This window comes from Perna viridis, chromosome 1 (genome assembly GCF_037379345.1).
Source record: "Perna viridis isolate PV_CMFRI_1.1 ecotype Kerala chromosome 1, ASM3737934v1, whole genome shotgun sequence".
Lineage (NCBI taxonomy): Eukaryota > Metazoa > Mollusca > Bivalvia > Mytilida > Mytilidae > Perna > Perna viridis.
The window spans coordinates 40,056,760-40,289,959 of NC_142445.1; the positions used below are offsets into that span (position 1 = coordinate 40,056,760).

General features: G+C 32.3%; 10 protein-coding genes across 27 annotated transcripts; 4 read left to right on the plus strand and 6 right to left on the minus strand.

Moving 5' to 3' along the window:
* Nucleotides 1-7,253: 7,253 nt before the first annotated feature.
* Nucleotides 7,254-16,932, minus strand: LOC148628738 (uncharacterized). Its single transcript, XM_088593513.1, has 2 exons — nucleotides 15,389-16,932; nucleotides 7,254-8,547 (listed from the first exon to the last, which is right to left on the minus strand). Exons 1-2 carry the CDS (start codon nucleotides 15,665-15,667, stop codon nucleotides 7,372-7,374), a joined length of 1,455 nt encoding a protein of 484 aa, XP_088449639.1. The 5' UTR covers nucleotides 15,668-16,932; the 3' UTR covers nucleotides 7,254-7,371.
* Nucleotides 16,933-20,139: 3,207 nt separating this feature from the next.
* LOC148628739 (bifunctional polynucleotide phosphatase/kinase-like) lies at nucleotides 20,140-29,163 on the minus strand. Its single transcript, XM_088593551.1, has 8 exons — nucleotides 28,870-29,163; nucleotides 27,252-27,433; nucleotides 26,144-26,233; nucleotides 24,098-24,218; nucleotides 23,344-23,468; nucleotides 22,572-22,703; nucleotides 21,915-22,017; nucleotides 20,140-20,891 (listed from the first exon to the last, which is right to left on the minus strand). Exons 1-8 carry the CDS (start codon nucleotides 29,102-29,104, stop codon nucleotides 20,641-20,643), a joined length of 1,239 nt encoding a protein of 412 aa, XP_088449677.1. The 5' UTR covers nucleotides 29,105-29,163; the 3' UTR covers nucleotides 20,140-20,640.
* Nucleotides 29,164-31,554: 2,391 nt separating this feature from the next.
* LOC148628740 (uncharacterized) lies at nucleotides 31,555-53,809 on the minus strand. The gene is made up of 6 exons (XM_088593537.1): nucleotides 53,710-53,809; nucleotides 49,061-49,206; nucleotides 45,463-47,856; nucleotides 40,354-42,435; nucleotides 38,230-38,364; nucleotides 31,555-34,974 (listed from the first exon to the last, which is right to left on the minus strand). The coding sequence occupies exons 2-6, from the start codon at nucleotides 49,179-49,181 to the stop codon at nucleotides 34,910-34,912; spliced, it is 4,797 nt and encodes a 1,598-aa protein (XP_088449663.1). The 5' UTR covers nucleotides 49,182-49,206; nucleotides 53,710-53,809; the 3' UTR covers nucleotides 31,555-34,909.
* Nucleotides 53,810-64,297: 10,488 nt separating this feature from the next.
* LOC148628741 (uncharacterized) lies at nucleotides 64,298-87,661 on the plus strand. 2 transcript variants are annotated; one of them, XM_088593567.1, is made up of 15 exons: nucleotides 64,298-64,599; nucleotides 65,072-65,313; nucleotides 67,250-67,385; nucleotides 67,884-68,053; nucleotides 68,387-68,513; nucleotides 68,907-69,051; nucleotides 70,461-70,615; nucleotides 74,140-74,272; nucleotides 74,856-75,086; nucleotides 76,681-76,828; nucleotides 78,237-78,318; nucleotides 79,223-79,431; nucleotides 79,981-80,416; nucleotides 82,166-82,284; nucleotides 83,912-87,661. In XM_088593567.1, exons 1-15 carry the CDS (start codon nucleotides 64,518-64,520, stop codon nucleotides 85,076-85,078), a joined length of 3,582 nt encoding a protein of 1,193 aa, XP_088449693.1. In that variant the 5' UTR covers nucleotides 64,298-64,517; the 3' UTR covers nucleotides 85,079-87,661. The 2 variants fall into 2 exon arrangements, with proteins under 2 accessions (XP_088449693.1, XP_088449703.1); XM_088593577.1 differs by lacking the exon at nucleotides 64,298-64,599 and adding an exon at nucleotides 64,648-64,756.
* A 3,738-nt stretch (nucleotides 87,662-91,399) lies between these two features.
* LOC148628742 (annexin B9-like) lies at nucleotides 91,400-100,038 on the minus strand. Of its 2 annotated transcripts, XM_088593590.1 has the most exons (10): nucleotides 99,899-99,995; nucleotides 99,351-99,470; nucleotides 97,111-97,198; nucleotides 96,005-96,099; nucleotides 95,404-95,517; nucleotides 94,830-94,920; nucleotides 94,456-94,601; nucleotides 93,761-93,941; nucleotides 93,409-93,521; nucleotides 91,400-92,564 (listed from the first exon to the last, which is right to left on the minus strand). In XM_088593590.1, exons 2-10 carry the CDS (start codon nucleotides 99,456-99,458, stop codon nucleotides 92,436-92,438), a joined length of 1,065 nt encoding a protein of 354 aa, XP_088449716.1. In that variant the 5' UTR covers nucleotides 99,459-99,470; nucleotides 99,899-99,995; the 3' UTR covers nucleotides 91,400-92,435. The 2 variants fall into 2 exon arrangements, with proteins under 2 accessions (XP_088449716.1, XP_088449726.1); XM_088593600.1 differs by lacking the exon at nucleotides 99,351-99,470 and having other exon boundaries at nucleotides 99,899-100,038.
* Nucleotides 100,039-104,493: 4,455 nt separating this feature from the next.
* LOC148628743 (uncharacterized) lies at nucleotides 104,494-173,512 on the plus strand. Of its 13 annotated transcripts, none has more exons than XM_088593831.1 (35): nucleotides 104,494-104,605; nucleotides 104,742-104,811; nucleotides 105,945-106,072; nucleotides 107,355-107,511; nucleotides 108,160-108,222; nucleotides 117,425-117,486; nucleotides 118,513-118,590; nucleotides 119,211-119,259; nucleotides 119,591-119,669; nucleotides 120,548-120,650; nucleotides 121,792-121,865; nucleotides 122,189-122,291; nucleotides 122,621-122,739; nucleotides 123,266-123,357; nucleotides 124,550-124,638; nucleotides 125,398-125,517; nucleotides 126,574-126,706; nucleotides 127,409-127,440; nucleotides 127,821-127,887; nucleotides 128,230-128,356; nucleotides 128,911-128,946; nucleotides 131,439-131,480; nucleotides 133,202-133,367; nucleotides 135,434-135,583; nucleotides 136,986-137,060; nucleotides 154,459-154,523; nucleotides 156,977-157,321; nucleotides 158,091-158,281; nucleotides 158,611-158,649; nucleotides 159,987-160,022; nucleotides 160,826-161,066; nucleotides 161,647-161,711; nucleotides 162,489-162,535; nucleotides 164,756-164,791; nucleotides 169,330-173,512. In XM_088593831.1, the coding sequence occupies exons 1-35, from the start codon at nucleotides 104,588-104,590 to the stop codon at nucleotides 169,342-169,344; spliced, it is 3,312 nt and encodes a 1,103-aa protein (XP_088449957.1). In that variant the 5' UTR covers nucleotides 104,494-104,587; the 3' UTR covers nucleotides 169,345-173,512. The 13 variants fall into 13 exon arrangements, with proteins under 13 accessions (XP_088449957.1, XP_088449897.1, XP_088449963.1 ...); XM_088593771.1 differs by lacking the exon at nucleotides 164,756-164,791 and adding an exon at nucleotides 165,696-165,715; XM_088593837.1 differs by lacking the exons at nucleotides 164,756-164,791; nucleotides 169,330-173,512 and adding an exon at nucleotides 166,127-166,377 and having other exon boundaries at nucleotides 104,495-104,605.
* On the minus strand, nucleotides 149,878-152,155 carry LOC148628744 (uncharacterized). Its single transcript, XM_088593905.1, has one exon. It carries the CDS (start codon nucleotides 151,227-151,229, stop codon nucleotides 149,913-149,915), a length of 1,317 nt encoding a protein of 438 aa, XP_088450031.1. The 5' UTR covers nucleotides 151,230-152,155; the 3' UTR covers nucleotides 149,878-149,912.
* Nucleotides 173,513-181,849: 8,337 nt separating the features above from the next.
* On the plus strand, nucleotides 181,850-202,748 carry LOC148628745 (uncharacterized). Of its 2 annotated transcripts, none has more exons than XM_088593873.1 (13): nucleotides 181,850-181,924; nucleotides 185,226-186,567; nucleotides 187,103-187,208; nucleotides 189,618-189,778; nucleotides 190,286-190,337; nucleotides 190,799-190,883; nucleotides 192,354-192,422; nucleotides 194,013-194,072; nucleotides 194,510-194,557; nucleotides 197,722-197,841; nucleotides 198,649-198,750; nucleotides 199,706-199,806; nucleotides 200,143-202,748. In XM_088593873.1, exons 2-13 carry the CDS (start codon nucleotides 185,229-185,231, stop codon nucleotides 200,297-200,299), a joined length of 2,400 nt encoding a protein of 799 aa, XP_088449999.1. In that variant the 5' UTR covers nucleotides 181,850-181,924; nucleotides 185,226-185,228; the 3' UTR covers nucleotides 200,300-202,748. The 2 variants fall into 2 exon arrangements, with proteins under 2 accessions (XP_088449999.1, XP_088450010.1); XM_088593884.1 differs by having other exon boundaries at nucleotides 181,858-182,105.
* A 7,006-nt stretch (nucleotides 202,749-209,754) lies between these two features.
* Nucleotides 209,755-220,634, minus strand: LOC148628746 (tRNA:m(4)X modification enzyme TRM13 homolog). Its single transcript, XM_088593892.1, has 13 exons — nucleotides 220,478-220,634; nucleotides 220,037-220,083; nucleotides 219,504-219,570; nucleotides 218,696-218,755; nucleotides 217,528-217,597; nucleotides 216,430-216,533; nucleotides 215,196-215,274; nucleotides 214,756-214,844; nucleotides 214,158-214,236; nucleotides 213,396-213,470; nucleotides 212,455-212,542; nucleotides 211,072-211,452; nucleotides 209,755-209,958 (listed from the first exon to the last, which is right to left on the minus strand). Exons 1-13 carry the CDS (start codon nucleotides 220,586-220,588, stop codon nucleotides 209,769-209,771), a joined length of 1,440 nt encoding a protein of 479 aa, XP_088450018.1. The 5' UTR covers nucleotides 220,589-220,634; the 3' UTR covers nucleotides 209,755-209,768.
* Nucleotides 220,635-220,637: 3 nt separating this feature from the next.
* Nucleotides 220,638-232,121, plus strand: LOC148628747 (lysine-specific demethylase RAD23A-like). Of its 3 annotated transcripts, XM_088593956.1 has the most exons (11): nucleotides 220,771-220,948; nucleotides 222,614-222,695; nucleotides 223,536-223,615; nucleotides 224,655-224,794; nucleotides 225,101-225,338; nucleotides 226,922-227,108; nucleotides 228,617-228,637; nucleotides 229,399-229,419; nucleotides 230,001-230,131; nucleotides 230,931-231,089; nucleotides 231,706-232,121. In XM_088593956.1, the coding sequence occupies exons 1-11, from the start codon at nucleotides 220,883-220,885 to the stop codon at nucleotides 231,829-231,831; spliced, it is 1,251 nt and encodes a 416-aa protein (XP_088450082.1). In that variant the 5' UTR covers nucleotides 220,771-220,882; the 3' UTR covers nucleotides 231,832-232,121. The 3 variants fall into 3 exon arrangements, with proteins under 3 accessions (XP_088450099.1, XP_088450082.1, XP_088450090.1); XM_088593964.1 differs by lacking the exon at nucleotides 229,399-229,419; XM_088593973.1 differs by lacking the exons at nucleotides 228,617-228,637; nucleotides 229,399-229,419 and having other exon boundaries at nucleotides 220,638-220,948.
* Nucleotides 232,122-233,200: the final 1,079 nt, after the last annotated feature.

Genomic DNA, 233,200 nt, shown 5'->3' on the forward strand with positions numbered 1-233,200 from the left:
TGGAGATACAAATTATATAGAATGCACTGTAGAATTCAAAATTAAGGGAGATGACTTTGTAAATCACACTAAAATGCAATAGAAACTTGGATTTTTAATGTTTTGTATTAAATTGTACAAAATATCAAGAATAAAAATTATGTAGGCTTTCCAACAATGAATCAAATTTTGCATGATTCTTATCTGGAGTGCTACTTAACATATTGTTACTTGCTAAAGCTTGCTATTTTAAATGAGATCCCTGGATCCTACCATTCTACAAAAAGGGTAAAATAGAAGTTTAATTAAAAATTATGTAGAATTTTTACTATTCTTTTCTTTCTTCTGTTTGGATATTTGAATAATAAAAACTTCTCTTTGTAGTTGGATACAGGTATAATCTACCTAGGGTCAATGGATTAAGCCAGCCTTATGTCATGATACATACTTAAGATCTAGTTTTAAATAAAAGTTCAAGTAGGCTTTCGTGGCCACAGCAAGGCAATTATACATGTATTTGTCATGATAAACTACATGTAAGTGAAAGGACTGGATATGATGATGTTTTAGGAAAAGATATTGTTGCCATTTGTTTTATGTTTAAAAGAAAATCAAGAGATAAAGTTATTTATTGTTAAAAAGGGCAATGCTAACTTGTTAAAACTAGAGTGAAACCTGTCAAAATCCGGTTTGAAAATGACTAGCTTGCTCTTCCAGATGTCACTCCTGGATTTTTTGTTCATATAGCAAGTGCTTTATTTTTTATATAATGCCTTGTTTTTTTGTGTGGGATTGTATTAATGATCCCCTTCCCTCCAAACAAAGTTCATGTAGAAATCACTCTGTCCATCTGTCTGTGCAGATTCATGACCAGGCAAAAAATTCTATGCTCTTCCACATAGGCATACCATAATGTGCACATGAGTACATCACCATGAGATGATGTGTCACATACATTCATGACCTTTATATGACCTTGACCTCATGATCAAAATTATAGGTTTTTATCATGATTTTTTATAAGCATACTATATTTGGCACTTGGTATATTACCTATTAGACCATGGGTCAAATACATGCATGACCTCTATGTGATTTGGACCCTTGACCTCAAGGTCAAAATTATAGGTTTTTAAACATGGATTTATGTCCTGTCCATAACTTCTTTGTTCTTCAACATAGGTATACAGTTTTTGGCACATTGGTATATCACCATGAAACATTGTGTCATGTATTCGTGCCTGGGAACACAACCTTTTTTTCATTTGATGTAGGCTTTCTATTTTGGGTGTGTTGGTGATTCACAAGTGAGACACTGTGTCAGGTACATTCATGACCTTTAAATGATCTTGGTCTTTGAACTCAAGTTAAATTATTTGATCTTTATTATTCATATAATGTATTACCATGAGATGATGCAAAGTTCAATGTAGCATAAAGGAATAACTCTGTCTGTCTGTTCAGATTGTATCCTGGCCATACCTTCTTCATTGTTCAACATAAGCATACTATACTGGGCACTTTTCATGTCTGGGACACAACTTTTTCGCTTTTGATGTAGGCTTTCCATTTTCAGTGTTTCAGTGAATCACCATAAGACAATGTGTTTGCTACATTCGTGAATGGCTACCTCAAAATGACCTTGTCCTCTGAACTCAAGTTAAAATTAATGGATTTTTAATATTGATGCCATATATCACCTGATATTGTCCTTTAATGGTGTTTCACAATAACATTAACATGTTTAAGCTTCATTTACTCAGGTTAACATTAAATATGTGGGTTAAGGGTGTATCCTTTGTCAGTTTTACTCACGGTATTTCTAGTTTATGTTATCCACATTGTGTATGTAGATCGTCTCTGTTTCCCATTTCAAGTTTTGTTCATGTGTCTCTGAATTGCCATACTATTTTGTTGCTTGGGTATAGTTTTTGCTGATAATTTGTCATTCTTTTTCTGTAGCCAATCTTTGTCAGTCTAGTTTTAGGCATGGTAGCACACCCACTAAACCCTAGTGATAAAAAGTAGATCTACCCTCGAATAGAGAAATGGGGTTTATTTAAATTACTAATTAGGTAACAGTCAGACAGAAAATTTCTGCTTACAGTAAGGGTTAGGCCATTATTAAGGTTCTGCTAAAGTCAAAATCTAGGACATGAATTGTCAATATAATTTTAGTCAAGATGTTAAGAATGCAAATATTATGTTCCTGAAAACTTTGCTTAATGCCTCTTATACAGTAATCTACTTAGATATGTTTCCTTCCTTCACAAAACATGGTACTATAGCCATATTTTGCTAACAACTGAAGTGTAAACATAAAATTTTAAAGTAAATGTACAGATGTACCAGAACCGATTTTTGTTTGGAAATGCAAATATGCTTTAGCCTAAAAAGCTAGCAATAATTTGTGATAAATTGCCAGATATTGATGAAACTTTTAATACCTTATTGTTTATTGGTGTTGGTTTTTTAGCTGGATCATGGATAAAACATCTCATTTTATCTAAATTTAAAGAAATGGTGATTTTTAAAGGAAAATTAATGCTAACTTGCACTGCATATTACATTTAGGAACAGAACAACATGCATGAATTTCATACTTCAAATCTTGTTTTTGACAGCTGTAGATTTATTCTAAAATATGTTGTTAACACTTTTATTGTTAATGTTATATAGAAGTTATAAAACATCTTCCCCTAAGTTTGACTTGTGTTTGTATGTTAATTATATATAAAGATGCATTTAGCAATGTTTCAGTGCTGTTGAATTGTGGAATTCATGTTATGCTGTCAATTAAGTTATGGATTTCAAAGATTGACAGGAACATTAATTTCAATACATCAAATCAAAAATTCTTTGATGTGGAATGTCTATTTCTTAATAGTATAATTAGTGGAAAATAATACCTGGTATTGTACAACTGAATAATTCGTGTAATTTGGCGATTAAAATTGAATTTATTTTTTTTTACATTCAACAACCATAACAATAATTTTCATTTCAAATTTGCCTAAATTAAAGGTATTTGTCATATTTTACCTTAAAAATAGTGTCTTTTCTAATACATCAATTTTAAATGATTTAAAAGCTAAATATTGTAAGGCCATTTGGCCTTATACAACATGTAATAAAAGTTCAGCGACGGTAATTTAAAAAATAAATTCGATTTTAACAAGGGCTAATGAATAAGAATTTTCGGACTTGTCACCCTGCCATTAAATGGTAGGCTTTATATGTTGACTAGTCCGCGAGAGGGACTAACTGAAATGAAGGAATTGCTCCATCACCTTTTTACATATGCTTAAAAGGAAAATTGTACTGATTATCCCTGCATCTTTGCTTGTCCCCAACTTTCTCAACTCGCTCATCTTTCACCTTAAGTTCCCCTACTTTTTTCCCAGTTTTGAATAGTTTAGAAGTTTTGCTACTATCTTTTTAATGCACGATGTTCTTTCACCTTATATATAAGCTGACATTTGCGTTATTACAGTGAAACTGGTCTGTCTCTTTGGGACTGAGAGAATTGTTCGGTGCAGGAATTGAAATGGATATGAACGGACTTAGGAAAGTCATCTGCTTTGAACAGGTCATCAGTTTAGTTAGGGTTCTGTTTAGACAGGTTTTACTGTATGTTATATTGTTTCTTGGCCGTTAACTTATTGGGAAATTTGTCGTTTTCATGCGTGAAATTTACAAAAAAATGGCAAATAATGCCTTACACCCCATATTTCTGAGATACTCCGGTAGCACCTCTCCTTTTCAAAGTGTATGGATCCGTTTTTGCGACGGTTCCAGGAATATTATTTTGGGACCGAATTTATAGACACCTTAAAGGATATAAGGCTTCGTGACCATGAATTTTTGACTAGTATTTCCAATCTAATTTTCTACTCCATTGCTCTCGATCAACAGGAAATACTTCAAACAAAGACTTTCGAACACAAATGTTTTTAGACATACTTTGCCACCGTAAGATACAAATCAAAACCGTATTTGTGGTGAGATAAGATTTTTTTTAAATAATTTGGCATTTGATAAAAAAAATCTACTACTAGTACAGTGTTACATATGTAATTTATTTCAGTAACTCAATACATTAGACAAATGAACTAAGCCTTTCTTTATTACACTATATACTAGTCATGCTATAGTACTAAAAGACTATTTTAAGTCAAAATGCAACTTTAATTAAACATTATTAAGTGTAATTCATCTTAACCTTGAAAACCGATTGACATGTCACATTTTTAACATTTCTACGTGTTAAATAAACTGATCATCTGTCAAAAAACACTCTTATTTCTTAATTTTTGACAGGCAGCACCTGCAAAAACCAATAACTAAGATACATAACGAAAACAAGATAGACTTGTAATCACATATAGTCTTTTATTTTTCAAGCAGGTCAAGTGATTCTTAACACCTTGGTATTTTATTAAGGATAATATGTTGACACTATATCTTAATCCCTATTTTAATATTTTCTGTTACTTTAACTGATTAACTGGTTTTTAGCTGCGGGCGGGCACCTGTTACGTCACGGTTGATGACTATCGATACTTCAGCAGGTTTACACCCATTGATATGACCATGATCATGACCCAATCAATGTGGACCATCAAACCAGTTATACAAGATCTTATAACGGAGTACTGTAGTCTCAAAAATGAAGATGTATTAGTTCAATGTAATGTGGCCACACACCACAGTTGTAGCTTGAAGAGGTTTTGGTTCACCACATTATACATTTTAATTGGCTCAATTAAGACATATTTGACGAAAACATAAGCCTATTAGATTTCAGTAGCATATTTATTCCGGTTATTTTTTTCTCCAATCTAACGTATTTTATCTTTTTTGACGAAGAACAACAGCAGCGGATCAAGGGAGTACTTGGGCTTCGATCCCCTTTTGTTAGAACATTTCTCACATAGCAAGTTATAGACTGGAATTAACCCCCTTTCCAAAATCCGGATTCAAATACCGACGCCCCATTTTTTCCTTGGATTTGAGATTTGTCTTATAAAATCCTATTGTAGCTTAATATTATTATAAACGTTCATTCAAGCAGTCAAAGAGTTTTAAAAAAAAGCTACTTCTACTAACTTACATTAATATTTTATTTCCTGAGCTTCACTTTCTTTAGTCTGTTTTATGTTCGTCAGTCAATCCAAGAAAAAAAAAAGAACACTTTATTGCAGTAGACTGCTTGTTTTGATGGTTTCAATATCCTTGCTTGTTTGTGAGAAGCTATAGTACCTAAGGACCCACCCGCTTCTTTGAATTTAGAGTATTCAATCTTTTTGCATATTCTGAATTGGTACTGATAGTACTTTTTAAGAACTTCTCCGTCTAAGAATCAGGCAAAATGTGTATAAGGTGCAGCACATGAATAAAATAAAATGCAGAGATTTTATACATTACCCAAGTATTTATAAATATGGGTTAACAAATATAATATTTCAAAATTGAGATATGTATCGAGCTTGAATTGTGTGTCCATATTTGCCCCATCAGTTCAGGTAGGGTCCTATCTAGTTAAATACATGTAGTCTAATAGCTCAGAAACTTAAACAGAAATTTTCTCAAACTTCACACAATTGTTTTTTTTTATAATGGTCTAACGGTCTGTATACTATTTGGAGAAAAAAAATATGTTTCAGATTATTGGGACTTTTCATATTTTATATAGAATTTAATTCGCATGTCGCAACGTATCCTTATTCCTTATACTGCTACTGGGATATTTTAATTACATGAATGTTGTATTGAAAGGTTGAACTTCAGTATAACATGATTGTGCCATGGACACTCCATTTCCTTTCATCGTGAAGACGATCGTATTATGCGTATGTATCTAGAGGTGCATGAAAGAAAATCACTATTGTCGAAGGATTCCAAAGAGAGATAATCCAGCTTTAAGGGTTTTATTTGTTCATCGCTCGTAAGCGCGACTCATAAATAGCTTAAGGAGTTTTATGAACAGTTTAGGGAACTCGGGGACCATATATTTAAATGTGCATAAAGGAATACCATTACTGTCAAAGGACCCCAGGTTATCCATGTTAATCCTTCTTAAGCGGGACTCCTCCAAATAGCTGAAGGGAAATTTATATAAGTGCATAAAAAACCATTACTGTCGAAGGACTCCAAAAAGAGAGAACCTAACATGTTAAAACCCCGTAAGCACAACTTCCAACGGAGTCAGGGGTTTAGTTCAGATTTTGTTAAAAGATTTAGCAAATATCTTTTTTTTTTAAGTTTACCACGAATACAGTTGTGAAGCTCTTTTTTACACTTTATTGTTTGTACTTTCATTTTTCATGCCTCCTTTTTTGTTTTTTTTTTTTGTTTTTGTTTTGTTAGTTTGTTTGTTTGTTTGTGTTTTTATAGATTGAAACTTCCTTTAGTTTTTGTTTAATATCCCATTTATCCAATTAACTTTAAAATTTAAATCAATGAATGCCACTTTTTTTTATAAATTTTACTGAAAATATTAAAAGGTATGTGTCTAATCAATGTTGATGTCGTTTTATTGGTAACATTTTTTTTTCTTTAAAATCATTTTAATATAAATAGAATAGTCACGCAAGAATACTTTGGTTTGCAATATTATAATGATTTTTAATATACCACAAATACATTTGGTGAAAGAACTTGTAAAATATTAAACACTTTATGTTCGTGTTTTTATTTATCATACTTAGGGCTGTGTGTGTGTGTGTGTGTGTGTGTTGATTTCTTTTTTAAAAAAGAGGTTACGGTAATTCAAGATATGTCGCACGATGGCCCCAAGACGATTTCAAGGATAATGATAATTTTGATGTACAGTTGTTTTCATAGATCGAAACTAAAGTCCTTAAGTTTTTATACAATGTCCCGTCTATTCAAACTTCGTTAACCATGATATGCACTTTTATCGATATCATTAATTTCGGGGGCTTTTACAGCTTGCTTTCTGGTATAAACTTTGCCCATCATTGAAGACCGTGTGGTGACCTGTAGAAGTTTAAATGTTCGTTCCTTAGCATTTGGTGAATGACTGTCTCATTGGCAATCATACCACATCTCCTATTTTTATATTTCCAACATCCTTTTTTTTTTTTTGGTTTGCTGGTTTTGACTTGGTTTGTCGTCTTTTTTTTGTGGCTGGGACTGCAAAATATAAAGTTGTGATTATGTTCACTCTGTGTTACAATACTTCGTATATTAGAGAGGTTCCTTTCAAGCTTACGACACATGCATAAAAATGTACCAATAAGGACCAAGCACAAGGTATATTAGATTGTATTTTTCTAAATATAAGTTAACAATTAAAAAAAAAACAAACATTTCTAAAAGCATGTTAGATTTGCCTGGACATTTTCATATAAATCTAATATGTTTACATTAAAGAGATGTTTCTAGAGGTACCCTTATCTTCGTTGGGACTTTATGTGATTTAATGTTAGCACTTATACCATTATTTTTGTAAGGTTTGACAATGTTAGTCTTGTTACTGTCTAGAATTGTGTCCTCTTCGTTGAAAATGCCATCGTCAGAGTCCGAGACACTCGGTTTGGGACAGTTTGAGCCGTTAATTGGAGATTTTAAGAGATTGTCTGGCTTAGTTTCTGCACCTTTATCAAGTAGAGATTTTCTTCTTTCTGGAATTTTTGGCACTGAATTTGAAAGACTTTCATGTCTTGAAAGATTGACCGGAAGACTTTGCCTCCGTTCCGTCTTCCCCCCATCGTGTATAGGGAATGTCTGTACAGTGTTTAAAGTTTCTGTGGAGCCAAAATAATCAGACGTACAACTTGAGTTCCGAGCGTGAATGATTGATGCCAAGCCAGGTTCGGAACTCTCTAGGCTCTTCTGTTTTTGTTCACGACCTGCTGACTTTCCTGTTGTTTTTTTGTTTTTCTCCATTTCCCAGTCGCTTAAAATGGATTTCAAATCCTTGCTAACACTTCTAGGAGAAGGTTCTACTTTCTCTTTCATTGTTATATCGGAAGAACTCCCGTACTGTCTTGTAATGGCGTGGAGAGGGGATGGAAAATTGTATTGAAGCTTAAAATCTGATATTACTTTCGAAATTGACTCATTACGGTCAAACTTTTTTGTTATTACTTCCTCGCATTGGAAGCTTGCTCTACGTAATTTCGGTCGAATCGAAGGGTCAACTGGAGGAGGTGCACTCGACAAACTCGCTACTTGAATACTCGCCCTTCGCCTCGAAAGAATAAGAGAAGATTGCATGCCACACGTTGCTTCAAATTTTTGGCGGAAATCTTCAATGATTTGTTCTTTTGTTCGAGTGTCTGGCTCTAGTACTTCATCACATTCTTTTAACGACATATTTAACGATTCCAGACTAGTACTATTGCTTTTACTAGTGTCGCTTTTTCCACTGCAAAATGAGCCTCCATCTTGAAAAGAATCATCGCTTGCTATGCTGAACCTAGTTTTACTGTGATTGGGTTCAAAAGTACTTTGGTATAGAAAGTCGTTCGGTAGCGTACACTCCTCTTGTATGCTAGCCAAACTGGATGAAGATAATCTTACTTGAGTAGCCGAGCGTCTCTGAAAAGTAAAAAAATATATATCGATTTTCGTCATCATAAAATTAAAGTACCTTCTACTGTCGCTGATTTCTTTACAAACGATAAATTTGCCATTTAAAGGACTCATTTCGTATTTGCACGCGACAATTTAGGTATTACATTTATCAATTTACAAGGAAAGTTCACGCCCTGTATTAAATAATTATTGCTTTATTTATTTGCTTACTGTCTGTAAGATCAAAGAAATAGTCTTACAAAAATAATAATATTTATATTACATACATTAATGATTTTATCAAATGAAAAAAGAAATTTTGTATGAATTATGACTTTTAATGCCCCGTAGCACATCGAAGTAAACGTACTGTGTCAATGTCTAAGTTAAAGACTGTTAAAAGTAAATGGGTACAGAAGATATAGAGACTCATCAATGCGATTACAAAAATTATACAAGTACGTGGAAATGAATCACTTTAATGTAAAACAGGTACTCATGACTGTTTTCAAAGAATGACTTATATGGAAAATTAACAAATATAATATGGTATATGGTATCATATTCCAATTTGCCTTCTTTAAACATGCTACTTCAAATCACGAGCACCCCCTCAAAAAAAAAAACAAAACAAAACAAAAAACCTACATTTCCCGACTATATCAAACTTTCTCTTTTGCCAAGTTGTTTCTTACCACCTATCCAGAGGTACTTTAGCTTAGACACACATTCTCGTCCACGTCGAATTTTACTGATTTCGAAATATACTAATAGAGTAGTTCCAATCCAGTAATTAAGATAAGGAGATCACAGACTATCACTTTTGCATATATGTCAAAATTTTGCACAAATTATTAAAACTTTTTAACAAAAGGAAGGTTCTATAAACCCCGGAATCCTACCCCTTGATACGCCACTGTTTTTTTTTCACACTTGTTCAACCCTCTTAGCTACGATTTGATCAGAAGACTTGTGTGTATCCCTCACGCATATACACATACCTATTTCTCCAGAAAAGCCCAAACTTCTATTACAGAGCCTTGCACTCTCAAATATCGTTTATCAAACATATCAGAACCTACGGTTGTGAGTAATTTTTTTGCCGTCATTAAAGGCACATTAGTTAATTTTGTTCGAAGTCAGATGGTGCATTGGTGTCATCGACACACTATTCGTTTTCCATTATCCCTATTAAAGGCTATCATACAGTATATTTAGGAAAAAAAGTTTTCGATCGTTAAAAAGTGTTGGTGAAGTAAACATTCATTTCTGTTAAAGGGTATTATCCATTTGTTAGTATTTTGATTTCAATTACATCCATTTAATTCACCATTTCTTTGATAATGGAATTCCAATGTGTTTGATTAATTTGTCAACAAGATTTGTTGTGATTTGAGATTTATTGTTCATTATCATAGGCGTTGTGAAATGATTATACTGAAGTTGTCTCGAGTAGATGTAAATGACCTTTCGACTATTGACTTCCAGACAGGTTTTCTTTCTTTAGATAAAGTATAGGATAAAACTATTTTGTTATTACTGGGACCAATAGAAACTACAATCTATCAACATGTACTTAAAAAATAATACGCCCATGCGTTTCCATCGAATTTTCAAGTGTTTAGAGCAACCGCATCGTTCATTAGAACTTTTCGTATATTTTGTCCCTCCAAATCCGGCCTGTTTTGAATGCAATACACTACTAAGTCAACGTTCGAAAAGCGCTTTTTGTGTGGCTTACACAATTTGTAGTTGTCATACATAACAAAATTTTAAAGCTGTTGTAGTGATATAACTACGTAAATTGGGAAGACAGTAATGAGGGTGTTACAAATAAATGATTCCCGATGAATAATTTTATTTGGAAACCATGAACAGGAAATCAGATATATAAACGTCAACGAAAAAAAAAAATTATCACTTTTATGGGATGCTTATTTATTTTTAGATTTTGGCAAGGGTGTTCATAAGTTTTAACGCCTTTGCCCCTAAGGGCTGATAATGACCCTCATGCTCGTCCGTCCATCCGTCATTTCACTGGTTTCGGGATGATAAAAATGCAACCGTTCAACTCAATTCTCTTAATTTTAAAATAAATTATTTAATCTATACATCAAATTCGTTTTGATGTGTGTGACTATTAATTACTTTTGTACTTCGGAACAATTGGATAACGAAGGATTATTCTTTTCATAGCAATTTTCATCTATCTTAAGTGATGTTTTTATTTATTTCGTTGGTCTCGCGTCTCTATTTTCTTGTTTTTTTTAAATGTACCGGAATTGTTTCAAATAATGCTCTTGATGCATGTACACCCGCCACGGACTCAAACATCTGGAAGGGGTACAGAAAAAGGGGTCTAGGCTATTTCAATATCCCCCCCCCCCAAAAAAAAAATAATAATAAAATAAAATGAAAGAAATTAACAAAACTTTCATATAAAATGGTTCCAACTCCTTGAATCCGAGCCTCGATCTGTTAATGCATGTCGGCTTGGTCATTTCTCGTTGAATTTTATTGAATGTACTTTTTTTCAATTCTCTTAACACAAGTAGCAACCAGTCAAATATTTTCTTTACTGGCCAAGTCGTAAAATTTATATTCTTTTATCATAAAAGATCAAGTGAAAGCCGCGTAAAACACGGGTTAAACTCGACTGGACATAATGGGCTTGTCAATGAAACATATAAGATAACGGCTTAAAGTGGCAGGGTTTCAAAAAATAAAATGTATAAAAGTAAAAGCTATGCTCAAACATTCAACATCAAAATGAATATAAATTCTTGCGATTTAAATTCAAATACGATTTTATCACTAAGCCACGTGTATGTAGACAAGGCATTAAATTAAAGCTCTTAGCGGTGTTAGGAGATGTAAAGATATGTATTTATTAATTCAAATTTGAAGATTTTAGTGACTTAAAACTTGTAAGGAAAGCTTAAGACGATCAAGTATCATATCCAGTAGAGTTTCTTGTATGAAAAAATATTTATCTTAAGTATTGTTCTGCTTTCATTTCTCCCCTACTTAATTGCATTTTAAGAAAAAATCTTTACTGCTACGTTAAACTGATGTAATTCGGCGTTAAATAAATGCCCCCTGAACCATATTTAAAATATTCCATTCATGTTCAAGACAATTAAAGAAAATAAAATAGATTATTCATAATATGAAAGTGGTTAAATATCTTCTTATATTTCATACACATTAGTGTTACTATTAAGTAGTGCACCTGTCTTTTGCAATGAAACGCACGAAAAATCGAGTCTGACTTACAGACGTATGTGCATCTTATGAATTTAACTAACTTACGGGCGAATGTGATTCTTAAGAATTCAACCTTGTGCTCTTATGAAGAAGTTAGTTCGGTATGTGCAAAATTTGGCCTAATAAACTAAGTCTACATGGAGAAAATTTTATGTTGTTTCTCCAGCTCTGTAATGTGTTTTATAGATGACTTGATTGGTTTATGGTAAAATTTGAACATATACGGTCGTATATGCCCTTCAAACTTGGCTGAAACTGGAAAAACATGTTAAAAAGACTGACAAACACCAAATTTTGTGCAGTTTTTCACTCTTTTAACAATGGCCACATGCGTGTTGACTCTTGTACTTCAAATATTTTGTGTATAATTGTCAGTTACAACCAGTGTAAAAATATCTTGATTTAATAGATGTGTGGCCACTTCCGTTACACACAAAAACAATCTTACAAATTTGCAGAAATGTTAAAATTTAAAGGTTTTCGTAAAAAGTTACATAAATGCTTACTGCTATTTCTGGAATAACGTCATAAATCTCGTCAAAATCATCTTACATTCAGTGTTTGCGACCATTTTACTATTCTTCTATTACCTAGAAACCAGCTTTAATCCAATTTTCAAAAATGCCCAAATTATGAGGCCAAAAGGGGTCCTTTCCTAACTTTCTCCGTTAACTTTACTCACGGGTGTATTTACTTACGTATGTGCTACTTATTTTTGATGTAGCATATGGATGGATAGATTGATTTATTTGAAATGCACCACTACAAATCAACATTTAAATTATGAATTATGAAAAAAATCAATGATGATTTTGAATGTTGGCGTCTTCGATTTTGTAACATGGTAGTCAGAAATTACTTATTAAACCACGTTCGAAAATACGTAGTCAAGATTAAGTGATGAACATTAGGTCAACAACGCCTATCTTAGCTAAATAAACATAAACAAGATATAAATTGCCGAGATCAACCAAACCCTTACCCCCCCCCCCGCCCCGGTCCCCGTCACCACAAAAATATAACTTACTTTTTGTAAGCTAAACCAATAAACAACACTCCTGCTCCGGTACTTTTATAGGACATTAGTTTCGCTCAAGATTATACTTGTATGGGACAGTAGTTTTGCTCTTAACTGTTGTATATATCAATTACACGTTTTTCATTTTCTACAAAAGAAAAGTTAGGCTTGTCATGTTTTTATCTGTTCAGACTGAAGTAATTTCGTCTTTTGCCTACCAATTTACTGCTTTAACTATCAACGTAAGTGCTTATTATACGACTTCGGATTTATGACACTGCGTGGTTTGAAAACTTCGGGGTAATTTAAGTTGTCAAACATTTGTTTTAAGAACTCGTTAATTTTACCATTATGTCAAAAGAAAATCGGTTTAACTATTTACATTTTGTCTTTTGGTATAGTTGATTAAAATATATGTAAACAATAGAGGAATTCGGACATTGCCTGTCGTGAAACGGTAGCTTGTCAAATAGAAGTTGTTCAAAGACAGTCATAGAGTAAATAAATCGAGTATATATAAATATACATTAAGTATGAAAAACCTCTAATAAATAGTATATAGTCAATTTACATCTTTGAAAATCCACTATTACATGAAATTGTCTGTATGTGAATTGTACCTCAAAGGAACTAAATCCCCAGACACCGATTTGCGTAATGTATAATGAGTTTTCTAAGAACTTAACAGAAGTAGATATTGTTATAGAGAGTGGAGAACTTATGTAAAGTATGTTTGATTTTATACTCTTACGTTTATGTTTATGTTATGTGATACCCTCCGAAAAGTTACGTGTCCGTCCGTTCTTAGGTCTGTCCACCCCTGACCCTTCCCTGATGATAATCAATCAATCAATCAAGTATATTGAGTATCACAACGTATAAAATCAAATTCGAATTTCAGTTCGATCGGATTATTAACACAAAATTACCACCCAAAATTGTTTGCAACGTGGTGGGGCTTCATTTGATGTCCCATTTGATGACTTTCTTTTGTTGTTGTTTTTTTATATGATTTTTTGTTGTTTATTCTTGCTTTGATTTATATGTTTATATTGAAAGAAAGGGTTGAGCTCATTTGACTTCGTCAAAAATATTAGGCCTCCTACACCCGCAATAGATGTCTCTTTCAAACAGGAAAGCAGATGTACCCATATATATGTGCAAAATTTTGGCAACAATGAACAAACGATAGTTGTTTTTTTATACGTTAACTTTTGTTCAAAAGTATCATGACGTATTCGGCTAAAGAGCCTGTGAAGTCGCCAAAGTCAGAGTAGCTATCAAACAGTGAGAAAAGTGGGTACTAGCTAAAATCAGACTGTCCCGTTCCTGTGATGTAACTTTTTGTGACAGTTAGAGAGAGAGTCAGACTAATTGAATAGTCAGCACGTTACAATTATTTTGTCACCCCATGGCTATCTATAAAAGTGTCGGTATATAATGATGGGGTTAAATTATTGAAAGATAATAATTTTCACATTCCGTTAATTTAATGACCATAATAATAAGTAACGAAAAGCACAAGTATTTTGTGCCGACTTTATACGTTCAATGAAATGGAATACTGCCAAAATGTTTCTTTCTGTGGCGATTTTTTAAACTTTTAGAAAGTCTTCAAAATGAAATTTATCTTTTCTATATTACATGTGTTAACAAAGAAAATTCAAGTATTTCAAGACTTATTTCGTTTGTATTCCCTTAGGGTTTCATAAACCTATTCTTGAATTATAGCGTTATAAATGCCCTATAGTTACATGTCGTGGTTCGGACGTGTTAGAAAGGCATTGCCTTTATGTAAAAACATATGATTTTTGGTCTAGACATGTGTGAAAAATGACATTGACGAGGAAACAATATTTGATCTAGTTTTAAAAAAATATCAAAACTAAGGTATAATTCAATTAAGTGTAAGTATTTGTAAGAATCAGGCAAAATGTGAAAAATCAGAAACATGCTTGTCAAAACTCCACTGATCGGACATTGTAATTTCACTCAAGGATACTTTCTGTAATTGAAAATACCATTATTTAATCTCTGTATCACTATGATTACAAAATTCTCCACAACACATTATATTCTAATATTATTATTTCTTTCATTTACTGTATTTTCTCACAATGATTTTTTTTTAATTTTCTGCTCCCCATTACTTTCAATTATGTTTTTTTATCTCAACTTAACTTATCTCAATTGTAGCTTAATAAGTTATATTCTCAGTTATTATCTAATAATATATGCATCGAAGATCTTTATTAAGACATGGGCTTCCCTGTAAAAGCCAATCTCCGGTCCCATCTACCATGCTTTTGTTCAAGTCTCCAGCAAAAAAATGAAAGTCATATATTTCTTTATCACTCTCTTTATATGCATTTCAAATGTAATATACGAGTTCAAACGAATTCATATTTTGGTTGCTTGTTACATTAGCCAAGAAAAAATAAGTTATCTACAGTTGCATTTAATGCGTTTGGTTTAATACACCTACGCCAAAAATTCCAACTGTACAAATAAAATATATGATAGGGTGCATATGGTATAAATTAAAAAAAAACGGCATAGTATTTAATTCCTTATAGTTACCGTTTCTTGTGGCGTTGGTATTGTCCTAACATCATTCATCATCTGTCCGTACTTTTGTCGCAACATTTTCAGCTCTTCCAAACCGGCCAAGTTTGCTTCATGTTTCTGTTGCAGGCGAGATTCTGGTTTTTTAATGATTGGCACACGCAATCCTCCCGGAAGATCTCCCAAAGAACGACTGCGAGGAACATACTCCGGTGGTTTCTTCGGTTGTCTTGTATATTTCACGATGCTTTCAGCATCCGTTTCAGAGTCACCAGCTATCACTTGTGTTCCCATATTGAAATCACCGGAGATATATATTAAATCCTAACAAATCCATCATACTACACCTCAATTTGATTTTAACTTTCATGAAGAGAAGAACAGTTATACAACTATTACATCAACATTGTTTTAAACTAAATTGTTCACTTTTTATCAACGGGGTCCGCTCTGACTGAATAAAGATTGTTGATCAAACATAAAAATCTATCTGTTTTCTGTGAAGTAGTAGCCTTGGAGCTATTTAAAAATATCCGTAAAACTTACAGCTCGAAATCCAAAAGAACTTTTTTTCAAGTTTCCCGTTCAGGGCACCTTTAGAATATCTAATACTGATAAGATATGCTTTAAATATCAAATTTATATACATCACCCTCAGGCCAACTATCAAATCACGTGTCTATAAAATACTATACTATCCCGTTTATAGCAAATTGAAACGAGAAGTGAAAGTGTGATGATTTAACACAGAAACTACGTGGAGAAACAAATTTTCTGCTTGGTTTGACATATTTATTTGTAATTCATATTTAAAACTGTAAAAACTTTTACACCTGCACGAATAAATTGAATCAATATTGAAATGTGGTTTACTTATTTATATTTACAGGGCTTATCTTTGAGATAGTTGGGTGTTCTTTTATAAAAATTAACTCAGAAAAAAATGGACCGTTTAAGTAGGACCAGATACCAGATACTCGTGGACTGAGAACAAGGCATTTACCATCTTTTTGGCGAAAAAAAGGGGGCTGGGATTAAATATTCCATTTTTTTACGAAAAAAATACTCAGCCATGATATGATTCAGTATTTCCTCAAACAGCTTAAAAATGTAGATTTCCAATCTGCAGACTTTTTTTCAATTAACTTCTAAATTGTTCGGCCTCAGATGTAAATGGAATATACATAGTACTTGTTTAGAAAATTTGTATATAATTTTGTCCTAAATCTCAACGGTCCAACTTTCTTGCAATTAAGTGCCCAATACAGTACACAGGCTTTAAAAATAAAACGTGCAAGTGCACATTGAATGCTTTAGTGCCGGGTAAGGCATGGTTCTCCGTAATATGGCCTTAAACGGCAACATAAATATCAATTAACAAATCGAATCTAATAAATTACTAGGAAACTATTTTACGGTGAAAGTCCAAGTTGATTATTTCTTACACGTGTAGTTAGCATTGAAAATCAGCTCAATCTCTGGTGTGAAAAATAGATCAAATATACCAGTGTATTCACAAGTTTAACACTAAAATGTCAGACGGAATTTTACAGAAATTGAAACATTTGAAGTATTTGAAATGTACATATTTCATAATAGTCATGAATTGCATCTTATTCACATTAAAAAAAATAAAAGAATGTATATTGAATTTTTACAAGTATAAATCAGTATTTTACGAAGTGAAAGTTTGACAAATGGATTGAAAGGTCACTTATATGTAGATATACTTTCACATGAAAGGATCAAAGAAAACATTAAAAGTATGATAGGATTCATGTTTACTTCGGTAGAAATTTAAAGTCAGAAATACAGATTATTCAGTTCTTTTGTGACAATATCACAGAAACTTGATAAGATTTTTTTATTGGTGATACAAAAAAAAACATAAAAGAGAATAAAAAGATATCACTATGAATGAACATAGATATCTCTACGTTAATCGCGATTCTGTGTAATGCTTGACAGAAAAAAATCTTTCAATATAGTCACATGTAAGTATGTTTATGATATCGCATTTTAACTGTTTCCTCATGGGGGCTTTTTTAAGTTATCTGAACTCTTGGGGTTTGTTTCCACTACCAAAATGCGAGACAAACCCCTTGTGTCTTGACTATACAAATTATTATCCATAGAAAAGTTGAAAAGTAAAAAAAAATCTTAATCTTATCCACACTGCCCGCTACTGTCAGCATCCCATGAACAACAAACATTTACCAGCAAATGCAAGTCAAGATTATTGCCAAGGAGCATTATCAACTTCCCTGTTTAGAAACCATTTTGAGTTAAACCAGTTATAATTTTTTTTCTTCCTTGCATAGTAACATTATCCCTACTGTGGTAACTCGCACAGTTTCAATCTAAACGCATAATGCCACCAAGATTAAACCACAAGCACTAGACAACTTTTTTAAGATCAGATATCGATTAAAAAAGTGTAGTGCCTGTGGTTCGAACTACAAGGTCATTGGTCAGCTTGGCCCTCAGATTGGTGATCAATGACCAATTTTATCACTAAGGCTAATTCTCAGGGGTCATTAGACCTACGTAACAGCTTATAGAATACTAGTAGTAAAATGACCGATTTTGAATAACCAGTTACCAAAAGTACTTCTGTCAGTCTTCTAGCAGCTTTCAAGACTGTTCATGTACCCTTACTGAACCTTATTCTATATTCTCTGATTTACAGGAATGCACTTGTTTCACAAAAACATTTTCAACATGTTACTTCAACATAACATTAAAGTCCGATATAGTTTTTCAGTATGTTTACCTCTTCAAATTACATAACTGGATTTAAAATGTAATTTTTATTCACATTCCCTTTCAAAAGAATAAACTTAATATCGTTTTCTGAAGTATTTCATTATCGCAGTAGATTATAAAGATTTAGCCTTTTATTTGATTTCTTGCGGAGAAACTTGGTTAAATGTCTTATTAAAGATTATGTTCTGGATGAATCATTACAATGAATGACAATGTACATGGTTGTCTGTTTCAAGCATGTACACTATAATATACATGTACTTGTATCACGTACAGCAGTAAATATTCTTATTGTGCGAACCAACTATGGTTCTATTTAATCTGAGCTAAGGGGACATTTTTACCAATGATAATTACGAGAGGAATGACTGACGAAATATTCCCTTCCGATCCAAAGACTCCAGAAAAGGAGAAAAGCTATCTCATAAAGACCCTATAAGTCAGAATTAAGTCACACACAGATATTATAAATACTGACCAGATATTCTGACTTCATCATTCCTATTTAGCGGTGGGTCCTGGAATGTATAGAAAAATGCTATCATTTACTCATTCACTTTTGTCGAAAGTTTGCACGAAGGGGTATGTTAGGTTTTCTGTATTCCAATTTCAGTCCTGGAAATAAACTTAGTCGAATCAGCCCATATGTCTGGATCGAAAAACTTCACGCAAATCATCCATTTTCTTTGTAATCATTGAAAGCATAATAGAAACAATACTTTTGTCATTTTGACTTGTATGTGTAGTATAACAGCCGCAACTGGTCAAGCTGAATACTATCTGAAAAGAAAAAATCATTGTAACCAGTACTTGGCAGTGGAAAACCCAGAAATAAACAAAGGGGGCCCTAACCTATTGCCCCAATTTTCCCCATAAAAAAATATAAACAATACGCATCATTTTTGTCCAAGCATTTTTCAATATTTAACTAAAAAAATATAACATTTTGAAAAACTTTCGATTTCATTAGGGAGAAGGACTGTTTGCAACGAGACTTTTGCGTCCTCCTTTTCTTAAAAAAAATATTGATGGACATACCAACAATGTGAAAATTAAGCCTTCAAAGTGATCTGTTCAAATTGGCATACTCTAAAATGTTTATATTGACACAATGCTTTGTTTGACATGAATGAAACTTGGTATGTATAGGAGTAAACGTTTCATGTGATTAATATTTTGTTTTTCAAACAATAAGAAGTGGAAGCCTAACCTTTTTTTTTAAAATATACTAGTAGTTGCTTTATGCCAGAATCTACCATAATAACCTGTGATGAAGATTCTAGAAAGTAAGCAAGTTTTGTCGAAAGCAGACAAAAGAGAAACCAAGGGAACTATGATTCTAGCGGTAATCAAAAGAACGTAATCCAGGGACAAAGACCAGACATGAAAAACAGACAAACACAACAAAGAACATAAAGTACCTAAAATACTACATTCAAAGTAACAAAAGTAAAACTAATTCAAATATGTTTATGACGATCCAAGAACATTAACTCCTGATAATTTATTTCTTTTGACAACATTAAAAACTCGGTAAACTTGTAAACAAAATTTATTTTAATTTCATTATCCAAATACACAATCTTGGTTTAGATAGAGGAAATAGATACGAACTCGATGAGATAGGAATTTTCTTAATATAACGTTGCTGTCCAAACTCGCTTTTGAGTAATTTAACGAGACTCCTAATTCATACATCATCCAAGAACAAGTGGTGGTATACAAGTTATTTTTTGTTTTTTTTTTGTTTTGCCAGAAGTATCGATGAACTAATGACCCACGACCTAATGGAGAAGGTTAATAAACTACATCAAGTTTTACCAAGACGCACTATTCGTGAAGTATCACTCTTCTGTTTCTCTAGCAACGGCAAGGGTTAATACCTGGCAAGCTATTTTCTGACTTGGTACCATCCTAAGTTGGAGTAAGAGGACTTGAGACAACGCAACAAGTAAAGTGCAGATATAGCTTATTAGTGACACTATTGAAAAGCTGTCAGATTAGTGTTCGAAATACTTTATTTCAATCTTAACAAAAGAACAATAAAGAAATCTTTTCACAGTTAAAAAATTATATAAACAATATAAAATTCAATGAGCAATAACCAAATGAACAATAAATTCACATATATACACTCAAATCCTGTCAGTCTAATTAAAATTAGCCCCTTCGATTTTCATTTGTTTCGCAGGAGGGTCCTTGCGTACATCAAAAATAAAAAAACGCAAGGTCTAATTTTATCATACTCAAATCTTGATACATGCATTTTTAATGGATGTAAAAGAAAGTTATCAGTCCAGGGCATAAATTGGTTATCAGCCTGTGGCTTTTAAATCTTAAGATTAATGTGTTTCTTGATAGGAAAATGCCCAGGCGTATTTTATTTGCATATGGATTTCTACAAGTCTCAAACACGCGTATTGTGTGAGTGTCTTTAACTCTTTAACTCTGCTAACATTACAACCATTCCCTTTTCGGCACGAGTTTAATAAGCTTTAAATCTAAGTAGAATCCGTCCACTGTCGGAATAGCCTTTCGTCAGAGCTACTATCAAACTGCGGTATGAAGTTTATTTCGATAATTTCAGAAAAGCCCTCCGATTTAGCAGGTTCTTCAAAATTTTTCTTGTACACGTTATACCCAACGTCTGGAATTCTACGAACTTTGCCCATGGTTTGGTTCTGTCTAACAAGGTTCAGATGATGAGCTATCTCTGGTGGTGTTTTCATCATGAAACATCTACACGGAACACCTTAAGTAAAGATAATCTAACAGTAAAATTGATCTAAATGCATGGTACAAGAAATCCGTTAAAATACCTGAAGTATGAGCTTTGGCGTTTCATACTGTCTTTTTAGCAACAGTCTGGCATCACAGTACTATTTTTATTAGATATTTTCTTTTGGATTTATAGGATAATTCATCAATATAATTAAAACTAGCTCTTGTAATTTGTTCACTACGTTTCCGAATGCAAAAATTATAACAGCTAGTTTAGATTAGATTGGGTAATTCGTTAGATGAGCGAAATCGTTAAAGGTACCCACGTTTAAAGTATATCCGAAATTCTAGAGTGAATAAACAAAGTAAATAAGAAAGGGTAAGGAAACAAAGACGAAAGCAAGCACACCATATACTTTGTCTAATAAGCATGCAGAAGTTAAAGAACCACGCGTTGAATTTTGATACCATGTTGTTAAGATGTATTTATTAGACCCTTTAAATAATACCTGCGATGTTCGCTTTTACTGAGAATGGTTTACATTTTGCAATATGTTAAATGATATTTTGTAGCAGTTTGGCGAAAAAAAAATTCCTACTTTAAAATTGTAAAAATTCAACTTAACTTCAATTGTAAATACATGTAACTGCTAAACCCAACTTTTACTGACACTTTTATCAAAACTCTGTGTAATGCAAGACCACTTATTTTTTCGCATTGCATACCTTTTAGATGGGGCTATACTTCAATGTAAAAGAACATCTAGATTCAACAAAAATCGTGAGACAGTTTGAACACCACTGACAAGTAATGCCGAAAAAATAACAAAAATAGTCTTGTTTCCTGCAACCAGCAAGAAGAAATAAGGTAAGTAGCTAGGGAAATTATTTTTTTTTCAAAAAAAATTTACATTGAGTTAATGGGGAAACAATCAAGACTTGCTTGATCCAAAATGGTCATAAAATGTTTAGAGTAGGAACAAAAAAATAGGGTAGGTAAGGTAGCAGGAAACAGACATATTATTTTTTTGGCCAAATTCCAAATGAATCTCACCTGCTTTTTTCGCAATATCTACAAAATCTTTCCGAGCTATTTTTGAAGGATTTGTGTTGTCGGAAACAACACTTTTCCCATTCTTTATAGCTTCTTTTGCTGCCTGAAGAAGAAAATGCAACCAGTAATAAATTAATTTGAGATAAATACTGTAATCTGATTGGTTAAAATAATTTTGTTATATCTCAATGAATAAAAAATATTGACACTCCCCTATTCAGTTAAGTTCAGAGCTACTTTTCTCATGTTTAAAGATAAAAATACGTTTTAAAATTGATTTATAAGAATTGGCTATGAAAAAAATTTTTTGTCTATTGAAAAAAAACATAAATTTTTCATGTGCGTATTGTTTATTGCGCGAAGTGCATAGAATAGACAAAAATATTTTTTCATAGCCAATTCTTAAATAAAAAATACTCCATCCGAGTAGCTTGCTTCATGGTAGAAAGAAGCCTGCAGTTAAATGTATATACAAATGTACATATTAAACAAAAAATATATCTCTTTGGTTTTAGGTCATTAGCAAATCAAACTTCTAAAAGGGAAAAATTGAAAGGAAAAAAGAAAATTATTAATTACCTATATACAAAAAAAAATGAAAAGGTCAAATATGAAACCCTGTACCTACTAAAATACCCCTGCTAGTTTAACACAAACCTTAACACATTTGTCCATAGTTCCCATGGTATCCCTGTTAACAACAACATAACCATTCTTCTCAAAGTGTTTCCTCCTGAACGTACTCTTCCCTGATGCTGGACACCCACATATCACCACTAGTTCTTGTTTCTGTTGTAAAACAATGACTTGATATTAATCATTTACAAATATAGTCCAAATCCACACCCAAATAAAATTTAAATGCTAAAATGCCATTGAATTTATTGTTGTAAACTAAACAAACATGGGAGAATACATGTGTGTGTGTGTGTGTGTGTTTGTGTGGGTGTGTCAGGACAGCTGAAAAACATGACAATAAAACTGATTAAAATAATAATAATTGCTGTATTGACTGTTATTGACTATTTTGATTTACTTGGGCTAACTTTTCGTTTATGTTTTGATGAACGATTCATGAAGCTGTACAGTAGACCCTTTGTTCAATTGAGAAAAATCGCGTCTAAGTTAAAATTGGGTTATAAGAAATAAAAACTGTTTTGGAGAGTTCATCGGTGTATGAACGAGACCAACTTACTCACAGACTAAGTAAAGACTTCATGAGAAGATTGTGAAAGAGTTGGCAAGGTAAAACAGCTATTAATTCATCTAAAACAGTTTTCGTTTCTGTAATATATTTTACTTCTTGAATATTAAATATATTTCTTTTTAAATACCAGAAACTGTATTTGTATAGAATTGTAATCTTTCTTAAATGTGCGAACATCTAAAATTACGAAGTTCACTTTAATCTCAAATTCAGATAACTTACATTTGAATGGTGCTGTTCCTTTTTAGGCTTTGCAGCTTTAGCTAACACAGCGTTGGGATCAATTGAACGCCATTGAAATGGAGCTGGTTTCTCCTTGAAGAAATATTCTTCGGGTGTGTAGAAATCTGAAATATATGAACATGCAATAGAAAACTGAAAATATGGGACATCTTAAAACGCAAAGACCAAAGAGACCTGTATTATGCAATATACCGTAGAAAATTCCTGCCCACGGAATTCTGTTTAAAAATTAAGCTGTACATAAAAACCACCAGTCTTATGTGACAAAAACTTGCACTCTCTTGGTCCTGTAATTCAGGTGTGACTATACTCAATACCGAATTGTCCTGATTTCCTTTGACTATGGAACTCTCCTCTTTTTAATTTGGTGTTGATATGTCAGAATATATTGGACTATTTTGGTCAAGGGTAGGCTGATCAAAAGTCCTCAAATTACTTTTTGCAGGATCTTTGTTCCTTTCTGATTAATATTCGACCGGCTTGCACTTGTGCAATATTTTCGAAATATAAGATATTTGGTACGCAACTTGGGGTGCGATTTCATGTCTGTCGCATTTCTACTTCCTGTTTATCGAATGTGTATTTTTCAACTCGGCCATTTCTGTGTTTGACCCATTTTCTTGTCATAAGAGTGTTGTTAAACATCCTATTTATCATAATTTTATATTTAATATTGATTTTTCATAGTATTTTAACCGCAAACATAGAAAATAAAGATTTAAAATATCAATACCTATTTCGAGGTTTGCAGCGAACATTCTATCACTACATGAAAAATCTTTTGGTTTTCCTGGAGACCATTCCTTCGCTCTCCCAGCAGCATCACCGACATACAGACACTCTGACATATTCAACTAAAAGAGGAAATATAGAATAAGATAGCGACCTTGACATCATCTGAATCCACGATATCAGAGGATCATCCATGTATACAGAGCCGTTTATGTGGAACATTGGAAACTTTAAAATATGTTTACGATTTTCTGATTAACCATACTTTTTGATTCAAAACAAAGCCTAGGCCTGACGTTATTCGCGATATTTGTACGCTAAAGCGTATTTTAATCGCCAGGGTTTAATACCAGTAACATAATCTGTAAGGAAACAAGAGGCTCCCAGGAGCCTGAATCGCACACCAGGTTAATTTTTTGTCTTTCAAGGGCAATAACTCTATATTAGGAGAATGTCCAACAATTTTGACTCGCAGAAACTTTGGTAGGAATTATCATAAGAATTATTTAATCTTTCTATCTATTATGGTTTTCAAGATATTGGCTGAAAACAGCTGAAACATCATTTTTCGCATTTCAAGGGCAATAACTCTAACAAGAAGTCGTTCGACAACTTTGATGCAATGCAGACTTTGGTATACCTTATTATAAGGATCATTTTAGCATTTCTAAGTTTCTATCTATCTATCTATCTATCTATCTATCTATCTATCTATCACAGTTTTCAAGATATTGTCTGAAAACGGTAAAAGAATGTCATTTTTTACGTTTTAAGGGCGATAACGCTAACACGGAGTCGTCCGACAACTTTGATCCCTTGCAGACTTTTGTAAGCCATACAATAAGGATCATTTCGGCAATTGGAAAGATTTGGCTAAAACTAAGAGTTTTTGGAGATGTATGAGGAAAACTTCTGACAGACCCCTTTGTTCTCTTTTTTAGTAACGATGGCCATGTTTTTCGACGGATAAAACAAATCCCCTGATCAGTTCTTTGTAGGATACCCTAAGAAACAGTCAAACTAAAATTGGCTCGAATTGGTCAAGTAATGTCAGAGGAGAAGAGTTTGGAAAAATTATTAACGACGACGGACGTCAAGTGATGGCAATTGCTCACTTCGTTTTCAAACGTCGTTTTCAGCTAGCGGGACTCCGAAAAAGTGACGATGCTTTAATCTTATACAACTGAAAAGGATAAATTCATTATTTTGTTAAAATTGAGAAAAATAATATTCTGAAAAATCATGGAATTAAACCTGTAAAAATCTAGGCTTTCTCGTATTTCGGACCAAAATTTAAAGTGCGACAATCCTGAAAACCTCAGAAAAATAGCTCATATTTCAAAAACTATATCTTGAGGGTAATTTTCCTGAACAATTATAAATTTTAGCAAATAACCATTATTTAGTCTTAAAATTACCGCCCTTTCTCTACTTTTGCTTCTACAATCAGTTTGTCGTGTTCAGTTTTCATAGGAACACATTTCCTCTTCCCATATGAGAAGAATTATTTTCCGTGACATCACAATAACATTATAGAGAATATTACCAAAATCACAATCAAAACCGCCTTGTTTGATTAGGCAATGGTATGTTTTACAATCATTTGGTATTTACTTGAAAACAGAAGTTTAGTATGAACAGTAAAAAAAATGTTACCTGCTACAAACCGAAAAAGTTGAATTCAAAAAGTTATAACCGTTAAGCGTGTCGCTTAAACATAAAATTTTTGCCTAATATTTTGTTATTTTGTGAAAAGTCCTTATATGCCAAAATAAATACAGAAGATAGTGGTTCCTTTGCACTGAAATGGCGATTATTGGGCATGATTCGGGCCCCATACGCTGATAATCCAATGGAGTACGAACAGCGTCCAGCGTCGCCAAATATAATAATGAAAATAATGTACAATATGTATGTGACAACAATACTTGTAATAATTCAGATGCTTCATGTTGAAAAAGAAGATCAGAGGTTTTGTGTTCGAATAATGTGGGTGTCAATTTATACGACCAGCGTGTCTTTTTTTCAGTAATGTAAGAAAACTTACTTTTACTCCTTTGTTACAGTGCTCAACAAAGTGTTCCCACATCATTGTACTCGGCTTCCTAAAATGATTTGTTCCAGTGCAAGCAAAAACCTGAAATGTAGAAAACAGTAATATGAAAAGGATAATAAACATTTGAATCCGAATAAGGTTTTGAGCAATACATAAAATACACTAAACAAAATTTACTATTACCAATGACACCCAAAAATATAGAACTTAAAGGCTTCAGAATAGGACCTCTATTTCAAGTGTATCCTTGTCTGTAATATAAGACCGTCATTTCGGGTCGTTTTATATATATTAGGAAAAAATGCACACATAATGCCCAAGCTTCGAAATAGCGTCTGACGTTCGAAATTCACTCAAGACGCTGCAGCCAGAATCTTTCTAAGTCGGGAAAAGTGATTATTATATAGATAGCAGTGTTTTATCGAATGTTCCCAGTGAAATAAATTTCGATAATTCACACTGTGAAATAAATTCGGTAATTTCACTCTTGGACTTTCTCCCGCCAAAACGTAACAACTTTGAAATCAATCCACTGTTCACAAAATTTTTAATTTAAGCTGAAAATAACAATAACGAATAATCGAAGAAATCTGTATAATAAATATGATAATCCATCGGTTATCGTGAATAACATGCGAAGAACACAGTAAGATTTAACTCGTGCGCGGAACAAGTTCCGCATACTCGTTAAATCCATGCGTTCTTCGGCACTCATGATCATATTTTGGTTATTCACTCCTTCCGATTGATTATCCTATTAATATTTTTACGAGACGTTACCCGATTGTCATATATACGACGTTTTATATGAAAAGTGTCCGAGAATTTTGAAAGGCCTGTCTGCAGAGGTTAGTAAGAGACGGAACGAACGTCTGCTGCTGCGTGGAGCTTGATAAATTCTTAAATATATATAACAACGCGTTATCTTATGGTAAAAGATTACTCCTACAATGTAAGGTTGGTTTCCCGTCTTCCTTTAATTTAAATTAGGATGGCACCGAGTAAGGAAATAACTCTAGCACTAGAATAGCTATGTGACTCTATTTAAGTGTATAATGAATACCCAGTAATTAGTTTTACGAATTCAATGTATACATACATAAACTGGCACTCCAATCTCCTTAATTATTGCTTCTGTTTTCTTCATGAAGTCCTCAGGTTTTACTTTAAGCTTTTCAATACCAGCCTGATTTGTGAAGAAAACGACTCTGTAACCATTGTGATCAAGTTCCTGTAGCTTACTTGGGACACAGTCGTCCCAAAACTCCCAATCAGAAGCACCTAAATATATAAGGGGGAAAGCGGTACAATGTAATACGCATGACAGCATCACCAGAAACCCATGGTTGATTACAGTGCATTGCCTTCCTACATCACAAGAGGAGTATTTTGTAAAATGCATGAAATATGACCACCGTTGGAGGATACAACATAAACAAAATCAGGCTTTGCGTCTAAAATTCGGTAAACTGTAGGGTAATAGCACGGTTTCGAGGCCGAATTCAGAATGTTCCGACTTAACTAGCAAACAAATGTAGATTCTCCTTAACAGGGTTTGTAAGTCTCCTTATAGTTCCATTTTCCTTTCAGGAATTCCAATGTAGAACGTATACTCCAGCAATGTCTGGCAAGCTATTTTCTGACTTAGTGCCATCCTAAACGCTAGCATCTGACACGTTGAAAGCCACCGCAAATGTGAATTAGCTTAACATGTGTTTTAAAACAGTTTAAGTCTTTTATTTACATAAAAGAAGTTTAACCTACCGGAAATCGAGCGATAATAAAGTGTTAAATACCTAGAAAACATTTGTAATGAAGACAGTTGTCAAAATGACCAGCAATTTTGAATTAGGTCACTAATTTTACGGAATACAATATATTTTTGACAAAACGAACTTAAAGTTGGTAAAGGCAATTCGTTGGTTAATTTGATATGTTCGTATCGCAAATTTTAAAATTCGTAATTTTATCAACCGTAATTACGCACTCAAAAGCTAAAAACCAAATATGCAAGTTCACTTTAACTGCATTTACAAAGGATTTCCAGGATTGCTGGATTTTCTCATCAGGTAGGCTATTTATTTTTCTTCAGTTTAGTCACCTTCTACCGTATTATGATAAAGAAACAGTATAAAACGTTTTAAATGGTAAATAGTTTACTTTAATTCTGCCGATTTCCAAGAACGGCGGAACGAGCGTTATGCAATATGGCGCTCGGAAGTAAGAGGTTGGGGTATGGAGGAACGGAATTCCAACCTCTTACATTGTAGGAGTATAGTACGTACTGAAATCCGAGAACCGATCTGCATCCTATTGCTTACTTCCGGGATCTCAAAACGCTGCATTACAATGCAAAATCTTCTATTTTTGCTTTTCTTAATATTTTTGTTATGTAATACTGGATATTTACAATTTTTTGGTCGATATTTTTACACAAAAAGATGTTTTGTTTTTAAAACTGAACTCAACGATCTGCAAATAGCCAATCTCCATGCATTTGAATGGTAGACTCGGACATAATGTCGTGACACAACGGAGTCAGGTGGTTTAAATTATTTCTCCACTCGAGATGGTCAAATCTTAATTTTACAATAGGGAGTGGAGAAATTATTTAAATCAAGGATAGACTGAATTGTAAAATGGCGAGAAAACTCCCGAAGAAGGTTTTAAGGTCACGCGCATTTTCAGTCACCTAAAAAGTAAACAATAGATTTTACCTGTTGCAAATCTTCTACCACTTGCAGTTTTGATGACTGTAAAATCGATATCAAAACCAGCAACTTTGTCTCTTCCAGGCAAAGAATCCGATGTCAGTTTCAATAGAGGACACATCCCTTTTATAACATCTCCAAACTGGTGCCATTTAAGATCTCCCTCGAGGTCTGTTTCTCCTTTAGCCCTTTTAGCTTTGATTTCTGAATCAGCAGCTGCTTTCCGCTTAGGTCTACTCATGATGTTAATCAGGAAGGAAATTAATTTGTGTGCGAGATTTTCACCTGAGCTAAGTTAAATACCAGGTAAAGAATCTATCTATATCCCTTACAATATCACATTGACATGTATAAACATAATCCTGTGTATATAATCATGTTGGGAGAATTCTACTTTTTTAAAGATATCTATGACCTAAACTAGTTGAAAACATTTAATTTTCAGCTTGTATGTCAGGACAAAGGTTAAGAATGTTTCTTTTCATGCTTAGCTCTTGAAAACAATTGATAACAAATTCTATAATAAGCGGAAAGCTTTAAAATCGTTTCAAATACAATGTAAGTTCTCCTTACTTGCATTCAATATAATAACAAACTCCTAATATTGGTTATATATTTTAATTTCGGCTGTGGTCTGCAAGGCCATAAATGTTTTTTATTCTAAACAAAAAAAAACCCCAAACAACAAAAACAAAACAAACACAAAATAATTTACTTTAAATACTTGGGTCGTAATTTTTTTGTTTTTACAGGCGTAGGGACATTGTCACAATGGGAAAAGGAATTAGTCCCTCAATTTTTTTGCCATTTGAAAAGAAGTAGGTGCTCCATTTTAACTTTGTTATAATCTGTTTCCAAGCAAAATGAAAAATAGCCGATAACCTACTTCTGCAATGATACAGGTAGGATAGCAAACTATTTTCTGATTTGATGCTTCCATTTTTGTACGTTGGAGTATGGTAGAATTGTATTCTAACTGTGACTATGGTTCAGTTCAGTACAGCGTGCATGTGTGTAGAACACTCGAGATAACCGAAAATACAAATGACGGCTTTTATGTCCAGTGAAAACACATTTTTACGGCATAGCATCTTAATGCTTATGACCATATCTTGTATCGAATACGACATACAATAGTCGAGTGGAAGCAACACGATCAATCCTTGTGTGACTTAAATACATGAAAATGAATGCCAAAAGAGTATGCTTCATTTTTTCATCTTAAGTTAAATTCAAGCTTTAACAAGCTCTGAATTTAAATTTTGACCAGTCAAAGAAAAATCGGCCGAATTAAATGAAATATACATGTAGTAACCATCTTGTTAATTCATCCGTCCTCACGTAGCGGGAGGTGTATTATAGTGATCATGCTGCCCGCCCACCCATTCGTCACCTCTTCCGAAACCGCTGTTGGATGATGAAACTTCCGAAAATTGTTTTGGTTTTCACCGGATTCCCGACATAAAACATGACTATCACTGGTTGACCAAGGATGGGGTACCATCTGATCCGCAGCTCCTCTAAAACGGCTCAAAGGAACTTTGACGAATCTTTCAGTTGATGCTATTGTGCATCTCATTTGTTTTTCATATATAGAGTTTCTTATATAGTTTCTGTGTAAGGAAACGAAGCTATCAAGTAAGTTTTGCTCACAATATTTCTTATGCTTAATACTTAATTAACGAAAATCATAACCCCAAAAATCCATTTGTGGTAAGGCAACTTGCACATTTTTTTTAAATATCCATTTCCCTTTACTCAAGTTATCATATTGCTGACTTCAATTTCTGTGCCCTCATTCTTAATTGGTTAAAATCATAAACACTGAAATTAATTCCAGCCTTCCTTTGTTGGTATAGCACTGTGGTACTATTCCAATGAGATCCATTTAATAATAATCAAATTATTGTACGAAAATCTTCAGAAATGATTGCTTGTAACCTTTTACAGTTCTAACCTTAACACTCAACATTAATTCGTCTGACCTATGTAGTATAAAAATATTGCAGAACTGCCTCAAGGAAAGCCATATGCTTTTACTGGAGCTATATATTTAAGTCTATAAAATACTTGTTTTTGACCCTGATTTCCAAAATGGTTCGGGCCAAATCCCTGAAAATAAATACCATACCTCCTTTTGTGATTTGTTATAGAATGCATGAAGATCGAATAACTTATACTAAAGTTATTGCAAGAAAAAAAGTGTCTACAGATGAGGATGACAGCACTTAAGTTATGATCACCCAAACCTGAAATAAAGCCTCCCCATACGACACATCTACTACTATATATTAAAAACTTGTGTCACAATATCATATTCTGTGAAAAGAATTGCAGAGAAAAATTGTACCAATACATCCCCTACTGCCACAAAAAAGTTGGGAAGTGCAAAAGTCCCATTGCTTCTGTAAAATTTGTCCATTCAAAATCACAGGGTAATATGATCAACTACAAATGGTGACTAACAACGCTTCATTATTTGAACAAAATCTGTCCAGGAGTTTCTGAGTATGACAAGAATGACAGAATGGACAGATGGACACCAGTATTTCTTTGTGTCCTCTGGCTTCTGTGTAGAAGTGGGGGACAAAAAGTGCAAAAAACCACACAGACATAGAGGGAAAGAACACTATACCCCTTCTTTGAAGTTTGGGTAAAATAACATTTGCTTTTAAAAGATGAAGATAAGAAAGCAGCTACATATGTATTATGCAATTATTCCATCATTTATGTTGGAACTAATTATGAATTAATAAATGAACGGAAGATTAAATTGTAGTTAAAACTTTCATGATGTTTTAATACAAAAGATTGAATAAATAGACATATACATCAAACTTAATAATACAAACAGTGTCCCAATGAAATCCCAGTTCTGTCTAAATATGTGCATTATCAGTTCAATTTCATTTTGTTCAGCAACTTGCAAAACAAAACCATGACCAATAGAATTCTGAAAAAACATTTAGGACAAGACAAATGTGACATTTAGAAAGAAAGTTAATAATATTCAAATAAGGCTTCATGAATTTAAAAACTATGAAAACTGATTTTTTTGTAGTTGTAAACTTCTAAAATGAGGTGATCGCTTTCAATATTCCTAAAATTCAAAGCATTTTTTAATATATCTTAACACACTACTCTCATTGACAATATTTTAAGGACAGTCAAACCATGTATCCATATTCTTGATTTAAAATATTTCAGGTCAATATACCCCAAATGATAAGTGAAAGCAAGTTTCTGAAACAATCTTTTGTTTTGTCTTTTAATTGGAATACTTAATGCCATATTATCAAGCTGACCAGTGCAATGTTGGACTTCTATTCAAGGAGTTAAACAGTTTTCATATTATAATTTGAAGTCTCTTATTCATGAAACTTTCTTGATGCTAGCTCAAGTTTAAATAATATTTTCAGTAAACACAATTTGGTTATTACTTCCATAATCTAAAATAAACTCTTAAAGAATTTCATAGACAATCAAATTGAAAATCCACATGTGTAATAAAATATTTCACAAGCTCAATTCAAAGATTTTTTTTTTAAGGGAAAACACACAAAATGCAAAAACAAAATAAATTCAGGGTCAGCTTGATATGACAGCAGAGGTCAAAACATAACAAGTCAGGCCATAACCCTAAAAATCAATATCAAAAGTCAATTTGTGGTATAAAGGAACTTTTTTGCCAAATTTTATCAAGATTCACAAACTAATATCAAAGCAAAAAAAAAAATCATGGGTACAGCAGTGAAATACTACAGTAAGCATTTTCTTCTACAGTTAACAAGCCATATACCGTAAATATTAACTGTTATATGTTTAGACATGGCAAAAAGATTAAATAAAAGTTTCAGAATTTTTAATCTTAGAAAATCACACAGTATAGAAGTGCACCCAATTTTTCTCCGAAATATACTACTGTATGACGTGTGCAAAATAATGCTTTAAGATTCCAGAAAAGAAATAAATGATAGATCATTTATCAAAAACATAAAATCCACTTTAATTTCAATACATAACTAACAGAAATGTATGCATTTTTTTCAGTGTAACATCTGAACAGACAGGTACCACTCAAGTAGTTCATGGCAGTTTTCTAAACCATTTTTTATCGAAAGCAAAGACTGTATTTCTCAACATTAGGTAGAGAAAAGGAATATTAACAAAGAAACTCTTACACACTATATATGCTCTGAAAATGATACAATAATTTATAAATGGATTCAACAAGTCTTCATGACCCAGCATGGGAGTTGTATGATGAAGATAACAAACAGGCTCTACACGTTTTAGTTTTCTTTACTACAATATATACAATTTTATCTACACACATAATATATATATATATATATGCCTCTGTTTTCGTTATGACAACAAACTTCTCACTCAATTTGCAAGAGGATTGTAAAGATAAGTAATATGAGGACTAGAGAAAAAAAACAAGAATATGTCAACAAACACAAGCTTTTATAAAATAAATCTTTAAAAAGCAATGCTCTGCATTCTCACACTATAAAGAAAAAAATATCTCATTTTATCCACATACCTTTGATAATTCTTGGTGGTAAGATAGCAAAAAATATTACACACAGTAAAGTACAATACCACAGTCATTATGAAAGCAGTAAAAACTTTCTTTGAAATATGAAGTGATACTACTTGTTGTTAAGTAAAAGTAACTGAACAGAGCTATACCAAGGGTCTTGTAAACTTGAAATACTGGGGAAAAAAAAGAAAAAAAAAAAAAAAAGACTGGAAAGTCAGGTCTCTGCTGGTCTGGTGCTGATGAGATTTGATTTGACCGTAAACCTCATCAAACAAAAGGAAGAGGGTCACCAATTATTTTTTGTATCTCTTTTTATTATGGGATGACCCTATATCAGTCAAAATAGGTAATACTGAATAGCAGTGATGGCAATGTTGATACAAATGATCAACACAATTTGACACAACTGGTTTCCACCAATTCAGCAGTTTCAGGGATTTGTAAAAATAACCCTAAAAAGTGACTGATGATAGAAGTGTACCGATGGCTATTCCGTAATTGTGTCCTGAAGGCATAATTCTCATAATATTTAGGGGCACCACCAACAAATTAAATTGAGATGAAATACATTTGTCAGATGAGAAAAATTAAAACTGTATTCCCACCAATACATTAATAAATGAAACATGTTCTGCCCCAGAGACACTTTTTTCCCTGGAATTGCCCTGAACTTTGGCTTGATTGAGCATGTAAATAAAACAATAATGAAAAACATGGTTCAGGACTGGATCCAACAGCAATTAACAATGTACCTTAATAAAAAATTATGATCTATGTCTAATGCCTTTGATAATTACTTTATAAAGGTATTACCTACAATACTACATTGAAATTCATCAATTCATACTGGCCACTATATCACTGGTAATATCACTGAACCATCAACAGCAACTTCTTTAGAGAAATAAAACCTATCATACAAAAATGTAGATTTATAAGTCTAGTTTACAACTGGCTTGTAATTCCTAATTCGGGATAATAGTGATATTAAAAGCCTTACTGACAACCAATTATTTGTTATATAGTACCACTGGATACATTTAATCCCTAATGAAACCAATAAATTACACATAAATGCCACTTGAAGAATTTGATACATCATGTTCACATGTATTAAGAATTTCAGAAGATAACAAGTATGTGGAAAAAATGAGATATACACATCAACAGCTCAGGGCCAAAAAAAAAAAAAAAAAAAGGGAAAATAAATTCCATCAGACATTATAAACAAATTGTATAATAAACTCTATCATGACAACAAAATTTATCACAATACAAAACAATGTTATACTAAAAAGTATGACCCCCTCTGTAGACAGGGAGGAGTAAGTGAAAATATCACATGACCTATTTACAATGGATATCAAAAGCACTATCGTTTTATAATTAAATTATACACTATATTACATCATGTACATTATATGCCATTTCTTGTCAACAATAAACACTGGCTATTTATGATGAATATTTACAAAACTGTACAGAGATGAGACAGCTTTATCTGTGGTCACGAGATGTGGTGCGACGTCTCTTGCTAGCAGGAGGTAGAGTATCGGTTGCATCTGTAAAAAAAATTCTGTAATTATATTTACTTTGTGGTATTTATTTTCTAGAATTTCATAAATTTACAAATTAGTACCCACAAACATGCAAATTCACACCTAATAAATTCCATCCCCTGAACCCTGAAGTAAAAAAATTATTTCAACTAAATAAAATAATGCTGTAAGTACAACCTGTATTAATATCCTTGTTCATAAATTTAATATTATTCATTTTGTTTGTATACCATATTACTTAATGTCTTATTGTACATGTACCAAGATTTGTCAGGGCTCAAGCGACTTTAGAAAAACAAGGAGAAGTAACTTCTCTTTTAGAGACACCAGGAAGAAGTGGGGAGTGGTCTGGGAGAAGTGAAACATATATTCACCCAATAAGCAAGCATTTTTTATATATTTATTATCAGTCTTTCATTGAAATATACAATGTATGCTACTTTTTCTTTAAGCTACAAATGTAAGTATGTAAATATTTTGAACAAAATGAAATCAGCCTGCAGACTGAATGACTGACTGTATTATAAACATGTATACTTAAAATCGAATTTCTGTACCTCTACCACTTTCCAAAATTAATATACGAATAAGCAAAGCATCCAGTGTGGGAAACTAAAATCGGAAATTTATAGACTTGGGTCTGTGACAAAATTGAACACGATAGCTCTACCAAGAATTTCATTAACCAACAATTATTCAGTGATCAATTAAAAAAATTAAAATACTAGTTTTATGAATTGTAAATGATTTCATCAAAAGTTTTTTGTTTGCTACACTTTTTGTAAAAATAGTAAAGTCTGATAAGGAGAGTCATTGCCTTGTCAATTAGTTATTGATAGAACTTATGGAATCCATCACTGATAGCTCTATTCTATGTGCTAGACAGTATTTATTATGCCAGGATTCTATCTTTTTAACAAATCACAGAAATTGTTCTTGTCTCCAGTCATACAAGATGCACCATCAGTAGTCACAATGACAAACTTTTTTATTATCTACATTTGTATTCTAAAATCATTTAAAGCTTGTGTAACAGCACTATGTACAGTATATCTTCAATAAAAGTAGATTCTGGAGATACAAAACTTTAAAAACCTTTGAACTTATTTTCCTTTTTTGAACCAATATAAATAAATAGATTCTAGTTCCTCTCCTGAAATGTCCATTGCCCCATCAATTATACAGGAGAAGAAATTTGCTTTACAAATTCTTTAGCAGATTTGTCATTTTGGTATGTAGAACCTGTATCAACCCCTTGGCTTTATTGAGCTTACAAAGCCACAAATAATCTTTAAAAAAACTGTCATGTTTAGCTATAGCATACGCATTTCTAAATCTTAATTCAACTTTTGATTATTCAGCAGCATTGAGCATTCATACTGCTCAACCAGCCTCAAAAGAAAAAGAAATTCATTAAAAGAATTGCCATTACCAGCTAAAATATTGATTTCTTTTGTCACAAATTATACGTTATTGGGTAAAGTTTCAATTACATCTTTGCGGCTTTAGCTATATGAGTGTACATAGGTAAAACTCAATACACAAAATGGACAAGTGGGAAATACAAATAAAATAATTAAATTCCAGTATTGTGGCAAAATATGAACTAAACAGTAAATATTTTTTTACTGCATCATATTTTAGCTGTAAAAGGTAGAAGATGAAGAGTCTTCCTAAAACCAGTCAAAACAATTTAAACATTGGGGTTAATGGCGCTGGTCTGGCTGTTAAATGTTGGTGTAACTCGCATGTCAATTATCAAGCTGAAAATTTTAGTTCACAAGCTATGTCTCATCTACAAGTCAGAACCCTTCCCAGCAGTTAAATATTTAGTCCCAAAAATCCAACTGATCGACAAATATATAAGGTAAAATACCAAAATACCAATTTTTCCATATTTTCAGAGAAAAGGTTGACAGATGCCCAGCATCTAACACTACTGAAAATATTGTTCTGTCCCCAAGTCTTAGGTGAATAAAAATAAGAGGCTCCCAAGAACCTAAATCACTCACCAGGTTAAATTTTTCCTTTCAAGGGCAATAACTCTTATAAGAAGCCGTCTGACAGTTTTTACTCACAGACTTTGGTAGGACTTACCATAAGGATCATTTCATCAATTGAAAGTTTCATTCTATCTATTATAGTTTTCAAGATATTGGTTGAAAACTGTTAAAAACATAATTTTTTGCCTTTCAAGAGTAATAACTCTAACAGAGATTCATCATAAAACTTTGATCCCCACAAACTTTTGTAGGCCTTATCATAAGGATCATTTCAGCAACTAAAAGTTTTTTTCTACCTATCATAATTTTCAAAATATTGGCTGAAAAGGGTAGAAAAAACATCATTTTTCACCTTTTTAGGGCAATAATTTTTACATAAAGTCATCAGACAACTTGGATCCCTTGGAGACTTTTGGGGGCCTTATGATAATAATCATTTCAGCAATTGAAAAAATTTTAAGTTTTGGAGATACATGTGAAAACCACTTTTTTTTCTATTTTTTTTCCACAGTCCGTATAGTTTCACTTTTTACCCTTTGACCTTAAAGACGCTCTTCCATGGAAATGCAAGTCACCTGATCGCAATTCTGTTTCCTGATCGGCCAAATACTGATAACTTAAGGGCGTTTGAAAAAACTGTATCGAAAATTGAAATTGCAAACCATGTGTTATTTTCTGAATGAAATGTAGAAAATTATAAGTAAAAAGAACAAATTTGACTGTGTCGGCTATCTTTTTTTTTTTTAAAGATAGTACTTGTTAGTAATGGCAGCCATTTTTTTTGACAGATAAAAAATCCCCACATCAGTTCTATGCAGGATACCCCTAGGAACATTCATATCAAGGTTGATCCCAATTGGTCAAGTAGTGTCAGAGGAGAGGATTTTTGAAAGAAATAACAAAAAAAAAAAAAAGAAAAAAAAAAACATCATAAAAAGGGCATTAACTCCAACATGGCTCAACAGATCAAAATGAAACCTAAAGGTTTTGGAGATATAGGTGAAAAACTAATGTCTGACCCCTATGTCCTATCTTTATTAAAAGTGGCCATGTGTTTCAACGGATCAAAAAACCCTACATCAGTTCTATGCAGGATACAACAAGGAACATTCATACCAAGTTTGGTTCCAATAGGTCAAGTAGTGTCACAGGAGAAGAGTTTTGAAAAATTGTTAATGACGACGACAGATGCCAAGTGAGCTAAAAATCCATGTCTTCTTAGACCAAGATTTATATTCCACTTCCTTTTATTTACCATTTTGTGTATCAACATTCTGAGTCTTAGGTTTAGCTGATCTAGTTGACCGCTTACTGCTGTCATCTTCAGCATTTGGAGATATCTGACCACTTCTGGTCCTACTTAATCGTCCTGGAGACTTCTCTCTAATTTCTATAAATAGTAGACAAAATATGATTTTTCTGTCTAACAAAAGGAATCCTTAATTGAACAATATACATGTACATCATGTAACTTGGTAACACTTAAAAGTAGGTCTGATTCAGGAACCTGTTCAATAATGTTTTGTTTTTATGCATGTACATGTAGCAGTGTTCTAGCTAGGATTTGAAAATAGAGGGGTGCAGGGAAGAGGGCACTTCAACGCATAGCATGTTTTTGCAACAAAAAAGGGACATTGATTTTGTACGTTAGTGTTAAGTCAGTAATTTGTATTTTTATTGCTTACCTCCCAACTTTTGAAAATGAAGGTCGCATCATTATTTGTAAACTGAGTAAATTTGACTGCTTGATGAATATATGCATGACACCCTTATTGTATTGAAAGACCTTTCCCAGATGACCAAGTGGTTTCAGAAATTAACACATAATATAGAGGTGAGTAAGCTGAACATGTATATCTGAAGCCATATGATCCCCTATGAAAAAAGTGAAGAATTCAGTTTCTATTAAGACAAATTGTTATGTGGACAAGATGCACTGCGGCAGCATGTTACCCTATGATGGTGATAAGGGCAAGTGATTCTTTACATTTATGACATACTATGAGGTGAAATTTTGCATTAAATGTTACAAATATTCAATATTGCTCCAAATATCAAAATCTTATGTAAGTAGAAGGAATATTATTTCCTATAACTATTGCAATAACAACTTATGGAAAATGTCCTTTACTGTTGAAGATATAGAAATTTTTTAAAATATTGAAAGTATAAGGGAGGTAACTAGCATTTTGAATAAACAAATACAAGCAACATGCAATAGTTTACACAGGTAGTTCTACAAAATTTAGACCTGTGAAAATATTTGTAAAATTAATTGAGCAGTAGAAATTAATTATTAACCAATGATTGGCTGTCCATAAAATTGTTATTGATCCAATTGGGATTCATTTTCCACTTGTCAATCATTATCCGATAACCCTGGTCAGCTGATTAACCCATTTACCCATATTTACCTGAGGTTTACCTGAGGGTTAATTACGGCAGGATGTAGTTAATGAAGGTGACACTTCTTAATTGGCTTGGGGTAATTTATTAACAAGAGTGGAAATCTTAAAGGGCCATTCAGACAATTGTAAATGGGCAGTAAAGGGGTTCTAAATAGAGGCAGAAGGGCGCTGCGCCCTTCCATTTTGCCCTAGCTAGGACACAGTGTAGATTGATCACAGTTATTTGTGCATTACAAGATGAGATAATAAGATGTACGATACATGTAGTATTGTCTTTCACATTTTAAAATTTTATTTAGGAGGTAGCTGTTGCCTATGAGTAGTTTTTGTTGTTGAACATTGAGCCATTCTTAAATAAAATGATTCTGTAACTTGGAAGGGAACTCAACATTCACTGAAGTTTCACAATAATTGATGGCATATAAAAGCAGTGATTTTCCTTCTGTTTTGGGGAAGGGAGCTTGAGTCCATGCAATGAAGAAAAATGCTTGAAAAATGTGGCTTTGGGAAATTTATATACATGAGCACAAGGATTTGAACTAAAGTTCTAATTAAACCATTGTGTTTCTATTTAAGTCGAAGAGGTGACCCCTGGATGACAGTAGAGTAGGGAGAGGATTTTGTAAATCTCACAGATCTCCATTCTTATCATGCACAAATCTTGAAATCATGAGACATGTTTCACATCATAATTGGGAATTTCAAAACTGAAACATTGAAAATTTGGAACATATTTCTCTTTCAAAATAGGGTCGAATTTTGGACCCAAAATAAGGGTTGGAAAATAACTGAAAAATTACCTTCTCATCTTAATCATACTAATTATGACATACATGCAATGGCAGAATATCATGACCTTCACATTAAAATATACTCATTAGGTAATTTCAGACTCATGCATAGCTCATTAACGATAACAAAATGAGTAATGATATCCAAGTACATTTAAAACACCTTTCTGATAACCATACCTTTAGCTTGCACTTTATCTGTTGCAGTAGGTGATGGTCTACTTTTTTTGTTTTGGTTATTTCTTTTTACATTTGTTTCTTCATCAGTACTCTTAGTTTGTTTCTGTTCTTTAGGGCTAACTTTTACTTTTTCATCAGGTTTATTCTGAGTTCTAGCTCTAAGTCCAGTTTTCACAGAATCAGGATCACCATCAGCCTGAACTTCATCTGTTTTGCCAGCTTTCTGGTCAACATCTTGTACACAGTTTTCTAAATGTGCCTTCTTTTCAGGCTCCGGGTTTGTATCATTTTCAGTTGCTGCTACTTTCCTCCTCCTCGACTGTCGACAAGCCTTTGTAGAATCTTCTAATTTGTATTGTTGTTCAACTTCTTGATCAACAGATTTTTGCCTTACTGGTTTTGGTGGTCTTAAATTATGCGCAGTTTCAGAGGCATCAGAAGCTTTTCTTGCTCTGAGTGACATAGTCAATGCTTGAGATTCCTCCTGCTTTTGTTCTGCTGGTGATTCAACCACTGCAGGTTTTCGTGACACTTTAAGTACTAAAGGAGGTACGGTTGGTTCACCTGCAGAGTTTTCTGTCTTTCTATCTGTTCTTGTTATCACAGTAATTGTTTCATTTGTTAAATTTGGTTGTGGATTGGTAATAACACCATGCGAAAGGTGGAGTTTAATAGGTCGATTTTCCTCAGATTTATTTTTTTTCACTGGTGATAAACTAGGAGATTTCTGACTAGATTTTGGAGAAGTTTTCTCAGAATCACAGTTTACTTTTAACACTGAATCATCAACTCCTGTATTGCACAAACCATCCTGTCTTTTACTAAGGCTTTTGTATTTTAAAGTTTTCTCAGAATTCTTGTCAAGTTCAGAATTTACTACTTGTACATCAGATTTATTTATTGGCACTTTTATTGTATCACTATTTGGAGTAGAAACTGTATCTACATATGATACTGTGACCACACTCGACACTTTACTTCCATTTGAATTTTGTTTATGATTTTCAATCTTCTCTTTGTTTATAATTGTTTCTTTCTGTTCAGAGTATTTCAAAATATTTTTTGCCTCAGATTTTTCTGACTGTTGAGAAGTGTCTGATGTAGCACTGAGAGAAGAAGCACTTTCCTGAGCACTAGAGGAATGATTTCTAGATTCTGGTTTACTAACAGCACTTTTAGTTACACTTTTTCTACTACTATCCAAATCATTACTTTTTACTTTGTCAATTAAAACATGATTAAAATTTGAAGAGTTTAAATTTTTCACTTCATTACCTACTTCTGAGAGATCTTTTGAAAGTCTAGATGACACCTCACTAGTTTTAGAAACATTTTCACAACTCAAGTTGGATTCCAAGTCATGAGGACCATTTATCACATTTTCAGAGTCTACCGTTTCTTTCACAGCATCAATCTTTTGTGGCTGAGGTGACGTAGAAGACTTAGAACCAACCGTACTTGGAGAACGTCTTTGAGAATGAGGTAGAGAAGCAGATTCTGTTGGAAGGAGAGGTTTCACTAGTTTTTGAACTGATTCAGTCAATTTTTTAGGATCATAAAATTGCTGTGGTAATTGATTCATATTTGCAGAGGCTGGAGATCGTCTTTTAAATGAACCGGATTTAGATAGTTTTGCACCCTCAATATCACCAACACTTAGTGCATTTTCCTGTCTTTTAATATTATTTAAAATATCGTTTTTCAAAATACCCTGAGCACTTGCACTATCAGAATGCTTCCCTAAAGAGCTATTCACAGACAGAATGTTTTCCATAGAGATAAAATCTGTCAAATTTCCACTGATTGGTGATTTTGTTTTTCTATCTTGTTTCTTGTTCGTTTGATTATAATATGAGTTTAAGATATCATTATGCAAAGCTTCCACCTCTGAAACTGGTGTATTTCCAGGTGAATGTTTAGCCTTATTGCACAGAGTGATATCACTGATTTCTTTACCATCATGATTTACTAATCTTGGAGAAGGAGTTCTAGCATTGGAAAACACGCTACTTGAATGCTGATGTTCAGACCTAGGCACCATTAATCTTGAAGTAGAAATGTGCTGATTTGGTTTGTCTTGTGCTGAAATAGAAAACATTTATATGTAAAATGTTCATACAGCTACCAGAAACAAATAAATCAAGCGTTTTTTTTCTAATTAGGCTTAAAAAAAATTCTGTGTTTCAGTAACCCAAATCACCTTAATTTTTTACACAGTGTAAAAAAAAAAACAAAAACAAAAAAATATGAATTTTCTGCATTTCCTTCATCAATTTTTACTAGAAATGCCATGCTCTCCAATGTGGAAGTTCAACATTCATTAACTGCTATGACAAATTCAGTATTCAGCAGTATCATAATAGAGGCAGCAATTTACCAATACAAGTGATTAGTCTTCCCTAAGGCTATTTTTAAACAAAATTCAAAAATACATTTTTGTAAATGCATGAAAGAGAAGTTTCATGACATTTTTTTTCTTGTGTATCAGTGTCCCTTTTCATGTTATTTTTCTGTTGTTGTCTTTCCTTTTGCAACTTCTCCACCTCTGTCAACCTATTATTGTATGCCAAGAATAAAATACTCAACACAGTGCAATGTAATACAACTGCAGATGTTGAACCTTGAACAGTTGGAGCAAGTATGGACACTATATTCAAGTTTAATACATTCCTGAATTTTTTTATAACAATAAAATTTTTGAAAATTTGGAAGTGGACATTAATTATATTTTAAGATCCAAAATACAAAGTTTATATAAACATGTACCATAAAACACTTTTCAAGGATATGTACAATATCTTTCTTCCTCTAACCATGAAATTAATACACATGGAAAGAAATGAAACCAAAATATTAAGATTTTTGCTTTTCGAACTCATTTTTTTATTAGTCCAAATCAAGTTGAAAAGGTCCCAAATGAAACTGTTTAATTTCAGCAAAAATAGAACTCTTGTAGTCTCTTTGATTTGACCAGTCAAATGAATCAAAGTGATGTTAGAACTGGAGGATTCTGATCCTTATAAAATTATAGCATGAACAAATTTCAAGGATTCCAACAAAAACAGTACCCAACTTCACACACATTTACATTTTTTTTTACATTTCACCCTTTTGACAAATTTTAAAACCTGCCCAAAAGTCAATTTGCCATTATATTCCAAAAATTTTTCACAGGGTATCTGTTCCTACATATATACTGTAATTTTACTTCACAAAAAAACTCAATTTCTTTGATGTACATGAGTTTTCCAAAAATATATGTAGGCACTTTTTATCAATTAAAATCCCCCATTTCACTTCATTAAAATTACACGCTTCTTTACTGTTTATCAATCATAAAATATTGATTTGATGAAAGGAAGATTTTGACTAATAAGTGTGTAAATGGTACATGTTTAACACATTTCATGTTTTTGACACATCCCGCAAATGCTAAATTTCTTAAATGCATATTTATGACTAAACATCTTTGTAGGCCAAAAAAGAGTGACAGTCCCTCAAATCTTCAATTGATTTATTTTAGATGACTAGATTTCATATTGCTGCTCGGACGTTAAACCCAAACAAACAAACAAACTAGATATTTTCTTTATTTGCAGCAATGATAGAATATTATTAAGCTGAATAATTGCCTGGAACAAATTTACTGATTCTAATATAATATGCTTCCAAGCTCTCAAGATTACAGCTGTGGCAAAAAAGTGATAAACACATGACCAACATTTCATGCAAAACATAGGAAGCAACTATTCAAAAATATGAAGAAACTAGTCCCTATTAGAATTGAAATAAATCCAGGAAACTCCATTTATCATTGTTTTACCATGGGCTGGCCATTTATATCATTATTAAATCCCACATGATTGCACGCAGTAAAACAATTCAACATAAATGACCAGCCCATGGTAAAACAATAATAAAATAGAGTTTCTGTGATTTACTTCTTTATTTTACAACAGGTACTGAAATAAGAATGATATAAAAGAAATTCCATTTGAACTATATTTTGTGTGGTGTTCATAAATAGTAGGGAAGTTCCTAATGAACTGATGACATATATATAATGTATTTGATCCTAAAGGATAAAGGTCAATGATGATTAGTCATAAAAGGATGAGAATCTTAAATACTTAACTGGCTTTGCTGTCTAAATTTTAGACAAGCCCATATCCTCAATCTGAAAGATTAGTCTAGAAAGACTTTGGTAGGACTTTCATACGGACAATTTCAGCGATTGAAAGTTTCTTTCTGTCTATTACAGTTTTCAAGACATTGGCTGAAAACTGTAAAAAAAAAAAAAAAAAAAAAAAAAAAAAAATTTCATCTTTCAAGGGCTACAACTCTTATAAGGAGTTGCCCAACAACTTCGATCCCTGAGACTTTTGAAAGCCTTATAATATGGGTCATTTCAACAAAAGAAATAAGTATGCTAAACTTAACGGTTTTGAAGATATATGCGAAAAACTACTGTCTGACCCCTTTGTTCAATTTGTAGTAGTAGTGGCCATGTTTTTCTACGGATAAAAAATCCCCACTTCTGTTCTATGTAGGATACCACAAGGAACATTCATACCAAGTTTGGTTCAAATTGGTCAAGTAGTGTCAGAGAAGAGTTTTGAAAAAAATAACATTCAAAATAGCAAAAGAATGTTGAAAAAGAGCAATAACGCCAACGTGGTTTAACAAACTAAAAAAAAAATTTCACCGCAGATAGATCTCATCATGCTGAACACTTTCACGGTCAGAATTTAGCTTAACCTAATGATTTGATATTATATATGAGAAAACCTACTGTCTGACCCCTATGTTCTATTTTTAGTAACAGCAGCCATGTTTTTCAACGAATAAAAAATCTCCACATCTGTTCTATGCAGGATATCCCTAGGAACATTCATACTAAGTTTGGTTCCAATTGTTCAAGTAGTGGTTTTTTTTTAAGAAATAACATTAAAAATAGCAAAAAAAACATTGAAAAAGGGCAATATCTCCAACATGGCTTAACAGATTAAAATGAAAATTTTCTGAATCAAGCTATTTTCCTTATGTTTCATTGTAGGGTTAAAAACTTAAGTATTAAGTATTCCTTCATCCAATAATTTTGATACCTACCATAAGGTGGAAAACCCTCTTTCAGAAACTGCATACTTTCAACTTTTTGTAATAACTGTAAATGCTCCTTACTTAATGAATCTTCATGTAGGAAATGTTTTGGACTTTTCTTTTTGTTCTTATTGAATAAATGCATCATTGCCACCTGATGGTCAGTCAAATCATTGTTCACTTTTGACAAATCATTATTACGTTTTGTCATTGATTGGTGGTTCAACGTTTTATCTACTGCTGGGGTATCACTATTACATTTTTCACTTTGTTGTTGGTTTGACATTGCATACCCTACAGTTATAAAATGGGAGTCCGGTTTAGTTTGAGGATTATGTTTTGGAATTAAATTTTCTTGACACACTGATTTTGAAAATTCTTCAACATGATTGTTAGCTGACTTGAAGTCTGAATCACCTGCATCAGAAGGTGTATCATCAGACCTTTCTGATGAGCTTCCTACACCAGAATCATTAAAGTATACTTTAGAATTCCCTTCAACAGTGCATCCTGTAGAAACAGCACCAATGTCATTTTGCATATGAGTGTCATGTATTGTTCGTACGTGGTTAGGGTCCTCAGAGTCAATACCACGACCACGTTCAGAGCAGCTGCCTAAAACTTTGGCTGGATTTTTTGTAGGGTTGAGCAAATTTTCAGAACAGATTATTTTTTCATGGTCCTTTTTAGATAAATGTTTATGTGAAGAAAACATTGACTCAGCAGTAGATATACTTGTGCGTGAACCACCACTGATGGACTCTGTAATGATACTGTGCAAATCCTGCATCATTGGATGCCTTACAAGTCCTTTACTTGTTGAACCTGATACTGTATCTGATGAGGTTTGTGACCGATATGGAATCCTCTTATCTAACAATACATTTGTCTTATGACTTAAATTTCCTCTGGGACTAGATTGCACCAAGTCATGATTCTGCGAAGTTGGCAATGAGGAAATACTACTCTGGGTCACGGACAATGATTCGCTGCCTTTAGTTTGAGATCCATACAACGAGTTTGAATCACTATGCTGTAGAGAAAAATTCCCAGGTATATTGTTAAAACTTGATGTTGGCACACTTGAAATGGTGTTACTTGGTAACTTAGTATGTGACAGAACATGATTAAATTTTTCTTTCGATAGCAGCGCTTGTTCTGTACCTGGATTTTTTAATCCTTGGGGAGAAAGTCTATCGAATGGTAATGAGTTTTTGGCAGGATTTGAATCAGAATGTTCCACTGGTTCTAAGTGACCAGTGTATGGATTTATTATCTTGCCTACAGTGCTTTCCTGTGATAGTAACTGATGTTCATTTGAATTCACTTTGCATGTAGATCCCGTATTTAAGATTTTGTTATGAAAATCGAGAACAGGTCCTTTCATATCCTCTGAGGATGTTGAATACAACATTTCTCCAGTAGATGGCACTGACTTTGAAAATGTTACTGAGGGTTGTGTGTTTGCTGCAAGAGCTTGAGTTACCATGGGAACTGGTAGAACATGGCTGCTGCTCCCTGATGTTGGCATTGAGTAGGGTGGTAAGACTGGGTTTGGTACACTGTGAATAGTTGCCTCCCCTTCAGTGCTGGCCTTTGGTTTTCTAGGCTTACGTTTCTTTTTCTGAGGTGGACTTGTTTCAGAATTTGGTGGTAACATCCTTGCATTTATAAAATTGTTCATACCAGCTAATGCTAAAGAAGGATCATTTTGTAATAAATTAACCAAAAGAGGGCTTGTAGTAGGAGGTAAGCCTCGAATGCCCTTTGCATTAAACCAAGCACTTCCTTCTGGATACGGTGGGGGTGGAGGTTTGTCAGCTCCAAGAGAACTCTGCTCCACACTGGGGTGAAAATGTTCATAGTCATTCCCCGGTGCTTTACTTGTACTTGATACAACAGTATGTGATGCATTGTTTAAAAAATGTTTATCAGCATTAATATTGCTAGGCTGACCAAGTAAATTTGGAGGTCTTGTTCCAGGAATTGAGGTGACACTGGGAGTATTCTCTCCATCCGGTAACAGAATGTTATCAAATAAAGATGCACCCTGTCGCAAGTAGTCTGCAATATTTTTACGAGTTGATTGCACATTTGAAGGACCCGGTGATCCAAAAGGATTACCACCCCCACCTGCATCAATTAAAGATAAATTAGGAGCATCCACAGTATCATCTGCAGTTCTAAATACAAGCTGTGTCCTTGAATTGTTTCTCCCTGCAATTGTAAGTGAAATCAGCTGATCTCCTTCTATCTGAACTGCTAGCACTCCTAGCTGTCTTAAAGTTACATTTCCCTGTTGTGCCAGCTGTTTTAATCTCAATGCAGCCTCTCTTGGGATATTAAATGTCACTCTTACACTATTCCATGGTTCAACTTTCTTCAAAATCAACTTCCTCTTATCTGAAAAGAGAATAACAAAAGTACATGTAGTTATCAAGTAAAAGGCATGAACAAAACTTTTCATCTAGATTTGACTACAAATGAAACCAGACAGTGGTTGTGTTCAATCTAGAGCACCAATTTCCCACAATGTCCTTTGCACACAAGAAAAATGGTCTTGTACTGTATTTTTGTTTAATCTTTAGAGATTAGCCCTATCATAAATTTTGTAAATTGGTACTGCAATGGGCCTGGTTTTAGAAAAGCTTTTGGCACAGTAGGATGTCTTGATGTCACTTTTTACATTAATTTGTTGACAAAACAATGTTTGAAAAGAAATTCAATTCTACAGCTCCTAAAGGTAAGTTGAGCCAAAGAGAAAATCTCATGAAGTTATCAAAGACTATAGAAAGAACAGTGAGTTCTGATATTGACTCCAGTGTAGTCAAGTTCTGGATGTGCTATTTTCCTACTGTCTCCAGCAAAGCTCATTTCTGGAGCTGTCAGATTAAGTACTGGAGTGACTGCAGCTTGATAATGTGAAATATCAAGACTTATTCTTCATGCCGTAGAAATTTGAAAAAACTCTTCTTAAAATCTTAGTATACTAGTATCAGAAAATAAACCACAATGGCATAACAGATTTGATTTTTAGTAGCCAACAAGAAATCAGAAATTAACGAATTTGGAAATAAACATATGGTAGAAATTTAATTGTAAAATCCAGATTTGAAAAATCAGAATTCTGTTTTAAAACCAAAAAAAAAAAATGTGTCTGATAACAAGACTAAGGTCCCCAAGACCATGTTGCAATATCTCTGCAATAGCATCAGTGTAATGGGATTCCACTTTCCCATCATCAAGGGCAAGTGCAATTTTGGTGTGGGTAAGTTGATAGTTACGCCCCACTTTCCATTCGGCAAGTAGAAAGCTTGGAATCATTCAAGGATTTGTTAAGTTTGGAAAGCAAAATAACCTCTGACGCAGAAAGAATTTCTTCTAGAAAAACTTGACCAAACTGTAGTTAATCGCAAATCAAAGTTGTTTATTCACCAGGTGGTGTTAAAAATTAAGTAAGATATCACTAGATATAAAGAACAATAACTCTTTCAAAACTTTTGGCACAAAGCAAGGAGCTAAGAAGCTCCAATTTAAACTTGCAGTGTATAATACACAGCACATGTACCCATCTTAAGTGCAAATAGTTTTACAAAACCATCTTAACCTGTTGATAACAGCTCTCTTAATCGACTTTGAAAATCTTCTAGACGTGACTGCAAATTAGGATCATTAATATCGCCTTCACATGTGAATACAGTCTCAATGTAGTCCTCTTGAGGACCCATCCTCACAGTGATGGCATGGAAACACCTGCAAAGGAAAGCAAATACTTTTAAATATAAATGATACATCCCTAATACATCAAAGTATCTACTAATCTACCGTGTACAGACATGATTTTACTAAGCATATGATATAATCAGATGTGTGAAAATCGTGTCTGTTTCTAACGCTTGTAGCATTCTTATGTGCATTGTGGAATGATTAACAACACAATTATTTGAGATTTAGAAAAATCCCATATCTGTAGGCGGCTAAACATAAATGGGTCAAAATAGCTTCATCAAACTTAGGAAATAATGTACTTCAGAAATGATTATTTGAACTTTTAGAACAGATGCACAGCAGTATTTTCGTTTATAAATTAGTTTTTAAAAAAGGAAAATGAAAAAGCAAATTATTAAGGCTTCGAAATTACACTTGAAATTAAAAATTATTGGCTGTGACCGAAATGAAATAATCTTTTACAGGCGTTAATTTGAGAATTTGCTATCTTTGCTAGTTGGGACATCACCAAAAACATCTAGCAATCATCAACAACGCTGTTCACATTTTACAATTGGTAAATAAAATGAGTTTCGACAAAATGAATCTACAGGTCACTTTTATTTTCTAAGAGAACTAGAGCCATTCAAATTAAAGTATTAGAACATCAGCAGGCATGTACTTCAACTGAAGATAACCAATTTTGATTGTGTGACTTTCAGTGTGATCTTATTACTATGAATGCAAGATTGAACTTTTCTTCAACATATATCTTGTGTGAAAGATGATTTCCCCCTTGTAAAGCAAAAATTCTACAGCTACCACTAAACCATATGGTCACAAGACATTTAGTAACGTTATAATAAGGTTACCCTTTAAATGGTTTTTGTAAACTTCTTTAAATTATGTCCTCCACTGTACGTTAAACGAGGATCTACACATCACATTTACAATTTTATACATTCCAATACTGTAAAATGGACGTAATCGAAAAACTAAACTTTCATTACTGACTGATTTGGTACATGTACATGTATTTTATCTGTATCTCTTTCACATTTGTACACTTTGTATTCAAACTTGTCTTCAAATTTATTAAACATATTGTCTCACCTATACATGTGCATGTACATGTAATTATGACCCTATAACCCTTATAGGACACACTTTTAATATGACAATCATTGCCCCAGCAGTCTTCCCAAAAATTGAAAATTTTTGCCAGACGTTTGGTCCGACACCCAAAAAATTGCATTTGTGACCAAGCTATTTTTAGCCAGACCAAAATTTTAAAGATATTGTCAAATAAAGTTATGTACATGAGTTTACTGAATCACTTAACATCAACGCAGAGAGGGCTTGGCCTATGGTTTTATGCAAGTTCTAAAAAGCAAAAAAAAATTTTTTTGAGCATCAGCTGCAGTAAAAAAAATTTTTTATAACAAAAGTTTACAACCATAATAGGGGAAATATTGAGCCATTATTTTTTTCTGTACATAGATAGTCATTTATTGCTAATTTTTGGCATATTTTTTTCCTTAAAAAATCTTAGCCCCACCCCACTAATCAAATGATTAGTGCTTATAATTACTTCAAATTTTATCTTGTTTTTCACTTGTTTAAAATTTTTTTTTTTATCAATTTAAGTGAAAAATGCTGTCAATTTGAAAGAAATTAAGTAAATTGGGAGGAAATAATTTTTTAGGAAAGGTGAAAAAATTGGATAGGGAGGGGATTTCTTTCAATTTGAAGTAACTGGATATCTTACATTACATTCACACAGACCAGCTCAGCGCAAGAGGAGTAAGGGTATGGAAGACTGATTGAATCATCATTTAAATTGCAGATGTAGATTTATCTGTTATATTTTGTCTGAATATAGCTGAAATATTGCTGCTCGGACGTTAAACCCCAACAAACAAACAAAACAATATCTGTTCTATTTGATTGAATGGGTAGAGATTACACTACAGTGGAATGGTTCTCCAACACTAAGAATGATCGGAGTGAAACTCAGAGTTACACCAACATAGTTGTGTTTACCACCCAGATTCAACCTAGCCAACATCAACTGTTTGTACATTGTAATAGTCATAAAATTCATAATGGGGAATTCATTGTCAGACACAGTGTACATGTTTATTCTGTTTCTCTGATGTACATCTTCAATTAATTTTAGAGCACTCTAGTTAGGATAAAAATTAAGACATCAGGGTTCTCCATGACCTCTTTTTGCATGTGCTGCGCCATGTGTTCATTTGACGTGCACCATGTATTCAAATTTGTATCACACATTGCAAATCGGCAAATGTATTTCCCAATTACTTTTGCTTATTAATCACCTATATCGATCATAAATCAATATGATTGGCATGTGTGTTTATTCTAACAGTAATACAATGTTTTGATTGGTAATTTCCAGGGGGCTGATGTGTCAGGGTGTGAAACGCACGTGTTAACAAATCTCGGATCGGTCAAATATATAATTATCACTGTAGGCAAAATCAATAAGATTAAAATAAGCTGAATGATTTCTACTATTTTTTTAATGAACAAAATTTGCTATCTTTTCATTTAATTAAATATAGAAAGTATCAAGAGTTAAATTGAATTTTGAGGAAAATCGGAAGGGGGTAAGACAATCTTAAATTTATACGTTATAACAATCTCTGCAATTATCCGACATGGAAAAGCAATCCAATTTGCTTAACTTTTTTGAAAGGGTGATGGATCAACTCCCAAAAGCTCTAAAATATTGTTTAATGCTGATTCGGATGAAAACGATGTTTGACTGTCAAGTTCTTGTGGTTAATTTTAAAGAACTTTTTTTATGGTATTAACAAAATGACCACACCTACCAATGATTTAATTACCTTGGTATAATTGAGTTAGACAGTACAAACAGAAAGATTTACCATTGTGGATTATTAATTTCTATGTTGTACATAATGTAGCTTGTGCTATTAAATATGTCTCATTCAACCTTATCATACTTTCTTTGGTAATTTACTTATAAATATAAATGCCAAACCCATGTTAAAGTGAGTACAAATCTACCCCCAGAAGGAATTATTTCTTTTTTAATGTGACAAATACTGTAGTTTCTGTGACAAAAATTTCCCTAGCCGTAGCCAAAATAACGGCTGTTCCGTTTAACCTCCCCCATATGGAAGTTGGATTAAATTTGTATATATATGTCATGATATGTGTTAAATGTGTGTATTTATATAATCATATAATTGATTTCAATTAGATAACCTCTCAGCCATTAAATCATCATGTGAACGTTTTTTTTATATGAGTGTTTTGTCTCTGGGCAACAGCGAAAGAAAGGAGACAGCGTGCAGGTGCTAAAGGTGGGGGTTGCACCGACATATACTGTTTGACGATATGAAGAGATCATATTAGAATGTATTATTTTCCATTTACAACTAAGTCGAACGAATTTCATATTCTAACAAGTAATTAACTTATCTTTTGATTTTTCAATCTTTAAATAATTATTATAATAATTATACAGAAAACAGTATGAACCTATTGATGTTTTGTTAAAATGACACAGTGCTTCACAAATCAACACTGATTTAAAACTCAACTTGAGTGTAAGAGAACCAAAGTCGCTGAGCACACTGGAAATGCATCTGTATTATCAATATACAGAAATGTCAAAATGTTCAACTTTATATACAAGGATATTATAAAAGTACATTTACTACTTAAATGAATCATGATAAAAATCAAAAAATGAAGACTTCATGTATCTCCACAAAGTCTTGTCTACCTTACAATATGCTCTGACAAGTTTGATGCATTGAAATGAATAAGCTGAGGACCTACATTAGATAATAAGACAGACCCTTCCTGTTTACTAACAGGCTTTATGCACACATGTACATGCACTAAGAAAAAACAAAAAAATTTCAGAAAACATAAATGTTCACTAATAGAATTATTTCAAGAAATTGTTGCATCTTATGGAAACACAAGGAACATGAAAAGGTCTATGTAGTCCTTGGGGGGATTAAGCATGCCTTATTCAAAATAAAAGTATTTATAATTTGTGTCTAAACAAAATATGGATTAAAAACAAATTTAAAAGTGTTTAAGACATGAATTGCTAACATTCAAAACCACAAAGCAATGTAAGAAATGCAATTTACTGAGTGGAGATGTCATAACCTACTTCTTCAAGTTCTTATCCCAAAATCAAAATGAAATCCTAATTTTGCCTACACATACTTCTATGCCGATGGCTGACATGCATGGACAATTTTCAGCAGATTATCATTATTGTAAAGAATGTTAAAAGCAAAATCAAAGTTTATAAAGTTGCATCAACCCTTAAGACTGTCACCTTCGCGAAGTACTACATAAGACAGTCAAATATGGGAATGCCTTTTAGATCGAGGGTTGCTGAAACATTCGACCCCACCGTCAACGAGTTGGCAATAGTGGACGATGCATGCATGCAATCGGTACAGGACAATGATTTTTTGGGAGTTTGGAATGTTTCCTCTACATTGCAATGCCACACTACCATACACTGACCTAAATCGGTGATAGAAAAGGCATAAAATGAACTGATATTGTCAACGCCATTGAACAAAAACAGATGCCGCCATTTGCAATAGCCTTCCAACGCATGCTCTGCTTATGAGGGAACTGTGGGAAGGTCGCACTTCTGTAGGGCGGGGAATACAAAATGATAAATGCAACATGCCGGTGGTTGCTTTTTTAAATTTCACATATCTGCATGAGCATCCTGAGTTTTAGATGTTGCACTCTTTGATCTTTAATTTGCATATTTAAACATTTCGTAATGTAAAAATTACTCGGAACTGACAAAGGCAGCACGCAGCCATGTTGGTATTTTTTCGTGCCGGGTTATGTTCAACGGGCGGCACAGACAAGTGACAAACACAGGCCCTTGGGGCCAGGATTTTTTAATCACAAAAAAAATCATTGAATCATTTCGTTTCCATATTTGAGTTATGTGTGTTCTCAAGGGCCTGTGGTGACAACTAGTGATATCATCAGTGTCGTACTTTAGGTTTACTCCCAGAAGTAATAACTAGTAATTATTGACTAACGTTCGAATATTAGCCTAAACATGATCACAATTGTCAATACAATACAAAATACCAAAGTGCGTCAATACAGGATCTCGCAGTCCAATACGGGATATAGCCGTCCAATACGTCATATTGGACTGGTTAAAATCCATATTGGCCAAGTGTATTATACTATTATTGCGTAGCCGAAGTCCAATATTCTAGCCGAGGACCAATAACTCTGCCAATATGGAAGACCTTACGCAAATATACCTTTATTGACTAACTAATCTAATACGCTAGGTCAATATAGATTTTAACCTGTCCAATATGACGTATTGGACGACTAAATCCCGTATCGGACTGCTAAATCCGTATTGGACGGCTCTAGGTTACAGACCACCAATTCAACCAATGAGCATTTGGAACGTACGCAAAAATAGTCCTACGCAGAAATTACCCCTGTTCCTCATAGTGCTGTGAAAAAAAGTTCTCATCTTATTTAAAAAATTTAAACAGTTTCCGACAGGAAAAACATTTCTGTACATTTTATAGGTGCATTTTGCTTCTTGTGATGTGAAGCCTAATCTCCACAATGATTTTTAAATATACCCCTATCTTGTGAAAACACTGGGATTTCCCATGCTATTTATAGACCCTTCACTTCCGGTGACCAGTACTTCACTGCAAGTCTGCTAACCCCACATGCCATTCTGAGGATTGTGAGCTGACATATGTAGAATCATGCTGATATATAGTCCTCTGCAGGTTAAAGTTAAGGTAAAGTCCAGAGAAGCCATTGAATATTGTGAAATTAGCATAGAAGCCTATGGGAAGTGGAATTAGTGGTTTTTAGCCTCTATCCCGGGGTACAGGTCAACTCGTACCTTCGGCAACTCGTATCCAACAAACTCGTACCTTTGCCAACTCGTACCTTTCTGTATAAATTTGTATTTACCTTCGTGTTCGTTAATCTGAAGGATAATTTACTATTTAAAATTTTATTAATTTACTATCAATCAAACAAACGTCTTATTTCTTTTTCAAAATTTTATTTTTATCCCAATCAAAATGTATATCTTAATTCTCAAAATGTGCGTCTAATTTTTGCACACAAACACGTGCCATATATATTATAAAAATATAGACTATGTATTAATTCTCAAAATGTTTATTTCATTTCCCAAAATGTATATTTTATTTCCTAAAATGTATATTTTACACGCATTATCTATTTTGTTATAAATATATAGAAAGGTTGGAAAAGGTACGAGTTTGTTGGGTACGAGTTGCCGAAGGTACGGGTTGACATAGATTCTCTATCCCGTATTGGTGCACTTTTGTTTTTTTTGTTTTTTGTATTGTATTGACAGTTTTGATAACATTAAGGCCAATATTCGAACATTAGTCAGTAAAGGTATAATTGCGTATGGTTTTCCATATTGGCTGAGTTATTGGTCCTACGCCTTAGTCCAACATGGTTAGCTTCGGACCAATATAATTAGGCAAATATGGAAAACTTAATAATTAGTGTTGTCTATTTTCCCGAAGCAATGTTAAGCAACCATTAGCACGTATTAGCAGTTACTCCAACAATGCTAGATGTTGCCTGGCAAGCTGTTTTCTGACATGGTGCCATCCTAAAGATAGAGTATGGAGGAACGTAATTCCAACCTCTTACGTTGTATATAAGAGTATATCAGCAGTGAGAATTGTTCAATGATAGTAGTACCACTCCAAAGTCTTTTCGTGTTTCTGAATGAGCTCGCATAATTGCTTATATAATTTTCACCTTCCGATCGTTCCGTTTCCATACCAGCTTGTAAGTGAATTTTATTATTCTTTTTTAATATATACGTCAATTATTTTCCATGATGATCCCAACCTTTCGCTGGTGTAATTTAAAATTACCACAGAGCTTGGGAAAAATCACCAGTGTTACATATGACAACCATTTCCTGTTGCCTCGAGAGTATTTGTACATTTACTCCTTATACGAGGGAATGGTAAACAAATTTTCAATAACCAAAGGTTGATACAGTATTTTAGGTTAGGGACGTAATCAGAACTAAAGGCCGACCGATGCAAAATAAGAAAATTTAGGGGGACGGGGTAAAATTAGTGAAAAATCGAGATTTCTTGCAAAAAATCTTTATCATTTTTTACGGGGGTGTATGCCAGGTCAGCCCAAATGATCCACGCTTGGTTTCTTATTTTCTAAAAGAAATGTCTCAACAAAACTATATTAAAAATTGTAACAGAAATACTGGACGTTGCACAATGATAGCCCTTTCTCGGAAAATACACAACGAATCAGTTTTATTTCTTTCCTTATACAAATATGCTTTTCAATATAATAACAGGGGGAAAACACACATACACAGGCACAAAACAAAACAAAAAATACTCACAAAAATATTTGGGTTGATATTCATGAAAAAGGATCAAAATATGCAGTATCCAATTATAGGCCTTTCAGTCTCATCTCTACTATATGTAAAACAATGGAAAGAACAATCAGGGACAAAATTATGGAACACATAAAAAAAGCAAATTATTCACAAATCATCAACATGTCTTTAGAAAAAGAAGATCCTGCATTACCCAACTAATAGAAGTAATGGGAAAACGGACAGATGACCTACATAATAAAAAGTCCATAGGCTGTATTTATCTCGACTTCCAGAAAGCTTTTGATACAGTGCCGCAATAAAGACTAATACACAAACTCAAAAGGGTAAGGAATAGACGGTAGCATACTCAATTGGATTAAAGATTTCCTCAACAATAGAAAACAAAGAGTTGTGCTAAAAGGAGACCACTCAAATCGATCCGGTGTCACCATTGGAATTCCTCAAGGCAGTGTTCGTGGTCGTATACTCTTCACAATCTTTATAAATGACCTCCCTGATGCTATTGAAAATCTGGTCAAACGATTTGCAGACGACACAAAAGTCTACGCCACTGTAAACACTGAAGAAAAAACTAATAGTCTACAAAGGGACATAGATGCTCTAATGAACTGGTCACTGATGATTGGTTACTAAAATTTAATAAAACCAAATGTAAACAATTGCACATATATAACGCTGTAAAAGTGGGCAAAAAAATTGCCTAAAATATATTTTTGAAGAGTTAGTATTTTCAGTAGAAGAATTGTCTTTATTTTTATTTTCGTATTTTCATTATTTAACTAACTCTTAAAGCTTTACTCAAAACTGTTTTTAGAGAAATGATATTTTCATGAATTTAAGGTGTAAATAAGTTAATTGTGTTAATTTGTATATATGGCATATTTGTTTCGAGTAGTGTTCTTTGGCAGGTAAAAGTTCCAAGTTTAATTAGTCGCCAAAGTCAAATAAAAGATTACTTATCCCGCATCCGAGCTTGGGTACTCCTTTGAAGGAAAATTAGTGTGCTGAAGTAGTTAGGTAGGACACATTAGTCTAATGTAGGGCAGATTCTATCTAGAGAGCTATTTAAATTACCCACTAGCCTACATATAGTAGTATTGAAACTGGAACTGGTCACTTTCAGTTAGCTGTAAAAGTGTCAAGCCTGATGTGGTTCCCTTATAACCCGTACATATTTTACTTTCCTCTCTCGACTATATGAGGAAATAAAATGTATATAGGTTGAACCTCATCTATTTTAAGTTTATAAAATTGTGACTGATTTTGATTGTAATACATTTTTGTTTAAAGTATTTTTCTTTCAAGTTTTGAGATAAAACTTCCATATTTTATATTTGAAGTTGGAAATTATCATATTGAATTTAGGTCTTTGTAATATGTTTAATAAACAACACGAAAGTTCTGTCTACTTGTACATTTTATTTTTTTTGTATTAAAGTTAAAGGGAAAAGCTAAATTGATGTCTTATTTTGTATTTATATATTTTGGAAATTACTTGAATTCGACTTGAATATGTGGAAATATAATGTGTATGGCTTGAACCTTGTCTATTTTAAGACCCCGCTAAGATATGTGTTCGCCAAGTCCCGTAGAAATCGCACAATTAAAATCAAGCGAGTTTTCACACAAAAATGAGATAACATAGAAAAAAATTAAACACGAACAAAATCAGTTGCATCCCATGAAAAGACTAGTTCACAGCATAATACATAGACCAAGAAACAGGTGCTAAATATACAATGAATAATAAGATAATAACAAAAAGATCGCGGAACCACCATAGATAGCAAACTGGATTTCAGGAACATGATCAATATCCAAGTCAGTAAATCAAATCAAAAATTAGGTTTGACAAACAGAACCCTCAAATATTTAGACAAAGAAATGTTCCTCGCACTATATAAAAGTCTAGTACGTCCACATCTGGAGTATGTTAGTTCAGTATGGTCTGTTCTGAATAAAAAGGAAGCAATCCTAACTGAAAATGTGCAAAGAAGGGCAATTAAAAGTCATCCAACACATGAGCCACGGAGAGAGGCTGATCTATCTAGGTTTACCATCATTATAATACAGAAGGGCTAGGTCAGACATAGTTGAGACATACACAATTATTAATGGAATTGACTGAGTGAAATGTGATAATATTTTTCCAATAAGAGACTCAAACACTAGAGGTCGTAAGTATAAGATTTATAAAATTCACTGCCTGAGTGAATCAGTTGTGGAAGCCACAAACATATTAACATTTTAAAGAGTTCATTAATTACATTGGAAAAACAATCCAATATTAAAATGTAAGCCCGATTTCTATGGACTGGAAGTAGGTATTGGAAAAAATAACATCGAAATGGATCCGAGGGGATGTCTAAGAAGATCTAAACGACATGGCAACAAGATAAGGTAACATATAAACTTATACTTTAACGGTTCATCTTACTTTTAAAGAATCAATTGTGATACTAATTATATAAACAAAACAAAAACAAAAATAATAAGTTTAAAAAAAACAAATAATTAAGTTATCATTTGTACTGGAAATCAAATTAATATACAGGGGTGCATCGGCTTTCAAAAATATGTCAGTCGATTTTCTTAAACCCCAATATGCATGGAGATTGTAGGGATTGTCAAATATATAGAGATTTTATTTTTGACTTGACTTGACATTATTCTCATAAACTATAAACAGTTACATAGAAAATATACAAACATTGATATCGATACGCAAAGTGCATGTGTAAACAATTGTACATGTACTGAATTTAACCTGGATACGACCTTCGTTAAAATTATGTTCACAAATTTAGCTATATTTCTTAGTTTATCAATATCCTGTGAGGAAAAAAGTTTTGAAAATTTCAAAGTATTTGCCTTTGAATGGCAATAAACAGGTAAGAATTGTTTTCTATCTTTTTCGAAAAATTTACATATCACAACATAATGGTACTCATCACCAATATCGTGAGGTCAAGAAAGGATTCAGGCGGGGCGTGGCGGGCGTGCGCCCCCCCCCTAAAATTTACAAAGCATGGCTTGTCAGGGGTAGGTTTAAGCGGTTTTTGGTTGAAACTTTAATTTCTCGCTAAATTTACCACAAAATATATCTACTTTGCACCCACTCTAGAAGAATATTTCAAAAAATTATCCTGAAAAAATGCTCCGCTCGGCGAACTTTAACTGTGCGCCCCACCAATCTAAAATCCTGGATCCGCCACTGGAAGTACATAATGTACAAAAACGATCTTGTCTGGGAATACCTTGCCATCTCTCTGCCTCAATTGGTAGGGAACATGACCGGGAAATAGAAGATTGAAGGCCTCTTTTATTCAAATGTCCGTCTACCTGTCGTATACGTTTTGCTCCGTAAGAACGTCTTGTTCAGTATACTTTTTAACCTTATAAGGGCTTATGATCGATTTACTTTGTTGTTGAGAAAATTCGATTTTCAATTGGATGTTTATAAAGAAACGGAAGGGTAAAGATTTTACATGTCAGGATATACTCTTGCAAACTTTTCACAGTTGTGCGTTAAAATAGTTTGAAGGTCTGTATAAATGTTTGGTGAAATTTTGATTTTTCTTAGTTAAGCAATCGAATATTGGCACTCTAAAATATAACGTGCTTCACATATTGCACTTCACCATGATAACGCCTGGTTTAATATATCTACAACGCATTTTGTAAACTATACAAAATTGTATTTATAGTATTATTGACGATTTTTAAAATAAAATTTAATTTACTCATTTATTTATTGTTATTTTTTTATAGAAAACTTGACACTTAATTAGTCTCTGAGTGAAGGAACTTGATTAAAGGCTAAAAACCACTAATTCCACTTCCCATAGGCTTATAATAAAATAAAATAACAATAATAAAAATAAAGTGTTTGTTTAGTGTTGTTTTTTTTGTTCATGGTTCTAAAGAGTGTGCCAATGTATGTACTATACTTTTACTTTGCCCCGGGTGAGGCAACTTAAATTTTGATGCTGGTTAGTGTTTTTAGGGAGACTTGTCGGTGGTAGAACAATTAAAACTAGTATGTCAATTGTTTGTTAAGCAGTGGAAAGGTATTTCCCTTGAAAGCTTTCTCTTTGTAATATACACATTAAAACATCTACAACAGTCTGACTTTTTGCACTTGACGACCTTGTCATACTCAATTGTCGATGTTCCCATCATGACTTTTGTGATGTCAACTCGACGACCTTTCGTTAGATATACAACAACCCTACTTTCTGTGGACTGTAGAATTTTGCACTTGTCAACCCTAACTGGGTTCTTTTTCTATATGAATAAATTGAAATTTGAGATGTACACATTATGACCTTTAATTTGATATGCGACAACCTAACTATATAAACAACTTAAATTTTGCACTCATTGATCTCACCCAAGTCATTTATTTCGGGACAAAACATCGATATTTCGCATGTACGCTTTAAGACCTTTCATTTGATTTGCAACAACCTTACCCTCTAAGAACTTTAAATTTTTGCACTTAATGACCCTACTATTTGAACATGTATTACTTATCATGGTTGAAACTGATTTTTGAAATGTGCTCATTTAGACCTTCAAAATGATATATCACATGACCCCCTTGGACAAAGTTGAAAAAATGATGCAATATCAAATCTATAAATAGGTATTGATGAAATACATCAAACCATTGGAAAATATGAAAAGTTGTTCTTTGTTTGTTTGTTTGTTGGGGTTTAACGCCCGAGCAGCAATATTTAAGCTATATTCAGGCGAAAAAGTTGTTGTAGTATCATGGTTTTTTTATATTGGTTCTTGGTATTTTGTGAAACAGTTGTACTTGTGCAGATCTTTCATTCTGTGTGTCTGCTGTAGATTTTAGAATATAAACCCCCGCTCTCAAAACTTAAAATTTCAATAGATCCAAAACTAGACAAGATATGTCAAATCTGAAAACTGTATGATAATTTGCGGAACATATACAACAAAATTACAAAATAATTTGGGCAATTTTGGAGCTCATTTTGAGCCCAATGATTATTAAAATATGATGCAATAACAAATTCCAGAACCGGAAGTCGTAGAGACATGAAACTACCACCATACATCTTAGGATTACCTGACCTTGAAAAAAACTTACATGGTCAGGGTCATACGTTTATGTCAAGGTCACAAACCGGATTCTGCAAAACATTTAAATTTTCATAACTTTTACACAGACGGTCTGACAGTTGTAAATTTTGTCTCAAAATGTAGGGCCTATCGAGAGGGTCATTTCATACGCTGTATGTATGGACTTATCTCTTATTGTTTTCTCAATATCAAGCCCTATAGTTTGCAGTGAGAAGGCTTTCTAGCACTCTATGTACTTTGACCTTGGATGCAAATGAAAGGTCACATGGACCAAAGATCATTGATGAAGGTTCCATGTTTCTACAACTTCTGGTTCTCGAAATATAAATTTGGAAAACTTAAGTATGATATTTCAAGGGATATAACTCCTGTATGGTTTGATAATAAAATACATGTTTATGTTTATTCATTAGGTATTCATCTTGTGTACATGAAACAGTTTTTAGATTGATTCTATCTATTATGATTTTCAAGATACGAGGAATTGAAATAAACTGTTTTAAGGGGACATAACTCTTAAAAATGATAATGAAATCCTTAGTAGGGTCATTTTCTAATAGAACATGATGACATCTACATGTTCACGAAGTATGATAATGATATCCTGAAAAATGACCTATTAACCATTTTGATAAGACGCTAATAAACGGGAGATAACTTCTACAATTGATAATGAAATTCTTCATGGGATTATCCTGTTAAAGTCCTAAGAAAGGTCTATCGATGGTCCAAATTTTGTAATATCTTGAGCCCCGTGCAGGTCCGGGTGTCAAACGAATAGGCCTGCAGCAGCGCTAAGCTTGTCATAAAAGGCGACTAAATAGTGCTCAGAACCCTAGTCGGGGGCTAGGAGCTCTGCCCACAGAGCAACTGGGATGTGTGCCCCAGATGGTGGAATGGGGTACCCCTGGCGTGTTACATGCTGGGGTTGTCAGGCTATAATACGGAAAACCTGACCGCAATCCATAGTGGTGCACCGTGTTGGGAAAGATGCCACGTTCCTCCCACGTTAAAGAACCCTACTGTGGTATTCTCCCGGAGTAGGAACCACAGGGCTCCGCCACAGGAGGCTAAATTGCCCGACCCTACCCACCTCTCCCTATTTCCAGTGGCAATCAAAATTTGTCGACCCCATTGCCCTTGTGTCCCATCCCTTTTTCATTTCATCATTATTTCATGTTCATTTTGTCATCAGTTTCATGTTCATCGTCTGAATATAGCTGAAATATTGCTGCTCGGACGTTAAGGTTACAGACCACCAATTCAACCAATGAGCATTTGGAACGTACGCAAAAATAGTCCTACGCAGAAATTACCCCTGTTCCTCGTAGTGCTGTGAAAAAAGTTCTCATCTCATTTAAAAAATTTGAACAGTTTCTGAAAGGAAAAACATTTCTGTACATTTTATAGGTGCATTTTGCTTCTTGTGATGGGAAGCCTAATCTCCATAATTATTTCTAAATATACCCCTATCTTGTGAAAACACTGGGATTTCCCATGCTATTTATAGACACTTCACTTCCGGTGACCAGTACTGCACTGCAAGTCTGCTAACCCCACATGCCATTCTGAGGATTGTGAGCTGACATATGTAAAATCATGCTGATATATAGTCCTCTGCAGGTTAAAGTTAAGGTAAAGTCCAGAGAAGCCATTGAATATTGTGAAATTAGCATAGAAGCCTATGGGAAGTGGAATTAGTGGTTTTTAGCCTTAAACCCCAACAAACAAAAGTAATATCTTGAAAGATGACGCAACAGGGCCGTGCCAAATTAAATATTGAAAGGGGAAAAAACTAGCACTGTGACCTTTGACCTTAGGTGCAAATGAAAGGTCACATGGACCAAAGATCATTGATGCAAGGTCCCACGTGTCTACAACTTCCGGTTCTCGAAATATAAATTTTTAAAACTTAAGTATGATATTTCAAGGGATATAACTCCCGTATGGTTTGATTTATGTTTATTAATTAGGTCGTCTGCTTATGTGCATGAAACCGTTTCTAGAATTATTCTATCTCTTATGTTTTTTTAAGATATGAGCGATTAAAAGAAACTGTTTTAAAGAGACATAACTCTTAAAGATGGCAATGAAATCCTTAGCAGGGTCATTTCCTAATAGAACATGATGACATTTACATGTTCACCAAATATGGTCATGATATCTTGACTAATGAGTTCGGGGACCATGTTGAAAAAAAGCCAATAAAAGGGAGATAACTTCTACAATGGATAATGGAATTCTTCACAGGGTCATCTGGTAAAAGTCCTTAATGAGCTCTATCGATGGTCCAAATTTGGTAATGATATCTTGAAAGATGAATAGGGGATACCATGTGAAAGAAAATTTTGCAAATGACGGAAGAATAATAAAAAAAAACATTAGAAAAACAATGAGGTCTTTCCCTGGTAGAAAAAGCCCTTAATTAGAAAAACAATAAGGTCTTTCCTTGGTAAGGAAAGCCCCTTAATGAGTTTAATTAAATTTGAACTCACACCGCCAGCAACTGCGTCGATGGACTCCTTCGGACTCTTTATGGGAGGACCAGGGAACCAGAACACAAATATCATACATAGTTTCCCGCCACATTCCACCGATCTTCTGCTGATCTAATGTATCTGCTTAACCCAAGAAGTTTATATTTTCAGTTTCTTGCGAAGATATTAATATAGACATAGAAATTACGTGTTTAGTCAGAATTTAGGCAGTGCTTAATAGAGCTTGTATATAGCTTCAAAACCGTTGTAGGGAAAGAAGACGAATCTTCAAAAACAACATGGACATTCTTGGGATATTTAGGAGACGAAAGCGGCGAAGAAGTTACTGGGAATCTGACAGTTATGATAGCAGTGACGATGGTAATTTTTGTACTCCGTATATTTATTTTTATTTCACTTTTAACGCGACTTCCGGTCGTCTTGTTTCCAAAAAAAAAACGTCATCGTTATTATTTACTTACCAGTGTCTAATTGAGTCTGTGCTATTTCAGTATTCGTCAGCAAATCGTAAAACCAGGTAATATTTTTTTCTATTTCAATCCAGTGGTGCATATGTCCTTAATGGATATATAAGAATGTTTTATGATGTTATGAAGTCACCTCAATATTAACAATGAATAACTTTCACTTTGATCAATCATTCAATATTTACCTTGTTTACCTTGTCCCGAGGTCAGATATATGGGCTTGAAGCCCCTAAGTCCTTTCTCAAATTTATCTTTTGGACTTCCAGTATGCTTCACATCATGTTTGCAACATTTCACTTTTGTTAAATAACTTGTCTTTGATATCATAACAATGAAAGGTGCAAATACCAGATATTTCATTGCAGGTTTCCTAGAATTTCTAGATGTAGATGGTCATGATCGGTATATAGATGATATGGATGATTGCAGTTTGAATTCAGGATCGCTGAGCCAAAAGTCTATATCTTCAACCCTTAATGAAGAAAGTAATGTTCCAGAGCAAGTTTCTTCTCTAACTGACTTGGCCACCAAAGTTGTTGCAAAACATATAGCATGTGAAGAATTGGAACAACATAACCCCCCTTTAGATGAGGGAACATTGAAAAAGGTTACTATTCAACAAAGTTCCAAGTATTTTTCGTTCTTTTCTATAAATACATATATACAATGGGAAATTTAGTGCCTGATGTGTGTTTAGATTGGTCAATTATAGAAATCTACTGCGTTTACTAAAGTTGTCCTTTGTCAAAATCATACACAGAATTGCTTTTAAAAAGATGGTTGCCCTATTGGATAAAAAAAGGGCGTCCATAAATATTGTATTCAGTATTTGAAAGGAACCAATTGTCCGCTCATTAAAAGCATTTCTGTCAAGTTCTGCATTTATAAACTCATACCATTGGTTCCTTTATTGACAAAATTTATAACCCTAGACTAAACACTGTTCATATATGCAGCTATCAGTCTTCATGAAAGTGCCAGAGTACTGGACCAGTCCGGTAATATTTGCATCCATCTGATAGTTCAGTTCTTACCATTGGACTGAATGTCTGGCAATTATTTGAAACGATACTGGAATGATTTTCCTATTTGATGCAAATTTGATTGGTCGCTCGGTAATATCATCTAATGAAATCATGCAATATAAGTCAATATACATGGCGATGTCATGTGAAATATATAGGGAACTACCACATGAAAATGTAAACAAGCCATGTCTTTTTGATAATTTGAAATATCATGATGATGCCCAGTCTGGGAAAAAAGGAATAATGTCTCTGATCCGGCCAAAAGAAAAAAAAGAAGAAAAATAAGAGGATATGACAGTGATTGGGAGTCAGAAAGGCTATGGCTCGATTACAACGTCAACGTTAATGCCATGAATTGCAAATGGTGTACAACTTATTATGGGACAGCAGCTAAAAACAAACACCCATTTATAAAGGGATCTACAAATTTCAGAACATCAGGATTAGGTGACCATTCATATTCAAAACCACACAACAAAACTAAAAAGGCTTTGTTTTCCAAGTCTGTGACAAGAAAGGAGAAAATTAGTTCCCCTGCTGGCACTGCCCTCAACTCAATGAAAATAAACACATACATGTACCAAACGAGTAATGACAAGAACAAATGAAAACACCAACAAAATATAATAGAAATTCTACTCAAAAGGTATCACCCATTGCCTCATCTGGCATTTGTTAATTTTTCCCCCAAAAGTTTGGTCTGGCATAAATGTGTTCGGTTTGTCACAAGTTTTTTAAGTGCCAGACTGAATGTCCTGCAAGAATTTTCAACTTTTGTGAAGACTTGAGTTATTATAAAAAAAAAAAAGAAAAAAATCTAATGTTAAATTTGTATATTCCAGTCAGATACGTGTGAATTGACCTTGCACATGGTCCGTGATTTTGTTCCTTGTTTTAAAAGCTGTCCCAACCCTTTATTTTGGAAAAATTTTCATCGTATTTTTGACGCATATGGATAATATTTTACGGGGGACAGAAACATGTCATATGCCTATTCAGAACTGAAAACTGATACAAGACTGACAAATATGTACTCCCAATATTCATTAGGTTCAAACTTGCCAAAAAAACATTCCCCAGAAGTGAACAAAGTACCAGGCCAGGAAATCATGTCTCAAGCAACATTTCACTGACTTCTTTACCTGGTTTTCAAAAAGTTATGCCTGACAATTGGGAATTTTCTTACCTTTGGGAAAAATATTTTTCAACATTTTGGGAACAGTCTCCAGGGGAAATGGCTGATATGCGGTTTCAATAAAAGGGTAACAAAATCGCTGATGGTTCATGTTTATACCAGACTTCTTGTTATTCTGTTCAAATAAGTATTGAAATGGAGAGTGTAATGTATCAAAAAGACAACACCCTAACCAAAAAATAAAACTACAGTCAAAGGTGTCCAAACTAATTAATGTTTGCTCTGTGCATTAACAATGTTTGACTGTCTCCAGCCTTGAAACTGGTTCACTAAGTTCTTTCATTATTAATATACATGTACTAATTAAATATCTATTGTAGATTGCTTTTTGGGCTTTTCCTCAAGATGAAAATCTAATCAAAGTATTAGCAAAATTAACTCTTCCAAGATTGTATGAATGGAATTCTGCAGAGAGTAAGGTTAATGATGGAATGATCAAGAAACTAAGACAAATCGGTTAGTATTTGTAGTTCAAGCAAATGAAGCTTCAGTCATTCGGTGTTTTTATAATCTTTTTACACTAGGAAAAAGTTCTGAAAATATGGAAGAATAAGTAGCAGGATGAATGATTGCTTTGATCAGAAATAGCCTGAAGTCACTAGAGATTTAAAAAGTTGTCAAATTTTCATTAACTACAATATATGTACATACAAAGAATAAGTTGCAAATAAGTTTAAGAAAGTCTAACTTGCCTTAAATGTTTACATGTACACAACTCTTTCTTATCTGTTCAATGGGTTTTGATGAAATTTCATAAGCATGATAGGCAACCTTTGTAGAAGTGCATTAAGAAAGTAATAATTGTGAGATTTTTGCAAGGAACTCTGAAAGTCATCTTAATCTTTAAAAAATTTAAAGTATGATATCCAAATGAAATAGGGTATCCATTTTGTGAGCTTGATCACAACATTTCTTGTATGGTTTTTTAAGCTTACATTTGTTAATGATTTTAAGGTTTTATGGTGACTGCCTTTGTGGAAACAAGAAATACAGAAGAAGCAAGAGTTTCAATGACATTTGAAAAACAGCATTTGACTTCAACCTATTGCTCAGCTTGTACAGATTCTGTGTTCTGTTCTCATATCCTTGCTGTTATAATTGAGAGAATAAGAAAGGCTGATCTGGTAATAAACACGATATTCATCGAAAAAGTGCACTGTATAAGAGAATATACCGTAATACCATGATTAGAATACACATTCTAGCTTACTTTCCACTTTCTGGATTAAATGGTTTTGTGATGAGACTTACTTTACATGTAACAGAAATAATTGGTTAAATGCATGAAGGAGTGTTGCAGATTCTATGTCTCATGTATCATTGCTCTGAATACACATAATGTAAGTGTTACAGGAAGTTTGAGATTTTGGATTTTAAGCCTGTCTAATTACAATTTTAAAGTAGGCTGTGATGAAGTTTTAAACATGTTTATTTTATACATTTTATTGTATTACTAGGTCCCTATACATGCCCCTGTGACAGAAACACTCTCAACATTGTCTCGTGATCAGTTACAAAAGCTTCTTCAGTATGCTATCAATGAGGATCCAAGTGGTGTACTTGGCCGAGTCTTTCAGCATATAGGTAAGTATGTAAAAAAAAACTGAAAATGCATGTAATGTTCATGTACTTATTAATACCCCCCAAAAAATCTTGTGTACTTGAAATCTTATTTCTAACTTGTTATGTACAGATCTGCTTGGGATATAAAGGCTTATTAAATTTGAATTAAAACCTACAACTTACTGTTACTAAACAATTTTGGTTGGTAAAAAAAAATGAAAATGTGGGGAGTTCTTATATAGACTTGATTGTCATGAATGCCAAGACATTGTACAGTGCTAGTGTCTCTCTCTCTGGTTTAGCCTAATTGTTTTGAAAATTATATTTAGTAAGACCATGTTAGTACTTTCAAAGGTATCTTGCACCCTGTTTCCAACCATTATTGTATATTGTCTAATTCTTTGTATTTTTAAGATGAAATTAGAAACCCTAATTCAGAAGTGAATCTATTAGCTGGTGCTCCTGATCCAACATTTGGAATGTTTTCTGACGAAAAATCTACACTAGACTTGTCTCTTGAAAAGATGAAGAAGAAATTGACCTCTGATTTGTCAGATGGGTGAGAGATTAACTAAATAGAGACTGGTGTTAAAGGTTATTCTATTGCCCAGTACAACTAAAATTACAGTTCCAACAAGCAAAATTGAAGTTTACTTTTCCGATGGACAACCCAATTTTATGTATTTTTCAATTAACATTAGCTTATGGACAGCCTAGTTTTCAATTTTCCAAGTAGAATTTTCATCAATAACATGCTTGATAGAACAAGGTTCACTAAATGTTAATACTGTTGTAAAGTATATAAAGTTCAACACATAACTATCATGAATATTAACTTCCTGTTTTGTGAGATACCATACATATTTGGTTACACCGAGCAAGACATTGTGTGCAACTTCATGGTTAAAGTGATATTGGAAATCAAGGTACTTGGACCTTAAAGATATCGGTGATTTTTAGAATTTTTAAGTGTTATTTTTCCTTTGCTAATTGTTGAAATACAGAAAATGGGAACTAAAATAGAGATAATTTCAAGATTTTTGAGAATTTGCTTGAATTGAAGAAAAATAAAATCATTTTAGGGAGTTTTAAAGGGAAAGACCACCTTTGCATTAAGTTGGACTCTTATGATAAATCATACCCACATATACAAAAATAAATAACCTTTAATCCAAAATGCGCTTTTATAAAATGCTCAAGGCTATGCAAAGTTTGAAATCCTTGAAATGTAAGGGGATAGCCATCTTGCAGAACTCTCCTATCAGAAGGAAGATCATAGCCAGATTTTATTGATTTTTACCGATTGGCTCGTGATGTCATTAAGTCGGTTTGTTACTGATACAAATACTGCAAATAATATGTAAACAAAGAATATTCCGTAAATATTTCTACGATCATGTTTATCTAATCACCAAAACACGATGACTTGTCAAGCTTGTGATTGCACAAATGATAAAAGAGAAATGTTCTAAAAGTTTTTTTTTACCAGCAACACGAACATTCTTCGGAAGTAGCCATAAGATTTTCCTTAGACAAATACTAGTTATCTGGCTGCAAATCCCGTTGTTCGTCAATGATGTCTGACATTTGCTTATACATGTTGTGCCTCAATCTCTTCTTCAATTTATTTTGGGCTGAAATTATAGGGGAAAAGTCCCAAATTTGCGATTTCTTCGGACTTAGTAATCAATTATCTATTTACTTTCACTTTACAAACCGACTTCATGACGTCACAGTTCAACTGGTCATGGTGGCGCCTATAGTCTCAGGAAATTAATTCGTTTCAATTTAATTTTCATGAATATTTAACAGATTAGTTTCGATATTTATGACTTGCACAATAACATGGTCTTCTCCTTTAAGTATGTGTATTTGATTTTTATCAGAGTAGTAGATGATGCATCTTTTACTGTTGATGAGTTAATAGCAAAACTTACTTTCACATCTGTATTCTCCATTTATTTCTAGGAGCAACTCCTATGGTGTCACATGTGATGTAATTATGAAAGTAAAGACTAATTTCTATGACAAGTACTTTCGTAGAGTTGGAGACTTAATTAGCAAAAAGGAATATGATGCTGCTGGTAGAGTTCTTATCACTATAGCAGAAACTACTATGGATGGTAAAAACTTAAGTTTTATGCTTCAGCTGGAAAACTTTGACTAAAACCTAAATGAAAAAGCAAATTTCAATTAACTTTTCTTTCAACTTCTCATCTGTACCTCAAAATAAGGATAGTAGGGGAAATTATAGATGGCAAAAATTTTATGTACCACCTGTAAAAATTATGTGTTAATGTTGCATTGTTGGGTGAAGTGAACTGCACAGACTTGGTATCTGACATCGTTACACTATGTCAGTGAGCTAATTATAATCTACAAATGTACACAGTGACAAAATATATTTAGGGTAGGGAAGTTGACTGTTTTTACACAATCTGACCATATACATCCCATTTAAAAAATCAACAACCTACAGATTCTTTAACTACACAATGGTATGGGAAAAAATTGTTATATAAAAAGATAATATTTTTTTGGAAAAAATCAGTGATAAATGGGGAAAAAAGGGTAGACCAAAAACACCTGGCATGGATGACTCAGAAACAAATGAAACAGATCAGACCTTGAAGGAAAAGAAATGCACAGCAATAGACAGGAAATGTGGTCACCCTATGGCTGAAGTAGAATAAGTCAAAGTTAGTCACAAACGTGATTTGTAAAATCTACAAATATAAAACTAGTACTATCTTTGAACTGAAAGATAGCTGACACATTTTCTCACTTTGTCATGAAAAAATACTAAATCCCATTTAGATTTTATTCGGTGAATTGCGTGCTATTTTTAGAATTTCAATAAATAATTTAATCGAATGCACAAGTAAGCTATTTACAATCGTATTCAGTATATGGAAGTGATTGAAAATATTCCGGACAAAAATGGCCCCAATGTAGCCTTGAATTTTACAGTTGCATCACTTTCGAGGTTGTAAGGGGAAAAAAATCGCTCTGTTTTCAGCAGTGTTCAGCTAAGCCTGAAGCATGGTAAAAAATGTAGCCAGTACCCATCTGTTATCATCAATAACAAGATCCCCTGGTTCCAGCTCTGGAAAAAATACCCATTTCCAGATACTGTTTGCAGTCTCATACATGTTACAGAAATTTTTAAATAAATGTGTCCTTGTCTGATGCATGTATACAAAGTTGAAGTGATGAATTGTATTTATCAGTACCATTAAATTTATAGTTGTGTTAGGGTTTTCAATCAGTCTTTAAACTTTCACATGCATCTTACTCAAATCTGATTGTGCCTGTAGTGTTTGTGTGCATGCATTTGTAAGTTTGAAGTGGCTTTCACCCAGTAACTCCCTTCAAAATCTCTGGATCCACCACAGTATTTAGTTTGGTGCAATGATTTATAAAATTTTCCAGCTTCTTGCAGAGGCATTTTGAAACTGATTTATCTACAAATAAATGAATTTTCAATTTGTATTATTCAATTATTTTTTTTACTGAGGCCTAACAAAAAATATTAGAGTTTACTGTCACTAAGCAGTCCCAATTTTTAGACCATACACTAATGTTTCTTTATCAAAGTGAAATGTTACACCTTTAGGATCAATGTAAAAAATAAAAATGTACATTTAAGCTGATGTTACAAACCGATTTTTTTTTCCTTTTCTGAAAAATTTACATTTTCAATTACTTAATATAATTGACTTTTTATTCAATAAAGTAAATTTATTGAGGAGTTACTTCATTCAATAATCCTTCCACGAACGATTGTGTATTATACTTAAACATCAGAAAAATTCATGGCATGCATGTTTTGATAGCTGCCTTGAAATAGATTTCCCTACCCTAATATACATTTTGTCATTTGTTTACAGTTATGTTTATATTATATTTACCATATAGCTCATTAATGCTTTGAACTGTTAATGTGTTTAAACTGTGTAATCTGATTGGATGTTAACCAACTGACTGACTGTCCAGACTGACATAGGACACACCCAAACTTTGATTGTATTCTTTGTGCATGTTTGTGATGTGTAACTAATAATCTTTGGATGGCTCCATTCATCGTGAGGTATGATGTCAGATGCCACGTCACTTCATGTAACAATGCAACAGTAACACATAATTTTTACAGGTTGTAAGATAAAGATTAAAGAAATCTGTACAGTCTTCAGCACCAAATTTCTGGTGGTACTTTTTACAGTGGACTTAAAATTTTGGTGAAAATATAAATAGTTTCATTGATTACAAAATGCGTTTTGAACTATACCTTTTGTACCTAATCCATCTTTCTAGGATTTTACTGGCTTTTGATTTAGGTCTGTAATTACTGTGAAAGTATTAATGTTCATGGGGTACCAATTTTTGAAGTTTTCCTTGGTGGGCTAGTCCGCAAATTTAAGAATTTTCATCATTGTTGACTTGCTCTTGTGACATGCATACTTCTAAAGGATGTTTTTACCAACTTGTTGAAGCTATATTGGCATGACCATGCATACCTCAGATTGATATATATTCTTTAAAAACATATTTGTATTAGAATTTCTATTTTTATTTGTGTAAGTCAGCTGCATAATATCATTTGTAATGTACAACCAACTCTGGTGTGAGAAACCAAGTTTATTTTATGCCAATTGAATTATAGGTTTCAATATGTCCTCTCAGTTTGTAGTGAAGTCTGGCCTCTATTTAAAGGCCTTTGGTTACATGTACTTCTGAGTAACTCCAAAAGATTTTTGACTAAAGTCTTAGGTTGCTGTTTTAGAAGAGTTTGGTTAGCTAGTCAGATTTTCTTTGTTGGAGGCCTAATTAAAACCAGTTGTAATCATAAATTGTTTATATTCAATGAGTGTTGATTATTGCAATTATTAAAAGTAACTGAAATATCTTGAAGAAAATCATTTGTTTTAATTAGAGTTAATTGTAATTGCTGTTTTATTATCACATTTTTAAGCAGTGATCACAAAATTGTATTGTAGATGAACATTTCATATTGCGGTGCAGATTTGGGTTCAGTCAATTCCCAAAGAGCGTAAAGTAATATTTTTCAATTATTTTTCAAAGCAGGAAATCCACAAACCAACTCACTTTCACGAAACAACGAAAATTTGGTGCCCATCAGTATTCTAGGATTTTTCCAAAATTTTAGGTTTCCATGGGGAAACTCTCAATGAAGATTAACTTTCCAACATTTAAGATTAACTTCCTGAACTTAACAAATCCTTTCACAATTTCAAGTTTTCTACATGGGAAAGTGAAATATGACATCCCCCCACCAATATTTCACTTGCCCTGGATGATGGGGAAGTGGAATCCTAGGGCACTACCCATAGATGAAAGTACCTACACAGAAGTTAAAGCCTCTTTAATAACCAGGGATGATTTTTTTCACTGAATTCCGCTAATTGAAATCCAGATTTTCCTGTTACGGTTCTTTTTTTTACAGTTTATTTATTTTCAATTTTACCCGGTAACGTTTTGTTTGATGACCTCGTAAAATAACACCAATACCAATTTTGAGGGCAGTCAATGGCACATTTTTGTATTTTGTCACTTTGTTGCAAAGTAAATGTTAGTAAAAAAAGATATCTCTGTTGTTCATTTAGTTAACCAATTTAAATTATTTCAGTGGCAAATCTTCGTTGGTCTTCTACTTCGAAGCGTGTCTTCCTTGATATTGAAAGAATGTTCAGCATCTTTATTGCCTGCTTTACTGTAGAAATCAGGCAAAGTATGATTGAAGTTGCACAGAAATTGAATAGGTAATCATATAATAGGTGATACTAAAGAGCATATATGGTCATTTTCTGTTTTGTACAGGGTTTCCACACACTGGAAAATTAGAATTTTACATTTTGAAAATATACTTTAAGTTGGGATAAGTTATAATTTATAAATTAGAGTTGTGCCTCTTTCTTAATAGTTGTCGAGCAAACTAATTGAAATTTTAAATTGGCATACTTTTATAAGAAAGGATCTGGAAAAATGATTTTCTATTCGTGTTGACTTTCATTACCAACAGTTAACTTATGACACCACATGATCTGTGGAATTTGCTTTCTTGCAGTTGGGTTGACAGGCCAGGGGAAAGTAATTAGTAATATTACAGTGAAATCTGTGTAAACCAAACCCATTCTGGGCTGTAGAATTTGTTTTTTTAGGGGGTTGTTTGGTTTACTCAAGTTCAAAGACATTTAGATAGAAAGAACTTCAAAGGTGTCTGGTTTAGGCAGGTTTTGGTTTTATTCATGGTTTTATTAAGACAGTTTTTTGTTTTTTTGTTTATTCCGGATTTGGTTTAGATAGATTTCACTGTATATACTTGAATAACGGCTTATATTGTAGAAAAATCAAATTGGACCACAACAAGCCTACTTTCCTTGTTCCACAACATTGGTCAGAGATGATGTCAATAAAACTAAAGAATATTGGTAGTGATAACATAGCATCAATTATGGCATGTGATGTTAGCGAAAATTATCCATTTTATGAACCACTTGTTGCAAGCTATCTTAGTGAGGATCCTGTTGGCCTAGATAGAGAATTATCATGTGAAGATGAACAAATATCTGATATGTACGTTTCATTAATTTCACAGAAAGGTTTTACTGCTATACTCAGCGTCACATAAATAAGATACTGTTAAACTTTGAATAAAAATATTTTCTACGACTTTATTGACACCTACCGTCATTTAAATTGTCTTAAATGACTTGCTCATTCGTTTAGCCAAACGGCTTCTCCCTAAACGTTGAATTGTTAAATTCCGGTCACATTTTAATTCTCAGTGCCAATATTTACATTTACAGTGATAGGGTTGCTAGGAGATGTTGTTTACATTTAAATGGTTTGTCCAAAAACCGAAGAACCCAGAATGCATTTCGGCGTTATTTCGGATATCTCAGATTTATTTTGCGCGCACAACGTACAATACCGAGAAGTTGATCAAGCAGACGATTGTCACCGGAGTTCGACGGAAACTTACGAACTTTGTTTGTAAACAAATCGTCCCGTAGAAACTAACATGGCGGATATTAGTAAGGATTTGTTACGCATGATTTAAACTAATAAGCGACTCTTTGGTACTAACTTGTCATGCATATATGCGAACTATCTTCAGATTAAATAAAAGAGAGACAACTCTAGCAATAAGTCCCGACGGTTTAAAAAGTAGAGCTTCAATTCGAAAATGTGTTGTATGTGACGTCGAGTATAGTTAAAATAGACCAGTTCCAATTTCAATACAAATCTAGCTAAGCTAGCAAGTAATTTAAATAACTCTCTAGTTAGTAATCTGCCTTACATTATTCCAATGTGTCCTACTTAACTACCACAGAACACCTGTGTGATCTTTTGAACATTGTCCTTTAATTTTGAATAGCTGGTGACAACTGGTTGGCTCTGAGTCTGAATAATGTGTCTGAGTGGAATGTATGCCTACCTGGGGGCTGTTGCTTCTGTGAGCTAGCACAACAAAAATCTTGTCAGTGTGTGACTAGTGCAAGACAGGGTCTGTTTGATTTGTAAATCATTTTCACCCTAAAGTGCATGAATGGTCTTCAAAAGGATGTTATACCAAAATCAAAACAATCAATGCAAATATCAAATAGTAAATAGAGAAGGCATTGAGTAAAAATCTTGCCTGATTCTTATGAAAACTTGTTGTTTTGGATTGGCTGCTCTGTTAAAGAATATTAAGAATTTCAAAAGGTTGTGAAATCTTTTAAAGTATTTCGTGCTAGAACAATTCAATTCATATTTGAAAATAATCATTTAAAATTTTGGCAGTGGAAAAGAATTTCTCTTGATTTTCCATAGGTTTTGTCATAGTAGGTTTTATCGAATAAAAACACTGAAGAAATAACAACGATCTCATGAAAACTTCCCAAAAAACAATTTAAGGTGTGTTTAATGAAATTATGAAAAGAAAAGTGGGGATTAATCGACAAAAATATTAATGCTATGAAATGGATAAAACCAAATGAGTCCGAAAATCTGATCGAAATGGCTGAACATGAGCAGTGAGTATCCTTAATTAGGGGAATATAAAATTCCTATTCATAAAGGAAACAAACTCTCTATACTTCCCTGATATACATTTCATAGGTGGGAATTAAAAGCTGATATTGTTAAGATTTGATTAATGTTCTTGTGAATTCATCTCTTTCAGGGTCTATGATGAACCAATTGATGTGATGATGTTCAGATTTGAATGCCTGATACAGTATTATGAATGGACGGATGATCCAAGCTTTAGATACAAGATATGTGCACTTGGAGCTGTCATACTCAAGAAACTCTTATCAATGTCTGATAATGTATGTTAGTGTATTAATTGCATAGGAAAAATTGTGATATAACTCATAAGTGATATATTTCAGTGATATGAAAATATATCTTTATGATTCAGTGCATGTAAATGTACATAAAAATATGTTTTGCTAAGATCATATGGGAAATATACTGCAGTGTTTGTTTTCTGTGTGAATTTGTGATATAGCCATTAAGTACAGAAGTTTTGTTAAAAGTTATTTTTAAAATCCTTAACACAGGTTTTGCATGTATTTTCCAAGTTTGTTAAAAAATATATAAAACATACATTTATTATACAACCGCAAAAATATTGAGAGTTGTATAATGGTATTGTTTTGTTGTCTTCAGGGGTCCAAAAACAATTTAGTTTCCTGGCAGTAACATCAATATAAATGGAATGATCTTTATGAAATTATACCACTTGGCCTCTTTGATTCTGGTCAAATTGTTATTCTGTGTCAAATATTTAATAGGAATAATAATTCAGAGCTGTATCAAGCTTGAATGGTGTGTCAATACTTGCCCCATGGCCATTTGTTTATAGATGGATCTTTGCAGTCATATCAATTTAGGCCCCAGTGAAACATTTTATTTTTGTGTGAACTAGATTTGAATTTTTGTGGAGCGAAATGACATTTTTTATATTTTTTTCTTTAGACCAGTCTCATGCCCAGTCATCATCTGCTTATGATATACACAATTGTTTATGTTGGCCATTTTGGACTTTTATATTTATGCTGAAAATATGGATAAAAAAAAGAAATCATAAATATAAAGAAATATTACATTTTTTGCTCAGAATGCAGACAAATTGACCCCACACATTAAATTGCTGTGTTGTTGTGTTCTTTTGAATTCATAATCAAAATTTCCATTTAAATTTTGCTTGACATGTAATTTTTCTGCAGACTCACAAATTATTACTTTAAAAAATCCAGATATTACCACAACATTGTTTTAAAATTTACTGTATAGTTATGTCCACTTTGGTGGGGAGACCTGACCTTATGGCACCAATTTAATGAAACTTTGTAGGTAGTAAGGAATGGTATTAAGTTATGCATATTACCAGGAATTTATCAATTGAGTTTTTGTGGGGTTTACCTTTTCGAATTCGGAATGGGGTGACCTATGTTTTTGTAGGTAAAAAAACTTTCACTTCCATTTTGTTCATTATCCCTGTTTCACCTATTTAGTATTATCATATTATTTGAAAGCTTTCTATACTCATATGAACCTGAAATCAAGTAAGAATCAAACCAGAATAGAAATAATAGAGAGACAACTTTTGAAGAAGAATCAATAATTTTTTATGTAAATTTATAGTTGCTGTATGCATATAGGCAGATTATTACATTCCAATTAATAGCTTTGAACTTCACAGATCTGAACTTTTGAAATATTTCTTTGTAGTTTTCCATCCTTGCATTTGATGAAAAAAGGACAAAAGCCTTTGCTGAATTGAATGGAAAAATGAAAATTAATGAACCAATGGGTAATTATTCTCTGGATCTGATATATAGTCAGTGCACTTTAGATGTAGTGTTAATTTGTAAGTGCGAGACCTGATTTGATAGTGTATTTGTTTCCATATATTTGACTTTAAAATTATGAAGTTAAAAAAAGTGTCCTGCTTAACTACCACAGAAATTGACTTGTCTTAAAAATTCTTGCAGTTGTAATAGGATAATAAATTGGAAATAGTGAATAGCCAAAAAATTATGGTGAGTGCAGAAAAAATGCAAGAATTAAATCTTCAGATGTTTTTGGCACTGTTTATGATATTTTAGTTATTTTATGATACCTATGGTCTTGTACTTATGTGTATTAGTACATCAGTGTTTTGTTATTTTTCTTCACTTCATTCATATTAAAATGTATCTCGCAAGGTTTACTTGGTATGACTGACAAACCATACTGAGTCATGGTGATAGATACCACTACAAAATCAAATTTATACTTAATTTATCTTAATTAACATAAAGGTTACTGAAATAATCTGCATGTAATTAGAATATTCTTGAATTGTTAAGTAGCAATCTTTGTAACAATCATGCAAATTCTTTAAAATGTGAGACCCCTAAAAAAAAGGCTACGTGTTTTTATTTTTGGTATTAAGGTGCTTCATGATGAAATGTATAATTTTTCATTCCAGAGTGTCTGCTCTTTGGAGATAATCCACATCAAAAAGCTACTAGTTTTTATTGTGTTATAGTGTTATTTACTGTATAATTTTTTATCTCCTATGAACAAGGGTTATATGAACAGCTACATGTTACTTTCTGCTTACAGTAACATTTTAAACAAATTATCAAACCATGAATTGCATTTTGCATGATTTGTGGAGTGCTACTAAATATTCACATAGTTGAATATTTATGATCTATTTCTTTATCCAGATGATGATCGCATTGATCATACTCCTCCAAAAAAGCCTAAAAGCAATGAGGCAACACCTGTTCAAAGAACAAGAAGAGAAACCACTAGGCAAAGGAAAATATCTAAGGGAAGGAGAAACTCTATCAGTGAAATTGATGAAATTGAAAAGAAAATAAGAGAGGGGATGGAAAGAGCCTCTACGGATGCATCCTTTGAAGGATTATCTCAGGTTTAGTTAATTACATGTACTGGTACAGTTTATATAATGTTAACAAGAAAAATTAAATTTTAAAATTTATACCTTGCTCAACAAGGAGGTGATGTATTGAAATCACCTTGATGGTTATTTAATTCATCTGTTCAATGGTGTTATTGTCTATATCTCTTCTCAAATATCTCGGCTACATTTTGTTGAGTTTATTTCAAATTTGCTATTTAGCGTTATAGTAATGGGGCATATATTATATTAAAGCTATTTTGGTTGCTGTTAGATGTCAACTTTTAGCAGAATTTTCATGCAATGTAAATGATGGCAAAAATTTCAGGTCCCCATGCATGTAAGATTTTATTCTGAAAATGCAATAATGCTACTAATGGTGTTGTGGCTGAATTTATAAGTTTGATTTAAACTAGAAGAACAATTTTGAAGTGCTAGTCTAGAAAATTGCTGCAGTACATTTGACTATGATGGAGTGTTGAAATTTTTTGTAGTTTTTATAGGTATTAAAACTTCTTTATATTGCATCAAGAAGTAATCATTACTGCTTTCTCTCTGCAGGGACAACTTTGCTACAGCATGCTGTACATTTGCTTCAAAATGTGGAACACTGGACGTTACCCAAATCTACATGCTGAAGTGAAAAATATCTTATTAGATTCCACATTTAGAGTGTTCGAGTTGTCTAGGTTTAGGTATTGTACAGAGTTGTATGTGAAGGAAGCAGCTTGGTGGGAATCTCTGCTGGATAGAATAAATGCATACATCAAACCTTTCACAGTTAATGACTCTTTCAAGGAAAGATGTAAAAAGTATTGCAAAGCTATAAATCAAAGCAAGCTGAACTTCTATAGAGACTATTTACCCCTACCATTAATAGATCTAATGGTAGTCAATGGCAGTATCCCTAAAGAAGATGAGCTTAATTTAGTTGTTGAAGTTTTATGTTATTCTAATACTCCAGTTTATAAATTCCAGTTCTCCAACATAGCAAATGGTAAGAAAATTATTACACACAAGGCCAAATAAAATTAATTAGGAGATTCTCATTCCATCTCACCCCTACGATGTTTCTTCTCTGAAACTGATGTAGCTATGGATTTAGAACATATCTATACCAGAGTCTGCAAAAACTTGTTTTGCCCTGTCAGTCATGGGACTGGCTAATTATATTGTCAGTCAGTCCCACTCATTTTCGTAAATTTACTGTAAGCGAATTAAAATTCTTTAATGTCTTTATGGTATGCTTTTCATTTTGTTGTATTGACTTGGTTGAGGAGTTTTTTTCTCAATCTGTTTTCACAAATGGCTATTAATACAGGTTTATTTATTTCCCATTTTGCATGTGATTAGTTTAATAACTTTTGTTTGTTTCAGAATAATTATCTGAATATCAATAATTTTATTTTATCATAATCATTCTTCAACAGCATATTTTATAATCCATGAAAAGTTTTCCGCTTCAGTCTGCTCAAAGTCAAACTCATCACCACTGTCCATTTCCCCATTTGCTGCTAAATCCTAGCTCTTGATTTTTTTGTTTTTGTGATCTAACATTAAAATCACAGCTATTTCCCCATGATTATCATCATCTTTTATAGGCGTTGTATTATTAGTCTGAACATATGGCAGTTGCTTGGCCGTATGCCAGGAACGGCACTGGTAAAGTGTTGAATAGACCACATTAGCACGATTTCAACAATCAGGGACTCGATGTTAAATAGGAAATGGAATTACGATAACCAATCAACATCTAATATCCAAACAAATAATCAAACCAACAAACCACTGTGAGGGCCATTTTTTTTACCGGTGGTCCTTGGACCGTCGCTCATGATAAAAACATTGGACAATCAGGACTGGCAGGACCGACAATTTTTGCGTACTCTGCTATACTTCAAATAGCAAATATCTTGTAAGAAATAAAAAAAAATCAGAAAATAAAATCCTCCCACCCGCACCATATTTTTTGTGAAGTTTGGATGAATATCTACCATTTATGTTTACTTGGCCTATTTGTGACAAATTAAAAATTTAAATGCAGATAGAGAGCAATTTGATATGGCCGTTAAAAAGTTAATTCAATATTTTGTTTTTAATTTGGTTCTAAATTTAGTTTGATAGGCTTGAAAATTAAATTTACATAGCCAAAATTGATGTGTGTTAAGTCTGAGAGTCATTGCATAGTTTGAATATCTAAATTCAATACACTCAATAAAACACTGCTATCTAATAAAAACTGGTAATTTGAAGGGCAAAAAAAAAATCTGTGATTCTATGTATATGAGGACGATTATCTCTCCTTGTTCAATGCAGTTTATATACTGGTGTTATGCTCTAAATGATCATCTGGCATGTATCATGATTTTTATTTACTGGAGAAAATGTTTGGTCGTCATTTTTTTTTTTTTTCTGATAAAAATAGGTCTGGTACCATTATAAAACGAGGCACACATATTCAGTACAAATTAAAAATAAGTATATTCAATTGCGTGCAAGCAGAACATCAGTACAGTTGACTAATACAGTGGAAACAAAATGCTGCAAGACAGACATGTCTGGTAAAAATGCCTTTGGTCCTGTAAAAAATATTGTTTTTTTAGTTGCCCAAATAGAAGAAAAGTTCTGAATATGATATTCGGTCTGGTAATCTTTAAATCAATTTCACATACACTGTTGTTACATTATCTTTTTGATATACACTTCCCCATTTTAAAAAAATCAATTTATTCTGATAATTTCACAGATTACAGTAGTGGATCTGACAGAAGTAGTGTTCAAAATGCAGTTTTGAAGATCTACAAAACTTTGTTACATGTAGTTTTCAATGGGAAGAGCCATTCACATTCCTCAGCAGCCAGGAAGGTATTTAAAACATTTTTTGAAAGCAGGTTATTAGAATTTTAGTGGCAGTTCAAAATACAGTCGAACTTCAAGCGCTCGAACTCGGATGGCTGGAACACCCAGGATTTTTCAAACACAATTCAAAGTATCAAAATTTTCTCCTATATAATCAATATAAATAACCTTGAATTCCTCAAACTTCGATTTATTGAACACTCGAACTGACTAGTCGGTCTGTTCAGTAATAAATCTTGGAGAATAACCCTCTGCTGACTCCAACTCGTCAGCCATTTTGTCAGCCTGGGTAACAAATGGTGTGAAAAAACTGAAACCCTATAATTAATCAGTGTCATTTTACTTAATTACAGGTAATATTTAAGTCATCACTAATTAGGCAGTTATGATCTTTACATAGTACTGATTGCAGTTCGAGAAATCGGATGAAAACAAATTATTGACCAAGGAACTAGGAACTCTGAAAGTTTTTAAAAGCAAACACAGCATTTTTAATGATCATAAACCAAATCATCTTCCGAAAACTAATGAAAAAGATCCACGAACTAACAAAACTTTGTTGGAAGTATGCAATTTCTAACAATAAAGTTGAACTCGGATCGGCAACAGAAGAAATCCGGAAATATACGAACTTCTATTTCTCGAACTCCAGGTAACTCAAACACATTGCAATGGTCCCTAGGAGTTTGAGCTACCTAGGTTTGACTGTATTCAACTTAATTATCTGGCCCTCATTATGTTAAGCAAGTACATTTCGGTCAATTTATTTTGTAAATTTACCACGTTTTGTTTTGTCTACCACTACATAGGGAAGTATATACCATATGATATAGAAATAAATTTGCAGGAGCAGTATGTAAATATGAATTTGGGTGGTTATGAAAATATGTGTATTAAACCCTGCTTATTTTAAATATTATTATTGAAATAGGCAGCAAATTTTGACTAAAATGACTTGGGTCGTGTGATTGTTGTGTTATAATTAAGAACTTTGTTAATAGTAACTAGGCCATTTTCAGTTCTCTGCAAAATCAGGATTTGCATTAGGCAATGAATAAAGAAGGTGAATGATGATATTTGAAAACTACACCCATTAATTGCAAATTGATTTTATATTTGAATATTTTTATGGCTTAAAATTTGAACACATTCTTCCTGTAGGTATGCCATATGGTGGATTCATTTTCAGAAATTTTGGGGTGACGACAACTTCCTGGTTACTAAGGACTTAGTTTAGTTTTGATTTTATATTTTGAAATTTTCATTACACTTTTCTCAGCAACTACTCAACTCATCACAAAATTTTAACACATCCCTCTTGTAGGTGCATATGGTGGGATTTATTTTTGAAAAAAAATTATGAACAACTTACTGTTTACCAAGGACTTAGTTTATTTTTTTAATTTACATTTTTGCAAGTTGAAATTCTTGTCCTACTTTCAGCAATTACTCATCACAGCCGCTGAAAATTTTAAAACATTCTTCCTGTAAGTATGCCATATAGTGGGATCTATTTTTGGAAAAATTGACAACATCCTCCAGTTTACTGAGAACTTCATTTTCATTATATCATGATTGAAAGTACTAGTAAGCCATCACTCACAGATTTCTATTTTCATTATTTCTGTTGTAGGTTTTATTGCACCTTGTAAACGTCATTGATGGAGAGTATGTTGTTGCTGTATATAATTGTGTCAAAATTTATCTTGAGAGCATCACTGAGAAGGAAGATCAAGTTGTTCTTTTAAAGGTATTGCTTGAGTGTATTAGGGATTGTGTAGTTAACAGTGGCAGAAATGGACTGGCTAGTTACACTTCTAGTGTCAAAGAAACTCTGATATTTCTTAGTAAATCTCTTTGTCAGGAGTTTCCAAAGCAAGTTCTACCTTTGTGGTCAGAAATGTGTAGGTATTTTCAAAAGATTCACTTGAAAGCTATGCTTGAGGTTATCAGGGCCTCTGTAGATCAGAACCCTTACTTGATTGAAGACATGGCCCAAACACTTCAGAAGTACTTTTTATCATCTTTAATGCATGATAGAGAATGCTGTAGCTTACTGAAAATATTCTTTCCTGACAATTCAAAACGTCAACAGATCTACAAAAAGATATCTAGCAATGCTGGAAATTACACAATTGCAGCTCTTTTGAGAATAGGTGTGATGGAATTTAAGCTTGGATCTGTAGCCGATCCTAACATGACAATATTCAACAAGCATGTGTACAGTTTTTTCATGCTTGGTTTGAAACCTTTACTAGAAAGAGATTCATCTGGATACTCAGGGTCTATTGGTTTGCGTCTAAATACAAAGGAAACTAAGTATATGAAATGGTACTTTGATAAACTTGCAAAGTCAGTGACCAGGGAAAATATAAAAAACAACAGCCAGTTCACTAAGTTGATGGCAATTTTAAAAGAAGTGTTGAAAAAAGATGTAACAGTCATGCTGGATTTTTACAGTGCAATGACTGTTTCTGATCTAGCACTGAAGGAGACCAAATCATTGTTAGGGAATCAACTTGTTCATTGTTACTATAATAAATTTAAGTGGGGAGTTGGAAACTGCAACCATACTTATTACATTCATATACTTGAGGAGATGAAAACCTCTCGACAAAATTGTGCTCTCTATGTCCCACATGGTGAAAAGGAATTTGATACTGTCGTTGTGTCAAAGATTAGACATCAGTACAAGAGCAAAAGGAAGTTGATTCAGTTGATGAAAGAGTTCTTCCCAAACGACATTCCCCCAAAAAAGGCTGAGAAAAAAGGGAAGAAGAAAAGTAGCAGTAATGAATGATTTGGGATTGTTATTATGTCTGCAGTGTAGATGCTTTTGTTCATGTGATTGTGAATCTAGGAATGTAAGAAGCATAAAAGGATGAAATGAAATCACCAATGTACATAGATCTTATTTTTATGTCCTATAAATTATTTTTAACAAGTAATAGCAATGTGAGACATGGTGAATGAGACTGTAAGCTATATTATGACATGTTTAATAGAAGTTCATATTATATTGAAAAAGGCCTTTCTTTGTGAAAATTCCATTGTCTTATAAAATCAGTGTATTTAGAACTGTAATGTGAATATGGCTAATTCTAAGTGCATTGTGCCCTCAGTGATATTTTCCCTAAAAATGCTAAATGAGTTTTTAGTCCGTTTTATTCACAAAAACTTTGTTGCTATGTTTTTTTTTCTATATTGCACAATGCACTAAGAATCAAAAGCAAGACACGGGCCATTTCATTGTAGTCCTGTGTCTCAATTTTGATAGTTTCAAATGGCAACCCCTCTATGTAATGACAAAAACACACTGAACCTAGATCTATGCACTGCAAGTGCATAGTCTTATGTACATGTTGATCAGAAGTAGTCAAAATATTTAGAATTTATACTTCGTAAAATCCTAATAAGTATATGAATATTGTTAACATGCTGTCAGGTAGTAGAAAAGATTTTCAGTATCATTCATTCAAGTCAATTTGTGAAACATTTCTATAAGTGAAAGTCTTATTTTCCCAGCTTTGCAAATGTATCAGGCATGATTTTTTTCTACTTTTTCAAATCTTGAATTTACAGCCACATTTATTTTTTTACCATATATTTACTTCAAATTTTACTAATTTCAGCTTAGTTCTTGACTTCTATGGTATGCACTTTTAAATCATCATTTGTCCTTGAATTCACAGTAAAGTTATGAAAATATTTTTTAACTTGTAAAATAATGGAAATGTTAGACTTGGTTAGTGAGGCCTCTTAAATTTAACTCCATTTGGAGCTAGAGGTATTTTCATAGTGGGTTTGTTAACAGTATTTTTACTTTTTTAATACTAGCACTGCAGAGAAAAATCCAAATTGTGGAATAATCCTTTGATATGTGACTTCATTTCGTAGAGTAGATGAATTGGACAAAAAAGAACTAGAATTAGAAATCATCAATAATACATATGCGTTTTAAACTATAAATATTTTTCATGTAAACCCTCCCAAAATTTGTAAGAGACATCATAGTATTCACCTTGTCTAATACAATTGTCCAAAACCATTTTCATTGGACATTTTTAGGTTCAGTCTAAAAAAAAAAATAAAAAATCATAGTGTCAGATTGTATGTCCTGATAAGTTAGGTATGCTTTGTCTTATTTTTTTTTCTCTTTATGAAATTTTAACTGCATAAATTGAACTGCAATCTAATATGACATGCTTTTAAGTGATAAATAAAAACCAACGTCATGGTTGTATGTCGGTCTTTATTGTGTAGCCATAGATAAAATTTACCCAAATTTTACAGATGTCACAACAGAATTTTACTCCAAAACATTCACCATTTTTGTGCAGCTTATAGGCTGTGCCTATTCAAAAACATGAAGAAACTAGCAAAATCAGAATTGAAATAAGTTATGGAAACTACATTTTTTATCCTTGTTTACCGTGGGTCAGCTATTTATGCTGTTGTTTAACCCATCGCTATGTATGAATGAAATGTGGTGACTATATTCTACATGGTTTTGTGTACAATTACTTGTTAGATGTTAATTTTTTTTTAGATTCTTTATTATAACTTTTTAAAAATGTTGTACTTTTCAACCAACTTTCTTTATAGCATACTTTCCTTGTGAAGCAAGAATTTGTTTTCTTTCTCCAATATTTGAGGAATCGCTAATTTGTTTACATTTATGTAATGATATTTTTTCATTGTTATTTGATATTATGAAGTATTTGTTGACAAGCTGACAGTTTGTAAGTACGATTTCGTAGTACAATTCATTGTACAAATGTACATTGTATTACAGGTCTTGACATCAGATTTTGCTTCAGATAACACAAACTGATTTTATATCAGCTATGTGCTATTTTATCTGTTTTACACCAGTATGATATCACTCAGGCCAAAAAAATATGTATGTTTACAGTCACCCGACCGATCCTCATTTTATCGCCACAAACCTATTACTTTTTCTATCGGCAATTTTGCGGAAATTCCGCCATTTCCGTCACCAGTACCAGTATTTGTTGGAGTAAACAATAACAGCAGCTACCATTGCCAGCACCCATCTCCCTTTGTAAAAAAAATATAAAAATCGACCTACCAACCCTTTTCTTTTCTTTTTTTTCAGCACGTGAATGTAAACACGCATATTTTTTTTTTTTTTTGCCTCAGTCCTTCGGTTTTCATATTCTGGTCTATGGTTGGGTGTGAATCCAGAAATTTGTAATAGGGAAGAATTCCAGACTATTATTTGCATATTTTTGCCCACATTTTACAGGAAAAATACAAATTACCCAAAATAAGGGGGTTATGACTAATCTGTTTATATTTGTATTTGATGTGACAATATCAAGTGAACACAAATTATACTAATATATATTTCGTTTTCTCAGTAACACTTGTCCTTTGAAACCGATTATTCGATAGATTTTGAAAAATTCTAAAATTTATTTTCTCAAATAGCTGCCATTTTTGTTTGAAGGTACGAGATCACAATTAAATTGAAGTTGTGATTTGGTCCTATGAAAGAAGGTCAAAATTAAGGACATTTGGCAGTGGTCACTTTTGATGTCTACGGGTCTCCGATGCAAAGTTGCTAAAAAAAAAAAAAAATGGTGAATTTTTCTGGCACTCTTATAGAAATCTGCTTTTATACATATATGTTTTCATATTGGTGAAGTTTGAATGAGCTTGAAGCGGTGGAATTTTTTTTATATGTCAAGATGGGTCTGTTGAAATGCACTATGAAATTAATTGTGTCCTTGTACCTGAATTGTAATCGGTAGAGAGATAACTCTGGTCAAAATACAGCTAAAAGGCGGAGTACAGTCCCAATCATGGGCGATGTCAGAAAATGATTGATTGATTGGTGGGGTTTAATGCCCGAGCAGCAAATGAGAGTGCCATTTCACTTTGCTTTCGGTGTCGTCTGAAGGCAAAGTGAGTGACTTCAGGGCAACTACATGTATTTCCCCAAATCGCCCAGTAGCATGAGCCCTGCCTTTTAAATTCTTTGATGACAAAAAGTTTAAAATGAAGTTACCAGTATTTAGAAAATTTTGTTTATTTTTCAACTTGTCAGGGAATTTATAGTAATAGTATTATATTGTCCCTGTTCTTGCTAAGATTGAAGATAGAAACACTAAAATGATGTGGGAACATGTTTAGGAATAATGTGAAAGAAATGTGCCCTTGATTATTTGTCTAGTACAATATTTTCACCAAAAAAAAACTATTTAAAAATTGTGACTAGCAAATGTGGTCTTAGTTTCACTGAAGTTTCATTTATTACTAGTATTGTGTTCTTAATGTTTCATTATCTTTTGAATACTTGTATCTACGAGAAACATTTTTCAGAGATTAGGTTGCTCTTCTGGTTGATATTACAGTGTAAATATTGACTTGGCCTTCGTTTTACTTTAATGTATAAAAAACAAAAAACAAAATCTGTGGATAGAATTTAAGAGGAATTAGTATGATCTTCCAACTTTGCATATTGCCTTTTTTTGTCTGCCAGATTTTATGTTAAATCTGTTTTAACTAATTGTTTTATATATTGGAGAGATGTGACAAATTTGTTGACTTTGTTGATTAATAATCTTTTTGTTAGAAAGAAAAATAAACATGAAATTTACTATGTTTTTCTGTGCATTATTTTGGTAAAGATAACAACTATTTTAAATTCAGAAAGAAATCATTCTACCTTTAACTTACAGGTGTACTTGACTCTTCCTTGTATAAATACCTGGTACATAGTACTGTAGATCAGGAATATTAAATTAAACCTATTGTCGACCATGTATTTCATGTTCATCGCCTGAATATAGTTGAAATATTGCTGCTTGGGCGTTAAACCTCAACAACCAATCAATCAGTCTTGTCCACTCATGAGTGTTTCATGGTAAATTATACTGACCATTCAACTAGTTGGAATCACTTCGTCCTTCTGTTCTGTTATTTTATGTGTACTAATTTCATTGATATCTCGACTCGAACTGGGCTAATTGATTTAAAATTTGGTATATGGCTTTATATAGTAAGAGCATACATTGTAAGCAATTTTGATTCCTGTCTGATATCAACTTCCTGGTATGTGCGACTTACCTATTTTTCATTAGAGATTCCCTCTTTTGGAGATCTTTGTCCAGATAATGCTGGGAAAGTTTGTTTTCAATACATTGGGGGGATGGTATTTATTGCCACTTCACTGTAAGGAGGTGTAGAACTGAACATTTTTTTTGAACTTTTTCATGGTCTGCCTGCCCCATCAATAATATCATGGTTTTAGAATACCATAGACCTTTGATAGTACATAAAAACTCATCATAGTTCCTTTTAAGTTTGAAGAAAGGGGATGCATGAATTTGTAGTAGTTACGTCCTTGAAAAGATTCGGTCATATTTAAAATTATTGATAAGGAGTAGATCACTTTTAAGATGGCAATGGAACAAACGTTTTATTCACTTGGACAGAAAACTGTCTCGAGGAAATTAACAATGAGGCCTTTAAGCCAACACTAATCCTTGTTTGAAATACGTTTTTATTGAGGAATAATTGCTAAGGGGTATTGAATGGAATCCACACACGTGTGTACCACTTGCAAACAACGTTCAGTGCATCACAGGAAGATGGGAGTACATAGTGCTTAACAAATACAAATATACAGAACCATTTTAATTTGAACAGTTGTTCTTTAACATCCTTGTGAACATGCCAGTCTACAGCTGTCAGCATCATTTTTTTTTCCAAAACAGAATTTTGCAGTTAGAATGAACTTTGGTGTCTAATGATTTGAGATAACAAAGAACCAGAATCTGTAGTATTTTACGCTCAAGGACGTAAGAAAAAATCAACATCCGTGTCATTAAAGAGCAGTGTTCAGGTTCCGCGGAAATTGTAATAGGTAATAATCGATTAATAGAAGGTTTGGGGAAAAATTACGAAGACAAAGCAATACCCATTGGAACAAATTGTGCGCCACTCATGACATCTGTTGCTAGTTTGAAGTACGGTATTTGAAAACATTTGCCTATTACAGTTGACATGGGAAGAAAATATGAATTTCCAAAAATTCCCCAATTTAAAAGGTCATTATTGTCACCTTGAGACCCGAGAAATTAGCGTCTGAAATGAGCAGATTTTTTGAATACATAGATAATTAAATCAATAGTTCCCAATATGTTTTCCGTCGTTTATATGCAAAATATTAACATTTTTGTTCATGTTAAGGTATTTTTCTTTTCCGAGGTAGGGATGGCAATTTTTCACCTGTCTGGACTTGAAAAAGTTCTGATATATAATACTAGCTTAAATACTACATCAATAAATAAATGTATTGTATCATACAAAGGCTTGTTTGAACTACAGTATTAAGGAAAAATGACAACGGGTGATATAGACGGAAATATGAAATACTGAAAATTTCCCTTTTTAACATTTTATAATTGTAAGCCCAAAAGGAAAATCTAAGCACCTGAATTTATCAGATATGTTGAATACACCACTTATCTTAATTAGGAATGCCTACAGTTTTACAGTGTCGGTATGCAGTGAATGAAAATTTTGTTTCATACAGAGACCAGTTTTCTAGAGGTAGGGGTATTATTTAAAAAAAAATTCTGACTATGTAATTCGGCACAAGTCATCAAAAACCCTAGAAATATCGGAGGTGATAGTACTAAACATAAAATACCAAATAAGCCATTTTTACTGAATCATAAATATTGTAATGGTTATGACATTGAAAAATATGTCAATTTAAGCGATTTTTCGGTGGGGATAAGGGGTACAAATTTTTCATAAGTACTCTACTCCTAAGTGTTACCGCAACTTTCTGGTACGATGGGAAAACTGAAATACATTGATTTCTGATTATACCAACGTATGTCAATTTTCCTCGTTTTGTAGTGTAAAGAAGTTAGAACAAAAAAAAACAAGAAATGGATTTTTGCCTCAACGAGGTACAAAAGGTGGCAAAAAATACGAAAATGCTTCAGTTTTGATTTCGCGACAGACAGATTCACATACGAGGTATAAAGGTACCTGAAAATCATATTTTGGTTGATAAGTGGCGTGCACGGGGTTTTCTCAGCCCACGCACTACATACTATCGGCAACAAATCAAGACACGTTTTTCAAATTAGTTTTTATTATCGAGAAACATTGTATAACTTATCACGTGTAGCAGTAATGTCTATATAAATATCCCCAAAACAACAACATACTAGAGGCTTAAGAGAGCCTGAATCGCTCACCTTGTTAACCATTTGCTTATTTGAAAAACTTGAGGAATGAGACAGGCTAAGTTAAAATCAACTAAATTATCAAATGCAAGAAATGCTTTTCATAGTATTTTCATGACCTGAACCAGAATTTTGCTTAAGGCAACAGTTTTTGAATTTTTTTTTTCAAAAGCCTGTCTTATGACCCCTAAGTTCCATTTTTAGTATAGGCAGCCATATCTATTCACGGATTAAAAATCACAACAGTCATTTTGAGCACATAACACTAAAGAACTATTATGCTTATTTTCATTCAATGATCTTAAATGGTTTTAGAGAAGAAGATTTTCAAAGTTGTACATGTGAAAAAAAAACAACAAAAAACGTTTTGTGTGGGATACACTAAGGAACATATATGCCAACTTTCATTGAATTCTGTGCAATGGATTTTGAGATTCTCAAAGTTGCACATGCGAAAAATGCAAAAAAAACTGTTCCATGGGCCGTAACTCCTACATCAGTTGACCAATCGTTTTGAAAATTTTGGCATAGGTCCGTCTCATAATGCTGAACAATATTACCATATGTCAGAAATTTGCTAAAGGCAACGGTTTTTTGAGTTATTTGCAAATAACTGCCATCTGACCCCTATGTTCTATTTTTAGTAACGGCGGCCATGTTCTTTTATGGATCAAAAATTCCAACGGTCATTTTGTGCAAAACACCCTAGGGAACAATCCTGCCAAGTTTAAAACCTGTCCGTCTAGTATTTTGCAGAGGAGAATATTTTGAAAATTTGTCCACGACGGCGACGACGACGACGGACGCCAAGTGATGGCATAAGCTCACTTGGCCTTCGGCCTGGTGAGCTAAAAAGGCTTAAACCATGGTAAGATTGTAAATTAATGCAAGATAACTATTGTAAAAATCTACTGCACTAATCCATCAACAGTTTCCTTTAATAATTGCAAGTAGTAATCTCTTATAGTCCCCACCACATTCACTCTCAACGGCCTCCTCTAGTGATCTCTCATACAGCTGTTGGTATTCATCCTTAATATCCGCCAAATCATCCTGAAATAAGGTATTTCATAAAAAAAAAGATTTGAAACAGCAACTGATTTTTAGTTACATTGTTTAACAATGAATAAATTAATTGAGATTTTCAGTAACCGATTACCTGTCAAACGTTTGGGCTGTGTTTTTCTTCTTAAACATCAAATTTTAGTCATGGATAATAAATCAGTACGTTTTCATCATTTCAACTCAAGTGGTTAACATTTCCATTTTAAAACACAATCAGCCGCAGTGTAAAAAAAATTAGATGTGACCTAGCCCTTTCATCTATTTCCTCGAAAAATAAAGGGCATCTATGTATGTACAAGGACAAAGTATGCGGCAAGTTCAAATGTATTAAGGACGGACGGTATCATAACATCAAGGGCGGATTTAGGACCGATGTGCCGGGCTTGCGCCAATTGCCCATTTGATTATAAGTCAAAATTATGGTAAAACAATTTAAAGCAACATAAATTTTGAAAAAAATTAGAGAGCCCAACATTTGTATCTCATTGCCACTCTATCACTAACAATTGACTGGAAGGTTGTCAATGTTAGAGGCATGCACGCATTGCCAAGGAGTGAGCGCTCTAATGCGTTTGCGTACATATATTTCTCGTGTAAATGTTGAAATATAAAATGTGTATTTCGTTTCTTCCTTCCAACCATACTATTTAAAAAAACAAACGACATTCTATGCTAGTAATTGTATTGAAAGATGATACATGTATTGGCTTTCATGTTCATTTTATCATCCATTTTATCTTATCGCCTGAATATAGCTGAAATATTGCTGCTCGGGCGTTAAACCCCAACAATCAATTAATCAATCGGTTTTTTTTTGACAGTCTAAATTTACCTCGCTTCTAGATACTAAAATACGGATCAAATCGGAGTCATTTGTTCCCAGTCCTGCCATAGCTTTGTTCAGTCTGGTAGCAAAATACTTTGGCTTGTTTCTTGCACATTGAACTGTAAAGGAATAAGTGAAATGAGTATATTATGGACACTTCCACATCACTAGAACTGAGTGATAATATTTCTGTATTATTTTTTATTATCAATTTACATTGGATTTTTCAAATAAATATGTATAATTACCTTGTTTAGAACAAATGTGAAAATTATGACAAATTATGTTATTGATGTGGCATAATACAAAACAAATTGTACCATTAAATTACCAGTGTTCTAAAAGGTTAAAAACACACTTATTGATAAAAATCCATCTTTTAAGTCCGAACTGCATTCACTCTCAATGGCTTCTTCAATAGATGTTCCTTCCGCAAGTTCTTCGTACTTATCAAACACAGCATTTAAGTGATCGTAGCTCCTAACACAGAGAATAGCGTTGATTTCTGCCTCTTCAGTACCGAGTTGGCCAGCACCAGCCTAGAACAGAAAAAAAAACAAGGGTTGTACAAATTGCTCTAAACCTAAAAGTTAAAATTACAGCTAGTTAAAATTTGTTATGATGGTGGATGGTAAATTTAAAAGTTAAGATCATCATAATTAACAGCTATTCAAAATTAAAAGATAGTGTCCAAAAGATCATACAGGTGTTCTGTGGTAGTTGAATAGGACATAATGGTAAAATGTAGGGCAGATTTCTACTTAGAGAGCTATTTAAATTACACTAGCCTACCTAAATTTGTAATGAAATTGGAACTGGTCTATTTCAACTAACTGTAAAGGAAAAAAAGCTTTTGTATGCCGATTGTAAAGACCAAGACCAACGACTACTAGTATACACGTAGTTTCGATATGACATGTTCGAGTGACATAAAGCGACGATCATGCAGGGCCTTACTACAGTAAAACGTTAATAATGCATTTAAAACAACCTTTAAAGAGGAGTTATATGTTTCCTCTACTTGTGTTAATTCAGTTTAGATAGGATATTTACGTCAAATATTTTCTGGGCGTCTTCCTCTACTCTTGTATAGTCAACATCGTCTGTATCCCGACCAGCCTGAACTAAAGCTACCATTAGTCTTCCAAAGTACCCACTGGTGTCACTCATCAAGTCTTCCTCTAAACTGGTCTTATACTCTGTAATTAATTGACTAATATGTTAATTTCAACATGACCGCAACAGTCTAAACTGCGAAAATTAAGGGAAGGGTACACGTTTTCAACGACTTGCATACACTCTGCATTGGTTGGCACTTACCTTTTAGAATACAAAAGGACTTTGAGATGGCGAATGATGAAAACTCAATACAAAAAACAGGTACTGAACGGATCAGAAGTACGACATGAACCGACTAGTTATTGTACCTTCCTGGTATTTTTCCTTGATGGCCTCAAGTTCCTCATTTGTTCTAGAGCACATGATTTCGACCAGTGTTGACTCGTCAGTCCCTACTCCCTGCAATTAAAAAAAAGCGTGACACTAGCTTTTCATTTTATATCCGCGACCGAGAAATAGTCAAGAGTCACAACTAACTCAATAAATAATGAAAAAAATATAGTGTTACAGTAGTAAATCGGTTGTGCAGGTTTGTACTGTCTAATTAATAGTGTTAGATCCAGTGGGGTCAACGTTGGGATGGGGGTGGGTGAAACCCCCTCTGTTGGATTTTTAAACTTTTTGACATGGACATTTTGGGCAGAAAAGAATGATAGCCTGGATATCCCTTTTTTGGACCCGAATCCTCCCCTTTTATAATATCTGGATCCTACACTGACTAAGATTTTAATTTATCTCAAGACACTAACACATAGATCTGTTTCCGGATGTATTTAACATTATAAATAACAAATACATAATTATGAAGGATCCAGAAACAAGTGACAGGCTGTTTTAAATAAATTGAACAGTGCAATTGAGTTCCTTACTGCATATACCTACACTTATTGCATTATGAAGCTCCTTGGCATCAAGTAGTCTCAATGGGGTCATTAAAGCTACACAAGTGTCCTCAAAGTCTCCGCCTAGTTCACTTTTAAGATCATCGATCAGATCCTGAAATCATTATAAGAGCTATACTAAACAAATTAATATGCATACACGTACACATTCAGACAGTCATTAAGTTATCTATTTTTTTTAAGTATTAAAGTGTCTTAAATAGATACAGTTTTCTGAAATTGCTTATGTTTTATTAAAATCTGCGAGTGCAAACCGTGCATGCAAGTCATTTAAAGCTTGCATCTTTCTCATATATTTAATTATTGAACCGTTTATACTATATATACCTTATGTTTTATTATGTGCACGGAATGTGGTCAACCTTTCAAACTGTTGCTGCTACCCCATCAGATGTTTCCCGCTCTTTCTTATTGTTTGTTAGCCTGATGTGCTTATTGTTTGCTATCTTGAGCATGGTTAAGATACAAGCATGCACGTGGAAACCCGACAAAGGCCAATTTTTACAAGAAAGATGGTTTGAAACTAAGGATGTTCCCTATGCTTTAAGGGTCAGTTTGTTATCAATTCTTTAGTTACCTACTTTTCCATAAGCTACTTTGAAGGTTTCGGCAATCTCACATCGCTGGCATACATCATACTTCATCAGACATTCAATTATTTCCTCCTCATTTGTGCCTAAAAGAATGAAGAAAATGTACAGAGATTACTTTTATCCTCTGAGTATGAGCTACAATTTCTTCGAGGAGTGGATATAAATTGCGAGGTCATAGGCCTCCCCCGGTTCATTAGTTCCTGTTGCTACATGTAACGCTAAAGACTAATGTTTTTTTTTTGTGTAGAATTTATCGTATCGGAATTTAGTATATTTTTAAAACAATAAACAGCAATAAAGCTAGGATTTTAAGTTCAGGTCAAATTTGAGATTGACATGCGGACAGACGGAGACACAAACAAACAAGTTATTTCATATTGAATCCCATATACTCTTTACTATTAATTACTGAATTTTTTGTACTAGTCTGAATTTCCTCTGACTCTGCAATCCTCTTCTTTTTATTTGGATATTGATATGTCGGGTTGGGTATCCAAATAAAAAAGGGGTTGAAAGGTCAGAGGAAATTTTGACTAGTTGTTTACGAGCCACCTTTGGGTCGAAGACTTAAGATATTTTACCAACAATGTTATGTGTAGGGATGTAGGTCTGGTATCATCGGGGCTGATATTCTTACATCTATCCATTACTTTTTTTCACCAGATTGTTGGAAATCAATAATCAGATGAAATCCTCAGTTATTTGTGAAAAACTCAACCTAGCTTAGCTGGACGTAAATGTAGATTCGTGTGAAAGATTTGTGTTAATATTCAAACGAATTCCATTGAAGCATCAAGTTCGTTTAAATTTTTACGTAGTTTTAATATAACACTAGTATTTTTATCCAGTTTTAATTCTTTAAAATTATTTAAGTGTAAATGAACTTTTTGTTTGGTCATCTAAAATTAAGATTTCAATAGTCAAAGAATGCATGATTCGCTATTAGCCCACCGAGCCCGAAAGCAGAGCCCTTCGTAAAACGTGGTATTTTCGGTATCTTACATGTAATATAATGCCTTTTTTTTATACCAGCTTGATTCTATGTATCAGTAACTCAGCAACATCAGATGATACGTGTTATGTATTTTACTTACCAAAACCTTGCATAGCACCTCTGAGTTTTTCAGCCGCCTCGGATGCTACGGCTTCGTCAAAGTTCCAGTTTCTGACGATTGTTGGAGCCTATAATATACAATTTTTATAATATAAGTAGACCAGTGCAGCACAGTGAAAGACCGATGAAAGAGAATGAAATTAGCTACATATATTTTTTGGACAATGTATAGGAAGATGCAAGATCGGTCCAGAAACAACTTAATCATAATATGAAATATGAAAGTCAAACTTCCATTGCACGGTATGGTATAACGGATCGAGTTTAAAATCAATGCACTGGGAATCTAAGCTTCTTTTCATTTGTATTCCCGTACAAGCATTGACAGAGTGTACCAAATATATCAAAAACAAGCCCTATCGATAAAAGGAGATGTTTTGTTTGGTACGTTTCTATTGACAATTTCAGTCACGAGCGAAATAAAGTCCACTGACACCACTTCCCCAACTGTTTGTGTGCTTGGTTTGGGGTGGAGTGGGGAGGTCGACATTTCGTGAAGAAGTTTCTTGTACTTCATTGATGTGAAGCATCCCCTTGCTTGCTTTGGGGTTAGCATTCTTTTGTAATGGGACCAAATTCTGTTCATGGATTTTTGACAGTTCTTTCGTCCCGTGCAGGTTCGGTTGTCAGAAGAATAGGCCTGCAGCAGAGCTAAGCTTGTCGTAAAAGGCGACTAAATAGTGCTCAGAAACCTAGCCGGGGGCTAGGAGCTCTGCCCACAAAGCAACTGGGTTGTGTGCCCCAGGTGGTGGAATGGGATACCCCTGGTGTGTTAAATGCTGGGGTTGTCAGGCTATAATACGGAAAACCTGACCGCTATACATAGTAGTGCACCGTGTTGGGAAAGGTGCCACGTTCCTCGCACGTTAAAGAACCCTACTGTGGTATTCTCCCGGAGTAGGAACCATAGGGCTCCGCCACAGGAGGCTAAATTGCCCGACCCTATCCACCTTTCCCTATTTCCAGTGGCAATCAAAAGTTGTCGACCCCATTATCCTTGTGTCCCATCCCATTTTTTCATTTCATCATCATTTCATGTTCATTTATCATCCGCTTCATGTTCATCGCCTGAATATAGCTGAAATATTGCTGCTCGGGCGTTAATCCCCAACAAACAAACAAAATTGACAGTGCTTTCTTGTCCCATGTGCCCCTTCATCTCCGCTACATGCACTGTCGTGCGATAGAAATGATCGTGAACAGATCGAAATTGCAGCTGGACTGTGAACAGAGGATGTTAAGACCGTGAATAAACATTTTGTTACTGTTGCTAACTAATCTAATCAAGGATGTCTGTCCAAATGATTTAATACCATTTGCAAAGGATTTATAGTAAAACGTTTTTTTTTATTTGATACATCATTTATTAAGAAAATGCGAAGAGCAACATATCATGGAAATCATTTTGACAGAAGTCCTTGGTTTGTTTCTAAAACTTGCAGTAAAAAAGTAACTAAAAAGTACGATTCTTTTAAGTCGCTCAGTTCACGATCAAGCTACAGTGCTAATAAAAAACTTCTTTTACTGTAAGTCCACAAACATTTATCTTCCATGACGGTGTAACGAGAGTGTGTAAGAGCAAATTCTGGATTATTTTATAATTTTTTTGTAAACCATTTGGTCAAACATTAAATGCTAAGCACCCACGTTCATGTTTCGCTTCAACCAACCTCTCCTTTCTTAATAATAACATCTAAATTGAATGAAAAATGGGGTGCTTGTGTATAATTGTCGAGAAACAAAACTATTAAAAAGGGGTCACGATTCCACATGGAAGACCAAACACATATTTTACAAGCATGTCTAGCAAGGGTGTAGGGCGAGTGGGCAGAAAAAAAAACATAATGACAGGCATGTACTGGTGTAAACTGCTTTATCCCTACAACTATGTAGGTGTCACTCATTTATCATACTTGAAATATCTAACGCCCACTCTTAGTAAATATTGATTCACATTCATAATTTCTGTTATCTGAAACGAAACTTGAAATTCGCCCCTATCGATCGAGACTACCCAGTTCTGTACGTTTCACAACACGTTATGTATACATGGCTTAATTCATGTTCTATACCTCAGAGTAAATTGCGTCAATAAAGCTGTTATGAATAACGAATAAGTTTCCCACAATAATATTTATTATACATATGTTATACGTTACGGTCCATTCCCTCAACAAACGCTGAAAGTTATTAAGTATAGAAGTGCTCCAATTTTCTTACTTCGTAGTATGGTTCTCGCAGTATAATCTTGCTCTTACTACCGAGAGTGGAAAAGGGGAGGTGCTTTTCAGAGCACTGGAATCGTTCAGAAACTCTGAATGCCCACATGCATCAAATAATCTTGGAAAATAAATGAAAACTATAAAGCGCCCCGTCATGTTACAAATTTTAATTCGGTAGAAAAGGGGAAACATGCCAGAAAATTGATACGGAGTTAGTTCTGTATACATGTACATTGTCGATTTTACAAGCTTTTCGTCTGTAACACAACTATAGCGAAGAAAACATGCATTACATAGTAGACCTTTATCAAATTCACAATGAAAATATTCTTTAAACTTGAAGTGACTGATCGTAAATTATATAAATTCTGACATTTCTGCTACCGGGAGACGCCCTTTGACCAGTATTTTTTCATACATAAAGTACATGAAAACGCAAGCCGGGTATGTTATGGTTTAAAAATATTATCAATATGCCAGTACTTTTATTTCATCACAAAATGGTAAATGAAAAAGAAATAAAATTTAAAAAAAAAAATGTCTTACCGGCATTTTGGTATGATCAGACTGTCTTGAACTCCGTCGCAGTGGTTAGAGTAATAATGATGTATATACTACAGGATATAGCTTAAACAGGTAGGCTTTCGCGTCACGTGGGCTGACTAATGTTAACATCCAAAATTTTCATTCAGGTGAAAAATGTATGAAAACTATTTCGGTGTTATGCATACTATGACAACAGCCTATAGGTAAATGTATATTTACTATGGTCTGTGAGAAGAAAATTAGTCAAGCCTACACCTGGAGTCACTTGCATAACCAGACTAGTTAAAATTTGTCCCTAGCTTTTGTCAAATGGCACACAAGCCCCGTGTCTAATTTTAATTAGAATGCAAATTAACGTCTACGAGTTTTTAATATTAAAAAAAACTATTTTTACTTGCACCAAGTTAAATGGTAAAGGTCTGAGAAACTAATATGCAGTTATTTTATACGTCGGTATGGTGTTTCGATACATTGTACATAGGTTAGTTTAACCAAAAGTATAATGTATGTAAGCTTCACAAGAGGTAAGCTTGGAGCGGGTGCAAAATCCAAACGGATAGAGATAATAAAGTTATAGGTTATCGGTTCAAGATATTGGGTATGTATACATGATCATCGATTCCCTAAAGATCTATATCACAATCATGCTTTTGGTGAGTTTTACACGAAAATGAGACCCTAAAATAATTATTTGCAATTACTGTGATAAGTCCCGTAACTCCGAAAAAGAAAATCAGAAAGTTATGAAAGATTATAATAAGGGAACCAAGATTCTTGTGGATATCAGACAAACACAACGGAGAGAAATTACACGTACAAAGATACAAATGTAAATGAGCAACTCGGACTCCACTAAAAACTGGGAGCACGGACCAGGTGCACCGGTAGGTTAAGCGTCTTCTGCTTTTCCAGAAACACCCACTGAGTTGTTCTTTATCATCAACATATAGCTTTTTTCGAACAAAATGAGTACTATAGAATCTAAATTTCTTTTCGAAAAAAGTGCGACATATATGCATTTAGCAAGTCAAATCATCTAGCTTTTGAAAGGAAAATCGCAGAATTAACTTTGTGGGGGAAAGAAATGGAATTTCGGGAGCATCAAAAACAGTTCTGGGAAAACAGTGAGCTTCAAACTTACAAGTTATACACATTACCCTTTAAGGTAAAGCTATGCTATCTATCTTGATTTTTTTGTTCTGTTACTTCAGGATGTAGAAGTCAATTAAATTAATATGACACAAAATTCATAAAAAAGGCTACGTCATAAACCATTTGTCATTTGTACATAGCTCATGATGTAAGTATTTCCCGTTAGAATTATCAATTTTGATTAGTTCAGCATCACGATTACCTATATAGAATCCGGCAGAATCTCACATATAACCACATCATTATGACAATATATTTAGCACTATTCTCGTACGGATGCCGACGAAAGCTCGGCATTAAACTTTCTGGCGGGTGAAATACAGAATTTTGGAATGGTATTCACACGGTAAAGACAATAAAACTGTACTAAAATTCCATTTTAACTTTTTTTGTTTTGTTTTGATTTTACATTTTTCTATTTATGGTCATACACTCAAAATGATTTTGTACATAGAAACACGAACTCGTATAAAATAGGAAATCTAATCGACGCGACAATTAGTTATCTATTCTATCTGAATCATGTATTTGATGTTTCTATGTTAAAAAAGTAACTACAGATTTTAGTGTGACATAATATCTGTATTACTCATTAATATTTTTAAGCAAGTCAGATCACGTGAGTTGAACCAGACCTTTTTGTTGATTCACATGTAATATGCCCATATCTGTTTGATGTACATGTACATATATTATATATTTTTTTATCACGGTGGGGTTTTTGTCTCTGACATATACACCATACCGTGTAGGTAATTTTGAAAATGTATCTTACCACTGTGTAATAGATATGTGTGGTAGTTTTAGATTGTCGACTAAGATAATTTTTAAAAAGTTTGGGCAGTGATTTTCGAGCTTTTTACGTGACGAATCTTGGTTATTACTAATACTTATATGTTTTTCCGGCCAAAAGTAGAGAAATGTTTCGCCAAACCATATATCCAATTTCGGAGACAAAATAGTAGAAAACAAAAACAAAATTTATGCAAAACAAACAAACAAAAAAAAACATGTTTTCAAATTAAGAGCAGATGGGAGCGGTAGTAGACTGGCATCTTCCACTATAATTATAATACGTGCATGAGGGACGTGGATGCCCGGATCACGAAACATTATAGACTTCTTTTGAATCTTCTTTGTTTTACAAGTATTGAAGTCAAATCTCATACAACGAAAAGACAGGGATCCACATTTCAAACAATGTTTATAAAAGATTAATCTATTATCTCAATATTCATGTCTTACTTTAACCCTTCCTACAAATATTCTCGGAATGTGGCTCCAGATATTTTCAGAATTATAGTTACAAGACATAATGGGTTTTAAATACCACTAAATTAAACAACTGATCGTCGGTATCCTCTTGACCTATTACTCGTGAAAAAGAAGTTGAGGGAAATGTTTCCTACATTCTACGGAGTTAGACATCCAACCAATGAAATAACGAGAGGGTATCGTATCGCATTTAACAGAGAGAAAAACTCGAACTGAACGCAAAACTCTCGTTCGGATCGATCAAAACAGCATATTTTGAAGAGAGATCCTAGGGTATTAATTGGTCGATTTCGCTAATTTTTTTTCCACAGAATCTTCCAAAAAGGGGGGGGTCCACCCTCCGGACTCCTTGGATCCACACTAAAGTTGGAGTTTAGAAAGCTGGGCATTCCAGGATGCCCTTGTTTTTGTTTTAATTGACTTTTCTGAGACTAATAAGATTTACCTTTAATTTGAAAAGACAACTTATAAATATACTCTATTTGAAGTTAGAGACCTTGATACAAACAACATGTAAGCTAAATGAATTAAGATGGATCCTCTAACTCAAAGTTCATGGCTCACTTTCAGTTTTTTGTGTGGATATTTATTTGGTCAATGTTGTATGGTATATTGAGCCCATCACAACTAGGAAATAAACGTATTCGAATTTGAATTTAAATGTAAATATATTATTTCCATGTAACATAGATTATACTAAATTTCTAAAGTGCTGAATTTGGTAAAGATAGATATTTAAAAACAGTATTATTTCAACCTTTGTAAGGCTTTAATCTAAGCTGCCACTCTTAAACACAATCTTGTCGGCATTGGTAGTAAAAAGGAATAGAGGGCGATCCAAAAAAATCCAACAAAAACAATAACAAAAACAAGAAAAAAACAAAGCAAAATAAATAAAACCAAACCAAAAACTACAAACACGCACATTACAGCAAGTTTCAAACAGCCCGTGACCCAAAAAAGATAATTTCAGGTTTATGAAACAGCGGTAGACGCATTCGCGACCTCACTACGTAGGTCTTGCGTAGGAAGACGGGTCGTTGTCCCAGAGCTTGACATTCCAGAACGATACAAAATAATAGCAAAATACACATCTTGACCCACACTTAGAAATCGATGGTAAAGGGAAACTATTGATCAAACTTTACGACAAACATGATGACTTTTCATTCAGAATTGTCAACTTTCCTTTCATTTGTGGCAACATCCCTTCAGCGCCTGTGTATGGAGTCTTCATATCACAACTCATATGTTATGCCAGAACTTGCCGAAACTACGCTGACTTTTTGTATCGCGCTAAAACTCTAACAAATAGGCTTTTGGAACAGGGTTATGTTGCTACAAGATTGAAGTCATCACTACAGAAGTTTCATGGTCGTCATCATGAACTCGTGGATCGTTATGGTGTATCCATCTGCATCATGAAAACTGATTTATTAAACGGGTCATAGTTTTCCTTTCCTCGTTCGTCTACCCCGGACTTGACTTTTTATGAGCAACTCGGTGGGTATTTCTTGAAAAGCAGAGGTCGCTTACCCTACCGGTGCACCTGGTCCATGCTCCTAGTTTTTAGTGGAGTCCGAGTTGCTCATTTGCTTTTGTTACTTTGTACGTATGATTTTAGTTATTTTATGTCCTTTGTTATGTATGTCTGTTTTCCATGTCTGGTCTTTGTCCCCGGATTACATTCTTTTGATTAACATTGTAACCTTAGTTCCCTTGATTACTCTTTCAAACCACTCTTTGAGGCAAAGTAAATAAATTGAGTTATCCCTCTTAGTCTTAGATTGCATACAATACTTTAACAAGGGTTTGTATTTGTTGAGATTCTAAAAAAAGCCAGACGAGTTTGAAAACGTTTCAGTAAAATGTATGGATGTGTTTTGTTTTATTTGTTTCATGCAAAAACTTAGTACACAAAATATGACTTTTTTCTACACACGCACGTGTTATTTGATTGTGTACATTAGCAACTTTGCCCTTCTGCAAAATGACCCGGAAGTTCTTTCGGTAAACTCTTATTTATTCGCCGATGCATACTGTTGACATATTAAACTTTTACAATATCAAACTATTTATTTGCTGAAACTTATGCATTATTTTAGAAGAAAATGACACCAAAATGAAGACTTTTTGAATGTATATAAAAGTAATGGTTATACTATTATGGATCATATTCTTACGCGTATTATTTACAACGAGGGTAAAAAAGCACAAGAACTAAAACTTCTGAAACATGGGGAGGGTTCGGAAGAACAGACGATGAGACTCAATACACAGGTAAGAAGTCGATTTAAAGGAATCCAAATAAAAAAAGGTACTTTCTATTCCAAAATAAAGCTATTTATTAAATATTCAATTGTAAATAATGTCATATGACTTCAGTTCACGTTGGTAATTTTGAATATATTTGCAGATGATTCGCTCGAGGGCCAAGGGGCCACTCCAGTCAGTCGAGTTTCTAGATTTGTCTAACCTTGGACTTGGTATGTTTAATATAATTCCAACATTAGAGTTCTGTAGAAAAAAAACCCAAAAAACAAGTATAAAACAAAACGAAGATGGTGAAAGTTAAAATTGCACCAGCGTATATACAGTATAACAGGATAACCTAAATGCAAATTAGTAAATACTTTCAGAGATCATCAATAGGTCTTAAACAATTGTAAGTTCTGGAAAGCCTAACAGCATAGTAATAAGATCCACTGTAACTGAAAGATTCTTCAGAATCTAATTAAAATGTGATATACGCATTAATGACCAATATCTGACTGTTGACAGGCGCATGAAATATGTGATGGGGTTAAATTAGTTTTATAGGGCCTTAACCATCCCTCTTTAATGTAAGGTAAAAAAGAACTGAAACAACATACAAACGCACCATAAAATTCATTCAATAATCAAATTCTATCCACAGAATACCACAACATAGGTTTAGTGTGAAAATGTAAATGAAGAGTAGGGATTCAGCGTTAATAAAAAATTTGAAAAAAAAATGAATTTCATTGTATGAGATGTTCCCTTCCTTTTTTTGTTGTTGAGAATTTAGTTTTTGTAGGTAATTTAAAAGTTAAAATGTCTAAAAATTCATCACAATATTTGCCTATATTTGTTGCGAACTAATAATCTCTCGACAGTTTACACATTTACTAAATTATCAATAACCTTTTATGAATGTGTTTAAAAAAAACAATTACACTATATTTTAATTCTGTTATAAACATCCAGCATTGTCAAATCTCGTAAGTACCTATTTGTTGTATGATAGGTACAATGTACATTTACATGTACAAATTGTACTTCACCCAGTTCTGTAAATTTATTTTTTTCTCATTTTGGTCCTTAAAAATATTTATGGTTGTACACATGTACTTTAAAGTTTTCTTTATAGAACTGGAGTTCAAATTTTAGGATGTAAAGTCAAAGGTCTATACTCTATATTAGGAAAACTAAAGTGTTCTTTGTGATGTAAATGATGAAAAATCCTACATTGGAATGTATTTCATGGAGGTCTCTTTCAGAAAAAGATACAATGTAGTATGTAGACCTTGGACCTTAGACTTCTCTTATTTTAAGACCTGTATCATTTAGTAATGAAGGTTTATCTTTTCTTTTACAGTGACTGTTGAAAAGCTTCATGCATGTTCAAAGCTTCAATCAATAGATCTCCGTGGAAATGCCCTCTATGAAGTAGCAAATTTAGAATCTTGTCAACAATTGTGGAATATTGATCTAAGTAATAATGAGGTAAGTATAGATGAATTCAATTGATAAGTGTATTTCTACACAAATCAAAGAAATTGTCTGGCTCTTACGATTTTGAGTTTTGAAAATTTCTACATGTAATACAAAATATAAGGTGAAATGGACTGTTGGTCACATGTTTACTTCCATGTTTACTTGTATTATGTCATACATATACTATATTTCTTTTTGGAGTTTGAGAACTCCTTGATTGACTACGTGTTATCTTCAAACTTTACACAATTACTTCTTATAATAGTCTAATGGTGTTTATTGGACTTTTAAGATATTTATATAGAATTTTTTCACATGTTGCAAAGTGATTTGATAACCTTATGTATAACAAACTTCAAACTTTGTTAGGAATCTAACATAGTAGAAAAAAAATGCTGTCTTGCTACTCCAAATCTCATTTATAAGTAGCAGTCATTGTTATTGTACAAAAGTCTCTTTAATGTAAAGGAAAACTTAAGCATGAATAACATAAGATATTGGATATAAATCTTCATTTCTTTCCCTACATGGGGATGGGTGCATCAAATGATCATGGCACAGTTGTTTATTGTTAACCAAGTTTTTAGTGATTTTACATGGATGTAAATTAAACTAATTTGATTTTAAGCTTTGCCTTTGAGGGACAGCTATTTGCACTCAAAAAAGTAAAATCACATTTAACTTTATTGTTAATGTACTGTTATGCTGTTATTTAACTGATGTCGCAACCAACAGAAATATATGAGACTTATCATCATGTGTGCCTGTGTTTAAAGTTCAAACAACCACATCCCAACAGCATACATCACTTGCAACATAAATATTTTAAGTCATTCATGTTTTGACAGATGGTCTACATAAGTAGGACGTCGCTGATGTTCTGTCCCTATGAATGAAAGCAAATTGTTATTTGATACATAAAGGAATTAAATTATATGGATTTCTGTTATCCTATGATGTGCCATAATGACATGTGTAGCTATGTTTGATTCTTTCATAACAAATTTCAATGAGTCCAATGGTTTACAGAGAAAGCCTACATGCTACATTCTAATGGACTGTATTGTTATTGCATATATACACTGTTTTCATTTTCATTCTTATGGTCTGCAATGTTATTGCATGTACAGTGTTTTCATTTTCATTCTTATGGTCTGCAATGTTATTGCGTGTACAGTGTTTTCATTTTCATTCTTGTGGTCAGCAGTATTATTGCGTGTACATTGTTTTCATTTTCATTCTTATGGTCTGCAATGCTTTTTCATGTACATGTTTGTATTTATTTTTGCAGTTGAAGAGCTTAGATGGATTGTCCAAATTTGTTGCCCTTGGTAATTTGAATTTATCTAACAACGACTTGACCTGGCATGAATTAGGAAAAATCCGTCATCTCCATATTCTTAATCTCAGTTTCCATGGAAACCGCCAACTTGAAAAAGATCCTTACTGTAAGTACAACTTAAGGAGGTAGTCCTACAGTAAGGGACACAACTCTTACAAGTCATTGGAACGTTTGTATTTAGCATTTTACATCAAAGAAACTTGGATTTATTTCATTCTGTGTCAAATGAAAGCTTGATAGGCTTTGGTGAAATTGAATACAAACATATTGCTGATTTCATGATTTATGTCCCTTACCCTAGGTCTACCTCCTTAACACAGATTTGCATTTCACTCTTTATTGTAGTCCTGAAAATATTGACTTTGTATTTGAGGTTGATTTCTCTTTAATTCATTATTTTCCAGATACTTTTTTTTTTCGTAATTAATGAACTACATGTACATTGTATGTTGTCTGTTCTTTTCCATGTGTTTTTGTGTGAAAAAAATTATTAAATGATACACTCTATTTTATTTCAAAAGGACTTCTTACCTATTATTCTGCTTTGCATTTCCCCCAAAAAGGAAGGTAAAAATAGGACTAATTACCTCTTCTATTTTGTGGGCCATTTGAAAAATATACAAGTGTACTTCAATCTGAGTTTTGTAGAAGAAGTCACTGAATAAAGCTGAATAAATTTACATGTACATCCACTTAACAAACTTTAACATTTTAACATTGTTTCCTATTCCATTAATGTACATTTATTTTGTAGATCGTGTTCATGTTGTTGATTGCCTGCCAAATGTTTGGATGTTGGATGGAAGACTTGTTACGTGTAAGTTTGTAATTTTCAAGTAAGTTTTAGGAGGGTGTTCAGGAAAGATTTTCATCCATTAGAGAACACAAATGTTTTCTAAAATTGAATGTTGGTTTGTAATTTACTAAAATGATAAGAATCTATGAAATAAATTACATAGAAAACACTACAAAAATTTGAAATAAAGGGAAATAACTCTTTTATCTGTTAATAATTTAGTTGATTCGTTTGGGAATTGTGAACATATATTCTGAGTCGGCCACTTTTGATACAGAAAATCCCTGTTCTTTCTGACATAATGAGTATAACATTAAATTGGAACAACAAAATATGTTAGATAAAATTGTACCCTGTGTTGCTGGTAGTATAGGATCTGTCTGATTCCAACCTTGACAGTCTCTTTAAATGTAGCTTTTAAGTAGCTGTGTTTGTAAGAATCATGCAAAATCTGAAAAATGTGATACACCCCAAAAAAGGCTACATATTTTTATTTTTGTAATAAAATTGTTTTATGGGTCTAAGCTATGAAATGTGCAGTTATTCATTCAAATCTGCCTGCTCTTAGAAGATAATCAACATTGAAAATCCAATAGATTCTATTGTATTTGAGTGTCATTTACAGAGTTACTACCTTAATTTTGAAATCTACAGTGCATTCTATATCATTTTTATCTCCTAAGAACACAGGTTATATGAAAAACTGAATGTTAATTTCTGTTTAATATGGCAATTCAAACAAAATGTCAAAAATAAAAATATGTAGGCTTTTTACCTATGAATCACATTTTGCAAGATTCTTAGCTGGGGTGCTACTTAATTACAGCTGTATTATGGTATAACACTGTCCATCCATGAGTTTGTCTGTCTGCCTGTCCACCCATTCCTCTATTCATTATACAATAATTCAGAAAATGTTCTGAGAAATTTTTATGAATTTTTCTTAAATGTTCATCTTTGTAGGGGTCATTATTGATTTGTTTTTCATTATATTTTCCTTCCATAGCTGGGCAAGTTGGAACTAAAACCCCAACCTTCACTATATACCCCAACTGTGGAAGTGGGGTTGTAATTAAAGAAGGTCTGCTTGTCATGTGATTTCATTTTCTGTTGTCCACGGTGGGTACTAATATTGAAGTATACAATCCATCCTCAAGAACTATGAGAACTGACCATGAAAAATGAGAATTTTCAAATATTCTGTAAAATAGATTATTTTCTGTCATTGGATATTATGTATGAGTAGAAAACAAATTAGAGTATGAAAAAAGCAGAAAGCACAAAAATTGGCATTTTTTTCATGAATCTTTTTCATTTTTTGTATATATGGTTCCATCCCTATGTGAAATTTTTGTACTATGCTAGATTTCTTACAATTTGGCTTCTGGAACAGGGTTATGTTGCTATGTGATTAAAGTCCTCGCTACAAAAGTTTTATGGTGGTCATCATGAACTTGTGATACCTTATAGTGTATCCATCTGCACCATGAGAACTGATTTGTTCACTGTGGTACACAGTTTTCCTTTCCTATTTTGTGTACCCAGGATATAACATTATTGAGCAATTCTGTTGGTGTTTCTAGAAAAGCAGATGACACTTACCCTACCGGTGCACCTGGTCTACATTCCCAGTTTTTAGTGGAGTCTGGTTTGCTCATACTTTTGTTTCTTTGTATATATTATTTTGGTTGTCCACATTCTTCATTGTGTCTATTTTTCTTGTTTTATGTTCCTTTTTATTACCATTCAAATTTTTGTTCTCTTTATTTCCCTCTCAATTAGAAATATTTGATTTAAGTGGTTGAAGTAGACATTATTTATTTTCAAGAAAAATTAATATTAGGTGAGGAATGGTACATCTAATATTTAAGAAAAAATGTTATAATCGTTATAATTGCTTTTGGATTTGTTTTTATTTGTTTGTTTGGTTGTTTTTTTTTATTTATTATATATTTTCCTTATTTATAATGATCCAAATTAAGTAATTTTATATTTATATATATAGAATCTTAAGAGATGTATGACAACTTTTTTTATCATTCAGGATAATTTCGATTATTCCTGGGTATACACATTTTAGATTTTTCTTGTACATTTTTAATATATGCCAAAATTAGTAGATTTTTCATGTGATGCAGTGTACACATATAAAAATGGTTATTATATAAATAGCGTTGTTTAATTGAATGTTCCCTGTGTAATAAATTTCGATAGTTCACACTGTGAAATAAATTTGGTAATTTCACTCTTAGACTTTCTCCCACCAAAACTTCACAACTTTGATATCAAACCGTCAGTTACAGTATTTAAAATTCATGTTGAAAATATCTACATAACAAATAGGATAATCAGTTGGTTATCGTGCAGTCTTCATAACTAACTTTCCAGTTCACAATCCTGAAATACATTTTTCAGAAATTTTTATATACCAGTAGTGATTGTTGGCCAGTAGTAGTTAATTTTTCAGGCCCACCTCTATTTTGACAAGTCTTGGACCTCGCACTACTGCTTCACCATGAAGACTGATCTTGTATAGCCAAAATATGATCACTTGTGCCAAGAACACACAAGTTTGGCACACTTGTTAAATCTGAGTGTTCTTTGGCACTCGTGATAATATTTTTGTTGTTCACTCTTTCCAATTAATTATTCTATTATTCATTCACTTTTAGACCTTAATTGATAATTAATTAACACAATTTATATTATAATATTTACCAGACCTTAAGTAAACAATTTTGCACCCTGTAAAAATTTGACTGTTAACTTTATTGACAGATTGGGTAGAAGAGAGCCTTTAATACCATTATGCATGCAATTGTTTGTAAATTGTGAAATAGGTCCTAGAGAAAGCTTAATGAATTTTTAAATGTTTATCACCCCACTCCGCCATGTCACCTACAGCAAGTATATATGGGAGAATGATATTGAAGCTTTAATTTTAATTATCAGATACTGGTATTACTACTGTGAATAAAGAAAGGATGAAAAGTTGTGAACTTTCATATATCTTGAATGGAAGTCAGTTTATTTTTTCAGTTTTGATGAAAATATCAAGTTCTGAAGGAAATACTGGTAGTTCTATTCATTAAGAAATTTTCTTAGATGTCATAATTTGACAAACATGCAAAAAAACCATTCCAATTTCTTGAGTCATAAGATATAAAACATTTTTATAACAAAAATGTCAGACAGTCATTTCATACAGGTAACAAATTAAGCATTGTTTACAAACTTTAAATAGTCTTACAGACACTGAGTTAGGATTGAGTGGTTTGCTTGCAAGCCTTGACAATTTTAACTTTAAAATTTGAAAAATTATATGACATTAAGACAAGGCTTAAAGACTGAAGGAATATTTAGTACAATGATCTGTTGGATAGCTGTATCTAATAGTCCTTATATGAAGAGAGTACTGCCTGGTATCATATTTTGTTGTCACTTGATCCGTCATGCGTCAATGTTGACACAACATTGCAATTAAATAAGATTATTTTGTTCAAAAGAGATACCAAGATACAATAGTTTAATTAAAAGGGCCATGTGTATTGGATACTGTCCAATTTATCATGTGATAACGTACAAACAAACAAATCCGTTGATAATCCATCGTTTATATTGAAACCTATAGAATTGGTATATTTAGATTACCCCCTTTTGTGTTGGATTAAATGACTGCAATATCAATAGAATCTAGATAACTAAAAATGCGACTGAAATATTATTTTTAAAATTCCAATTTTGTAAAAAAACATGATTCTGATTGGTTCATAATTATTTGTTTATTGATCACCCCTCAGTGTTGATTTGAATAGTGTTATGTATGTATCTTGAATTTTTAAAAGGACACATTGTTAGTATATGAGCAAGGGCTGTTTTTTTTTGTTTTTTTTGGTGTTTTTTTTAAGTTTCTGTTCAGCTGGGACCTGTATGTTCAGGAACAAAATATACATGGCATGGCTCAAAATAGCTTTCAAGAGTGATAGGTTTAGGGCTTTTTCTAATTCAAATCACAGATCCACTTGTGGAAGATGAAGGGTCCTCAATATAATTGCAGTGTAAGAGATTGAAGGTCCAGGCCTAGGTTTCAGAAAAAATCTCAAATTCAGATTAACCTCATATCCTTGAGTTTTCCTCAAATCTTCAATTGCAATTTGATATGATTGGTGTAAATTTGATGAAAATCTCAATTTGGGATTCTTTATGAAACCTTTTTAAGCCATGCTCCATTGCTTTAGGTTTAAAACACTGTTGTATAATTTAAATTTTGTTTTTACTGACCTTTCCTATTCTTTTTGCTCTTTTACTTTAGAAAATGAGAAGTCTTTGAATTCTAATGTTAAAAAATGTTATTCAAATTGCACTCATACTTAAATATATACAGTGAAACCTGTCTAAACTGAACCACTTTTGAATTTTAAAATTGGTTTGGTTTAGACAGGTGTTTGGTTTACCAAGGTTCAAAATACATTTAAACTAATGTAAAGAGACTTAAAAAAGTGTCTGGTTTAGACAGGTTTTCAGAATTTGTCTGGGGTTTGGTTTAGAGAGGTTTCACTGTACCACTTTCTTTAATATTGCAGATTTTTCCATTGAAAACCTTTTAGATGAAAGTTCCATAGTTCCAAAGTCCTAAAATCAATGCATTCAAACCAGATAATTCAACTTTGTAAGGGGTCATTAGCATTTTAAATGACTTATCAGTGTTTCTCTCATGCTGTGATGGGAAACCTTTTAAAAGATTTCACAAAGGAAATTGAATTTTGATCATTAAGTGTCAGTATTTGTAAGAATCAGGCAGTGGGTGAAACATGGTATGAAAAACCCACCATTGTGGTAGTTTAATTTGTCTTTTCTCACCATCAGAATGAAGGAAAACAGACAAGATTCTCCATATCATGCTGGCCCATTGAGTTACAATTTCATTGAAATGCACTGAAAATGAACAAGGGCAGATAACTCTGTCAATAACCTCATTTTTCTAACATTCTGTTAAAAAAATTCTGAGGCAATGATGCAGAAATCAAATAATGATCTTTTCAAATAGAGACTGTGTCCTTGAGTGATGTTTTATTGTCAGATCGGTGGGGTTTTGACATGCATGTTTCTGATTTTTCCCATTGTGCCTGATTCTTACAAACACTTACACTTAATTTGTTCATTTTCGCTGGGGAAAGAAGATTTACTCCTCAAACATTATATAATCTTTTCTTGTATTTATACAATTGATTTCATGATGTCATACTTCAATTTCACATCACAGGTTATTAGTTAAACATCGGAAATAGTATTAAAAATAAAACTTGCAATTAATATGTAATCAACCCTGTCTTAGCAACCACCAGTATTGAACAATAACATGTGGAAGCTAGATAGGGTCACTTAAAAAAACTATTGTAATTACAATATTGCTATGTTGAAAATATAATATATACATGTAGTCATGTTGAAATTACAATTTACATGTAGTATTTTATAATTATGACATAGTATGTTGTATGTCATAATGATGACATTTCTATATCCTGATTTTGACATAGAATGTCATAATTAAGTCAAAATTAAAATTAAGTTTGTTTCCCTTTACTGTTTACCTTACCTACCCATAAAAATTGGTCCTACCCAAATAATTTTTATTGCCATTCTCTGACAATTTTTTTTTAATTTTCAAAGCAACATTTTTCACTTCTTTGATCATGCTTTTTACAGAATTATATGAACTTTGGGAGAAAATATTTTCCCTACCTACCTACCTACCTACCCAAAGCCAGATGCAAGGGTTGGGTATAGGGAAACAAATATTATTTTAAGTATGGCCTTAGGCTTTTATATTTTTTTTCAAGTGGCCCTAACTGGCTTCCATAATAACCTGTCTTAAAAGTATCCTTATGTGTTCTGTATTCTTAATAAAATTAACATGTATGGTATTCAGGTGATGAGACCATAGTTTTGATCTCCCTTGGTAGGCCCCCTAGATTAATAAGTCAGGTTTGACTGTAACTACACATACCAGAAGTTGTGTCACAATGATAATTCAAGTAGAAACTTGGAATTCTTTAATGATAGAAACATCTCCCTTCAAATTTTTTTTTTGTTTTTTGGTATATCATGATAGATTACAAATATTATTTTTATGCATTTATCAGGGCCTAATCTAGACATTAATAGCAACGAGAAGTTTCAGTAAATTCTATTTGAAAAATAACACTATTGATTTTGCCTATGTAATTTATTATAAAAACTTCTCCCTTTTAAAGACAAAAGTTAAAATGTAAATGCACTTTTAATTAGATTTTGCAGCTGGTGGAGGACTGTATAATGCCATGTACATCCAACTCATTATCTTGTTTTCCCAAGAAATGGCTTGGTCTGATTCTTTGCATAGTAAAATTTTACAAATGTAAAGTTATTTGGGCTTCATCAATTTCAATTAAGCATGATAATAGTTTTAGACAGATACTGGTTTAAGGCCCTTTTACATGATTAAGTTTGTCATCAAATTTATTTTCCAATTATTGGATGAAAACTTAAAAATCATGTACTTGCTACATGTATTTGTATTTTATGGCAAATTTCATCGAAGTCTTTCACAGCGAATTAAAAAGTTAGATGAGTTCTTTTCCATCAAAGTCTGTCAGAGTTTGTCACAGTTACACATTTGAAAAATCTTGTTCGTGTAAAGAGGCATTTATCATGTTTACATAGGTTTACTAGTATATTATTCAACTGCTTATGTCATTCTGTCTGATCATTTTTTACAATATATTTCATCTTATTTTTGTCTCTGAATGCCTTTGAATAAAACAAGTTCAATATTCTATGTGTGTAGTCCCAACTAATGACAATACATTTGACTTTAAGTTGCATTTTATGTTCTCATAACTGGCAATTAATAAGGAACTCAGTGCCAATAACATTTATATAGACTACAGAACTAAAGCAACATTCTGTAGTAAAATAGAAATTCTGGATAGCTGCCCATAGGACAACAACCTAGACTAAACATTAATGTTACAATTAAACTGTTCAAGAATGAAACATTGTTCTTTCATGTATGCATTAATTTACTTACTTCAGTGATATCAGTGGCAGATCCAGGGGGATGCAGGGGGTTAGTACCCCTCTTTTTTATTGGAAAATTTGTCATTTTCATGTGTAAAAATTGACAAAAAATGGTAAATAATGTCCGAGCATCCCCTTTTGTAAGGAACCCTGACTGGCACCTCTCCTTTTCAAAGTATCTGGATCTGTCCCTGGATATTCCCATTGTACATTCCCATTGTACATTGATATGAAATGTATCTTACAGTGAAACCTATCTAACTCAGACACCTATTGGACTGTAAGTTTTTGTTCAGTTAAGAGAGGAGTTTGGTTTACACAGGTGCAAAATTCAATGAAATTGACATGAAACTCCAATAGATGTCTGGTTTAAGGAAGTAGACCTAGGTTAAGGGACATAATATCAAAATCAGTGATATTTTTGTATCATATTCAATTTCACCAAAACCTTTCAAGCTTTCATTTGAAACAGAATGAAATCCATCCAAGTTGCTTTGATGCTTTCATGAGATTGATAAAAAAGCCTGAATACAAATGTTTAAATGATTTTTAAGAGTTGTGTCCCTTACCCTAGGTCTACCTTCTTAAACAGGTATCATGTCTGATTTAAACAGGTACCTAGTTATTCAAGGCTCAGTTTAAACAGGTTTCACTGTGTATGTCTTAGTATTATTTTTTTCTTGCATTTAAATCTTTAGTGACTGAAAGCCCTAGTCAACTAAATGCATTTTGAGCACAAAACATTGACGACCCTATGATTAAAGTTTGAAAAGAGGTTTAACAAGAGGTTGTCAGTGTTTTAAAGATTGAATTGTCATATTTCATAACGAAATTTGATTATACACATATGGAAAAGTGCTCAAACTACTTCTATGAGAAAATCTTCAGAAAATTGTATGATTCAATACGTATATGAATGTACATGGATTAAGGTTGTTCAAATAGGCTAAAAACATGTGTATACAACAGGTATTATTAGTCTGACTACAGTGTAAATTGGTTTGACCTTTTTCTCAGGTGTCCATGGTATTTGAAAAGTAAAACAAAACTATTTAAGAGTTTTATTTGGATAAACCATATGAATCTGCATTTAAATTGACTCGAGTTCAATATATTAGTAAAAGTTTAGATAAAATAACAGTTTATTAAATGGTTCAAAAATAGATTGGGCAAGAATTGTTTGCTGGTTTGTAAATAAAGATAAACTCTTTCCTGTGCCTTAAGGAATGTGAACCACAATTAAAAAAGTAATCTTAACTCTAAATATGTTTGTTCATTGTCTTACAGAGGCCTTTTCTAAAGATAATATCTTGCTGGTGCAATTGTTTGAAGCTGTCACGTTTGGTATAGACATAAATGCTTTTGTCCTCAAGTTACATGCCTAGTGATCTCTACAGACAGTTTAGGGAGGGCATGAGTGCTTTGCACTTTTTAATCAGTTTGAATTGCACCCTGCTCTTTTCTGTCAATTTTCCCTAAATAGAAGTCAATGCTTGTATGGTGTTCTTACAAATTTGCCTCTAACATGCTAGAATGCCCTTTTTGATCTGGATTACCATTGCCCTTTTTAAAAGCTACATGGAACACTATGCTTAATTGAACTTTGGCGCATGCATGTTGGTTTCAGTCTGACCACCTTATTTGTCCTTTGTCTGTCTTATTATGTCTTAAAGGATGAGTTGATCATATCATTGTCAGAGAATCATATCGTGTTGGTCTTGTGTAAAATCCCCCTTCAAAATTAGAAATGACCATAAAATTGAAAAGGAAGAGTCAGCATGGCTCCAAATATTAGAAGTGACACATTCAAATCTGTAGTGAACAATGCAGTTTGAATGCCCCTTTTCACATTATTTCCCCCTGGACTCTCTGATGACATTAACCCATGTTATCAAGGGTCAGATCCAGATACTTTGAAAAGGAGGTGTATCAGCCAGGATTCCTCAGAAAAAGGGGGTGGTGGGACATTATTTGCTATTTTTTGTCAATTTTACATATGAAAATGACAAATTTTCTAATTAAAAAGGGAGTGCCAACCTCCTGCATCCCCTCTAGATCTGCCATTGTTATTATGAATCCAGAATGATCCCTGTTTTCTAAGCTTAAACCATATAATACTAATGTTATTTGTTTATGATTGATAAACTTTTCTCTTTTTCAGCTGGAGAAAGACTACAGGTAAAGAATTTCTTCCACGAATCAGCACTGACTGAACATCCAATTGTAAGTAAACTGGTAACATGTATTAATTTGGTATTTTCAAATGAATTAAGAAAAGAAATTAGTCCCATTATTACATGCATGAAGGTTGAATAAATGCTTTTTGGGGAGGGGGGGTGAGGGTATTCATATTTTGGTTATTCACTCTTTCCAATTAATTATCCTATTATTATTACATGTATACTCAAGTGTTATGACTGGGTTGTATATTTGAATTCCCTTTTGTGTAGGTCATTCTCTCCATCCAAATTATTTCAACTTTCATTGGACAGATTGTTTTCAAATTCAGTATGTAGCTTTATATGGTGCATACATTTTAAGCGATTTTTTGTACCAACTTCCTGTTTCGTGGGACTTTCCCATTTTTCACTAGATATTTGGGACAAATGGGGTATGTGAAAGTATTATTGTACCAATCATTGTGGTTTGCATGGGTAGGCCAAACCACAAAATTTGGTTACCAACGAAAAGGAGATTTCCATTGATGTGTATACTAAAGACCTTAAAACTACAAATTCAAGAATTCTTCATTGATACACGAAAATTGGAATCCACGAATTTAAGTTCTTTCACAGTATACAATGCATGAAACTTCATGTTTTTAGAGTCAAAAGTAAGGAACATTTTTATTCCTTTAAGGTTTTGGCCAATTTTGATACAATGTTCATAGTAATTATATTTTTTTCTGGTATCTTACATTTTGTTGTTTAAAGGATGCATGACATTTGAATCTTTTAATTTGTTAATGAATTGTTATTGAATTTAATTAATAACTTTTAGCTTTTTCTGAACAAACTAATAAGGCACATATTTATTTGTAAATTTAGGACAGAGTGATACAGGTGTGGAAAAGAGGGTGGTTCACTTAAGTATGCTATATCTGTTAGAGGCAGTTATTACTGAAGTTAAATTTCATAAATTTCGTATCTTTGAAAGTCAGCACAGAGCTTTACATGACTAAGTACCATAGCACCCTCCCCATTTTAGGCTAGCTTTAGCTACTTCATGTACATGTTACTTATCTTGCAGAGACATAAGTTGTCAAAAGACTGGTTCATTCCTACTGCTATGAAAAGGATAGAAGTCACAGGTGTCTATGGTGATAGGGTAAGTCAATATGTATACTTTGTTAATTTATAAAGTTATGGTGGTACAAAAAATAAATGTGTATTTAATGAACAAAACTTACATTATGTATATTAAAACAGTCCAGTAAGGCAAAAAATATATATAAATCGGTTTAAAGTTACATTGGATGAAAAATAGGGTAGGTAGGTAAAATCATTTTATTTTTATAAATTATTTTATATAGACACTTATGGGAGGATTTCATGACTTTGATAGTGCTTGACTAAAAAATGATAGTTTAGCAGCATTTCAACAAAAAATACATTAAAATGTCTTAGGGAAGGCAGAAAAAAGGTAGTTAGGGTCACCTTAAACAGACATATTATTCTTGGCCTAACGTACACATAGTTATACTGTTACTAAATACATGTACTAGTACTAAATTTTAGAATTAAAGATAAGGACAGGGTGCTTGCTTTGTTATTGATCTAGTATTTGACAGGTCAGAGAATTTTGTTTTTCTTTCCTGTTCGTTTTCATTTTGGAATTTCGTTTGTAGTTTGTCACTGGATTTGAAAAGTTTGATTACTGGTACCCTTCTTAACATTGTTTCTTTTGATTTTACTTTGCTAAGTTATTTTTAATGTTTTTTTTTGCAGGCCACACATGTGATGACAAGATTCCCTGTGAATGGCATGCATAATGTTGGTATGTAAAACCTACAAAAGATAGTCATATCAAAATGTATTTTTTTTTATCTATCGTTTACAAGTATTGTCTCATCTGAGGGTTTCTCCTTGTTGCTATTTATTCTTATTGCAGCTAACAATAGACTCCTACCAAAAAACTTGTGGTAACCCAATTACATCTTTTGATAAAATACCTCTGTTTATAGTGTTTTTTATTTCATAAAATAACTTCATAATTGACTTCAATTTATGTAAGTGTAATTCTAAAAACTCTCAGATAAAATGCTTACGCTAGATATTAACCTATAAAGAAGCTGCTCATTTGCTGACTTTAAATTTGTTTTCTTTAGAAACTGATAGAAGAAGATTGAAATACCTGTCTTACAGTTTACAAGAAGATATGTTAACAGAAAAGAAATATGCTCACATGTAAGGCTTTAATATGTATTTGTACTGGGATGGATGTCAAAGTATTGTAAATAATATTTCCTTGCATTTTATAAAAAGAACGTTTAAAGTGTATACTTAAGCTAGGATTTGATGGAAATTGAAATAACATTAAATCTTCTCTATAATTACTGAAAGTATAATATCAGTAAAAAGTAAATTACGTAGTCTTTGTCATACTGCCATATTTGGGTGAACTTGTAGTCCTGTGGTTGTCGTTTTTTTTTATGTTCATTATTATATGTTTTACATTTTTTCTATTGATTAGGTCCATTTTTGTCTTTTATGAACAGTTTCACATCAATTATTTTGGGGCTTTTTACAGCTTGCTTTATGGTATGGGTCTTGTCTATCACTGAACACCGTGTGGTGACCTGTAGACATTTTAATTGATTGTTGCTTGGAATTTGGTGGAGGACTGTCTCATTGGCAGTCATACCACATATCCTATTTTCTGACAATTTTGTGGTATCACATATCAGATAATAGTGAAAGAAGAAGCAGATTGTTAAAAAACACAGATTTGATACAATATATTTTTTAATTTCAAGACCTACAAAAACTTGTCAGATTTTACAGGATTTTCGAACACCTGTAATAAGGCCATTCCAAGTTGATTTCTTAGTTCTTAGGATAATTTTCATAAGAAACAATGAGATTGAGATGCATTTTCTCTTACCATTTTATCGTCAAATAAAACATCAGGTTTTTTTTACATTGATCACAACCAGAAAAAATATAAGGGAGATACTGTTTAGCTTTTGCTTTTATTTTATTTTCAACCTCTATAAAGGATATGAACGAGGGCCTGATTACCAAGAAAATTGTATTTAACTAGCCTAGAGTTCTATTTATTTTAGTGATTACCAAGTATTGAAATACCACAAGACATTTTTGGAAGACATTTTGACAGTACGTCCACAAGACAGAGAAAGATGTAACATGTTATTAATGTTACTTGTGGTATGTATGTGGTATACATTGGAGTTTTAAAATGGAGTGACTCCACTCTTTTTGTGTGTTTGTCTATTTGTTAGTCCTCTCAAAAATTATTTTAATAAACTGTCTTAATGAGTCAGGGGAGTGTCTGTCCATTTATTCCACTTTCGGTTAACAATTGATAAAAAAACTAATTATTTCATTACATAATGTGTGACATCTTGTTTTTCAATGGTATGTTAGAGCTGAATTATTATTAAATTCAGTTTCAAGTTTCCAAATTGATCTTGAAGTTTGTGGGCTTCAACATATATGTCATACCAGTAATTCATTTCTTCTGCTCAAATGACTTTTTAAATAGTGTAAATGACCTTTCTCCTGGTAACAACCCCTCATCATTGTGAATTACACAGACAATGGGCACACAAAATGCTTTAAGAACAAACACCGACTAACCTAAACTCTGTAAAGGGAATAAAGTGTAATTTATTATAACATATAATACATAATATATTCCAAATGAAACACTTAACCACATACAGTAAAAGAAACATAAAACTTAACCGAACCGATCAGTAGTATGTTGTCATGCTGAATGAATAATATAAACAAAAGCCCACCAAAAACCTGAAATATTTTGAGTGGGAAAATATAAGAACGGGTGGAACTGTAACAACCACCCCACACAAATGATGCAAATACCCAGTAGAAATTAATTTCATTCTAATTCAATACTTCCAACTGGATGAAATTTTAATTTCTTTCAGCACCAGTTACAATTGTGTTGAAATCAGTGTTTATTAGATAAGTCACATATCATTTTTTAAATGTTACAGGTACAGCATGCTAAAATAAGAATAGGTATGGGGAAATGCAATAAATGCACCAGTGTTTAACCTTTACACAAATGATCAATTCTTGAAAGTTGTGATCATTGAACTTAATTATACCCGTGGCACAAAAATGCTTAGTTGGTTTATAGAAATAACTTTGTCTGTTTCTCTGTGTATATACATGTATGTTGTACACACAAATTCTTCTTAACCACCTAATGGATTTAATGAAAACTTATAGGAATGATAGAGATAATTATTGTCTTATGCAGGCAAAGGGAGATAATTCAATCTAAGCATTTTATATATGTCATTTATCATTTCTCTTACAGGCTTCCTTAGAATTTGTCATGCCAACTCACCTGATGAAAGATACTCTAGAAACAACGAAACTTAGTAAAATTGGGTATGTCTGTATATGTTAGTGATATGTAGACTCTGTAGAGTTAGAGAATATATTCTTATTGAAATATCAGACAAAGAGAATTTCTTCATGGTTGAACTGCTAAATTTTTCAGACTTTCTCAAAATACCCCCTTGAGAGAATGAAATTAAGATAGAAGCATATTTTTAGAAACTATTTTGATAGATTATATGATATCTGTAGGATGAAAATAAACTGTATTCAAACTGTTAAAACCCTTCCATGATGCATGCATACAATTAATTTCAAAGTTTTAAAATATATTTTGCAAATACAAATTTAATGATTCTGTTTTTACATTACAGAAACGTATTTACAATGGACCTATTTTTACTACCCAGGGATATACGATGTTCTATTGTGTCAATATTGTTAGGTGCTGTTAAAGTTGATAAAGATGATAAGGAGGTAATTTGTTAGTGTAATAAGTTCGGAAATGATGTACAGAATGATAATGTGGCAGTTCATGTACACTGTAAAAGCTTATGTATAGAATTGAGTATTTTAAAATATATAGAGTGGTCTGAACATGTTCTGTAACCATTATAAAATATTATATCATAGTAATTGTTAGTTTTGGTAACTAATGCTTAAGGTTAGATCTAACTAAGCTTGATCATCCTGAAGTTAAAGTCAAAAATATTTTACAACTTTTAAATAATTTCTCACAGCCTTTAATTATGTATTTCTTGTTTAGATTAGTATTTTAGTACAGAAACATATTTTTATCTTTTTAGGATGGTGGTCTGTATGATAAGTTATATCTGTGTCTGTTTTACACAATATCAGAGCTTACCAAATTAAGTCATGCCTTAGACAAGAAAGAATGTGCCATAAAATCTAAACTCAACACATTGTAAGTATACAGTGATGTAAGTTGTGCATTGACACCCCAATTAAAGAATGTTACTAATAAACTTTCTCCATGGTCTTGTAGTAGCAGGTTTGACTGGAGTACGTGACGTTGTGGGTTGATTTCCAGCTGATTTAAACCAAAGACATTAAAATTGGAATTCACTCATTCTTCACCAAGCATGTGGCATATTGGTATAGACTGACAACTGGTAGGGTTGGAGTCTGTATAATGCACCTTAATGACATCCCTTTTTCTGAGCTGTTGCTTCTGTGAGCTAGCACATTAATAATCTTAGTCTGTTGAACTAGTCTAAAGCAGGGTCTGTTCAATCAATCAAGTATTCTTATTCAGAAATGCATGAAAGATCTGCCATTGGACATTCAACAGCAATTGATAAATTGTTTTAATTGAATATTAGGACATGATTTTGATATCTGTGTGAGATATTATTGTGATATATTCCTTTATTTAAAGGAAGATAGTTCCACTTAGGTTGAAATCTCCTAGATTTTTTTTCTATTTATAGATACAGGGATTACAAGTGTTTACTTGCCTCAGAAGTTGTACAGTTATTGTGTATTGTTCCCTCCTTCTTTGAGTATATAACCAAAGATATGGGTAAGTTGTTAAGTAGCTGTCTTTGTTAGAATCATGCAAAATCTGAAAAATGTGATACACCCCAAAAAAAGGCTACATATTTTTATTTTTGTAATTAAGTTGTTTTATGGGTCTATATTATGAAATGTGTAATTATTCATTCAAATCTGCCTGCTCTAAGAAGATAATCAACATTGAAAATCCAATAGATTCTATTGTATTTGAGTGTCATTTACAGAGTTATCTCCCGTACTTTCGAATTGTACAGTGCATTCTATACAATATTTATCTCCTATGAGCATGGGTTATATGAAAAACCAAATGTTAATTTCTGTTTACCAAAGCATTTTAAACAAAATGTCAAAAATAAAAATATGTAGGCTTTCCAACCATGTATCACATTTTGCATGATTCTTAGCTAGAGTGCTACTTAATTCAGAAAATATTGTGTGCATTAATATTATTGCTGTTTTCATTCTAGTTGAAATTTTAATTTTGAGAAAAATTTTATTGTTGATTTTGCAGATATACTTTTAAGTCATGATAGAAAATCTCATTTTAGTGTCATTACTTACTTTTGTGACATATTATTTATGAACCATGAAAAGCTTAATGTTGAAAAAATACATTTTTTTGTGATATTTTACCCTTACGACTGCATCATTAATGTCAATGGAAGTTTTTGTTATTGCCATTTAAAATTCTGATTTTACAGTATCTAAAATTGAGTAATTTTTGTGTATGGATAATTGTACAATTTATTCCCATTACCAATATACTTAAAGGAAAATGTAGGTCAAGTCCTGTTTGTGTCCTCTTCATCATTTTCTTTCATGTTGCAGTGTGCATTTTAATCAATATAAGTTAAAATGTATTTTAAACTATAAAAATAATAACCCACTGGACTAATTGATTATTATAAATAAATTTAAAAATAACTTTATAATAAAGCAGTCATAATTGGGTGTCCATGCGAGACCCATAAGAGTAGTCAAGAACGTTAAAAATCCCCTTAGTAGTAGGTTAATTGATTAAACTTTTTTGAGTCAATCAAAGCAAAATCTCAGATATATTAGAGGAGTAGTTTACAATTTTCCATCTCTCAAATACTTTAATAACGCTGATTTCGAGTTCATACTTTTCTGTAAGTCTTCTTTTTAGTTGTGTTAGTGAAGAATCTATCCTATATACCTTTGATCATTTACACTTTCAGGTATAATGAATTTAGTTATAACTGCTACTGGTGACAAAGATGTAACAGATAAAATAAATAAATTATCAGTGGCTGTCACAGAGGAAGGGGTAAGGTCATGTTGTAGTTGTCATCCTAGACAAAATAATTTGAAAAAAATTGTTTCTATGTATAAAATTGTCAAGCATGATGTAAGAATTGAATGAAACACAAATTTTCGAAACTTACATTTTATGTGCATTGTGTAACCTTTATTGGTAAGGGATTAAAAGTATTGACAAATTTGTTCTTGATTATGAAAATAAAGTTATGCTTTCAAAAATATATTTTCGTTGTCAAGAACAAATTCAATGTCACAAGATAATGTAGTTATTTGTTACCTAATCTGAAAAAAGTAGCCTTTGAATGACATTTTTATCCCCCAGTTCTGTAGGAGAAGGGGTATACTGTTTTGTCTGTGTGTGTCATTCTGTCATTCCATAACACATTTTTCATAACAAAATTCACATTGTTCTGTAAAATTTTATAAAAAGCTTCATATGGGTATACTGAATCATGGAATGCATTGTCTTACTTGCATGACATCAACTATGTGCTGAAAAGACCTAAATTTTCCTTATACAGTGGTAATATTCAAAATTTTTATCAAATTTTTCTTGCCTACTACTAATCACAGGTTAATGATATATTGTATTGAGCTTTCTATAGTAATGTTGTATTGTGGGATGTGTTTTCATATTCATATATCAACTTTCTGTTTGCCAAAAAAATGTGAATTTTCACTACTGAGCCATCCCTCACATATTTCCTGTTTAATGTTTTTCTATATAGGACATTTCAGAATAGTGCAATTTGTGCTGTTATTGTAGGGTGATGTGAACAGACTATATGAAGAGTTATCTGCCCTTCTGCTACAGAAGGTCCAGGAGCAGTCAAGAAATATAAGTAATAAAGCACCGAGAATGGCATCAACTGATGAAGTCCTAAATGTAAGTAGTTGATATTTTGATTATGGTAACTAAAATGGGCCATTTTATATCAAAATTATGTAATACTGTAAATTTAGAAATTATCAGGTGCATTGATTATTGTGATTTGTAAGTTTTGCCAGAAAATGCTACTTTATTTTTGTGGTTATGAGAAAAATACTGTACTGCATCAATATTATAAATATTTATATAAATCAGATTTTTGTGAAAATAAAAAACACTGCAATATTTTCTGATATTTTTTATTTACAAATAATAAGAACATCTTATCATGAATACAGCATTAATATGTTTTTAAGTATCAGTCCATATAAAATTCAGACACTGATTATGGTACAGGTGATTCTGATGTAGAAAAATCCACCAAACAATGTTTTTTTTTTCAGTCTTCAGATGCTATATCTTTAGGTAACATTAGGTTCCACTATATAGATAGGCCACTGCAGATAACTTTATGACATTTGTGGAAATAAAGCTATATTAAGACACTTAAGCAAATCCAACATTTTTTCCCGGTAAAAAGTATATATTTTTCAAAACCTTACATTATGGAGATCCTTGAGAAAAAGATAGAAATTATTTTGTATTTTTTTATGAAAATCTGTAGCCATGGTAACATAATGAAATTATACATCAGTTTTCATAACAAAGTTTGGGTGTCTTCCCAAAAGCCATTGTCAAAAAACAGGTTTTCTAAAATATAAGGCACTTAAGAACTGCCAGAAAAACAAAGTTTGCATAGTATTTTTGTAAAAAAGCAGATGAAAAGTGTACCTTTTTCTGCTCATTTGTTCATGATTTTAATTCTTAAAGTTTGTACGAAATTTTGCATTTTTTGAAAAAACAGCCAGTTGGTGCGGGAAGAGAACCCAATCCGGTGAGGACCTGAATGTTTCCGGATATCTTAAAGCATGCATTTTACACGTCTTTACCTTCACAAGGTATAAAAATGGTCTAGCCCTTTACACTCACTGTTAGTACTTGAATTTATAGAAAGCTTTTATCTACAGTGGGCTCATTTTTTGTTTTATTAATGTTTTTTTTTATCTATCACAGCATACAAAGCTGTCTTCTGTGAAATCTATAAACCCTGTAGATGTTGCTGACTTCCACATGAAAGGTATAACTAGTCCTGAGAAAGATCCACCAAGAGTTATGAGTGCTAGAAAAACTGCTGATAGATTTCCGAGTAAGTAGATACAATTTGGAAAGTTGAATGATAAAATAGAAGTATAGAGGAATGAAGATTACAAGTGTGACCTAAAATGTTATTGAATAAAAGCGATTTACAACATTCTACTGTTTGAACTATCTCAATCAATAGTGAAAAATTCTCTTTCACACCATGAAGGTTTAATTTGCTTTAAAGGTCGTTTATTGTGGTTGTCTGATAAATCTGTAACAAAATAACTTCTGTTTTCAAGTTAAATCCTTTACCAACATATAAAACTGTTATTAGTCCTTGTCTGGATGTAGTAATTCAGATAAAGATCTCACTGTTACATGTATACAGTAGAACTTCACTTGCTCAAACTCGGATGGCTCAAACACCAAGGATATCTCAAACACAATTCAAAATACCAAAAATTTCTCCTACGTAATCAATGTAAATAAACTTGGGTTTTCTGGAACACTTGAACTGACTAGCCAGTCTGTGGGGTAATAAATCTTAGAGAATAACCCTCACTAACTCAGACTTGTCAAAGAGTTATTTTAGGGAATTATGTCAACACTAGTTAAATAGTTTTATTTAACAAATAGTCCTACTCAAGAAAGATAACTCTTTAAAAGGTTAAAAAAATAAATGTACCCTTGATATCAGAATAAAGACTTACATTTTGAACTTGTTTGTGAACTTTGGGATGCTTATTAATGACACATTTTCTTTTAGGATTAGGAGATTCCTTGTTGTTGGGACCTCAGGTAACTTATTTATATATTTGCACCTCTTTTTTTTTCAAAAAGTGATAATGTAAATTTCTTTTTATTATTTTTCTGGAATGTAATTTTTGTATCTGTTTACTGTCATAAAGTCATCTTTTTAGCATAATAATTCCACTGTTACTTTAAAATATTATTTATTTTGTTGTATTTTTTTCATGATTTGGCTGCATTTTGTACATACTTGTATCTATAATATTTGAAATTAATATATCTTTAGACTATTCTATTTGCTAATGGTAAAATGATAGTTTTATCTCAGTTCTACAAAAGTATGTAGTCATGGAATAATACATTAAACCCCTTTCTTAGGAATAAGTACATAATTTGTATCCTTGCTATTAAGTTGCTTTCAATTACAGACAATGGGTAAAATAGTTTCCTTACCTCAGCCCTTTGTTGCTTTGGTTTCTATGGACTCAGTTCCAGGTAAGGTTAACAACAATGCGTGACTGTAAGACACATTGTACACAACTATTATTTTGGTGTATTAATGGGGTTGGCCTCATCACTTATGAACATTCATTTTTTATACCCCCGATCCACAAGTAGTGGTATATTGGAAACGCCTTGATCGTCTGTCCAACTATCATTGCAATTATCTCTGCTTCCAATTGATGGATTGATTTAAAATTTTGTGTGGCTTTATCTAGATGGGGCATACATTGTTAGCAATTTGGGATGCTGTCTTATATTTACTTCCTACTTACGAGGGGATGGGGGTATCCGTAGCACAACACGTGCAACTTCATGTTTATTTTTCTTAAACAGCTGCTAATGGTGCTATGCAAAGTAAATTGAAGAGTAGTGAGGACCATTATACCTATATCAACATGGACCAACTGATGTGGGACCAAGGTCTTAAGTTCTGGAAACCTAAAGGGGCCATTGGTGATAGGTAATTACATTATATAGTTACATATTATTGCTTCTGTAGGCCATTTGGGTTTTTGATTGTATGCTGACTTCGTTAAATTTCGTAGAGACTTTGGATTTTATGATATTTGGCCTAGAAAACATTATCTTTTTTTTAGACTTATGCAGACAGTTTTTTAAGATAATTGTATTAAGCTTTGACTTATGATTTTTTCCTGGTAAATTTGTGACTTGCTAGTTTTAGATGTATTGGCATTTCATGTAGATGCATCAATCCAAATACTTAGAAAATTAAACCTTTAGGTATGAAAAAAAATAAAAATCAAATTTACAATATTTTCCAAGTATACCTGTATTGTATAAAATGGAAAGCAAAATAAATTGAAGTGGCCCACATGATTAATTTTGCAATTTGATGTATAAGATATAAAACAATGTCATCCAAATAGAACATCTTTTACATAACTGATTGACAACCAATGGAAAATTCTTTTAATTTAAATTTGTATATTACACATATTAACATGATAAGAAGCAACATTAATTTCTGTTAATTAATTTCAATGAATTTTACAGCGTATTTTACACTTTGAATGAAATAAACACTTCAAGGTAAAAGTGAAAGTCTCATATATATATATATTGTACCTTTAACAAGTGGAAGATGTGCCCAAATAGACCTACCTACTACCAATTTACTGTATATATCATGTCAGTATTGAATACATGTTACATTGTACATACTTTATGTGTAGGTAAACTTACTTTTTTCACGTCATGGCAGTTGTGTATCCCATATCACTACAAGGTTTTTTGTCTTAATTAGTGATAGAGGTGTATGCAACTACTGTGAAAGTACTTTTATTCGTGGGTACCAATTTTGTAGTCCAGGTAAAAATCTTCAGTTCATAGATTCTTAAATTCATGGTTTTGACAATTCTATCATGCAAATGAATTGGAAATTTCCTTTTCGTTAGGAAAAAAGTTTCATAGTTTACCAAACCCAAGAAAACCATGAAAATTGGTACCCACAGATAATAATACTTTCACAGTACATGTATCAAGATGTTTAAGGAGTAGTTGTTCCTTCACTTAAATATATGTAATAAGTTTATCTAAAATTTTAACATTTCTAAAAGTGCAAACCATAAAAAATATTTATGTTAAAACAAATTGTTTTCATTAGCAACAGTCCTGACATGACTTCATGATTCATACATTGGAAATGATTTGACATGGAATTTTCAATATTTTATTCATTCTGAAACCATTACAAGTTGTTCCAACTGTAGTAAATCACCTAGATTGTATCAAACAGCAAATAAAAAAGCTGTAATATTTAACCGATTTTAACCAAATAATCGCAAAATTTTAGATAAAAGCTAAATTCAGTTATGTGTACAATGTGGACCTAAATCAAATTTAACCAATACTTTAGCCAAGTCGATTGCTCTAATACTGATTTCATGTTTTATAAAAGTAACAATTGCTTATAGCTACAGATTTGTTTGATGCCATTAAAATGTACCTGAGGTTGAATTGTGCTAAGTTGTCTCAGTTGAAAGAACCGCAGGGTTGATTTCACTATTTAATATGCATGTGGTTCTTTGATTTAAAAAATCATAGAGTAAAAGTTCTCACTACTTTAGCAAGTTCTCATAAACCACATCAAAGCAGACAGTTTTTATGGGATGGACTGACAATTGTTTGGCTAGGAGTCAGAATAATGTATTTAAGTGGGGTGATATGCCTATCTGAGGGCTGTTGCTTCTGTGTGGTTGGACAATAAAAATCAGGCTCGGCATGTTTTACAAGTACAAAGTATGGTCATTTTGATTGGACAAAAGTTCTTGTCCTGAAATGCATCAAACATCTATGGTACTATATGACATTAAACCACAAACAACGAATCAATCTCAAACCTCAGGAATTTTGTTCCAACTATCAAATTTAACAAACTAATAGTTCAATTACTACTTTGATATTCCTGTATGTATTTAGAAACAACAAATGAAGAAGTATCATCAGAAGATCTGTAGCTATTGACCAACATTAACCAGATTTAAGTCTCTTGTTTGTATGTGATCCTTAAAATACTGATGTTAAGTGTACATGTTTCATTATAACTGAGTAAAATTATGTGATGTTAAGTGTTAACAGATTGAAGCCTTTATGTACTACACATGTGTCTACTGTTTATAAGTGTTAACAGATTGAAGCCTTTATGTACTACACATGTGTCTACTGTTTATAAGTGTTAACAGATTGAAGCCTTTATGTACTACACATATGTCTACTGTTTATACTTCAGTTCACATTAGAGAAAATGTTTAATATAATTTTTGGTACAGTAAAACCTCTATAAACAGAACCCCTTTCGGACTGTAGAATTTGGTTGGTTTGGACAGGTGAACGATTTATCCAGGTTCAAAATACATTTAAACTGACACAATGGGACTTCAAATCTTGTCTGATTTAAGCAGGTTTTCATTCAATTTAGGGTTTGGTTAGACAGGTTTCACTGTATTGGATTTTTCTGTATCTCTCCAATTTGTTTAGAATATACATGGACAATTAGAACTTTAGAAATACTTTTAACTTTTCATTGTTTATTCTCTTGAAGTTGCAAAGGATATTGTTATGTTACCTACTACTGTAAGTGTATTAATTTTTGTGGTGCGAAAAAAAGAAGTACTTATGAAATTGATTGTTGAAACTGTATAATACAATCATTTTTGATAATTGAAAATTGATACCTGCGAACATATTCACTTGACAGAATCCCTGAAAATTTAAATTAACAACTGCGAAAAGTAATACATTTACAGTAACTGTTGTAAAACCTTGTTGGTACTAAAAAGTTAATTTGATTCAACAAATTTCAGCCACTTATCAATGATATATATGAATATATTAAAAGCTTTTCATGGTCTTATATCAAAGGTTAAGGTAAAATGGGTGGCAAATTTCATGTTCCTTAATTTCTGCATGAATGATAGTTAGCTTGAAAACCCCACACAACTGCAGTATAAACAAGAACATTGTCTTTGTGTTTGTAGATGTGTTTATTGCTTGTCATAACTAAAATTGATTTGTGTTTTCAGTATATTATTGGAGTATTTAACCAACTTTAGATCACCCACAAGGTATTGAGAATCACTGTTGTCATTTGGTTAGCTCCCTTTGAAGAATTCTTCACCATATGAAGTCAAGTATTTCCATTGTGTTCAAATTTGAAGATTTTTCAGCTTTGAGATTGCAAAAATGTAATTTTTCTTTAAAATATTGATGATAGAAAATTTAACTCTTTCAGCCATTTAAATTGAAATTGTCATTGCATGTAGGCACATGGAGCACTGATCTAGTTTTGCACTTAATAATTTTGCTGTTGATATAACAATACAAGTACATGTAGAAGAAAGACAAAGATGATAGGTAGTTCACTTAACAATAAAAATAATTGGTAAAGAATTCTTCAGCATGTTCCAAATTATCTCCCTTAGACCATATATTTCTGCTTAATTACCACAACTTAGTTTATTATTATTTCTTGTATGTAAATTTAGTTCCTATAGTTTACATACTTATTATATTTTAGGAATTAGATTTGCATGCCTTTTCAGGTGATATTTTAATAATAAATATAAACAAAACAATCATGTGCATGTATTAATTATGTTATATTACTGTTTTAATATTTATATATGATCTCAATTTCATATAAAACTTTTCTTATCTTTCATCTTGAATTGAATGAAATAATCAATCATTTTTTTTATTTGTTCTTCCTTCTTTCTTTTTGTGTATATTTACAAACTGACCTCCTACTAAATTATTTTATTTATAAAATAAATTGCTCCTACAGTAAAAACTATTAAGCATTTTGATTGTTGTCTATAAAGGTGAACACTTTTATGTGCAAAGATTTTTTAGGAGGCTTTGGAGATTCCAAGCTATTATAAGTTATTTTTTGACCAATTAGTCTACAAATTCACAAAATTTTCCAACAAAAGGGGGAGGGGGTTAACCCCCAGATAACTCCCTCCTACATCAATGATTCTTGTTGTGAAACACCTGATAGCTTTCTGACATGCATCTTGGGTTCCATGTGCTATGCATGTCACCTTTCCCATCATTTTTCATCATGATTTGTATTGTGCATCTCCCCAACCAACCCAGCTGGCATCCTGGGCTGGCATACATGTATCTCTGGGTGAAAATCTGTCTCAAAAACCTTTTGCATTTCTTCCTTTACCTTTTGTTGGTTAGTTATGAAACTTATGTGTTAATGAATATTATGCCCATAAAATATTTGTTGTTTTTTTTCCTTTTTACTGTTTTTAAGATAAGTATTGATATTAGTGAGACAGTGGCAGTTTAATTTGTCTAGATATTATACCTCCATCGTGAGACATAACGGAAATGTTCTTTTCATTGTAATTTGTTGAAAATTGTATAATACATGATAAATTACGTTAATAATTCTTATTTCTGTTACATTATGACTAACATTATAATTCAAATCATATAATATCTGTACTCTGTTATTAATTTTTAATTAAACTTTCATTCTGCATGGAACCTTTGTTTTCTATTTCAACGATGCAGAAAGTTAATTTTAATTTGTAATGGAATTGCTATATTTGTGGAAAATTAAACTCATTCTTCACACACTAATTGAACCAGTTTTTATCTCAGAATAAATTGAAGTTGAAAAGTTGAAATTCAATATATTTACAGGCATGTATATGGATATCTTAGACATATTACCCTTATATTAATAGCATGATGATTTGGAAAAAAAATACAAAAAATGTATAAATATAATCTTAATCACAATTATGATTTATATGCTGTCATTTTACAGATTGACCATTCACACTGTAGAAGATTTACAGAAGGAACTTGAACGGAAGGCCAACATGGCAGACAAGCAACCAAGACCTAATTCTCCTGATTGGCAGTCTGGAACAGAGCCCCTTATATATTCCCCCAGACACCCTCCTCCATCAACTGCACCTCCAAGACCTAAGGTAGGATAAAAATACTTTCTCTTTTATACACACCTGTAGACACCCCATCCCCTCCATAAACTTCCCATTTATGGCAGATTTTTTTTATAGGTGTGAAATTTGGTGACATCGAGGCGAAAAAATGTGCAAATAATTTTGACATTTATAATTTTGGTGGATGCTAATGTATGCACTGAGTACTGAAGCCCATAGTAAATATTTTTCAGAATTTATTTTGGCATTTTCAGACAAACTGCTAAAATGCATTAAAATTATCCACCCATGGAAATTACTTGCTATATGGTAAAAATTCTCAGTATCGTTTTCAACTTTTTTTATCTTTGAATTTCCTTTTTGACCCATTATATATAGGAATAGCATTACATGTATAGCATTATTACAATTGTAGTTTTATAATTGAAGGATGACTGAAAAGTCTTTTTTGTATAGATATTTACCCTACATTAAACTGTGTACTCATTCAGTACTTTAAAATTGAATATGACATGTGTATACATACTTAGGTGTATGCTTTGAGTATATTTTTACTGTACTCATACATGAGTTAATGCTTTGAGTGTATTTTAATTTGTTGAATGTTTTAAAATACAACTTACAAACTCATATATTAGTGACTACTTTGAGTAAAACTTTTGTGTACTCACACAGCAGTTGATTATGGGGATACTACCGGATAGATTATTCCAACATTATTGTGTGGTGAGTTAAAACCAGATTTTGGACTATAGCTAGATGAAGTATATGATGATTTATGTAGGCTTGGATTTACCTTTTTTTTTCAGGTCAGTCTTATGTGAATTATTTTTTCCAGACTTTTAGATATGTCTGTATTAATGTAAACTGCTTCTTAAAACACTTGAGGATTTGTTGGATTATTTGAAACAAATTTTGGAGGATTGATGTTTATTTTTGATGTTATATACAAGCATACATTTATGTTGATTGTGTGCTAAATAGATGTTACGGTTTATTAATTTGTAAAAGTAAATGGTAAAAGCAGAATTTTTTTAAATTATGATACAAAAAAGATCATCATAGTTAGTAATTGAATGGCTTGTGTTTGATTTTTTATGGATCTCCCCCCCCACAAAAAAAAAAAACAAAAAATTGTGGTCATATAATGGTATGGTGCTGACCTCATCCCTGTCTCCCCAGACAGGGCTCAGAAGTAAGCATTTTCATGATGTCTGGGCAATAACTTAAAATTGTACAACAATATATCAGACATATACTACCAAAGGAAGTTTGGATGTTGTTATCCAATTAGGAATAAGGGGCTTAAAGGGGCCAGAAACAAGAATTTCCTGATATCTGGATGATAACTTAGGTACAATAGATGTATTTCTTTGAAATTGTGCCTCAATGTGCCATGCATACAAAGAAAGGTTTGGGTTGATTTTGGAGGTTGCGACTGGAACCATTTGGGAATTAGGCTTTAAAAAGTGTCCTCTTCAATATTGGTAAAATTCTTATCATGTGTTAATATTTTATCACTATCAAATTCAAAGCTGTAGCAGGTTGAATTGTGTGTCAGTATTAGCCCAACTGTTCAGGGTTCTACCACTGCAGTCATATCAAGCTGCACCCTGCAAATCATTTAATTATAACCTCTACTTGCAAAGTGTTTCTTTTGTATTCATTAGAATTTTTTGCTAGTCTAGTGTTGTGAATATTACTTGCAGAAAAAAAATTTATTAAAAAGGTTTGGATAGTCAACATTATTTCTTTTTATATCTTTTTGTCACAAAAAAAGTTTTTTTTTTTTTTAACTGACCATCTCTTCCCCCCCTCCAAAAAAAAAATAAAATAAAATAAACCCCAATAGGAATGACTTAGTAATGAAAAGTCAACATTGTATATTAGTCTTATTCTTGTAATTATGAAAAGTTTTTAAAAATTTTTTTTGACCGTTCCAAAAGACCTAAATAACGGCCCTTCTTAATTTCAATATGTTAAAAATCAGGAGTGACAAAAATCAAGAGAAATAATGAATTATTTGTGTCAACAATATATTTTCAAAACATACCTTTTGCTGTTTACATTAGCTAGATGTTCATTATTTGTAGTCAAGTCATGGACCCCCAAGACCTATGTCATCATTACTGAAAGAAAAACTTGATCTCAAATTAGATTTTAGTCGGAGAACAGAATCAGCAGCAGGTTTTCTGGAGTCAAGAAAAAGCAGTGAAAATATTACAAAACCAGGTTCTCCAGCTGTAAGTACTTAGTCTAATAAATATTGGAAAGTGGAGTAGTATACGGTTTATATCAGTGCATCATTTTATTTCATTTCAATACAAAATTTCATTATTCATTATCATTGTGTGTTTATTAGGGCCCTGCCACTATGTGGCTGATGTCATATAGTACATTGTAATCAGTTTTTCTATCCAGTTTTTCAATCCATCCATAACAAATTGTGTCCAGGCTTTTTGTCTTTTGGTGTAGGTTTTTGATATTTGGCATGATGGTAGATCAGCTCAAAGATGATGTGTCACATACTATTATTGATGAACTTTTACCTTTAACTTTGACCTCAAGGTCAAATTAATGATTTTGCAATACAGATTCCTGTCCCTGTTGAAACATTTGTTGTACGATTTTGATATTTGGCATGAGAGTAGATCAGCTGAAGATGTTGTATGTTATATTGTACCATGGTTGAAGACATTTGACCTCAAGGTTTTAATTAAGGATTTTGCACTACAGTTTTGTGCCCCAGCTGTAACTTTGTTATCTATTGGTGTAGCCTTTTGGTATTTGGCATGATAGAAGATCAACTCAAGATAAAGTGTGGCATACCATAGTTGAAGACCTTGAACTTTGACCTCACTGTCAAATAATGGATTTTGCAATACAGATTCATTTCTTGACTGTAACTTTGTTGTCTTTTTATGTAAGCATTTGGTATTTGGCATGAAGGTGGATCAGCTTGATGTGTTTCTCTAATTTTGAAATCCTCCATGAATCACTTTTAATTAAGCTACCACAGCATCCTTAGAGATGGTTTGCATCTCAATGTTATCTAGTTAAACTAGTGGTTCAGCAAGTGAAGTTGTTTGGCATCTATATTTTGACAGGCCACAAAAGCAGCTCAAATATTTGTATCCCAGCACTATTGCACCTTTTCTCTAGTAACTTAAAAAATTCTGAATAATGGAATACTGCATGCAATGTTTTTTTTTCAGATTGTACTAATTTAATGAATTATCTAATAGGATTCATAAAATTAATCCATTACTTGCAAAATAAACTGAGTGCCAATATTATCAATGTTTTTTATTCTGAATTCAAATTTTCACAATGTGAAAAAATGTCTATCAAAATTTCATAACTGCTTGTGATCTGAACTTTTTGATACATTTAAAAATAATTACGACAAATAATCAGTTAAGCTTTTCTAGAACTGTAATGTTATAGATATTCTAGCATGTCCTCTAGATAGTACAAATGAAACATTTTATGTTTTCAAAGTTAAAGCTTTTTAAAAACATGAACAAGTAACCTATTAATCCACGATATTGACTGACATAAATTTTGCCACTTTGCAATCAGTTATCAAAGAGTTTGGTACTGTATTTACAATAGCATACCTAATACAAATATATTTGATTACAGAGTGAAGAAGTAGAAGAATCTGCAGAATGTTATCAATGTGCTTTAGAGGCTGCCATGACAACAGAGGAAAGGGAGGTAAGAATTCATACATAAGTTTTATTGCTCATTATATATCTACATGTCACCAGCTTGTTTTCTTCCCATCTTTGGTGGCTGTAAATATTTAACCACATTTTTATGTATCCTCTTCCCAATTTGGTGGAGAGACATATGGTTTTCCTCCTGTCCATCCGTCTGTTCATTACATGTATTGTAAGCCCAACTCCTCAGGAACCAAGGAACCAAGGTTTGACACTAACTTTTATGGCTAGGTATCCCACAGAACTATATTAATTGATAAATTAGGTAGTCCTCAAAATTATTTTCCAGTCCAGTTTTTAGGACAATTAAATTTAAAGATTTTAATTTAGATGGCTCAAAGGATTCAAAGTAGTCCTTTCTCAAATTAGGTAGGCACAGGACTACAGAACCAGTGTTATTGTCAAATACTGGGAACTACTGAAAAGAATTTTACAAAACTTGGTGGGTAGTTAGAACAACTGACATATTTGTGCATATAACCAGGGAATAATGATCACTTAAATTTTGTTTGAGTTAACCTCCTTTAACTTAGAAATTTCCAAAAATGTACTTCTTAAGCAATTTGTATCTTTTAAGTCATGAGACATGGTCAATAAAAATACACCATATTTATTTGTGCCTATTAAAGGAAAAGTTTTGTTGGAATTATGCCCCATTTAAATCATAAGAAATTCTCGAAAGGTACAAATGAAGCATCTTGTCAGTGAAACTCCTCTTTACCTGCTGAACCGAATTTAATGAAACTTTGTAGGCAGTGTGGGTATGATATGTAAGAGTGTCATGAATTTGGGAAAGTTCTTGTGTTATTCATTTAAACTTGATTTTATTTGTTCTTTTAAAGCTTAATTATTGCATAGTTTTTCATCAACCCCATTTAAAATCTTACTGGAAAGAAGAAAGTTAGGTAAGGACCCCTTGAGGCCTCATAATTTGGGCATGAAATTTTATTAAAGCTGATTTCTAGGTAGTAGTAGTATAGTAAAATGGTTGCAAACACTGAATATAAGATGCTTTTGACAAGATTTTTGACGTTATTCCAGAAATAACGGTATGCATTTATGACACTTTTACAAACTTTAAATTTTAACTTTTCTGCAATTTTTAAGGTGGCTTCTGTGTGAAACAGAGGCCACACAGATGTTGACTCAATATATTTTTACAGGAGTTGTAACTGACAATTATACACAAAATATATGAAGCAAAAGAGTCAACAACCATGTGGCCATTGTTAAAAGAGTAAAAAACTACACAAACTTAAGTGTTTTCCAGCCTTTGTAACAAATTTTCCCAATTTCGGTGAAGTTTGAAGGGCATATGTGACCGTATATGTTTAAAATTATTACCATAAACCAATCAAATCAACTATAAAACACATTAAAGAGCTGGAGAAACTACTTAAAAGTTTCTTCTTGTAAACTTTGTTTTTGGGGCTAAATTTTGCCCTTACCGAACCAAGTTTTTTGCCAATAACGAAAAATCATTGTCATACTTATACTCCCCTTTTTATAGTTTGTCTTTCTTGTCAGTTCCACTGTCCATCATAAAAATGTGATTATCATCTAAAAAAATTCAGAGTAATTCCTTTGCATACATATTATGAATTTCAGAATTCTAAAATTACATTTCTCAAGAATAAAATCGTAATTTTTGCAACAAACACGAAATTTGTCAACCTGCAAAAAAAAACCAAACAACAACAACACTTATACAGTATCAATAATAAGAGAGAAATAGAGGTTCTCAGTCCAGTTTACGTACAACTAACAAAAAAGATTACAATATTTATTCTTACATACAAGGTATTGTATTACATTGTATTAATACCATAAACATCATTGATAAAGTAAACATGATTTTGCTGTTTTACACAATAATTTCATGAGAAAAAAACGGTTACTCAATAAAGGCATTCACTGTTGGTGATATGCATTCTCATAAATCATTGATATTGGAGGTAAATGGTCTTTTACTGCATTTTTATAGTTCTCAAATTTGTATTTAAGTAGCACTCAGCATAAGAATCATGCAATATCTGATTCATGGTTGGAAAGCCTACATATTTTTATTTTTGATATTTTGTTTTAAATGTCAAAGCAAACAGAAAGTAACATGTGGCTTTTCATATAACCCTTGTTCATAGGAAATAAAAATTATATAGAATGCACTGTAGAATTCAAAATTAAGGGAGATAACTCTGTAAATGGCATTAAAATACAATAGAAACTGTTGGATTTTCAATATGGATTATCTCCTAAGTGCAGACAGATTAGAAGGAATAATTACACATTTCTTCAAAAAGACATATTAAGCAACTTAAATGACAAAACTGAAAATGTGTAGCCTTTTTTGGGGTGCATAACATGTCACAGTGTTGCATGATTCTTACAAAGACTGTTATTTAAATCTCGGGTGATAATCAGTCATTGTTGACTTAAATTTCACTGTAATTTTAATGACACCTTGCGGTCGTGAATAGATAGGTATTTAACTTTGTCAAAGTTACATGAATTAATTCCCTTTCCAAACAAATATTTCTTTGAGTAGTGATGCGGTCATGTTTTCTTAATCTGCCGTAGAGTATACATAGAGATAACTGGCCCTATTAATTTGAAACAATTTTAAACAAACCCCACAAATGTAACTTGTCAATCAATGAATATTGTCATGTCAAAAATCCATTTCATTTGATAAAATTTATTGATTAGTATACTTAGTTTTAAATGGTGTCCTTTTCCTCTTTGGACATGTTAAGTGTGTAAATATACACCACTAATGTTTGAACAAAACTGTTTGAAGTGACCATGAGGGTTAAAAGCCCACATTGTTTTGAAAATTTGAACCAAACAAAACTTTCTTTTATCCATGAATGAGTTCTCAAGTTGAAATGGTTTTACATTATTTTAAATATGTTTTAAATTTTAAATAATTTCACTTTTTGCACTTTGTTATTGAAATGTGTTGTCTGTTTTCTGCAGTGTAAACTTATTATCTGCAAGTCGTCATCAAGGATGTTATTTGTTGTTTTAGAATTGAGATGATTCTGTACGCCGAAAAAAAAAAAAGATTTAAAGAATAAAGCATGTTAGAATGGTAGAATAATTTATGTATGAGGCTTTTGTATATAGCTGAAAAGTATACTAACAGGAATAAATAATTAAAAGTGAACCATTTGTCATACATACCAGTATTTTGGTTAAATGAGCTTGAATAGGTTTACCTTTCCTATTTTGCATTATAAGTATGACATGGCAGTTAATTGGACTAAATTGATTTAATGTTGCTATAATCCAAATCAGTTGCAATTACTGGTATTGTAAAACCTGTCAAACTGACCTGTTCCAAGGAAGAGCATGGTCACATAAGACAGGTGGTCTTTATATAAATGTTAATTTTACACAGAATGCACTAAATAGGGATATTTTAATCTGTCTTTTTAGACAGGTTTTTGGTGAATACAAGTGGTGGTTAAGGCAGGTTTCTCTATACATGTATAATATAAAAAGGTGTATGGAATACATGTACTTGGAATAAATAAGAAAGTTCAAAATTCACTAGTTGAATGTGTGCCTACTTGTTGACCTATTCCTTCACACTTATGAGGCTGACTTGATGGTAGATCTGATCCAAAAGAAGGAATATCGTTAAACAAGATCCTTTAATCTCAGTTTCCGCTTTATAGATGACGTGCTATTGTTAAACAGTCCCAGTTTCCGGGATTTGATACATCTTATCAATGATCTACCCCATAGAACTTGAGATAAAGGATACTACAGACACTGTGAAGTCGGCCTCATATCTTGACCTACACTTAGAGATCGATGGTAATGGAAAACTATTGACCAAACAAACGTGATACCTTTTTATTCTGTATTGTCAACTTTCCTTTCCTCTGTGGCAACATCCCTTCAGCACCTGCTTATGGAGCTTTCATATCACAACTCATACATTATGCCAGAGCTTGCTGTAACCTATGCAGACTTTTTGTATCACGGTAGTGTTCTTACAATTTAGGCTTTTGGAACAGGATTATATTGCTGCAAGATTGAAGTCTTCTCTACAGAAGTTATATGGTCAACGTCATGAACTCATGGATCGTAACAGTGTATCCTTCTGCACCATGAAAACTGATTTGTTCAACATGTCATAGTTTTCCTTTCCTATTTTGCCTACCCTGGACTTTAATTTTTATGAGCAACTCAGCAGATGTTTCTAGAAAAGCAAAGTACACTTACCCCCTAACGGTGCACCTGATCCATGCTCCCAGTTTTTAGTGGATTACAATTTGCTCATTTACTTTTGTTACTTTGTGTTTATTATTTTTGTTATTTTATGTTTTTTTGTTGTGCATGTCTGTTTTCCATATCTGGTCTTTTTCCTTGCTCACATTCTTTTGTTATTTTGGCTAGAATCTTGGTTGACCTAATTATTCCTTCACTGATAATATTTGATTATTTAATATTTTTTTAACAAGTTGAGCATGAGAAACTCCCGTGAGCTGAAAAAAATATTTAATAATCTTTATATCGCTGTTTGCTGAATTGTAAAGTATTAGTTTTCTTGACCTATATATGTAAGTTTTATAGGCGCTGCAAAATTTCCTTTCGGGACTATTTTTCAGCGACATGCTATGTGATATCATGTATGTTGTGCAGCTGTGATACTCATTTAAAAAAAAAAATCGGTCACTTTTAAATTTTGTGGAATAATTTTGGGATTTATTCATTCTAATCGGGTAAGTTACTGTATTAAATCATTTTCCATTGTAGACTAGTAAAAATATTGCCTCAAATTAGCCATTATTTCATACGCAGTAAACAAACAGACAGTTATTTGGGTTGTCAAATATTCCTACGCTGTTAATTGTATGTCACACGGGACATAGACACTAGCAATAATTTTCATTCTCACTTGGCTGGCATGAGATTGAAAATTATTGTATAGCAAGATCTAAAGGATTTTAAACAAAATAGCGATAATAAAGTTTTATTGCAGTTCATGCATATGTGTCATGGGTACCAAGAAAAGATAATTAAGTAAAAGGTGTAAGGGCATTAAGGCTATGAATATGGCCCTCAAATTTCAGCTTTGTTGTAATACATGTAATATAAAAATTATTCAAAACATAGGAAAATAAATAAATATATAAAAAAAAAGAAATGTTTTGTGACTTCAGTTCATTGTAATAATGTCACAATGGTGTCACAATTATACGTCATTTACTGGTAGCAAAAACTACTGAGAATCATAGTTTTTTAGGACATATTTACTTGCAGAAAACTGTGTCCACACCCAAGAAACATCTTTATATTTTCACATGTTAAAATATTTGTAATAATAAATGTTTTAACTAAATGTAGAATTGCTTCTTGGGTGTGAATACAATTTCTTTGCTAGAAATATAAAAGGAAAGTGCCAAATATTGCAAAATGAACAGAATGTCTGAATTTTGGGTGAACTTTGAGCAATTCTTTTGTTCTTTTTAATGCAAGAATTATAAGAAGTACCTATGTTTTCTTGGTTGTTTGGATTCAAGTCTTCAAATGCACAATTTATGCTTTTAACACTCCCAAGATTAATTTTCAGTAGTATTTCAGGCCAATACAAGCCTTTAACACCCCTTCTCCTTTAAATGTATAACAAAATGGTTGAAAAAAACATTGTTTTTTATGAGATATTTGTGTGTAAGAAAATTTTATTATGTGTGGGGATTTCAACAAAAATAAATATTGTTAGTGATTTCATCTTGAAATTTTGAGGCTATATGTGTACAATGGAAATCAGTTGTGACTTACTGAAAGTGGTGTCTGGCGAAAAAAACTTTTGTCTTCCTATTCTCTATATTTTAAAAAAGTTGTTTACCTTTTCTACAACTATGGATAAAAACCTCACTTCAAGATGTCTATTTACCAAAGAAATGATATTCAGTTAAAAGTGATGGAATTTAAAAAGAAATTGTTCAAATGTTGATTTTGAAATGCACTTGAAAACTAGTTGTGGTCTTGATACTTGATTTTTAAAGATATACTCCTAAGAGTTTTATAGTCAAGGCTGGAAGATGTGATGTTGACTTGGCTTATGTAGTTTCACATACATTCCCCCACTCAGCCAGTTTTTTTATAAATTAGAATTGCCTTGTCTCTATATCCGTCATTCTATTCATCTGTCATTTTGTCCTTCTGAGTTTTGTTGTAATTGTCTCAACTCATAAAGTATGGATGGTTTGTGGCTATATTTAGAAGGGAAATATTTTATAAGACATTTTGGTTGCAATCTGCTATCAGCTTCTTTGGACTTTCCAATTTCTCATTTATGTAAACTGTAAAATTTTCTCAGCAGTATTATTTTCTCTATTTCCGTGATAAGATTTCGAAGTTTCCAAGATCCCTAATGCGAAAATTAAACTGTTGGGAATATTTTCTTCAAAGAACATTACAATACAATTTGATGAACAATTGCAAATTTACAACTGCGCAAAAGCAGATTTATAGCTGAAACTGCGAAAAAAAGACGGCATGAAAATTTCTTGGTTTCTAGTGTATGGAACAATTTACATGGTACTGACAAAGTGTGTAACTTCTTGTTTTCTTGCTATACCTAGAAGTTACCTATATTATCATTCTATGACAGTACTTTATTGTTCATTCTTCTCTACTTTAATAATGCTTTTTAGCATTCATTAATAGTTTTATAATCAATATTAAATATGGATGCCTGAGGTAAAAAACAGGAAATTATCATTTTTATAACAGGAACAGTTATATGGAAGATATACTTTGTGATGGAAATTTAATGGTGATGCCTTAGAAATACCTTTTAATTGAGTATTGGAAAAGGTTCAGATTTCAATAAGTTCAGTTTTATTGGTTTTTAAACATCTTCATAAAGATAGATGAAAGATGTAAAAATCGATAAATCTAACTTGATTGCAGTTTTCTTTGTTAATTTTTCCTTACATAGAGATTACATTGTGGGAAACCTCGACATGATTTGTTGTTAGTTGTTACAACACAAAAGCTAATGAATGTAAACATACCATGAGTGATTTAATATCATGTTAGTAAATTTGTGATTTTTAGAGAGAAAAAAAAAACATTATTCTATTGCACACAGCTTATAAGGTTGTTAAGGACAATATTAATTACCGGCTTTAAAATAAAAAGAGATTCTGAAGGTCTTTGCTTTGTAATTTTAAAGAAGATATTTTTGTTTTAATATTTGGTAGCTCTCATATAGGTTGACTTAAGGGTCAATTTGCAATATCTATATATAATATCTCTTAAAAGTCCTAGATTTTAAGATACGTACACATAATTGGAAGTTCTCAATAAATTTGCTATCAATGATATTCTTGGAGAGAAAAAATCAGATTCTAGGAGCAATTTTCTGAAGTTGCAGAATTATTTTGCACATATGCCAATATCCAAGTAGTCTATCAAAGTTCTGGCTATTCAATGGATATCTAAAAAAAGTATTGCATGACAATTCTGTTTTATGTTTGGTTTCCAAGGCAACAAAGTTTAATGTAGATCAAAATCAATGAATTCCATTAGGAGAAAAATATAACTAAAAATATCAGATTACTGAGGTTCTTAAAGTCAAGAATATGCCAGAAAATTTGTAAAATTATTATTGATCATGTAAATTATTGATAACTTAAAGACATTTACCTTGCTTTTTTTTCTGTTAGGAAATTATGGTCATAAAGTATCAGGATTTAACCTGCTTGATTATGTTCTGACATTTCATTTTTAACCATTCTGCTATTCATATTGGATATTTTTGTCATCAATGACTTGTTGAATTATGATGATTTTTGCCATTTTCTCTCAACCTTTACAACCCTGAACAAAATCTGTGTAAATCAGAAACTTTTTGAAGTCTCTCTATATGAAAAAAATGTGTTTTACACCTTGGCAAACAATACACTTTTCTTAACAGGCCAAATTTTAAAGTCCAAAAGGGGTTCAGTACCTGACGGAAGCTTTGATTAGTGATTCATGCATTCTTAATCTTAAATATTTTTTTATCGGAAATTCTTCAGTTACATAATGCTTCTTAGAAACTGTATTCGAAAATAAAAGTGCATATGAATGTTGCCCACTTGAGAATTACCGGTAACTCTTCAAATTTGGTTACATTCTACTACAGAAAAGTACGGGAAAATTTCCCACCAGAATTTTTATATGATAACCAGTCAAAAAATATTTTTTGATATGTAGCAGATCCAAGGAAATGAACACAGAAAGAGCTATTTTCAGGACGTAACAATGTATTTGAACAGTTTAATTGATTATCTTGAGATATGATGAATTACTCCTGCCTGGTTTTTAGGCAGAACCATATTAAATGCTATATGCCAAAATGTGGTAAAAGGGGAGGGTGCCCAGGGCACATCAACATCGTGTTCATCTGTTGGTTCAGTGTGACTAAGATTATCTTTTTCCTCTCTTTTGTCTTGTTTTTTTCAACAACAACAAATTTTTTTTCAAGGCATATTTTAAAGAACTTTGGTACAATACATAACTGTACTTTGTTTAAATAATTTCAACTGAAACTTCACATTATAATAAAGGAACAAAATTTATTAAAGCAATATCTTGAAGAAAATTAAGCATTTGATACAGTCAGATAAAAGAGGAAAAGTGATATTTGATTCTGACACAATAGACATTTAATCTTGGCTTAAATGTTTCTTAGGGCGTGATCAATATTTATTGGGTTTGATATCTGATACTTTATCTCATATTACCATTGTGCTATAGGAAATTGTTACAAGGTAGTCGCGACAGTCATAATGAAAAATTTTGTAGTAAAATTCTTCTGCAGCCACTAAATTGTGGTTGATATTTAGATTGAAACCTACCCTTTACATGGAATTAGGTACAGAGATATCTTATTGAACTTTAAATTGCTATATACTATTTATTTATTTTTTTGGTGATAAATACATGTGTATAAATTTGAGCAAAGAATTCACTATTTATTTGTTGCAATAAATGTGATTGTTACAAAGTTGAAGTAGTTTTGGTTATAGTTCAAACTCCTGAACACAGAATTTTTGGCTTTTTGAAATTTTTGCTTTCCATAAAAAATGTATAATTGTAAAATACATCTTTCCCCAGCATATTCTGATAGGTTTTGAATCAAATGTTGTATCATCTAAAGATGTGAGTGATCACAAGGAAATTATCTCTTCCAAGGAGGATTTTCACTTGCTTTACTTGTGAATAACCATTTTACTTGTATTTTTCTAGCATTTATCATAATTTATCAATATTATCAACATGAATTTCAAAATTCTGTGATTGGCCGATTGATATCAAAGTAGTGACACTTTGGCAAGAGGAAGTCTGAAAGTGAAATTATCGAATTTATTTCACAGTGTGAATTAACGAAATTTATTACCTTTGGAACATTGGATAAACATTGCTATCTATATAATAATATTTTCTATCTTAACACTGAAACATTTATTGCATTGAAGCTACTGGCATGTAAAATATGGTGTAACCATAGATCATCTTGAAAGAACATAGTCTCTTCTCTAGAAAGAAAGAAAATAATAATCATATATGGTGTCAGAGAGAGAAAAATTAGTTTAATCCCTGGTGTTTTTTTTAAACAAAGAGACAATTCATTGCTTTCATTCTAATGGAGGACCATATGTTCTTTCTCCTACCTACCAGTAAAATACAGTCTCTGTATTAATGATTTCTTGATTTCACATTTTGATGATTGATTAGGTCTCATTTTGTAATGAAGAGAAGTTAACCATCACATCAATTTCTTTATTTACTCTCAGGTCTACTTCACACAACCACAAAACATTTTTACTACAGTAACTAATTTTGCTGCATGTCACAAAGATATTGTTTGTTGAGGCATTTCATCGCCTGTTGTAACATGCAAGGATTCTGGATATTAAGGTCTACAAGCCTTTTACAGATTCAGGCAGATTTTGATGAAATTAATTTGCTTCTTAATATTGATCTCAAATTCAGTTCTTGTGTTTTATTGTCTGTTTACAAACTATTCCTAGTTTCCATTGTATTATGTTGTCTGCTACAGTATTGACCAACTCAGACCATAAAATCAAATTCATTTTTAAATAAAATTCAATATCATATATGTATACATACAAAGTGTCATCAAGACGATACCCTGCCATTACGATTTTAATGGCTACTATAATCGTGGGCATGGCAGGCAATTGAATATGTGCTATTACCAAATTTCGCTATGGCCCCAAACGTGTGCTTTTCATGCCATACAGAACATTTGAACAACTTTTTGTGGTGTCATTTGATGTGATACTATGTAGCCATATTTACCTTTTGCTGAATATGAAACACTGTGTGAATTACCCTGATAGTTTAAGTCTTTTTGGATGTTTAAGGATGAGGATTTATTTGTAGTATTTGTGTTTAAGTAAAAGAGGTTTAATTGGTGAATACAGGTTGCTTTTGAAAGATATATTTTCAATGGTTATTGCCTTTGAAAGCTTACTCATGTTATTTCATTCTTGGTTGATAGGTACTTTCCTAACCTATTATTACATAAAATGAAGAAGTATTTGTATTAAAGACCATACACAAACATAAATTAGACTCCATTGACTTTTAAGTACTAGTAATTGTGAATTTCTTGCCTTTATAAACTTAAAAACAAACACCACATGTCACAATTTATACCAAAAAAGAGCTTTTTGGAGCAAGTACTGAATAGATTAAAAAATAAATAAGATGGCTTCCCAAGTGACTGGTCAATTCATGAAGATACATTACATGAATGTCTGCCTGACTCTTAGCAACAGTTGTCCATTATATTGATGCTCATTTAATATTCATTACTTTGCACTTTTATCTCCCTTTGATTTTGGTGTATAATGACTGTGAAATATGTTTGAACATGACTACTTACAGAATGTATATCCAATATAAATTTAAGATAGACTCAAAGTCGTAAAATTTCTTATTTGGTACATCTTGAAGTCATTTTGTATTTACTTTAAGTTTTAGGCCTTAGATAGGCCATGGGAAATCTGAAGAGCACTTAAGCTTCATCTAAATGTAATATGATATATTCTGCTCAAGTTTTTAGATCTGACTTAAATGTGCAAACACCAAACTTCAGGTCTCCTGGCATGACTAAGTCATTTGTGATATAGAAGTTCTCCTTTGTCATCTATGTAATTTTTAGATATTCACACCTGGACATGAAAACTATGTACAAAGAGATATGTAGTAGGTAGTGCGATCTTAATTTGTCAATTCGAACTCCACTCACTGTTATGGTTCGTGAAAAAGTCTTAAATTTGATCTTTGAAAAAAAAATGGGAAACCTCACAACTATGATAGTTTCCTTAGCAACCATAATTTTAAATGATAGGCTTTAAACCACAGTGGTGTCTAACCTTTTGGTTTTTATATCTGCTGCTAGCCCAAATTAGATTTTTTGTCTTTATTGGTTATTTTTTATTTAATCAGATATATATGGTTTTTCTATGATTAAATTTTATTGTTTGAAAATTCATTAGTTCATGAGGTATTGACATCATGCACTTGTGTAGAGCCTCTAAGATTTCAACTGAAGTTTTACTGTTAATTTGGAATTTGAATTCATTATTGACTGGTTAAAGAAAAAAAATGAAAATTGGTACACCACAAACAATGATTCTTTCACCGTAGATTACATAAAACAGAAATGTAAGCAGGGTTTTGAAACGTACATGTACTTCACATAAACTGTATTAATTTTATTACATGTACATGTGCTATTTGATTTGATTTCAGAATTGTTCAGCTGTCATTATTAAAATGTCATTGCCTTATTTGAAACTATTGTGAAAATATTTTGACGGAGTGGTCAAAAAGTGAAACATATCTAGGCAAATATTTAATCTCACTTTTAATCCTTATAAATGTCTGTGAAAAATCTGAGACGGAAATTACATGAAACAATGAGATACATTAGTCTTTGAAATGAATGTAATTTGAAAGCTGAATTTTTTTGGTTATGTGAATTTCTAATAATGAAGAAAAGAAAGCTGGTTTTTTTTGGTTGTGTAAAAACCTTATAATGAAGAAAAGAAAGTTATAAATGAGTAAGACAATTTAATTTATCATCGTAACCAGGTTTCATTAAACCATTGTATCCAGAAAAACAATGTCTGTAAGTAAATATCATAAACCTTTGTGTAGATAGTAAGTTAATTCTCTGTTCAGATCGGCAAATGAATGTTGAATTTTTTACTACCCTAAAGAAATGAACTTTGTGACCTGTGAGATGTTGTTTTTATAGATTGGAAAGTAACATGAGAGACAGGTAGCTTCCTCAATGAGCTGTTAATGTGTAACAAACCAGAATCCATCATAATTAAATATTAATAGGCAAAATATAATCTGTTTATCCTATTAAAAATCTGAATGCATGGAAAGTCAGATTACTTGATCCATATACTACTAAGTTAAGACGATAAAGAGATTACTATATTTAATGCCTTGACCCCAAAATATGTTTTTTTAAGGAAAGTGAGGTTGTCGTCAACTTGTAGAGTAGCCACATGGAAATGTTACGCACAGATTAAAGACTTGAAATTCAAAAGAACCAAACTTTGTTTTATATTGTTGTTGAGTAAAAAGTTATAAAAATCTTTTCCAATGAAATTCCTGAAGGTTACTTTAAATTATGAAATCGGTTGGTTTCTTTAGATGACAGACGGTTAAATATTTCAATTTTGTTCCATGCTTCTGCTCATATTGATCATTCAAATCTGATGAGTTAAAGGCAATGAAATGATTTGAAACATGAGTAAAAGAGTAAAATTTAATCTAATTATAAGCTAAGCTAACTATCTTTAAGTAAGGTTTTAGAAATGGCAGTGAGTTGTCCTGTCTTATCATACTGCAATGCTGTTCTCCCATCCTCGTCCAGATATGTGAAATTTGCACCACTTCGCATAAGAAAAATGGCAGTGTTGAGGTGACTTGTGTCTACCGCTACATGTAAAGGTGTCTGTCTTTTACCATTTATACTATTGATATTAGCTCCCCCTTGAATGAGTAAACCTACAAGTTTATTATTTCCTGAGGATGCGGCATAATGGAGTGGACTTCCACCATGTAAATCTCGTAAATTAATATTTGCACCATACTGAATAAGATCTTTTGTGAGTTGATCTTGATCACCTTCAACAGCAAAATGAAGAGCTGTCTTGTTACTTGTACTGATCATATTCACATTAGCATTATGTTTGAGTAAAAGCGAACATATTTCTGGAGCATTATGACCTGCAGCTATATGAAGAGGTGATTTCTTGAATTTCGTTGTCAAATTTACATCAGCACCATTTTCAATGAGAGCTTTTGCTATTGGAAAGTGATTTTTTGCACATGATAGATGTAATGCAGTTCTTCCCATTCTCTTCTCCTTAAGGTTTATACTCATATTGCTCTTTTTGAGTATTAGTTTAGAAATGTCTGTATATCCTGCAGCTACTGCAAGATGTAATGGAGTCATACCAACCTCATCTTTGCCCCAGACATCTGCTCCATTTTGAATGAGTAATTTGGTCAAATCTGGATGCTGGTAGATAATGGAAAGATGTAATGGGGTTTTTCCAGTTTCATCACTTGAATTAACATCAGCACCCTTATCTAACAAAAGAGTTGCCATTCTAGTATTGTTCTTCAACAGAGAGAAATGAAGTGGAGTTCTTTTTGACTTATCTCTTATATTCACATTTGCTCCTTCATCCAAGAGAAGTTTTGCTGCTCGAATTTTATCACTTTTCACTATTTTATGGAGAATTGTTACTCCAGATCTTGTGTTTAATGTCCGATTCACATCTGCACCATGATCGATGAGAATTTTCGCGCCATATAAGTTGTTATGACAAAGGGCATTATAAAGTGGTGTACCACCTTCTGCATCTCGACAGTCTATATCAATGTTGAAATCGATAAGAATTTTCACGACATTTGGTCGGAATCTTTGAGCCATTGCATGAAGAATTGTAGTTCCTTCATTGTTAATATTTGTACACAAATCATTACAAACATCTTTATTTCTCTGTAAAACTCTAACAACATCCATGGCTTCACCATACAAAACTGCATGCATTAATATATCTGTTTCTTTATCGAGAACCTCATAGTTCGTCATCGTGAACCTTTCTGAAATTGATGGTATCAATGCTCTTGTTTTTAAAGCTTTTACTTTATATGAATTAGTTACTTAACATGTTATTCAAACACAATCAAATATAGTTTAATGTCTTATTTTATACAAAGCAATCCCTTTAAATAATCCAGTGTACTAACAATCACTTTCAAATCCTCTAAAAAATTTCCAATTGACAAATGGTGGTGAGAACTCTCAGTGAGGGATACAAGCAGAATTGTAAATAAATAAAGTAGATGTCACATTCTCAGTAAGTAAACAAGGTATAGTGTTCTCCTGCATAATCAACATCTCTTCGTATTGAGTAGCAATGTTTAATCTCCTTAATTGTACTTTTATAGTTTTCCAATAACGACAGCCAGAATTTATTGCACAGTTTATAAATATTTGTCCATTTAAATACTAAAGCTGAAATAAAATTCCCTTTCAATTCATATTCATCCATATAGGTAAGATTAACTCATTCCGTTAACAGTCAATATGAGTTCATAATATATGTCCATTAGTCTTTTTGGTTTTCCTTTTTTCGTCAATTTCAAATTGTGTTTTGTTATCCAATCCAATCTTCTATTTCTGTCTTGTCCCTTAGTTCTGCATTGAATAGCGACATTCTGTGAATCTGTTTAAAGTTTATTAAATAGAATAATGAGGATTAATTTATTTCTATCGTCATGATAGGTGTAATATATATTATTAAAATCAATAAGTTCTTTTATCATCGAACTGTATGTATATTTATCCCGTAAATAAAGATATTGAATTGAAATTGATTGTGATCTTGAGCATGAATGAAGCCAAGCTTTCCCTAGTTACGGACTTGGACTATCATGTCTTTACCCCTATACCTTGTAGATATTTAAAAGTAATACAATATGTGGAGTCATTATCCGTTTCCCTAACCTTCCATGTGCAAGAGCTATATCTAGTCATATTTGATCTCCCTATCAAGTTAATGACACATATTAGTTATATTAACGCGAGTCGCTTTTTTCAGGTATTTAAATAGTCTTAACTATATCACTTTTTTGACAGATGGATTATATATACATCAGTATATTTTGTTTGTTGTCTGGTGATACATGTAGTGCATTTTGCATTAATTAAAAATTTGATAAATATTCAAGTGTATTGAACATCTTTTGAAAACCTTGTATTAGTTGTAATTAAAATTTCATTTCATGCTTTTGTATTTTGCTAATAGATTTTTGTATCCTCAGATTTCAGTTTATGCGTGGCTGAATTCTATTTATCTTGATATAAATGAAATTCCAAAATGAGATATTATATAAAATATTTATGGTCTTAGTGTCTTTGAACTGTGAAAATACTCCATATTCAACCAATATTTAAAATCATTTTCTAAAAACAAGAACTGAAGCTTCAAAAATCACTTTAAAATGTTTAGAAATTACCTAAATAGTTTTGAACAATTACTGTAAAAGTCATGATCCAAATATCCCCACTAAAATTACACCTGAAATCTGATTTAAAGGATCAGAATGGTTTCTTAAGACCTTGAATAAAATTAAGACCGAAAGCTGTTCAGTACTGAAGTGGTTTTAACTGTTCTTGTTTTCGTATATTTCTTTAAAAAGTACCGCTCAATACTTAGAGCCAGGTGTATTTTGTATACAGTAATATTTGTTGAAATTAAAGCCTTAGAATAAGAAAAAAACCATCTTGCAATTTGTGCAAATATACAACTTTGACATAAAATGAAAAGAAATCATAAGTTTCATTAATTATCTTTATTTTACTTTAGAATGAAATCTTTAGGGCAATTTCTATACTTTTATGCTCCACAGCTAAAAGTTCTGTGATTTTGTAACTTGCTGTGACAGTAGTTTTGCAAATTTGAAAATAAACCATATCCTTGATAGTTAATACTACAAGTTACAAGTTTTGGTTAATCTCCAAGTTGGAGGGTATGTTTGCTTTCAAAGATTTTTCCACCCCTGCCACACTCAGTACTAAACCCCACCTCTTTATGCAAATTAGTACAAGACACCTGGACAACATCATATATTTGTAATGAGTAGTGCTCATGTCTTGTGAATTTTTTCACATACTGTGTAGCAGAATGATCAGTACATAATAAATCAGGATGCTGTAAAGGAATTGTGATATTGCTCATGTTTGGTTTATGACAGTAAAAAACATAACCATTTAAAAATTTACAGTTTCTTAAACTACATTATAAAAGAAATATTTATTTTGTGGCTTTTTTTCTTATTTTACCTGATTCTTTGGTTGTGTGTTACTTAAGTGCACAGAATCCTTACAACTAAGTAAATCACTAAGGATGGGCCATAAAAAATTCTACATTGATTGTTAACTAATATTTATTGGTTTGAATATAAATAAGAAGTGTAAATAAATATTTACTTATAATTTGCTTTATTCAAAAATTTTCCATTCACAAATTATAATTTTGAGGTACCACACCATTTAACTGTGTATCGTATATTGTGGCTTAGTCACGATTTGAACACAAAAAATATGTATCTGAAGTAAAATTATGTTATTAAATTAGAAAATGAATGGAGTTCCTTTTATAAAATATCTTACTGTGAAAGTACTATTGTTCGTGGGTTACCAAATTTCATGGTTTTCGTATGAAGGCCAAACCACAAAATTTGGTTACCAACGGAAAGGAGATTTCTTATGATGTGTATACTGAAAACTTCATAACCCCGAATTGAAGACTCTACAAACTTGTGTTTCTTCCCTTATCCTCGAAAATTGGTATCCACAAATTAAAGTACTTTGACGGTATTGTTGTTGTACATCATAATACAAGTATGTCAATACACATCCTACCTGAGGGGTTATGTCAATGCATGTCCTACCTGAGGGGTTATGTCAATGCACGTCCTACCTGAGGGGTTATGTCAATACATGTCCTACTTGAGGGGTTATGTACGAGCAATCAAGGGAACCAAGATTATTGTAGAAATCAAAAGAATGTAATCCTGGGACAAAGACCTGACAGGGGAAAAAGACACACACAACAAAATACATACAATAAACACAAATAATACTGGTACATACAAAGCAACAAAAGTAAATGAGCAAATTAGACTCCACTAAAAACTGGGAGCATGGACCAGGTGCACTGGTATGGATGTAATGGGATATGAGTTATGATTCCTTCTGGATATGTGGTTTTTTTTTGTAAAATTGATGGGTTTTTTTGTTGTTATTGTTTCAGAAGACCTCCTCAGAACAGCACACTAACCATGCAAGTCATAAACATGGAGATAAGGAGGAAAAAAGGTATTGTCTGAAAAAAAGTATAACTTTTTTGGCTAAGTTGTTAAGTTATAGGATTATAAATCATTGTGGATTCAGGCCCAGAAAGTGTTGATACAGTGATCCTGTCTAAACTAAATCCTGAATAATTTGAAAACTTGTCTAAACCATACACTGTTTTAAATCCCTTTTTTCAAATATATTTCGCCCCGTGCAGGTCCAGGTGTCAAAAGAATAGGCCTGCAGCAGCACTAAGCTTGTCGTAAAAGGTGACTAAATAGTGCTCAGAACCCTAGCCGGGGGCTAGGGTGCTCTGCCCACAGAGCAACTGGGTTGTGTGCCCCAGGTGGTGGAATGGGGTACCCCTGGCGTGTTACATGCTGGGGTTGTCAGGCTATAATATAGAAAACCTGACCGCAAACCATAGTGGTCCACCGTGTTGGGAAAGAGGCCACGTTACTCGCACGTTAAAGAACCCTACTGTGGTATTCTCCCAGAGTAGGAACCATAGGGCTCCACCACAGGATGCTAAATTGCCCGACCTTACCCATCTCTCTCTTTTTCTTATGGCAATCAAACTTTGTCGACCCTATTATCCGTGTGTCCCATCCCATTTTTCATTTCATCATCACTTCATGTTCATTTTATCATCCATTTCATGTTCATCATCTGAATATAGCTGAAATATTGCTGCTTGGAAGTTAAACCCCAACAATCAATCAATCAATCAAATATATTTCAGACCTTGATAACAAGAAAACCTGTCTAAACTGAACCAATTTTATAATTCTACAGGGTTTTGCTTTAGACAGGTTTCATTGTATTTTAAGGATCCAAATATATTTTATTGATTTTCAATATTTGTTGAACTCAACCCTACTACATTTATTGTCTTTCTTTATTTTTCTAATTAATTGTAACCTTTTTTTGATAGAATTTTCAGTAGTATTGGCAGCCAGGCCCTTGTTAAAAGATTCGAACAATACTTAACAAACACATTATTTTTAACAACAATTTTAGTGACAAATTCAATGCCATGTTAGCTGAATGATGTTTTGAACAACTGGGCCCTTATGTTTAAAATATATGTACTATTTTTGATTGACTAAGTACATGTATCAAGTTTAAAAATAGAACCACTGAGGTTAACCAATGTTGGTGGATTAATCTATTTATTTGAATTACTAATAAATTGTAAAGTTTCTGTTAAAATATTGGTGGTTAGGTTAAATTCAAAATACTTTGTACCAGCTTCAGTTTGCTAAAAAAATTGATTACCACAAATAAAAGTACTTCATACAAAGAAAATAGCACCATTCTGTGTAAGAATCAGGCAGTGGGTGGTACATCATAATTCTCAATTTGGTCTTATTTTTTCATGTGCCACACCTTATGCACATTATGCCTGATTCTTAGGCAGAGGAGTACTTAAAACTCTAATTGAAAAAAAGAGATATGTACATTCATTTCTCTAATATCCTTCATTAATTTTGAAATATTTTCAATTTATTTTTTTCTAAGTTGGTGTAGGTGTCTACCTGCTGTGCAAAGTTATTTTTAAATTGTCTTTTCTTTTGATGTGTAAATTATCTCAATAAAACTTGGTTGAATTATAAAGATATTGCCATTTATTATAAAGGCCTAGATATAGGAAAACTAGTGCAGTAAACTTATATGATAAAAATAGATAATAAATGTTCATAATATGTTCACTTCCTTTGCTAGATAATAGGATGTCTTGAATAATTTCTATACCCCCTGTTTTGTGGTAGGTACATAGAGATGATGGTGTCTGTCTGTCCATCCACAACTTTTTTGTTACAGTTTTTTTTTCTGTAACTGCTCATCACAGCCTCTTAATATTTTGACAAGGGCTTTATATAGATATTGTGAGATTGTAGTGACATCAACTGACTGTTTGATAACTTCAATTATTTTTTGACCATATGGATAGTAGGACAGGTAGCAAGGGTATTCTTTAGTGAGCTGTGCACACAGTATTCTAGTTTTTTTTTACTACAAGTATATTTTACAATAGAAATTTCTTTTAAATCTAAAGTAACTAAGGGGTTATTCAATTACAGCAACTCTGACCATGCAATTTGGAAGAAATTCACTTTGAAAATTTACACCATCTTATAAAAAAATTTATGTTACCATACTACATGTATATAGCTCCTAATTTTTGCTATTTTATTCCACCAGAAATATTTGTAAAAATCTTTCTTGATTCTATTTAGTTAATTCTCTTCTAAAAAAGAAATAACTGCTAAATTTAACATTAATTTTGAGATAGTAACTTGCTAAATAGCACCTGCTAATTCTACATTAAAAAATTAAACATATAGAAATCATGATAGTTTTTGATAATTTAAAATATTTTCATCATCAAATGATCTTGAAAATAGTTTTTATTAGCATAAAAATGTAAATTATACATGTATAGGTTTAGATATCCTTGACCATTTTGATTTCAGTGACAAAGAAAAACCTTCCTCCTCTGACAATTCCAAACAAGAAACACAATATGAAAAACCAACATCAAAAGATGTTAGTGAAGTTCCAAAAGAAAAGACAAAACCAAGTACTAAATGTGATGAAAATGTGGCTTCTGAAGAAACTCCAAGATTACCAGTAGCCATTCAGATCCCCTCTTCTGGAGAAATCAAGGAGGAGACCCAACCAAAAGCAAGAGAAGAGCTTAGAAATGGATCAAGGGAGATAACTAGCACCAGGCAAACAAATGGTCATGTCAGAGAAAGTGTTAGGGCATCAGGGGAAGGAACTCCAACAAAAGGAAAATCAGCACTGATGATTTCTGGGTAAAACAGATTTATTAAGGAATTTATCCAATATTGTTTTGTCTGACCAGTTTGCTGCATGGTTAGGCAAATTGTTAGTAGTATTGGGATATTTTACCCTCATGGATAGTCTCTTTTAAAATCAAATTGAATTGTGTGTGATTTATGACTTTTTAGTAAGCAATTACATGACAAATCATATCTTTATTACTGTATTTAGGCTTCAGTGTTTATTGATGATTCCCATTAAAAGCAAACTTCTAGAAAATTAACATCATGCATGCTGAGTATTTGATAACAAATTCTGTTAGAGGATGTCATAATGTTTCATCATCTTGTTAATCAATATTACCAGATTCATTCACAATAAAAAATCATATTTTTAGTCTACTTGCTCAGATATTGTCAGGATTTGTCAGATTTAATCCTTGAATGTCAGAATCTCTATTTTATGTTATTTTGAAATTTTGAATATTGACCACCAAAATAATACTGATAAACAAAAATACACTTAGAACAAGTAACAAATTAAAAACAAAAAAACAAAAAAAAAGCAAGAAAGAAGGAAAAGAAAACCACTGGTAAAGTAACATCTGATAGCCTGCATTTTCATTCCTTATCAAATTAATAATAATTGTTCAGCACATAAACAGTACACAATGACACCTACAGGATCATACTTCAGGCAAAATCATTTTGTCGTGAAGAAAATATTATCTCAATAAGTTTTTTCTTTCTTTTTTTTAAATAATTTAAAATTTTATTTATATATTGACATTGTACATTGTAGTTCTAAACCTGTCACAGGAACACGGCCATTTTCTGCTGTGGATGCCTACAAGTATATTGTTGCTCATCCTATCCGTCAGTCTACTGGTAATATTGACAATAGTTACTCCACATCTTACCAACAACAAAGAACTGAAGTTTGGAAACAAAATGTCTCTACACCAAGACAAAATGCCACAGTCCCTAATACAGGTATTGTATGGTTTAAAAATTGGAGAACATGCCCTGGCACAATTACTAAGTAAGTCTGAGAATATTCTTATCTTTTTGTAAAATCGCCAGGTTAAAAGAATTTGATTTGAGTTACTTTGGAAGTTAAAAGTGATCTCAGACTTAAAAGTGGCATTCAGGATGATTTTTTTTTCAGATTTGGTAAGTGTCCTTTTAAGATTTTTTCCTTTTAATGCAAGAATATTTTTGCAATATTTTAAATTAGTTTTAAGAGTTGAAAGCTTCATACTGTAAGGTTTTAAGAATTTAAAAACTAAAGGTATCAGTTAATGTATTTGTATTCTATGTAGAAGGTTTACTGAGTATTGTGGCTACACCAGCCCCTAGTGGTGAGTTGTATGTTGGTAGAATCCTTTGTTCAGTTTTGTAAATAGATATGAGCACAAGTTAATAGGTCAATGTCTAACATTATGCACATTTTTTGATGTTTTACTTTCTGTGAGTTGTTCATATTCTGTATGGTGTTGTAATTTTTTACTGAACACAAAGCAATAAACTCTGGGTACTAGATATTTAGTTTTTTAAATGTTTTTATTTTTCTCTGAACAAATCTCTTAATGCCAAAGATGTAATGTTTACCGGTAAATTATGTCACATAATCCAAAAGCACTTCATTATAAAGCAATAAATAAATTTATTATGGCATTTTTTACCCATTTATCATGAAATTATTTTCATCAGATATAAAATATTTTTGCAGAGTTCATGCAAAAACATGAATATGTATATCCTTAAGGAGAGCGTCATTCTAGCAAAGTATAAATATGAATGTGTATAATAGACAGTTTACTGCTAACTTATTTGAATATCATGAAGACAAAATTTTTCACATGTATGTAATCTGTAGTCTTAGTATGTGTACTAGGTGCAGAGGATAAAAACACCATCCTAAAAAAAAGGACAATTATGCTATTAAATATATAACTGGCATGAGTATGATGACTTTGCAATGGTTTATCAAGGTGTACAATTGAAATGTGCCAAGTATGTGACCATGGTGAAGATTGAAACTTAACCATTCCAAGCCCTTTTATTTTCAACTGGTTCCAATTTGAATTTGACAGTATTATCTAATAGTATTTGTCACATATAATCTCAGGTTGTATCAACAAACATCAATTGAAATACAATCAGCACCATGAGTTTCTACTAGCTTGTTTAAGGAGGTAGATGTATGATAAGGGACATAACTCTTGAAATCAGTGATATGTTTGTATCATAGTCAATTTCACCAAAGCCTATCAAGCTTTCATTTGAAGCAGAATGAAATCAGGCCAAGTTACTTTTATGCTTACATGAGATTGATGTTAAATGCTAAATACAAACGTTCTAGTTGTTTGTAAGAGTCGTGTCCCTTACCCTAGGTCTAACTCATTGAAATATCCTGATTACCATGCTTCATAATTTACCATTGCATGATTTTATGTCTGAAAAATATTTTTCTGGAAATTTTAAGAAATAGTTTTAAAAGCTTCTGCTACAGTATGAAATATATGTAGAGAAATTGCACAAGAGCTCTATATTAAACTTTCTTGTTTTTTTTGTTTTTTTTCTTATCATGTCAGATAACATATTTAAAAAAAAACTGTTAGAAAGATATATGAATCATTATGAAAATAACAAGCTTTACAACAATATGTGAATGTATTTTATGATATTACCATAGTGATAATGCCAGTCCAAGGTTTTCGAGGACATAGTGGTAAGACGAGTGATTACACGTTTTTTTGAGGGGTGTACACATCAATGGTTATTTTCAAGAGTGTTTCCCTCCCTATTAATGATGACTGTCACATGTTTGGTATTAAAGTTTGTATGTCGCACATTAAAGAGGCAGATTGGCTTTGTCAGTGGTTTTGTACTTGTACTTGAAAATGATTAAGCTATTTCTTTGTCAATTTTGTTCTCATCTTCCTAATGTGTGGGAGGTTTGGGTATTGTCTTTTGAACCATTTAGCACATTGTCAGAGTGATTCATCAGTATTTTGTTAACACGATCTGGAATGAAATAAGCTGTATCATCTATTAGTTTTGCTAAAAATGAAGTACTTTTTCATTGCATTTTTTCATTTGTCTTTTCTTTTGATCATTAACAAAAATGGAAACTTACTTGGGTTCAATACATATTGGAAGGCACTAAAAGTTTGCTACCATATAATTGGATGAGTATCATAAAACAAAACATATAGAGATTTACAGGTTTTCTATTAATCATTTTGTTTTCATTTTATTCTCTCTTTTCTTCCACTATATGTACAACACATCAGATTTATATAGTATGTATTGCATTTCTATTGTCTTACTAGCACCATGGTTTTTTTGTTCAATGCTTATGATTTCTACTGTCTTAAACACTACCAGTAGAATTACTTTTGACCAGAAGCTTGGAATTTTCAACATCAAATTTCTTGATTCTACAATTCTCAGAAATTGTAATCAGCTACTTGTAAAAAAAATCTTTTTGCTCTACTAACAGAAAGTTAAGATTGTGTATTCGATTTACAGGTAGAAGGAGGTCACCTCCACCTCAAAGGCCATCATCACCAGCTAGTCGTGTACCTCCTCATCACAGACCTCGCAGTGCTGTTCTTCAGATGACAGCTGGTAATGATTGGTTAGCTGGTGGGAGAGATCTTCATTGGGAAAAGATGTCACAACGACCCAGAAATGCCCACATCCCTGGGTGGAAAGAAGGTGCACCTGAAAGCTTGCACAGACCAAAGTCAGCTGCTCCAAACAGGACATAGTATGTTACTAGTAGTATATAATTCATGAAGACTGCAGATTGTGATGATCAGATATACAGTACCTGATTATCTTAAAATTTATTTTACATGCATGAAAATTAGTATATTGTTCAAAGGGAGGTAACTCAATTTTTCTTTACCATATGATGTAGATTAAATCCTTTTACCTTGCTTTATTTAATGAAAAGGAGATTTTAAACCATATGCTTTTAGTGAATTTAATAGTTTAATCATCATTTCCATTCTTCAATGGTTAAGGGTTGCACAATTGCTTTTATTTTTGGCTATTTCTAACACAACCATAATGTTTGTATGATTTGCCATTACTTACTGATATACATGCAAATGCAGTGGTGGATCCAGAAAAGCGCAGGGGGTTGACACCCACCTTTTTATTGTAAAAATTGTCATTTTCATGTGTAAAATTGACAAAAAATGGCAAATATAAAGTCCTACCCCACTTTTTCTGAGGAACCCCGGCTGGCATTCCTCCTTTTCAAAGTGTCTGGATCCGCCCCTGAATTGGTTTCACTAACATTGTAATAGAGATAAAATGACAATATTTGCACAATTTTACAGTAAGAGATCCAGAGCTTCAACTCCTGTTACACCATCATCATTAGCTTATGAAAACATGGTTCATGGTGAGTTTAGCAAGTATTATATTTGATTTTATTACTATATTAAAAATTGTCCCTTGAGGAAAGTGAAGCTAATTGCTTTATAATGCATGTATCTATGTTACACATAAGGATTCTTGTGGACATTTTTTTACTGCTTCAGATTCGCATTATTTGATTTTCTTTTCTTTAATCTTTTATTATGTACAGTAGTTCAAAGAACTAAGTTTTACATTATTAAATAGCACTCCAGATAAGAATCATGGAAAATGTGATTCATGGTTGGAAAGCCTACATATTTTTGTTTTTGATATTTTGTTTAAAATGTTATAATGAAACAGAAATTAACATGTGGCTTTTCATATAAACCCTGTTCTTATGAGATAAATACTGTAGAATTCTAAATTAAGGGAGATAATTCTGTAAATGACACTTAAACACTATAGAAACTTGGATTCTCAATGTGAACTATCTCTGAAGAGCAGACTGATTGGAATGAATAATTATACACTTCATCATATAGACCTACAAAGCAACTTAATAAAAAAAATAAAAAAAATTTTTTTGGGGTGTATTACATTTTACAGATTTCGCATGATTCTTACAAAGACTGCTACTTAAAACTACCAAGCAGGTCTCTCTAGAAAAAGTTTTTACTGAATGAGAAAATTTAGAAGGTATTAAACATGGAAACCAGTTCTGTAGAAAATACATTTTTAATTTTTTTTCCTTCTCAAAAATCATGAAAAATGCATTATATTTGCAAAATAGATTTAATTGATGATATTTGTGTTGTATTAGCTGACCAACAAGTTGAGGTTGAGGAGGACATGAAAATTAATTCTTTGGTATGAACAACATTGGCTTTTGGGTTTGCCATTGTAGGATGCAATGTAGTTGTGTTTTTGTAGGGTTATTACATGTCAACCTTATTTGACTGAACACACGGTGTAGAGTATTGGTGCTTTAGTTTTCATGTTTTATTTATAGCGAATTTTCTTGTATTGATATTTCTGTTCTATCCATAGCTTAATTCAATTGATGGTAAATTTATCTAATGCATTTTGGATGATCTGTATTTTTGTAAAGAAAATAATAACTTTCTCTAAGATTGGGAGAACTTTCTTTCTGCAAAAGTAATGTAATTCATTTTACCAATTTTTGTGGTAACTCATGAACTTCTTTGGGTTTGCTATAAAATGTCAGATTATATTGTTTTGTAATTCAATTTTGTCATTTTATTTGAATAACTTATAAAAATTGGTTCATCATGAACAGTGAACATCTATATGATCGCAATATTTCTATTTGCTAAGAATTGTTGGTTTTATAATATTATTTTTAAATGCCTGAGAATATAAATTATTTTTATTCTCTTTTCTCTCTTCATGGGTGTAGCACTGTAGCATTTAGTTAAGCTTCTTTTAGTTCAGTGGTTTTGATATACATGCACCTTAACGGGAATAGCACCATTGATTTGCACCAATATAGTAGATTCACTATTTAAAACAAAGTTTATGCTGTATTTTTTTAGTCTGTGAACATTGTAAGTACTGTTGCTCCCTTTCAAAGGCCATTCATAACTAATTACTTGGTTCTTACTATTAAAGAGCAAAGGTTTCTTTTAATCATTGATAATCATAAGGCTGAGGAAATTTATTACTAAGGTTCTTGATCTTGGTATGGTTTGATAGTAATGTTTTTTTTCAATTTCAATTCTTAACAAGCTGTAACAAATTGATCTCATGCTTAAGGTTAATTTTTTTTAAAATCATTAACTAAAGAACCAGATAATTAGTTTTGTTGGCCTTTTTATCTTTTTATCAAAAATCTTTAACAACCACCAAACAATCTGTCTCAATATAATTCACAATAATACATACTTATTTGTATATACATATCAGCTTTCATAGATTTGCAAAACTAAGGTTGAATTTAGAATTCAAAATAAGGATAACTGTAATGCTTTTTCATAGTCTTCATTTCATAGCTTTACGTCCAAAATGAAGCTTTTGTAGAGCTTTTACCCTACCAGTGCACCTTGTCCATGCTCCCAGTTTTTAGTGGAGTCTGAGTTGCTCATTTGCTTTTGTTACTTTGTATGTATGATTTTAGTTACTTTATGTTCTTTGTTGTGTATGTCTGTTTTCCTTTGTCCCTGGATTACCACTTTGACCTTGGTTCCCTTGATTACTCTTTTAAATAAATTTTATGACAGTATTCATTAAAAGATGCCAAACATCACAACAGAGACAGATTTTATTGACTGACTTGCTGTCCCTGGAGTGTTTTCATATCTTCAATTGAATATAACCTTTGATGTATCAGTCTAAGGTATTATAAAGTTACCAGACTTCGTTATTAGATGTTATTGATTTAGTATGTAGGTTTTGAATTCAAGGATGTTACTAAGACAAAAGTTTTCATGAAATTCATGCAAGGATAAACTATATCTAAATTTCACTCAAAATAAGTATGTCCACTTCATATAATTCTCACGTGAGAAATTCATATGACAATTATATTCACATGAATTATTAATCATACGATTTTCATGTGACAGCTTTATTCACATGAATTTTTTATCATATGATTGTTATGTGGTGAATTTATGTGACAACTTTATTCACCTAAATTTTATATCCTATGATTTTTTTTTATTCAGGTAACAACATGATTCACATGAATTTTATATAAACTATGCAATAGTTTGCAGTGAAAGCCGCACCAATTTCTTACATATGTGAAAGCTGAAGTATACATCGAATTCCCACTTGACTGCACATTGTCTTCACTTCTATAGTAGATAGAATTCTAATGATTTGTAGATAGAAAACTTTTAGATTTTAAAACACTGTATTTGCTAGATTTTTACATTTGAAGCGTTTTATCACTTTATAGTTTTAAGTCATCATGAGTTTTTTACCATACAGTTGAAGTGTTGATTGCCATAGTTAAAAGTACTGGTATTATTAAAACTGATATACCGGTATTTATTTATTTGTATACCTATCTTTTGGGGAATGAACATAAGAGAGAATTTTGAAATTGGATTTCCATTATTTCAGCCAATTACAGCTTCAAAGCATAAATATGAATGGAAGGTATTAAGTTTGTGAGGGAATTAGGTGGCCCAGTAGTACAGTAGGCTATATTAGTTGTAGTTTAAAGCTGTTCTTGTGTTTGTTTTTACTCGGTTCTGCACTGAATTGTAAATGAGGACTTGTGCCATAATGTCAATACATGTGGTAGTCTGGGTTTATACATTCCAATATTCTGAATAAACTGTGGCTTTTTTTCCATAAGTTGTTTAGAGGACATATCTGTGTTAAGTACTTCTCCGTCTAAGAATCAGGCAAAAATGTGTATAAGGTGTGGCACATGAAGTAAAAATACACAGATCTTACTGCATTATCCAAGTATTTATACATCATAATCTCAAGAAATTACTGTCAAAATGCAGTTTGCCTTTTTAAGACATTGATAGTTCAAATTTAGGTGAAATGCACTGTGGAAAATTGGCAGGAAAAATTATCCTGAAGTTTTTTCTTGTATAAGCAGTCAAAAAATATTTATGTCATCAATGCTTCAGGATAAATTTAAATAGCTTCTCAGTTGTTTTCTAGATGTATTTGAATATATTTGAGGCAAAAAAAGAGAATTGAGAAAAATGATGTGACACTCATTGCCAGATTATTACACAGAATAGTACTTAAAAGCTTAGAAGAAAGGAACTTTTATAGAATTAGTAATTTTCGTCTTCTTTATTTCACAAGTGGTAATATTTATATACTGGAATATCAAGTTAAAATTTCTGTTTAGGCTGTTTAACTTCAGCATAAAACTATGAATCAATGAGATGCCAATGATCCTTTTGGGTAAAACACAAGCTTAAATGGGTTGTTATTGTCAGTTACCATAACTTTAACTTACACTTCTGTAATGAATAGGCCTGACCTTTGTTTACTGTTTATACAAATCTATAGCAGTTTATATCCTAAATTTCAGAAAAGTGAAAATTTTCACCAGTAAGTTTATATATGATTTATCATCATGCACCACAAAGTGGGTACTGTATGTGGTATACATGCACTATTTGAAAGGGTTCAGTCTGGTTTTTGATAAAAATAGGTGGTGTCAAGGTTAGCTAATGTTTTCAGTGATATCTACAACTGGGTCTTCTGTCTGGAGAGGAATTATTTGTGAGGCTTTAATTTTCCAAAGGTCAATGTCTTGGGGTAAATGCAGATGCATATAGCTTTAGTACTTTTGATCTAAATTAGTTTGTGTTGCTGACAAAATTTTTGAAGTGATGGATGTATCAAATATTAACTTTCCAACTCAGATGCATTTTATTTTCTGTTTAATTTTCAACTTTCACTTATTATTAAACCTGCACTTTTTTAATAAATTTAACTTTTGTTGTTTCCTTCCTACAGGTTACTACTCCCCTGCAGGTTCCTTACCTGAACTAACTGACCTTTCTGACTATTATCATGCTAATAATCAACACTTCTTACGGAAACTTGGTTCACCTCAACAGACAGGCACTTCGAACTTTTACAACATGCCATCACAAGATATGGTTTATAGGTAGAGCTAGCCACAACTATGGTGCATTTAGTTTCGAACTTTGAAAATTCTAATATGTATTTATTTTTAGTATTATTGCAAATAATTACAGTTTTTTTAACAAATCTTAGCATTTGAGTGATATTAATATATATGAGAACTTTTCTAGTCGCCAAATTGCTCCAAAATCATCATTTATTCAGTATCATTGCATGTTCATTATTTTATTTTCTTATAGTAGGCAGTCTCTTATGATTATCAAGTCAAGAACTATTTAAAAAAATAACTTTTTTTTTTTTAGGAATGGAATTTAATTATTATGAAAAAAAATACTTTGAAATCAAATTCATAGTCAGTAAAAATTTATAAAGGCAGATCTTTTTTTCAAATACTGATGTATTTAAATTTTCACAAAACCACACAAAAACACATGTACATGCATCATAATGTTCTATCTAGCTCAACCTATATTCAATGATAACTTGTAATGAGTGTGTCTTAGCCTTGCTGTAATACTTTGGTGATGGGAACTGCAATTTCACGAGAGTGCTGTGCCTTTGTTCATGCACACCATCATCTGATACAGTAGTTAGATAATTTCATATACATGGTAAGCTAATGTAGATTCTCTGATATTCTAAGTTGATAGTGGTGAGAAAAATCATTGTTTTATCTAAAATTAAATTATATTTGATCAAAATCTGTAAATTACCAATAGTCATTTTTCATATTTACATAATGCAAGCCATTTTAGCAGGTTTTTCAAAGGGATGTGACCCACCAACACCCGACATCCTGGTTGGCAGTCTCAAGGGAAAAGGGAAACCAGTAAACATTTTTTTTGGAAACTTAAACTATTTTCACCTGAATGGTTTGAAATAAGTTATTTAAATGTACCTAAGTACTTATAAAATTACCAAGTCTGTAATAAATTGAATATTTGAATTTGAAGTCTACTGCTGTCCATTGCTCCAATTTGATATAAAACCAGTCTGTCCAAAGACAAATTTGTAGAAAGTTACTCCCCTTTAGTTAAAATTGTAAAAAATGAAGCCGAAGTTGGTAATATAGAAAAGGACTATTGATACTTACAACTTAGGTGGTAACAAATGTTGTAAAATCCACATATTTGATATAAAATGTGCTTTAAGAATTAATTTTCATGATATTAGAAAGAATAAAATGAGGGAAACCCAAAGTACAGAACATGACTTTACATAAATAAGATATTTGGGACTATTTCTCTTTTATAAAAACTACCTATTTTGATATAAAACTGTTTTAAATTTTGTTATGGGTGTGGTAATGATATTTTATCTATTTTGCTTTTTTTCACTGGAAATTACCAGATCAATTTAAATAAAAGTATTGGAATTCCTAAAATTAGTATCAACTAAGGTTAGGTAAAAAGCAAAGCAGAATTATGATTTTCTATGATTGTCAATATCTTGGCAAGAATTTGATTTGCTTTTAGACTTTAGTGGTTGGCTAGAAGTAGTTCTTTCCTTTTCAAACCTTTGCTAAGCAAGTATTGCTAGTAAAATCGGTATTTTGCCTATAGATAGAAAATTTGCATTTGCTATTGGAAGGCTACTGTGCACCTAGCAAGCTTTACAATTGATATTTTAATTTTTTGTAATTCAAATATTATTCATTACATAAAATGAAGAACTTACAATTGAAATATTAATACAAATTGTGATTCAACATTGTGGGAGAAACATCAATGAGACCACCACTCAAATAGTCATATACAAATTAAAAATAAGAGGGCATGGATAAGCCTTCACTATAAATTACAACACTATTAAACTTATCAACCCCTATAAAAACTACCTACCCATAAAGTTATACTGAATATGGGCAACATAAATTATTAAATGAACAAGAAGATGTGTAATTATAATGGTGGAGGCAGTATATGCCCTTTCCTTTTTTTAAATTAACTGGCTGTCAAGCAAACTCCTATTATCCTTATTTTTTGAGACAGTTGGTAATGAGTTTGCTTTGACATCACATGACATCTATGATGCATAACATGGCAACCTAACCGATGTAGCTTACAATCTCGCATGTCATTGGATGACTGTGGTAGCACCCATGAAATTTAAGGCACCATTGGGGGCATTGGTGTCCGGAATATTTTCAATCACTTTTATTTATTGAGTAACCTTTTATATATATTGTATAATTGGAAATAGTTAACTTTTTGAATCAATAAAATATTTGAAATACGAAACATAACTAAGTGATCACTCAGTTCACCAAATAAAATCTAATCAGTTTGGGTATTAACAAAGCGAGAATCTGTGTCAGCTATCTTTTTTAAAGATATTACTTGTTTTACAGCAGCCCTTATTTTATTATGAAAGCCTCAAAATCCTTTTAAAAAGTTGTAATTATTGGTGAAAATCCTTCAATTTTCAAATTTTTAAAGAGCTGTGGATTTATATAGGTAGCTTGAGGGTTCGCCCCTTGGCCTTATGAAATCTTGATTTTCAATAAAATTTCACCCACAAATTTTCGTGCCTTGCTTCCCTCCACCTTTCCTATCCTGACCTCATGGATTTGCACCTGTAGAGGTGCGTACACACTGTTTAATTTTATTTTGATCAATAGATATAAGCCCTTTTCATTCATCAAAAAAGTCCTTAAAATTCCTAAAAATGACTGTTATTTTTTTTTTTTAGAATTTTGCCTTGAAACATGCACAAATGTTGCTTGAAAACATGAATTAAGCAAAAACAGTAAAATATATTGGTGTCTTCCATCTCTCACCTTAAATATTCTGTGCTTTTTTTACTTATTAATATAAAAAAAATCAATACTTTTTCTTTATCAGAAGTAAGTTGATAAGACAACATTTAAAATGAAAATATTATCTCCAATACTGATCACTGCTACAAAAATGTTTGTAGAGCAATTTTCTAAATTAGATAAAGTACTTTTAAGATATCTTGATCTTAAGGTGTACTTGGTAATTAAAACAACCAAACTTCATCTAAAATTATAACAACTGAACTATATCTGTAACTGGAACAACCAAACTACATTTGTTTATATTTTACAGCACTCCCCCATGTAGTCCTCGTGCCAGTAGCCCAATAAAAGTTCTTCACTTAGATTGTATTATTGAGACTGAGGATTCAGAGTTTTGCTCAACGAGTCCCACACCATGTGAAGAGTTTGAAGCCCAGTAGAGATTCTCATTACCAGATTCACTGAAGTAGGATCAGACAGACTGCATTTACAAGCCAGACAGTTCATTGTGTGTTCACTTTACATTGAAAATTTGTCAAGAATTCTATTTTTATTTCTGTAAGAAATATGCGACTAATTTACCATAAACTCTTTGTGTGATGTCAGCATTTTTATTTTACTGTACTTTGTCAAACAGTAAAAATTCAACAAAACAGTGTTTTTTTTTTGTTGTTTGTTTTAACTTCAGTACAAGAACTGCAGCCATGTTTGGTATTGAAATTTTATTCTATGGTCGGAAACTTCACATATAGCCATATGGTAGCATATATTTAACAGGATTTGATTACAATATATCTGGGCTACTTTTGGGTCTACCAGTATACAATTTCAGGATGTTTGCTATTCTATTTTATAGTAGTTAGTGATCATGATTGTCAATAAATGTTTAAATTTTATAATTGTTTTTAGTAATTTTTATAGAGAATCTTGTTAAAATTGTTTAAATTTAAAATTTAGATTAAACATGACTTTGTTGTTTAATACAATATCTGTGATACATGAAATCTATTGGTTTTTTTTTTCATGATTAAGTTGAGGTTATTGACTGTGATATGTTTACATTACTATTTTTAGATGTTGTGACATTTCAATTCAATAAATTCAATAAATGTGCTAGATTTTTTGAAAGATCTCCCATTTTCCATGTTTTTCTTGTATGTTGCATATGTGTCACATGTGTCATTTTGCACCTTTATAATGGTTAGTTTGAGTCTTTTGAGCCAAAATAGGATTTTTGTAACAAGATTTGGTTATAGTCACTATTATATTAATTAATAGCCATGTAATTCCTCAAAACTCTCACCCTATAAATTACCTAATCAAGTTAGTTTTGTTATATTATGAAATTCATGATTTAAGCTGACTTCCACTGTGTACCACAAGCAAATGTCACTATTTAGATATCCCATAATTGACATACCAGAAAGTCCTTGATTTGGTTTTTTGTTTCTAATTAAATACATTGTATTTCATAAATTTTTTGGTAAATATGATATACATTCCAGTTGCCATTGATTTTGTTAGACAAAGAGTCAAAACGATATTTTGACAAAAAGTATATGTACTTTGCATTTCAAACTGAATCATACCATTTCCAAGTATGTTTGTATAAGTTCTTTCATTAAGTGACTGACATTCTATGTGCCAGATCTTCAAAGTTAGAAATGTTCTTTCTTTGTTTTTAAAGTAAGTACATGTATTACCTTTGGTCTTTGGTTTCTTCAAATGAATTGAGATATTCCTCAAAACATTAAGTGTTTCAATATTTTTGAAATTTCAATTTCAAGCAGTTTAAATGGATAAGTTGAGAATGAATTTTATGCCTTTTTTATGAAACTAGGTCCTGGTTTTATTGGGAAAAAGGCAGTTTCTCTGTAATTCCTTGCTATAATTGTGCTCTGTTGCATTTTACAGAAGAATGAAATATTATTATATTAATCATTGTCATCTACTTTTCATGTCATGTTTTTTTTTTTGTTTTTTTTGTCTTAGGCTGTTTAGGAACTCACAGAACTATTGGACAGTATTGACATGTAATTTTATAATCTATTTTTCCTTTATTGTGATTATTAGTTTAAAATGCAGCGGTTTTATAAAATGTATTCTGTCCTTTTGTCAGTAGATGCCAAAATTTTACATGATGTATACATATTTTATTTTTATTATACATACTTTGTATTTAATTGTTTTTATTATTGTTAAGTAGCACTCCAGATAAGAATCATGCAAAATGTGATTCATGGTTGGAAAGCCTATATATTTTATTTTTGATATTTTGTTTAAAGTATCATAGTTAACAGGAAGTAACATGTGGCTTTTCATATAACCTTTGTTGATAGGAGATAAAAATTATATAGGATTTGCTGTAGAATGACACTAAAAAACAATAGAAACCACTGGATTTTTGATGTTGATTATCTCCTAAGAGCAGACAGATTGGAATGAATAATTATACATTTCATCATATAGACCTACAATGCAACTGAATAACAAAAATAAAAATATGTAGCCTTTTTTTTCAGGTGTATTACATTTTATAGAATTGGCATGATTCTCACATGATTAAGACTGTTACTTAAATGCAGTGAAACCTGTTTAAAACAAATATTGATTATAACTAATAGCCACCATATGAAATGAGTAACAAAAGGTTGCATATATGGTTTACAGGAGGGTGCTGAACACCTTTAATTTTATATTAGTCTTATTTTTATATGACTGCAAAAAATGTTTTTCAGTTGTATAATGGTATCATCCTGTCTTTTTTGTTGCTGGCATCTGTTAACTTCAGTTTATTTTTCTTGGAAAGTATACTCAATGGATCAGTTTTATTTGTTACTCATACATGAATGTGGAAAAAAAACAAAAAAAAGTTTAGTTGATAAAAAATTAGATTTTGACGTTTTATTTACCACAAACTTGGTTAAAACCACAATGCCCTGGAGTCTCTTCATTCCAGTAGTCATGTTTTGCATTCAAATTGTGATGGTTCTATCCAGACCAATAATGCACAGCATTGTGCTTCTAAGTGCTGTAAACACTTAGCTACTTTTATTTTAGGCCTTTAAGTGTAAATGTTTGTAAGAATCAGGCAACATGGGAAAAATCAGAAACATGCAAAAAAAACCCACTGATCTGACAATGTGATATCACTCAAGGATACTTTTTTTATTTGAAAAGACCATTATTTGATCTCTGCATCACTGGCTTTGCTAAGAAATTTTTCAATAGAATGTTAGAAATATGATGTTTTTAACAGAGATATCTACCTTTGAAACACTCATTTTCAGTGCATTTTAATAAAATTATATTTCAGTGTACCGACATGATATGGAAAATACTGTCCCTTTTCTCTGATTCTGATAGTCAAATTACGCTATCAAAATGATGGGCTTTTTTCATACCATGTTTCACCCATTGCCTGATTCTTATAGAGACTGACACTTAAGAACTGTGGTTGTTTATTTGGTACTTTTCTATTTCAAAATCATTGACAGAACACTAAATACAAATCACAAATGTTTTTTTTTATCCAGGTTTCACTGTATTTTGTGATATTTGTAGATCCTGGTGTAAATGTTGTCTATAAAGGGTACCCTGGTAGTTAGTTAGATCTTAGCCGTATGGTATTACCAGAATGTTTTCTTATAGAGGTGTATGGTAAATGATTAAAATCTTTACCATAATTTTAAGTTGCCATTTATCTGCGATAAAATAGTTATTGTCCTGTACTGTTCTTGTTATTTATGTTTTGTTCTGAAATAAATACAATTCATCATAAAATCTGCTTTTCTAAAAATTCAGTAGTTTTGTTGTATAAATACTCATAAATATGAGTGATGATTGCATGTCTTGTTTTCAGAACTAATTAATATTTGACAATATTTGTATTCCTAAAATACCAATTTGATAATTCATACTAATAAGAGGGAGGCCATGCAATAATCAGGCAGTGGGTGGCACATGACAAATTTTGTTTTCAACAAATGTTCACCATTTGATATCGCAAATGCATCCTTTCCCTAAGTTGAAGGTTGGTTTTTGATTAACTTCAACAATTTAAGAGAAATAAATTACATAGAAAGCACTGAAATTCATTGAAAAAGGGGAGGTTACTGTTTTAATTCTAGCAAAACATTGTCTATTTAAAACAAACTTTATACTATTTTGCATGCATATGATATATACATGACATTGGAACGAAAAATTCATTGGGATAAAATTTACCCTGTGCCATCAATATTATAGGATCTGCCCGATTTTTACATGGACAGGTTAAAGGTATAGGATTAAATTGTTTAAGAATAATCAGCTTTACTGAGAAATCTTTCTAGGGTTATTTCTCAATTTGTATAAACTGGAAGCAGATTTCCTTTTTAGAATCTTGCACACTGATATCATCACTTCTGTTTTGCTGGAATTATACAAAAGAGGAAGTATTGTGTAACTTTTTTTGTTCATGATCAATTAATGAAAATAATTTGTTCTTGGAACTTGTGTTATTTTCTTGTTTGAAAGAATGGCTTGAAGTTGAAATTGAACATCTGAAATGAATAGCATGATTATGGCTGTTATCCAAGACCTTGTAAAACAGTACCATGCCTAGTATGCTAACTTCTTAGAAAAGTATTTAAGGAGGTAGACCTAGGGTAAGGGAAATAGCTCTTGAAATCAGTGATATGTTTGCATTGTAATTAATTGCCCTTGTGTCCCATCCCTTTTTCATATCATCGTCATTTCATGTCCATGTTATCGTCATTTTCTTGTTCATTGCCTGAATATAGCTGAAATATTGCTGCTCTGGCATTAAACCCTGACAATCAATCAATCAATCCAAAGCCCATCAAGCATTTAATTGAAACAGAATAAAATAAATCTAAGTTACTTTGATGCTTAAATAACATTCATCTAAAATGGTTTATGCAAACCTATGATTGAATTGTAAGTGTTGTGCCCCTTACCCTAGATCTACCTCCTCCATAATAGACTAATATTCCTGATTTACTTCATATCACTCTGCTAGTTTATAGGCTCTTCAATACAGGATGTGAAACAATTCATAGGGCATGAGCACTAATCATTACAAATGTGAAGGTATTTTCCTTGTACTTGCATGAAGGAAAAGGTTAAGCACAGGGTGTGGCAGAGCTGTAAAGCTTTGAGATATAAATATACCCTAGGCCTCTGCTCAGGGGTTAGGGTATTTAATGGCTCATTAAGGAAATTCTAAAATTGCAGAAATTTCGGTTTTATTTGTTTGTTTTTTGTAGCTCTATTTTGTGTATAATTATCAAGAAATATTTTCTATGAATAAATTGATATTGAACAAGCATTCTGACAGTATTGCTGATGCAATACAGTGTCCCCTTTCGGCCTTTGAACTCATTGCCGTTATGAGATTTTTTTTATATATGTGAACTAACAATGGATGGTTTATTTTTTAACAATCAAAAGAAAATAACTCTTGAACAGCAAAAGCAAATTCCATCAAAATCAAGGCTGAGCTTCAATTTACAGTAGATAATAACATTTTTTGCATTACAGAAGGCTGCATAAAGACATTCTCTTTCTATCACCTGGAAAGTTGAAAAAAACTTCAGGGCAAATAACTCTAGAATGACAGCAGCAATTTGCATCAAAATGATGCAACATAAAATTTTATGTAATTTTCTATGTCAAAGGGCCATAAGTTCCATATAAACCATTTTGTCGCAATAATATTTAAATTTAATTCGTAACTTGTCATGATAAGACTAGCTAACACATATGAAATCAATTGGATGAGGCATTACAAAGAAAAGTCTGGAAAACATAAAATTTTATGAAATTTTCTATGTCCAAGGAACACAGCTTCTGTAAAAATCATTCAACCGTAACATCATTTGAGCTTAACTTGTAACTTGTCATGATAAGACTATATACCAAATATGAAATCAATTGGATGAGGCATTACAATAAAAGTCCATAAAACATAAAATTTCATGAAATTTTCTATGTCCAAGGGCCATAACTTCCGTAAAAAGCATTCAATCGTAAGGTCATTCAAACTTAACTTGTAACTTGTTATGATAAGACTATATCCCAAATATGAAATCAATTGGATGAAGCATTACAAAAAAAAGTCCGGAAAACATAAAATTTCATGAAATTTTCTATGTCCAAGGGCCATAACTTCTGTAAAAATCGTTCAACCGTAACGTCATTCGAACTTAACTCGTAACTTGTCATGATAAGACTATATCCCAAATATGAAATCAATTGGATGAGGCATTACAAAAATAGCCCGGAAAACCAAATGTAACTGACCGACTGACAGACTGACAGACAGACGGACGGATGGAGTGCAAACCTAAGTCCCCTTCGGCATTTGCCGAAAGGGGACAAAAACATGTAAATCAATCAAGATTTTGAATATCTAGTATTTCTTAAAACCAGGTAGGCATCAAAAAGAGAGAGTATGCACCAACAGAGATGGTAGGGTAAAAATGACTCAAGTCTTTTGGGGATTTTTTGTAAAAATTGATATGAAAGTCCTTGGTGAGATATAACCAATATTCTGTGTTTTTTTTTTAAACGAAAGCATTTGTGGGAAATTTTAGAATTCTGCTGACTAAATAAATGATAGCAATAGAAATGTCTGATACTCATATAAGGGTAACGACAGACCGTTTTGATGTAAAAAAAAAAAAAAAAAAAAAAAGCGAAAATCGAGACAAAATTCGCTTTGTTTACATTTCTTCACGAATGATTGAGAAAACGGTACACTTATACCTCTAAATACAGACAACTGCTTTTAGCATATCGCTCATATCGCTATATAGATTAACGAGATTGTCAACTTTCCAAGACTACTCACTTATTTTCTCAGGAAATGACAATTAACTGAAACGTCTCAGAATGTGACAACTCTATTCGCTATACTGCTCCATCGGATCAAATGGATACAGGGAAGATAATGTAAACATATATGGCAACACCGCCTGCACGAAGTCCAGCCCGCTTTGTATATATATATATATATATATGCTTCTTTAGTCTTGTGTTGTTGAATTATTTTCTTCTACCACAGTTTTACACACAAAAAAACTGTGGTATAGCGGTATATGAACTGTTTAATTTAATTAAGTAGCACTTCTGCTAAGGATCATGCAAAATGTGATTCATGGGTAAAACGCCTACATATTTTTATTTTTGATATTTTTTCTGAAACGTCGTCGTAAACAGAAATTAACATGTGTTTTTTCATATAACCCGTTGTGTTAGGAGATAAAGATTATATAGAATGCACTGTAGATTTCAAAATTAAGGGAGATAACTCTGTAAATGGCGCACAAATACAATAGAATCTACTGGATTTTCAATGTGGATCATCTCCTAAGAGCAGGCAGATTTGAATGAATAATTACACATTTCATAGTATAAACCCATAAAACAACTTAATTACAAAAATAAAAATATGTAGCCTTTTTTGGGGTGTATCGTATTTTTCAGATTTTGCATGATTCTTACAAAGACAGCTACTTAACATTCAATTGACTTAAAGTACGACTTGTTGACCAAACGGACTGTAAACGAACGGGGACTGAAAGCCTTTCTATATATTGTGACACTCACTGCAACAAAATAAAGCATATACGGAAAAATGTTAGAGGAGTGGGCGTGCTAAGGGTACAATTACAGTTGAATCTGATGGGGTTGGTGGCTGGCAAATTTTGTGGGATTAGAATATTCATTTTTTTTAAATTTTGCAGGTCAGAAAATTTATTTTCAACAACAATATTATTTATTTCCATTTCACTATATGACGTATGTGGACTGAGGTCAGAAAGTTTATTTATTTTCTAGGTGTGGAAGTTCTAATATTTCCAAAAAGTGCTAGCCACCAACACCACTCCCTTTTCAGAATCAAATGGTCATCCACTAAGCATGAATAAAGAACAAACGGATCAAATACACGGAAGGAAAAGGGAACTAAAACGAACGCTAAAGGTTATTGCGAACTTTATCTCCAAATATTGTCTTCCATGCAAATTCTATGAGTCGAAAATTTTCTTATACCGTTTCCGAAAAAAATAAATTGTCTAAAATTAACAAATCTCAGAAATTTGTTGACTTAAAAATTCGTCGCCGTTATTCTCTTAACGGTGTTTTACTTGGACACAGTGTTTTCTCAAAGGATTTTGGGTGTTTTCATTAACAAAGGTAAACTAGCAACTCGGATTCCACTAAAAACTAAACACCCGCCAAGTGATGACTACAGTCTTGTAGCACCATGCATAATCTTGTTCCAGAGCTTATTATAAGAAGTCTAGCGATACAAAAAGTCTGCGTAGTTACGGCAAGCTCTGGCATAACGTATGAGCTGTGATATGAAAACACCATACGCAGTTGCTGAAGGGGTGTTGCCACAGATGGAAGGAAAATTGACATTACGGAATGAAAATTCATTGCGTTTGTCGCATAGTTTGTTCAATAATTTTTCTTTGCAATCGATCTCTGAGTGTAGCTCAAGATATGAGACTTACTTCACAGTGTCTGTAGGATCTGTTATCTCAATTTCTTTCGGGTAGATGAGATCTATCAAATCCCTGAAACTAGGATTGTTTAACGATAATACGTCATCTATATAGCGGAAACTGAGATTAAAGGTTCTTGCTAAACGATGTTCCTTCTTTTGTATCAGATAAACTACAAAGTTATAAGAGTGAGAAATATGTCAGCAAGTAGAGGAGCACAATTTGTTCCCATTGGAATACTGACCGTTTATTGAAAAACGCGTCTATCACACTGGACAAATATGTTGGCGATAAAAAATTCTAGCATTTTGAAAACATCATTTTCGGTGTATTTGGAAAATGATTTGGAATTATTTTTACAAAGTATGAGGAATATCTACCAAAAACTACATATTTGTATCAAGGTGTACCGTCTTTTTTGTTGTTGAAAAACTACGATATATAGTGTTTTTGAGTTGGGATTTTAACTTAGTATGGGGAATAGAAGTATAAAGAGTTTGAAAATCATAAGTTTTAATGCTGTTGTATTCTTATAATAATCTTGAATTGAGAGTCACTAGTAGATTTTTCGAATTTTGCAGGAACCACATTGAATAAAATACCACTACGGGAGTAACAGGTGTCGTGGTAGGACAGGAGACCCTCTTTGGCAGCTGTGAGTATAGACGTTAAAAGTTTTAGAAAAAAAATGGTGGTACACTTTGTAGATCCAGCCATGTAGTGTTGTTTGTATGGATTCTTGTGGAGTTAAGGAATCCAGTACATAGACGGTAGATCACAATCATCGTCTTTGGTAAAGACACCAAAAGAGGATAGCAGAGATTTATGGTTTTCGACTATCTCTTCTTTCGAGACTGTGGTAGCAGTATAGGTCTTATCACTGCGTTAGTTTTCTGCGTGTACCTCTGTTAATAAACATTGAATGTAATACGTTTCGCAGAGAAAAAAATGTTGTTTTGGGCTCTGTCTGCTGGTACAACGTATTTGTCATATATTGTAGACAATGTTTTTGCTACATCGGGGTGTTTGAAGACGTTAGCCTAATTAATTGCATCTATATCTTTGTTGACAATAAACGGTGGTGATAGAAATGATCGTTTTTCTTCAGCTTCACCTTTTACACAATATCCAAAATGATGGCCACAAGTCTGTATAATGATGAGGTAGGTACATAAACAGGAGTATCAAGACTTGTTTTCTAAAGGGAGTGTAGTGCAGCGAGAAGCTCAGAATAGAGTTTAGTTCGAATGTGACGAAGTCCAAGAGGTATTTGTATGAAAGTAACACCATCTATGGAGACATCATGCATCTTAGGTGATGTATAGTGGCGATGGTCGTGACTCCTTATATATCCATCTTGGAATTAACTGCATCATAAAACTTTCTTAAAAATATTATTAAGTGAACACAAGTGAATAGAATTCAATATTGTCTTGGAAAAAATAACTGGAAATTCCACTGCCCGCCTTCTTATATGCCCTTTCACATAGCTGGATTCGCCAATTCTGTCACTACAAGTTTTTTTTTGAAAACCGAGTAATCGAACTCAATGCCTCATACCCCAAGAGTAATTTGGATCACCAGAAACAAAACTTGGAGATTTAAGGAGGCCTGCGTGGTTATATACAGCCGTGTAAAGTATAGTTTTATACTTATCTTTATATTATCTGGGAAGCCTATGAATTTATGTAACCCCTATTAAGAATTATGCATTTTTTACATGTAGTGTACTCTTCACATTGAACACTTACAACAATAAAATAGCAAAAGCGAATTCAACAATGAAAATGCTTTAATTTTACATATCAGAACTTGTGTTTCTACAAATGCTTGATTACAATGACTTGCTAAATCTAGTAAAATAAAACAATATACATCGTTTGTAAAAAGTAGAAACGAACAATTTAACTGTCGATAGTAGAGGCGAAATTTACGCATAACTCTTTGTGGCCGTAAAATAAAAAAAAATAAATATCGACCTTACTTTTGTTCTTTTTGGTCTGAAGATCGTTATCGTTATCGTTTCGAAATTAAAAAAAAAATAAAAAAAAGTTTAAATGCCAAAAATATAATGTAGCTGAAAAAAAAAAAAAACCACGAAAATCAAATAGAAGCAGAAACACAAGTACAGTGAAATAATTGCCCCAATATACTTCAGTAACATAAAAGTAAACTAATATTGAAAACCAAACAATACATGTACACAAGCCAGAAATTCCTGACTTGGGACAGGCACAAAAATGCGGCGGGGTCAAAGTACTTTGGCGTGATCACAACCCTCCCCATTTTTAGATCTGGTCGCTATGGAAAAAAAAATGTTACACAATTCAACTCACATAAAAATCAGTTTAAAAAGGTCTGAGTCTCTTCTTAAAATAGAAATAAAGAAACTGATTGTAAGTAACACAGATGCACTAAAAAAGAACAATTAGCAGTTAACTGACATACCAGCTCCAGACCAGTTTAAACCTAAATACCAAAAAAATCATAACTATATCCCCCACGAAATAGCCTATTCAATACTTATTGAGTGACTATTGAGCTTTCCGTGCTCTGTGAAGAATATTACCAGAAATTTTTGGTGGGAGCACCCGCACGTATTAATTGTTTACAAGTACATCATGTACTTGAGAATGATTTCCTTGTATTTTGCGAATGCTTTTACGAGCTTGTGATATCGAAAACCTTTATGTAGTAATTTCTCGGTTATATATTTAGATTTGTTTCGTTAAAATCGGAAACATTGTTACAAATACGAGCAAATCATGTAAACAACATATGATGGTGACAAGGGACGTCACCATCTAAAAAGGTTCAATCATCCCTTTCATCATTAAATTTTAGTATTAAGTTTACCATTATTGATATGAAAACTAAGATCAAGGAACACTCATTCTTTATCATCAATATTTGCTTTATTCAAAGAAAGTTCTGCATGATATATATATTTAGTATAAATATTTAAGTCGTCTTTGTTACGAGCCAAAATATTTATAATAGTTGTAAGTTAAAAATAGAAGAAGAAAAAACAAATTAAATAATAAATAGTTAGAATTTAGTAAAATAAAAATAATAATTAAAAAATAAAATAAAATAAATAAAATAAAATTGACAATAATGAACTATTGAATATTTTATTACAAGCAGTGATAATTGGGGGTTTTACGGTCTTTACTATCCTTACTTATCTCGCACAATCGCCCCTTGCAGGCATTGTGTTGGTAGATGTCTGTTAGTAGTTGGAGCCCAGCCTCTGGGAAACCTGACCGAAGAACTCGGTCTGAGGATGTCCTACTAGTGACTGGGTTTCTCTGTTGACGCTTTGGCCTACTCCCAGACCCCTAGTCCGAATTTCCTCTGATCTGCAACCCTTTTCTTTTTAATTTGGATATTGATATGTCGGGTTTCAAATAAAAAAGAAGAGGGTTGCAGAGTCAGAGGAAATTCGGACTACCAGACCCCACGTGTTTCCGAGGCGATACCACACCAACTGTTTGGGAGTACGTCAACGTGTAGAGTGTTCACAAACAGTGGTACTGCTAAGGGGGTTTTTAACGTCCTTGACTACCCTGTCAGGTCTCCCACGGACGGATACAAACAGTCCCGATTGGTGGTTTTTAAGGTCTTGACTGTCCTTACGGATCTCGCACGACCGCCCCTTACAGGGATTGTGTTACATGTAGTAGATGTCTGTTAGTAGTTGGAGGTGGCGAAGCCCAGCCTTCGGGAACTCAGTCAGAGTATGTCCTACTAGCGGCAGGGGTGTGCTCTGTTGACGCTCTGGCATACTCCCAGACCCCACGTTGGTCCGAGAGCTTTTCCCCACTCTGTTTAGGAGTACGTCAACGTGAAGAGTGATACAAACAGTGGATGAAGTACTCTTAATATATACACTCCCTGCTTAGGCACCAACCATTTTTATACTGGGGACTGTGATTAAAAAAAAAGTTATTCTAAATTTGAGCATTTTTTTTACTCAGCCATGGGCTGAAAAAAAATGTGTGAGTGAATATTCTTCACATTACTTAATTTTTTTTAGCTCCAGCTGTTGCTGAAAACTCCCACTCAGAAGAAAATGGTCTGCCTTAGCTTACACGTTTTTTAGAGGACGTTCTTTTCCGCGTTTGAATCCATTAACATTTAAAGTGCATGTGGGTTTTCGATCATCATTTCACTTGAAAGTCTTTTTATATCGACGCTTCATCAATCGGTACGAGTATATTTGTTTATAGCAACCTCGAACCTTTGCCTCGAACTTTTATAAAAATGCAGATCTCATGTTTTCTCGCACTTGTTCCATCAATATATTGGTCACGTGACTTCAACGAGATTAACTCCATGCCGATGGACGAAGAAAGAAGGAAAACATCCGATTTATTTTAACGGAGGGTACTGAAGATGATGCTTAATTTTCTGATATGAGATTTTCCATTGAAAAAATATAGCCTGAACTATCTATAGAAACGACTGTGTTAATTGACAGGGCTACCGTGTTCGGTCAAAATAGTAATCAATATAAGGAAAACATATTTTGACAGATCTTCTCAAGGAACTGATTTCGCGGAAAAATGTAAAGCATTTTGATCTGAATTTCGTTTGTTTTTTTTTGTGCAAACCACTCAGTTAAATCATTTAAACCTTGTCGTTGTCACCTTCAAAGCTGACGGTTTTCTTGTATTGCCCTGCAGTCCAGCTGGTTTCAATAATCTACAAAATAACATCAATAAATATCAGTGCGACTGTGAGTGTTCCACCCGACCCCCCCCCCCTCCTCCCCCCACCCCGGAGCTTGATACTGTATAATCTGTACCCAGTTGTTGTCTTCTCTATCATGACAGTAAGGAAATATAAAACTTCTGTAAATATATACTTACTCCTTGCTAAAACATTTGTATAGAAATGTTAATTACTTTTGCATACTTTCTTACTGAATAAATTGAACCATGTCATAATTTATTATATTTTTAAACTTAATAGAATTTAGGCTGCTGTTCGCCATCTACTATAAAGCATCATTGTCCCCTTTAGTGTCCATTACGTTAAAGGTCCATTGCCATACTATAGTATTGGTAGTTTACATCAGGGGTTAGTAAGAATATTGTGAAAATACATAAGGTTGTAGCTGTTGATATCCTCAGGGCTGTAACCAGTTGAATAGTCCCTCTCATGCTAAATTTCTGAGTAGATGCAGTTCATAGGTGTTAACCTTCGAAATCTCCAAAGGGAGGGATCTCCCTCGCAAATTTTTATCAAAGCAGATTTGCAGGGGTATTATTTCACCCGACATACTTTATGTTTAGCAATAGAATGTATTTCAACTTAAATCCAATTCTACTGTGATACCTTCTCATGACATACATGTACCTCCCCCTCTATTAATATGAAAGTCTTTATCACAGGTTTGTGATCACTTTGTTTTGTTAGTAGTTGAAATGCTTCATTACAATTTCAAGCTGAAAAAGATTACTTATCTCCAAATATTGTCTTCCATGCAAATTCTAGGAGTCAAAAATTTTCTTATACCGTTTCCGAAAAAAATAAATTGTCTAAAATTAACAAATCTCAGAAATTTGTTGACTTAAAAATTTGTCGCCGTTATTCTCTTAACGGTGTTTTACTTGGACAAAGTGTTTTCTCAAAGGATTTTGGGTGTTTTCATTAACAAAGGTAAACTAGCAACTCGGATTCCACTAAAAACTAAACACCCGCCAAGTGATGACTACAGTCTTGTAGCACCATGCATAATCTTGTTCCAGAGCTTATTATAAGAAGTCTAGCGATACAAAAAGTCTGCGTAGTTACGGCAAGCTCTGGCATAACGTATGAGCTGTGATATGAAAACACCATACGCAGGTGCTGAAGGGGTGTTGCCACAGATGGAAGGAAAATTGACATTACGGAATGAAAATTCATTACGTTTGTCGTATAGTTTGGTCAATAATTTTTCTTTGCAATCGATCTCTAAGTGTAGCTCAAGATATGAGACTTACTTCACAGTGTCTGTAGGATCTGTTATCTCAATTTCTTTTGGGTAGATGAGATCTATCAAATCCCTGAAACTAGGATTGTTTAACGATAATATGTCATCTATATAGCGAAAACTGAGATTAAAGGTTCTTGCTAAACGATGTTCCTTCTTTTGTATCAGATAAACTACAAAGTTATAAGAGTGAGAAATATGTCAGCAAGTAGAGGAGCACAATTTGTTCCCATTGGAATACTGACCATTTATTGAAAAATGCGTCTATCACACTGGACAAATTTTTATCAAAGCAGATTTGCAGGGGTATTATTTCACCCGACATACTTTATGTTTAACAATAGAATGTATTTCAACTTTAACTAATTCTACTGTGATACCTTCTCATGACATACATGTACCTCCCCCTCTATTATTATGAAAGTCTTTATCACAGGTTTGTGATCACTTTGTTTTGTTAGTAGTTGAAGTGCTTCATTACAATTTCAAGCTGAAAAAGATTACTTAAGACAGAAGAAATTTCTGATTCAAGTGGATAAATCGGTAGCAGGTCGATCACACCCATGGTTTTTCTGTCCCCAAGTTGATCTGTCCCCTCTAATAATTATATTATTATATAAATTTATGTGGACATAATTTATGACACTTTCAAGGTAAGTATCTAAATTGAAGAAATTATTAGGTTTTGTATATTTATTCAGATATAAAGACACGGTTTACATGCTGTTTCATTTACACATGTATACGTTCACAAAAATCTTGATTCAAAACAAGAAAATGGAAAGCAATAACCTTTTATTACTTAGATTGACTAATTAGTTTTCCTTTTGTAATGTAATAATCAGGTAATTACTGGTTTCTGCTGTTATCTGTACTCATAATTATATTTTATTAACTATAATCTGGGAAATAACAGGTTGGTTAGTTGTACTATACACCAAATATGACAAAAATACTGTTGTTTTTCAGTACTTGGGAGTATCATTTCACCCCTAGTGTTAACATTATGCAAAGCCTCATTTAACGGATAATGGAGAATATCCGCAGGCCATGTGCATCACTCTCCATGTACTACAATTTTTGCTGTCCTTTTAGCATTTAGTATAACAATGGTTGAATGAGGGTGAATCATTTTAGAAATAAAGCTTAAGAGTAACAATTCAAGTCATCAGATATTATGTTGTACTTCACAGTTTTGATTAGACTCTCATAATTTTTGGAGTTGTCCAAGATTTTGACTTGTGAAATTGACACATTAAAGTTAAACTGTATATACTTTACTATGATTTCAAAACTGTTTTATTTGAATGAAAATATGCCACTAACAGTAAATTTCAAAAGCATGAATAGAGAAAAGTTTCAGGTATTACTACTAATTTTTTAATAATTTCACTTCCTGAAATACATGTAGTTGCTGTTATTGAACCATGATATGGAAGAGGACCCAAAACACTAGTTCATGGTTAGGATTTGGATTGGTTAAATTGTCAAAAACACAATCTCATATCTACTTGGGTGTCTAGGTTTTTTTTTGTATAAAAATGACTGCATTTTACTATTGAGGTCTTCCGATTTTAATGCTTTCGAGCAACCTCATTATATTTCTATTCAACATGGTGATTTTTATGTACATGTTTACCAAAGAACATGGAAATACTATTATGTGATGAGATTTTTCTTTTGATTATTTTCTGTTAAACCTATTTGCAGGAGATGGCAGAGGCCAGGAAAGTCAAGTCTGAAGACTTACCACCAACATCAGCTGGATTTGATCTTAGCCATCAGACCTTGCCTAATTTTAGTCCATGGACACAGTTCAGTGGTATGCCAATGCATCATCAAAATGCACAGGAACAATCTGGTGTCTTCAACTGGGATGCTTTGACTCCACCCAGCAGTCCATCAACATATGATCCAGCTATTGACAGTACACAAATGAACAAAGATTTCCTTACCAATATTCAAAATTTGTTGTCTGTAAATGCTAATCCTACCCCATTTCAGCCTGATGTGAGATTGCCTGAGGTTTCACAAAATGGAAATTTAAGTATGTCTGATGCTAGCCTTGAAGGGAGAGATATTTACTCAGACACCTTTAGTAGTTGGAACTCTTTTTCACAACACTTTGATCCCTTTGATTCTACATCTGTTATAACAAGGGCTAATAATGACAGCCCGGATACCACTAGCCCTAGTAGTACAGACTCACAGCCTATTAACAATAACAAAATGTCATATTCAGATGTTGCTAAAACATTACAAAGGAAGCCAATGCAACCAACTAAAGAAAAGGAAGATGCTGAAGCAGCCAAGAAGAAAGCTCCAGGATCATTTCCAGCTCCAAAACCTTTTAAGCCTATTGTTAGAAAGCCCTATTTCACAAGACAGGGTTCAAAAGGTCATCTGAACAGACATCATGATGACATGGAATCCAATGTGACACCAAATTCAAAGTATGGTTTGGACCAATTTGATGAATTTGCTGTCAGCCAAGAACAGAGGAGCAACAGCACTGAAAGTATTCCTAAAGTATTGAGTAGGAAAGGCAGCACCAGCAGTGTTAGCAGTGGAACTAGTGGGATCGAAGAAATTCATCTCACCAAACCTGCCTCCAATAGTTACTCAATGAAAGCAGATGCCATGGATGACATTAAGCTTTCAGGTAAGACATCTGAACCTACCCAGCCCAGCAAACCCTTCTTTGATGCCAGGAGAATATTTCAATCCAAAAATTCCAAAAAATCATCTTCATCTAAGCCACCGCAAGACAACACAACTGTCCTCAACAATGGCAAAGTTGGTTCCAAGACCTCATCCTCAGCACAAAAGAAATCTACAGATAATATCTATATAAACAATGATTTGAGTGATTCAAATAAAAGAAGCAATTCTCAACGGAAAGAAAGTGAAAGTAGAAAACATGACAATTGTGTACAAAATGGCAAAGTAGAGAAAAAAGTGAAATCATCAGCTGATGATAGTGGTAGTGGAAGGAGGAAAGATAATAAAAGACATTTGCCTTTACAGTCTCCATTTGATCAAGAGTATATTGGTAAGAATAAAAAAAAATTACTTTGTTGACAAAGAACATGAGCATTGCTGCATTCCTTAATTATTTGTATGCTAGTGAATGTACTGCTACATCAGATTTGCACTTCTAAAAATTCGTGCTGTATTGTACATTCTATTTTGGTTTTATTTAAACTATAAAAGTATTTATAATACATTTATTAGAAACTTATTTCGAATCAATGGTACATTGTAAATTATTTATGACATTAATATAGTTCACACATATGGTATTAGTTACAGTAGAACGACTTACGTGTAAATTATATAAGTGAATATAATGCAGTTTTTTTACAACATATATCTACTTTAAACATGTATTGTTGTGAATGGGGACAATTATCATATTACTTGTTATAAAATACACATAAAGTAATGTTAAGGGTAGTTGAAGCTGTTAAATACTTGACACAAGATGTCAGTGTTAAAGTATTTATCAATACTGTAGCTGTACATGTTCAGTAAAATTACATGTAAAAGTATAATCAATATGTTTTACTTCCTTATTTCTATTTCAGATGAGTGGATAAATTTCCTGTTTGAGAAGTCCAAAGCTTTTGTATCTTTCATTTGGTCAGGGTTTATTACTGGGTTGTTACTGTTGTTTGGCCTCATTGCCTACCTGTAAGTAACAACATAACACTTTTTTCTAAGTACATGTACTTATACATGTCCATATTGGTTAAGAATCACCTTGTCCTTCAATCATTTTGTCCAAATTTGGTTGCAATTATCTTAGCTCCCAATGTATGGATTTATTTTAAATTTTGTTTATGGCTTTATCTAGACAGGACATATACAGTAAGGGATTTTGGTTGCAGTCCGATATTAACTTTCTGTTTTGCAGGACTTTTCACTACATGGGATGATAGAGAAAATTTTCATAACAAAAATTGTGGCTATGATTTGATGGATTTATTTCAAATGTAGTGAGTGGCTTTATATAGATGGGGTATAAGTTGTAAGCAATTTTGGTTTCTGTCCAATATAAACTGCCCATATGAATGGGGGTGTACCTAGCGTAACAATACATGGGGGTACATCATGTTAGAGCATTGTCAATGTTTTTATATCAAAAGAGTAACCAATACAGTTTTATACTTGCAAACTGTTTATGTTTTCAATGATGTTTCTACAGTTAAACATGCCTCCCTTTAGAAACTGATAACCAGTCTGAACCAGACACCTTTTAAAAGTCCCTATAATATATATGTATGATAATATCAGTCTGAATGTTTTTTGAACCTGGTATACATAACACATGTCTTATGCAAATAAATTCTATGATTCACTGTTGGTTTAAGAGCAGTTTCATTGAATTTAAAGTATAACTGATGTAAATTGACCTGACTGTTGACGGCCAGCCACTGGTTGACTCGTCTTAGGCCATTCAATAGTTGCACCAGACCATATCTAGTTAATACAGATGAGTTAAACTTTATTTGGTATATAGAACCGTGATTTGTATTATCTACAGTGGGCTAACTCATTGCCACAAATTCTCCAAAAGAGGAAGAAAAAATGTGCTCTATTTCACTTTTGTTGATATTGCTTTTTGAATGTTTTCAATATTTCATAATGCTAACTAAATGTTTTTCGATATCTTAACATTGAATTGTAACATTTAAAAAAAAATCCATTTCATTAATGTCTTCCCTATATCCACCTATGGTTGTTCACTACAGTTTTGCTACCTGTCAGCAATTCAATAACAGCGTTATAGCTAGGATTTGAAAATAGAGGGGCGCAGGGAAGAAGGCACTTTAACGTGTAGCATGTTTTTTTTTCAACAAAAAAGGGACATTGATTTTGTATGTTTGTGTCAAGTCAGTAATTTGTATTCTTATTACTTACCTGCCAACTTTTGAAAATGAAGGTCGCATCATAATTTGCAAACTGAGTCAATTTGACTGCATGATTAATATATGCATGACACCCTTATTGTATTGAAAGACCTTTCTCAGATGACCAATGCTTTTAGAAATTTAACACTTAAATATGGAGGTGATGAAGCTGAACATGTATTACTGAAGCCTTAAGATCCCTAGGAAAGAGTTAAGTGTTCAGTGTTGATATGATCAGATTGTTGTGTGGACAAGATTGGTTGATGTTCTTGCAGTGAGGTAGCATGTTAACTCATAGTGGTAATAAAGGCATTCATGACATACTATGCTCCAATTAAATATCAAAATCTTATGTAAGTAGAAGGAATATTATTGCCTATAACTATTGTAATTACAACTTATGGAAAATGTCCTTTACTGTTGCAGATATAGAAAATTTAAAAAATATTGAAATCAAAAGGGAGGTAACTGACATTTTGAATAAACAAACATGTGCAACATGCAATTGTTTACACCAGTAGTTCTACAAAATTTAGACCTGTTAACGCAAAAATATTTGTAAAATTAATTGTGCAGTAAAAATTAATTATTAACCAATGATTGGCTGTCCATAAAATTGCTATAGATCCAATCAAGATTCATTTTCTACTTGTCAATCATTATCCGATAACCCTGGTCAGCTGATTGTTCACTGATAATTACCTGAGGTTTACCTGACGGTTAATTACGACAGGATGTGGTTAATGAAGGTGACACTTCTTAATTGGCTTGGGGTAATTTATTAACGAGTGAAAATGGCCACTCAGATAATTGTAATTGGGCACTAAACGTGTACTCAATAGGGGCAGAGGGGTACGGGCGTGATAGGGGCGGGGTGCGGCGACCCTCCATTTTGCTGTAGCTAGGACACTGAACATAATCAGCTCTGTGACATCAATTAACCCTGGATATTCATAAATTTGAATGGTCTTTACATACCTGAAAGATAATTTAAGGACTTCAAAATCTGCTGAAATTATCCTAGTAATATACATGTACATGTGTATGTATATGTTAAATGACCCAAATATTGAACACATTACTCTGCCAGATGTATCTTTGTCTTATAGTTATTGAATATTAGGATTGTACATGTAGCTTTATTTGATACTTACATGTACATGTAGTCATGACTTTCATTTATTTTCAGAGTCAGTAATTCAGTGCATTATGTGATATGGAGTTGGGAAAAGGTCTCTCACTTTGTCAAAACAAGAATACTGAAAAAATATTTTAAAGGATTTTTTAAAGATTCTGCTACTGACAGAATAAAACTTGGTTTAGGAGAAAATATATCTCTACCTTCAACAGGTGAGAATATTTCTGAGCATTTGTATACAGATTATCAACTACATTGTTTACATTGTATTGTGTCAAAATTGAACATGTTGAGGTCAAGGCACTATACTATTTTGCACATGCTGTACACCTAAAAGACGAATGTATTTAGTGCATACATGTACACCCAAAAGACTTAAGTAAAAAGCACAAATAGTAATGATTGATTAATTTGTTCCTTTATACAAAGATTAACAAATAATGACCTGTAAACAGCTTGCTTGATTTAGTGACCATATTTGATCTTCTGACCTAGCATTCTATAAGTTAGTTCTCTTGGATGTACAGAGTTTTTTAATTAATTTTTATAAACACTATAAACAAAATTTGAAAATCAATGATTGCTGCTGTGAAATAAATGTGTCTGAAAACATCGTTAAGAAAATATATTTGACAAGAAAAATGTTTGTTTATTTAGACTTATAAAATGTTCACACTTAAATGAATTGATGATAGTGTAACATGTACATTTAATTACAGGTTCAGAGGCCATGCAGCGACTTCTGGCTTGTAAAGGGAAAGATCCTTATAGGTAATGTGATAGATTGACATCTCTTGCTTTGCAAGTGATTTTTTTGTTACAAAATTTTCCAGACTTTAAATTTCAGAAATCATATTGACCTTTTTTCAATTTCTGGTAATATACATGTAGAAAGGGATGGATGAAAATGTCATGAGATGGGCATAATTATTTAATCCTCATTAGAAGTTACAAAAATTGTTGACTAGTTCAGTGGAAATGACATAACACAATGTTTTCATGGACAACAATCCTACACATAACAAAGAATGATAAGTATGGTACATTATCTGTATGATGGTAGAAAAAGTTTATAGTTCATTTTAACATAGAGTGAAGGTTGAGAGTCCAAAGTTTGAGCCTAAGTACTATCCCTCCATGCAGGTTCAGTCCCATCACAATTTCTTCAGTATTTTTTATTCCATGTGTATATTTCTTATTTAAATTGTTTGCAATTATTTTTTTGATTGCAGTATTTTAGGCTTACGGTGTGATTGTTCTGATGATGATATACGGAAATATTACAGAAAACAGGCCATCCTGGTTCATCCTGATAAAGTAAGGTTAATTGAACTTTGTTGCCTTAATGTTATATACACAACATTTTGCAATGAACTGATTCTTGGACGGGTTGCACTTTTGCAAATCAGTTTATAGAATGGTGAATGTCAGGCAGGCAGTAGGGAAAATGTTTTTGTAACATATCTATCAGCAACTATAGCTTCATTATGATGTCCTATATTGTTGGATGGATTTTCAGGTCTGTCCCACTTCTAGTATCTGTTTACGGCAACTCAGCCATTTCTGTCTTTGACAAATTTTTCACTATTTTTCATGGTGGAATATAGTTATTAATGGATGTTCAAGATAGCCTTCTTGATTGAATAGTTTTTCTTTTACATTTATATTAAGGCAATTTCTTTGTGCTATTTCATATGAATTTTTTAGACTCAATGTGGACAGTGTTCAAAATTCAGACACTTCTGTTTTTCATTCTAAACACTCTCTGGGTTTTTGATCCTTCAGGACCACAATACCTTATGTCACTAGTTCATGCCTAAATATAGTCGAAATGTAATTTTTTTCTATCAATCAGTACCTTATACATATTTTACTTGCAATTATTCATATAAAGATATTCTATTATTTCTGCAAAATTGAGATCAAGTTTTCAAATCAACTGAAGATTTGAGGGTCTCTTTTTGACCTTGAAAGATGTTAAGCAATAAAAAATTCATTTAGGGAATTTAATTTTTGCAGTAATATATCAACAAACATAAACATAAAACATAAAAAAAAGCATTTTTTTTTTATAACACACTTATCCCTCAAAATTTTCATTATATCATTGATATTTAATTATTAATATACAGGAAGTGAAGAGGAGTGATTTTAATAAGTAAAATTGGTGGAAACAATCTAATTGATTTACAGCAATGTGTCTAGTTTTGGAAAATCTTATCTTAATCAAGGAGATAATTTTTTTAAGCTGAAATGGTTTTTTTTAGTATAATTACAGTGTAGGATAAATACTCAGTTAAAAAAATTATGAATGTAAATGTAAATTAACTTTTTAACAGGATAACAAATTTGGGAAAAAGTGAAATGGAATTGTGTTAAGTTGGTTACTGTCTAACCATTGCTTACAGTTTGTACTTCAGAAATCAATAGTCCAGAAAATTTCAGATATTAGTCATTCTTGATTCAGGTCAAAGTGGACGGTAAAACCTGAAAATAGTATGTCATCACAGGACCGAATGTCCTGAAAAAAAAAAATGAACCTTTGGAAAGACTGAGATTGACATTCAGTTTCTATACAATAGGAAAAAATAGTTCTAAATAATATGGGAAACACGAATGTATGGGTACAGTTCTATTTTACATCATGTAATCTTTGAAAGTTTGTTCATGCTACAATTTTTGCTAGAATCAAATACCTCCAGTTCTAACAGCACTTTGATTACTGTAAATGTAATGATAAGAACACTGTGTGTTTGCAAGATATTCAGTATATACATGTATTTTCAGAATAAGCAACCTGGTGCAGAAGAAGCATTCAAGGTCTTAGGAAGGGCTTTTAAACTTATAGGATCCACAGTAAGTTAATTCATTAGACAGGATGTTGTTGAAATATGTCTAAATGTAGCCTTACTTAAAAACTAGCTCCTAAATAACAAATCCTGACGTTGAATAAAAACATAATTTGAATTTCTCTATATCTACATCATTACATTACCGTACTTATTAGCCTATAAGTTAGATTTTTGGGACTAAATATTTAACTACTGGAAGGGTTCAGACTTATAGATGAGATCTAGCCTATGAACCAAATATTTCAGCTTGAAAATGTCTGAAGCTTTATAATTGACATGAGCATGACACCAACATTGAATAGCCAGATTGGTGCTATTTACCCAAATGTTAAATTGTAAACATCAGTTTTAGAAAGACTGTCTTTATGTTCTACCTTTTATGGCTAAAATATGATGCAGCAAAAGAATACTTGCTGTTTAATCTTTATTTTTTCACCACACTGGTCTTATATGATTTTATTCGTATGTTTCACCTATCCATTTTGTGTATTGGATTTTTACCCTTGTACACTCACATAGCCAAAAACCCAAAGGTGTAATAGAAACATGACCCAATAATGTACTATAATTAGTTACAAATGTAATCAATATTTTATTGATTGTGAAAATTCTTTTTATGAATTTCTTTTTCCTTAAGATAAAACCCCTTAAATTATTGAAATATCTTCCATAATGAGTTGTTAGAGTAGCATGAACTTTCTGTTTATTATTGTTGTGACCTATATTTATGATTTTAATTTGGGTTATTGGTTGTACCAAAATTAGAATGAGTGGAAAATGGCTGTATTAAAACAATTAACATGGCTTGTCGATCAAGAATTTAATTACTTACTACTACAATAACTCTGGCTTGTAATTATTTATTTCAACATTTATTGAAGTGATCAAAACAAACAGATATACTAATTGTAATTAAGGAATGTTAGTGACGCAGCAGTCAGAAATCAGTCTGACTTATAGTAGGTTCCGGAAATTTTTGACTGAAACAGGGGGTTCCGACTTATAGGTGGATCGACTTATACTCGAGTATGGACAGTAATGTGTGATTCTTTGGAGTTGTTTCCCTTGAGGTGATTTTATTCTAAGGTCTTATGCTGCTTAAAATTTAGGAACTATTCAATGTTCAAATGAAAATGACTCATAGAACTTCCATGTTTCATCAGAGATTTCAATATAGGTAACATTTTTCTACTTAATTTCATTATGTCTTTGGGAAAGTAAAAAAAAATATAAAAACAGAAATCTTTTTGTGGGTCATTATTTTATTAATAATCAGAAACAGACTTGAATAGGAACAAAAAATCAAACACCCACTTTTCTCATGCAAGATTGGAAAATCTCAGACACCCTTGAGTAATTTATAGTAGTTCTTAACTCACTAGAGCCTTGTAAAGAGAACAATTAAATCCTGCCCTCAGGTTTATGAGATTTCCCTATCTTGTGCAGGTGTTAGATTCTTGATATCCATTATAGCCTAACAACCCTCGTTTTTTCTCATGATAGCATTAGTTTAGATGATATTCATCCTGTTACAAATTAATTTTTTTTATTAATAGTGCAAGGTCCCTACAACAAAGATATTTTACTTTTACAGGACCTTAGGCAGAAATATGACACTGAATTCAAACAGGCAGATGAAGCTGAAGTTGCTATGGTAAGATTATACAATTATAACAGTGCTCTGATGTTAGTTGTGGGCTATTCTAGAATTCATTGTCAAGGGGGTCTTGAGGCATCTCTATTAAAATTTGGTGAATGAGTTATAAGATAGTTAGCCTTAACAATGAATGAAAATAATTGTATGGATAGTGGGGTCAAATAAAAAGTGTCTCCGAACCCCCCACACCTTTATTTCTGGAATAGCCCTTAGTAAGAGGTTTTTAATCTTGTTTTTCTTTTCATGATAATGACTTTCTTGAACATGTGTAAAAGTTTTATGGTTATGTTCTGAACATTTTTGGTCATGTGTTGTCTACTGTTGCATTGTAAATGTAAATAGGGTAACAATGTATTGGTAGAAGTTTGGATGATGATTTACTTGATATTGTTATATTTCTGTAAAGTAATGTATATTTTATCATTCTTTTGCAGAAGGAATTCAATGATTTGTTGACGAAACTACAAGAAAAAATGCAGGAGGTATGTTTTAATACTGGGAGGTTCTGAATTTTAAATTTTGATTTTCTCAGATCTGGAATCAGTTTCACTGAAATAGATAGTGTAAAGTTATTCCTTGATAATGATGTCACAACAGGAAATAGCATTACATACAATAAATTTTTATCTCGCCTGGCTATAGGCCATGGGAACTATTGCCATCACTTAGCATCTGCGTCGTTAACAACTTTTCAAACAACTTCTCCTCTGAAACTACTGAATGAATTAAGATGAAACTTTTATTTTTATTCCTTTGGGTATCATGCACAAAATGAGTGTTCGGATTTTTGATATGTCAAAAAAACATATTTATCTGTTACTAACAATAGAACATGGGGGTCAGACAGCAGTTTTTCTTATATATCTCCAAACATGTTACGTTGAACCAAATTCTGACACTGCGGAAAGTGTTCAGCATGATGAGATCTATCTTCGGTCTTTTTTTGGTGAAAATCTGTTCACCCATTGGAGTTAGTGCCCTCTTTAGCTCATCTGGCCAAAAGCCAAGTGAGCTTATGCCATCACTTTGCGTCCGTTGTCGTGGTTGTGGACAAATTTTTAAAAATCTTCTCCTCTGAAACTACTGGACTGACAGGTTTTAAACTTTGCATGATTGTTCCTTAGGGTATTCTGCACAAAAAGACTGTTTGGGATTTTTGATCCATGAAAAAACATGGCCGCTGTTACTAAAAATAGAACATAGGGGTCAGATTGCCGTTTTTTCAAACAACACAAAAACCTTTGCCTTTAGCAAATTTCTGGCATCCAGTAAAATTGTTCAGTATCATGAGATGGACCTATGCCGAAAATTTTCAAAACGATTGATCATCTGATGTAGGAGTTGACATCTGATGTAGGAGTTGACGGCCCCTGAAACAGTTTTTTTTGCATTTTTTGCATGTGCGACTTTGAAAATCTTCTCGAAACCCATTGCACAGAATTCAATGAAAGTTGGCATTTATGTTCCTTAGGGTATCCCACACAAAATGACTGTTGGGATTGTTGATTCATGAAAAAACATTGCCACCGCTACTAAAAATAGAACATAGAGGTCAGAAGGCAGTTTTTTGCAAGTAACTCAAAAATCGTTGCTTTTACCAAATTTTTGGTATTTGGGTAAAATTGTTAAGCATCATGAGAAGGACCTATGCCGAAATTTTCAAAACCATTCATTGACTAATGTAGGAGTTACGACCCCTGAAACAGTTTTTTTGTTGTTTTTTTTTCACATGTACAACTTCTTCTCTAAAACCATTTATGATCATTGAATGAAAATAAGCATGATAGTTCTTTAGTGTATTGTGCTCAAAATGACTGTTGTGATTTTTTATCCATGAATAGATATGGCTGCTTATATTAAAAATGGAACTTAGGGGTCATAAGACAGGTTTTTGAAAAATATTAAAAAATTGTTGCCTTTAGGAAAATTCTGGTTCAGGTCATAAAAATGATACGAAAAGCATTTCCTGCATTTGACAATTAAGTTGATTTTAACTTAGCCTGTCTCATTCCTCATGTTTTTCAAATAAGCAAATGGTTAACCAGGTGAGCAATTCAGGCTCTCTTGAGCCTCTAGTTTGACATTTTTTTGCGGTTTTTGATGTTATTACTCTCAAAAATCTTATCATGAAAAATTGCTGTACAGAATTCAATAAAAGTAGGTATGATTGTTTCTTCTTAGGGTATCCTGCACAAAATGACCGTTTTTTAGATTTTTGATCCATGGTAAAACATGGCTGACATTCCTAGAAATAGAACATATGTGTCAGACAGCAGTTTTTTGTATACATCTCCTAAACCGTTAGATTTAACCAAATTCTGATGGAGTGTAATATTGTTAACCATCAGAAAACAAACATATGCTAAAATTTTCGAAATGATTCCTTGCCTGTTGTAGAAGTGATGGCCCCTGAAACAGATTTTTTGTTGTTTTTCATGTCTGCAACTTTGAAAATCTGAACCATGGGACAAATGTTATTGAAAGTTGGCATAAAAGTTTTTCATTTAAAATTGTTCATGGTAAAACAAACATGGCAGTCATTACTGAAAATAGAACATAGGTTTCAAAGTGCTTTTTTTTGTTATTTTTTTTGTCAACTATAGAAGTATAATGGAGATGAAAGCTATCATAAGATAAACATGATATTCTCAGTTGACCAGTAGTATTGAAATTTTCTTAGGCAGCCATTTTCAAAATGTGACTTTTCACCAGTAGGATTCTAATGATTTTTGGATTCTTTAACCAACACTGGCTTCTAAGTTGAATGGTGATGATGAAAGTTTGTTCTGGACGACCATTTTCCCACTGATTTTTATACTTCCTTTGATTTCAACAATATTTGATTTATATAGTGACATGGTCTCCTGTGTTGAATGTGAGGATGAAAATGTTGTATAGCCATTGTTGAACTTCATTTTATGTTCTTTTTCAGCAAATGTATACTGGGCTAATGCCCCCTCAGACCAGATGGAATAACAGGGCATGGGGGACCCTTGCGATATTTTTCCCAGAGGTTATGAAACACTTAGAAGTCAATTCTAACATTTTACAGTGCCTTAGAGATACTCAGTTGAACTTACAGCATTCATCAATGTATGCTCTTTTGCAGCAATTTTTTTGTCAAACATGGAAACAAAACATGATATCTTTACTTACTTAGTTAATAGGGCATGATTTGTGAGGTGAAGGATTCAGGCTTTTCGAGAGCCTCTTGTTTAATTATGACTTCTGTGAAATGGACTGATGAAAGTAGTGCAAGACATATAGTGACTTTCTGTTATCATCTTCATGGTTATGGTGTATCCATCAACACCATTATAACTGATTTATTCAACGGGTCATAGTTTTCCTTTCCTTTTTTGTCTACCCTGGACTTGACTTTTTATGAGCAACTCGGCGGGTGTTTCTAGAAAAGCAGAGGATGCTTACCCTACCGGTGCACCTGGTCCATGCTCCCAGTTTTTAGTGGAGTCCGAGTTGCTCATTTACTTTTGTTACTTTGTATGTATGATTTTAGTTACTTTATGTTCTTTGTTGTGTATGTCTTTTTTCCATGTCTGGTCTTTGTCCCTGGATTACATTCTTTTGATTACCGCTATAACCTTGGTTCCCTTGATTACTCTTTCAATTTTTGCTTTTTTTGTAGGCTGCCAATATGATGCGTTGTGATAACTGTGGAGGAAAACATCGTAGAGTTTATATAGATAGGCCTTGGTATAGTGCCAGGTTTTGTAAACGATGTAATGTTAGACATTCAGCTAAAGAGGTATGTATATTTATGTTGTGTTTAATTGAAGGCCGTTCTCCAATAATTTACCTGTCATTTACAATATGACTATGAGTTTTTGGCTAGTTTACTTAAGAGAAAATGTTGAATTGGTATTATAGATTGCACATGAACTTTTTTTATATCTTTAATGACATTGTCATGTATACAGTTAAAATTGAAGCTTGTGCAATTATTCAGCTTAGAATTTATAAATAGCCACATGCTTTTAGGTAGGGTTGAGTGAATTTTTACCATAGTCAGTTTTGATTGGTACAGTATCAGATATTAATATCTGATGGACACCTTCATTAAAATTAATTTATGGTCAGGTGAGATGACTGATAAAGAATCTTTTTGGCATTGTTATAGGCTTCAGACACCTGTGTGGTCACGCGGTGCTCAACTGACCATAGCGTGTTTACTGCTAATTACCTTGTATATTTTTATAGGATGCCGTAAATGACCTCGGGGCACACACGTTTCCTGTCGTAATTGATTTTTAATCCTCAAATTTAAGTTTATAGCACAGCGCTGGTAGCAAGATAGTGCAGCGCTTAATAACGATAGTGCTGTAAAGCGCAGCGCTTTAAGGGCCTGGGGAGAACACTTAAGTCATAAACCAATTTTATGAGGTTGAGGTTAAGGTCATCATTACTAAAAATGTATTTTTGGTTAGACAGGAACCTTAAGCATTGCTATTATTTTCACTTTTAATTTAACTTGGCAACAATTTAAATCACAAAATGATGATGTCATGAATTTCCCCATCACCTTGCTCATTTAGTTATCAATTATACTTTGTAGGGAGATGTTTGGGCTGAGACTACAATGTTTGGTTTCCTATGGCATTACTATGCATGTATGGAAGGCAAGATATATGATATAACTGAATGGGTTGCTTGTAAAGTAAGTACTCATATCTCTATTCCTGTATAGATAAATTTACAGGTTTGGAAGCAAATTGGAAATTATAATGTTAGAAATATTAAAAAAAAAAAAATTCTGTATTTCTTTTGAAAGTTGTCCGTATAAAATTATTTGTAAGGACTAATTTAACACTTACAAATTTTGTGAAATCATCTACAGTATAATATTGATGTAAGAAATATAGAATCTACTATGATAACGAGTTGATTATGGAATTTCTCACATCGAGTGAAATAAATTTTATAGTTTTAAATGCAAAGCTTGCAGAGCTATTCTAACTATAAAATTTATTTCACGAGATTTGAGAAATTCATAATCAACAAGCTTTGAGTGTAGATTCTGTTTCTCTAATGCCCTAAAAACGTCAAAAATACCCAAAAATGAAAAGCAAGCGAAACATTATTATTCCAATTTGTAGGAAACATGTTGATATCACACAAATGCAAACATTCCAAAAAAAAGAAACAAGACGATTTCAAAGTTTTTTTTACTTCAAGTCTTCCCCAGTCCCTTCATAATTCTTATTTAAGGTATGAAAACACCAAAATTATTTCATTTAAGTGAAATATAACTACAATGGCAATCGAGGCGATTCAAGATGGAGTCCAAGACAATTGATTTCTAAGCCAATCGAACTCTAAGAACAAAAAAGTCACTAGTGATGAGAACATTTTTTTCCACACCGGTCGTGGTATGAAATTTGAAGCAAAATTAGAGAAATTTAATTTACCAAATCTGAGATCAATTTGAATTTTTCATGTGTCCAAAAGCATTACATTTATGTCAGTGCATAAAAGAACAGGTATTGTTTATTGTTTCATTATGAAAATGAAAGTCAGTTGATATTAAATCTATTTTCTGTTGATGCTACAAGTAAACGTATGTACTTGGAAAGGAGGAGGTATTTTATAGATTTTTTTTTTACCCATTGTAGAAAGATTTCTTTAAACATATGCAGGCCAGTGCTCATCATGTGTTCTACAGAATAGCTACTGAAGGGAATAGGGGTGGTGGAGGTCAGCAGGGGAGGACTGGGTAAGAGATTTGTATAAATAAAATAATATCTATGAGAATTTATCTACTTTGATATATTTTAAAGACAGTAGCATTCATATTTAGTTCTATTTTCTCAAAATGGTCTTCAGCTGTTCAGTTGCAGTATTAATTGCAACAAACATTACATTTGTTACAAAATAAGTAAACTTGTGGTAAGACTTGTGAAATTTGTCAAAAACTGAAAGCATATTTAATATAAAAAAAACCAAAAAAAAACCTGACATTTTTGGTTTCTAGTTTTAAATGCAAAGACTAATTTCTTTGTCTCATTTTTGAGTAAAGCGACCAGTTCTTACTTTACATTTTTTCCAACAGGGAAGCAGATCTAGAAGACTTTATCAATAATCTTTTCCAACAAGCAATGCATACAGATGGTAACAGTCAATGGCAGCCACCTCAACCTCCTCCTCAGACCAGTCAACAATCCTCAGCCTCTGGGAAGAAAACAAGGAGAAGGAAGAAAAAACACTAGATTTATTGTGCCCCTTCCATGATTTGTATGATATATTACAAGCATGCCATTTTATTTTATATATTTCTTTTAACTGAAGTATGTTGCTTTCCGATGTTATGGTGTAACCCTGTCAGTGAACGAAGTTTTAAATATTGACTGGTCTAACTTGATCTCAGTTGTTTAAGGGCTTTATTATCAGTCATTTATTGCTCTTCACGTTCAATTTTGTTGTTGTTGCAATTTCCTCAGTTTCCCTTCATTTTGTAAAATCTTCAGCAAAAAAAAAAGACTTTTATTACAGAAAGAAACAATAACTGAACTTTAATCTGGCTAATGTGATCTTTAAGCTATATGAAACATTACTGCTTCGTTAAGTTTCTGAAAGAATAGGGGGTTTGTCTGTCAGAGCAGCCATTGGGCAGAGTGGTTAATAATAGGAACTTTTAAATTTAATAGTCATCCTTTTCTTATACCATTTTAATGACAGGGATAATACTGATTCTTGATATTGTTACCTCTATATGGTGAGTAAAGCCTGTATTGTCCCTCTATTATTAGGAATTACAACCAGCATATTTCTGAAATAGATTGTTCTAAGTTATTGTAATGTGTAATGTCGTTTAATAGTTATCTCAGCGCACTTGTATACAGATTTATCATGAGCATTTTGTTCCATGCAGCTCAAGCATTTTGAAGTACTTTGTATTTCTAAAATATGCTCTTTAATGTTGATATTGAACTGAAATATTTTTCTGGATTGAAATTGATTCAGTGATTCACTTACTGCTTAATGCTGTTTAAAATATTCTTTTTAATATCACATTTATTAGTAAACCACTGAAACTAATATTGAGTTTGAACTGAAATAAGATGACTTTTTCAAACTTTTGATTATATTCTATTCATGTTGGGTTTTCTGAAGGTTAACATAGATGATCTGTGTCAGATCAAACTAAAAGAAAGCACTTCTAGTGATAAAATAGCCAACCACTGAATTCGTGATTTGATTACATCCATAAAAGTTATCATATGTTTAGTTGCAGAAAGCTAAGGTCATGGGTGACAAACATTGATTTGATTAAGGAGATAACTTTAATTGCAATGTCTTCTCATTAGTAACTAACCCTTTAAACTTTACATGGGAATGGCTATGGTTTATTACATTGAATAAAACAGTTCCTGCCTCAGTTACTTTAATGTAGGGAAGGCCAGCTCTATTCCCTGAAGTTAAATGTTCTACATGGTATAATAGTTGAATGACATGTTAAATTCAATATCAATTATTTTGTTCAATGATGAAGTTGTACCTTCAAGGTATGGAAGAAACCCTCATACCAATAGCAATGATTTCCTTAATGTATTTTTGTTGTTAGTAACAATATGATACAAAGTATCTGTTGTTATTTTGTTGTTGTTGCTGTATTTACTTGGCATACCTCATGGTTTGGGGCACAACTTTATAATAGACATATAAAGCTAATTTTTTAGTATATTGTACAATAAATCCTGGCTATGGTGACTTCAGTTAGTCCAAATGATGGCTCATATATACTTGAAAGTATGTCATACTATGCTTTGACAGTCAGTTTTTTGTTAAAGACTTGCTTGTCTCTTGAAAGGTCATTTTAGTTTTAAAGAAGAAAGGAGTTACTGCGGTGTAGATTTATGGTTCAAATCACGTTTTCACTGTTGAATAAAACTGAGTTTTTATAGTAATATCACTTGAAAAAAATATTGTATACACAGTAAAACTTGTGTAATCAGACAAAACAGTCTAGAATCCTGTTTAATCTGACATAAGTGGAAAATTAATGATTTGTCTTCTATGGAGATTGAAATTTCTTCTAATTCTTTTGTTTTGTCAGCACTCTCATTGTATATGTTGGTTCTATTAGACAATAAAAAAGTCTGGCATGAATGTCCTTTTTACTATAGAAATACTTGAGTGATGGGGGACATGGAATACTGTTCTCTTATCAAACAATATTTCTTTTCTAATGTGTGGCCCCAAAAAGTGTTGTATTAAGTGGATATACAACTGTACCTCTAATATAGAATACGACATATTGTTCATATTCTCACTGTTGACAAGTGCTTGCTGATAATGCTATCGATAATAGTTCAAAACATTAATGATTTAAAAGATTTTTAGTAGGTTTGGTTAAAGAAAAGTTTTACTGTGTATATCTAGAGTTTAAGAATTGCTAGAAATCTATATTAACATAGTACTTCAAGTATATGTAGCTGTTGGACTAAATTATGCTTTTAAAAGGTCAGATATTGGATCAGTATTTTGTCATGTTTGTTTGCTTTCTGACTGGTTTAATAAGCAAGTACTTATTTTATGTTGTTTTCATCGTATATATATGTTAATATACTAAAGACACATTATGCCTGAAAAACAGCATTTTGCATATCATGTTCTAGGTTTATTAAATTTTCTGACAGTAAAAATTTACAAAAAAAATATGTTTTTTTTATGTAGCAATGGATCCTGAGATTTAGCCCAATTCTAAAGAAAAACGTAACACATTTTATAGTTTACCAAACAAATCTAATGAAAATATAAATTGTAATACTGCAACATTTTCATTTTCAGGAAACAAAAAAAAAAAAGGGAACAAGATTTTTTAGGTGTGTTATTTGTTCAACTTATCCATTTCTCATAATTTAGTTGGCAACTTGAAAACAATAAATAATACATGTACCTGCCAAATCAGTAATTATAGATTTTTTTGACATGGATATGTGTCTGGGACATAAACTTTTGTCAATAGGCTATTCATTTTTGGTGTGTGGGTGATTCACCATAAGACAATGTGACTGCTACATTCATAACCTTTAAATGACCTTGATATTTGAACCAAATTTAAAATTATTGGATTTTTAACATTAAAACCATTTATCACCTGATTCTGTTCTTGAATGTTTATTTTTTCACCATAACATTAAAGTGTTTAAGCTTAGTTAGTGGATTCTTTAGTTCATTAAATTAGTTTTGGATCATTATTTCATTTGGAATTTTCATTTGTGGTTTGACTGAACCACTTAGAAATAAAATTCAGTATATTAGACTGATATTTCGGCCATGGTCTTTACCCTACCAGTGCACCAGGTCCATGCTCCTAATTTTTAGTCTGAGTTGCTCTTTTGTTTTGTTGTATTTTTTTTAGTTACTTTATGTTCTTTGTTGTGTATGTCTGTTTTCTATATCTGGTCTGAGTCCCTGGATTACATTCTTTTAATTACCAATAGAAACTTGGTCCCCTTGATTACTCTTTCAAGGGCATGAGCTTGCAACTTTGTTCGTAGAAACTTTTCATATATTTTAGTTTGAAGTGGAAGATATATTGGTCCTTTAGATTTTAATAGTATTTAGTATATTATTCCAGAATTTGGATTTTATTCTTGTAAAATTGAGATCAAGCTAGTAGAGAATTCATGCATGCAATACTCTTAGAATGCATGTTTATACCCACACTCACCAACAAAGGTAGGGGATATCCATGTATCTTGTACTTGTAAGAGCAACTCTACCTAAATCATTCAATTGACTATGGTGAAACTTTATAGGAAGTTGAGACAAGGATGAGGCAAGGTAAATATGTAGAAGCTTTCTAAGGGTGATAATCCCATTTAAGGATTTTAAGGGGGGGGCTATAATTTTAATGTCCAACATTTACTGGTAAACACAATCTTAATTCAGAGGTGTGTCAAGCTTGCCAAACCTATTCGGAGTTGGGTCTCTGCAGTTTATCAAGCTGTATCCTGCAAAGCATTTAAAATATATAAGTGTTAGGAGATAAAGGCATTTATAACCCATGAGTTGGTGACTCAAGTCTTTAATACATGTACTAGTAATTATAAATAATAAAAAAGCTAATCTTTAAGAATTGGTGTGTATAATAATAGAAATATTTAGCTACCAAGCTGTTTAGGTGAAATGGTATTCATACATTCTAAACTGCTCTTAGCAAGGCTTAAAATGTTTATGTACTGGCAAATAGCAAGATGAAGTTTATCCTTGCCCGAATAAAAGAAATTGATTTATTTATAAGAAAATATGCAAGAAGTCCCCATATAATAATGACTAAGTAATAAAATTATGGTGTAAAAATTTTCAGTTTTACTATGCAAATATTGTCACATCTTTTAAACAAGCAAAGAACAAACCACACTTGATCAAATCTCTATTCCAGTTTCAAATTATTAAAACTTACACTGATCTTAGTCAAGTATTCATCTAAACTGTTCTTGGAAATGATTTGTTCATATTTCAGCTTTGTTTCCTTCTGATCTGCATCGGTAATAGAAACAGCTTTCAGATTATTGATCATTTCATTAAAACTATCCTGGTAAGCATTTTTGATGTCCTAGAACTGACGTCCAGAATGTTCTGTATTGAGACAGGTAATACAGACTGGCTGATAACATGTTTTGCAGAACAGTGATGCAGTTTGCAAAGAATGTTTCTGACATTTCAAATTTGTGAAGTCTCTTCCACTAGCTTCCAAGTTAATATCGATAATAGTATGATCCTTGAACGATAGTATGATTCTTACACATTACAAATTCACACTGAATGCACTGCCATTAGGGTCAGTGTCGCAAAAATAACACTTAACTGTATCCTGGGCTCCTAATGCAGGCTTAGAAAATGCCATAATTCAGTTAACCTTGGTTCTAGTTTAACTGAGCTATGAAGTAAAATGTATTTTATGTAAGACTATATTTTTTTAAATTACACTACCAGTTTAAATCTACTGTTAAAATAGGCTGTGTAAGGGGATGAAAAGAAGAAAAAAGAATATTGGTGCACCTTATGTTACCAGAATGTTGTCTTTTAAATCAAAAATAGGTTTTTTTAGTATACCCTTAGAAAGATAACAAATATACTTCAGAAAACAATAAGTAAATAATAATGAACATTTCAATATTTAAAAAGTACAGTTTAAAAACCTGCCTGCACCTATTCATTTCTTTTATTGAGTATAAATAAGGTTAACTATCTACAAGGAAGGTTACATTCTGAAGAACTCTATATTTGAATAACATGCAATGTCAAAAGAAGTAAAGATTCTATGCCTTTAAGATTTTAAAATGAACTGAATTCTGGTCAAACCACTTTTTAAAATATTGGTAAGGAATCAAATCCCATGTTCATCAAAAACTGGGTGCATGAATGACTTGAATTTTCCAGATTAATGTTCTGTGTTCGACTCCATAGCATATACTGTTTAAATGAGTATTGAAACTGCAGCAAGAGGACAAAAGAATTTTAGTAGACTTATTAAAACACCATTGACTGCTTTATAGACAAAAATGTATAGTTTTTATTGATGAAGTTATGTCTTATGCGCAGTCATATTTTATGAGTAATGCAATCTTCCCACTATTCAAAAATGCTAGAACAATCCATGTCTGGACCTGCGCCGCACTGCAGTGGTGATTTATAGTTGCTGTGGAAAATGCCATGAAAGAAGTGTTATAGACGGATATACTGAACTGTGGAACATAACTCCAATAAAAATTAAAGAATCAAAACTTTCTGATAATATGCACGACAAAATATGGTGTTCTTGCTACATACCAGATTTTGCGAAATTCTATTGGGTAGTTTAAAAGGAGTTGCAATGACAAGCTGATAAATGATGATTTTCAGTAAATATCTAAGTTCAAAGTGCCATAACTCCCATAAAAAATAGCCAATCAAAATTTCCTGAAAATATGCACAACTTCATATGGTGTTCTTGCTACATAATAGGATTTGTGAAACTGTGTGGGGTAGTTTTAGGGAGTTGTGATGACAAGCTGATACATGATGAATTATGGTAAATATCTTATTTTTTTTTTATAGTTGAAAGGGACATAACTCCTATAAAAAATATGAGAATCAAAATGTCCTGATCATATGCGCAACTACATATGGTGTTCTTGCTACATACCAAGTTTAAAGAATTTCTTTTGAGTAGATTCAGAGGAGTTGCAGTGACAAGCGTAGTGTTACCAATGGGTGGACAAAAGGACATATGGTGTTCTTGCTACATACTAAGTTTCAGGAATTTCTGTTGAATAGTTTCGGAGTTGTGATGAAATGATAATGCATGATGATTTATGGTAAATTTCTAAGTTCAAAGGGCCAAAACTTTCAAAAAGATCGAAAAAAATTTCTTGATAATATTTTTAACTACATTTGGTATTCTTGTTACATACATGTACCATGTTTCATGAACTTCTGTTGATTAGTTTCAGTGGAGTTGTGATGACAAGCTGATACATGATGATTTATGGTAAATTTCTAAGTTCAAAGGGGTCATAACTCCCATGAAAAATCAAAAATCAAAATTTTCTCAATATATGCACAACAACATATGGTATTCTTGCTACATACCAAGTTTCTGGACTTTCTGTTGAGCAGTTTCAGAGGAGTTGTGATGACAAGCTAAAGTGTTATGAACAGACGGATGGCAGAGAGACCAAACTCCTAGACCTGCTTCCACCTTTAGCAACACAGGTAAAAAGAGATCAGACATTGTTGTTAGAAAGTATTATTTATTCAAACTATAATATTTAAAAGCTAGAAACTCTAAAGAGCCTGAATTGCTCACCTGGCTTGATGAGCAACATTTTATTTTTGTAAAAGCAGCCATTCTTTTTTCTTGTATAAATATTTCCAATGCTTGTACCTAGTGAATGAACATATCAATTTTCATTGAATTTTGTCCTATAGTTTCTGAGGAGAATTTTTTTAAAAGTAATAATGTTAAAAATAGCAAAATAACGTTGAAAAAGGGATATAACCCCAAGATGGCTTCACCGATTTACATGAAAATTTGATCACAGATAGTTCTCATGCTGAAAAAACTTACCCCATCAGATTTGTTTGACCTGTTTTTGAGATACATGTGAAAAACTGTCCGACCGCTATGTTTTAGTAACAGCAGCCATGTCTCTTGTTGACAGATATAAAATCACCACAACAATTCTCTGAAGAACACCCTAAGGAAAATTCATACCAAGCTTAGTTCTATTTGGTCTAGTAGTGTCAGAGTTTTCAGAATTTTGAAAGTAATACATGTATAATTAAAAATAACGAGAAAATTCCAAAAAGGTCAATAACTCCTACATGGCTGAACAAATTTTCACCAAAATTTGACCACTGATAGATCTCATCATGCTAAACACTTTTACCCAGTCAGAACTTGGCTTTACCTAAAGATATGGAGATTTATGTGAAAAACCGCCCTCTGACCCCTATATTCTATTTTAGTAATGGTGGCCGTGTTTGTCAACCTATCAAACATCCCTACTTCATTTTATGCAGAATACCCCATGGAACATTCATACCAAGTGTGGTTCTTATTGGTCCAGGAGTATCAGAGGAGAAGAGTTTGGAAAAATTGTTTACGATGACAATGAAAGACGATGGACAAAGAAGATGACAACGGACGCCAAGTAATATCAATAGTTCACATGGCCCTCACATTTAAAGAATGCTCTTTTTTAACTATGTTGAACCAAAAAATGGTTCCCATGCAAAAATTTCTTTTAGGCTTCATTCAAAGTTGGATTAGTTTAAGTCATAAAGGAGATGAGCAGTGCTCCAGGTACCCCCTCCCAACAAAAGTAAAATTTCATAGAAAATAATTGTGGAAAGAGTAATCGAAGAAGATTTAGATGATGTTAAGTCAGTGTGACCTTGACCTTTGACCTACTGACATAAAAATCATTTTGTGTCTTTCTTACCCCCTGAACCTTTAACTGCCAAGGTTTGGTGAAATTCCATGAAAGCAATCAACAGTTACTCTCTGGAAACCAATTTTTGATTCCAAAATTCTATTTCATAGAGTCTATGTGACCTTAACCTTAGACCCTCTGATAAAAAATGTGTAGGTGTCTTCTCACCACACAAGCCTTCAACAGTCCAAGTTTAGTGAACTGTTGTAAAAGCATTCAAAAGTAAAGCTCTGGAAACCAATTTTCAGCTCCTAAATTTCATTTCATTAAGTCTTTGGGACCTCGACCTATGACCTACTAACCTAAAAATCAATACATTTCTTAACTCATAAATCTTCGACTGTCCAAGTTTAATGAAAATCAATGAAGACCTTCACAAGTTACGCTCCTGAAACCAATTTTCAGGTCCAAAATTCTATTTCATTTAGTCTGTGACCTTGACCTTTGAACTACAGACCTCAAAATTAATTGGTGTCTTCTTTACCTCATAAGCCTTGATCTGTAAGAATTTGGTGAACTTCCATTCAAACATTCAAAAGTTATGGTAACCAATTTCAGATGGACAGAAGGAAGGACGGATGAATGGATGGAAGGATGGACAGATGGAAAGCCGAATTCTATACTCCCCCGGTTTCGTGAAATGTGGGGAACAAAAAGGTTTATAGAAATGGAGACCAAGTTGCTGGCATAAACACATTTAGAACTATAGTGTTACAAATATGAACAAATTTTGTTGGAAAGACATTAAATACCGGATCAACCATAGAGGTTGAACACTAAACATGTCCTTAATGGTTAATATTTAAAATTCATTATCCTGAAAATCAACCCCAGTCTGTCTAATTTTTGTGGTATAGAATATTGTGGAGCAGTATTAGGAGACATCCATATGCTTTTACTGGATTATATAGTTAAATTATATGAAACACTAGTTTTTGGCCCCTTTTGATCTTATTTCCACAACAGTTGGGACGTAATCCTCAAAATCTATATTAACATGCCTTTAAGAGTTTCTAATCTTGTAAATTTTTATAAACATCAATCAATATTCAAATAAGCATTGCATGAAAACCAAAAAACACTGATGACAACACAGCATGCCATACCATTATACAACTGCAATTTTTTTTTAGGTCATATAAAAATTAAAATCTCACAAAAATCAACCCAATACAGCATACCTGTTAAGTGTGGGGGATTTCCTGTATGACTTGCACAATTTAAATTTTAAAAAATCACAACTGACCATGATTTTAAACCAAACATTCAAATTAGAAGTGCATTAGATTTGTTTTGTCATAAAAAAAGCCAGAAAATGACAGATGAATTGGATGGCCCAAATAATGGTTTTCTAGGGTGCTGAAGACTATTTATGCATAAAACCCCCATTGTCATTTTCAAATGTAGGCAGGTATGTAATGGTAATACTAGTCAGACCTTCATACCAATAGCATTTGCGTTATAGCAAGTATATATATGCATAAGGGAAGAAATTAAATTTGAATCATGCAAAAAAAGAAATGAGTTATCATGAAAAATCAAGCACATGTATGATATTTTATGAAATTACTACAAATTAATACTGATTATTCAAATCATCAACAATATAATGTCCAAAAGCCCTGGACATACACAGTTTTATATAGACTGAACATATTGTACATGCAAACAGAAATACAGGACTGTCCAGTCTTCCTCATAAAAATAAATATAAATGCAAATAACAATAATACAAATACATTTTGAACTTTTATTGACCTACTTCAGTAAGTGTAGCAAATATTGCAACATTCTCTGGAGTTAATTGTTCTTCAATGTAGACTTTCATATCAGAGTTCAATCCTTGTTCTCTGAGGAACTCCAATCGACCATAGTCAATTAATCTTTTACATTTTCTTCCTATTTCTTCCCTTTCTTTGTATGACAGAGTCAAGTCTTCTCTACAAAGAAATTATGTGAATAGAGTTAAAATTTCACAAAATTAAAATACTTGATAAGTATACATGTAGAATGATAAATCTGCATGAACATTTTGTTCTAAGTTTTTTTTAACACACTTCTAACTATGGTTTAATGCCATAACTGAAAATACTATTTATTTCCTTCAATGTACCTGTATTTCTTACATTTATAAAATATTTAGTGATTAAGTGTTTGTTTTCACTTGTAGAAATATAATTTGGATCACTATATTCAAGCTTGATAAAAATCAGTACAATAAATTTATAGTCAAATAATTTAATTTGATTTGTAACAAGCTTTCTGATTGGTTGATTCTCTTTGAGCAAACCAGGTTATTATGTATAACCTGGCTTAGTACTATGCATCATTAACATCATACTCAATAACCTGGTTTTGGCCAGTTCACACATTTTTCAAACCATTTCATGGTTCATAAGTGTAAACTGTTGCAAACCAGGTTTTTCAAAAATTAGAAGCATTCCTTAAAATTCTTATATATAAATACAAGGTTAGTTCAGCAAATTAAGGTCCAGGAACATGATATCCCCACAAAACTTTAAACGTATGCTGATTGTTTGCAGATTCTGTCAAATTAGCAATGTTCTCCATAGTTGCGTCACAAAAGAGAGATATTTTCAATATTTTGTGTGACCAACTAGAAAACATACCTTTTTTCAGGATTTTCTTTAAATCATTAAAAGTCCACCAATATTCATATTGGATATCCAGCTATCCATAATTAATGGAGGTTGTTTTAAAATTATATTTGGTCAATACCACCATCTAAATGGGGATGGAGAATACTGTTGTTTGATACAAATTCACTATTTTTTATGTATACATGTAGTAAACATGTTTAGTCCAACCCTACATAAACCAGAAACATGTCTTCACCAGAAATCTTCTGTAGTCCCTTTATATCAATCTAATACATTTTAGACATGTTGTATAAAACCAAACTTTCACCAAAACTTAACAAATCAGTTCTAACAGGTTTTACTGTACATGTACTTGACATTTCATTTATTTTTGTTCTTGCCATTATTCAATTTGTTTTCTAAGTAATTTTTTTTCTCACCAGCTGAACTAACCTTTTGAATGAAGTATGATTCTCATCATCACGTTTGGTGTCTGCCTCTGAATCTGATGAATCCATATCATCAGCTGAAATCCTCTCCTTATTTTTAAGTAAACTGGAATCATCTTTCACCTGTGTTTCCTTTGAACCCTCCAAATCAGGGCTGTTATATGTCTGTTCAGAATTAGTTTCTGATACTCCTAATGCAGTTTTCATTTCTTGCACAGATTTCCATCCTGACCAAGTAGCTGCAGTCCAACTGGTCAACTTGCATATAATATTAAAGTCTCTGACTGAAAATCCATTGTTTGTGAAGAAATGTTTTCCAACGTAAGGTTTCCAATGACAACGATGATGACAACACAAAGCTATAGATAAGCCACCTAATTTTTTGCTGTTAAATGGAAATAGAAATAAAAGTTATCTTGATGTTTCATATTGTATTTTTCAAAGATTGATAGATTGATTATGGTTTTGCATTCTATGGTAGATATTTCATGCATTTCAAGACAAGAACAACTGAACAAATGAACAGACCCTGCTTTGTACAAGTCTGACACCGTGAGCCAGATCTTTATGTGCTAGCTAAGAAGCAACAGCCCCTTGGTATGTCATCTAACTCGAACACATTATTCTGATTCAGAGCAAACCAGTGGTCACGTTATCCCCTTAAATACCACATACTTGGCTAAGAAGCAGAGACTATTAACTTTTAAAGTCTTTGGTGTGACTCTGCCAGGAATTGAACCCACAGCCTCAAACACTCGAGGCAAGCATGCTACCCTAAGACAAGTGAGGCAGTTATATTTGTCAGAGAAATATATTTTGGGAATCATCAACATATAAAAACACTGATCAAGTAAAAAATTACACTTTGTTTTAAAGGGTGAGATACATACTTCTGAAATTAGAACAAGAAATTTTTCTCTTACTCTATTGGCAAATGGTTGGAGAAAAATTGATGTCACATGTATACTGAAAACCTGTAAACAGGTTATTTTTTGCTGATTTAGTCAAGTAAGCAAATCATAAAGTAGCAGTTTTTGTGGTTTTAAAGAATGATAGCATTTCAAAGGGTTAAAAATTAATTTTTCAGGAACTATTTCTTGTGCTTATCTTTTAACTGCAAAAAAGTGAAAAACAGTACAACACAAAATGATCATATTTTGGGATATTCCTTTCACAAAATCCTTGTTAATCAATAACATACAAATTTATCTTTCTCCATTTAAGAAATGTACACCATATCATCAAAGAGATCCCGAAACACAATCTACAGAAATCCATATCTAAATTCCTTGTACAAAATTCTGCAAGATAAAATTAATATTTTTTTAGAATGTTTTAAATTAAGCAATTGAATTATTGAAATAATAAAATCTAAATCATAGTCTACCATTGACTTCTTTTCATCTTTTTCTCCTCTGGTTCACTACACTCTGTATGATCAGTCAGTGTTTGTGCAATGCAGCGAAAAGCTAAATCTACAATATAGAAAAGGAATTAGGAGACTTCAAATAAAAAGAAATCTTAGCCTCATTAAAAGGAATGGTAAGTTTTGTTCACAAATGATTTTTTCCCCAGAATTTCTATTGTTGAAAACATTAAAAAACTAAACACTGATTTGCATTTAGTTATTTCTGGGTTTCAAATGATGATGCAGTTATCAGAATATTCTACTTTCATGATAAATGTATTACCAAACTCCTCATAAGATGAACAAATATTAAGTTACATAATTTGGCAGCTTTACAACATTTTAAATCATACATAGTATTTCTTAAAGAAGAAATTCTTTCATAACATTTTACAAAATTCAAGACTATTAAAATGTTAAAAAATTAATTAAAATTCAAGAGAAGAGTATTTTTATCAAATTGGTTACCAACATGTATTGTGATAAATTTTGGAATCAATTACAAGTGAAAAGCAACATCATATTTACATGTTGGCTTGATAAAAAATATTATTTGTTACCAGTCATATTTAAATGTTAAAACAAAAACCATTTCAGGACAAAATACTGACAATGACCAAGGGTAAAACAATATCCTCTCATTGACTCACATATTTTACAAGTGTACACATATCAGTCAACTACCGGTAATATATATGATCTATTTAAGCATATATTGGGAAAGACCTATTTTTGTACTAAATATTGTACATTGTGTTCTCATTTTCATAGTTCAGTCACCAATTCAAAGAAATATTCTTTGAAAATTTAAGAGGCAGTACTGAACTAACAATTTCAATACTCGCCAACCTAACAGAATTTTGAGTAACTACGAAAAGTGATTCTCCAGAAATAAAAGGACCATCAGCATGTTATTTTACCTGTTGCACTACCACATAGATGTTTGCCAACTGCTACCACAGGATTATTGCTCTCTGATATAGTCTTTACTTTACCTAAAACAGAACAAAAACTGATTGATTGTCCTATGAACTTGAATTTGCTATTATTAGCAAACCCAAATTTGCAGTACAGTCTCATTTTGTCTTCTGTGGATATGTCATAACTCATACCATATTTAGTATATTTCTGATAATGTTAAGTAGCACTCCAGCTAATTATCATGCAAAATGTGATTCATGGTTGAAAAGTCACATACTTTTATTTTTGATATATTGTTGAAAATGTTATGGTAAACAGAAATTAACTTGTGGCTTTTCTTGTAAACCTTGTTCATAGGAGATAAAAATTATATAGAAAGTACTCATTGTATTGTAGAATTCAAAATTAAGGGAGATAACTAACTCTGTAAATCACACTAAAATACAGTAGAAACTATTGGATTTCAATGTTGATTATCTCCTGAGAGCAAACATATTGGAATGAATAATTACACATTTCATCAAATACACTTTTAAAGCAACTTAATAACAAAAATTAAAATGTGTAGCCTTTTTGGGTAGTATCACATATTACAGACTTTGCATGATTCTTATTAAGACTGCAACATAAAAAACTTTAGCAATACTGTGCAGCAACAAGCTCACCCTGCATCATTCACATATTAAATAGGGTTTCAGAATTATGCTACTTCAGTGGCTAGCATGTTTAATACTGACTGTACATGTACATTTTGTAATTACCTAAATTGAGATGTTCAATATCAATTCTTATCCTCTCAAATTTAGGTCCATTGTCTTCCCACTTGTGAAAGTTATCTGCCTGGTAATGAAAAGTATCATTGAATTGTACTGCAGTCTTTATATAATTTTTCAATCACTTTTGAACAATGCTATCTTATAGTATAAATACTAAGTTTGGTTGGAAGTGTGGGGAAGTAAGCAAAGGAAGCATCTGGTTGGCAAAGGAGAAAGAGAGAGCAACTAGATAGTCCCTGGCTTAATTTGATCAACTCATTCAACACACCACCTGTAGCCTGTCTTGGACAATGCAGTCAAGGAAACAAGGGGTCCACCAGATGATAAACTAGTTGAGTAATTGAACACTGTATTAAGGTATTCGAAGATGTTTTTTTAAAGTGCCTTAATGTCAGAAACTGTTTCTAACTTCCCAAAAAATTCCTTTTCTAAATAAATTCATAAATGGATATTCTCCATGTGGTTAAAATGATTTTCCATATATCACTTTCAATTGACTTATTTTATATGTGAAATAATTCCAAAATGTATAACTGGAATAAGATGTCTTCCATCATGTTTTCATAGATTCTACAAAACTTACCTTGTATCGACATGTACCTCGGTCTACAAGTACATAATTACAATTGTGAGTGTTCTCTCCTGCCTTTTGTATCCAATGTGAAAGCATGCCTGTAGAAATAAATACAAATAAATCATAGAAACTAATTTACAAGCCATAAAAAATATACTTTGAATTTTTTGCACCTTTGCATCTGTCAGGAATTTCATGCAGAAAAACCTTTAAAAGAGTATTTTTTTTCAGTATTTAAGTGTATATTTACTAGGTACCGATACATATCACAATTCTTGGCAAGGAAACTTATACATATTGCTATCTTTGCAGATAGATCACAATGGTGTTATTTCTATTGAATTTCAACAAGTTATAAAAATAACTGTCAAAGTTTAATTATTGCTAATTGTAACAAGCATGCATGTTATCACAGAAGTTCATGTACTTTGCAAAATATAACTTCCTACCTTTGCCTGCACCTAATTCTACATAGGTCATGTTATCTCTGATCAAATTCATTTTCTCCAAATGTCCAATGAGGGATGCCTGTAAGAATGATATTAACCATTAGAGGGACACACATTTGCAGTGAAATTGTTGATCTTTTTCAAAACTATCTCATTATCGGGAAGATATACTTCATTTTTTTTTAAATAGGGACTTTTGGAATAACTGTACAAAACCTTGAATTTGTAGTAAAAATGATTTTATAGAGGATGTCAAGAAAAAGACAAGATGTAAACATTTAGTCAGTGTTATTTTGTACAGAAACACCATATCCTACCCATCAACTACTGATTGTTTTTTTTTTCATTAAGGAGTATTTTTAGCAATTTTGGGACAAGCTTGATAACTTTGGACAGTTCCTTACAGAGATTTCATATTTTATATGATTATCAAAACAAAAATCATATCTAGAGTAGATACAGTGAACCAATGTTTGCTTTTAGCCTTGCGTTTACCATCTAAAATTGCTGATACAAAATGTATATGTCACAACTACTGAAGTTCCAAATTTATCGATTGACTAATTATAACTTATTTTAAACAGTTTCTTTACTAAAGTCACATTTTACTAAAAGGAGCTAGAAGAACTGAGAGTACAGTTCACTTGTTGATTCCCCCTCCACAGAAACCATATAGGATACCCCAAAAAGTCACTCAGATGGAAAAAACAAAATTGGAGGCGAGGTGCAGAATGGCATCATGTAATAAAGAATATGTGAACATTTCATCAAATTCAATTCAACAGTTTCAAACACAAAAAAGTATACATGTACTGTCTAATTACTAATGTACATGTATATATCTCAATTTTCTTTTCACAAGAAGCATTATTTTTTACTGAACTTGTTGATATATTCTATCTAACACATGAAACAGGTGTACTAATAATGAGTTACTGGATCGTTTTCTTTTTATAATTTTTTATTGAAATTTTCTGTTAGTCTCAGAGTTTTCCCCATATTGTCTGATTGGCTTAAATTTGTTTGAGTTGAGAAAGGATTTAAGAAAATACTCAGTTTGAGATCTTACTGAACACCAGGGCCAAGCTAAGAAATCTCAATATGAGATTTTACTGAACACCAAGGCCAAGCTAGGAAATACTCAATATGAGATTTTACTGAACACCAGGGCCAAGCTAAGAAATCTGAATATGAGATTTTACTGAACACCAGGGCTGGGCTATACAGAACACACCTGCTGTTTCCTATGTCTGATTGCTGGAATTCCGTAGGCTTGGTTACCGAGTTCTTTGTTTAGGCAGCTATGTGAGAGAATTTCTGAAGGTATCTTGACATATTCTGTAAAATATAAATATCTTTGTTAAATATTAGAAGAATTCTACATTACAAAATTAAAAATACATGTCATTTTTGAATGATAGTTTATTTACTAAAACGATAGTTTATTTCAAGCAAAAGGTGAAGGTTCAGCCTCAAAATTTGAAATTGTTCAAAATAAAGATTTTCATTGTTTTTGTACACATAAGTGTTTACACCAGCTAGTTCGACAGTCTGGTCATTGTAGCACCAACAAAATTGCCTTAATGATGAAAAATCCATAAAATCTCAATATTTCAGCATATTTTTGAAGAATTTTGTGAAAAACAAATGTGGCCGCATGCATGTTCATTCTTGATCTTTACATATATTGTATAGTATTGTAAGATACAACATATATGTCAATATTTTGGATAAACATGGATGTGGCCACCCCCGTTTTAGGAAAAAAACATAGAAAAATATGTGCAAAAATGCAACAAAATTTTGAATGCTATTAGGTCAAAAACATTCATGATATCGCCAAAATCGGCTGAGATGTATTTACTACATTCATTATCCTTTCAAATAAACTAACTAGTATAGACCAAAACAAATCTTACAAAAATATTGAAAACAGGGACCAAAATAGGGCCTTATCGAACCTACTCCTTTATCAAGAATGTTTAGTTGTATTACATGCTAAGCTTCGTCGATATGAAGTAAATGAGATCAACATTTAATTGAATAGACTGTATTATATATGCAGATTTGTTTACTTTTAGCCTCTAACATCCCACAATATTGATCATAATGTATTTTATCTGCCAGTACATGTAATAATTTTGAATTTTCCATACTTTATACATGGAGCTTTTTATTTAGAATTACATTTCATATTGCATCAATTGAAGTGAAAATTAATACAAAATATGTAAACTAAACATCTCTTGACTTTTTATTAGACTAATTGTATGGGAAGGACTATTTACATGTTAAAATAAAAAAAAAAATCAATCATATAAATACAGTGTACCATCATACAAAGTGTTGACTTTCTTGATGAGATTTTTCAGTGTCTCAGTAGAAACTTCACTCAATACTATCTGTAAGAAAAAAGACTTTTATTTCGAGTCACATAGAATGGAAAAATAAACATATCAATGTAAGTTTAGAAATTATATACCAAAATCATCATCAGCATACAAAATCAGAAGTTTTACTCATACATGGTGATACATGTATTTGTATGGAACATGTTTGTTAAGACGATAGATACCAAAATCATCACCAGCATTGCAGAAGCCATGATAATAAGGCAAATTTTGAGAATGCTAATACTGTGTATTAGACCTAAAATAGGGATGTCAATATTCAGAATTGCATGAAGTTGATATTGGAAAAAGGGATAAAGTGAAAAAAAAGTGTGAAATAAGAACAATGAGAATTGCTGAAAACACTACTATGCTGTAAAAGGTCTACCACTTCTAACTGAATAAAATCTTTATCTTGACAAAATCCACATATTTAGAAATAGTCATATTGCAATTTTCAAAATCACACTTTGATTTTTTAAGATGCAGTGTAATCAATTCAGTCAAACAAACACCTACAAACTTGGTCATTTAAAACACATTCAACATTAATAGACAAGGAAAAAAGAGATACATTTTGTATACCTATACAGATATTACATTACATGTAAATTGTGCTTGTATCATACCATGATAGTCTGTATTAGTTTTGTAAACAATCAAATTGAATCAGACATGAAACACAATCAATGCATTCATAATAGAATAATCAACTGGAAAGAGTGAATAACCTAAATATATTCATGAGTGCCAAAGAATGCCTAGATTTAATAAGTGTGCAAAACTTGTGTTATTTTTCAAGCATTCTTAGCACAAGTGACTATACTTTGGTTATTCATGACAACCAATTGATTGGATTATTTATTATATAGATTTTATCCATTATTTATTGCTATTTTCAACATAAATTTTTGAACATTGTATTGATATTCATATTGTGATGTTTTGGCAGGAGAAAATCCAAGAATGAAATTACCAAATTTATTTCAGTGTGAATTACCTATGGTTTTTTTTACACAAAGAACATTCAATAAATCACTGTTATCTATACAATAACAAAGAAATCTTAATCATTTGAAGAAATAAAAACTATATATTTAATATGTCAACCTTTTCATCTGTCTCATCACTGTTACATTCTCCAGAATTTATTCCAGGGCAATGGTATCCCTAAAATAATCCAATATTTAAATAAAGTAGAAAAACAATTGCTGTCATTTTTGTCAACATTTTAAAAAATCCAATAACTCGCAATAAAAAAACTAAGTAAGTAATGAATACAAAAGGGAGCTTCTTTAAAGAATTTGCGTTGGTGACCTGAAGACTGGACAATTGTTGTATTAAATTCCATATCATACTGAATAATTTTTTTTGTAAGTAGGATACAAAGGTATGAGGAAAAGTTTGCCTACCAATTTCTTATAATGACACTTCTACATAAAGTAATATGACTTTCAGTTGTATAGTTGGAAAATTAAGCAATTGTCAGATGTCTTGAATCAAAACTTTTCATTGGTTAGTGAATATAGCTTAAATACAAATTCAGTATTTTTAACACTACAACATTAATAAGCAAGTCATTATTTCTTTTCCTGTAGCAGGCATTCTATAGATTAGCAGGACAAATTAAATTTCATAAAAATTGGATAAGTTTTACTCAAGTAATTGTAAAAAAACCCAGAAGTTAATATACGCTAACAATGACGATTAATCATATTGTACATGTGTAAAACTTTCTGAAGTAGGTCACACAGCCTGTAACAGGTACTTGTATGAGGAAAAGATTGCCTTAACAGGTACATGTGTAAGAAGAAAATTGCCTATTCACAATGCTTCTAATGAAATTCCTTAATATGATATAAGGATCTTAAAAAAGAAAAATGTTTACTAATGGTCAGTACTATCAATGAAACCTTACAGGCAGAGCACCTTGTTGTTTCCTACATTTCTTTAAATGTTTGGCTAATTGGTCTTCATAACACGTACTGGAATAGAAATAAGATTATACATAAACTTATAAACTTAACTTTAGAAATGCATTTAAGATGTACAGGGCATTGTTTCAAAAAGCTTATGTAAGACTTACATGCACATAAGTCTCATTGGTTTGTTACGGATTTATGTGAAAGTAAGTCTTAGGAGTGATTTGTTAAACGATGCCAAAATGTAGTTGAATATAATGATGTGCTGAAAATAACCCACTTAAAATATTTCAATCCTACTAATTTTAGCAAATAAATTTAAATTTTCCAACCATGTCATAAAATCATCAATGTACCAGATACAATTTGTATAAAAATCATTTGGCACAGAAGATAGTTTTAAGACACTATCCACCTAAAAACATGCAAAACTTGAATTAAGTGATTCATTCTAAAAAAACAGGTCACAAAAACTAATTTCAAGAGTTATGTCCCTTATCCTAGGACTACCTCGTTAATCAAAACTTACTGCTTTGAATCTAACGGACAAACTATTCTCTTCCTTTCAGTTGGTATCTACAACAGAGATGACAGAGATGATGTTAAATTATTTATATTAAACCAGTAAATCAATTCTTTGTTGGAATTAAATGTGGTTTCTTTCCCATATTAGGTATCAGATTTCATTGATATATATATATATATATATATATATATATATATATATATCTATATCTATATCTATATCTATATCTATATCTATCTATATCTATATCTATATCTATATCTATATCTATATATCTATATATATATATATATATATATATATATATATATATCACCATTGACTTCGAAAATCTGTTAGTCCCTAACAGTAACATTTGACAATTATACTAACACAAATTATGAATATATTTTTTTAAGGATACAAACCAAGGCTGACCAAGCAGATTGTATAATGAATGCATACCCCCAAGACACCAATATGTTCTGCACAATATTTTTGGTCCTTGTTTGGTCGAAATCTGCAATACCGTTTCTTCTTTTCAAGAAAAAATGCACAATGATTGTCGCCTGACATGTCAACACGTGGAAGTATAACCGGAAGTAAACAAACACCTACATAGGATCGCAGACAAAACAAACTCATGAGAAACTGTTGAATTGAAATTTCATTTTTCAACACTACATTTTTTCACGTGTCAATAAGGGGTGGCATTTTACTATTTTCATTTGAAGTTCATGCTTATTAATGTGTTCATTAACTGCAGTATTAGGATCACTTCAGACTACACATCCGGTTACTTGCAAAATCGATTCGTAAAAGCTAAAAATTGTAAATATAGTGAATTTAGATATTTTATATGAACCGAAAATGATAATCACTTTAAAGACATTACAACAACAAACGTTTAAGGTGGAAATTCCTGATGAAGAACCGGTAAGATATCAATTTCAACGAAACATGTTGTTCCCGGTTCGGCGTCACTTTCCAAATAAAGGAAAAAAACCACTTTGTCATTTTATGTACACGTCAAACCGAAAATAGTTGTTGGTATTTTTTCCTTGAAAAATGCAAGAAATAAGGTGTATTGACATTTTTTCAATTAGATATATAGTGACATTTTCTGAGAGGAACATTCACTGAAAAACCCATGCTTAGTATAAGTCTTAAGTATGCCCGGTGTCACATGTTACATAGTCCCCGACCAGTCCTCGACAATAGTAAACTTTGTTATGTTTTGTTCCTAAATGGCTTTATTATCCTCACGTGTTTGTGTTTGCTTTTTGGGTATGTTCTATTTCATAAGTTCTATGTTCTATATGTGCACATAGGGGGTCTGTAGCAGACGATAATTCTGATTAAAATTTCAGTGAAACATTTATAAGCCAAACTGCTTCTGTTTTGAGTCTAGCTGAAAAATTCTTTGGTGGCATTTTCAAGTTCAAATGGGACCACCAGTCCACACTTATGTGATATTATAGAGTTACTTAAATCTTTAAGATTGCAATGTCAGTTGTTCTTTCTTTTAAATATGTAAATGATCAACAATTTATGATCTCAACAAATCAGGAAAAGTACCGTTTCATTACCCAGTCCTCAAATCCTCTTGAAAAGATGGTGATCAAAATGCCGACCTGTAGCTAATAAAAACCTTGTTAAAAGACATGTTCATGCTCACAAGTTGTGGACAACACTCCATCATCAATGATGAAAACTTAGTGCATGCACATGATGTGGCTCATTAGTCACTCAGTGTACCATTTTAAGAGGAAATGCAACTAGGGTGCATGGTACATAGTAATCCCAATCCCTGTGGAATTAAATTTAGGTAATTGTTTAGCATTAGCCTATTTGCAGTGACTTAAAACATGTTAAGTGCTTGAGGTTAGATTGCACTGTCAGAAAATAGCTTGCCAGCCAACTAGGGGATAGTGACAAGATCTTTACAGTTACAATTCAGTAATCAATAGTAACCGTTCCCCAATTAGTTAAAATGGAAGTAAAAAACATAGTGGTGACCAGCTATAAATTTTGTTTTTCATTTTGAAACCTTTTATTCTACAGTGAAAACACAGCAGATTGACTGAAACTGAGGAATAAAGGCTTGTGTTTATAAATCCTAATGTGACAAAGTGGCATTTTTTATAACTCATAGAAATTCACCAGAAATAACACCAATGTGTCCAATCTGCAAAGAAGTGGTACAGATTTGATCATGATGGAGTGGAATTTTTACACCCATACAGCCAACCGATAGCATTCAAAAACTCTTATGCAGAAAATTATTTAATGTAATAGTAAATTTTAGAATGGGGATTCCTTGGAGGGAGCTAATTTGTCTTAGCCTGATCAATCCTTGGTCTAATTTTGTCACTTAATCCTGTCTTTGTGACATCATTTTTATAACAAAACTTTTCATCAGAAACATACATGCTGAAACTTTTTGGTATACTATTTATTTTTATTCATACAAAAAACATGAACATCATTAGATAAGATGCATTTCAGTCATTAGTATTATTAGATGAAAAGTATGATGTATACATGTGTTGTGTGAAAATGATGAGTGGCCAAAATGTTCATCTAAACTTTTTTATATAGGTGAAGAAATTAAAAGAGAAGATAGAGGAAGAAAAAGGAAAAGAAACATTTCCAGCAGCAGGACAGAAGTTAATATATGCTGGTAATACACTTTTAAAGTTACTTTTACATGTACTTATTTTGTATGTGATCATCACATGTCTAATTGTCAGTCCATCAGTTTTGTTTTATTGATGATATTTTAAACAACTGTTCAACTTTTTAAACTTTAATACAATGCTTTAGACTTCAAAATATAGTTGTATTCAATCACAGTACATGTATGTGTTGCAATTACTCAGTCTTCACAGTTAAACAGTAGTCCAAGGCCCAAGGCTTGTCAAAATGGAGGTAGGCCTGTAAAATTAACAACTACAGGCCAACAGCACTATATAAAAATTTCTGAAAAATGTATTTTGGGCCTGTGAACTGGATAGTTTGTTGTGACGACTGATTACTGGTTGTTATATATAATTAGAAAATTTGAAAAGCAGCTAGTATCTGTGTCATTCTGTGATCATCCTTCTATAGTTAATACAGTGGAACCTGGATGTGTCAAACTCAGATTAGTTGAAATATCAGATAACTCGACCTAATTACAAAGTCCCAGCAAAACTCCCCTACAAAACTCCAATACAATTTTACCTCGGATGACTTAAACTCGGATGAATCGAAATCTCGGATAACTCGAGGTAATCAATCAGTCCCTTCAATAGGACTTTGAGGTTAAATAACCCTGATGTCTCCAAGTCAACTAAGTAGTCAGAAAACTGATTGCAATTGCTTTATTACAAACCATGGTTGAAGTGTGTTTTATTTTGTAAATTTCATACTAAAAATTTTACTGTAAAAATGTATCTTATTGGTATATAACCTTGCAACAAACTTGATGGCCTGACTGCTTACTTTACAATACATATGATGAACATTCTCATTATTGTAGGAAAAATTCTTGATGATGAAAAAAAGATTTCTGAGTACAAAATTGAAGAGAAAAATTTTGTGGTTGTCATGGTAACAAAGGTAATTACAATCTTAGAAACAGATTTATGTAAACATGGTTTCCTGTAGCGCTCATAATGTATGTTTTTTTCTTTCTCATCCACATTCCTAAGTAGATTGATTGATTGATTCATTTTTGTTTAATGTCCGATGGCATGTATTTCATGCATTTTAGGACTAGGACAATTGACTAATCAAAATGACTCTGCTTTGTAGTAGTCTGACACACTGAGCCAAATCTTTGATGTGCTAGCTCATAAAAACAATAGGCTGCAGATAGGCATGCCACCCCACTCGGACAAATGAATCTGGCTCCAAGCCAACAGATGTCACTCTATCTCATTAAATATTGAGTGCTTGGTGGAGAAGCAGTGACAACCAATTTTATTAAGTCTTTGGTTTAACTTGGCTTTGGGATCAAACCCACAATCAAGCTGAGACCACTAAGGTGGTTGTTCCTTAATAGAGGACTAAAATCTCTGATATCAGTGATCCAGAACCAGTATAAAAGCTATATTTCTTTACTAGAAGATGTTGAGATATAACTTTGTTGTTAATTAGTTTTAAATGTGTTTTTTTTTTCTAAAGACACTTGTAAACGTCTTATATTTTTTTGGGGATTCTGTCAAGTGAACAACATATTCACATGTATAAATTTTCACGGGTACTAATTTGAAATGAATAGTTTATTTAGTGATGCAAATAAATTTCACAGGTACTTATTGTGTGCTTTTCTTTCCACTGCGAAAGTAAGTACATTTACAGTACACATACAATGAACAATGACTAAAAACAAAGTCATGTCAAAAATACATTTGTTGCTCAAATGAAAATTTATTTTATAACACATCACTACAAGGAAAAATGTACTTCAGAGGATACACAAAATTTTTAAATTCACATAAGAACTGATGGATTTCTTGCAGACTTTTGATTTGTCTGCCTCTTATTTTGCGTTCTCAACTAAATGATAAAAAGAGCACTTTGCTTTTACATGTCATTATTACCATTTTCATGTTTAAAAGTGCTATGAATTGAACAATTATTTTGTGTATTATAGCCAAAAGCAGCTCCTACAAAACCCACAGAAACTGCTGCTGCCCCTGTTGTGGAGGCTGCTGCAGCTTCTACACCAACACCAGCACCAGCAACACAACCAGAAACAAAACCAGAAGAAAAGAAAGAAGAAACGCCTCCTAGGTAATAAATCACTTCTAGTCAAAACACTAGTTAGAAAAAATAATGCATCCATTTGATGATTTATGAATTGTTGATTGCATTAAGTACTTTACATGTATGTATTGCATATACAATTTATGAATTGAGTTTGTAGTAGATTTAACCACTTCTAAACTTGTTAAAACTCTCTGCTGTAATTGAAATAGTATTTGTTATTAATGCATTGATGTACATGAATCTTGTACTTTATAGTTAAGGATTTTTTTTATCTATACTGAGTATTTAAATTAACATGCTTTGAAAATTGTCAGAATTTTCTATCTTTAGCACGACAGCAGAGGCACCTAAAGCACCTGAAGCTGCTCCTCCCACTACCACAACCACAGCTCCTAGTGCTACAGAAACTGTATCACTGTCTTCAGCAGAAAGTGCGCTAGTGACTGGACAACAGTATGAAAACATGGTGACAGAAATGATGACAATGGGTTTTGATAGAGAACAGGTTCTGAGAGCTCTGAGAGCTAGCTTCAATAATCCAGACAGAGCTGTAGAATATTTATTAGGGGTAAACATTTCACAATATTATAAGTGCTTTGTTATTTATAAATATTAATGATGGTAATGAATACTTGAGTATTCAAGTTTTCCTTAGGAAACCAAGAACTCAAGAACAATTTGGGTACTTGGATACTCGTTTACGTTTTAAATATTTTCATAAAGTTCCCTTTGTAAACTGATCCTTTGTAGTACTGATGAAGATCAATGAACAACATGCTTACAGTTTACACAACTAATTGGTAAGGTGTATGTACACAGATCAACAATAAAAATAGGGACCATTTAAGTATTTAAGGTGTATGGAAATAAAATGTCCACCCCTCATGTACAAATTAGGAATATGTAAATGACAACAATATAATGAACCTGCTAATTGACACGATTTTATTTATGATGAAAATTTGCATCTTGTTATTTATAAAAAAAGCTTGGAATTTCTTTAAGGCAAGTCAGATATGATAAAAATTTAGAAATATGAAGACATATATTCATGAATAATACATGCATTTATGATATTTTAGTTACTAAAAAAAACTAATGATAATAAACATAATTGTTGCATATTTGGAAGTAAATTGGAAATTACTGCCCCTTGCATAATGCCAAAAGTTGTGAGCAGATATCAAATCAAATTATTTGTTGATGAATAACAAAAAAAATGTATTCAAATATGACTGGAAATGGACATCTAGAGTTTTCTTGTAATGATTTAGACTTGGAAATCTTGTGTTGATACACATGCCAATATGGGAAATGCAATATAATAAACTATAATAATCCCCCTTGCAAATGAAGTCTATATAGGCATTTCCATGACATTCTGTCCTACCATTTGTCCGTTCATTCCTCTCCCTATATCTTGCACCACTCAGTGGCTTTTGATGTAGTTTTATAGGAAGATTAGACATTTTATGTAGATTTACACAAATGAAGATGTTGTAAAATTATTGTTGGATACCTTTGAAAGGTTTTCATGTTATGTAGCTGACTCTATAAAAATCAGACAGCAGATGATTCATGCATGTCAAAAACCCACCAAATTCACTTTTATTTCATGTTCAGAAACAGCTATAGACCACATGACCAGTCTTACTTTTTCATTTGAATGTTGCATATTTGAGATAAAATTTATATAGATTGCAGATGAAATTATCACTTTGCAAGAGTTATCATTCTTGATTTGGTTTGATTTGGTTTATTTTAGTGGGAGATTGAAGTGTAGTTTTCTCAAAAGTGCTGACAAATACAGAAAGGACTATTGTCACATAAAAATACAGCATATGTAGTCTGAAAAAACATCGTTTGTTCTATGAGTTTTTTTCTACAGCATGAATCACCTTATCAAAGGCAGTGTTTGAATTTTTAATGGACTGGTACTTAAAACTAGGTTTAAAATTTGTTTAATTACGATTTCAAGACCTTGTCAAAAGGGATGATGAGAGAAAAGATTTCATTTAGTCTGGGAAAAAAACACAAGTCATTTATAAAATAATAGTACATGTATAATAAACATTACAAGCTTATGTCACATTCAATTTTGATTAAAAAATGTAACCAATTATATTACAAGAATTATTGTATTTTTTATAGGGAATACCTGACATGCCTGAACCAGCTCCTCCAGTAGCCCCTGCTGGGGTACCGCCAGCCTCTGCAGGACCACCAGCCTCCACAGGTATACCCTCTGCCTCTACCGGTGCACCATCAGCCTCTTTAGGAGCACCCCCTGCTGCAGCTGGTGCACCTCCTACTGGAGCCCCAGGCACTGCTGGAACTGGTATGTAAAACAAAAACAACACAAATATGATATGAAGGAAAGAAGTAGAATCTTCTTGTTGCAATGTATATTTTTTTTTGGTTTACATTGGAGTATACTGTATTTTCTGGCCTATAAGTCGATGTGGAGTAGAAGTTGAATTGCCTAATTTTGACCAAAATTGACGATTAAAACATAGATAAGTGGAATTTGGCAGATAAGTTGAGGGTCAGGCGTGTGCATTTATATCATATGTGTCATCGAATATCCGAGTTGAGTGGTTTGTTTTCAACAGCATATTATTCCACTGCCGTGCAATGTTACTAAGTATAAGATTCTGAATTAAATAAATATCTGTTTTTGTTAAAGTGTACTTTGTCCGTGAGTTCAATTATTTTTATTGAATGGCGTGTCAATGGCTCTGAAGCCATAGATCATCAGGAGTACGAAATCCTAAACATGTCAAACGTGGGCAGCCATGTGTGAAATAAGTGGGAAATTTGTTTGATGAATTGGTCATAATTATGAGCGGTAATTAGTAAACACTATTACCTGGTATTATGAAATACAATAAAAAATAATTGTTACCTGCAAATTTGGTTGCAATTAGCCATTTAGATAACACCTTAATTGAATCATAATTTAAACCATGTGCGAATGTGTTACGACATACCATAAATGGGTATAAATTTGCATATAAAAGAACCGATAACTCCAAAACACTCAAGTTTTCCAAGTTAAAAAAAGGGTTTTGTTAACGTATCTTCTAGAGTTTATTTATATATTTTAGCGGATTTAAAGTTTTAGAGTTTTTATTAACATCATCGTATTCATTCATAAAGGATAGTGGCAATGATCAATAATATTCGAGTTCTGTTTGAGTGACGGCTTTTGTTAATTGCAGTTTACCAAAAATTTTGAATTAAAGCAATCAAAAGTGAACTAAACAAATCTAATGGTATGCATTGTTGATGAACATTTTTCTTGAAAAACCTTAGATAAGTCGAAGTGGACGCTAAGTCGAGGCTGACACTTTGCTGAAAAAATATTGACTTCTAGTCTGGAAAAATATGGTAGTTTTTTTGGATAGTCTGTCTGTTCATAGTAAAGTGGATTAGGTTTGATTTATATATAATACAGACTTGCAAAGTTTGATGTGTTGGTTTCTTTTGGTATAATATTTGTGGTTTAAATCGGATAAATAAAAAAATTTTGATCAGTTACAGTAAAACCAACATAACATAGGTTCAATATGCATTAACCTGATATTTAGCACCTCGAGTTGTCTGTTATAGATTTTTAGTTTGGTATATACAGATTTTCCTTAAGTATTAGCCCTTGAGGATGCAAATATTGTTTGTTCAGCAGAACATTCATACAATGTCTTTATAACATGGTATAACAATTGCGGAAAATGTGCCGTCATGATAATGATAACCACAAATATTCAAAATATTTGAAAGAAAACAAAAGAAAACAACCACAGTATTGACATCCTTTTTAAGTAGAAATTAATTTGTAAATTACAGAGGATATTGATATGTCTGATGGTAAGAAAATGTTTTGTTCTGTTCGAAGTTTTAGGTTGAATTTTTTTCCTTTTATGATTTGGTCACTTTATCCACTTCTTCGACAGTTAAATATTTGTGACAATGTGATATGAACTAGTGATGTGAAAAATTTGCCGTTGCCATTGGTTGTTGTGTAATTGTGTATCATGTTCTATTAAAAACTATTGATCGAAAGCGATGTTGTGACGTTGATAACTCTGTTCTCCCCACACTACTGGTGATGTCATAGAATAACGGTCGCTGGAATTTCCGCCATGACAGATCTAGAATGTCAAGCAGCCAGAATATTCCAAAGGAATCAGAGAGAAAAAAGTTTAATAACTTGTGAAATTTGGATATCGCAAAATATCAATTTGAGTTGTTTAATTTCAAGATCATAACTACTCAAGTTGAATTTTGCAATATTCAACTTTCACACTCATTATGAAACCTATGACTTCTTTTTTGTTAATTTCAACTTAGGTACAGAAATGCTGTTTAAAATTGACTTTTAAATTTTCAAAACTAGTTAATTGCTAAAAAAATTGTATTGAGTGACAAACTTTATATCAGTTGTACTTCATATACATATACATGTACATTTGTACATACATAATCTTTCTGAATCCTTCTTTGCACTTTGTAAGACTTAATTTTTTTTACCTATTACATGTATTTTGTATATTATCAATCACATACTCTTATAAATATCTCAATATCATTTTTTTAAAATTGAGATTGTGTTAAACTAAACATTTTAGAAGATGATGATTTCATTGAAGGTAGGGTTGACTTGAGTTAAGTTTATTCTTGTTTTGTCTTGTAATTTTTTAAATAGATTTTATATTTAAATTTATATATATATGCATGCATATACATGTACCATTGATACAAAAATAAGTTGATTTAAAATCTATTTTCTTTTCTTTGGTTTGATCTCAAATATAGTAGGATATTACCTCTGTAAAAATTGAAAATGTCCAGAAGCATAAAGCATAAGATCTAGAATTGCATGTGATTTTTCTGGAGACCTAAATATTTTGGTCACTTTTATGAAACTAGTACATGTATTGTTTATGGACTACCCATTGTTTTGATTATGATTAATAAATCGGACTGTAAATCTAAATTTTCCTGGAGTCAGTGATGTTCAAATGACATCTACAAGTTCAAAATTTAATGCAGTGGTAAGAGTTTCTCAAGTCTTGAGAATTTTTTACTCACCAATGAAAGTATTTGAACAGTAAGCAAAATAGTTTTGGCATTACTGGTAATTAACCTTTAAGAAATATTAAGTAGTTTCTGCCAAATACATGTGAATTAAACAGAAAATATATATTTTATCATAACGTTTACTTTTTAGGTGAAGATCCTTTAGCATTTTTAAGAACACAACCACAATTTCAAAGAATGAGACAGTTAATACAAGAAAATCCACAGGTCTTACCAGCTTTATTGCAACAGATTGGACAGTCAAATCCACCTTTATTACAGGTAAAATTTCATATAACTAGTATCATTAAATACCAAATTCATAACTTTGTTCAAATTCTTAATCACAGCTATTTCTCTGCAAATGTGGGGTTCTGGTCTAAGCTGTTTCAAAACTGAAAAATAAAACCCACGAATAGTCTTTCAAGATCCTAATCATATTGAATAAAAGGCCAAGTATAAGTTCAATGTACGCTTGCACACCTCATATCTCTCTGAGCAAATTGGTACAAAACAATGCTAAGTTCATTACACATAAGGAATTTACTCTATAAAAAGTAACTCAAAATAGCTTACAAATTACTGGCATAGAAACTAATCTTAATGATTTGTCAGTAATTTATACAAATTTCAGATAGAATATACATGTATGGTGTTACATTCAACAGTCTATTATTTACAGAATTCCAGTCGTTTCCTGTCGGAGTTGTTCAGGGGTTAGAAAACATATTTTGATCGTGATTTGCTTTGCAGAGACTATTGAAATAAGTGCAATATGGATTTTGATCATACAGTGCGTTTTGTTTTCGATTTCATTTAAGATAAATCTAGTTGTTTCGGAATAGTGAATGAAACATGTTTTCATGCCGAACCAATTCAAGTTGTCAATTTCAATTTTTATGTTGCTAACTGACAAAAAATGCAAAATCACAATTTTTTTATTGATTGTATAAAAAAGGAGTTGGCATCTATGTATAGGTCCGATGTCTGAAAGCTTGCATGTTACGATGATTTTAGAAAAAAAAAAAACATGCGTATGTATTGTGTAACTTCATAAACTTAATTTTTTTTATTGTTTCAGCTCATAAGTCAAAATCAAGAAAGATTTATTCAGATGTTAAATGCTCCCGTAGATGAAGAAGGAGGAGATTCAACAGCCCAGGGTGCTGGTGGGTTGGCTCCCCCTCAAGGTTCTAATTACATACAAGTTACACCTCAAGAAAAAGAAGCCATTGATAGAGTAAGTAAATACAGAGTCTTTAAGTAGGTAAAAGTGTTACCACTACTGTAAACAAGTTTATGTTCATTAGCAAGAAAAAAAATCACAAACAAAAAACGACAATGAGTAAATCCCCTCAGTATAGAGTACTGTGGAAGTAGTGTTGTTTGTGGGATACCAGTTTTCATGGTTTTTGTAGGTGAGCCAGACCATGAACTTTTATTTCCAATGAAAAGGAGATTCCCATTGATGTGTATACTGAAAAATCTCAAAACCATGAATTCAAGAATCCATGAAAATTGGTATCCGTGAATTAAAGTACTTTCACAGGATGTGGTAAAGTGTTAGTAGTGAAATTAAATTGATATCCAGTATATAAGCATTCACACAAAGTTTGTGATAGTTCTCGATAGCAATTATCCAGCCTTTCATGAATGCACAGAAAAATGTATGCTTTAGGTGGAAGAATCTGTCCTTAATGATAAAGTAAGCTAATACATAATTATTTAGTAGTTCACAGTGTTATCTTCATTTTAAAACTTTACTTCTTAATGTTATTATGATGTTGAGTTTTATCAAGTTTAAATCCTTTCTGTAAATAAATATATTACCTAGCATTATGTTTTGTTTATTTCAGTTAAAAGCTTTAGGATTTCCAGAAGGAATGTGTATTCAAGCCTATTTTGCATGTGAAAAAAATGAAGAAATGGCTGCTAACTTTTTGTTGTCCCAAGGTTTTGATGATGATGACCAGCAAAGCTGATAGAATTAATTAAAGCTACATCGGTGACATTAGGATATAATCTATTCGTTATGCGTTAATCATTTCTAAGCATTTTATCTTTTAGACAGACATTTGAAGACCGGGTTTGACTTAATACTAAACACTGTTTACAATATTCTTTATCTGTTAATGCTTCTGAGATATGTTTACAGTTGTAAAGCTAGGATACTTGAACGATACCAGATATTTGTTATTTTGCAATGTAATAATTATTATTATGACAAGTGTTGAAGTCCTTAAAATAAAGTTGAAACAACTTTAAAAATAAATTTCTTTGTCTTGAGTACAAGGTCTGCTTTGAAGAAGTAGTGTGTATATAAAAATCACTCAGCAACTAGTTCTTAACCTTTGAACTTAAATATTTTTGGGTTTTTTGATCCTTCAGGATCAAATTACCTTATGTCACTGGTTCATGCCAGAAACTTCTCTACTATCTCTGAACACTACACCAAAAAAAATAGTCCAAATGTAATTCATTTTATATCATTCAATACAGTAAACAGTTGCTTCAAGAGCACGAAAATTAGTACCAGCGAAAATATATTCAAATTACTGAGTCTTTTGACCGTTGTATTATGGTTTCCACAATTTTGAATAGAAGCATCATTTCGTGTAAGGGTTGTATCATTCAATGCAATCAGCTATGAATTTACATTATAAGTCTATTATAAAAACATATACGGTAAAGGCATGTGGGTAATAATTTCTAAATTCATAATCTTATTTACATAATGATTTGTATCAATGGCCATAGAGTACCCTTCACATCAAAGAATAGAAATCAATACTGTGCAGACATTCTATTAACAAAAACAAAATGTAAGTGTCAAACACACACTACAGGGAATCACCGATAAAAGATTACCGTTAAATACACACGCTAACTGTCAATAAAAAGTTAATCCCTACAATAAGCTAGGGCTTGGGCAATTAAGGGAGTTCTTTTAAGTCTAAAATAAGAATACACTATAAGATTAAAATGGCCAGAAGAAACTATACATGTAGTCAATTTGTTTATGTCGTATCAATGGGCGCTATTACTTTATTTTAATTTATTGCAATATTAACGGTAATATAACTGATTAAAATTGGAATCACACACGGCAGAGACTATTGAAAAACCTTGAAAACCGTGAAATTAATACCCGCGAACATGCTGACTTTTCAGAAACTGCAATAATTAGCTGCCGCAAAAATTGAACAGGAACTCTTTTATAACAAGTAAATACGTTTTTGGCAATTTTTCAGCTCAATAATATTCTATTATTTCTACCAATAAATTCCAACCCAGTTTTCAAATCAACTGAAAATTGAGGGACTCCTTTTTGTCCTTAAAGATCATGTTTAG

Coding starts and splice junctions, on each gene's coding strand:
- LOC148628738 (XM_088593513.1), bottom strand. CDS start 15,667: ATGGGAACACAAGTGATAGCTGGTGACTCTGAAACGGATGCTGAAAGC. Junction 8,548..15,388: donor TACCAACGCCACAAGAAACG/GTAACTATAAGG, acceptor TTTACTTTTCAG/AGACGCTCGGCTACTCAAGT.
- LOC148628739 (XM_088593551.1), bottom strand. CDS start 29,104: ATGAGTAGACCTAAGCGGAAAGCAGCTGCTGATTCAGAAATCAAAGCT. Junction 24,219..26,143: donor ACTGTAACAAAGGAGTAAAA/GTAAGTTTTCTT, acceptor TTCCTCTTTTAG/TTGAATATGTCAGAGTGTCT. Junction 23,469..24,097: donor CGCTGCAAACCTCGAAATAG/GTATTGATATTT, acceptor CATATATTTCAG/ATTTCTACACACCCGAAGAA.
- LOC148628740 (XM_088593537.1), bottom strand. CDS start 49,181: ATGGGTCCTCAAGAGGACTACATTGAGACTGTATTCACATGTGAAGGC. Junction 42,436..45,462: donor AGAGGGTTTTCCACCTTATG/GTAGGTATCAAA, acceptor TTTCTATTTCAG/CACAAGACAAACCAAATCAG. Junction 38,365..40,353: donor AGATAAAGTGCAAGCTAAAG/GTATGGTTATCA, acceptor TACTATTTATAG/AAATTAGAGAGAAGTCTCCA.
- LOC148628741 (XM_088593567.1), top strand. CDS start 64,518: ATGGACATTCTTGGGATATTTAGGAGACGAAAGCGGCGAAGAAGTTAC. Junction 75,087..76,680: donor GATGAACAAATATCTGATAT/GTACGTTTCATT, acceptor CATCTCTTTCAG/GGTCTATGATGAACCAATTG. Junction 80,417..82,165: donor GTTCTCCAACATAGCAAATG/GTAAGAAAATTA, acceptor ATAATTTCACAG/ATTACAGTAGTGGATCTGAC.
- LOC148628742 (XM_088593590.1), bottom strand. CDS start 99,458: ATGTGGGCATTCAGAGTTTCTGAACGATTCCAGTGCTCTGAAAAGCAC. Junction 94,602..94,829: donor CAAGGAAAAATACCAGGAAG/GTACAATAACTA, acceptor AATTAATTACAG/AGTATAAGACCAGTTTAGAG. Junction 92,565..93,408: donor TTTTAGTATCTAGAAGCGAG/GTAAATTTAGAC, acceptor ACCTTATTTCAG/GATGATTTGGCGGATATTAA.
- LOC148628743 (XM_088593771.1), top strand. Junction 128,357..128,910: donor AAAGGGGCCATTGGTGATAG/GTAATTACATTA, acceptor TGAATTTTACAG/CGTATTTTACACTTTGAATG. Junction 165,716..169,329: donor AAAAGTGAAAATTTTCACCA/GTAAGTTTATAT, acceptor TATATTTTACAG/CACTCCCCCATGTAGTCCTC.
- LOC148628744 (XM_088593905.1), bottom strand. CDS start 151,229: ATGACGAACTATGAGGTTCTCGATAAAGAAACAGATATATTAATGCAT.
- LOC148628745 (XM_088593873.1), top strand. CDS start 185,229: ATGGCAGAGGCCAGGAAAGTCAAGTCTGAAGACTTACCACCAACATCA. Junction 190,884..192,353: donor TCCTGGTTCATCCTGATAAA/GTAAGGTTAATT, acceptor ATGTATTTTCAG/AATAAGCAACCTGGTGCAGA. Junction 199,807..200,142: donor GGTCAGCAGGGGAGGACTGG/GTAAGAGATTTG, acceptor TTTTTCCAACAG/GGAAGCAGATCTAGAAGACT.
- LOC148628746 (XM_088593892.1), bottom strand. CDS start 220,588: ATGTCAGGCGACAATCATTGTGCATTTTTTCTTGAAAAGAAGAAACGG. Junction 219,571..220,036: donor TGTCCGTTAGATTCAAAGCA/GTAAGTTTTGAT, acceptor TTTCTATTCCAG/TACGTGTTATGAAGACCAAT. Junction 214,237..214,755: donor GAGGTACATGTCGATACAAG/GTAAGTTTTGTA, acceptor TTTCATTACCAG/GCAGATAACTTTCACAAGTG.
- LOC148628747 (XM_088593956.1), top strand. CDS start 220,883: ATGATAATCACTTTAAAGACATTACAACAACAAACGTTTAAGGTGGAA. Junction 224,795..225,100: donor AAAGAAGAAACGCCTCCTAG/GTAATAAATCAC, acceptor TTCTATCTTTAG/CACGACAGCAGAGGCACCTA. Junction 229,420..230,000: donor AGATGATGATTTCATTGAAG/GTAGGGTTGACT, acceptor TTTACTTTTTAG/GTGAAGATCCTTTAGCATTT.